General features: G+C 41.7%; 1 pseudogene; it reads left to right on the forward strand.

Moving 5' to 3' along the window:
* Positions 1–107,648: 107,648 nt before the first annotated feature.
* LOC124775295 lies at positions 107,649–227,606 on the forward strand (annotated as a pseudogene).
* The last annotated feature ends 60,752 nt before the right edge of the window (positions 227,607–288,358 follow it).

Raw genomic sequence — 288,358 nt, forward strand, 5'->3', positions numbered from 1 at the left:
CGGAGCTGATGTTTATCATTGATAAAAATGTCTAAGACATGACAACATATGGAAACTGGAAGGATTTGCGGCATTGTAGAGCGTTTCCAGTGGCTATCCAAAGGTGATGACCTATACATTTAATCCGTTCTCCCACAGCGATGAGTAGTGGATGTCTCGGTGTTCCATTTCGAAGAGCATTCTTTCCTCATTTTACAGTCAAGTACGACTACTGTTCTGATGTTGACCATCGCTGGAATGTGCTTTTTACAACACGTATAAAATTGAGTTACTGTTATCTTACTGTGCAAAAAAAAAATGAAAAAGAAACATGGGGAGAATGTCACAAAGTATGAAAATGGGATGAGGCTGCAGCATTGAGGAACGCTTCCAAACAACTGCCTGTATGTGATAGCCTCTATATTTAATCCCATGCTCCACAGTGACGAGTAGCAGATACCCAATGTTCTGCCAAGGCTCTCTCTATCTCAACCAAGCGGTGTCAGTCAATCATTATGCGGTAATTAACAGCATACTAGCGGACAGATGACATGGGGAAAGGCACCGTTGACATGGGACAATGTATTGTAATGCACAGCAGTTGACAGTACGATCAATTTTAGCAATTTTACCAGTTGTTGCGTAATTTCGACGCCGGACAGTGACAAAGCAGAATGATTCCCAACTTCTGCATCATCACTAAATCACCCATCCACTACTTTGCAAGTACCATATACTACATTGCGAATGCAGATAGATGACTGTGCAGTAGGACCAGTCAGCCATATACACCAAAGCATACCAGACAGGTCCTATGCCAATGCAAGTAGTTTATCTACATATTTCCAGCACATCAGTCATAGTGCAGAATTTACGATTACGACTGGGCGCCTTCCCCTGTGAGGCTGAGTGTCGCAGAGTATTCTCGCATTCATAGGATAAAGTTGGAGATTGACAGATCCCTCACGCATTGTCCTTGACCAATCCTCCCTGTCAGTTTATTCTGAACCTGACCAAAGTACGATGATCATACACTTCCACATTCCACGTCTTGTGAAGAAACAGGGAGAGCTGAGTTCGTAACTGCTGTTCAGATTGTTCCGCAACAGTCTTACCCACAGTACCCATCGATAGGCCCAAGATCCATCCTGATGCAAGTATGTTGGGGAGGCTAGCACCTCTTATCGGTGTATAGTAGATATAAGATTGTTTTGGTGATATAGCAGACAGTTAAGAAGAAACGTGTGGTTCAAACATGATGGAGCTCCAGGTAGATGGAGTTTGAAAAATTTCACATAAATCAACTGTGATATCCATTCTGAAGTACTATTCCATTGTCCGGAGTCAGTACCAGGAAGGTACCGGCATGAGAGAAATGACTGAAGAAGATAAAGACACTCCTATGGCTCCATGGTTCTGCACCAAAAAATGCTGTATCGTTAAAGCCAAATGGTTTCCGAATTATTAGTCGCATGCAGTGCAATGCTCTTAATACTCTAATACATCTATTTGTCCAGCATCAGACACACAACCACCCTGCAAGTTTCCTACCCCAATCACTACGCTGACAAACTTAAAAATGATAAAATTACTTCCTTCTACACTATTCTCAGTGCATATCTGCCTCCTGAGCTGCTTATAAACCAACTAGAATGGAGTCACGAAACTGCTGTTCTGTCTCTTAGGAAATTAATGGATTTTACATGTCTTCTTAAGTCGTAAACGTACATACCCTCACTCACACTTCCATTGTCAGTTGAGCCTATTATTAGCAGTAGTACCGGTTTCGACGGATGCAGCTATGTCTCACTAGAAAATAGACGAGGAAAAACCGACGTGAATATTTTCGATACCTGATACATTGAGGTACTACCCACGCCCTGCTGCATGAAAATGCACACGAAGAAGCAGCAACTTATCACAAAGTAGTAAGTACCACGATCACTAGCCAAAGGAGATGTAACAGTCATATTGCTGTTTGTAGTAGCATCGCCACGGTTCTGGTAACATTCCTTTTGCACAAAGAAGTCATGATCTGATGTTAGGTATTTTTGCTCATTTGTAAGATACTAAAGCACTTTTCTCCTAACTACACGTCTCTAGAGTACATCTCCCCCCACCCACCCCCACCCCTCCACCCTCCCCCACGCTATTAAAGATGATATATGTGGCATCGATCCACTTTCCTACAGAAAACTCTAGGGAATGGCTGCGTTGATTCTTCTCCTTAATACTTACGGAAAACATGGCTTGTGAGGATCAACCGTGACTTGGTAATATCTATATATGACTACATATGTGAGAACATGATTATGGATTGGGATGCGAATGTTTCGCTTGCTCTAATATAGCGCCTCTGTGTCATACTTACGTCACTCCTGTTGAAGTATGTGTTACGAAAATCCATGTAGTTTTTAGGGGGAGGATGAGGGTTAAAACTGAATGCAGATAGAGCATAAATTTTTAAGCTTTTCTCGGTCTTCAGTGTCCAGATACCCCTAACCCACCTCAGTTCCCAAATTTACCCATTTTGTGTCTTTTTTTCATAGTTTTCCGATATTTATCTGCATGTATACGGTCATATTGTTGGCATACCCATGCGTTGTTCGACTTTATACGAGGATATTTGCGTGTACGATACAATAGCCCGCTCAAGATTCGTAAGAATTCCCCTCTTTCCGATGATCTAAATGCATGCATTTTGGATAAGAAGATCATGAAAAGTATAGTAACAATCTCCTCGTACCTAGAGGACACTCAACGAATGGTGCAGATTGGAAACTTGTAGTCTGGAAACAAATCCGTGAACTGCTAGAACACATAAGAGATATTGTCTGCAGACTCATGTAGCGATACAGTTGATGGAAAGTCAAAGTGTGGCACAGTTCTACTTGTTCATCTGACTTCCACTCTACAATGTAGGAGTCTGTAACGGGGAGTTGATACGTGTACAGAGTTGCTTTCTACTGCTGCTCTGACATTTTTTCACCATAAGTGTATGCTCTTATTGCTTAGAACATGAGCTTTGTTACTTTTATTTACACCTTCCAATACCCTTAAACATCCTCACAATCATGTCAAGACATCTGCAAATTGTAGATTTCGGGTACTTTTTATCCTAGTAATAAGTTATTCGTTAGTTGACTGTGTGTCGACTGCACTTTGCATCCTAGAACGTGGGAGTTTCCCTCCTCCATACCTGCAGAGTGTGCACTCCCGGAAACGTATTTTATAGGTGAACAGTTAGCAAGTTATACATTTGACTCTCTGCCACTGACAGCTCTACGCACATACATATAGAGACTATGCATGCATAGTTCCAAACTCGAACTTTCGTTTTCAACGACTTCTACGTTATTTTCAACAGCACTACAGCCCTGCAAATAGCAGAAAACTCTTCGAAAAACGATTCTGTAGGGGATTTAAGCATATTGAAATTCATCCTGTTATATTACCAACATTTCATAACAATACTGCATAGATTCTCCACTAATAGCAACAAATCATGGCATCTTGCTACTCCTGTCACTCCTCCTTTTATACTCTTAAAGATCCTTGATGACGGCACATGATCGTCTTATTTCCGGTATTTTGTGTGCTAGATGGCCGTTGTCAGGAGGGAGACAGTCCTTCGTGAGTAATATTCTTACGTACGAGATAGACCAGCAAACTAATCGGACGGTATAGTGTAGCACTGTACTCCCCAAGACCAAATATTCTACAGATGCAATACAATTGCTCTATTTTTAGTTTGTCTATGTCTGTAGCTCGTTATGGAACCTCGAAATGATAGTGTTACTCGCAACATATGTGTAGATTGCATGAAACAGGCTGCAACGATCAAATTTCTTACAAAACTAGAATGCAGGAATTTGCTGCTATTGCGATTGACTGTCTTGTTTATGATACAAACCTTACAGACATGTCGGTAGAGAGGAGCTATGGGGCAAAAATGTCAAATACACTCCTGGAAATGGAAAAAAGAACACATTGACACCGGTGTGTCAGACCCACCATACTTGCTCCGGACACTGCGAGAGGGCTGTACAAGCAATGATCACACGCACGGCACAGCGGACACACCAGGAACCGCGGTGTTGGCCGTCGAATGGCGCTAGCTGCACAGCATTTGTGCACCGCCGCCGTCAGTGTCAGCCAGTTTGCCGTGGCATACGGAGCTCCATCGCAGTCTTTAACACTGGTAGCATGCCGCGACAGCGCGGACGTGAACCGTATGTGCAGTTGACGGACTTTGAGCGAGGGCGTATAGTGGGCATGCGGGAGGCCGGGTGGACGTACCGCCGAATTGCTCAACACGTGGGGCGTGAGGTCTCCACAGTACATCGATGTTGTCGCCAGTGGTCGGCGGAAGGTGCACGTGCCCGTCGACCTGGGACCGGACTGCAGCGACGCACGGATGCACGCCAAGACCGTAGGATCCTACGCAGTGCCGAAGGGGACCGCACCGCCACTTCCCAGCAAATTAGGGACACTGTTGCTCCTGGGGTATCGGCGAGGACCATTCGCAACCGTCTCCATGAAGCTGGGCTACGGTCCCGCACACCGTTAGGCCGTCTTCCGCTCACGCCCCAACATCGTGCAGCCCGCCTCCAGTGGTGTCGCGACAGGCGTGAATGGAGGGACGAATGGAGACGTGTCGTCTTCAGCGATGAGAGTCGCTTCTGCCTTGGTGCCAATGATGGTCGTATGCGTGTTTGGCGCCGTGCAGGTGAGCGCCACAATCAGGACTGCATACGACCGAGGCACACAGGGCCAACACCCGGCATCATGGTGTGGGGAGCGATCTCCTACACTGGCCGTACACCACTGGTGATCGTCGAGGGGACACTGAATAGTGCACGGTACATCCAAACCATCATCGAACCCATCGCTCTACCATTCCTAGACCGGCAAGGGAACTTGCTGTTCCAACAGGACAATGCACGTCCGCATGTATCCCGTGCCACCCAACGTGCTCTAAAAGGTGTAAGTCAACTACCCTGGCCAGCAAGATCTCCGGATCTGTCCCCCATTGAGCATGTTTGGGACTGGATGAAGCGTCGTCTCACGCGGTCTGCACGTCCAGCACGAACGCTGGTCCAACTGAGGCGCCAGGTGGAAATGGCATGGCAAGCCGTTCCACAGGACTACATCCAGCATCTCTACGATCGTCTCCATGGGAGAATAGCAGCCTGCATTGCTGCGAAAGGTGGATATACACTGTACTAGTGCCGACATTGTGCATGCACTGTTACCTGTGTCTATGTGCCTGTGGTTCTGTCAGTGTGATCATGTGATGTATCTGACCCCAGGAATGTGTCAATAAAGTTTCCCCTTCCTGGGACAATGAATTCACGGTGTTCTTATTTCAATTTCCAGGAGTGTATAAGCATGCAGACGGTATTTGGTTTCGATGAACTGGAAGAACGAGACACGGTAAAATCTTATAGGACGTTCTGTTACAAGACAGGCCCTCATGATGTGATTTGCAAACGCCAGTGTGTGATATAATAACACACTGATAAAATGGGACCTGCCACGGTGTACAAAATAACATTTCCTCTTTACTTATAGCTTGTTGTTCTTGAACATAAGATGATTGTGTTTTTTCCGACATGTGAGCAAATGGTATGAAAGACAGTATTCTGTAATGTTACTTCCCATGTCTGAAATGTTTGTAATACACACATGCATGACAGTTTATCTGCAGACACTGAACTGACCGTGAGAGTACCTCTCTGGTAATGTAATTTATCATCAGGCTGAAAGACATTGCTTAACATATTTATTTTTTCTTCAGAGTTTGAACTCTCGTTCTGATGACGGTTTCAAATAACGAGGATATTCTGTTGAGATCGGCAGTTTTCGCAGCATAACAGTGGAAGTTTTCTCCGATTTTATGCAGGATCAACATTTATTGCCCTCTGCGGTCTGGTCATCTGTAATCGGCGGCGTTGCTGTAGTTTCGTTCACTTAATTGGATGTCGCAGGAAAACGAGATGTGGACTGTATTCCTGTAGACGAGCTCATAAAACTAAAAGAAAATGGACTGCGCCTATTTTCGTGGAAAGAGGAAGGATCGAAATTGTGTTTTCCTTTTTAATAGATGCTCCCTTATAGGAGGTGCGTTGACGTTAAATACAATTGTTAGAGTGAAGTGTTTTCACATTCAGAACAGTGGGCGCTTGCAGGGGGTGGTGTGGGGGACAGTCCTGTGTGTGTGTGTGTGTGTGTGTGTGTGTGTGTGTGTGTGTGTGTGTGTTCGCAGGGGCAACTGAGCAAGGTGACGGCATGTGGGATGGTGCGAAGTTGACACATTATAGACAAACAAAAAAGTTGTACTTGGGGATGCCCTCGTTTATCTCGTATTGTTTGGTTGGCTTTACTTCCTTTTGTGGTGGCGCACGACTATTGCCTCAAAGTGGGATGAGTGTTGCTCGTCTGCTGAAGGAAAGGCGGTAGGCTGCAGTTGACTGAAGAGTCTGCTTTCAGATACAGTGGGGTGGAGGCTGTGGCCGGCAGAGGCAGTGGAGGCAGCTGCCTTTTCTCCAAGCAGGGGATGTTTGAAAAAGCGATCTGGAGAGTTCTCCAGAATATCGTTGATGTTTCAGAGGGGTCCAGTCTTTCGGAGTAATACATTTAAACGATTGCATGAAGTGTCACGTTCTTGTCCTTTGTTTGTCTGTGTCTGATTTCCACTGACTATAGACAGTACATCAGTACCACCAGTGAGATCTCTTTGTGGACCAGCAGTGGCTAGATATCAGGCCTCTATCCCTACTTATGTTGGGGAGAATGAGGGATGAGGGGTGGTAAGGGAGGGAGGGTAAGACTACCTCTATGACTGTTAGGTCGCGACCATCCATCGAGGAGGACACAGCTACAACTGCCACCCCTCTGCAATCTTCTGGTGTCGGTTTTTGAGGTAGTTGTGTTATTATGACGATTTTACCCAACCCCAGTACATGTGTTGCATTATGACCCATTGATTACGAGTGCTGTTTTTTTTCACTACAATTTCGGTGTAATTGCAACAGTGAAGCATTTTCCAACAGTTGTGGTAGCATGTACTGGCCTCGATTACCTCGGCAGCAGGATGATTGTCGAATAGGTGCTTGTAGCAAACTCTGACGTCAAAGAGCGACAGATACAGTCCTTAGCTGTATGCTTACAGGTAATACACCTATTAAACTCCTCCATGTCCATCACCAGCATCTTGTCAGTTGAACATATTTCCCACAAAAAAAAGATAGTAACTTCCACTCCATCCATTTTTCCTGCCAGCTTGTAGATGAATGGTAAAGTTTGAGTAGGTCTGCCATTAGTTTAGAGTGGTATTGTGAAGTTTTTTCCCTAGGAGGATGACACCAGTTGTATGACATTGTCAATTTTTGAGCTGTATTGCGAGTTTATGTGTCGTCCTATGCATATAGTTGTGCAATTAGGCATGATCTTTATGATTAATTATGTAATTAGGACCAACCTTTACTTCAGTTTCCCAACCAAAATAAATAAAGGCCAATAACCTAACCTTCCTCTCATGCATCTTGTCAGTTTCCATGTGTTGGGAGATGCACCTGGGTTTCCATCTAGTAGGACTAGGTTTTGAGTCCCAGAAAGGGCACCGTCATTTTGAATTTCCCGCAAATTTCTGTATGGATGGGTGGCGTGTGGTGGGGCATCAGCATAGCCCTGGGACAATGAAATTAAAACCATTTTTAAAATTCCTACCAAAATTCGAGATCCCCAAAAAATTCGAAATTTCTGACAATATAGGGGTTGGTTGAGGGAAGAGGGCGGGCTAGGGATGGGGGGATGGGCAGGGGCCCCACATGCAGGTGAGGAAAACACATGAAATCATCCAGGGATGGAGATTGGGTAAATAATTTATCAATTTTATTAATTTGCATATCAATTTGATAACAAAATAGCGCTCGTGCTCCCATTACCACACTACTAGTGTTGGCTGATCAATTACATTATCATATCAAGACTTCCAGATTGTTTCGTCTGATGCTAAAGCTGAAACAGATTAGAAATGGGTTAGGATAAGGTAGTTACAAATATTCTAGTAAAATTGAGTTTTCATTTTAACATACATTTATATTGTACAAAAATATACAAACATGAACAAAACACTGCATCTCCTAATTACAGCATGCGTCTACCACATGACAGGAGAACAGAGGATGGAGACAAGCTTGCTCACTAGTAAAAGCTAGTCTCATTTGTTTCCAAGGCTATGTTTAACTTTTACAACATTGCGTTCTCTCTCGGGAATGGTTGACGGTGCATTTAATTTTCGAAGGTGTGGCATCGTACAGCCCCCTTGAATGGCATTATCACAGTTCATTGCTCAATCTGGCGACGCCTTTCAACATGTAGTGGGATGGTTTGTGTTAACTGTCTGTAACACATATACTCCTTTCCAACTACACATACTTACACTAACAATTCAGAAATCTATTTCACAAGAAATTTTACACAGTTTCGTTGTACATACATATAAGGCCAAAGATAACAAATGGCAGTTTTTTTTTTACTTAATGGATATTGTGTTTCGTCCACATTAGAGTTGACTTGTCTTTTTCGTTTTAGTATAGGGTTCTCAACACATAGTAACTTCATGGTTAGATTTTTCACTGATTCTGTACTACAGTATATCATGCGCCCACACATAGGAATCGTTGTCAGCATAGAGACCAAGCATGAGGAGTGATGACACAGAATGAAATGTGGTAGCAGCCCAGGCAGTATGACTTAACCAAAGGTTTGTCTATCTGGACACACTTGGCGTTGTAGGATGACCAGGAGGTCATTCAGGTAGGTGTCGGATGCTCAACAGGTTCAGCAGACGTGTAACAATCGCACAATAGAATCAGTAATGCCGCAGCACAACGCACGATGGTTGTGCTGAAAGAAGAACATTAAACATAAAAAGTACTGAATTTTTGTTCTCGATATCAAGTTTAGGCACATACAGTTAAAATGCTTTTTGCATTTATTATTTTCGAGGTACATTAAGCTTCCTACGAAGGGACAGGAACTTTTTTAAAGTTTATTTGCTTTATTTTGTTTATTACTTTTCGTCGCGGTGAAACGATGCAAGTTCTGCGACTGCCGTACAACACAACGTAGTCTTCATTATGTCAATTCACTACAAATGTTAATAACTCACGTTATGTATTAGCGTCCATGTTATTCGTTCCCTTTGCGTTCATTGACACCTTACGTTATTTGAACTTCTCCAAACAACATTATATGCAAAGCAGTCAGTTGGAAAACTAAGTGTATTGCCAGACTGGTACACGCGGTGAAGAAGCAGTGGGTTTGAGTGTAGCTGCGGAATGCATAACGTGTTCTCGAGTCATAAATGCAAGATGATGCCGCTACGAAGAGTCCATTGGCGTCCAGCATTCCACCACAGACCACAAGTAGTCAACTGCTTACCGGATATGTTTTAGTTAAGCAAACGTTTGTTCTTCCTTCGAGTGTTGGCGAAACAGTTCATTCACAGAAATACTATGTGATCAAATGTATCTGGACACCCCCCAAAACATACGCTTTTCATGTTAGGTGCAGTGTGCTGCCACCTACTGCCAGGTACTCCATACAGCGACCTCACTAGTCATTAGACATCGTGAGAGAGCAGAATGGTGCACTCCGCGGAACTCACGTACTTCGAACGGGTTAGGTGATTGGGTGCCACTTGTGTCATAGGTCTGTACGCGAGAGTTCCACACTCCGAAACAACCCTAGGTCCACCGTTTTCGATGTGGTAGTGAACATCTATCCAGATCATCACACAGGAATTCCAAACTGCATCAGGATCCACTGGAAGTATATGACAGTTAGGCGGGAGGTGAGAGAGCTTGGATTTCATGGTCGAGCAGCTGCTTAAAAGCCACACATCACGCCGGTAAATGTCAAACGACGCCTCGCTTGGTGTAAGGAGCTTAAACGTTGGACGATTGAACAGTGGAAAAATGTTGTGTGGAGTGACGAATTGCGGTACACAATGTGGCGATCCGATGACAGGGTGTGGGTATGGCGAATGACTGGTTAACGTCATCTGCCAGCGTGTGTAGTGCCAACAGTAAAATTCGGAGGCGGTGGTGTTATGGTGTGGTCGTGTTTTTCATGGAGGGGGCTTGAATCCGTTGTTGTTTTGCGTGGCACTATCACAGCACAGGCCTACATTGATGTTTTGAGCACCTTCGTGCCTCCCACTGTTGAATAGTAATTCGGGGATGGCGATTGCATCTTCCAACACGATCGAGCACCTGTTCATAATGCACGGCCTGTTGCAGGGTGGTTAAACGACAGTAACATCCCTGTAATGGACTGGCCTGCACAGAGTCCTGACCTCTATCCTATAGAACACCTTTGGGATGTTTTGGAACGCCAACTTCGTACCAGGCCTCACCGACCGACATCGATAGCTCTCCGTGAAGAATGGGCTGCCATTCCCCACGAAACCTTACAACCTGCGAGAGTGGAAGCTGCTATCAAGGCTAATGGTAAGCTAACACCATACTGAATTCCAGCATACCGATGGAGGGCGCCACGCACTTTAAAGTCATTTTCAGCCAGGTGTCCGGATACTTTTGATCACGTAGTATAGCAACTTACACCAAAAACTCAACTTTGTATAGGTTCAAATGTTTACTTTCACGAACAGGTCACAGTAGGCACACATTCGCAAAATGGTTCCCATAGCTCTCGTTTTACTTCCCATATAGTACTTTCAATTCGCAGGATGTCATAGTTTTTTACATGGCGCAATAACAGGTCAGATTTTTGTCCCCTCGGATCTCGGCAAGAACAGATTTACTTATTCTGCACGTTTTACTTGGCAACATAATAGTTTTCCGTTACATATGTGAGTCTATCCTTGTCCTTTACAAATGCTTTTAATTGGTATGTAATTACATCAGGTAAAGGCGTGTAAACAGCACTTGGGCCGATCTGGTTTTCTGAATACTCATTACGATATCGTCGCTACACCACTTCAGATTTAGACGTGAGGCATACCCTATATCACGTAGGATACATCTGCACACAGAAGACCAAGAAAAACCTGAAACGTGAACCAAGTGAAAGCAAAAAAGGCTCAATCCTGGTGCATCACTAGACAGTGCACACACGGCTATAACTTCACCAAAACGTTCGTCCACAGGACACTACTAATTTCTTACTCTGCATAAAGATGTCGGGATACTTCATTAAGTAGGCTTTGAAGTTTCTTACATGAATTGCCGTAAGAGCAAAATATATACATTTAAAACACTGCTTCAGTGCAAAATGTTTACATAAAGAAAATCTCTTCGGCAATCGCTGTAGAAGTTCGTGTAATATGTAGGGGCGTATAGCCGTTTAGTCGGCATCAAGCTGCATGGAAAAACTTAACTAGTATGTCAGTTAAATTCAAAATACTTTTCAGCATAAAGTCGTAACAGCCACTACAGACAGTATTAGTTCATGCTTTTTACTCTTTCATAGAGTATAGTAGTCAGCTATTATTCAGATCAATTGTTTTTTCAGGATATCCACATTGGTTTTACATTAGGCTCATGGAAACAAATCATTTTCACAAACAGATCTTGCTTCTAGCTACTGATAGTTTCTTGATAACGTAAACAAACAGTCAAAATAAGATTGCTATTTCAAAACGTAGGGGCATGTCCTTCCATACTAAACAAAATAATGGAATTACAGAATCGATGTTTGGCCGTCATTTACTCTTTAATCTTTCATACTGTTAATACTTCAATCTATTGTACTGAATACACCAACATTAATGACTTTTCACAGAATTTAGTTACACGTACAAAAACTTGAATCTGTCATAACATTTCATAACCTACTGGTAGTAAGCAGATATATTTTATCATGTTTCTCCGCTTTAAAACTTGGTCACAAACTGTAAATATCTCTTCAGATTCTGGTGGACATATAAATCTTTAACTGTCTCTGATCTTAGAAAACCCAAAAGCCTGGGTTACATGTGCTACATATTTTATGTGGACTGGTATACAGAAACTGATATTTATTACTGCATTCATGCAAAGCAGAAGATTTTGGATGTGATTTTAACAAAACTATTTCTCCAAGAGTGTATGTAGGAACTCGGCCTTACTTTTTATCGCATTTTTTTCGAATTCTGGCGTGTTATGTCAGTGTGCTTAGTGTGTCTCTCACTTTTTCGTGTAGAGTGATGTCTTCTTTCTGTAGGCATGACAAGGGATTCATCCAGTCACTTGTTTCCTTGTTGTTGCTCAGTAATTCAGCAGGTGTGCAGGGTGTGTTGTAAATTAGAAATTTTTTTTCTGTTTGCTTGAATGGTTCTATGAGCTTGACCCAGCGTTGTGTATTTTAATATTTTTTTACAATCGGTTAAATTCCCTAAAAATACATTGAGTGGAATACAGTGAAAGTGGGATATCAAAACATGTTTAATATAATTGTCTTTCAGAAAATCTTTCCACTTCCAATTTTTGTAACAGATGTAATATTGCACGACATCGATGGTGTAACATTCACTACATTCATGCAATAGAATACAGCAAAAAACAGCGTGCATATATTTGACGACGCTGCAGTGGGAAACTAGGATCAAATATGGAAATATAGCTGTTTTGGTCATGTCATCATGCGGGCATTGACATCTTTAGTTTGAGTCATAATCTAGCATGCCAAATCCGTTGTTAAGGAATAATGAAAATTTTATTATCGCTTTGAAACTAGACAATATGAATTTAAAACTCATGTACCAAGTAGAAACTGGCATGACATTCAATCAATAATTTCAATAAATATCGGTTTCTGCTTGTTTATGAAACAAGAAAATTGAACGACCTATGCTAAAGATGAAACTTCCAGACTTTTCTTTTAACTCAACATGTACATTAGAGAAATAGGCAAGTACATCAGCATACATTACACTACGGACAATTTCGCATGCATATCAGGCTCTCAGCCCAAGAGGTGGAGGCTGCATAGACAGAACGTTTGTCCCTACAGGGATGCAAAAATTGAATCCGTATATGAAAGTCTTAAAAGTTACTCTATGGAAATTCAAACAGTCAACGAAACCCAGGTTGTTAAATGATAGCATCGAACTTCTGAACGAAAGTCAGTAATATATTACTCCAAACATTCAAATGTTCAATGAAGTTCTCAGAAACCATTCTAGTCAGATTCTTTGCTCCATAAAAAACTTGCTGCCAAGGAAGTTCAAGATAATTCTAGCAGTACAGCCCTTGTGAGCCACGTGTATGAGCAACTGTGAAGCATGGTGAAGTTGAAAAACTGCTAGAAGGATAGGCCTTATTAGTGATCAAGCAGTGGAGGGTACAGCAATCAGTCCTCATGATGTTTATTGTATATCTGGATCTCGGTTATTATGTGGCCATCTTCAGTGTTTAGTATTAAATTTATTGCGATGTAAAGGTTAATGATCCAGAAACAGTTTTTGTTGTATGAGAAAATCCACATAAGATGCATACTGTCTCAGTGTCTGGTTTGCACGTAACAGCATGTTGGCTGAACATAGCCACCAAGGCATGGAAGACCTTCGACAATAAATACGATTGCTTATGACAGGACATGTGGAACGAAGTCAAGCTTTTAAACCAGTTAGTAAATCTATAGAATGACTCTTGAAGACGAAAGAGGAAGAAGAACATGTCATTGTTAATTTAAATAATCGTCAGAGAGACTCTAAGATAGATAAAATATATAAAGTCAGCAAGGCTAAACAATCCATTCTGGACACACGATCTGTACGTTTAGCTGAGCGCACGATACAGGTTAATGGTAGGGTGGTAGAGAATTTGAAAGAACAGCTGGTTTAATGATCTGAATATTACTAAGTGTAAGAACTTCAAAACCTGATAATTATTTACCAAAGACCTATAAATGTATTGTGAAATATATGCTTTGTAAGCAATCTCCTTTGTAGACTGACTGCATTTGCTCAGTATTCTACCAATAAACTGAAGTCTTCCACCTGCTTTACTCATGACTTTGCAAAAGTGATCATTCAATTTCACATCACTACAAAGTGTTACACCTAGATATTGGTATGAGTTGGCCAATTCCAACTGTAAGTAATTGATATTATAGTGATAGGATACTACGATTTTTGTTTAGTGAAGTGAACCGTTTTACATTTTTGAACAAATTGCCAATCTTCGCATCACTTTGAAATCTTATCAACATCTCAATGAACACCTACGCAGCTTCTTTCTGACAGTACTTCGTTATAAATAACTGCATCATCTATAAAAAAAATCCTGAGGTTACTATTAACATTATCCGCAAGGTCTTTAATATACAGCCGGCCTGTGTGGCCGAGCGGTTCTGGGCGCTTCAGTCTGGAACCGCACGACCGCTACGGTCGCAGGTTCGAATCCTGCCTCGGGCATGGATGTGTGTGATGTCCTTAGGTTAGTTAGGTTTAAGTAGTTCTAAGTTCTAGCGGACTGATGACCTCAGATGTTAAGTCCCATAGAGCTCAGAGCCATTTGAACATTTTTTTTTATTTAATATACAAATGAACAGTAAGGGTCCCAACACACTTCTCTGGGACACACCTAAAGTTACGTCAACAACTGACGATGACTCTCCATCCAAGATAACAAGCTACGTCCTCCCTACCAAAAAATGCTTAAGCTAGCCACAAATTTCGCTTGATACCACATATGATCTTACTTTCGGCAATAAGCGTAAATGTGGTACCAAGTCAAATAAATGCTTTTCGGAAATTAAGAAATGCTACATCTGCCTGACTCCCTTGATCCAAAGCTTTCAATGTGTCATGTGAGGAAAGCGTCAGATGGGTTTCACATGATCGTTGTTTTCGGAATCCATGCATGGAGGAGGTCATTCTGTTCGAAAAAGTCATTATGTTTGAGCTCAGAATACGTTCTAAGATTCAACAACAAATCGGTGTCATGGACAATGGACGGTAGTTTTGTGGATCACTTCTACTACTCTTCTTGTAAATGGGTGTGGTCTATGCTTTTTTTTTCAACTACTGGGCACAGGGATATGCGACTGATTGTAGTTAGAAGAGTGAGCCGCAAATTCAGTATAGAATTTGATAGGGATTACATCGAGAGCTGGAGCTTTGTTCACTTTTAATGATTTCAGCTGTTTCTCAGCATCACTGATGCTACCACTTATTTCACTCATTATTTTCAGTCGTATGGCGATTAAATAGGGTCGTTTCTCCTTGGTTTTCCTATGTAACGGAACATTTGAAAACGGAGTTAAGCGATTCGGCTGTTGCTTTCCTACTCTAAGTTTCAGTTACTGTCCCATTCGCAAGTAAGTGGACTCTAAATTAGGTGCCACTACCAGCTTTTAAAAATGACTACAATTTCTTTAGGTTTCGCGACAGATCATTTGACAATATTGCACTATGCTATTCATTGAAGACTTCACGCATCACCCTCTTGACAACCAAACACTTTTCATTCAGTATGTGTTCATAGCCCTCTATTTTCTTTACACCTCTTACGCATTGGTTTTTTTTAGAAGTTTCTTTAGAGTGACTGTATACCACTGAGCGTGCCTCCTATTATGAACTGTTCTACTATACGTATCTACTCAGTACATGGTCAACTATTCTTTTAAAATTGAGTCACAGCTCCTCTACATGCTCCTGACCCATGCTGAAACTTTCAAGTTCCTCATTGGGATATGACACTACCGATTTTTTATCTAGTTTATTGAACATATAAATCTTCCTACTTGTTTTATCTGTTCTTTGTACTACACTACTGTTGCCGCTTCGTGGTCACTGATACCAGTTTCGATGTGGGCATCATTAAAGAGGTCAGATGTATTTGTTGCCATTAGATCCAACATTTTTCCATCATGAGTGGGATTTCTAACTATCTATTCTAGGTAGTTTTCAGAGAAGGCATTTAGTAATGTTCCACAGGATGTCTTATCACGTCCACCACTAACAAAACTGTAATTTTCCTAGTTAATTGTTGGATGATTCAAGTCTCCACCGATGATTACAGTATGATTGGGGAACTTACATAAGCCGGCCGCTGTGGCCGAGCGTTTCTAGGCCCTTTAGTTCGAAACCGCGCTGCTGCTACGGTCGCAGGTTCGAATCCTGCCTCGGGCATTGATGTGTGTGATGTCTTTAGGTTAGTTAGGTTTAAGTAGTTCTAAGTCTAGGGGACTGATGACCTTAGTCCCATTGATTTGAACTTACATACAAGCAAATTGAGGTTTTCTCTGAACCTTTTGGTTACATCAGGAGATGGGTCTGGTGGGCGATAGAAGTGATTTAATTATCATTTGATGTCTACCCCTGGTACGGAGTCTTGCCCAAACAATCTTGCATGCAGCTTCAATTTATATCTTGGTGGATTTGAGTTCCTTGTCGACTGTGACAAATACACCATCTCAATTTCCCATTAACTTATCCTTTCGATATACACTCAAATTTTCTCCAACAATCTCACTGCTATCAGTTTCAGGTTTCAATCAGCTTTCTGCGACTAGTATTATGTGAGCTTCACTGCTTTTCAGGAGCGCATAATACTCTGGCACTTTGTTACGACTGCTTTGGCAGTTAATTACTAGGATTTTAATGCTCTCATGTGTGTGTGTGGGGGGGGGGGGGGGGGGGAGGGGGAGCGGACTAGATGAAAAGTCGCTTAATATAAAACCCTTTGTGCCCCCACTTGCTACCTGGATAGCAACCTCTGATGAGTAAGCGGGGGCGCGATTCCTTCCGTCCCTTTACGATGAACCTGCACCTACCTGTGAACATTGTCTCAGCAGATATTCAGTAGGGAAGCCGAGCGAAACCTACTGCACTTCGACGTGAACCAGGCTGCAATTAAAGTCACTAATCTACGTTTCGGGAGAAAGTTTTCACACGAAATGAAAGGTTGGAAATTTTGTCCTTAATTAATATATTCTGAAACTTGGGTGAACAAGTATAACTGCCAAGCCCGTGCTAGTCTTAACACAGTCACTCACTATCCCTTTCACTCACGTTAGCAAGTTTATGGTGTTGCATTTCCCCAAAACGTAATAGCTACAAAAATATGGATTGTTTTTGATTGAGAGTGCTCGACAAATATTAAGTCTGTCGTTACCTAATGTAGTCACAGTTTTTAGCCACCGACCTGCTCAATACGCCACGCGAAATTTATGTCTTTTCTCGTCACAAAATTCACTTAAAAATTCCGAAATTTCTACATACCCATCGGAATAATTATGCCGTCACTATAGAACACTTTTGATGTATGAAACACTGCTAGATAACTTATCATTTCCATCGGAACTACTACCACACACGTCCGAACTGTTTCATGGCTAGGCTCCGACTCCTCTCTAAAATACTCCAAGTCTTCTCTACCAGTAGAGAAAGGCGCGCGAAGAATATTGCTTTGCCATTGGTCAGTTTACTCAACAGCCAACAGCAAAACAATATTTTCCCGCGTCAGTCCGCGCTTTTCATCAATAACCAATCGCAAAATAATAAACCTAACGACTGCACTTTTTACTGACGTAATTATCTAATATGCTGAAGTTTTGTTTACGCATAAAGTTATTTACTATTGTTATTTATACCTGAATTAAATTTCCCTTTACCATAAACTTACTTTACAAATCTATTCTACAAAAATTCCCTTTGCCCACATCCATACGTCTTCGAAATGTTCCTACACTAAATCCCACTATATAACTCGTTAAACAATTATCTTCATATTAACCTTAAACCACACTCACGCATCATTCATACTGCTAAAACACATTTATAAAATTTTACGTACACAAAAAGACGTAATAACACTTTATGAAAATACAGGAACAGTTTATGAAAAACATTCTATTACTTTAGTGCACTCTAGTGGGCACAATTGAAACTAAATCACAGTCCTCTATCCAATACTGTCCTCTATCGGCTGATACATAAACTACGAGCCCGTCCAATCTCGCGTCACCATCTGTCACTATCCAGCTCTGAGACACATCTCCCACTTAACCGCCTCCAAGGCAGGATCGGTGTACGGCGCTACGCCTCAAGTAGCGCATACTTGACCTACTTAGGAGGACCCTCCAGTTCTCAACCCTATGGCACAAGGCCAGGAAGTGGCAGCCTAGCTTGTGACAGAACTTTCACAGTCCCACTACATCAGTTTCAGTTTCAGTGAGAGAGAGAGAGCACCTCAAACTTATTGGTTAGAGGGATCGGTTCAACGACCTGAGTCTTCCATGGTCCCTGTCCACCTTGTACAGGACGCTTGGCTCTACCATTGAAACGCCACTCACAATCAAGTGGAAGAGAAATGACAAATCACGTACTTCCTGGAGAGAAGACAGGATCCACAGGAGAGGATAGTCCTAGAGGTACTTTAGTACCAGTACTACAGGTACATGACTTTCAGGAGCTCTTCCAGCACACCGATTCGCAGCAGCTGTCAATCGTTTGTCGGTAGCCAGGGGATTTCCAGCTGCTGTCGAAGGTCAACCAAATCATGCCGTGTTCGAGAACAGCATTTAGAGTTTGGCTGCCAGGTGGCTGGTGCAATTACAGGAGAGTGCAAAAATAGCTTAAAATTAAGGCTGCTCTCTATCTTTCAGTCTGTTGAGCTAAAAGGGTACTGATTCCCTAAAAGAACTGAAGCAAATACGATACACAAAACGAGGTTTCTGTAAAGGCAACAAAAAAACCTGAGTGATAATTGCTAGTTCCCTAAAACTTTTTGAGTTTAATTATAGTTGTTAACAAACTCGAAAGTAGAGTTAATTTACGATAAATATACTCTCCTCCTTAAGGGAAAACTAGATGTAACGCTACGTGTTAGTTACAGTATCTGCTACAGTAACTGAATCACGAACGCTAATTTAATACCACGGACTACTTTAGGCACAGACAGTAACTGTGAACCCCAAACGCTGATTCGCTACGAAATAAGTTATCCATAACACTCGTACTGGTAACTGGTGTAAATTTTCAAAAACATAATTTTGAAGGCTATGAAAATTCTCAAAAATAACCTGTTTTTCGCGTAATTACACAATGAAATTAGAGAACGCTTGTTTCCAACCAGGGTACACCTAATGTTCTCAAAAATTTTAAAGGAGTACAAATAAGTTTAAGCCTACAGTTGAGAAGAACACTACGAAATCATCATGGTACATGAAAATGTTCGAAATTTCTCAATATATCACAATACAAATGACTATTGATACAACTGATGAAAGATTGTGCAGAAGCGACACAAACAGTAAAACATGCGAATCTAGAATTCTGAAATTGGTACACGAATCTGCCACATAGGGTGTCACTCAAAATAATACTCCAAAGTCGGCTTTAACATACAAATAGACGTTCTAATTGCACTGATTTTTTACTTACCTGCTTTCGTGACGACTTCTATATTGGCTTGCCAAAGATGAACACTGCAGTATCAGTTTATTTCAGACAAAATCGAGAAAATGGGCAACATCAACAAAGCACCTCTGCTTCCCGAAGCATTAATACCTGCTGCACAAGCCATATGCTTCGGCAACATGTAACAAAATCGATCTGATCAGGAATCTTATCCAGCACCTTCAGATAAATGGCAGTGGCCCTACAGTGGCATCTACGGTTACGCATAATGCTTTAGCATTCCTTTTTCAGAAAGTAAGATAGGAACTCCATAGAACTGAGATTACGACGCAAGCAGTGTACGAATAACATCAACCATTAAAACGTATGTTTCCACATTGGCCTTGGACTTGAACGGTTGGAAAACACAGTACGGTTCACAGAAAAATTGGCAGTCAAAATAGCAGTGGAGTAAAGGAGATTTATTGAATGCATACTTCTTAAGATTCTGAAGGGTTAATTCAGAGACATGCAAAGAATTATTATCAACACAAAGGAAGAACTTAATCTGGTAAGAAGTGCAACAAATAATAACTCATACATTCAAGAAGCTACTGAAGAGAATGAGATTATCATTGAAAAAGTAGTGTGGAAGACGCTCCACATCTTTGTAACAGATCAGGAAAACATTAAACTTTTGAAAGTTCTGAATACAGGTGTTCATCTACCATTAACTTCCCATTTATGGGAGATTTTTTAATATCGTCTGCCATGGAGCACATCCAAGCAAATATGGACTATTAAAACATAAGCTTAATTAGAAACACCATGATTCATTATACTAGTATTTCAAACTGATAGGAGAGAAAATGTTAGAAACGATTCTGACGTATTGGACAATTGCAAATTAACTAGCACTAGAGCCTACTGGAATTTAGAATTGCAATCATGTGATAACTTACAGGTGGAATGGAATCAAAATGTCTACAGTCTACCATTCAATATGTATGCAAGGCCCTTACGATGAAGATGTTAAGGAAGAAGGATGTCTCCTCACCCCACGAAAATTTATGACGCTGGCTCTAGTGATCATCACAGACTGTCCAAAACAGAACAAGACATTTAAATCTGGTCCAGTAACTGTAAGAACAGAATTCCAGAATTCGAATCTTCAGAAAACTTCCCAGCAGACTCCACAGTATATGCTCTCGTTCTGCTCGATCATGCGATTAACTATTCGCTGCTCATACAAATTTTGCAATAAATTGTATAAAAGAACAAGTGTTGTATCACATACCATCATTTCACGATGCCACCACAAAATATGAACACTGTTGTAGACACACAAGGCTTCTATGACGAATGAGGACAGTCTTTATTCAAAGGTATCTCCTTCACTACTGTCAGGAATGATGGATATGTAACAACGACATTCTCAATTAATACAGCATCACCAAAACCTCTCAGCCACATGCAGTGTACAAAAACACGAAAGGTGGCATTATGGTTAAGACGCCTTTCCTATAGAATTCTCTGGAATGATCCTGGCATATCATACAAAGATATGGTGATGTTATTTCAAACCATACAGAAACTATCATCTATCTCAAAGACAAAAATAAGATCACATGGATGCATGGTATCTACACATATAAACCTGTTTGGGACCCACATTCGTATAGACGTCCAGCCCGCCACCAGCTCAAGAAGTGTGGATACGAACATAATACTGTTGTGTCTGCTTCAGAAAAGGTAAAATTACTTTTAAGTTTGATGATCAATAAATGAATTTGAAACAACTCATTGTATTATTAACGAGTTCACTCTGATTCTAACTTATTTTCAGCTCCCCTTGACTGATACAGGTAAGGTTATGAGGATCTATATGGTAAAAAGTTAACCAGTATACAACTTTTTCCAGGTACAACACCTTTTCTTCAAATACAGGTAACATAATTTTGCTCAGTTCCTCGACACATCTTTTAAAATGGGTAGAACGATGCATGTCCTATTCTCAGAGACCCATATGTGCTAAATGGCGCGCAGACTCTCTGGTAACTGTCTATGACCCTTGTTATTGTCATCTTTAAACCACATCTTCATAATAACATACATGTTCAATACAAACAGCTAACGTGTGTCTCATACTCTTCATATACTACACGACTTTGACTCCAAATGGGGTCATTTCTGAGGATGGGACTGAGACCCTCCCATACTCTTGGTATTAACCCCACTGACAGAGAGAGGGTGAAAGTATTTACTTACAAATAGCATGTGTGTGCATGTGAATATGACCCATTTATGTTAGTGTAAATGGTTATTTTTGTATGTGTAAGGGGGAGATAGAGAGAAAGAGAGAGAGAGAGAGAGTTTATTGCAGACCATGTATGCATGTAAATTGTGTCTATGTGGTAAAGAAATACGTACTGTCTACGTCTGCAAGAGTGTGTAGAAAAGAAAATATGTGCACAATGTACTACACGATTTTCAATCCAAATACACTGTATCAGAACAGCATTTACAGTTTGGTAAACGTATTTTAAAGTCTTCAGTGATGTGGAGGCCACCAGCAGTGGTGGTGGCTGGATTATTATGTAGCGGTGCACTGTAACAACCACATGCAGGCGACCAAACAACATGGCACAGAGGAGGCCTGGGATGGCAGCAGTCCATTACCTATCGCACAGCTTCAGGCATCCGCTGGTATTGCCTACTAGGAGGTTGTAATGAAACGTGGCAGAGATGGTGGTGCAGCTTCTACCTTTCTGTGCCTGTCTGCCGCAACTTGTAATCTAATTAACACTGGGACAGCCTTCGTGAGGGGCAGCTGTGAGCTGCTGCCACCGACATGACTAACACAGCGACGTATGAATCAACTATATCTGCCCCGTCAGCATTAAATGATGACAAGAAAGTTTCTGATAATGTATTAGCCAATTAGGAGCACTTAGGGAAGAAAGACCTAGTATACACCACAAATTATTAAGGCCTCCACAAATTTACAATGTAATGAAATACACTGGTATCCAAAATTATAGCAACAAAACGAAATGTTGCAAGGTTGCGTTTATTTTGCCACAAAACAGTATAAACAGGTGATAGTAAAATAGAAACAATGTTAAAAAATACAGAACGCAAACAACTGCAATACGCAAAACGGTAGACAAAAATGTTCTTAATTTCTTCCAACTTACCAGATTTGTACATACATGGCTAATGTGCTCAGTATGGGGTATGACCTATTCTGGAAGCAATACAGGAATGACAACGATGGGGCATGCTGTGAATGATGTCATCGGTCTCATGTTGAGGCAGTAACGCTCATCCTTCCTTCAGAGCTGCTGGCAGTCTTGGAGAGTGGTTGGTGGGCGCTGACATGATGCAAGCTGTCTTCCTAGTACATCCCAAAATGCTCTGTGGGATTCAAATCAGGAGAGCGAACAGGCCATGCCATGTATGCAATACCTTCCATTTCCAAGAAAACATTAACTACACGTGCTCTGTGAGGTCGAGCATTATCGTCCATCAATACGACGTCTGGGCACACAGCACCTCGCAACAACTGCAAATGAGATCCCAAGATATCGTCACGACACCTGAGATCAGTTCATGAAGAGGGGTTCGAGTGTAAACATAATCTCTGCCCACAGTATTAGGGATCCTCATCGATCTCGGTCTCTTTCCACAATGTTTGGACTCCGAAATCGTGTTCCACGTTCTCTCCAGATACGAATCCATCGAGAGTAACTCTCCACACTAAATTGTGACTCATCTGTGAAAACACTATTGGCCCACTGTTCGAAAGTCCTGGTGGCATATTGATGACTCCACTCTAGACGTTGCCTTCTGTGAAGACGTATCAGACGTAGATATACAGCATGTCTCCGACAATAAAGGCCCCTCTCCCGAAGCCTTCTGCAAACTGTTTGTCTTGATACAACACGTCCAGTGGATGCTGCGAGTTCACATGTGAGTTGCTGTGTAGCACGAAGGCAGTAACGTCGTGTCCTAACAGCCAAATAGCGGTCCTCTCTTCTGAAGTCACAAGTGGTCGGCCTTGCCCTGGTCTTAGGATAGAGTTTTAGTCTCAATAAATGATCGCCACATCTGAAAAACAACAGAACGATTCACAGTAAGCCATTGGGCCAAATCAGTTTAATACTCCCCTGCGTCCTTTCTTTCTATGGCCCTCCACTAAATTGAATCTGGTAGGCATCTTCTCTGTGCCATACCGCACCGTCGGAGACTGCGTACACAGCGATTGCGGGTGTGGGGCTACCGAGAAAACACTACCTAGTTTCATAGATGCCCTGACGTCATCGTTGGCTTGGTTGTACGTTGACCAGAATGCCATCTTCCGGGCAAAACAGGATCGTACGGACATTTGGTTGACAGTTTGTATGATTATATCGTGAATTAGACACAGGTCGGGAAAATAGCGGTTTGTTGCTTTAATTTTGGACACATTGTAGCTTACTGACATGTTTTCCCAATTAGATCCGATGTTGGAAAGCACACTCAAACACTCTCGATTAATATGACTTCGTTTGTTGCTAACTGGAACCCCAGCCTAACTTTAATTTTGACCTAATACATAAATGGTAATCGAATTGCGTCACACACTTTAACAATGGTAAACACACACAATCATCGCTACAATTCAATATGTGGCCAGCACAATTGACATGAATGAGAAATTATATGGCACTGTAAATCGTTATAAAGCACTTGCCAGTAAATATCATTCATCACGAATTTGTAATGTTTTACTGAGGGTCAACCCACAATGGTGAGGACTCACTCCAAACTTCACAGAAGCTCTCCTGCATACCCTGCGAACTAGCACTCCTGGAAGAAAGGATATTGCGGAAACATGGCTTAGCCACAGCCTGGGAGATGTTTCCAGAATGAAATTATCACTCTGTAGCGGAGTGTGCGCTGATATGAAACTTCCTAGCAGGTTGAACTGTGTGCCGGACCAAGACCCGAACTCGGAACCTTCGCCTTTCGCGGGAAAGTGCTCTACCATTTGACTTCTGCGATATTTGGAAGGTAGGAGACGAGGTACTGGCGGAATTAAACCTGTGAGGACGGGTCATGAGTCACGCTTTGGTAGCTCAGATGGTAGAGCATTTGCCCATGAAAGGCAAAGGTCCTGAGTTCGGGTCTCGGTTCGGCACACAGTTTTAATCTGCAAGGAACTTTCATATCGGTACACACTCCGCAGCAAGGTGAAAATTTCATTCAGGGACACAAGTGATATGTGTGTATATCGGTGCACACTCCGTTGCAGAGTGAAAAATTTCATTCAAGGACACAAGTGATATTTGTGTATTTTGGGTCGCACTCCACTGCAGAGTGAAAATTTCATTCAAGGACACAAGTGATATGTGTGTATAGGACACGTGATTCAGTTCACAAAATAATTATGTTAAAGGTAGTTCTACTGTATACAAATGTATAAAAGGCTGATGAAAAAATTGAGTGACCTGGACCATTAACTAAGGGGAGCATTGCACTGGTGAAAAGAAAACTATCATGTTCAGTGCAAAGAGCAAAACTGTCTGATGGCAAGTAAGACCAGAGGGTAAGCAATTGCAGTGATACCAGCTAAAATCCTTGGCAATCTTATACCACAATTCACACAAGAAGCCATTACTGCCACATAGTCCTACCATCTTAGCTGCCATCTTGTTTGAGAGTCACATCACATTTTCACCATCTTGGTTTAATCTGGCAAAAAATGAGTCTGTCCAAGAACGCAGTCAGTCCCCTTACTGGAAGCAGCAAACGTTGTTGTATAACAAACAAAATCACATAATCCTGTGCTAGCAGATAATGAATATCAGCCTACACGATGTTATGAAACATAGAGACTAAGTTTCCAATTGGCTTCAAATGTGGTGGCTACTTGACTGGTCTATGTCATTTAATACATCATTGTATGTTTCTCTCTTCATGGAAAACTATGCCATTTCCTGGATGCAGCAGTGGTTTCAGCGCCGTTGTGTTCAAACCAGATATGCAATAGGGTCAACAGTCACTTCTCTGACGCTTCTTTATGTGGCTATCATCGAACTTCAGAAAAGGACCAGTCCAAAATCCCTGAGTACGGATTCTAACGGCAGTTACCAGCACAACATAAAAATGGCTACAGTTTACCCGCCTGTCAGAAGTCCCCATTTCACACAAGGAAAAGGCAGAAGGAAGAATAATTAGAGTTTAATTCTCGTCGAGAACAAATTCATTAGACCTGGAGAACAAGTTCAAATTAGAAAAGGATGGATAGGGAAATTGGTTGTGTCCTTTTCGAAGGAATCATCCTGTCATTGGCCTTAATGCATTGGGGAAATCATGGAAAACCTAAATCTGGATGGCCAGATAAGAATTTAAAGTGTCGCCCTTCCAAAGGAGAGTCCATTGAGCTAACCACTGCACGTCTCGTCCGGTATCACACAAGGAGCCTCCCTCTCCAGAGGACACAACTTTGTCACGAGAGCTATTGTACTATATTCTAAAGAACACAACCATATTATACTCCAACTGTGAACACCTACACGTTCATAAATACATTTGTATCAAGCAAGGGAGATGGAAGAAATTATGACATTTCAGAGTCAAAAAGGCGTTGTCCAAGTATGTGGGTTGCAGCACGCAGCCATAGAAGCACAAATCCTACATTGCAGTTGATGTATGATGTAGTCCTGTTAAATGTTAGCTGCATCAGTTCACTGACAGCAACCGCTATATCTGCTTCCTGTTTAATTTCTGCCCCTCTAATGGGACGCGTGTGAGCAAGGTGATGATAATTAGCAGAAAACAACTGTGGAATATCAGTGTATGAGATCTCACCACACTCCATCCTTTGATTTTAATGTAGGTGTATCTCCTTGACTAGCAGATTAAAGAAAATTTTTTACTATTTGGTATAAGAGAACTAATTTTTGACTAGGTAACGTAATGCTGGCATTTGGCTCCAGCCATGAGTGTAAGACGTGGCTGGCGAGATCCTGTGAAGGAAGAATGAATCCATTATGGAGATTCATTCCCCTTCCTCCTTAATATTCTGCGAATAGGTGGACAAGCATTTCTGTCTGCAGCCATACCAAGGGAAGACGCTCTTTGACAACAGAAGCTTAGTTACACGCTCTGTGAGGTGGTCTGAGATTACTTGCAAACTAAGAGCCTTCTATAGGTTGCTAGCTTACTGATAACATTGAGGCATATCACAAAGTCCAGATATTTCCCTCTCTCTTGTCTTATAATGAATGCTTCTTGGATTGTGCAGCCTGGAGGTGTCTAGAGAGGCAGAGCTGAGAGCACATCTCCATTTGGTGGATGCTCAAGTACAGTAATGGACTAAGCAGTGAAAGGAGGAACATCCTGTGGGTTGTTTCACAATAGGTAATTGTCTGAGGACCAGCATTATCTGTCTAACTGGCGCCAGAACAATGGTCACACAAATATTTCCCCTCTCTCTTGCTCCTCTCTCCCTCTCTCTCTAATCATCATATGTGAAAATTTCCACTCGTTAGGAAGGGATGGGAGAAAGCAGTCCTCTCTCTATCCCATTGTCCAATATTTCATGTAGAGGGGGGATGAGCTGCAGACATTCTCTCTTCTGACTGGCAGATAAATTGATGCTATAATGTGATTGGTTGAAAACTAGCTTACGCAAGGCCTAAGTGGAGTTGAGAAGCGAAAGTACAAGGGGCATTCAGGTATTAGACTGTTAAGTTGAAAGTTTACTCTAGTTTGGCTCTGAGAGAAGCAGATGTAAGATTCTGATATGAGCAGCCTTTGACTACTGCTGTAGCTCTTGGAGAAAATCAACTCCTGAAGGGTAACAGCGATGACTTCAGAGGAAATTCCTCGGCTTCAGTTCACCAATGGGATTGTGGATTAATTAATCATATCCAGAAGCTTATTTTCGGAATACTGCTCATGCAAAAGGCGATTGGGTGATTTCGGTTACCATTGTATCCACGATTAATCTTCAGTTAGCTATAACATGTCGAGCTATGCAATTGACTTTGGTTCTCTTGGAATTTATGACCTTGTGCCTCCGCTTTTTAGAGAAGATGCACTTCATTTCTGTCACCCATTCTCCCTATGATCCATGCGCATAAGAGTGTTATATGTTGTTTAAGTGATCTCATCAGAAGATCAACAAGCATTTTATTTCGTTTTATTCGTATGTTAATGCCACATAATCTGTTTAGCAATTTTAAAAACAACAATCCTATAATTAGATACCAGCAGAAGCGCTGTGAGATATTAGAACCTCTGCATAGCTGCAAGCAGACTCCATCATGCCTAAAATCACATGACTAGCAAACGTTCTCCAACTAGCTGAACATAACCCATTTCCAGTCAGTGATTGGCTCAGTTAGACCAGAAAACTGTGCTCACCATTATGGAGACGCCACCTACTTGCACAGTGCCTTGATAACAACTTGGATCCAAGGCTTCAGGGCGCCTGTGCATTACTCGAACCCTGCTATCATCTCTTACCAACTGAAATCGGAAATCATCTGACCACTCCATATTTAACCAGTCGTCTAGGGTCCAGCCGATGTCGTCACGAGTCCAGGTATTGTCTGCTGCCACAGCCCATTTACGCCAAATTCCGCGGCGCTGTCCTAACGGATATGTTCGTCGTAAGTCCCACATTGATTTCTGTGATTTTTCCACGCAGTGCTGTTAGCACTGAAAACCCTATGCAAAGGCCACTGCTCTCGGTAGTTAAGTGAAGGCCGTCGGCCACTGCCTTCGCTGTGGCGAGAGATAATGCCTGAAATTTGGAGTTCTCAGCACACTCTTGACACTGTATATCTCGGAATACTGAACTCCCTAACGATTTCCGAAGTGGAGTGTCCCACGTAACTATCTCCAACTACCACTTCGCATTCAAAGTCGTGCGGCCATAATCACGTGGGAAATCTTTTCACACGTATTATCTGAGTATAAATGACAGCTCACCCGATGCACTACCTTTTTATACTATGTGTACGATATACTACCGCCATTTGTGTATGTGCATATCACTATCCCATGACTTTTGTCACCTCAGTGCATGCATTTTGCCTAATCACCAATTCAGAACGGACACTTTTCTCTGATAAAGTTTACTTTCCTACCTTCCGTGATGGAGTGAGGGAAAAAAGTAACTCTCAAAGATTCAAAACTAGCTCGCATGTTGTCTGCGGATTATTACGGTGGCTATGGCAGAGATTATTTCGCAAGATTCTACTCAACATCTTCTTTTTTCACTTTGTAGTAATATTTTGGTGCCATAAAATATGCCACACTCTATATTTCTATATAAATGAACGATTTGGTCATACCTTTCTCTCCTACATTATATTGATGTACAATCACAGAATCACCGTTTTCTCGCTCACAGCGATGTACCCTTGGTGAAGCGGTGACCTGTGCTGACTTGTAATCAAAGGTGTTCGCGCGAAGACCGCAACCAGCTAGACCGTGCGGCCCATCTCGACAGGCTGTATTTACTGTGCGAACGTTTACTTTGTAACACGTCACATTACACATAAATGACACGTGTGCTGCGCCCCCTGTGGTGGTAAGAGGCAGGGCCGGCCTTTGCTGGCGCAGAGTCACGTGCAAAACTTCGGCGCAGGGCCTCCCACATCACCCCTCCGCGCTCCTCCTCCAACATAGGGTGTACACCACAAGAATTTTGACTTTCGTCGTTGACATATTACCTATATACCAAAAGACTGTTAATACAGCAAAACTACTGTTGTGATAGGAAAACAATTAATTGGGAAAGGAATATTAAGAGGTACAGTAATATCTAAAATGTTAATACACTACTGGCCATTAAAATTGCTACACCGCTGTTGAGTGGTACTTAAGATAGGTAAATAAATTAGTGAAATCAATGTGAAGTGACGTAGAAATTAGAAAATAAATGAAAAACATAGTTTACTTTAGAAAAGTACACACTGGCAAACAGCGGGCAAAGCAGCAGTGGCAACGGCCGGCGCTTGCAAGTCAGCATGTTCAAGAGAAGCCATCGCCCTCCCCACATAAGCAGAAGCTGTCGATTCAGCCGTCAGGGCATCGCCCGACCAGCTCACATGTTTCTCAATTGTCACATGTGATCAATGGCCCTTGCCTACATTCCAAGAGCCAATGACCGACATTAAGAGGATTCTTCGAGAAGCTTTTCAACGTGACAGAAGAGGCAATGACTGTGAAGTCGTTCACCTCCAGTGAACTGAAGTGAATAAATACGCAAGACGTATGTAACTGGGTTTTCTCTTTTGATGTTAGTCAATTGTCAGGATGAGAATTACTGCAAAGGGCATTTGATTCTAAAGCATTATTTCAGGGTGAAAATTCTAATTTAACTGGGTTTTCTCTTTTGATGTTAGTCAATTGTCAGGATGAGCATTACTGCAAAGGGCATTTGATTCTAAAGCATTATGTCAGGGTGAAAAACACTAAATAAATTACTTTTTCTCTCTTAACAACATGTACGCAGGGTGGGTTCTTCGTTGGCTCGGGTATGAGGTAGAATGAAACAGCATTATTACATAAGATAACTTTTATTGAAAGTTTTGTACAACGGATTCCTTACTGGATTGTTCTGGCTGGGAGAGCGGCAGCTGTGTCGTTTGCGAAGCCTTCTGCTGCGGCAGCGGCGGCGTCTGATTACGCGTGGCAGTGTGTATTCCGGGTCGCCGTCTCGCCCAGTTGACTGGAGATGCGCATTGTGATGTGGCCTGTTTAATTATTGAGAACGAAGTCGTGAAACGGATGGCGATACCTTGGATGTGGCGTCCCATTGTTTCTCTTCTCTAAGCGGCCGCGTATGTTGTGCATCGGCCAGCGGAGCGGCATGGCGGGGGAAGGCCAGTGTTCCGGACTCGAACAACGGACTCCAGCTTGCCTGTCTTCGGCTGTCAGATCTTCATCAACAGCTCACAGGTGACTGCTGATGTGAGGCCGTCTCCTTCCCATCCTCATGAGTCACCCGGGTACGTAAAAATCAGTCTTCAAATACCTTCTAACTTCTGTCTTCTGGCGGCAAGGCTGCTGCTTGCTATTCTATTACAGTGGCGGACTTGGTGATTCTGTGTACGATGTAGTCTCTTCCTGCATGACGGTCTTCAGCACGGAAACTACTACTGAAAACTACTGTCGAACCCACAGCGTCTCACGTATTTATTCACTTCAGTTCACTGGAGGTGAACGACTTCACAGTCATTGCCTCTTCTGTCACGTTGAAAAGCTTCTCGAAGAATCCTCTTAATGTCGGTCATTGGCTCTTGGAATGTAGGCAAGGGCCATTGATCACATGTGACAATTGAGAAACATGTGAGCTGGTCGGGCGATGCCCTGACGGCTGAATCGACAGCTTCTGCTTATGTGGGGAGGGCGATGGCTTCTCTTGAACATGCTGACTTGCAAGCGCCGGCCGTTGTCACTGCTGCTTTGCTTGCTGTTTGCGAGTGTGTACTTTTCTAAACTAAAGTAAGTTTTTCATTTATTTTCTAATTTCTACTTCACATTGATTTCACTAATTTATTTACCTATCTTAAGTACCACTCAGTACCACGAAGATGATGTGCTACAGACGCGAACTTTAACCGACAGGAAGAAGATGCTGTGATACGCAAATGATTAGCTTTTCAGAGCATTCACACAAGGTTGGCGCCGGTGGCGACACCTACAACGTGCTGACATGAGGAAAGTTTCCAACCGATTTCTCATACACAAACAGCAGTTGACTGGTGCTGCCCAGTGAAACGTTGTTGTGATGCCTCGTATAAGGAGGAGAAATGCGTACCATCACGTTTCCGAGTTTGACAAAGATCGGATTGTAGCCTTTCGCGATTGCGGTTTATCGTATCACGACACTGCTGTTCGAGTTGGTCGAGATCCAATGACTGTTAGTAGAATATGGAATCGGTGGGTTCAGGAGGGTAATACGGTACATCGTTCTGGATCCCAACGGCCTCATATCACTAGCAGTCGAGATGTCAGGCATCTTATCCGCATGGCTGTAACGGATCATGCAGCCACGTCTTGATCCCTGAGTCAACAGATGGGGACGTTTGCAAGACAATAACCATCTGCAGGAAGAGTTCGACGACGTTTGCAGCAGCATGGACTATCAGCTCGGAGACCATGGCTGCGGTTACCCTTGACGCTGCATCACAGACAGGAGCGCCTGTGATTGTGTACTCAGCGACGAACCTGGGTGCACGAATGGCAAAACGTTGCTTTTTTCGGATGAATCCAGGTTCTGTTTACAGCAACGTGATGGTCGCATCTGTGTATGGCGACATCGCGGTGAGCGCACATTGGAAGCGTGTATTCGTCATCGCCATACTGGCGTATCACCCGGCGTGATGGTATGGGGTGCCATTGGTTACACGTCTCGGTCACCTCTTGTTCGCACTGACGGCATTTTGAACAGTGGACGTTACATTTCAGATGTGTTACGACCTGTGGCTCTACCCTTCGTTCGATCCCTGCGAAACCCTACATTTCAGCAGGATAATGCTCGACCTCATGTTGCAGGTCCTGTACAGGCCTTCCTGGATACAGAAAATGTTCGATTGCTGCCCTGGCCAGCACATTCTCCAGATCTCTCACCAACTGAAAACGTCTGGTCAATGGTGGCAGAGCAACTGCCTCGTCACAATATGCCAGTCACTACTCTTGATGAACTGTTATCATCTGCATTTCTTCTTGGTGTAGCAATTTTAATGGACAGTAGTGTAATAAAAACTAACTTAGCTATGGGAATCCTTCCAATTTTAAGAAATTCAAAATCAAATAAAGCTCATAAGTGTTGTTCAGGATGTATGCTTAAATGTTTTCATCATTTGATTGTGCTCCATATTTACAAGAAATCAAATTAGGTGTAGGTTATGAACACTAAGCGTTTTCTGCTTTACACACATTACACAAAACATCTTTTCCGTGCTTTCTGACGAGCAAATTCGTCAGTAACATCTTCGAAATTCAATTTTGAAACCACGTCGTATTCCACTGACTGCATGGCAAATGAAACAGGCGTTCTTGCGAGATGCTGCTTCTGAAATAATTTTTGATAAGCTTTGAACGTGAATAGCATTTTGTCGAAAGTAGATCAATTAGGACTCTATATTCACAACTGCAGAGGCCACAGTTACGATAATGGCGCAAATATGAAAGGCTATCCAAGTCGTGTTCAAGACAGAAATCTAAAGTGCAATCCAAGAGCATTTTATGTCTCACGTGCCAGACACAGTCTTAATCTTGTGTTATCAGGTACTGCAAAATCTACAGCAATGCTGGGTTTCCAGTGTCATTCGTATTTCAGTATTAACATAGGAGTTTTCACATGCTTGGGCACCATTTCCCTGAACACTCTAATTTCTGTCAAAAGGTCTGATGCAACAATGTATTTCGAATATTCACCATTTATATTTACGCTTATCTCTTTCTCAAGGTTTTTACATAGCATTTTCAGCATATTCCTTAAATTTTCTGGAGAAAACAAAAAGTCAAATATTTCTGAATACTTAGCCAGTTGGGCAAACTTTCTTTCAAACTTTTTAACACTGTGTCAACGACAGGTAGAAGAAATTGATTTTGTATATCTTCTCTGAAGATTGAGCTCTGCAAACAGTGTCGTCACCTTCATAATCAAACTGCTTCGTCTTCTTGGCAGTTCTATTTTCTTCAAATTTTCCAAATTTCCCAACATTTATATTGCCTACAGAAATTTGCTTACCGTGCCAATGACTGTCGCCTGCACTGAAGAGAGCTTTTCACGTTCAAGGCTTATCAAAAATTATTTCAGAAGCAGCATCTCGCAAGGACGCCTGTCTTCTGTTGCCATGCTGTCAGTGGAACACGATGTGGTTTCAAAATTGAATTTCGAAGATGTTATTGACGAATTTGCTCGTCAGAAAGCACGGAAAAGATGTTTTGTGTAATGTGTGTAAAGCAGAAAACGCTTAGTGTTCATAATCTTCACCTAATTTAATTTCTTGTAAATATGGAGCACAATCAGATGATGAAAAAATTTAAGCATACATCCTGAACAACACTTATAAGCTTGATTTGATTTTGAATTTCATAAAATTGGAAATATTCCCACAGCTAAGTTAGTTTTTATTATTAACATTTTAGTAATTACTGTACCTCTTCATATTCCTTCTGCAATTAATTATTTTCCTATCACAACAGTAGTTCTGCTGTATTAACAGTCTTCTGGTATATTGGTAGTATGTCAAGATGAAACTAAAATTCTTGTGGTGTACAACCTATGCTGGAGGAGGAGCGGGGAGGGGTGATATGGGAGGCTCTGAGCAGAAGTTTTGTACGTGGCCCCGTGCCAACAAAGGCCGGCCCTGCCTCTTGCCATCACAGGGAGCGCAGCACACGCGTCATTTATGTGTAATGTGACGTGTTACAAAGTAAACGTTCGCATAGTCAATACAGCCTGTCGAGCCGAGCCGCACGCTCTACTTGTAAACTTTCAGCTATCTCTTTCGCTGTTATCTGCTCATTAGCAAAACCTTATTCACGGAAATTCTCAATAAACTTCATTAGACTTTCGAGGGATTTAGTTGCTACGTCCAATTTTTCTGCTTGAAGTGCCTTACTTGCTCCCTTAATGGCAAAGAGGAGGTCAAACCATATGACAACGCCTGCAATAAACTCGAAGATTTCTAATTTGTTCACACCAAGCAAGTGCGCTTTGCTCTTTGTTTTCAATTCAACAGTGCTGTTACTCACCTCAAGAAAGGCATTTCTGACCTCTCTTGTCTGGTACCTTACAGCTTTGACACTCTCCACCCTGCTTTCGCGTCGAGTATCTGAAAGCTTTTTCACTGTTAAAGCTGGTACCCTATTCAATAAGATTTTCCGTCCCTGAATGGATGCGCTGAAAACAATGTATATTCTTTGAATGACAGCGTTGCTGTAGATTTTTCAGTACCTGATAACACAAGATTAAGACTGTGTCTGGCACGTGAGACATAAAATGGTCTTGGATTGCACTTTAGATTTCTGTCTTGAACACCACTTCGATAACCTTTCATATTTGCGCCATTATCGTGACTGTGGCCTCTGCAGTCGTGAATATCGAGTCCTAGTTGATCTACCTTCGACAAAATGGTTTCAGTCAAACTTTCCCTTGTTGCTGAAGTGACGTTGAGAAAGTCGAGGAAATGTTCTTCTAGTCACTGCGTCTTCTGATAAATTTACAAACCTAACAATCAATGTCATTTGTTCATTTTTGCTTATATCAGGAGCGCAATCAAGCACGACAAAAAATATTTACTTTCTTTTACAAAATTATCAATGCTGTTCCCTACTTTGTTGGCAAGCAAATTTATGAGTTCATTTTGAATGTGATTTCCAAGATGAAGTACATGAATTTCTTGAGTTTTTATCCGCCTTAAATGTTCCTGCAAAACAGGGTCAAATTCTGCTATCATTTCGATCAAACCAAGAACGTTACTGTTATTTTCTTGATAGAGCTTATCACTGGTTCTGCTTAAGGCAATATTCTGTTAAGCTAGATATGTGATGAAGAGTATAATTCTTTTTAGAACTTGACGCCAATGTTCCTTTTCCTTTTTCTAGTACTTCAAGGTCACTTTGATCAATACCAATTTTTTGTTTCAAACGTTTCTCACATTCTATCCATTTTTTGTACAGTTTGTGTGGTAAAATGATTGTTCATGTTCTTGAAGTTGATTTCCTAAATGAACCTATTCACAGAGTCCATCACTTGACAGCTTGTTTGAAGGAGATCCAAACAATTTTCGACAAAAAGAAAAAAAAAACTTCGTTGGTTGATTTCGAGTACACAAGCCATTTACGATCCATTTTTTTTCTCTCTTTGGTATAGTTCTTACGCAAAAATGAGCTGAAAATTTCTTCTGTTCTCATTTAACGGATATTCAAAATTCATAATTTTGGTAGGGCTTTTCTGTACAATTTCATTTATCATGGGGGATGGTAACGGATTAGGTCAAGTGCCTGGGTCCGAATTCATGGTTTCTTCACAACTGCTACTTCTAGGCCTACCTGAATGTGGGATAGTATGCTGTTTGTATTCCAATGCTTCATGTTAACTTGCATCTAAAGAACCACATGATGAGAGGCTACAGTTAATGCCACATCCTTTAAGCACGCTTTAGTCTCAAGTAATTTTTCGAAAGCGCCTTTTTGTGAGTTCAAAAACTGTTCATTTTGTAGCTTTTTCTTAATCTTTGGAGCAGCTGATAGTATTTTCTAAATCTGTCCCTTGCACGAGATATTTCCTTATTGGCACTTTGGACTTACAGGACAGGCAAAAACACTGTATCACCACACAGAGTGCACGGAGAACACATGAAGCGGCATGAAGTGGAAAAGTACCGCACGTTTCAATGACGACAATGAATAAATCATTCTGTGGGAAACACCTGCTGACAGAAGAATGTAATGCTTGATTGTTAGCCACAACAATGAGTGGAATGGGCGCTGAGAGGCGCTGAGAAGCAATGAATCGTGTCACTCTTAATTTACGCATGAGTAACAGTCATGTGTTGACAACAGATATTACTATAGCGCATCAGTATCGTAGCCCGTGCTTGCCTCGACTCCAATGCAGGCATAATTTTCTTAGACGTAATCCAGTGCCCATAGTCATGTCATAATGGCTACATAACTGGATTACATTACATTAAAAGTATTTTTAGAAACACTTTACTTTATTTTTCCAATTTATCTGTAATAATAAAATTACGGATGATAGTTTTCAAATTACCTTCTAAAGTTTTGCATGGGACCGCCAGAAGCGCGGGACCCCTGGAAGCGTGAGGCCCTGTGCGGTTGCACCTTTTGTACGTGCCTAAGGTCGGCCCTGGCAGGAAGAGGCCGTTTTGCAGCCGTTTCTTTCGTGTACACATCTGCAAACAATGGCATATGAAATTGACCCTGTAGTACTAATTTCAGTATTCCTGACGTTAAGACCTCATGCAAATTTTCTGATACATTCTAATAGATGAAAAATACTTTGTAAATATGTGAGACATTTACTATCATGGCCCAAGCTGGAGCTACTTTGGGCACTACACAACCACTTTTGGTACAGATGATATATCTGTGTACTGGCATTCTCAGTTAGGTTAAGTATTCCACATTACAAACTCATTTTACCAAGGATGAATAGCATTTTTCTCGCTTTATTAGGATGAAGTAGAATACGATAACCTACCAGACGGTGTTCCAAAAGTGGGGGAAAGAAATATACTGAAAATCTACCGGCAGACTCACTGCTGCTTTTCTCACCAATGATGTCTTCAGTAGTGGTCAATAATGTGTCCAGAGGCAAAACTGAGGTTTCGTTCAGGGAGAAGAGGGTCAGGTTCCCAGTTATTTACTGTTGCCCCTCTTCCCCTTCCCCTACCTCCCCTCTAAAACATAAATTGATGCTACCCCTACTTTTAATATGCCTTAAATGTTGAGGATAATAATAATTATAGCAACAAAATGCTTTAAAATAAGGAAGGAACTGTACAGGAGCTTGAGGACATTATTAAGGATAGTCCGACTCGAAAGGCATGATTTACAGAACATGTGATCAGGATGGATATCGATAGAATGATTAAAAAGGATGGAGAACCACAGATAGGGCAAGAGGAAAGACAGGAACTGTGCTTGCGTAAGCTATCGCCAGCACACCAGGCGGCAAAGAGGTTGCGAGAAGACCGATAATAGACATCGGGGAGCAAGTGAGCCTATCAGAGAGAGAGGCCAAATAGAGACTAGCAAGCAACGCACTCCCAGCACCCTCTCGGCCGCTAGTATTTAGATCGCCGCGGGCCGGAGGGGCCAGTCAGTCAGTCATCCAGGCAGTCAGTGAGTCGAGTCATCAATCGCAGCCCAGTGGGACCCGCAGCTGCAGTTACCTCAGCCCCTAGCTCAAACTCAGGCAGCATATAGCGACCAGAGCAGTGTACATAGAAGGACTATTACATAGAGCTTGTATCACAACACCTGGACTATCTTGAGTTAAGTAACTTCTTGTTCTCATGAACAAAGAACCCTGTTAATATATGCATGCAGATTTTGTTATAGAGGAGGATACCGGTCACCAAACATCCTCTCTTTGCTTCCCAGGGTACAAGCATATAGTGACAACGAGACGACACAAAAGGAACCAGGTCTGTCGGAACTGCGAATCAAGATCAAAGCAAAAGTGAAGAACCGTGTGCACACCGACCAAAACAACATCATAATAATTTTCTTAGTTCTTTGCTTTAACTGAACGATGATGACATTGCATTTCAGAGAAATACATCATTTTAAAAACGTTCCTCCCACGATCTGAGAAGTACTTGTATGATACAGTTGATTTAAGTAATACCAACAAACTCTCGCAAATTTTGGCATAATTAGTACCATACAAAATCGAAACGTGTATTCAGCATTCACTTAACACTATGACTGTGAAACGTCCCCTTGGAAAAACTATTGAATTACTGTGCTGGTAAATCCCTTACGTTATTTGATTTTCAAACAGCTGAGCAGAACTGAACGTACTCAGACATTTCGCTCTTTAGCTATTCTAATCAACACTAAACTGACACACAATATTTTTTAGCGCAACGCAATCTGACTTTTAATAATCCCTACAAAAGAATGGCCCTGACTAACATTAACCTATGCCTTTCACAAATCACTTACCTCACAAATATCTTCGTTACTCGAACTACTGCAATGCAGCGAGCACCACTACTGCCAGCTAAATAAAAGATTCAAACTACTGAAGGCACTAACTGCTGATAGGCATAGTTAGCAAATGAAAGATTTTGATAGAGAACAAACAATGTATTTACCTTAATGGTGTTCAAAAATCATAATATATATATATATATATATAGCAGTTCATGATATCCATTCTTACAAATGTACTGTTTCTGATGGACACACGCCCAGATCATCCGCTCTCAAAAAATCTGCCATCTCACTTCCCCAAATCCACCACTGCTATCGGCTCACCTCCAACTGCGCAACACTACGCGCTGTTAACAGCCAACTGCCGAACGCTTCAATGGCGAGTAATACAACAATGCCAACCAGCCGCAGACTGCACACAACACAGCCAGTGATTTTCATATAGAGCGCTACGTGGCGTTACCAATATAAAAACCTAAACAGCCAACTTACAACCGTGAACATAATTCTGCAACCTATGGCTATGGAAGGATGTACATGTGGTGAGTATTGCTTCTATCAATAGTTCCCTGTTTTTTATTTATTTTTTTGGTGGAGAGTCCCTCCCTTTTCGTCTTCCCTCATTCAGCTTCGCGTGGTTTGACAGTTTCATATGTGGACTGACAAATATAGTCGAAACTGTTGTTTGGAAAAAGTGTTCACGCGAATATATAAACACAATATGATCACATAGCATTAGAGCCAGCACATTTTGTAAAATATTTAATTTCCTATGTCCTAAATTGATGTACCCCGGTTCAAAATCAATGAAAAACGGCTTAATTCTATAAAAAGGTAACCCTAAATACGAAATTTATGAAATCATATGAGTAGTAGAATATGGTCTTTGTAATTAGTACAATGATTTCTAGAAACACGTTTCATAATTCTCTAGTCTCTGTTCCTAAAAGGTACGGAAGCTGTCCAACAACGGCACATCTGAGAAGAAGTGCTACTTTCAGGAACAAGGAACATAAAAAACTGAACGTTTGTGTGTTTTGTGCTGTACCACACTGTCATTGCGTTTGAATTGACTGTGATCTTGTGGTGATGTAGTCCAGCATGTTATGGATAATTAGTTGAGTGCTTAACCATCACTTTGTTGAGGTATAATTTGCAATCATAAAGAATTTTAAAATAAGTGCTTCTATTACTGAAAGAAACAGGAAGATATGGACGAATAATCTAGTTAGATTTCAAGAATGCCATAAAAAAAGAAGAATTGTTCCACTAGAGCAGGGGTTCCCAACAAAATTTTCTCGAGGATCCCCTCATCGAGCATAATTGGTACTTTGTTATATCACAGTATCAAGAGTCTTTTTATACGTTTTCTATTTTGGTACATTGACATATTCATTATTGAAAAAATATTCAGCATAAACTTTTCAGTTTAGCCATCATTGTTATTGTTAAATTTTTTATTATTGCTCAAAATGTTTGTCTTGAAATCTGGGTGTTTAGTATAACAAACTCCTTAAAAAATATAAATTGAGTATGAACTGAAAATGACAGGAAAAAATTAAAACTGAGTCTATTGGTCTTTCAAGTGTACTACACTTGAGACTGCATTGAGTAGACTTGTGTGAAAAATAAGAAAACACTAATTTCATACAAGGTATTATTTAATTGAACAAATACAGCTACAACAGAGTACTCTATCAGTATACAGTTAGTTTTAATTTTCAGTTCTTAATGACATGAGTTCAATCTGACCTTTGAGTCCATTATTTCTGAAATATTAGGTTCCAGACTTGAAACTTTCACTCTGAAATCCGACCGCATGTCGAGCCGATTCCTATATTTGTTTTTCATGAAACACGTGGAAGAAAATGCTTGCCCACACCGACATGTGGTTGCAAATGGAAGGATCTTTTTCATTGCCTTACCTCCAAGTTTCTTATAGTCCTACTCTGCTCATGTAGGAAGCGGCCAAAACAAAAAATCTGTTATCGTACGAAATATATTTTTTATTCCCATAGCACCTTGCGGACCCCTCTGGCATAGCTGTTGGGAACCATTGCACTAGAGGAACAATCACTTGAAAACTGGAACAGGAGACCGGTCGGAACACAAATCGTTAGACTTTATGTACTCCTTGGAGCACCACTGAAAGAAAGGAAAGAATGTGTAAAGGAAATTGCAAAGGATATACCACTTTTTCGGCAAAAGAAATTAAATTTCCTGATCTTATCGATTCAATAGGTAATAAAAACCTACGATGAATGTGCAAAACGGGGCAAATATGATTAGCTGAATGAAATTTTTGACATTACAAAAAAAAGCTGAATGCTGTGCAGTGAGGACAGAAACTTATATAATGTTCAGACTGAAAGCAAAAGAAATTTTGGTTACACAACTGGAAAGACTGCGAGTTCCAAGACCATCCATCCATCCAAAAGAAGAAATTATACTTGCAGCAAACTTCAACAACTGCAGCAAGAAAAACAACAACAACAAAAATTATTACTAGTTCTTCAAATACAAGTACATCAACATCACAGTCTCACAGTGAATATCAGGAGTTCGATAGTTCAGGTGAACAATCCAGAAGTGTTGGGCTGGTGCGTAAGTTGTTAGCGTTTCTCCGTAAATTTAGTAAACACAACAAAAAAATGGTTCAAATGGCTCTGAGCACTATGGGACTTAACATCTTAGGTCATCAGTCCCCTAGAACTTACAACTACTTAAACCTAACTAACCTAAATACATCACACACATCCATGCCCGAAGCAGGATTTGAACCTGCGACCGTTGCGGTCGCGCGGTTCCAGACTGAAGCGCCTAGAAGCGCTCGGTCACTCCGGCCGGCAGTAAACACAACAGATGCACGTAACTGAGACTTTAGTCATCAATAATGTTACAACAGTTTGCCAACGCTGGTGTGACTTTTCGATTCCACGACTGTAGAAATCAATCACGTGGTTCTGAAGCGAAGAACTTGTCGAGCCATGTCGGGAGCGCATTTTTATGTGGAAATGAAGTTCCTTGAAGGCTGTTCGATAAAGAGCGGAAAAGGTGAAAATCTGAGGGCGTTAGATAAGGTGAATAAGGTGGGTACGGAATGGCTTCCAAACCCTTATCACATGTAAATATATTATACACACATCCAAAACGTTTTGCATCACCTTAGTACCCAGAACTCCTGAATGTAGATGTTGACTGTGGATATTGTATCATAGGCACAGTCCCTTTGACTGTTGAGAGATGTCACTAAACCCACCCAAATGTGTAAACAACCAAGCTTGAGCAGCGCCTGTTAGATGGAGGGGATCCGTCAGCCGATCAATCCCAGTGATTTCACCAGGAAGGAGGTAAACGGTTCGTGTTGTCTGTAGTTCAACCATGCCGAGACGGTCAATACCGCCGTTCGATAGCGTCCTCATTGTTACTTTGTGCGAGGAAGGACTCTCAACAAGGGAAGTGTCCAGGCATCTCGGAGTGAACCAAAGTGATGTTCTTCAATCATGGAGGAGATACAGATAGACAGGAACTGTCAATGACATGCCTCGCTCAGGCTGCCCAAGGGCTACTACTGCATTGGATGACCGCTACCTACGTATTATGGCTCGGAGGAACGCTGAGAGCAACGCCACCATGTTGCATAATGCTTTTCATGCAGCCACCGTCGAGTTACGACTCAAACTGTGCAGAATAGGCTGCATGGGCGCAACTTTACTCCCGACGTCCCTGGCGAGGTCCATCTTTGCAACTAAGACACCATGCAGTACGGTTCAGATGGGCCAACAACGTGCCGCATGGACCGCTCAGGATTTGCATCACATTCTCTTCACCGCTGAGTGTCGCATATGCCTCCAACCAGACAATCGTCGGAGACGTGTTTGGAGACAACCCAGTCAGGCTGAACGCCTTAGACACACTGTCCAGCGAATGCAGCAAAGTGGAGATTCACTGATGTTTTGGGGTGGCATTATGTGGGGCCCATGTACGTCGCTGGTGGTCATGGAGGGCGCCATAACGGCTGTACGATACGTGAATGCCATCCTCGGACCGATAGTGCAACCATATCGGCAGCATATTGGCGAGATATTCGTCTTCATGGGCGACAATTCACGCCCCCATCGTGCACATCTTGTGAATGACTTCCTTCAGAATAACGACATCGCTCGACTAGAGTGGCCAGCATGTTCTCCAGACATGAAACCTATCGGACATGCCTGAGATAGATTGAAAAGTGCTGTTTATGGACGTCGTGACGCACCAACAACTCTGAGGGATCTACGCCGAATCACCGTTGAGGAGTGGGGCAGTGTGAACCAACAGTGTCTTGAAGAACTTGTGGATAGTATGCCACGACGAATACAGGCATGAATCAATGCAAGAGGACGTGCTACTGGGTATTAGAGGTACCGGTGTGTACAGCAATCTGGACCACCATCTCTGAAGGTCTCGCTGTATGGTGATACAACATGCACTGTGTGGTTTTCATGAGCAATAAAAGGGGCGGAAATGACGATTATGTTGATCTCTATTCCAATTTTCTGTACAGGTTCCGGAACTCTCGGAACCGAGGTGATGCAAAACGTTTTTTCATGCGTATATTATATTATAGTGTTTATTGTCGAACTAGCAGAATGAGGGCGGGCGTCACTTCACGCATTCTTCCTGGAGATTGTTCTCAGATTGTGTCTGCAACACGTCTCAGTTGTTGACAGTAAACGTCAACAGTGATGGTTACACCTCAGAGAAGCAATTCGTAGTACACCACACCGTCGCTGTCCCACCATATGCATAACATTATCTTTTGTGGATGCGCGCAGGTCTTTGTGTGGGGAGTTGCTGCCCTCTTTGCGCTCAGCCATTTCTTCTTTTCATTTTGTTAGCATAAAGATAAAATTTTTTGTCACCAGTAACGATACAGGACAGGTATGGTCAGTGTTGTGTGAGGACCAAACTTATGACTATCAGACAGAGACGATTTTCATTAATTAATGTCATATGGAATAATGTTTTGGGGTAACTCATATTTAGGAAAGAAAGTATTCATTGCGCAAAAACGAGCAGTAAAAATAATATGTGGTGCTCACCCACGATCATCTTGTAGAGATCTGTTTAAGGAGTTGGACATTCTGACTGCTGCCTCACACTATATTTATTCCCTCGTGAAGTTTGTTGTAAATAATCCACTACAGTTCAAAAGGAACAATGATGTACATAATTACAATACCAGCAGCATAAATGACATTCATTACTCCACATTAAGGAGCCACCATAAATTACATCACACGAATTTAATAAATTTTGGAGCCCCGCTCTCCCCTCCTTGTCACAAGTAACCACACAATCTTCCCTTCATAAAATCAAAAATGAATCAAACGTTTTAGAAAATTCACAAAACATAACAAATGAAATGAACGACTTAAAATGTAATCACATTATGTCTAACGACTTTGAACCCATTTCTGTACATTGTTTATGGCTGGCATAGCATCCACTTCGTTCTCGATTGGGATAATTTTAGGAACATTCTGTTTGTCCACACCATCGTCATCCAACCTTCTACCATCGTCATCGTTTATCAGACAAAGAACTTCCCAGGCACGTCTAGCAGCAGTTCTTTGAGGATGAATCTTAGTGATGGGCAAAACCTCTTGTTGGCTCCTATGTGATTGCATGTTTTGGTTATTGGCTTTGTATGATGAAAAACACAGACCACAGACGCCACAACATCGTTTCATTAAGTATGCCTCGACAATGGGGCAGTATCCATCGCACGGAATTTGCTTCAAATATGATGACTCTAGGAGATCCTAAGAGATCTGTAGTAAAGCCGACCAAATTTACCTTCGGAGTTATCATTTCCTGTGGGTACATACCCGTCTGAAGTCTCTTTAATCGGAGCAGAACAGGAGGCCTCTCTCGCAGTAATCGTCACAGGCTACATCGTCGCACACCGCAACACGCGACAACCTCGCATTTTGTGATTCACGTAAGTGATTTGCATACCAGGTAGCATTATTTTTAATGTAGTAGCCTGTACGATTCCAGTCTGGTATCTGTTGACACAGCGTACTCAGCAACCACAGGAAAATCGTCAGTGACCATTTGGCTCCAAATATTAGCCGGCACCATGCCTGCACTCCCAAACTCCCGTTTCTCAAGCTTCAAGTCAGTAGTTCGATTACTGGAATCAATAAGTGAACCGAAACTGTCATGATTTAACAGAATACCAGTAAGTTCGCGACAAAGAGGCGCCTTTCGTAGCTTCGCTCTGTTAAATGTACTTCTTGGAGCATTCATGGCAATTTAAATGGCTTCCAAGACAAAATCTTTAAAAATGTTGTACAACTGAAACTACAACTTGTTCGTACTGTGGATTTTAGTCGGGACCACCACTGCAAGTGGAAATGAGGATGGATTTTATAAAACCTTCTCGAGTTCTCATTAGCTTTTCGAAAGCTAGTAATTCAAAAAGTCTCTGCCTTAGAGGAAGGATGTTTTCCACTACCAATCGCTACGAATGTAAGCCCAGAGTGTGTTATGGGGTCAGGTTTCCCTTCACTATATTTCTTTATTACAATACCTGCATAAACAGAGTGAATTATTTGATGTTTTCCAACGACCACGAAATCATGATCCGGTAATTTGACACAGTGGTCAAGGTGCATTATTATTGATACTTGAGCATTTTCTGTTGTAATACCCAATGACACTCGTGCTTTGTCATTCAAAACTAAAAAGAATACTTGACCAGGGCCCAAAATTGAAACTAAAGATTCCAGGTTTCTTATAGCAACTGGACAGAATTTGCCATCTTTATACTTTACAGGCAGCGTAGTGTCTGATTTCCACTATGGGACAGGGACAGTTACCACATTTTTTCCCGTCTGTATTGACTTGTCTGAGATGGAATTCGAATATAACCCTGATCTATTGATAGTATATCCTTGTTTACATAGTTCAGCTTGTAAGTCATTCAATGTTTTGCGGCATCTTCTAATTTCATTGTGACGTCGATATCAGCTGCACCACCAAAAACTGCAGTCTCCTTTATGACTTCAGGCAAACCGAACCGGACTGATTTTCTTCTGCTCTAGGCTGACCAATAGTATTTCGAATTTTAGGAGCTGCTGGTAGGTCGAAATTACTTTCACAAATTTTTAGAATTTTTTGTTTTTTGGAATGACGACTTTTTTTGGTCGTCCGGTTGCGCTGATCTTTCTCTTCAGTAAGTTTCTTTTCTGTGGAGTGTGTTTTCCTGATGCTGTTATTCGTTTTGTTACTTCATTTGCCGCCATGCCAGCATTGTGAGCTAACAGCCAGCTATTGGGCTCAGATTCCAGTACTACAATGTTATTCTTAGAAGTGTTCCGTCTAGGCGCTGATTTAGATACTGTTTGAGGTAACTGGCTTCCACTAGATTGTAGATAAATATCTTTAGTATCTTCTAGTATGTCCTGTTTTGTTTCTTCCTTCAATTAAAAGTAAGCATGTAAAATGTTGAATATGGGGATTTCACACAATATGTACACTAAATCAACCTGAAGAATCCAGGCTACACGACAGTGATGAGTGTATTGTAATCAACACTGTACCTTCCGAGATTATCTCCAAAAGCCAGACGGAAAGAGGCGGTTGCCGATTTTACTTTATAATAAGCAGTGAATAACAGCTGAACCGTAACTGACTGAGTTGTTCTCATTTTCAATTTGCCACAGAACACTAAACATATTTTTAGTGGTGGAGAACGAAATGTTAAAATAACATAAAACTCAAACTTACTTTTACGCCCATGGGCTCTAGTTTTTTTGGTGACCTTGACGACGAAGAAATTTTCGAAAAAAAAATACTGTGTCGCTTTCTTTTTCGCCAGTTTTGTTTGCAATTCCTTGACTTTCGAATCCACTTCACCTTCAGCATTTTCGCTACTTCTCAACTTTGCCATAAAATGTTAACTTCGCCTTGTGTACTTTGTTTACGTTTATTATTTGTTTATTTTCATTATCAGCATAATCTGCACTATACACTGATCAGCCAAAACATTATGATACTGCACATAGCGACGTTGGACGCCACCTGGTGATGCTCCGAGCACGTTATGCATAACAAAAGTATGTAAGCGGAGATGACACGGACAGCGATCACCCTAGCGAAGATAGGGGCTGGCAGATGGGAAAATCCATTGAGATAAGCAACTCTACAAATGGCAGATTACTGTTACGCAGAGCCTGTGAAAGAGTATCTCGATAACCGCGAAGCTTGTCGAATGTCCACGTGCTAGAGTCTTGAGCATCTATGGAAAGAGGTAGATGAATAGTGAAATATCATTAACACTAAAGGGCTCCCCCTCCCGGATGATGAATTTCACTGTGACATCTATCCTTCCTACCAACTGTAGCCTAGCCTTGTTCCCTCCCTCCCCAGGGTCCCCCCTTTTCCTCTCCCCTCCATCTCCCGGAGCGGATTTTCCACCTTCCTCCCCTCCTGAGTCTCTGCACCCCCTCCTCAACTGTTTCCCTCCTACGTCCTTCCCTCCGCAGACACCTTCGGCGCGTCCCTCGCCCGTTTCCCCTCTCATCCCTCTCTATCACCGCCCCTTCCCCCATTTCTTCCCCTCTCCCTCGTCTCCATTCCCCTGGCAGATCCTCTCAGTTTGTTCATTGTCGTCGGTGTGCTAGGTGAGTGTCGTGTTTGGTGTTTTTCTCCCGTGACATCAAGAGCTGTGTTTTTAATCATGTGCTGGTCTTGTACATAGTGTTGCTGTCAGTGACTATTATGTGCTACGCCACCCATCGTTACTTTTATGCTCCGGCCGTACTTCGCCTTGTGTTTCTTTTAATCGTCATAGTGTGTGGTTTTTTGTGTACAGTTTTTAGATTTTTATCACCATTTTTACAGTCACCCCCCTTTTTTTACGCTATCTTCCATTATGTTTCCCCTTTCATATGCCTGTTTCGCCGTATTACCTACTTTAGTTTGTTTCAAATGTCTCCATGTTCTGTAATTACTGTTGGCTGAAGAGCAGTGCCTATACTTCTGCCAGCCCACCCCAAATGGGGCATTGAAATACAATAAAGAAAAAAGCACTAAAGTGTTGGGGGTCCATGGCTCTACACATAGCGTGAGATTTGTAGGCTTGTCTGGTCTGCAAAGTAGGATAGATGATGATATGAGGCATCTCTGCTGCAAGGGCAAATTGTTGGTGCCCGCACATGTGTTTTGGAGCACACAGTTCATCACGCATTGTTGAAATGATGCTCCGAAGCAGACCAGTCCTACGTGTTCGCATGTTGATCCAACGACATCGTCAGTTACGATTGCAGTGGGCACGGGACCGTCGAGATTCGATCGTCGAACAATAGAAACGTGTCGGCTCTCTGGGTGAATCATATTTTTGCTACACTAGGTTGCTGGTCGTCTCCACAAATGTCGTCATCGAGGTGGACGACCGCTCAAAACGTGCAGCACACCACGGACGCATTCTCGTGGGGGCAGTATTATGCTAGGGGAAACAGTCTCCTGCACTTGCATGGGACCTGTGGTAGTAACCGAAGACATGCTGACAGCTGCGAACCACATGCATTCCTTCATGCTTGATGTTTTCCCCGAAGGCGATGTCGTCTTTCAGCAGTACAATTGTCCATGTATCAGAGCCAGAACCATGCTACAATGGCTTGAGGAGCATTATAGTGAACTCACGTAGATGTCCCGGCGACGAAATTCGCCTGACGTAAATCCTTTGGAAACCATCTGGGTATGCAGATCAGTGGCCCATTATTTGTGCACATTACATGACGGCCGCGGTGGCCGAGCGGTTCTAGGCGCTTCAGTCTGGAATCGCTCGACTGCTACGGTCGCAGGTTCGAATCCTGCCTCGGGCATGGATGTGTGTGATGTCCTTGGGTTAGTTAAGTTTATGTAGTTCGTAGTTCTAGGGGACTGATCACCTCAGATGTTTAGTCCCGTAGTGCTCAGAGCCATTTGAACCATTTTTGAAACCTACCAATATACTGTCGGATCCCTGATATGCAGAATGAGTGATGTATTTTGTTCCAAAGACTTACAAACAAGCTATTAAGCAGGTGGTCATGTTTTGGCTCATTAGCTTATACGTTATATAGTTTATGGTAAAGAATACCTAAATCATTTTTTACTCATTTTACAGTTTTTAGACAAACTGAAAATGACAAAATAGTAGAACCAAGAAAAACACATTCATCACTAAGCAAAAGCCGGGGAAACCATTTTCTTTCCATGCTCTGTGCAATGGCACCATCCCCATGCACAGCCCAAATGTTTGTGACTGCCTCCGCTGCTGTCACTGCTCTGTTGATCTCAGATAGAAGAATATGTCGGAAATGTTAGGATATTTCCACTTGGCACTCCATTTTCTAGTATCAATATCTCCATGTACTATCTTCAAATGACAAAATGTAAACTCAAACGGCAAGAGTGAAATACAAATAAAAAATGAGAATTGATAGATAAAACCATAGCAACAGTATTATCAACCTGCAAAACAAACAAAAAATTACGAATTCATGCACAAACCTAATACAAGGATGGAATGGTTGTGACGAGTTCAGCGTTATCAGTCAGAAAAGTCGCAACCATTTTCAGACAGTTATCTGAGGGTGGAATTGACACTTAGGAAAACTTTGTAATCTGGTATTTACAGATCTACCATTAAAGAAGCCATTAAACTCAAATAAGATATACAGAAGACCTTATGCTTAGAAAGCTGGTCGCTGCATTTTGATGGTTAGCGACCGATAACCAAGAATATCAGGTGATGAAGCATGAATGGAGAGAAGCTGAAAGCACTACGTTTACCAAATGGGATAGCTATACTGTTGTCAAGGCATAACAGCAGTTCTCGATGAATGCAGTTTATTGACGAGTATAAAGATGGTTGTAGCTTGCACTCCGCATCTGAACACTGAAAGCAATAATGGTATGGTAATTGAGTTACAAACATTGTTTGTTGAAAAGGAACTGGAGGAACCACAATTTATTGGCTGTCAGCAACATGTTCTTGGCCATGTGCTTTCCGTGATAACCGATATCGAGTATCCTTTAATCTTGAAACTTGCTAAAACTATGAACAGCTAAAGATGAATTTTCAGAATGGTCAAGAAGAGATTAAAGAAAGATGGCTTGATGATGTAAAATTTCTATTCCACGTAACTAATGTTTTCCGCTGTTTTCAAGAACGTTTCCTAAAGTAAAGTTTCAAAAAATGCCTGAGTTAACTAACGCAAGATGAAACTCCCGAGCAATTTATTCTTATACCAGAGAGAAGAGACTCGCTACTCCAAATTCGTAGCTTAATCTCTCACAGATGGGCACACCACTGGTTTACCGGCCACATATACAATGCATCTGATTATCAGAATCTAAGGAGCAGCTTGTGGGTTCGTGAAAAAGTTTCAAGCTGTGTGAAAAAATTTGAAATCAAGAACCATTGAGACTATCAATTGGCAGAAAAAATCAGTGTGCAGAACGGGCAATAAGAGATTAATATCTTTTGTAAGTATGGTAATTGAGTTACAAACATTGTTTGTTGAAAAGAAACTGGAAGAACCACAATTTGGTAAACGTAGTGCTTTCAGCTTCTCTTTTGTATGTATTGGAGGGCAGCGTGGAGGGTAAAAATCGTAGAGGGAGACCGAGAGATGAATACACTAAACAGATTCAGAAGGATGTAGGTTGCAGTAGGTACTGGGAGATGAAGAAGCTTGCACAGGATAGAGTAGCATGGAGAGCTGCATCAAACCAGTCTCAGGACTGAAGACCACAACAACAACAACATCTTTTGTAAAACAAAGGAGGAGCTTCAGCTTCGATTTATTTTATGTAGCCAGGTATAAGAGTGACCTATGATGTTTCTTTATGATATTTGTACTTATAAGTTAGTAGTTTTGTATTTATTTCTAATTTGTATGTCATAAGAAAACACTGTATGAAGTTCTGTGAAAACTGATTCTTTCTGGAAAGGGGTTACCTTTTACCCGAAAGTAGAATAAACGAATACCATTTTCATTATGCTTGAACAAAAGATCATCGACTTACGACAAAGGACAGTTTAACCCAAATGACCATTTCACAAGGTGTTGTCAAATGTTCATGTGAATGTATCGCATAAAGTATAAGAAAAAGGATTTGTTGTTGAATTCATGTGATTGTGTCCTTTAATGCATAAAAAGTATAAGGATTTGTTGTTGGCCGCACGTATGGTGAACCTGTGAATCGGTTCCTGCTCCTAGCTGGAATGTTTTCTGTATAGTCATCTTGCGTTAAACATCTCTTGTAGTTTTATATAATTCTTGGTTTTTACGCCACTTTCTTCTCCGAAAGCTGAGACATTTGGAAACTGGTATAATTACGCAAAAATAAAAACGCATTTGGTAGCCGTCGTGGCCGAGCGGTTCTAGGTGCTTCAGTCCGGAACCGCGTGACTGCTACGGTCGCAGGTTTGAATCCTGCCTCGGGCATGGATGTATGTGATGTTCTTAGGTTAGTTAGGTTTATGTAGTTCTAAGTTCTAGGGGACTGCTGACCTCAGATGTTAAGTCCCATAGTGCTCAGAGCCATTTGAACCATTTGAAAACGCTTTTAGTGAAATGTTTCTTTTTTGGGGGGGAGGAGGGGAGGCGCAAGAGTGACCATGACCTTCATATTTCACACCTTGTGTCCACTAGTCAGTTCTGAGTCCATGGAGTATACAGTATTCACCCTCCACAGAGTCAACTGAAATTCCAGCTTTGAACGATGAGCATAGAAACAGATTGATATGTAGCACAGCCTCAGTGTTTTGACAAAAATGCTATGAATGAAACCTTGGCATCACCAAAGAACACTTTGTGCATATTAATCATGCTGGTGAGTGTTGTCTTGGCATCCTCAGTGAGAAAGTCATTTAGGATAGTGCTGAACGACCAAACTTGTATCCATCCAAAAAATGATAAAACTTTCAGTTGAGAGCTGGAATACCAGTAGTGGGGAAAATCTGTTTCTGATGCAGTTTTTAAATCAACCTGATATCAGTTTAATTCTGCAAATAAATTAATTTCTCAATAAATTACACCACCACCATCTAATGACGTCATGGGATTTCCCAGCTGGCATGTGGGTTGCCTTAGGGAATCGAAGGCCCTCCTCTCCCCCTCCCTTCCCCCTCACCATCAGTGACGTAATCCAAAATGGGGCCAAGAAAAAAATGGTGGGAAATGGATAGTTTGGTGGGGAATTTTGAACAACTGGAAATACCAGGATCTTAAACAGTATGCTTCCTGTCATCCCTCGTCCAGACCGAAACGTTCTGAGATATGTTTTCGAATTATCCTTTAAAGGCTGACACAAGGAACAATAACAAAATACTTGTGTACTGACAGCGACATCCCAAACGTGTACGAGTCTGCAGACATAGGTTTCCCTCAGAATACATCCTTAGAGAAGCGTTCCCATTGGTTCCATCCAAATTAGTGGGTGGGTGATTCGAGAACTCGAACTAGAGTTCCTGAATGGAAGACGATGTTCTTTTCGAGGAACGCTATTGAGAACTGACATTCGAAGCTGACTGCCTCCAACATATGGTACATTTCACATGAGGCCCACGAAGATAAAATACGAGAAAGCAGCGCTCATAGGGGGGCATATCGGTATTATTTTTCCATCGCTGTATTTGCGAGTGGAATTGGAAAGGGAATGACTAGTAATGGTACACGATACTCTCCACCACACAGAGTAAAATGGCTTGAGAAGTAAGCTTATAGATGTAAACTTAGACTACCAATTAAGATGGCTCACGAAACTCACAGAAGAATGTTGTCTCTTATTCACTAAGAAAACAGAAGGAACTTCAGCTGCTGATTTTTTTTGTGTTAGCCCCTAGTTTTCTCATTGCAGTTACTTCGCAAGACATTTGTGGGAGGTTGTAATATGTTTGCCTGCAATACTTAGAAGAAATGGTATAGAGCTCACCTCTCAACTTACCCTTTCGTCGCAGTATCGGTTACCTTTTGTATTCTCACGAATCTTCCAGTCTTAGATATACAGCTATTGAATCCGCCCGATTTCGACGAGTAAGAGTTGTCCCTCGCCAAGTTACAGACCATTGCTAACTCTCTCGAAGTATCATGACCCTCCGACAGCACTGTTCCATTAGTTAGAAACCTGACAGTTACAGAGTTATCAAAATGAGAAAGATGGCACATTAATGTTCAGGAGGAATTTCACAACCATTCAGAGTACACGTGGACTGCACACAGAGATTAAGAAGCATATCACCTACAGTTAATTGATATCGAATGACGGTCTGTAAAATCAGTCTGTACATGTCCTAATCTCCTTTATCGTGTTCCTATGATTACCACGCCAGAAATGCGATAGTGTAATGGTGATGAAGTCTTCGTTGACAGCCCAGTCTCTTTCTCTCTCTTTTTCCCCTCGTTAATTTTGTAACATCGAATGGAGTAAAACTACAAACTATAAAAACTTCGCTAACGTTACCTGGTAGATTTTACTGCAACTCTCTCTTCCAATATATCGGGGAAACAAATACCATCTGCATGTCGGCATCGGCCATATGTGGAGATCCCATTAAATCGGTACACTGGAGCAGGCAAACAACGATCGAAGTCACATTTATGGTCCTGTGTAAAGTTTTGTCGACCGTACGGGAGGAAGAAAATATCGGCTATCAATCACAAGGAGAGGGTTCTTGTGTTGTTTTTCCATAAGCAGTTTGATAAAACGTTTTTTTGTTGTAACTCGTCGAAACTGTATATGACTGCAGCTGCATACACCTATACATTTTTTTCTTTTTTTTTACCATGACGTCAAGGTCAGTGTCAGATGCTAAACTGAGGTTAACATATTCTGATCCCGTGCCTCGCACGGGAAGGTGGGCTGATTTTACAACACACAGGATGGTTGAAATAAAAGACAGAGTCGGTGTTTCTTATTGACAAAAATGTGGAAGATATCGCAACATATGGAAATGGGAAGACTTTGCGGCATTGTGGAGCATTTCCAAAGAGCTGTCCAGAGGTGATGACCTGTTAATTTAATCTTATCTTCTAGAGCGACGATGCAGCAGATGTCTCGGTGTTCTGTTTTGAAGAGACCTAGAGTACTGATTTCTCATATTTCAGTCATGCACACAATTACTGTTTTGATGCTAGTCATGCCCATAAGGTATTGCTCCCACCAAGACTCTTTCCGTCTCCAACACGTGGTACCAGTCAATCATTATGTGGTAATCAACAGCATACCAGCGGACAGATGGGATGGAGAAGACACCGTTGATATGGGAAAATGTACTGTAATAAGCACCACAGTAGATAGTGCAATCAATTTTAGAAATTTTACCAGCTTTTCCGTATTTCATCACCAACCAGTGACATGGCTGCATCTTCCCAGTTTCTATATCATCGCTAAACCACAAGTTTGGGAGTATCAGATACTACATTGCAAATGTAGATAGATGACTCTGTAGTACATTGTTAATTCTCGGACGTACGCACGAAAGAATACCAAATAGCGTCCTATAACGATGCAATTAGGTTATCTACAGATTTCTAGCACTTCGATCATAGTGCAGAATTTACGATTACGATTAGCCATCTTTCCCTGTGTGAATGGGAGTCACATAGTATTCTCACATACTTAGGATAAAGCTGAATATTGTAAGATTTCTCTGCATTGTCTTTGACCAACCCTCCCTACAGCACAGTCGTTGATTTAATTTGCAATGACCAAAAGTAGGAGGGTACTAGGCACACCACATTCCATGTTTCGTGAAGGAACAGAGCGAGCTGAGTCCATAAATGCTGTTCAGTAAAGACTGTTCCGCCATAATCTTACTCACAGCACCCGTGGAAGTGCACAAGATCTGAAACTTCCTGGCAGATTAAAACTGTGTGCCGGTCCGACATTCGAACTCGGGACCTTTGCCTTTCACGGGCAAGTCCCCTACCAACAGAGCTACCCAGGCACCCGCCCTCGCAATTTTATTTCCGCCAGTACCCGTCTCCTACCTTTCGAATTTCACAGAAGTTGTCCTGCGAAACTTGCAGGACTAGCACTACTGGAAGGAAAGATCACTCCGCTGCAGAGTGAAAATCGCATTCTGGAAACATCCCCCCAGGCTGTGGCTAAGACATGTCTCTGCAATATCCTTTCTTCCAGTAGTGCTAGCTCTGTAAGTTTCGGAGGAGAACTTCTGTGAAGTTTGGAAGATAGGAGACGAGGTAATGGCGGAAGTAAAATTGTGAGGACGGGTCGTGAGCCGTGCTTGGGTAGCTCAGTTGGTAGAGCACTTGCCAGCAAAAGGCAAAGGTCCCGAGTTCGAGTCTCGGTTCGGCACACAGTTTTAAATCAGCACACACTCCACTGCAGAGTGAAAATCTAATTCTGCACAAGATCTCTCCAGATGCATGTATGTCGAGGAGGTTAGCACCCCTTATCGATCTGTAGTAGGTATGGGAGTGTTGTGGTGATGTAACAGACGGTTAAGAAGAAACATGTTGTTTACACATGTAGAGCACCAGACGGTCAGAGTTTGAAGTATTTTACGTAAAGCAACTGTGCTAACAATTCTGAAGTGTTGTTCACGTGACTGTTGTGCATACTAAGAGGATATCGGAGAGAGATAAATGATCGTCGAACATAAACACATTCTAAAGGCTACACGGTTCTGCACACAAACATGCTGTACTGCTAGAACTGTGCTGTTTCCAACCTATTAGTCCTGTGGAATGCAACACTGTTAATATTCCAATGTAATAAATATATATCCAGCTCGTGGCATACAGTCTATGGTGACAAAGAGTAAGGTGATAAAACAACTATCATCCACACCAAAGGAAACATCAGTTCTTTGTGACACAAACACTACAAACGTTTCCAAGGGTATATGACGCCTGCTGTTTACGAAGTTCAAGCCCAATTACAGTTCGGAAATTATGATATGTTCACAACAGTCCTATGAAAAGAAACAATCACATCTTACGAGGAAATGAACACCACAATCAGCAGCCAAAGGAGATTTCCATCTTGTCGCAGTTTACCACCACCCCTAGCAACCTTCCTCTTGCACGCTGAAGTCATGGTCCCATGCTATGTTGTGTTGTTAATGTGCGGAATAATATAGCCGTTTCGCGTTGACACCACATCTCTAGAATGTTTCCTCTTTTCACTATTAAGGTGTATATATGTAACGTCAGTCCTCCAGAACACGCAACTTTATTAATTTCTCTCAATACTCATTTCATAGTGTTTTTTCTTTAACTTTATGTATTTTCAGTCAGTTTCCGTAATTTTACTAGGTTTCTGCGATTTTACATATTGCATCGTATTTTCCTCTATTTTTACATACTTCACATCAATTTTTCGTGATTTTACAATGTTTTCATAAACATTTACCGATCTAGTAATTTTTGATATTTTTTCGACAGTTTTCTATAAGAAAATGGTCATATTGATGACATACAAATGTGTTGTTTGATTTTCTATGAGAATATTCTCGCGTCTTATACATCAACGTACTAAAAATCCTGACTTCCCCTTTTCTCGATGATCCATATGCATGCTTAAAGGTTCAAATGGCTCTGCGCACCATGCGACTTAACATCTGTGGTCATCAGTCCCCTAGAACTTAGAACTACTTAAACCTAACTAACCTAAGGACATCACACACATCCATGCCCGAGGCAGGATTCGAACCTGCGACCGTAGCGGTCACGCGGTTCCAGACTGTAGCGCCTAGAACCGCACGGCCACACCGGCCGGCCCATATGCATGCGTTTTGGATAGGACCATCATGAAAAGTATAGTAACAGTTGCTTTGTACCTATACGGCTGGTGCAGATGATGGATATGTTGGACACTCAAAGTTGGGAAAAAATTCCGTGTACTGCTCCAACCCATCAGGAAGCCTCTCTGCAGACTCATGTAGTATTGCGCTTTATGGAAACTTAAACTCTGGAAACAGTTCTATATGTTCATTTGACTTCCTCTCCATGGGGTAGTGGTGTGCAACAGGGATTTGACGTATGTACAGTGTTGATTCTGTTCCTGCTCAGATTTTTTTTCCATGTGTATGCTCTTATTATTGCTTACCAGATGTGCTTAGTTATTTCTGTTTTTTACCTTACAACTCTAATACATACCCACAACCTTGTCAGACCATCTACAAACTATAGCTTTGGGGTATTTATTTTTATGGCCACTGTAATAAATTATTGGTTAGTTGACAGTGTGTCGACTGCAGGCAACATTTTGGGTCATAAGAGATTCCCTCCTCTACCTACAGAGTGTGTCTCCTTGGCAGCATTTTTTATAGACGACCAGTTAGCAAGTTAAGCATCCGAACAGCAACCATCCATCGACGGCCAACAGCTCTACGCGCTTACGCATAGAGACTCTGCACACATATTACCAATTGCGAAGTCCCGATTTCGACCATTTGTACGCTGTTTTCGACAGTTTTGCAGCTCTGCAAATAGCAAAATACTCTTCGCAAAATGGTTCTGCAGTCGGTGTAAGCACATTTAAATTCATTCTGCTAAAGAGCATAACATCTTCGATATAATTTAAAATACCAGTATTTTTAACAAGATTGTCTAGATTTTCCATAATAACAACAACACAAGGCTTCTCAATGCGCCTATCGCTTCACCTTTTATACTCTAGAGATCCACAATGACGGCACATAATCACCTAAATCACGCTATTTTATGTGCTAGATGTCCATTGGATGCTGGGAGACAGTCCTTCGTGGGTATCATTCTTATGGACGAGATAGAACAGCACAGTGGGATGGTATACCATAGCACTGTAGTCGAATGCATCCAGTCACTCTCGACCAGATATTCTACAGGCGTACTGCATTTGTTCTACTGACAGCAGTTATGGACTCAGTTCGCTCTGTTCCTTCACGTGATGTGTAATGTGGTGGGTATAGTACCCTCCTAATTCTGGATTGTGTTGTTTGGGGGAAGAGATGAAACTGCAAGGTCATCAGTCTCATCGGATTAGGGAAGGATGGGGAAGGAAGTCGGCCGTGCCCTTTCAAAGAAACCATCCTGGCATTTGCCTGGAGCAATTTAGGGAAATCACGGAAAACCTGAATCAGGATGGCCGGACGCAGGATTGAACCGTCGTCCTCCCGTATGCGAGTCCAGTGTGCTAACCACTGCGCCACCTCGCTCGGTAAATTCTGGTCTGATGCAAATTAAATCGACGACTGTGTTGTAGGAAGAGTGCGAGAATATTCTGTGACTCCCATCCACAGAAGGAAGGGAGGCCAATCGTAATTGTAAACTCCACACTATGATCGAAGAGGTAGAAATATGTGGATAACTGTGGTGCTTATTACAGTACATCGCCCGATACTGATGATGTCATCTCCACCCCATCTGTCCACTGGAATGCTGTTGATTACCACATACTGAATGGACGTGTGTGATGTCCATAGGTTAGTTAGGTTTAAGTAGTTCTAAGTTCTAGGGGACTGATGACCTCAGCAGTTAAGTCCCATAGTGCTCAGAGCCATTTGAACCATTTGAACCACATACTGATTGAGTGGCACCACTTGTTGGAGATGGAGAGAGTCTTGGTGGGACCAAAGCCTTCTGGGCATAACTAGCTCCGAAACAGTAATCGTGTACATGACTGAAATATGAGGAATCAATGCTCTTGGTCTCTTGAAACAAAACCCCAAGATATCTGCTACCTCGTCACTGTGGAAGATGAAATTAAATGTAGAGATCATCACCTACGGACACCTATTTTAAAACGCTCCACAATGCCACAAACTCTTCCAGTTTCCATATGTTGCTATGACTTCCACATTTTTGTCAATAAGAAACACCACTTCCGTCTTTTATTTCAATCATCCTGAGCGCTGTAAAAGCAGCATAGTTTACAGCATGCAATGTCCAGCTTTCTATGAGAGCCATTGGATTGGAATGTGTTAACATCAGTTTAGCACCTGACACCGACCTCAAAGTCACGGTAGAAAAACAAAAATATGGCCGTGTACACACCTGTAGTCATACACTGATTCAATGTGTTACAGCAAAAAAATTTTAAAAAATAAAATAAAAATAACTAGCATCAAACTGCTTCAGGAACAAAAACACAAGAGACCTCTCGATGCAATTGAGAGTTGTTATCATCTTCCTCCAGTAAAGGCGACAAAATTTTACATAGGTCCGTGGAAATGACTTCGATCACTGATCGCCTGCTCCAGTGGGCCGATACATGCAGATTTAAAGGGATCACCACCTATGGTCGACGTCGACATACAGATGGTATTTGTTTCGCCAATATATTGGAAGAGAGAGATGTGGTAAAATCTTCTTGAGTCGTCTACCACGTAACGTTAGTGAAGATTTTATTGTTTGTAGCAACTCTCTAGCTGTCAGCATTCTAACTAATGGAACAGTGCTGTCGGAGTGTGATTGTATTTTGAGAGAGTTAGGAAGGGTCTGTAACTTGGCGGGGGACACCTCTTTCTTGTCGAAATCAGGTGGATTCAATTGGTGTATATCGAAGACTGGAAGAGTCGTGAGAAAACAACGGGCAAGTGGTATTGTGATGAAAGAGTAAGTTGAGAGGTGAGCTCTATACCATTTCTTCTGAGTATTGCAGACAAACATATTACAAACTCCCACATATGTCTTTCGAACTAAATGCAATGAGAAAACTAGGGGCTAATATAAAAACAATCAGAAGCAGAAGTTACTTTTCTTTTCTTGGTGAATAAGAGACAACATTCTTCTGTGAGTTTTGTGTGCCTTCTTAATTGGTAGTCTAAGTTTACATCTATAAGCATACTTCGCAAGCCATTGTACTATGTGTGGTCGAGAGTATCGTGTACCATTACTAGTCACTCAGCTTCCAATTCCACTCGCAAATGCAGCGAGAGAAAAAGAATACCGATATGCCTCCCTATGAGCACTGCTTCCTCGTATTTTATCTTCGTGGGCCTCATGTGAAATGTACCGTATGTTGGCGGCAGTCAGCTTCAAATGTCATTTCTCAATAGCGTTCCTCGAAAAGAACATCGACTTTCATTCAGGGATTCCAGTTCGAGTTCTCAAATCACCCACCCACTAATTTGGATGGGGCCAATGGAAACGCTTGGTTCAAATCGCTCTGAGCACTATGGGACTCAACTTCTGAGGTCATTTGTCCCCTAGAACTTAGAACTAGTTAAACCTAACTAACCTAAGGACATCACACACATCCATGCCCGAGGCAGGATTCGAACCTGCGACCGTAGCGGTCTCGCGGTTCCAGACTGCAGAGCCTAGAACCGCACGGCCGCTTCGGCCGGCTGGGAACGCTTCTATAAGGATGTATTCTGAGGGAAACCTATGTCTGCAGACTCGTACATGTTTGGTATGTCGCTGTCAGTACACAAGTACACTCCTGGAAATGGAAAAAAGAACACATTGACACCGGTGTGTCAGACCCACCATACTTGCTCCGGACACTGCGAGAGGGCTGTACAAGCAATGATCACACGCACGGCACAGCGGACACACCAGGAACCGCGGTGTTGGCCGTCGAATGGCGCTAGCTGCGCAGCATTTGTGCACCGCCGCCGTCAGTGTCAGCCAGTTTGCCGTGGCATACGGAGCTCCATCGCAGTCTTTAACACTGGTAGCATGCCGCGACAGCGTGGACGTGAACCGTATGTGCAGTTGACGGACTTTGAGCGAGGGCGTATAGTGGGCATGCGGGAGGCCGGGTGGACGTACCGCCGAATTGCTCAACACGTGGGGCGTGAGGTCTCCACAGTACATCGATGTTGTCGCCAGTGGTCGGCGGAAGGTGCACGTGCCCGTCGACCTGGGACCGGACCGCAGCTACGCACGGATGCACGCCAAGACCATAGGATCCTACGTAGTGCCATAGGGGACCGCACCGCCACTTCCCAGCAAATTAGGGACACTGTTGCTCCTGGGGTATCGGCGAGGACCATTCGCAACCGTCTCCATGAAGCTGGGCTACGGTCCCGCACACCGTTAGGCCGTCTTCCGCTCACGCCCCAACATCGTGCAGCCCGCCTCCAGTGGTGTCGCGACAGGCGTGAATGGAGGGACGAATGGAGACGTGTCGTCTTCAGCGATGAGAGTCGCTTCTGCCTTGGTGCCAATGATGGTCGTATGCGTGTTTGGCGCCGTGCGGGTGAGCGCCACAATCAGGACTGCATACGACCGAGGCACACAGGGCCAACACCCGGCATCATGGTGTGGGGAGCGATCTCCTACACTGGCCGTTCACCACTGGTGATCGTCGAGGGGACACTGAATAGTGCACGGTACATCCAAACCGTCATCGAACCCATCGTTCTACCATTCCTAGACCGGCAAGGGAACTTGCTGTTCCAACAGGACAATGCACGTCCGCATGTATCCCGTGCCACCCAACGTGCTCTAGAAGGTGTAAGTCAACTACCCTGGCCAGCAAGATCTCCGGATCTGTCCCCCATTGAGCATGTTTGGGACTGGATGAAGCGTCGTCTCACGCGGTCTGCACGTCCAGCACGAACGCTGGTCCAACTGAGGCGCCAGGTGGAAATGGCATAGCAAGCCGTTCCACAGGACTACATCCAGCATCTCTACGATCGTCTCCATGGGAGAATAGCAGCCTGCATTGCTGCGAAAGGTGGATATACACTGTACTAGTGCCGACATTGTGCATGCTCTGTTGCCTGTGTCTATGTGCCTGTGGTTCTGTCAGTGTGATCATGTGATGTATCTGACCCCAGGAATGTGTCAATAAAGTTTCCCCTTCCTGGGACAATGAATTCACGGTGTTCTTATTTCAATTTCCAGGAGTGTATTTTGTTATTGTTCCTTGTGTCAGCCTTTAAAGAATAATTCGAAACACATCTCAGAACGTTTCGGTTTGCAGGACGGATGAGGGGAAGCGTACAGTTTAAGATCTTGGTTTTCATCCCAATGACATTTAAGGCGACGTGGACGTGAACGGCCTGTGTTTTTATGCTTCGCTTTCGTTGCACGTTACCCGTGACCTGCAATGCGGAGGAAACTGCGGTTACGTACCAAAACTGAATGACATTAACTGAAGCTGCACAAGGAAATTTATTAAACTGTCAGTTATAGTTTAAGAATTACATTTTGTCTAATAGATGGTTTTATAACACTCTTTTCATTTCTGGTACTATTTTCTGGTGCATCATCAGTCTAACACCATTCATACTGTGATAGGCTGCTGTCAACATTCATAGAAACACATTATGCCTCTCGCTTTGTAGTTTGTAGTTCACCTGAGGAAACAGAAAAATCTTTATTATACCACATAATTATTTTGCTCAGAAAGTACCAGTAAAATTATATGCAGAATGACAAACACAAAAATTTTCTGCAATGTGTTAGGCATAATACAATGAGACTGTACCATTCTACACTTGGGGAAAATTTGGTGAACATAGATCAAACCGTAGTGAAGATATATGTACCCAAAGTTCGAAAAATGTAGTTTCGAGACAACGAGAAAAGACAGTTCACAGTGCTTTTGACTCACCGAATGCCTCCTTCAGAACATCGCAGCAGCATATTCTTGCTGGCCAGCTGTTTCTTTATCCTCTACACTTTTCAGGAGTCCTTTCCTTACTCTGAACTCTTCAGTGGTGGCCTCCGCAGCCTTTCAGGTGCAACTACTTGCTGACGATCTACAGCAGTCGGAGGAACTATCATATTATTTCCTGGTTAGATGAGCAATTTGTCCGTTATTTTTGTCCTGCTAATTGCAGCATCATTGAAACAGATGACAGCATCCGTTACACCTGTTTGGAGTACCGTCATTCCAACAAACACTGTTTTCGGTACTTGTTGCCACACAGAACTGTTGAAAGTCTTATTGTGGTTCTGTTAGTGGCCATGTAGACATCTGCAAAGTCCCTGTATATTGACTTTACTGTTTGCATGACTATGGCAGTGCGACAGTGAACTGAAAGGAGACGTGGCTGGTGTACAGACTTTTGTTCAAAGAGCGTTTAAGAACAAATAAACAATTTGAAAGTTGATAATGCACACATTTTTGGAAACGAGAGAAATTTGCCTTTCAGATGGAGGTAAATTTTTTTTTCTATTTTTCAGTCATTTTCACGTCCAGGTCCTCTTAAGCGCCCAGTCCATCTGAGAAGGATAGGCGTTGTTTTGCGAGTTGGAATCATTAACAGCTGTCTGGTGTGCTGAGCACTGATTGGCAGCTGTGTGCAATACAGCCCTGACGCGTGGACATAGGGTAATGACCCATTCAGAGCTGTTCACAAGCAACCCAGTGGCAGAGGCGTCACAGGGGTGAAGGAGAGAGTGAAACATTCTACTGCCACCATAGACAGACAGGTCTCAGCAGGATTTGTTCAGGAGCAATGTACCTGAATTCTATGTGACTTACTTCCACCAGTATGATAACACAACCAAAAGACAGAACACCATTTGCGTTAAATGTCTTCTGCTATTTGGCGATTGTTGCCATCCACTTTTGGTATTGGAGGAACCTACTTCCTAGCCTGTGGGAAGTCACTGAATCATCTATAGTGGCTACCTGGAGAGTGTAATCTGAGTGCAGGAAAAAATTACTTGCCATGCAAAGGGCCTCTAATAATCAAATTAATTAATTAGCCTACCAATTTGATATCAATTACATGCCGCTGGGCGGATGGAAGCGAGAGTGAGAGTACCACAGAGATGATCCGAGAGTAGTTTTTTTGGTTGCGGTGAAATCTTTTAATAGAATTTGAGTCTCTCACTGAAAGTTATCTAAATAAATAAAAATATGACTGACGTACTCTGTGTTTCTGATTGTAAGCCTGAGCTGTGATAATAAATCAATTTTCTTAATGAAACTTGTACTGTTGCAATTTTAAAGCAAAGCTGACAGTAATAGTAATTAATTGTCGTAATAAAAAGGGGAATCTGTCATACTGCAAAAGTTAGCAATATGAGTGCAACAATTTTGAACAGTATAAACTGCCTGAATAATTAACTTGGACATGAAACTTAGAATAATTGGATTTGCAAAATTGATCACAAAAACTGTCTCTGAATAGCATGCGTTGGCCCTGATTGAATAAATAAAAAAATCTAAATACACTCCTGGAAATTGAAATAAGAACACCGTGAATTCATTGTCCCAGGAAGGGGAAACTTTATTGACACATTCCTGGGGTCAGATACATCACATGATCACACTGACAGAACCACAGGCACATAGACACAGGCAACAGAGCATGCACAATGTCGGCACTAGTACAGTGTATATCCACCTTTCGCAGCAATGCAGGCTGCTATTCTCCCATGGAGACGATCGTAGAGATGCTGGATGTAGTCCTGTGGAACGGCTTGCTATGCCATTTCCACCTGGCGCCTCAGTTGGACCAGCGTTCGTGCTGGACGTGCAGACCGCGTGAGACGACGCTTCATCCAGTCCCAAACATGCTCAATGGGGGACAGATCCGGAGATCTTGCTGGCCAGGGTAGTTGACTTACACCTTCTAGAGCACGTTGGGTGGCACGGGATACACGAGGACATGCATTGTCCTGTTGAAACAGCAAGTTCCCTTGCCGGTCTAGGAATGGTAGAACGATGGGTTCGATGACGGTTTGGATGTACCGTGCACTATTCAGTGTCCCCTCGACGATCACCAGTGGTGTACGGCCAGTGTAGGAGATCGCTCCCCACACCATGATGCCGGGTGTTGGCCCTGTGTGCCTCGGTCGTATGCAGTCCTGATTGTGGCGCTCACCTGCACGGCGCCAAACACGCACACGACCATCATTGGCACCAAGGCAGAAGCGACTCTCATCGCTGAAGACGACATGTCTCCATTCGTCCCTCTATTCACGCCTGTCGCGACACCACTGGAGGCGGGCTGCACGATGTTGGGGCGTGAGCGGAAGACGGCCTAACGGTGTGTGGGACCGTAGCCCAGCTTCATGGAGACGGTTGCGAATGGTCCTCGCAGATACCCCAGGAGCAACAGTGTCTCTAATTTGCTGGGAAGTGGCGGTGCGGCCCCCTACGGCACTGCGTAGGATCCTACGGTCTTGGCATGCATCCGTGCGTCGCTGCGGTCCGGTCCCAGGTCGACGGGCACGTGCACCTTCCGCCGACCACTGGCGACAACATCGATGTACTGTGGAGACCTCACGCCCCACGTGTTGAGCAATTCGGCGGTACGTCCACCCGGCCTCCCGCATGCCCACTATACGCCCTCGCTCAAAGTCCGTCAACTGCACATACGGTTCACGTCCACGCTGTCGCGGCATGCTACCAGTGTTAAAGACTGCGATGGAGCTCCGTATGCCACAGCAAACTGGCTGACACTGACGGCGGCGGTGCACAAATGCTGCGCAGCTAGCGCCATTCGACGGCCAACACCGCGGTTCCTGGTGTGTCCGCTGTGCCGTGCGTGTGATCATTGCTTGTACAGCCCTCTCACAGTGTCCGGAGCAAGTATGGTGGGTCTGACACACCGGTGTCAATGTGTTCTTTTTTCCATTTCCAGGAGTGTATTTCCTCCTTACCTCTAATCTGCGCAAATCTGGATAACACGTTGCAGTACTGCTCTGTTTCATACGCCGCTATGCTAAAGCTGCAAATTACTGAATCTACACAGACACTTGAAAAGTGCAATGAGTTCTCTGTTAATTGAAAATCGATCTGTTTATCGAACACACTTGGTTGATTAATCTATTAAAATAATTGTAAGAGAAAGGTTGGTAAGAAAATGAAATATGCACACAAATGACAGCAATAAGTTTTTTATATATGGTGAAAAAGTGCTCAAGGCAGATTTTAAACTTAATGAACTTCTTAGCATCCAAACAATACACTCTCCTATCTCTCAAATCTAGCAACTTTCAGTACAATAACCAAGTTAGTTCGATGAAGAGCAATAGTAAAAAAAAAGTAACATTATTATTGTATTTACCTGACTTTCCATTAGACTTTGTCCTTCACAAATCAGTTTCGTAATCATGTTGATTGAACAAAATGATAAATTGAGACCTTAAATTTTAATCATAGTATTTCCATTGCTTCCTCGCTCTAATACAACTTAACATTGTCTGTTTGTGCTTCCTCACTCTAACACTGCTTAACATTATCTGCTTTACTCTAACACAGCTTAACCTTGACTGCTCTACTGCGCCCTCGCACACATCAGCGATTTTAACTTAAATTGTCCGATACAGCTTTACAACATTACTGCATGCTCACAATCGATTCAGATACCAAAATTATACATGATATCTATCATTACCTCGCGGTCCGGCGGACCAAAATTTCACAGGCGAGGTGATGTCAGTGACATTGTTGAGACTGGGAAAGTTCACTTTACATAAAAAGTATTCTGACGGAAGAATACAGAAAGGAGAGTATAACAGTTTAAAGATACAATACGAGTACACGGGTAATAATAAAACTATTCATGACAGAAAATAAGTACAAATTATTGCTGGGCGTAAACAGTTGCATAACTAAAAATAAGTACATATCATTGCTGGATGTAAATATATTGTTACAAATATGGTATTTGCTAAATATTAGGGTATACTCACAGTAGTACAAACTGCATTACATGTGTAGGCTGTTAGTACAGAGAGATGATAGAGTACATATATGCACTTCACATAGTAGTGTCCTAAGGACAAAGAAAATGTTTATCACCACCCTAGGTTGCGGCACAAAAAGTGTCCTCAGAGCAGTAAAACTTGTAAATAACTGCCAACCACAAGTGTGTAGACAAACTATATGGCACATTGAGAGGAAATCTTACATCCCACAGACAATGACAGTATAAATATTGTCTGAAAAACAAAGTGAGACAATCTTGCAAACTCACCGGCACTGTCATCAGAAGTATTGGGTAGCACTGACCAATGAAGGGCATTCTTGTAGTCCCACGGGCATCAACATCATAAGTATTTGGTATTGGCAGTAATGAGGAGATAGCAAGCTCATAATGTGCTAAAAAATAGTCAGTCTACACTGTAGCAAGAAACTAACCATTCATTTCAAATGTGTCACCATGAGATACCCAAAGTATGTGTAATCTTAAGAGCAGTACAGGCTAATCACAAGCTAGGCTATAATCAAATAAAATATGAGAGCTTTTTCTGTTGGAATTTATGCCTTCTGGAACGACAATTAATGCTGCTGCATATTGCCAGACTTTGAAACGTCTTCGAAGGGCAATTCAAAACAAACGCAGGGGAATGCTGACAAGTGGAGTCCGCTTGCTTCATAACAACGTTCGGCCTCACAGAGTGCTCGTAACCAAAGTACTACTCAAACAATTCAAATGGGACGTATTGGACCATCAGCCACACAGCCTGGACCTTGCGCCCACCGACTTCCATGTCTTCCGTTGCCTGAAGTCACATCTTGGTGGAAAATCTTTCCACGACTATGAGGAGATCAAAGATGAAGTTGAAATGTGGTTCCGACAACAGGCGGCAACCTTATATGACTGTGGAATACAAAACCTTGTGCACCGACTTAACAAATGTTTGGATAACGGGGGTGATTATATCGAAAAATAACAAATAATCCAGTTAATAAGATGTAACTGACGTTTTCTAAATAAATGTTCTATTTAAGGGCTGCGAGCCATTGTATCTTTACTTTTCGAAATGCCCTCGTACTATGTACGGCACCATTTATTTTGATTTTATTGAGAGATAGCATCGGACAAAAATCATCGGAATTGCAGCGGTTGAATGCTGCGTCACTCATGATAGTAATGGGAGAACCAGGGTCCAAACTGCTTTTAATAAGTGTTTACCAACTTGAATGACAATAACAGGATGATAAAAATGTTTCAGAAGCTGTTCAGATTACCTTTTCGCGGGTTCGTTTAAGTATAAAGACTGGTTGTTATTGGAGTGCCCTTTATTCCTGAATTTATGATTAAAATTTCTATTTCTGTTTAAAATTTCTATATTAAAATTTCTATTGCCATTGTGACCTTGAAAATGCTGGGCATTGCCATAAGAGCTTTGCTAGTACGGCTGTTGCCTGTAATTACGGAAAGTTTTCTGTATATAAAATTATTACCAGAATCATTTTGCGAGAATGATTGCTGCTGTGACAGCTGTTGCGGCAAAGGCTGATTTACGCGTATGTGCTGTCCGGAATGAACACACTGTTGACTAGACTGTTGAAAATAGTGATTCTGCTGTTGGTAGTTAGTAGGAAGACTTTGGTTCTACTGAAAATGTCGTTGCTGATTACCATCAAAATTCTGGTTGCCTTTAAAATTTCTCTTACGTCTTGCATTCCCAAAATAGTTACTCTTATTGTGATTGAAAAACGTACCAGAATGACCACCGTTATGTTCGCAGTGAAAATTTCGGTCCTTGTTAGAAAAGTTATAATTAATGTTCTGCTGGAAAAACGACTGATCAGTTTCAAGTACGGGTGTAAAACGTCAGGAAACGCATGTATGTTAGATGTTTGTTGACTTGGTCTTAACGTACAATTCAGACTTCCTAGAAGCTTTTAAATACAGAGGTGGATCAAACCTGACGGGCTGATTGGCTCAAGTAAACGCTGGTTTTGTTGTACCATGTATTTAAAGTACTGTATTAACGTTTCAAAATTCGACTTGTTGAAATTCAGTAAATTTATCACTTTGTCTTTTACAGAACGCTTTGTAGTCTCTGACCAAAACGTAGCGAGGAAAGCCCTTTGCAATTCTTCAACTGGAAAAACATTGGCGTGCAATAGGTCGCATTCTCGTCGGCGGTTCCCCTTCCATAAAGCTACAAATAAATTCTAATTTACGCGAGACATGCCAGTTTGGCGGCAAAGAAAAAGTAAATTGCTGAATCCAGTCCAAGCAAAGCAGACAATTAGAACCATTACGAAATACTTTGAATGTTCTGACAGATAAAAAATGCTCGTAATCAAACCGATCTGTTCTAAAATCATCAAAGGAATGTTGTTGGTTGAAAAATGTGCGAGATTGGTCATGTGATTGTAAAAAGTCTCTTACTCTGACCGGTTTAGTAAGCTGAGGCTGCGGAAAATGTTCTATATTCTGATCGATACAGTGCTTTGCAAGTTGTATGAGCAATCCCGAGAAATGGTATCGTTCTTTTTGTCAGACAAGCAAGCATTAGGTTTATTAAGTTCCTGTTTGAATTGACGATTAATTTGCATCCGTCCCTGTCGAAAGTTTTCAAGTGATTGGAATTCTTCAGTGTCAGTGAAGTGTACCGGTTGCGTACCTTCAGAGTGATTGTCATGATTTAATTTTAATTGCGCTACTGTGTCGGCGATTTGATCATATTCAGCTTTCAGATTGTCGTATTGGCCGTGAATTTTGGTAGTATCATCTTTAAGGGACTGTAACTGTACATCATGGCTACGCGTTTTCTTTTGAGAGTAACAACAATTTCAGTGGGGACCGACTTTCTAATTTTAGCAATAAGTACTGCTTCGCCTTGCCGCTGAGTTTCAGAAATTGTATTAAGTTGTTCAGCAACGGCTGCTTCTCTGTCTGACACATGTTGATCAAGGTTGTCATGAGCTGTAGTTAGTTCGCTTAAACGAGATGTGACATTGGTAACCTCTGTTGTAATATCATTTATACGGTCTGTTAAAGTTTTGCGGCTGTCTTAATTCGCCAGAGAGTGCTTTAGTTGTCACGGAGCGCATCTAAAGAGTTTTTATGGTCTTCGAATTTGTGATTAAGCTCTTCCAAATAAGTAGCGAGTGCATCAAACCGTTCTGTAGGGGAATCATGATTTTTAGTACATTAATCATTAAGTTCTTGAAATTGCTTTGTAAGAGTGTCGGTACTGTTTTTAATTTCGTTATCAAAACGAGTGGATTGTTCCTCAAAACGTTTTATAAGTGTCTTGTTGTCTTCTTTAAGTTCGTCATTACTGTTTTTAAGTTGGTCAAAACGAGTGGATTGTTCATCAAAACTTTCATTATTCTGTTTTTGCATTCCACCTAAGAACTGAAACAAACGATCGAACTGAGCTTGCTGCGAGAAATTCATATTGTCTATAGTCAAATGAAGCTGTTGCGTGACAGTTCTGTCTGAAAATTCCGTAAAGACTGGTTGTCGGATTTTGGCAAAGGTTGTGATATTACTATTAGCAGAAACTAAAATATCAGAATCACCACAAATATTATTACCTGAATGTGGAGTCATGGCAGTATCAAGAGTGTCTACTATGTTCGTGACTTGACTATCCAATTGAAAAGACACAGCACCTTGCATTATTATGTCAGAAATATGGTTACTATTAGTAGCAACAGAATGATCAGCAAAGGTATTGTTGCTGTCGGTTGCATTTTGCAAGTCAGTTTTTGCGAATTCATCGTAGTGCGTCATTTGCTGACAAACGTAGGCCTACTACGCGGCAGGATAATGTCAGTCAGAAATTGTATACGTCTCTGTCTTACTTGAATTATTAACGTACTTTAGCGCAACGCATATTTCGCTATATTTTGTCTTTCAGCTTTGAAGTTATTGCTCTCGACGTTGTCTTTTACATTTGAGACTTTTATATGTCTCTATTATCATCATCAACGTCGAGAGCAATAACTTCAAAGCTGAAAGGCAAAATATAGCAAAATATGCGTTGCGCTAAAGTAAATTAATAATTAAAGTAAGACAGAGACATATACAATTTCTGACTATTTCTCTAAATATTCCTACGTCGCCCGTATTGTACAGCGACATCGCCAAGTGCAAGTTATCTAAATATATAAGAATATGACTGAAGTACTCTGTGTTTCTGACTTTAAGCCTGAGCTGTGATAAATCAACTGTCGAAATGAAGCTTGTACTATAGCAATGTGAAAGCAAAGCTGCACTGTAATAATAATTAATTGTCATAATAAAAATGTGAGTCTTTCATTCTGTAAAAGTTAGCAGTCTCAGTGCAACAGTTTTGAACAGTATAAACTGCCTGAATAATTAACTTGGACATGAAACCTAAATGGTGCAAATGGCTCTGAGCACTATGGGACTTAACATCTAAGGTCATCAGTCCCCTAGAACTCAGCACTACTTAAACTTAACTAACCTAAGGACATCACACACATCCATGCCCGAGGCAGGATTCGAACCTGCGACTATTGCGGTCCCGCGGTTCCAGACTGAAGCGCCTAGAGCCGCTCGGCCACCCCGGCTGGCGAAACCTAGAGTAGTTGGCTTTGCAAATTGATCATAAAAACTGTCTCTGAATAAGATAAGTTGGCCCTTACTGAATAAATAAAAAAAATCAAAATATTTTTTTCTCACCTCTAATCTGCGCAAATCTGGATAACACGTTACAGTACTGCCCTGTCTCGCGCGCCGCTATGCAAAAGCTACAAATTACTGTATCTACACAGAGACACTCGAAAAGGGCAATGAGTTCTCTGTTAACTGCAAGTCGAACTGTTTTTCGAACACACTTGGTTGGTTAATCCATTGAAATAATTGTAAGAGAAAGGTTGGTAAGAAAATGAAACATACGCATAAATGACAGCACTAAGTTTCTTGTATAAGGTGAAAAAGTGGTCAAGGCAGATTTTAAATTTAATGAACTTCTTAGCAGCCAAACAATACACTCTTCTATCTGTCAAATCTAGCAGCTTTAAGTACAATAACCAAGTTAGCTTGATGACGCTGCAATAGTAAAAAAAAAGTAACATCATTATTGTATTTACCTGACATATTATTGAACAAAATGATAAATTGAGACATTAAATTTCAATCATAATATTGCCATTGCTTCCTCACTCTAACGCAACTTAACATTGTCTGCTCTTGTGTCCTCACTCCAACACTGCTTAACATTATCTGCTTTACTCTAATACAGCTTAACCTTAGTAGGGATACAAAGAAGGATCGAGTCAATTTTGTTAGTGCAGATTGCCAACATAAGAGGCAGGGATGCACTCAGGGGCAAACCTACTGTTCTCCTTTGATTGACAGGTACTTAACCTATTGTTCTGCTAAAAGGATCCTTCCCTTTGATTGACAGGCACTTAACCTATTGATCCCCCAACCCCTCCCACTCCTCTCCCCCCTCAGGAACCCTCCAACCCACACCTCCCCCTCACTGCTACAGGTACACTCTCAGGTCTGACTTATTGGAATAGCCCCTAACACTCTTATCAATTTGATTGACTACTTAATTAAATTGATCACTTAATTAACCTCGACCTCTCTGGTAAACCCCCCTCCCCTCCCAGATATTGGCGGCAAAAAGACTCAGATGATCGGTTATTTGGAGAGAAATCGATTGTTGTCTATGGAATATTGTTTAAATGTTATAGACAATGTATGGAATATTGTTTATTTCAACAATTTAGGGGATTCAAGGCAGTGTATGGAATGTATGGAAATTATGGCTCTTTGGTGGAAAGGATGGTTCTCACAACAGGAAATTTTCAAGATGGCTGCCATGACATCAGCTGATGACAGGAGTACAGGTAAGGTCCAGTGCCCCACTGCCACGCCCCCCTGGCGGGAAGTTTGAATTTTGGAAGAAATATATATCAATTGGGCTACCTCTACTAACCTAAGAAAATGGCGAGAAAGAAAGGGCACTTGGGCTACCTACACCAACCAAAGAAAACGACAGGAAAGAAAGGGTGGTTCGGCTACCTCCACTAACCTAAGTCACCCGACCGCCACCTCTTCCTAGGAACTGGTGGGAAATGGACTCGACCTGTGCTGGACATAAGTCTTTATTTTCAGTCTTTATTTTAACAATTAGAGGCAGTACCACCATCAAGTGTATTCGCCATCCCCTGGCGCGACATCCTCTTGGAAAATGGGTGGGAATTTCGAACTTTGGAGGGAATTTTGCTCTAAGAGCTTACTCTTGCAGCTGAGGGGAGTTAGTATTGTGTTGCCCCCACTAGAGGCTGTTATTGATGCCATTCAATTCGAATACAATTGGTTTAAATTTGTATAAATTTGTTTAAATTTATTAACTACCACAGCATTACTGTCGTGTTACCGCCACAAGAGGCTGAGATACCAGTTGTCAGAGTGGAACAAGCATGATGCTAGCCGGGAGGTGTTGTAATTGGTATATTAACATGCACTCATTCAGCTGAGGAGTGGAAGCGAGATTTAATGCTTGAATATTTGAAGAGGAAGAGTACGGTTCTGCTAATAAACGCTTTGCTTTAAAGATTTATTAAACTACAAATGGAAACACCAGTCTCTGTTGGAATTGTCTGTCATTTCTAAAACTTACGTATAAGCTCCCACCACACAAGAGACAACTGTTTCCAATCCACCAGACCAAAGAACTGAGGTAGTTGGAGAATTCACCACCAGAGGGCGTCGCAATAGGTCGCTTGATAGTGCAGTTCAGTCCATAGGAGCATAGCATCATGATGACGTCACGTGTTTTTCTCAGCTGCACGTCTGCCCAGCCTTCTCATGCCCCCGGCAGTCTGGAGGGGAAAACTGGCGGGAAATGGAATCACCCTGTTCTGGGCTTCTGGAGAGAGGGAGGAGTGTACTTTATTTATTTTTGGAACAATTTATTTAGCGACGGATTTCACGTAGTTTATTTATTACCCTGATGCAAAACATTCACCCTGACACGCTTGGGGGTCACAATATGCAGTTTACAGACCTGGAAAATACTCGTAAATAATGCATTACGCTGATGTGAAGAGACGCAAACAACTCGTAAATTACCGAAATATTCCAGTACACACCATACAGACGTGCAAACTACTCGTAAATCACCAGCATAATACATGCAAACACCCTCACAACACTTAAACACCCGAAAATAATTCAGTGCACAAACACTCAGTGCATGTAAAAAAACGCAACTTATCAGCTGTTCGAACCCTGATTCTACTGGATAGAAAGCCTAAGTGCTCCCCCCTAAGACGTGGAAAATGTCCAGATGCGGGAGAGGAAGGTTGGGTTAGTATACTTTATTTATTTTGCTCGGTAAACTGAAGTAAATTTCGATCCTAATTACGTAATTAATCACAAAGCTCGGACCTAATTTCACAACTGTATGCATAGCGCTTCACAAGGACGACAATCGCAAAAACTGACGATACCATACAACTGGTGTTATCCTGCTGGGAAAAAAATATCGCAATACCTCTCGAAACCAGCGACATTAACACTCAAACTCTATCCTACACCAACAAGCTAGGGGGGAAAAAGGCTCAGGTGTAAGGTACAATCTTTATCCTTGTTGGTGGGAAATAACGTTGAACTGACTGGATGCTGGTGTTGGACAGAGAGGAGTTTAAAAAAGTGTATTACCTGCAAGCATATAGCATGCTTCTCTGTTTGACGTCAGAGTTCACTACACACACCTACTAAAATCAGCCTACAACCCAGGTAATCGAATCCAATACACGCTATCACAGCTGATGGAAAACACAAATGCATCACAGTTATAATAACACTTCGAAACTATAGTGAAAAGAAAAAACAGCACTCTTGTTGAACTGCTCATAATGCATCACATGTACTGGGGTGTACTGGGGAAAATCGTTGGCCTAAAAAGAACGCAGTTGAATGTGCGTTCTTCTTCATTTACAATCACAAACTACCAAAAATCAACTTACATGTTGCAGCTACTCAACCGAGAGCGGCGCGGCGCCCAGCCGGAAGACTCGCGGCTTGTGCCGGCCGCCGCCCGCATCGATACGATCGCGCTTCAAAAAATGGCTCTGAGCACTATGGGACTTAACAGCTGTGGTCATCAGTCCCATAGAACTTAGAACTACTTAAACCTAACTAACTTAAGGACATCACACATCCATGCCCGAGGCAGGATTCGAACCTGCGACCGTTGCAGTCGCGCGGTTCCGGACTGCGCGCCTAGAACCGCGAGACCACCGCGGCCGGCGATCGCGCTTCGCCAGCACAAAAGGAAGTCTAGTTAACTGGGAGATAAAATGGTGGATTTCCCCAAATGCATCTTGGTCATCTAAAGTATAGTGGCGCAGCCGTCCCTAATAGCTAGGAGGCGCCGATGTCACAGACTAAACAAGTCCCCAGCGCCTCTCGTACTGGAGTGGAAAACACTTTTGTTTTACATCACGGATGACGCTCCAGCAGGGACCGAACGAGAGCCACAGTATCGTAGAACTCACCTGCCATTCTGCGAGGGGTTAGTTAACATCAACACTACTCATATAATAAAGCAACTATTGAAAGAAACATTCACGACCAACATAAATGTCCTCTTTCCACGAAAATAGACAAAGTCCACCTTCATTTAGTTTTATGAGCAAAATTGGTACAGTTTGTTTACGTTCGACTGAGAAACTTATCATGTCTGCCAAGGCATTTCCGAGGAAACTCGAAAAAGAAAATAGAGGAAACTTAAATATCCACTCCCGAATACCGATGTCAGTGATGTAACAGATTCCAAATCACCCCTATAATTTACAAAGTCGAATAAGATGTTTATCATATCTAGATAATCATCAAACGTGTCTCCCACCCTCTAGATGCACACACCACAATCGATCGTCTCTCAACTAAATAAAGACGTGAAATGTGAAGAAGCAGTCAATGGAACAATCTGCATGGGAGGGAATAATGTCCCAGTACAACCAAATGTCAATATTGAATCTTCTCAAAGCTGTCCCACACATACTAAGTATTAGTTCGCTAGTCGACCGTCTAGAGGACGACACGGTTATGTCAGCTACATTCCTACATCCCAACAGGCGTCTCCATTTGGTCAGCTCCTACCATTATCTGGAAACATTAATCATTCCCACCACATGTCACCGGGCACTGCACGCCAAGCACGCATAGACAGAATCGTCCTAGGAGAAAAACTCGTCTCATATACATTTCATCATTGTTCTTACAGTTAAATATTACGATCGTGGTCTCAATTGGACGACATTCGACAATGAGCGAAGTATCGGAAATACACCCTGCTGACGGCTGTGGCTCTGGAAATAGAATTATCTGTACCATTCTTATGACTTGACATACTCTTCCCTTCGCTATCACAGTATTCCACGTCAAATCCATACCTTCCTTACGACTGGACATAATCAGCTCCTTTGCACATGTTAGAACACAAAGACATACTTTATAAGCAGGTGCTCATGGATAACCTATCACGCATCCCCTACTACTAAGTATAATACTTCTTCAATAACTGATTGCTGACGATACGAAATAATACTAACCTAAAATGAACGATTGGTGGGCCTGTCTCATAAGTTTTTCTTGCGAATGGTACCACTGTGTCTTAGAAAGAGACGTGTAATCGTCTTACAAGCCATCAGATGTTAAAAAACACAACCATATTACCATAACAAGCGGTCTTGGTTCCACAGGTACATACAAGTATCTATGTTAAAAGCTATACTGGCTTTGTAAATCGAGGTACGACATCACCTCTGAATGAGGTGGCTTTTTGTCCAGACATAGACGGTGATCGCTGGAGTATATAGTATCAGATCAACAGTGCAGTTACACGCCGCCGACAGTGCAGCCTTGTAACAAAATTACACAATTAAGAAAGTGATTTGGCTAAGGAACGTGGTATGAAACCGGTTTTGCAACTCCCTCACGCCGCCGCCGCTAGGTATTTCTCCAGTATTTGTAACACATTCTGTCTCGATGCCATGTCAGAGATTCGATGATATATAGACTGGGCTATTGGCGATGGTTGATTGAGAAGGCTCACAAACAGTAGATGGTGTGCTGATTGAGGTCGTAAGAAATGTACACTAGCTTTTCAGATCTCTAGTGCTGCGCTATCCTCTAGAAATGCTGTCTGGGATTTGGAATCAAGTCTGTCCCATCAGCACACACCTGCGTTGGATCTTATCGAGAAGTCCTTCAGTGATTACAGCCACTAGTAAATCATATTTCTGGCACTCACATATCTCGAAACGAGTCACCTTTCTCGACACTGTCTGCTTCAGTAAAATTCCAGCCTCGTTTGAGGTAGTCCCTATGCATCTTGCAACTGCTGCCATTTCTGCAGCTTTACGCATGTGATCGTTCAAATTTAAGTCGGAACTGATTAGGAGTCGGAGAAAACTATATCTACCACCTTCTGCAACCCATGTAGAAACAGGCTAATCTTCGTTACTGCAACAGGACTGTGTTTTGACCATTCGATGGAAACGGGAACTGGGAGAGGGTCGAGGATTTTTGCTGCTGCAGCGGGAGGACTGGGTCCTGGGAGCCTTCCGCGACACATGCATATACGCAGGCATACAGAAAACAGAGCAAACGCTCTCCAAATGTGGAGGTGACTGAATAAAATCGAGGACAGTGCTATACGAGATGTGGCTAGAAAAAAACCGGACTAGTACCGGTGAAACAATAAAACGAATGCAATAAGGCTGAAAGTCGCGTGGCCTGTCACGTGACTCTCGCTCCGCCTACTGCTCGAGTTTCATCTGCCTCCTGCACTCAGTCTGCCCGTGGCGTCTGTTTTAAGTAGTTGACGTTTTGTCTGTGCGTCGGAAAATGTTGAGCGTACAGAAAGAACAGCGTGTTAACATCAAATTTTGTTTCAAACTAGGAAAATCTGCAAGTGAAACGTTTGTAATGTTACAACAAGTGTACGACGATGATTGTTTATCGCGAACACAAGTGTTTGAGTGGTTTAAACGATTTAAAGATGGCCGCGAAGACACCAGTGATGACACTCGCACTGGCAGACCATTGTCAGCAAAAACTGATGGAAACATTGAAAAAATCGGTAAACTTGTTCGACAAGATCGCCGTTTAACAATCAGAGCAGTGTCTGAGTTAACAGGAGTCGACAAGGAAAGTGTTAGGCAGATTCTTCATGAAAGTTTCATCATGAACAAAGTGTGTTCAAAAATGGTTCCAAAGTGTCTCACAATTGAACAGAAGGAACGCCGAAGAATGATTTGTTCTGACATCCTGGAAAACATTGAAAGTGATCCCACCTTCTTACAAAATGTTATTACTTGCGATGAATCGTGGTTTTTTACTTACGATCCCGAAACTAAACGCCAATCGATGCATTGGAAAACTCCTGGTTCTCCACGACAAAAAAAGCACGAATGTCAAAATCGAAATTCAAGGCAATGATGATTTTTTTGACATCAAAGGGATTGTGCACATTGATTGGGTACCAGAGGGACAAACAGTGAATCAGCATTACTACATTAGCGTCCTGGCTACCCTACGTGAGCGAGTACGGAGAAAACGGAACGATTTGTGGAGAAAAAAGTCATGGATCCTTCACCAAGACAATGCCCCAGCTCACAGTGCGTTGTCAGTGAAGACGTTTTTGGCAAAACACAACATTCTCATCTAAGATCACCCGCCCTACTCACCTGATTTGGCCCCCTGTGACTTTTTTCTTTTCCCTAAAGTCAAGTCAGCTTTGAAAGGAACTAGATTTGAGACTTGAAGCAGTAAAAGAAAAAGCGACGGAAGTAATGTATGGACTTACCGAAAATGATCTGCAGCATTGCTATGAACAGTGGAAAATTCGTATGGAGCGGTGTAGAGACCGAGGAGGAGAGTACATTGAAGGAGATAACATGAAATTGTAAATAATTGTAAATAAATGTTTTTTCCAGCAGCAGTCCGGTTTTTTTCTAGCCGCACCTCGTATTACGCCTCCCGACCAGTGCATTTGGGCTACGTGTTGGCAGCTGTACTACACTTAAAAGCAATTTTAGAACACAGAACGAGAGGTTATGTAATGATCGCATGGATAGGACTGACATAAAATCGAAAGAATTCCGAAAAATGACGGGGGAATAGGTATAAACTGACCGAATACACACCGAAATGTGGGGAAATTCGTATCTTCTGGTTGGCGCAGAACAATTTGTACATGGGAACAAGCATGCGACAGCAAGAGGAATCCGAGAAAATGTTGACATGAAAGTGAAGGGAATTAGGGAAGCAGTCAATTTTTTTCCGTCGAGGCAGCTTTATACTGTATGTCTATTGAGATACCAATGATACACTCGAATTGACTATTGTATTTTACGCTTTTCAGGAAGTCACAGAACCATTCACCTCTAAACTTACATGCATCTGCGTTAAAGGGTAACAGGCAGTGGACGGGCTGATCGATTGAAATGGAGCTCTAACGAGGTATGATTTAGTGGTAGACTGATGAGGTATTCTAGAGAGGGAGAAGTTGCTGCAGGTCAATTTTTCCACTCTTCTGTCAGTATGCATCAGTGATGTGACATAGCCTGCATTCGACTCGCATGCAGCCAAGTGTTCTGTGTGTAATTTAAAACACTGTCTACTTGCGATCGTTAACGGTAAACCTGTTGGTCATCAGAGGACTTCCATCTCGTGTGTGATTAAATGTTACAAATTCCTCTAAATAAACTATGATTTATGCGATGTACTCCATCCCCCTGTGGCATCTTGGGTGTAAAATCTAGACTTCAGCTTCATAACTAAGTTAGTGATAGGTGTTAGTGAGGCACTGCAATCCCCGTGTATACATTTTTCTGACAAATGTGATTTTTACAGAGTTAGTGGTGGAATGACTTGTGATTTTCACATGTTGGATGCTGCTTCTATGCGTTTATCTGTTTCCTTGTAAGAGGTATTTTCCGTTACCAATGATCATTTTATATAGGACTGATGCAGGCATAGTATAATTTCTGAACCGTGATCGGATGTGAACAGTGGACGCTATACATCTCTGGAAAGCTATATTGTGCTCGTATCATACGGAGCCAATGTTTTAAGGAAGTGGGTTTTTCGTTTTAAGGTTCAACAACATAGTTCATCTTAGAGCAACCGGGAAAAAAGATGTATTCATGCATTTGAAATATATTTCTTACATTGGAAGATTAACAGCGCTACATTCCATACGGCTGATAGGTCGGAAAATCAAGCGATCTAACAATATAGCCTGTTTTAAGTGCTGAATGTTATAGCCTTAGGAGTATGTGTGTTTATGTTCTCTCTTACCAATACACTTCCAGTTACTGATCCCAGACTCTGGAATAATACTTGAAAATTGATAGCTTGGTTGATTTACATAAAAATGCTTCGAACTCCATCCGTCTCGAGCTCCATCGCACATAAAAATCACCCGTACTTGTTCTTCTTAACCGTCTGCTATTACATCACAACACTTTCAAATCTGTTATTATACATCATTAAGAAGTGCTAACCCAATCGACATGGGCGCATCTCGAGAAATCTTGTGCACTTGCATGGGCAAGGACTCAGCAAGCTCCATTCATTCACGAGACATGGAATATAGTGGTCTTCTTCAGGTCGGTTGCAGATTAAATCGGAAACGGTTCCGCAGGGCGGGTTGGTCAATGACAGTGTGAATGGGGGGGAGGGGTCTTTCCGTCTCTAATTTTACCCTAAGACTGCGAGAATGCTCTGTGACTCCCATCAGCATAGAGACAGATCATAAATTAAGCACTATGTTCGAGGTGTTAGAAATATGTAGAGCACTGTCTGATATACTTTGATGCTGTATGTCTTCCAGAATTAACAATGAATGGATGTACTGCACAATCATCTATCTACATTCACAATGATACTCGCAAAGTGGAGAAGGCGTGGTTTAGCTATGATACAAAAATTAGGAACCATGCTGTCACATTTTGGTCGGTGTTGAAATTACTGTAAAACTGCTAATATTGTTCACAATATCAACTGTGATGCTTATTATTTCAGTACATTGGCGGTGTCTTTTCCATACCATCTGTCCACTGGCACACTGTTGGTTATCACATAATGATTGACCGACAACGCTTGTTTGAGTTGGAGAAAGAGTTTTGTAGAGGGGCAACACTTTCTGGGGATGGCTAGCAGCGAAACAGTGATCACATACATACCCAAAATATGGGGAATGAGTTGAAATGGAACGCAGAGGTATTAGCTATTCCGTCACTGTGACAGATGAGTTTAAATGTGGAGTCGTGAATCACCGGTGGACTGTAGTTTGAAAACTCTCCAGAACGCCGCAAAACTCTTCCAATTTCCTTACATTGTAACTGACTTTTATTTGAAATCATCCAGTGTGTGTGGTGTGCTATGGAAGAAGCAGTAGCAACATGATTTACACCGTGTGATGCCTACTTTACAGTGAGAGGCCATTGATCAGAAAGTATTAATGTCAGCTTAGAACCTGACACAGACCTCGAAGTTGTGGCGGAAAAACAAAATGTTTAACAGTGTACAAAGCGTGTTAGAGCACAAAAAAACAATGTTTCAAACAGCGAGACAGGGTCACAGAGTGTGTCTCTTGCGATTTACAGTATAGTCCGCGGGATACGCTCATCCTCCTACAGTACAAGGGATGAAACTTTAAACTGGTCTGTGCAGTTGATCAATTCCTGTATATTTAATAGGATCGTCTCATGGCTCGATATCTGTATGCATGCTGTATATGTTTTCGATGTATGAGAAGAGAGAGAAGTGGTATAAATCTTATTGAATTCTCTGTCGCATGAAGTTAGTGGAGCTTTTATAGTTCAAATTTTCTCTGTTGGATGGTACAGTGTAACGAAGATAGCATGTTTGGATGGGGAAGGGGGTAGATGTGAATGGACGTGATCTGTAGTACTTGTATGTAGTTTTGGGACGAACCACAGTGCAGCAGCAAAAATCCTCGGCCTTCTCCCAGTTCCCATTTCCACTGAATGCCCTCTGGTGGCGGTACGGTGAACCCTGGACCTCATGGTGAAAACGCTGGATGGAGCTACTGCTTCAAATTGTTTAAATAAAAACTGCATGCAAAAAATAAAGACTTACATCCATCCTATCCAGCAGAGGCTGAGTTCTTTTCCTGCCAGTTCCTAGGAAGAGGTGGCTGTCGGACGACGTAGGTTAGTGGATGTAGCCCAAGTTGCCCTTTTTCCCGCCATTTTCTTAGGTTAGTTGAGGTAATTGTGCTGGAATTTGCTCTTCCCGCCATTTTCTGTAGGAGGGGAGGGGATGGGTGTAGGTTAGTGGAGAAAGCCCAACTGACCTATCTTCCCACCAACATTTGAACTTCCGCCATTTTCTGTGGGAGGGGTGGGAGGGGGGAAGGAGAGGGGTTTACCATAGGGGGAGAGGTTAATTAACTGATCAATTTCATTAATTAGGCAATCAAATTGATAAGAGTGAGAGGGGCTGTTCCGATAACTTAGACCTGAAAGTCTATCTATATCAGCAGGGGGGGGGGGCGCGTTAGAGGTTTCCTGTGAGGTGGAATAGAAGGGGGGAAACAACAAGTTAAGGACCTGTCAATCAAAAGCAAGGATCCTTTTAGCAGAACAACAGGTTAATTACTTGTCAATCAAAGGAGAACAATATGTTAAGTACCTGTCAATCAAAGGAGGACAATAGTTAAAGTACCTGTCAATCAGAGAAGAACAACAGGTTTGCCCCTGATGTAGGCAACCCCCACTAACAAACTGGGCTGGCGTCCTTGTTGTGGTATGTTGAATGCCTGCTTCACACATTTGCATCTGACTGAGTCTTCTGGCTGTGAACAAACTCTGTTAAAGGATAAACACAGATGGTGCTCTGACAGCTAAGCCAGTACGCTGTCTGTTGGTGGACGATGTTGAAACCATTACCAGTACATCACTATTCCTCAGGTGACATATGCTGTCATCGGATCAAAATTGACTTCATTTATGCAGTTGTTCTATTTTTTTCCGTCACTGTATTTGTCTTCATTCAGACCTATTCACCAGTTTTAACACCAGGCCAAAATTTCATCAATGATTTTTCTGCTTACCAATTTTCTTCAAAAACTGATTTATTATTGATACCTGTGAAACATACGGTTAATAACTTTCAGTACCTAAAATAGGTGTCCAATATAAAATAAATGTGCATAATACAATACAAAAGATCAAAGCAATTGAACCGCATTTTTTGTAAATAATGGTGAGTAGAGACGAATGTTTTTCGGTAATTTTAACTTGTGAAATTCCATCTTTCTTGTGAACGTGCGACAATGGCTGGCAGTAAAATTAATGGAAATGGAACACCAGAGCCGTATTTTCAAAGGATTTATTATTCAGACGACTTGTTTCAACGCTTCTTTTGCGTCATTTTTGAGTCATCCCATTAACCAAATAACTTATTGTCTCATGCATCATAGGACCCACACAATAACAAGGTGCCGTGGACTGCTATTGATCAGGAGTGTCTATACCAAATGTGTGGTCATCACTGTGACCAGATGGACATAATTTGTGTTCTATTTCCATTACTTATTTTCTGGTATGGTTCATCATCAGAGTTTTGACATTCACTGCTGGTAAAAGGACTGATCTAAATTTTTTCCACAAATTACGGTGTTCAGCAATACACATCCTTTCCTCCTTACATATTTCTTTTAGTTCCATCAGCAAACCTTTCATTGGGTTGCCTTCTCTGTATTTTCTCACCTCTGAGAATTCAATAAAAAACTTTGGTCCATGCACAACTAGCCTTGCTGTATATTAGGAAAGTAGACTGCTTCATTTGTTACTCGGTGTTTTTTGAATATTGAGACAAATAAGAAGATCACAAGTATGATTACTGTGCACTATTACTTTGTGTGCTATCACTTGCCGAAAATACACTACTGGCCAGTAAAACTGCTACGCCACGAAGATGACGTGCTACAGACCCGAAATTTAACCGACAGGAAGAAGATGCTGTGATATGCAAATGCTTAGCTTTTCAGAGCATTCACACAAGGTTGGCGCCGGTGGCGACACCTACACAACGTGCTGACATGAGAAACGTTTCCAACCGATTTCTCATACACAAACAGCAACTGACCGGCGTTTCATGGTGAAACGTTGTTGTGATGCCTCGTGTAAGGAGGCGAAATGCGTACCATCACGTTTCCGACTTTGATAAAGGTCGGATTGTATCCTATCGCGATTGCGGTTTATCGTATCGCGACATTGCTGCTCGCGTTGGTCGAGATCCAATGACTGTTAGCAGAACATGGAATCGGTGGGTTCAAGAGGGTAATATGGAACTCGTGCTGCATCCCAACAGCCTCGTATCACTAGCAGTCGAGATGGTTGTAAAGGATCGTGCAGCCACGTCTCGATACCTCAGTCAACAGATGGGGACGTTTGCAAGACAACAACCATCTGCACGAACAGTTCGGCGACGTTTGCAGCAGCATGGGCTATCAGCTCGGATACCATGGCTGCGGTTACCCTTGACACTGCATCACAGACAAGAGCGCCCGCGATGGTGTACTCAACGACGAACCTGGCAAAACGTCGTTTTTTCGGATGAATCCAGGTTCTGTTTACAGCATCATGATGGTCGCATCCGTGTTTGGCGACATCGTGGTGAATGCACATTGGAAGCGTGTATTCGTCATCGCCATACTGGCATATCACCCGGCGTGATGGTATGGGGTGCCATTGGTTACACGTCACGGTCACCTCTTGTTCGCATTGACGGCACTTTGAATAGCGGACGTTACATTTCAGATGTGTTACGACCCTTGGCTCTACCCTTCATTCGATCCCTGAGCAACCTTACATTTCAGCAGGATAATGCACGACCGCATGTTGCAGGTCCTGTACGGACCTTTCTGGATACAGAAAATGTTCGACTGCTGCCCTGGCCAGCTCATTCTCCAGATCTCTCACCAACTGAAAACGTCTGGTCAATGGTGGCCGAGCAACTGGCTTGTCACAATACGCCAGTCTCTACTCTTGATGAACTTGTGGTATCGTGTTGAAGCTGCATGGGCAGCTGTACCTGTACACGCCATCCAAGCTCTGTTCGACTCAATGCCCAGGCGTATTAAGGCCGTTACTACGGCCAGTGGTGGTTGTTCTGGGTACTGATTTCTCAGGATCTATGCACCCAAGATGCGTGAAAATGTAATCACATGTCAGTTCTAGTATAATATATTTGTCCAATGAATTCCCGTTTATCATCTGTATTTCTTCTTGGTGTAGCAATTTTAATGGCCAGTAGTGTATTGAGTGTATTTCGACACGTTTCTGGAGTTCTAGTAACAACGCCCCCCCCCCCCCTCCGTCCCCACACACACACAACTGTTTGCTTAAAAATTCAAACCGTCATGCGTAAAACTGATTCAGACGCCTGGTTGCTTTACAAATAAGTTAATGTGTTAAGTATTTCACGTTAAGCATGCAAAACCTTTATGGTTGAAGACGCAAGCCCTAATCCCGTCGGTTTGATTTGTTTTGAACCACTCGTCCAACTTTAGAAAAGAATTCAAATTATAAAGTTTACTGGAAGGCGCTAAGTACTCTCACTCTCAAACTCTGGCTGTGTGTAGTCTGCGTAATTTGCGCTCCTTTTAAGTAAAAGCTTAACGTTCATGACGTCTCAATTTTTACATCTACATCATAATCTGCAAGCCACCTAATGGTATGAGGCGGAGGGTACTTCTGGTATCACTAACTGGCCCTCCCTTGCCCGTTCCACTTGTGAAAAGCGCTTGGGAAGAATGATTGTCGGTAAGCCTCGTATTAGCACTAATTTTTTTCACTGTTGTCATTTCGCGAATTGTGTGTGGACATACGCGTCATAAAATCCTGCATCGGCAACACTTTCGCAATTATAGACGGCTGTAGAAGCAGCTTGGTCAATATTTACGCTGACGACGTCCAACGACTTGAAAAGTAGATTTTTTCATTTGTTTCTCAGAAGTTTTTCAATAACGAGGCGAATATGCCACTTCAAGCTGCTGCCCTACGCCGGGCAAAAATAGGTCCGACACGATATTAGGAAATATCCCATGACTTTTGTCACCTAAGCGTTATTTTGCAAGTATATTCACTATATTCAGTGCTATATATGGATTCTGTCTGGGAAATGTGCTGCGAATACAGTTAGAAGTAAAGATGTAATTATTCGTCATTTTGTGATGTGTGTCAGTGAGAAAAAGTTTCGCAAAGGTTCAGATTACATGTACAGTTTGTTGGATGTCGCTACGTGCGCTCATTCTGAAATATTGGTTCAATATAGTTGGGGTAATTTACCGCACAACGATTTACACTGGCTCAGTGTACACAGAGTTGCTAACTATTACTCTTTTATCACACTTTTAAACCTTTAACACAATATTATACACTCCTGGAAATGGAAAAAAGAACACATTGACACCGGTGTGTCAGACCCACCATACTTGCTCCGGACACTGCGAGAGGGCTGTACAAGCAATGATCACACGCACGGCACAGCGGACACACCAGGAACCGCGGTGTTGGCCGTCGAATGGCGCTAGCTGCGCAGCATTTGTGCACCGCCGCCGTCAGTGTCAGCCAGTTTGCCGTGGCATACGGAGCTCCATCGCAGTCTTTAACACTGGTAGCATGCCGCGACAGCGTGGACGTGAACCGTATGTGCAGTTGACGGACTTTGAGCGAGGGCGTATAGTGGGCATGCGGGAGGCCGGGTGGACGTACCGCCGAATTGCTCAACACGTGGGGCGTGAGGTCTCCACAGTACATCGATGTTGTCGCCAGTGGTCGGCGGAAGGTGCACGTGCCCGTCGACCTGGGACCGGACCGCAGCTACGCACGGATGCACGCCAAGACCATAGGATCCTACGTAGTGCCATAGGGGACCGCACCGCCACTTCCCAGCAAATTAGGGACACTGTTGCTCCTGGGGTATCGGCGAGGACCATTCGCAACCGTCTCCATGAAGCTGGGCTACGGTCCCGCACACCGTTAGGCCGTCTTCCGCTCACGCCCCAACATCGTGCAGCCCGCCTCCAGTGGTGTCGCGACAGGCGTGAATGGAGGGACGAATGGAGACGTGTCGTCTTCAGCGATGAGAGTCGCTTCTGCCTTGGTGCCAATGATGGTCGTATGCGTGTTTGGCGCCGTGCGGGTGAGCGCCACAATCAGGACTGCATACGACCGAGGCACACAGGGCCAACACCCGGCATCATGGTGTGGGGAGCGATCTCCTACACTGGCCGTTCACCACTGGTGATCGTCGAGGGGACACTGAATAGTGCACGGTACATCCAAACCGTCATCGAACCCATCGTTCTACCATTCCTAGACCGGCAAGGGAACTTGCTGTTCCAACAGGACAATGCACGTCCGCATGTATCCCGTGCCACCCAACGTGCTCTAGAAGGTGTAAGTCAACTACCCTGGCCAGCAAGATCTCCGGATCTGTCCCCCATTGAGCATGTTTGGGACTGGATGAAGCGTCGTCTCACGCGGTCTGCACGTCCAGCACGAACGCTGGTCCAACTGAGGCGCCAGGTGGAAATGGCATGGCAAGCCGTTCCATAGGACTACATCCAGCATCTCTACGATCGTCTCCATGGGAGAATAGCAGCCTGCATTGCTGCGAAAGGTGGATATACACTGTACTAGTGCCGACATTGTGCATGCTCTGTTGGCTGTGTCTATGTGCCTGTGGTTCTGTCAGTGTGATCATGTGATGTATCTGACCCCAGGAATGTGTCAATAAAGTTTCCCCTTCCTGGGACAATGAATTCACGGTGTTCTTATTTCAATTTCCAGGAGTGTACTTCTTAGTGAGTAGATTATGACAGCATTTTAAAAATTTAAATTCTGTTGATATTTACATGACATACTGAATATCAAATTTTCATTGCCCCCGCAAATAATTTCATAGGCAACCTGCAAGAGCAACTGTACCTCATGAACCTTGAACTGGGTTAGCCATCTCGTAACATAGATTAACCCTCCTAGTACCGCTGGGGTCAATATGAGTGTGTTGAGACACTGAAGTGTCAGAATATCGATGCTGTCGATGAGCTCCTGAATGGCTGTTTCAGCTCAGCGATGGTTTTGGGGTTATTGCCGTATACCTTGTCTTTAAAGAGCCGAAACAGCCATTCAGGAAGTCATCGACAGCATCGATATTCTGACACTTCAATGTCTCAACACTCTCATATTGACCCCAGCAGTACTAGCAGGGTTAAGGGTGTCAAGTTTCTACATCTACATTTATACTCCGCAAGCCACCCAACGGTGTGTGGCGGAGGGCATTTCACGTGCCACTGTCATTGCCTCCCTTTCCTGTTCCAGTCGCGCATGGTTCGCTGTAAGAATGACTGCCGGAAAGCCTCCGTGCGCGTTCGAATCTCTCTAATTTGACATTCGTGATCTCATCGGGAGGTATAAGTAGGGGGAAGCAATATATTCGACATCTCATCCACAAACGCACCCTCTCGAAACCTGGACAGCAAGCTACACCGCGATGCAGAGCGCCTCTCTTGCAGAGTCTGCCACTAGAGTTTGCTAAACATCTCCGTAACGCTATCACGCTTACCAAATAACCCTGTGACGAAACGCGCCGCTCTTCTTTGGATCTTCTCTATCTCCTCTGTCAACCCGACCTGGTACGGATCCCACACTGATGAGCAATACTCAAGTATAGGTCGAACGAGTGTTTTGTAAGCCACCTCCTTTGTTGATGGACTACATTTTCTGAGGACTCTCCCAATGAATCTCAACCTGGTACCCGCCTTACCAACAATCAATTTTATATGATCATTCCACTTCAAATCGTTCCGTACGCATACTCCCAGATATTTTACAGAAGTAACTAATACCAGCGTTTGTTCCGCTATCATATAATCATACAATAAAGGATCCTTCTTTCTATGTATTCGCAATACATTACATTTGTCTATGCTAAGGGTCAGTTGCCACTCCCTGCACCAAGTGCCTATCCGCTGCAGATCTTCCTGCACTTCGCTGCAGTTTTCTAATGCTGCAGCTTCTCTGTATACTACAGCATTATCCGCGAAAAGCCGCATGGAACGTCCGACACTAACTACTAGGTCAGTTTAGGTGAGACAACCTGTTTACAGTGGGGAAAGGGAACAAGGGAAGTACAGTTGCGTGTAAAGTCCCGTCGACATTGGAGACACAGCCAACCTCGAATTGCAAATGACTTACCACTGCAACAGCGCTCTTAGCAATAGTGGATGAGTCAAATTGACATATGTTAAAGCAAAGTATCACTGGAAAGCGAATCGCTTGGTTCGTGTTATGAGTGCGATGTACGTGATACGTCACGGCACCTTTCCCTTTGATGTCGTGATCAGAATTATCGCGACAGTTTTTCTGACCAGAAAATCTGGATATAAGTTTTCTGAAGCTTTTTGTTTGTCACGTAAAACAATTTATTTTCTAGTCGTCAGCACTACATAGTAAGTGTTTTATCGTGTCTTCTTTGTCGTAGATATGTTAAATCCGAAACCAAAACGTGTTCACTCTATGGTCAGATGCTTCGCTCCCTGAGCTATTCCGCGTTTCTGATTTGATTTCTCAGTTAACTGCTTGGTAGACAACGTTAAATAATCTACGTGTAGTGCCTGTTGATGATAAATTGTATATTTTGGGGAGAAGTATTATAAACATAACCAAACAAACACCTTAGTGTTTTCTGTCTTTGTAAACACACGCATCCGTGGAGCACCGGTTGCGAGGGGTGGGAGCGTATCGAAATTCATTTCACTATAGCGTCCGGAGAAGCATTCATTTGCAATATTTCTTTAGCTTAGGAATTACCATCTCCATCGAAAAGGTATATGCGGAAACCAATATCCAAAAGATTTTTTCAGTCGCTGTTTAAATTGTAGTAGCTCACTTGTTACTTCGTAGCGCTAGCGCCACCTGTACGCCTTAGTAGCTAGAAGGGTAGCAGGAAATATTCAGTAAGGTTCGGCTGTTTGCCGGTATTCTAGGTTCTGGCGTACTGTTTACGTTATCGGCGTAAGTAGAGCAGTGTGATAACTGTAGCGAGCGCTTATAAACCTGGAGCTAGTAAATACGATAATACATGCACTATTGTGAAGTGCCCCATCGTGTACTTTAACGTAAGTTAGATTGAAAAAAATAGCCAAGTATTCTTGGAAGTGGTACCTACCTACCTTTAGTTGGGAGTGTCCGCTTCATTAGGCTCGAGCAAATCGCGTTTAAATATATGACAACTAATTTTTTTCTAGCGAATAATGCAGTCTTTAATTACCACAGGCGATGCTGCTTACGAAGTGAGAAGTGTTACACATTCGGGGTCTGGGAAAGGGCAACGTTTAGCGCGGCAGCTGCTAGCTATTCTAAAACGAAGTGCTGCACTTTTTTCATCGTAGCAGTAGTGACCGGTAGTTGTTACCAGAAATAATTTAAACCATAACGGGGCGACATGGTGAGGCAGCACCGCGTGAGTCAAATCATAGCAATCGTACAACTACGATTCGTAGCGAGAGGGATTCTTTGGGAAGCAAGGCGGATGGAACACTTGTATGTGACTGAAGAATACACAGTGCTAAAATAATGACGTATGAAGCTTAGACTCTAAAACGTTTCTTGCGGCGTCCATAAATATAACACACTTATTGTCATTCTCTTGTTACATGCTGTATTATACTCTGGGATAGCTCTTCCCGTTCACAAATGGTACTTTTGGTTCAGAAAAAACAAGTTAGAATAACGTGTGTTGCAAGTTCGTGAACATCTTTTCTATCCCTGTTTGATCCAGGAATTCTGACGTTGGACACTATATATATTTTAATCACTTTTTTTAACATGAGCTTATTTCCAAAAATCAGCAGCTTTCACTCGGTTAGAAATTCAATCGTCGTTTGAATCGCGCCTCCGTGTCTTTCGTGCAAACTTGTGCAGTAGTCTGCTTCACATCCATTTTCAACAAGCTGCAAGAACTAAGAAAATTTAGCAGTATTCAACGCACTTTAGAGTCCCAACTGAATTTCATCCTAGCTCATTCGTGTTCTGTAGGGGAGATCCTTGAAAAAAATTACGCAAATTCCCGTTATATGGTTATGCTGCAATATACGCAGCAGCCCATCTAAGATTTGTGTACATATTAACTTTTAAGTCCGTGTATTGACACGTTCCAAGACCATGAAGATTGGCTCATTTATTTGGCGGTATGGAACTGACGATATAAATAAAAATCAGGTCTAAGAATCCACTGTTACCTGTACCTGTGGTCCATTTATTAAAATACTCGTGTAGTGCTCCTACGATCGTGTCGGATAAGAGGTTAAACGGAAAAGCTGTCTGCATCCGATTCACGTAACCCATCCGCCGACCACATGTCGTTTAAAATGTAAGGCTGTGAATGTTTATTTTTGTCCATGAGCTCTTGTTGATACATAGAATGCACATTAGATGTAGGGCACACTAGTCTCCAATAATGCGCGGGGGACTGTTATTCGCAAACTTTTGCTTTGGACGACCGGATTCACACTAGATTTACTGTCGAGAAAATGCTGTCCTTTGTTTCGCGTGACATTTTACAGTACAGTTTTTAACAACAGCAGTTTATTATTCTATCTTGGTTTGCTAAGCTTTCTTCGCTATAACTTTAAGGCTACTGTGCTTTTGTATTGTACGTAAAATTACATCCTAAAATTTAAATACTGCACAGATCCTAAATTTTGTCGAAACACAGTGCAGTCAAAGTATTGGGACGACTGCCCCACCCTCCTCAGTTTTTCAAAGTTGTTTATCCATCCATAGACAATTAATATTCGATGGGTGTTGCAAGACAGTGCGAGGTATTGATCCAAGATGCGTAAAACTGTCTGAGATTGTCTATGTAACACAGCATCTTTTAGTTTTTTTAATAATGGAACGTAAAGTACGTTAACGACTCTGAAGTAGTTGTCGGGTTACGATGCAGGTGACTCCTATATTTAGCATTGTTTGGTTTACTTCACAGACTAATGTAGGCATTAGGCTACGTTCCAGATAATCCTCTCAGGATGGCCCCTCGTGTCTTAATCTGAATGCGTAAATCGTGACTACATGTTGCCAACCACAATTTAAATGTTGGTTGTTGCGCTGCGATTAATGGAAAAGACGTATAACTAGAAGGGTGCAATAGCTAATAAATTGAAGAGACTGTGACATCTGATTACAGTGTAATATTTTTAGGCGGCATCGAAACTGTAAGACGTCGCACTTCAAATTTTGATTGGGAAGGCCGACGTTTCACGCTCAGTGAAAATGAAGGCAAATGTACAAAAGTCATCTTTTATTGCTTAGCATTGATGTGTCAAAATAAGTGCCAGAAGGAACTGACTAGTGAACGCAGTTCGTGCCGTGCTTAATGAATTGTTTATATGTCTTCTAAATTATTAGATTTGTCCAAAAATTTGATACCACTCATCATAAAGCTACGGTATGGCGAAACATTTGACATGAATTTGCATGGTACATGTCTAACCTTTTTTACGTAATTGTGATAACGTCCAAATTGAGGTGGGCTAATTAATTTTCTACATCTACATAGATATTCCACAAGCCACCATAGGGTGCATGTCAGTGTGTAGCTTGTACCACTATTAGTCATTTCCTTTCCTATTCCACTCACAAATAGTGATTGGAAAAACGACTTTCTATCTGCCTCTGTATGAGCCCTAAGTTCTTACACCTTTATGATGCTTACGTACAATGTATGTTGGTGGCAGAAGAGTTCAGCAGTCAGCTTCAAATGTCCATGCTCTAAATTTTCAATAGCATTCCTATTTCAGTTCCCGAAGCATCTCCATAACACACATGTTTGAAACTAACAGTAACAAATCTAGAACATCTCTGAATTGCTTTGATGTATTCTTTCAATCTGACCTGGTACGGATTCCATACACGTTAGCATTTCTCAAGAGTAAGGCACACCAACATTGTACATCTGTATGTGGTCTCCTTCACAGGTGAACCATGCTTTCCCCTACCTCACTTCCCTCCACAATATAAATTTCCACTCATATCTCCTCCCACTTGGTATTCCCCCTAAACTCGAACAGCATTGCAGAGGCTATCCAACTGTAATGTATTAGCACCTTAAAACTGAACAAAATGGAGGATGCTCCTGAAACCTTAGGCATAGGTAATTTAATCAAATGGAATGATATGGTTCCAGGATCATTCTGAAATCCAATTTAAAGGGGAATACCAAGTGGGTTTCAGCTGAATGGGAATTTGGATTGAAGAGAGGTGTGCTAGGGTAATCCATGCAGTCGTGCAGTCACTGTGCTCGGGTGCTGTGATTAGTGCATCTGCCTAGTGAGCACAAGACCCGGTCTCGAATCCCAGCACTTAGTACAAATTTTCAGTCATTGCTTCAGTCTGCATATATACATCCATTTGATTTCTTCTGTAGAACACCCAGTTCTTGTCTGACCTCTCATCAAGAATTTGTTCTTCTAATAGGTCTTAATCACAAGAATAATAAAGTGCTGTCAACACTGTTCTATTCTCAGGTTATTTGCTAGTACCTGGAACTGGTTTGCAAGTGTTTTGAATTTCAAGCAAATGTTAAATTTCTTATAGCTTTCAGGTTTTTCAGTGCTATAATCTGCATTTATGAGGTCCTAGCTTTGTTTTCACTCATGCCATACTATAACAACATTAATTTTTTAGCAGTACTCATTTCATTGTAATAAGATTGATCCCAGTCTGCATCAGGTCTAACACAGTGATGACAGGAGTGATGTCAATCTGCTTTGTCAGCACTGCAAATTTACCTTAGTTTTCCCACAAAATACCCCTCACACTTGCTTGCAATCATAGTGATAAATGGCATGTTGATTATAATTTTGTGGGTATGTCTTAGACAATTATTAATTTCTACACATAGGTGAATGCCATTTGCCTTCTATTCAAGTAGTATTATGCTAGCAAAATATTTAATGTTGACAAAATTCTCAAATACAGTAGTACAGATTTAGTTAGCAGAAAATATCAAAGATAGCTACTGGCAGAATAACTGAAATGAGCTAATAGGTGCTTTAAACTGTTGGACAGAATTGAAATTCTCCTGAAATGTTTATTAGGATAAGTGTTAGGTGAGATTGAATTCTTGTTACAAAGTTATTTCTGGAGGGGCAAAGTAGTCCCACTTTATGGTAGTTGGAAGTGATGGATGTTTTGACAGAACTGTTTTCAGCTTGCTACTGCTAAAGATTGTTTCCAAAGATACAACAGCTAAGCACACAAATTTCTTTCAGAAACACATATCTTGCTATTAAGACTTAATTTTATACTCTTTACTTCTGTTGTCAGTTATTTGCCTGACCAAGCAGCAAAAATTCTTAGTCTCATTTCCTACTCAAATTCTGTCAGCTTCTCCTTATGAACAAGCCTACATCTTGTTACCTTTGTTGATGTTCACCTCATCACCTCTCTCCAAGACACTATGTTAAATTACTCTCCTGGCAGAATTAAAATGCTGTCAAGAAACCTAAAAAATTTAGTTCTCCCTGAATTGTAGTTCATTATGCAAATTACTCCTTGGGTTCCTTTCCTGCTTGATCAATGTGCAGATGGAATTATATGGGGATAGACTAAAATCTTCTCACTACCTTCTTACAAGCACTGCTTCCTTTTAATATCCTTAAAGGGGCTGCAGTTAATTTCTATAAAAGTTGTAAATAGCCTTTTGCTCAATGTATTTTCATCTAACTGCAGAGTTTTGAAGTGTATATTCCAGTCATCATTGTCAAAAGCATATCTCTAAATCCGCAAATGGTATAAACACAAGTTTCCCTTTCTTTTAAGACAAATTGTCAGGTCAGTATTGTCTAATGTATTCCAACACTTCCCTGGACCCAAACTTATCTTACCTGAGGAGCCTTGCACCAGTTTTTCTCTTCTCTAAATAACCAGTTGGTATTTTGCAATCATGAATTATTAAATTGGTTTGGTAATCCATACCTTTCAGCCTTCTACAGGATTGAAATTGCTCCATTCTTCTGTGTCTGAGGCTTCTACCTCACATCTCTTGCATACAAAGTGGGACAGTTTAGTCACTGCTGGTTCTTCCAAGGATCTGATTAATTCTGAAGTTTTGACTTAGGTCTTTCAGTTGTCTGTCAGATTCATCTCATCTAACACAATCCAGCTCATAATTTTACTGTTATTTCTCATAATATTGTCTTCAGATTTATTTCCTTTACACAGCCCTTCTAAATGTTAATTTCCTTCTTTGGTATTGCTGGATTGCTATTGGAGCTCGTGATGTTCATATATCTGCTTCTTTTCTCCAAAAGTTTCCTGAACACTGCGTCTACCTTTGCTATAATAATTTGTGCTTAACTGCTTTACATTTATGCTCTAGCAATTTCTGCTATGCTGTTTTGCACCTCCAACTGTTTGCTGCCTTTTGCCTGCTTAATTTTTATGTTTTCTCCTTTTATCAATTTAAACCTGATGTCTTATCAAAGAATTTCAACTGGGCCTTTGTTTCTGCCTATTTGATCCTCCACCTCCTCTGAAACTATCCATTTGTCTTCTATTGTATCCCTTTTCTCTGTTACAGTTATTGCCGGATGCTCCCTTTGAAATTATATCCAATGGTACCTTAAATTTTCCAAATCCAATCTCCTCAGTTTCCTACATTTCTGCAATTTAATCATCTTTAATCAGTGTTCTATAATAAATTTTGGCCAAACTACATACCTCCTGCTGGCAACATTTTGAACCTCTTCTGTTATTCTGAATATGTGTGTGTGTGTGTGTGTGTGTGTGTGTGTGTGTGTGTGTGTGTGTTTGCTTGCCCCCTCGCAGTTTCCAAACTAATTTTTGTCTCCCTTAATGAAATGAACGAGTCTCTGAAGATAAAGTGAATTATTTTTAAGAATCTGTATGTAACCATTGTTGGCTGGAATGAAAGTTTGCACAGTTGTTCATAAAGAAATAAACTGGCCTCAGCAAAATTTGAGCTACAGTTATAAAACAAAACTGATTATACAAGGATTTTTTGGAGCTGCAGGAGTTGAGATCTAAAATAGCTGTAGCCAAATTTGACTGCTTAAAATAGAAACTTGTAACATAAGAAAGATAAGGGCAAATGAAAAATGTTGTGCTCTTCACACAGTTAAAAAATGTAATGGCAGTCATTAATTTTTTCATGCTAAGTGAGGTGAAAATACAGAACAATAAATTGCAGCAATTTCTGTCATATCAACTGTTTTCAACAAAGAACAGTGTGCCTGTTAGAAGACCTATATAGAGTTAATGTTATCTATTCTGCTGAACTAGTGCAATTCTTGTATTTTAGAAGTTAATAGCATTTTTACAAAAAATAAAATATTTAAAATATACATTCCCTATCACCAGGCCCCCCAGGGGGTCCAAAACTCTTTTGTGGATACGTGCGTAGTGAGCACGTGGCCCTGAGCTAATGTGGCCCTCCTTCCTTTCTGGGCTGCATACCTTCCTTTTCCGCATCCTTCCCTCTCCCCCATCTTCGCCCCTCCTCCCCTCACTGCTGGCTCTTTCCTTCCCTTTCTCCCCCTCTGGGAGTATGGTTCGTGCCTACATCCGGAGACGGATGCTCGTAAATGTACCGCATTCTTCGCCTTCTCTGCTTGTATGTCTTCATCCTTCCTTTGTCCTTCTCTTTTCCTTACCTCTTCTCTTTACCCTTTTCTCCACTGCAGCGTTTGAGACCTCTCCTCTCCTCTTTCCTTTCCCTTTCTTTGTTTTTCCCTTTCTCTTTCTTCCTCCCTGTGCGTGTCTGAAGGCCGACCCACGCATTTTTGTGCGTAGCTGGTGACGGGGTAACGTGTAATTCCCTGCCCCGGGTAGACAGGTAGGACACGTATGTACCCCCTGGTAACGGCCAGGCCCAGGGAGGGGTGATTACCCGAGCTGATACCTTCCGAAAGTGCCGATTGGTCTCTCCATCCGTTTGTCGGGAGGTGTGATCTGAGGTGTGAACAATCACCTAAGGCGGGAGTGCCCTCAGAGAGGGCCCCCACAAGGGAGGAGCGCGCCATCGGAGACGCCGGTAATCATGGGGATTCTTCCGCAATGGTTTCCTCACCTTCCACTATGTCTGCTCATAAGCATAAGTTCACTGAGTCTCAGCCACAGACAGTTCTTCCATGGTTGCCACAGTTCCTTGTTGTTTCTCGGTCTGACGAAGGTCATGACTTCTCCACGGTCAACCTTTTCATTATTCAGAAAGGTGTCGATGCAATCGCAGGTCCTGTAAAGTCTTGTTCTAGATTACAGAATGGCACCCTGTTGTTATAAACAGTCAGTGCCCTCCAGGCACAAAAATTGCTGCGTACTTCACTGCTCCACACCTTCCCTGTCCGGGTTGAAGCGCACCGCACTTTAAATTCCTCGCGTGGAGTCGTTTATACACGCTCCCTCGATGGATTGTCTGGCGAAGAAATTCAGTACTACATGTCTGACCAGGGTGTAACGGCTGTTCATAGAGTTATGAAAAGGACTGACACGAACATCATTCCAACCCGCACTGTCTTTTTGACATTTGACAAAGTTCAACTCCCATCGAAAATCAAAGCAGGCTATGAGATAATTTCCATTCGCCCTTATGTCCAAAACCCTACGCGTTGCTATCGGTGTCAGCAGTTCAATCACACCAGCCAGTCCTGTTCCAATCCAGCCAAATGTGTTACATGTGGCAAGAATGCCCATGAGGGTGCTTGTCCACCTCCATCCCCTCGCTGCATCAACTGTATGGGTGACCACGCTGCTTCCTCTCGAGATTGCCCCGTTTTTAAGGACGAAAAGCTCATCCAGGAAATCAGAGTGAAGGAAAAGGTGTCGACCTTTGTTGCTCGAAAATTATTCGCCAGTCGACAGCCTACCGTGCCTCAGACAGGAAAATACAGCACTGCCCTTGCTTCTCCTCAGCCAACAAAGGAGGCGGCCACGCAGACTTGCGACCTCACCTTTAGTGCCATGGTCGTCAGATCGGCCAGCGCAAAGATCGCCTGTTCAACCTCACCACTTTCACCTGCCCACTCTCTGGCTCACCCTTCGTTGGTTTCTGCTAAATCTCGAGGCCAAAAGTCAGACACCACGACTTCGAAAAAAGAGCATACTCTTGAAGATTTTTTTACGTACCAACTTCATAACCATTGGTTCCTCCTTCATCTAAACATCATACTTCCAAGAAGGCTACAAAGATACCCAGTTCATCTCCTTCTCCGCCAAGGCGTGTCCCATCTACAGCACCACCTGGCAGAAATCGCCCTCGGCCGTCTTCTGTGTCGCCGAGGCGCACTGCTGGCGGCCGATCAACCGGCCGATCGCTGGTGACAGGAGCTGCTCCTGAACAACCTATGGATCAGAATCTTCTGCCTTCGGCTGAATGCCATTCCATGCTGTCGGTCGCAAGCTCTGAGCAGCCGTTGAGTTGACAGCGACCTTGGTCAAATTCCTCCATTTTCTGTTCACCCTATGTCCATTATCCACTAGAATATCTGCAGCATTCGAGCCAATCGGGATGAATTGTCGATCCTCTTACGATCCTACTCGCTGGTCATCTTCTGTCTTCAGGAAACAAAGCTGTGTCCCCATGACCGCTTTGTTCTCCCTCATTTTCAGTCCGCCCGATATGATCTACCCTCTGTTGAAGGCACTCCATCCCATGGAGGACTCATGATTCTTCTCCATAATACTCTCCATTATCACCCAATCCACTGAAACACTTCCTTCCAAGCTGTCGCCGTCCGTCTTTCCCATTCTGGATACACGTTCTCTCTTTGTACTGTATACATTCCCTCGTCCACACCTATGGCACGAGCTGATCTCCTTCATCTTCTTGGTCAGCTTCCACCCCCCCCCCCCCCCCCCCCCCTATTTGCTGGTTGTGGACTTCAATGCCCACCACCCGCTTTGGGGATCTCCACCTCCTTGTCCACATGGCTCACTATTGCTAGACGTCTTCCACCAAGCGGATTTAGTTTGCCTCAACACTGGGGTCCCTACATTTTTGTCTGCCTCCACGACAAATTTATCTCATTTGGACCTTGCGGTCGGTACTGTTCCGCTAGCTCGGCACTTCGAATGGTTCGCCCTTGATGATACACACTCGAGTGACCACTTTCCATGGGTCCTTAGACTGCAGCCTCAACTGCCATATATGCGCCCGCGATGCTGGAAGTTTGCCCAAGCCATTGGACACTTTTTTCGTCTCAAGCGACATTCGATGACCGTCACTTTCCCAGCATCGACGATGAGGTCACACATATTACAGACGTTATTCTTACAGCTGCGGAACGTTCAATACCACGCACCTCCGAACTGCCTCGGCGCCCCCCAGTTCTTTGGTGGAACGAGGCATGCCGTGACGCAATACGTGAGCAGCGATGTGCTCTCCGCGTTTTCCGCCACCATCCTACTTTGGCCAACTGTATCCGCTATAAGCAGTTGCGTGCGCGATGCTGTCGTGTCATCCGCAATAGCAAGAAGGCAAGCTGGAAATTCTTTATTAGCTCATTTAACACCTTCACTCCCTCCTCGGAAGTTTGGAGTCGGCTTCGACGGTTCTCAGGCGCGCCTAGTTTCTCCCCGGTCTCTGGGCTCACTGTCGCGCATGATACATTAGTGGACCCCGTCGCAATTTCTAACTCATTGGGTCAGCACTTTGCTGAGATTTCGAGCTCTTCAAATTACCCGCCAGCGTTTCTCCCGAAGAAACGTGCAGCGGAAGTGCGAGATCTTGCTTTCTCCTCTCAAAATCGTGAAAGCTACAACAGTGTTTTCTCCATGCGGGAACTCCAACATGCACACTCTTCTTCTCGCTCCTCCGCCCCAGGACCGGATGGTATCCACGTCCAAATGTTGCTGCATTTATCAACCCGTAGTCTGCGTTACCTCCTTCGCCTTTATAATAGAATTTGGACCGACAGTACTTTTCCCAGACGATGGCGGGAAGCTATCGTCGTTCCTGTTCCGAAACCTGGAAAGGACAAACATCTCCCCTCTAGCTATCGCCCCATTTCTCTCACGAGTAGTGTCTGTAAGGCTTTGGAGCGTATGGGGAATTACCGTTTAGCTTGGTGGCTGGAATCCCGCAGTCTTTTAACACCTGCCCAATGCGGATTCCGAAAGCATCGTTCTGCAGTTGACCATCTTGTTGCTCTCTCCACTTATATCATGAACAATTTTCTCCGGAAACGCCAAACAGTAGCAATATTTTTTGATATGGAGAGAGCATAAAATACCTGTTGGAGGACAGACATCCTCCGCACACTGTCCTCTTGGGGCTTTCGAGGTCGGCTGCCCCTTTTCTTCGCGAATTTATGGCAGAGCACACATTTAGGGTGCGGGTGAACACTACTCTCTCCCGTACTTTCTCCCAAGAAAACGGGGTACCCCAGGGCTCCGTGCTGCGTGTTGTACTGTTTGCCACTGCCATAAATCCAATTATGGATTGTCTCCTTCCTGATTTCTCGGGCTCCCTCTTTGTGGACGATTTTGCGATCTACTACAGCTCTCAACGGACCAACCTTCTTGAAAGACGTCTTCAAGGATGTCTCGATCGCCTCCACTCTTGGAGCATCGAAACCGGCTTCCGTTTTTCTCCCAGTAAGACCGTTTGTGTTAATTTTTGGCGACGTAAGGAGTTCCTTCTGCCCTCCTTACATCTAGGTCCTGTCAACCTTCTGTTTTCAGACGTTGCTAAATTCTTGGGTCTTATATTTGACAGAAAACTGTGTTGGTCCTCCCACGTTTCCTATGTTTCATCTCGCTGTCTGCGATTCCTCAACACCTTCCGTGTCCTGAATGGTACCTCCTGGGGAGCGGACCAAGTGGTCCTTCTCCGCCTCTATCGCGCCTTAGTGCGCTCGAAATTGGACTATGGAAGCATAGTCTACTCCTCTGCTCGGCCGTCTATTCTTTGGCGTCTCGACCCTATCCACCACCGTGGATTACGTTTAGTGTCTGGAGCTTTTTACACTAGCCCTGTGGAAAGCCTTTATGCTGAGACTGCTGAACCTCCGCTGTCCAATCGGCGAGCAGTCCTTCTGAGATGTTATGCTAGCCATCTGTCTTCCATGCCTGCTAATCCAGCCCATGACATTTTTTTCGACACCTCCTTTGATGTAGGGTATGCAGGCCGCCCCTCCTCCCTACTACCACCGGGAGTCCGCTTCCGTCAACTGCTCCATTCTCTTTCCTTCCGCTTTCCTAAAACCTTCTTGACAACTTGGGGTACAGCACCGCCTTGGCTCCGTCCCTGGATCAGCCTGCTCCGTGACCTTTGTCGATTTCCCAAGGATGGTACCCCTCCACTTGTTTATCATCGGACATTTGCTGCTGTATGTGCACAAATGACGGAAGCCACATTTGTTTACACCAACGGCTCGAAAACATCGTTAGGTGTAGGGAGTGCCTATATTGTTGGCGACACCCCAAATCACTTTCGGCTTCCCGACCAGTGTTTGGTTTATACTGCGGAGCTTTACGCTGTTCTCCAGGCTGTCCACTACATCCGCCGCCATTAGCGGATACAGTACATTATCTGCTCAGATTCTCTCAGCTCTCTCCTCAGTCTCCAAGCTCTTTACCCTGTGCACCCTCTGGTCCACCGGATTCAGGACTGTCTGCGCTTGCTCCACCTGGGGGGCGTCTCGGTGGCGTTCCTCTGGCTCCTGGGACACGGTGGTATCTGTGGAAATGAGGCGGCCGATATTGCAGCCAAGGCTGCAGTCTTTCTTCTTCGGCCAACTATTCAATCGATTCCCTTCGCCGATCTACGGAGCGTTTTATGTTGTCGTGTTGTTCATTTATGGCACGCACATTGGTCGACACTTCCCCATAATAAATTGTGGGACGTGAAAGCTCTTCCTTGTGCTTGGACCTGTTCCTCCCAAACGCATCGTCGGGAGGAGGTAATTTTAACTAGACTCCGTATAGGGCACTGTCATTTTAGCCATCGAAAACTTTTAAGCGGCGATCCTCCCCCACTCTGTCCCCACTGCTCTCAGCTGTGGACGGTAAGACACCTTTTAATTGAGTGCCCCTATTTTAATCCGTTACGCTCCTGTCTACAGCTATCGCCTGATATATCGTAGATTTTAGCAGATGACACGCGCTCAGCCGATCGCGTTCTCGAGTTTATTAGTGCCAGTGAAATGACATCAGTCATTTGAAGCTTTTTTTGGGGACAACCACCCCTTTCTGTAGTGGATTTTTAAGCCTTCCTTCTGCTTTTCATTTCTGCAATTTTATGACTCGTTCCCATTGCCGCTGGTTTCCATTTTCGGTTTTTTACTGTTTCCTAAGTCACAGACTGGGCGCTAATGACCATAGCAGTTTTGCGCCCTAAAACCAAAACAAACAAAAAATATCCCTGCACTCTGCCCCCCATTCAGGGGTGGATCCGCATCTTTACCTCAAATTCCTTTTTCCTCAACTGTGAGCTGACTCTTCGGAGGCTACCCTCATGTCTAATGAAATTCATGCAATCAAAGAGATTCCCACCATGTGGCCTTCTTCCCTCTGCCTCTCACAGTGAGAATCTACCACCCTCTGCCATCTTTGTATTTGCCATGCTAGGTTGACCTATAGTTTTTTACTCCACAATGAGCTGCCCCTCTTGGTATTTGTGGGGCTGCCCTCATTGTGGTCCATTCTTTGCTGGACTGCCTCTGTCTGCCTTTTGACCCTTCACACTAAATATGCCCTCCCACCTTCCCTGTCTTGGGTGTTAGCAGACAACCCTCGCATGGTTAAGTCTGTCCTCGGTTTTCTTTGTGAAACTGGTTTGTCCTCCCAGGTTTAAGCCCTCGATTTTTCCTCTGGAATTAAAGTCCCTCAGTCAGGTAAGCACTGGTTATGGAGGCCTTGACCATACCACCATACCAGCCAGGTTCTCCCAGCCTTTTCCCTTCATTTTACCTAGTCTGTTGTGCAGTTTTGTTTCCCCTTTCCTTGTTTTCTTCTCCTGTTGCTGTCCCCCACAGAATAGTGATAATGGTATGGTGCCAGTGTAGGGACAGGTCAGTGGCAGTGTGTTTCTGGAGTATTGCTGCTATCCCCATTTGCAACCCCCCCCCCTCCCCCCTCCCTCTCACCTCCTCATGTTCTTTCCTCTTTCTGCAGCCCTGAAATCCCTTTTTCCTCTTTGTTTGCCTGTTATTCCTTCCCCTTGAATGGACTGTACTGTTTGTATTGTTCCTCCATTGATTTCTGCCATCTTAGATCATGGAACTGGCAACCTTGCTGTTTGGTACCAACCAACCATCTAACCCACCCACCCATGGTGATCTCAGGTGATGCAGCTCTAAAGCTCAACCTCTGTATGTGGCACTCAATCAAGATTTGATGACTGCAGCTCTTCGTCACTGCCGAGGTCCTTTGGTCCCCTGACTGGGTCTATGCCTACACAACAGATTCTCGCTGGCAGATTCCTGAAACGACCCTCCTGTGTAGGAAGACAATCCCAAGAATTTGTTTGCTTTAGTCAACAACCTCCTCAACATCCATGGCAACACAGATGGTTTCACATTTAATTTGTCTCATCAGTTACCTACATACAAAACTGATCTCATCAGTTATTGGGTCCTGTGTCTGCCTACTCATTGTCTACTGCTGAAGCTACGCTGGTTGCACACCTATCAGCAGAGGTCATCTATCACATCGTTGAAGAAGAAAGCCTCGATTCTCCAACTCCGTCTTACCTCTGGCATCATCAAAGAGCTCTTGTAGATGCTGAGTATATGCCTGATATTGTATAATGGACTCTGTGGTTGGTTAAACTATCACATGAATTGGAGTCATATCGCACACTTCTGACCCTTGGAGACAAAGCTTCATCTCGTGGATCAAGCCTATAGCATTCTTACACACCCACATCTTCTTGCCTGTCCTAGTGTCCATTCAGAGGATGAAGCTGACAAGTGTGACACCCTCTCTCATCCAAACCACCATACAACTCACATGAGTGGCAGAGGTGAGAGCATCTGGAGCACCGGCTACTGTGGCCGAGCAGTTCTAGGTGCTTCAGTCTGGAACTGCACTGCTGCTATGGTCACTGGTTCGAATCCTGCCTTGGACATGCATGTGTGTGATGTCCTTAGGTTAGTTAGGTTTAATTAGTTCTAAGTCTAGGGGACTGATGACCTCAGATGTTAAGTCCCATAGTGCTTAGAGCAATTTGAACCATTTGAGCATCTGCAGCACAGCAGGAAGATATGCAGACTCCACACACTACCTACACATCGTATCAATGATCAGCCTCGAGCCACTGCTGAAGTGAAGTGCACCTGAACACTCTGCTGACTCCACATGGAACCCAACAGATGGTACACATGTGATATGGAGCACACCCATCCTTGCATATCCTCTGTTGGTTCTGCACTGTTTGGGGAGGCAGCAGGGAACTGCCACACTCCCTGCATGTACCCAGACTCTGACCATGAGCCAGTTTAAGTGGTGCAGTCCATGGCAAACACACACACACACACACACACACACACACACACACAAAGCAAGGGACTTGGTGAACACTGGCACCACACCCTATGGCAACTCTTGTATGCCACAGTGATTTGTCATCAGAGGAGCTATCATCTCGGCACCCATGTTGTGCACAGAGGACTAACAAACTACAGGGATCACTGGCAAACCTTCTGCCAGCTGACCTCATAGAGAAATCTGACCTCCCAACTTAAGAGAGCTCTTCGCTATATTTGAAAAAGTAGGCTCACGTATTTCTCACATTCATACTACCCTGCCCAGGCTGCACACCATACCACAAACCTTCATTCACAATGAACTCTCCACCTGCTAATATGCCATGTTTCATGACTCAATTCACACACCTCTCCAGCCTCCATACTTGATCATTCACAAAGTCCTTAGTTGAGGACAGAACACTGTTCACATACTGTTAAATAGCAAATGCCAACTCTCTCTGTGAACAGGATGAAGTAGGCCTGGATATTAGCCAATGACCCCTCCCTAACATCATTGATTCCAAAATACACGCAGGCAGAAGCAATATGCTATCAGTTCAAAGCACTGCATAAATACACTATCGGAAAAAAATTAGTACACCTGGGAAGATATCAGATTTTGATCTGATGACAGCATATACTACCTGTGGGGAAAGTAGATGTACTGATAATGATTTCAACATTGTCTGCCAACAGACAGCGTAGTGGCATAGCTACCAGAGCACAATCTGTTTCTACCCTTTAATAGAGAAGTCTCTAGTTTGAAGACTTGTTGTGGTGCAAACATGTAAAACAAGTAGGAAACTGCACCATGGAGATGCACTTGTGCTTTCTACAGCAAAGAGTTTACGAGGGGTTCAAACTGTGGCCTTCTGTGTGGCAGGATGGTCCTTTTGGAGAATTACTACCCAAGTTAAGCAACAAAGCTTGTCAGTGGTCAGATGAACAGTCACACACTCATGCTGGAAACAGCATATCCAGACACTCCGGGATGATGATGGCATTGAAACAGGATGACCCACGTAAAGCTGAAATACTAAACACCTTTTTCCAAAGCTGTTTCACAGAGGAAGACCGCACTGCAGTTCCTTCTCTAAATCCTCGCACAAATCAAAAAATGGCTGACATCGAAATAAGTGTCCAAGGAATAGAAAAGCAACTGGAATCACTCAACAGAGGAAAGTCCACTGGACCTGATGGGATACCAATTCGATTCTATACAGAGTACGTGAAAGAACTTGCCCCCCTTCTAACAGCCGTGTACCGCAAGTCTCTAGAGGAATGGAAGGTTCCAAATGATTGGAAAAGAGCACAGGTAGTCCCAGTCTTTAAGAAGGGTCGTCGAGCAGATGTGCAAAACTATAGACCTATACCTCTGATGTCGATCTGTTGTAGAACTTTAGAACGTGTTTTTTGCTAGAGTATCGTGTAGTTTTTGGAAACCCAGAATCTACTATGTAGGAATCAACATGGATTCCGGAAACAGCGATCGTGTGAGACCCAACTCGCTTTATTTGTTCATGAAACCCAGAAAATATTAGATACAGGCTCCCAGGTAGATGATATTTTTCTTGACTTCCGGAAGGCGTTCGATACAGTTTCGCACTGTCGCCTGATAAACAAAGTAAGAGCCTATGGAATATCAGACCAGCTGTGTGGCTGGATTGAAGAGTTTTTATCAAACAGAACTCAGCATGTTGTTATCAATGGAGAGACGTCTACAGACGTTAAAGTAACCTCTGGCGTGCCACAGGGGAGTGTTATGGGACCATTGCTTTTCACAATATATATAATTGACCTAGTAGATAGTGTCGGAAGTTCCATGCGGCTTTTCGCGGATGATGCTGTAGTATACAGAGAAGTTGCAGCATTAGAAAATTGTAGCGAAATGCAGGAAGATCTGCAGCGGATAGCCACTTGGTGCAGGGAGTGGCAACTGTCCCTTAACATTGACAAATGTAATGTATTGCGAATACATAGAAAGAAGGATCCTTTATTGTATGATTATATGATAGCAGAACAAACACTGGTAGCAGTTACTTCTGTAAAATATCTGGGAGTATGCGTACGGAAAGATTTGAAGTGGAATGATCATATAAAATTAATTGTTGGTAAGGCGGGTACCAGATTGAGATTCATTGGGAGAGTCCTTAGAAAATGTAGTCCATCAACAAAGGAGGTGGCTTACAAAACACTCGTTCGACCTATACTTGAGTATTGCTCATCAGTGTGGGATCCGTACCAGATCGGGTTGACGGAGGAGATAGAGAAGATCCAAAGAAGAGCGGCGCGTTTGTCACAGGGTTATTTGGTAACCGTGATAGCGTTACGGAGATGTTTAATAAACTCAAGTGGCAGACTCTGCGAGAGAGGCACTCTGCATTGCGGTGTAGTTTGCTCGCCAGGTTTCGAGAGGATGCGTTTCTGGATGAGGTATCGAATATATTGCTTCCCCCTACTTATACCTCCCGAGGAGATCACGAATGTAAAATTAGAGAGATTAGAGCGTGCACAGAGGCTTTCAGACAGTCGTTCTTCCCGCGAACCATACGCGTCTGGAACAGGAAAGGGAGGTAATGACAGTGGCACATAAAGTGCCCTCTGCCACACACCATTGTGTGGCTTGCGGAGTATAAATGTAGATGTAGATAGACAAGGTTCTGGATATCTACACAGCAGATGCCTGCTAGAAGTGTCATAATGGCAGCAGTGGAAGATTGTACAGCTACCACAGCACAAAAAGAGGGCTTGTGAGCCCAGGTGTGTAAACACACTGTTGCAAACTGGTTATTAGCTGTGGGGCTACAGGCATGCACACTTCTAGGTTGTCTACCACTCACACAACAGCATCGATATACATGGTTTGAAAGGTGCTGCCAGAGGATCACTTGGAAGATGGAATGACGTGCCATGGTCTTAAACAATGAAATAAAATTCTGCCTGCACAAAAGTGGTCATTTTTGTGCACAATATAGGCCTGGTGAGCATTCTCATAGTGAATTCATCCATGAAACACTTGACTTGCCCAGTCAAAACTCTGGTGTTTCTGGAGGGGACACTAACCAGCACCTGATATGTGCAGAATGTTGTTAGACCCATTCTTAAGCCATTTTTGCAGCAGGTAGGTGATTTCATAGGTCAAGCAGGTGTGGCATAACGTACTCCAGAACAGTGTTCACCATCTATCTGATAAACTGGATGCCACAGTCGGTGCATGCACGGCTGCCTGTGGAGGCTACACCACATACTAATATGGGTGCTACAGCCTGGATCAATACCTGGTACCTCAGCATTGCTTGTGCTATTGATCTGTGAATGTAATCATTTCATGTACTCCATATGAACTGTTGCAACAATAAATCTCGAGTGAATTGGAAGCCTCTAAATGGGCACACGGCATACTATTTTTTCCAGTGTAATTTCATACCTGCACATTATGTACAGTATTTTAGCTTTGTTCTATTACATTCCTTTTGCTTTTCAAATTTTTAAAGAGCAAGGTGGATGATATCAAACAAAAGGAACTGCAAGAAAATATGTTAATTTTCTTAATTATTTTCATCTGTAAAGTAATAAACAGGAAAGGAGTGATAAATCTACTGATTTTCTTATTTGATAGAGAACTTTCAAATAAAGAATAAAGAGATATTCACTTATCCTTTTTCCTTTCACTGATATTGCTCTTAGAGCACGTCTCAATATCTGGTTTTAAAAATATTGAAAACTGCAATTAAAGATTTTCCTGGCTCTGTGAAATTTTGTTTAATTCATATTTCTCTAAAATCTTTACATAGTGATGCATGTACAAATAAAATTTGATCAGCATTAGTTGGTAAATAGGGAAGAAATAAAAATGTGTGTATTTGAAGTTGCTAAATTTCCTTTGCCTTTCAACCAAAATCTGTTAACTAAAAAATATTTTGGTTCCTTGCCTAGATTCATAAAAGGAACAAATATGCCAAGTTACATCAAAATCTGAGACAATGGGTGTCAAATCTCATTTTTTGGTTAATCTAACATGGGATGATGACCCTTTATGCATTTTTAGTGCTTGTCAAGTATGCTATAAAAATTCAGCAACAGCTGCTCTGTATGATCCTACCTCTACATTTTTAGAGTAGGCACGAAAGATAGTCTTTCATTTATTACTCATTCCTGAATATCTCTCAACACTTAACTTACAGGTCAGTATGTCACCAACTGAACTGGTAATTTTAATGGTCAAATTGTAAGCATAAGAAACGTGAACTTGAATAGGATGTGGTAGATTTATCTGTCTAGTTAAATTTTTATTTAAAATGACTAAGGAAGTGAGACTAGTTCATTAATCTGTTTTATGATCATAAAGTGTTAAATTTTAATAACTACTGCAAGTTTTTGTCAATTTTCTGCAGAAGCAAGCTGGGCATATTATGGAAGAGCTGAAACAACATGGCAGACAGCCACATCCTAGATCAACGGCAAATCCACTTTCCGCACTAACTTTCTGGTATGTACACAATTTTGAAATTGTAACTTAGACAGGAAAGTGAATGAACATGAGTTATTCTCACATTAAAAGCTGAATGGAATTTTTTTTTTCTAGGTGGACTTTAGATTTTTTCAAGATAGGACTTAAGAGGGAGATAGAAGAAGAAGATTTGTATGAACCACTCCAGGAACACAAATCAGATTATCTTGGTGATAAATTTGAAAGGTAAAGTAGAATTGTCAACTATTCTGCTTATTGTAGGGTTTTACATGTTATTCCTGAATACTTAGTAAGATGCAAAAAGAATTCACAAAAGATTAATTTTGGCAAAGATAAGTCAGATTTACAAGAACTGCTTTTTCACTCTTACATCTGAGACAACTCACCAAAGTTTTGTTTTGATGCAATCAAAATAATTTAGGCATTGTTAATATTTTTGATTATAAAAAATTTCATTATTTGAGGTTCTGGGAGGAAATGGTTAAATTTGAGATACTAAGTTCATATGAGGGAACTATCTTAATATTTGAAACTTTGTACATGTAAAGGAGCAGAATGTAAACACAACATATCATTTTCATAATTGTAATGGATATTCAGAAACAATAATAGATTACTTATTTTACTGTGGAAGTTAAAATTCCTGCTGAGAATGAGTAATCTCTTACTGTTAAATATATTTTTGTTTATTAAATCATTATTACACGACTGTGGGGTATTTCCACCTGCACAATTCAGAAAAATGGTGTGGGTAGGAAGGATCCAGATGGTGCAGGCTGTGGAATAGTTATTGAAGTAAGGCACATTGTGTTGGGCAGCATGTTCAGCAACTGGTTGGTCTAGTTTTCTTTCCCAGTTTGTCAGTGGACATTCATCCAGACAGCCAGCATGAGTTGTCATGCCCATGTAGAAAGCAGGGTGGTGGTTACAGTTTAGTTTGTAGATGGTGACTTTCACAGGTAGTCCTACCTTTCATATGGGATGAGAGAGGCCTGTGATTGGACTGGAATAGGTGGTCATGAGAGGATGTATGGGACAGTTCTTGCATCAAAGTTTATTCAGGGATATGAACTATGAGGCAAGGAGTTTGGGGGCAGGGTGGAGTAGTGATGGACAAGGATACAGCATAGGTTTGCCTGTCTGTAAGAAATTTGGCTCCATTATAATGATTAAGGTGGTGGAACATTCTTACAAAATGGCCATGCAGTTCTTAAATTATTCTATTGACAAACTGGCAGATTAAAACTGTGTGCCAGACCGAGACTTGAACTCAGAACCTTTGCCTTTCATGACCAAGTGCTCTACCAAGCACAAGAGGAGATGACCTCATTCTAGAATTAATGTTTCCATTTCAGCCCATTATTCACAATAATAATTAACTCCAGTACATTATACTTCTTGTTGCTTTGTATTTTCGACCTCTAAACTTACACAAGCAAACTTATTTGTCTCAACATTTTGTACTTTGTCGTTCTCAATTCATAACCAGTTCATATTTCACGAGCCACTGGGCTGCAATGTTAGCAGAATATATGCTCCTCTAACAATATTCTACAGTTGGGTCATTAAGTATTGCCATGCGCCATCTGCACAGCATATATTCTTCGTTCTCTTAGATACAGTCATCATTTTTAAACAGATTAAACAGCAATAACTCCATTAGCAAACACTGTGGCACTCCATATTGTTTCCTGTAATATGAGTGTATCCATTCTCCTGGTTGCATTTGAATGACAGTTTTCCAACTTTTGTATCAGTATTTCATGGGCAATAGCATCAAATACCTTGAAGAAAACCAAAAACATTGAAGATAATTTGTTTTGCTAATAATTGTATATTTTTTCCATACTGGCAATACCTGATTCCATAGATTCACCTTTTCTGAAAGTGTTCTGTTTTTATCCAGATAATCAATGAATCTATTATACAAAAGCTTGCCCAGGATGTTTGAGAAACAAAAATTCTGTTCGTGAATCTGATCTACAGTTGTTGAAATCATCCTTATTTCCTTTCTTGTACACCAGCACAACCCTGCCTGTCTTCATTTTTCTGTAAAACTCCATCTCTAAAAGACATGATTCTTCAATTTTTTTTTTCCTAAGTATGTTTCTTGGACTAATTCTTTCCATTTTAAGTTCTCTACCACATTTAAATAATCCAAATGAAGCTGACAACCAAACCTTCAGATGTCACTCAGATTGGTACCAAATGTATGTCAATAGATTATCAATCAAAATACCGATTTAGTTCATTCTATGTGCTGTCATCCAGTAGAACATGCATAAAAAGTAATTAAAAGTAACACAAGAACTACAGGTACATAAAAATTGTATCTTTCAATGATTGTTTTGTATATATCATGTGGGTGAGATGGTAGTGCAGGAGGTCATTGTACCAAAGGTCCTGTGTTCAAACCCCACTGGTAACTCTTTTGTGTGTGAAACTGTTACATGGGAAACATTTTGCTGACATGTGACAGGACTTTTCAGTGTTTGTGGCAAAGTTCTTTTGGCTGTCTGCTTTTGCTCTGTTAGTTGAAAGTAGCAAACCTACATAGTACATTTGTATAGATAGGTGTGGTGGTCTGTTGGACATCTGTGACAGAACAGACATAACTCATGATGCAGTTAGTTCATTTGCAGTTTCACAGAATAAATATAAAAAATTGGAACAGTAGAATAAAGAAACAACTGAATCATGTGCAGAAGTATAAATAGATCCATACAACACTTTTACACAAAATACATTTAAAAAATTATCATTGGACCTTGAACCCAGGGTCCTTGGTAAGACAGTTTAATGCTCTACAAACTTCTCCACAGAAGCTATATCCACTAGCTTCTAAGTTATGGTTTTTCAAGTGCTCTGTAGCTCTGGTGTTAATTTAAAATTAACATTTATGCCCATTTTACTGGCCACCAGCACATAGTATGAACTAAAGAGTTCTGGTTGATAATATATTGACATAAAACATTTGGTACCTATCTGAGGGTCTGACATCTGGAGGTTTCAGTGTGAGAAATTAGATAAAGCAAGATATCAAGTTCTTTCTCGCAATTGCAGACAAGATCATATGTCTATAAACACAATTTTAATTGGTACTGAATGTAATACGTTATCTTTCCTTATATATAAATTAGTATTAAGAATTGTTAGTGGAAGGACAGATGTTAATGCTTCTAGTAGTCACCATCGTGGGTGTCAAAATGACACTGGACATGTCATAACATAGCAATTTAAGAAAAATCGTACACAGGCATTTGTGTTTCCTGGTCTAATTTAAGGATGGAATAGTATAGTAATCTGTTGTGGCCCTATGGTAGGAATCACTCATTGGCCTGAAGTGTTTTAGAGAAACCACAGAAAACATAATTCAGGATGGCCGGATGGAGATTGGTGCCTAAATCATCCTGAATAAAAGGCCAGTCTGTTTAAAACAGCTCATTTTCATTTGGTTTTTCCTGAGTGTATAATATAAATAACAAAAAGGTTATTCAATAATTTAAAAACCTGGTGCTACACTGTTTATTTCTTGATTTTGACTTGCTGCATACACTACATGCACTATACAAGGATTATTTCCTAATTTAAAATTACACTATCAGCTGACATAAGCTTTGCAATGGTGGGTTTCCACTTTGTGTACTGCAATTTGTTTCCCTGAAAATTGAGTCGGCATTCCTCTAGACCTTTGTAGTAAGGCTTCACAGAAATGGAATTAACAATTGTTTAACAGTTACCTTTTGCCTTTCTAAATAAGTTTTAGTAATCTTTATAATCTCTTCGGGACATTTATTAAATAAATAAAAGTTAATTAAATAACTATTGTTAAATTTGATTACACGATGTTACATTTACCATTGATTATAATTAGGAAGGATATCTCCACTTCAATTGAGTGGTTACATTGATGTTGGAATTCCATCACTAGTGGTATGTTAGCCTAGTAAAGTTTTTATTCCCTAGATTGTGGCGGAAGGAAGTAAAAAAGGCACACACCAGGAATAGTACACCCAAGCTGCTAAATGTTATTGTTAAATGCTTTGGCCTTAAAATATTGTTCTATGGTGTTATTCAGATGTCTGCTGAACTTATTGTGAGGTAAGTTTTACATTTAAATGTATGTCTGAATGAAGTTTTACCATGTCAAAATGATTAAGGTGGTGGAACATTATTACAAAATGGCCATGCAGTTCTTGAATTATTCTACTGTCAGATTGATTATGGGCTTGACTACTAGAAATACTTCCCACATAATTTTCAGTGTAAGTATTATTTTCAGAAAGAGTATGAATAATTATTTAAAAAAAATAATAAATTCACCTTCTCATATTCAGTACAGTAAGTTCCATATGAACACTAACAATGCAGTCATTGAGCACTCAAATAGTAGCAAAGAATAGTGATAGTGAAATACATGAGTAATCACAAAGCTATCATAACCAGTAAGAAAAAATTAGACATGGCAGATGTTGGTGAAGGGTAGTCATCTGTATGTTGTGGCAGTGGGAATATTATACAGATATTTGATGGTACAAGGCTTGTTGCAGAGACCTTCAGATTTGGTAAAATGTAGGCACAATTAATAAACTTTTAATAAACTTAAAATGGAATGCTCAGTGTAACCTAAACATCACTATTCATCTCAATGAATTTCAGTGCTTGCTGCATGTCAGATAGGTATGAAAAACATACCATAGAGTATTTACTTGGTGTTATAATTATTTGAAAACATCCGGTCACCTTTTCATTCTAATTATACAAGAATATAAGAAAAAGACAGTGCTTTCATTAATTAGGTTTTTAAGACTATTATAGTTAGTCACAAAAAATGTTTGTGACACTCTGTTTTGCTTGGGAAAAATAATAATGTTGCCAGAAATGTTGCTAGTCTGAATTTAATACCAGTATTCCTAAAAGAGGAAAATAATGAACTTTATAATATACCTAGTTTTCTTAATAATTAAAATACCTAAGTCTGTCTTATGTAAAATATAGGTCTGTATTTGAATACTAGTAAAGACTTTGAATTTTTATTTGGGTACAGTAATACTTTACTGTAATGCTAAGTTGTATTTAAATGAAGGATTAAAAGGATTAAAGGATTAGAAATTATCTTCACACTGATTCCTTAGGGTGGCACAGCCTCTATTCCTTGGGAGACTTCTGCGTTACTTCATGCATGATGGCGAAGTGGAGCTGCATGCGGCATATATGTATGCTGCTGGAATGGTTGCTTGCTCTGTGGTGTCATCACTTATACTCTATCCCCTATCCCATGCAATGTTCCACATGGGAATGAAGATACGGGTAGCTTGCTGTTCACTGCTTTACAGAAAGGTGAGTGTATTTAATGCAGTTCCACAGCCTTGTAACTGATAACATTAGTAACTAATCTTTTCCTCTGAAGCAATAATAGTTTGCAGTATAATATGCACTCTTTTCATTAACTAGGTATCAACTAATTTAAAGAGTGTTAAAATACAACTGGCCAAAACGTTGTAAAAATCATATTGTTATATGCTAAATATTTCTAGTTATTTATAAGAGCAAAAAGTAACTACCATAGAGGTGACCATTTTTTACCAAGTATAATCTTGAGTGTGTGTGGAATCTGTGACACTCAATCTGTCCTATGATAAACTATCAATGTGTTAATGTAATGGTTGATTTCCTCTTGGAACTCTTCTTGCATGCTATAAAATATCTAATGCTACATGAAAGATTCCTTTCTCTTTTTCATGGAATTCGTAGAGTTACCTTAGCGAACAATGGTATGTAATAGAATGTACACTTGAGCCTTATGTTTGACATCACTGCTCAATTTTTTTTCTATTTGTAGGCAATGAAAATGAGTCAAGCTGCTCTAGGTGGAGCAGTAGCTGGACAAGTTGTAAATCTATTGGCAAATGATATGAACAGATTTGATCCTTCTGTTCTTTTTGTACATTACCTTTGGATAGGCCCATTGGAGATGGTTGTTGTTGCCTATTTCATGTGGACGAGAGTAGGGGTTGCTGCATTAGCAGGTGTTTCCTGTCTGCTAGTATTTATTCCTTTTCAAGGTGAGTTACCAATTTTTGTCACTCAAGAGTAGCTGTTACTCCCACACTAAAAATGTGTGCTGGAATTGTGCAGTACATGAAAACTAAAGCAATGTGGATTAACTGTGCAGGTCAACTAAAATTAACTATCAAAAGGTTTGATTCTTGCCAAAAATTTAGTGCACACAGATGGCACCAAAGACTTTAGTTTACATACCAAGGGGGCATACTGAAAAGTTATGCCTACAAATTTTTAAGTGAAAACCCAGAGCTTTTTTAAATAAAATAAATACTATTCATGTTCTGCATCTTTATTCTTTGTGTCTACACATTTACATCTCAACAGTCACCTTGACAATGGACATGTCTCCCAATGAGAGACCAGCTTGTTGATACTTAAACTGTAGATTTTTTTAGTTCACAGCCACCACCTCACCTCTGTATGCACTGCTTCATCACTATCAACATGAGGTCCTGAAGGTGTTTTCAGGTTTTGGAAACTGATGAAAATCGCATGGGGACAAGTTGGGATTGTATGGAGGATAATGAATGGCAATAAACACAATGTGTCAGCATTGCAGATAATGCAGTGTTTGTGTGTGGTCTGTCTTGTTAATGCTGAAGGAGAGGGTGCTTCATGTGTGGATGAACTTGATTACTGCAAGCTGTTTCTCATGCACTGACATAGCTATGTTAAGACATCACTGTGTTACATGCTAAATTTCAGATCCCTCTAGTGGCAGAGTACTGCAAATATGTAGACTTCATGCAAAAGATGTAAGATTTAATGTTTTGTTTAAAATGCTTTGAGTTTCCACATAAATTCAGAGGCATGCTCTCGTATGAGTGGTCAGTGTGAAAGTCTTTCTCTGTATACAGGTCCAATGAAAAGCAGATACTATAAATGGATCATTTTAAATGATAAGGAAAGACCACTCAATAAATAGCAGGTAATATATGCATGCATGCATATTTGCATGTGTTCGTATCTACGTGCTGTAGCTCAATAAAATTTATTCAGCTAGCTAGCAAGTTTTGTTTCCCTTATGTGTTCCTATTGATGACTCTAATAAGCTTCTGCTATTTGGAGAGTGGTCTCCTTTACTCCTAAATGATATCAAATGTTGTAAATGGAGAGTAACTGTATGCTAAATTTCAGCACCTCTGACAATTGTCTGAAGAAGCATTATTTCTCTTTAAGTGTATAACCCTAAGAACCTTGCTATTTGTCAATAGCAACATGTTGTGATGCCAAGATTGCAAATAAAATGTGAACAATGTTTTCCTAGGCACATTAAATGGTCAGGAAACATGTCGTTAACTTAAGAGTAATGAACACATGCTGATTAACCCTTTCACGCCCCTGGAGTTCATCTTAGAGACATGGAAATATTGTACATTTTTAAAAGAAATTGGTACCATTACAAAAACTGTGTATACATTAAATACTTCAGTTACATGCATCAGGGTATACTTTGTTGGGCTTAAAGATTGCAAATGAAAATGTCAGCCAACTGATGTTCTAATAAAGCCTTTTTTTGTATGGCATAAAAGGCTAAAACTACAGCACTATCTGCTACATTACATCATAGCACATTGCAATTTCTGTTCACTCAAAAGTATAGAATTAAATAATCATTTACTTGCCATGAAATTCCATTAACTTGTATCTTGTCTATCTACCAGGTTATGCTGCTAATGAGCTCAAAGGCATTCTGGAAATAGAGTATGTGGTATCAACTTACACTCCACTATAAACAATAGCATTCTTGAGGTCTCACATGACCAGCAGTTGTAGAATATGTACTGATACCTACCTGTAATTTGACAGAAGGGTGGAGCAGGGACTGGAGGAAGCAAGGCTGGTCCTCACATGAACCACTGTGGGGTGAGGAGTCACGTGGGATGGGAAACAAACCATTCCTGCCCCTTGCAGTGCTGGCACCATAAACTGTGCTTCATGCTTCCACACCAAATTTAAAAAAATCTGAAATGTTGTGTGTAAACAAAACTGATTTGTCATATGTATTAACATCTTTATTAAAGACCCTGACTACAGCAATTAAGTACACTTGTCACCAGGGAAGGAATGGGTACTAGATACAGTGAAGTGCAACAAATTAACACATCAGACAACCATGCCATCTACCAGAGGGTATGTCCCATTGTACCAGTTATTAGTTTCTTCCCATTCCATTCACATATGGAGTGTGGGAAGAGTGATTGTTTGAATGCCTCTAAGCATGCTGTAGATTGATAAAATATTATCACAATACCTAAGGAGCCATACATAGGTGATTGTAGTATATGCCAAGAGTCGCAATTTAACTGCAGACTACTACCTGCTTTACCCACAACTGAACCTATGTCATCATTCCATTTCATATTGCTACAAAGGTTTTCACACAGATTCCAACAGTAACTCATTGATGTTTTAGTCATAGGATACTAAGTTTTTTCATTTTGTGAAGAGCACAATTTTAAATTTTTGAACATGTAAAGCAAGTTGCCAATCCTTGCACCACTTTTAAATCTTATGAAGATGTGACTCAATATTTATGCAGCTTCATTAGAGAGTACTTCATTGTAGATAACTGCATCACCTGCAAAAAGTCAGAGGTTTCTATTAATATTGTCTGCAAGGTCATTAATATAAAAGATGAACAGAGGCCCTCCAACACTTCTCTGGGAACACCTTCAGTTACTTCTAAATCTGACAACTCTCTCTCTCTCTCTCTCTCTCTCTCTCTCTCTCTCTCTCTCTGATAGCGTGCTTGTGCTCCCTACTAAAGTCCTCAATCCAGACACAAATTTCCTTGATACTCCATATGATCATACTTTTGACAATAAGCCTAGGCATGGAACTGAGTCAAATGCTTTACAGAAATCAAGAAATACTGTAGCTATGTGACTGCCTTGATTGAAAGCTTTCAGAAAGTCATGTGAGAGAAGTGCAAGCTGGGTTTCACATGACCGAAGTTTTTGGAATCCATCCTGGTTGGCACTGAGGATATCATTTGTCCAAGATACCTCATTATGTTAGAGCTCATACGTTCTAAGATTCTCCAACAAATCAATGTCAAGGATATTGGACTTATCATAGATGATGTGACCTTTGCTTTCTTCCAAGAACTGGTCACTCTGACAGTACTGTCGGCTAGCTAATCTTGACCACAGCCAAAAATTGCTGAACCCATCAGACTTCCATCAACTTCTACCAGTTAATTTGTTAACCAAATGCCACCCGTAGTAACTGAAGACTATTTCTGAGGGCCAAAACTGGTTATGATTGTATCGTAAAACAATTGTCAAAAACCTTAAAATGAGTCAACTACCATCTCTGCAAGTGGAATGTTGCTTTTTTCAAAATTCAGGGATAGGAAGTATTAGTACAAAAATAGAAAATTTTCAATAATTTTATAAGAAATTGTGGGACTGTATATGCCATGTGGAACTTGTATTTAGAATATGACACACTGTGGTTTTGCTGTCGCGGAATTTTAAACAGTTTTTACAGAGGCAAAGACAAAAGTACCATCAGTTCCGTTTGTTACAAAATCTAATGTTCCCCATAAAGTCCAGTGCCATTTATTCTGCAGAGGCTTCATTTTAATTTCACTCACATCTGTATACCTGCCATTTTTACATGGTTGTGCCAATCACAAGTAGGAATTACAGTGTGATCATCAGTAAAACCGTTCCCAAAGACTTAATTTACCTATTAACAACATGGGTGCACATCTGGCAGATTACTTTGATCAAGAGACTGATCTTATTGACGAACTTTATAATTTCTTGACAATTAGATAGCTCATAGAAAACTTTGACTGTGAGCTTCTTTATCTTACAAGGGAACCTCCCATCGCACCCTCCTCAGATTTGGTTATAAGTTGGCATAGTGGATAGGCCTTGAAAAACTGAACACAAATCAATCGAGAAAACAGGAAGAAGTTGTGTGGAACTATGAAAAAAATAAGCAAAATATACAAACCGAGTAGTCCATGTGCAAGATAGGCAACATTTAGGAGAGTGGAAACTTAGGAGTGCCATGGTCCCGTGGTTAGCGTGAGCAGCTGCGGAAGGAGAGGTCCTTGGTTCAAGTCTTCCTTAGAGTGAAAAGTTTAATTTTTTTTTTATTTTCAGGCAATTATCGAAGTTCAGGCACTCACACACAATCAACTTCGCTCTCCAAAATTCCAGGACATGTTCAGATTTGCTTGGACATATGCAGGATTTGACGGTCTACACACGGAAAAATTTGAAAACGTTAAAAACATATGTTTTGACAGAGCACAAGGAAAACTGTGCGACTGTGAAACTGTTCATTCATTTGTTGCAGTTTGTGACACTCTTGTTTTCGTAACTTTTTTGGGAGTGGTTATTCACATCCACAAGAAAACCTAAATCTGGCAGGTAGAAGAATCTTTTTACCCATTCGCCAAGTGTATAAGTTAGGTGGGTCGACAACATATTCCTGTCATGTGACGCACATGCCGTCACCAGTGTCGTATAGAATATATCAGACGTGTTTCCCTGTGGAGGAATCAGTTGACCTATGACCTTGCGATCAAATGTTTTTGGTTCCCATTGGAGAGGCACCTCCTTTCGTCTGCTAATCGCACGGTTTTGCAGTGTGGTTGCAAAACATAGACACTAAACTTATTACAGTGAACAGAGATGTCAATGAACGAACGGACAGATCATAACTTTGCGAAAAATAAATTTTTCACCTGAGGGAAGACTTGAACCAAGGACCTCTTGTTTCTCAGCTGCTCATGCTAACCACGGGACCATGGCGCTCCCGGGCTTACACTCTCCTTGATGTTGCCTATCTTGTGCATGGACTACTCAGTTTGTATATTTTACTTATTTTTTCATAGTTCCACACAACTACTTCCTGTTTTCTAGATTGATCTGTGTTCAGTTTTTCAAGGCCTATGCACTGTGCCAACTTATAAGTAAATCTGAGGGGGGTGTGATGGGGAGGTTCCCTTGTTAGAAAGGATTGTTAAGTTTGAATTTGCTGCGTAGTAGTAGATTTTATACTAACAAAATACATGTGGAGAGCATTAGTAATTTATCTGGTTATATGAACGGATTGAACAACCCGCCCTCCTCCCCCTTGCTTCAAACTACTTATTCTCATTAACTGTTAGGGGTCCCTTCATATTAACTTTATACGCATGTGCAATTTTGGCAGTTTAACTTCTCATCTGCCTTTCATATGTCACTATTTAACAATTACATGAAAAGTGAAGACTGTTTTCTTAGTTTGTTAATTTTCATAAATGCATGCATTAGGCATATGCTTCCTAAATTAATGTTGAAACATTTTTCTATTGCAGGCCTTTTGGGGAAAAGGATGTCATACCTCCGAATGAAAACAGCTTTGAGATCTGACAAAAGGGTTAGGTTAATGAATGAAATTATTTCAGGAATTCAAGTTATAAAGTTGTATACATGGGAGAACTATTTTGCAAAGTTAATTGAAGCATGTAGAAGGTGTGTATATGGAATGCTTTGAATATCCGTGTTTACATATATATATAAATGCACTGCTGTAAGGCTTTCCAAATGAGAGAGAAAAAGTATTTTAATCACTTTCAGGTTGGAAACAGCCTCTATTAGATCAACTGCTTATGTCCGCTGCACAATGTCATCTTTTGGAATATTTGTTACAAGGTTTTCTATCTTCATCAGCATTGTGACCTATGTTCTACTTGGTGAAGCAATAACAGCAGAAAAGGTAGCAGTATCTTTACATTTTTAGAAGATAAAATGGAAGTGTCTCAATTCATTGACAATTTCTTTCATTCAGCAAATGTTCATTTTTCAGGTTTTTGTAGTAATAGCATACTATAATCTTCTGGCTGATACTATGGGTGACTGCTTTCCAAAGGCAATTATTTTTGGAGCTGAATTTTTGGTATCAACAAAAAGAGTACAAGTACGTATATATACATATATTTTTTTTGTTGGAACATGTATTTTCTCTTAATAGTAAATAATTGCTGACAAATGCCTTTTCCAGAGATTCTTAATGAATGATGAAATAAAAAAGTTACCAGACTACATGGAAGAACACAATGTAGATTCCATCACTCAGTATTCAGATGATGATGATGCAGGAATTGATCTAATGGAGGCATCAGCAAAATGGTCTATAAATAATACAGAAAACACATTAAATAATGTTAACTTGACTGTGACACCCAAGCAACTTGTTGCAGTAATTGGACCAGTGGGATCAGGAAAGGTTAGTGGAAAACTGTGATAATTACTCAACACTAACAATTTCAGATAATTTCACCATTAAGCAAGCAATATTTTATGGTATCATTCTTAATGTAAATTAGAGATTGGGATCTGGCCCTTAAGTTATGGGTGAGTCGCCTGCTGGCCAGTCAGGATGAACAGTGCAGTTTCCTGGCCAGGACATGGACTGTGGAGGTGGGAGTGGATAGAGTTGTGCGGCGGACCATCAGTAAAATATCCCTGGTTGAAAAGTAATTTCCTTATCAATTATAGGGGTGAAATCACAGCTGGAGGGAAGTTTGTTGTTCTGTGGGGTAGGAGCTACAGGCAAGCAGTTTGCCAGTGGCAAGCAGTTTGCCAGTGGCAAGCAGTTTGCCAGTGGCAAGCAGTTTGCCAGTGGCAAGCAGTTTGCCAGTGGCAAGCAGTTTGCCAGTGGCAAGCAGTTTGCCAGTGGCAAGCAGTTTGCCAGTGGCAAGCAGTTTGCCAGTGGCAAGCAGTTTGCCAGTGGCAAGCAGTTTGCCAGTGGCAAGCAGTTTGCCAGTGGCAAGCAGTTTGCCAGTGGCAAGCAGTTTGCCAGTGGCAAGCAGTTTGCCAGTGGCAAGCAGTTTGCCAGTGGCAAGCAGTTTGCCAGTGGCAAGCAGTTTGCCAGTGGCAAGCAGTTTGCCAGTGGCAAGCAGTTTGCCAGTGGCAAGCAGTTTGCCAGTGGCAAGCAGTTTGCCAGTGGCAAGCAGTTTGCCAGTGGCAAGCAGTTTGCCAGTGGCAAGCAGTTTGCCAGTGGCAAGCAGTTTGCCAGTGGCAAGCAGTTTGCCAGTGGCAAGCAGTTTGCCAGTGGCAAGCAGTTTGCCAGTGGCAAGCACCCCCCCCCCCCCCCTCCTCCTCATCCTACTGCTCACTCACGCCTTGGCTACAGCATATAGCTCATTAGATTATGCTTAAACCATGGTGCTCAACATGACCAAAGGTGACATGTTCCTGCTCCAGGTGATGGTCAGTGTCAGCAACAGTGAAGGACTACACAGGCCAGAGAACTGTTGTGTGATGCTTCTCATGGTGACCCATATCCTATTGGTCTGCTTTAATTTGATCACGTTATTGTGAAACTTCAAATGTGTTGAAACATTATCTCTGGTACTAGTGGACAATGCCACAGCGGCTGTTTTGGTTTTACATTTTACCCATGAAGGTGGTTTCTCCTCCTCCCTGTGACATACGGTACATACGCCTTGTCATCCACTTCAGGGACTGGAGGGGTGTCCTGTTGCCTGCTCTGAAACAAGGTGCCCCATAGCTGCCTTTGCTTGATAGTCCAGCCTGGCTCCAGCCATTCCAACCTTTTTTAAATTCTTCTTATTCGTTTACATCTGTTATTGGTTGACAGTCATCACTGTTCTTTCCTGAAATTTTATACTGGCTGTATAGTTAGTTTTCTTGTGGTGGTGGAGGGTGTGGAAACATTGCTCAGATGCAGAGGGTGTGTCTCCAGTTGCATAACGTGTCCTGGGGGCCTCCAGTGGCATTCTGGGCAGGGTAACTCACCCACATTCACCCTTTTGTGCCCCCTTCTATTCTTTCTATCCCTTAGCTTTCCTGATTCTTGCAAGCGATTGAGTTAATTAGGATTTGCCCTTTGAGGTCCCTCTCTAATATCTACTCCTAGCTTGAGACACACAGGATTAGGGGGCTGATCACCTCACAGCTTTGTCCCTTTTAACTCATTCATCCAGCTGTCCATCTTGATTATTACTTATTTTACTTATTGTACATGTAAATAAGTAAAATAAACAATAACTAAGAAAATAGGACTCAAAAAATCATAACACCAGAAGTTAAAAAAAGTACACCAAGCTTTCCACCTCTGCTAAAATATTGCTGCATGGTATGGCATCCATAACAGATGGGATTGGGGGACATTGAAAAGGTTCAAAGGGCAGTACATTTTCAATTATCATGATGTAGGGTAGTGTGTGTCGTGGATATAATACACAAGCTTGGATGGAAGTCATTAAACCAAAGCCATTTCTCATAGCAGTGAGGTCTTTTCATAAAATTTGTCACGATCTTACTCCTCCAAATGTGAAAATACTTTTACTCACATCTACATAGGGAGAAATGATTGTAATAAAAATGAATTGGACCTTGCACTGAAAGCTTTAGGTGTTAATTCGTCCAACATGCTATTAGTGTCGAATGTTTGGGAAATAGTCAGAAAGTGATTGTGTGAACTGTCTGCCAGGCAGTTAGATGTGGATTGCAGAGTGGTTTATCTAGATGTAGGTTACAGGCCACATCACTAAAAGGACTGCAGCTTTATTTACAGTTTCACTGATCAGGTGTCAGGTTTGACATAAACTAAAGTAATTTGATACAGTTAACCAATAGTGGGTGGTTAAAAAACAAATTTAAATTGTTTGCCTGTAACAAACTATAAGAGACAGAAACACATTGTGCATGTCACTCCATAGAGGAAGGTTCAAAGTTTTAACACAGCTGTGCTGTTGTTTGCTTGACACATGGCAACTACTACACGAGAGATTATTTTGCATGTTGCAATTCACACAAAGTTATGACTGGTGTACAAAATTCTTCGAAGCTGATTTCATGTGATGCATGTGCATGTGATGAAAATATTGAACATATTGGAGATACGTTCACACAGAGCCCTCGGAAGTTGACAAGATGGGCAGGCCAGGAACTTAAACTTCTTCAAGCAATGGTGAGGTGTGCTCCGAAATGACACTTACATATGAAGCCTTACAAATTGCAGTTACTGCAGCAATTGCATTCTTGTAGCTGTAACAGAAGGTTCAAATTTTGCATTTCAGTTTTCCATGATATGGCAGATGATACTTTATCCAAATGACTCACCTTTTCAGATGAATTGGTTTCATCTATCTCATAAAGTAAACTGCCATAGTGTAACAATTTGGGAGTTACAAAATCCTGGAGTTGTGACTGAGCATAAGATACACACTAAAACAGTTTTTTATGCTGTTTCCGTTCACAAAATTTATGGGTCTTTATTTTTCTCGGTGTAAAGCCCAACATGAATGTTGTACCTGGACATGCTACAAAATTTGTTTCCTCAACTTCACAAAGAAACCAAAGATTTCATTTTATGCATGATGCCATCCTTCCTCACTTCCACCTCAAGGTGCACCATTATCTTAATGACACTGTCTCGTGACATTGGATTGGGAGTGATGAACAAAAAGATCTTGTTTAATGCTTTCGACCTCCTAGGTCACCAGCCCTCACACATTGCAATATTTTTCTGTTGGAGTATATAAGACAGTCTTTGCCTCACCTATGGCAGCTACTCTTAAATAGCTGAGAAATCAATTTGCTGAAGCTTTTGATTCAGTAAACAGGGGCCTGTTGATTTGTGTGTCGAGTGAAGTGGATTACAATGTACGGTGCCCATGTGGAATGTACGCTTTAGTATCTTCGTCAGTAAGAAACTTTAAACCTTCCTCTTTCTGGTGATGTGTGATGTGTGTATGTCTTTCATAGTTTGTCTGCACAACATATAAATCCTTCAGGTTCCTCTTAAACTGTCTCTATATTATCTGAAATGGTTTAGAAAAATGTTGCATCTCCCTAATGGTATGGTTTAGTGCATGTTACTGTCAATATCTGTTCTCCATCTCATTCAAAATGGTAAAGTCTCGCACTTAATTTAATCAGTTGTTAGTATCATTAGGTTCTCTTAGTACTAACAAATTGTTCTCCACATTTAGATAGTGTCGGAAGTTCCATGCGGCTTTTCGCGGATGATGCTGTAGTATACAGAGAAGTTGCAGCATTAGAAAATTGTAGCGAAATGCAGGAAGATCTGCAGCGGATAGCCACTTGGTGCAGGGAGTGGCAACCGACCCTTAACATAGACAAATGTAATGTATTGCGAATACATAGAAAGAAGGATCCTTTATTGTATGATTATATGATAGCGGAGCAAACACTGGTAGCAGTTACTTCTGTAAAATATCTGGGAGTATGCGTGCGGAACGATTTGAAGTGGAATGATCATATAAAATTAATTGTTGGTAAGGCGGGTACCAGGTTGAGATTCATTGGGAGAGTGCTTAGAAAATGTAGTCCATCAACAAAGGAGGTGGCTTACAAAACACTCGTTCGACCTATACTTGAGTATTGCTCATCAGTGTGGGATCCATACCAGATCGGTTTGACTGAAGAGATAGAGACGATCCAAAGAAGAGCGGCGCATTTCGTCACAGGGTTATTTGGTAAGCGTGATAGCGTTACGGAGATGTTTAATAAACTCAAGTGGCAGACTCTGCAAGAGAGGCGCTCTGCATTGCGTTGTAGCTTGCTCGCCAGGTTTCGAGAGGGTGCGTTTCTGGATGAGGTATCGAATATATTGCTTCCCCCTACTTATACCTCCCGAGGAGATCACGAATGTAAAATTAGAGAGATTAGAGCGCACACAGAAGCTTTCAGACAGTCATTCTTCCTGCGAACCATACGCGACTGGAACAAGAAAGGGAGGTAATGAGTGGCACATAAAGTGCCCTCTGCCACACACTGTTGGGTGGCTTGCTGAGTATAAATGTAGATGTAGATTTCATGTTGTAATTAATACAACACACATACTGTTGGTAACAATTCTATCCAAAGTAATTCTGTGCATAGCATATGTTAATGAAAAACTGTGAATTATTAAGTTGTTGTTAATGTTATTCTCCATTGTGCAAAAAAAGTTTGCAAATGAAATTTTAATCTTTTATGGAAATGTAAAACTGGAATACCATTTTAGATCTGACAAGACAGAAAATCAACTTTAGCTGTTTTTGCTCTATTGTAGTAAATGTGCCTCTAAAGAAAGCCTGAATCACACTTACAAAATCACTACACCAATTTTTGGTATTATAACATCTGAGTCAGCTCTGCACAATCAGCTGACAGCTGCTTGAAGTTCAGTAGGGCACATTTCAACCTAACAAAGGGGTTTAGATCATTTAGCATCAACTTCAAAAAGATGCTAGTAATGTTGCAATTCTAGTGATTGTTTGATTTGTAGGTATAAATTTAGAACCAAATTATGTAAGCTTTACTTTGATTCCTTGGTGATACTATTCAAACAAGATGCTTTATAGTGGAAAAACTGATTTTTAAAATAATTTGTTACAGTCATCGTTACTCCAGGCAATTTTGAATGAACTACCCTTATGCTCTGGCTCACTGTGTGTGAAAGGGAAACTATCTTATGCCTCACAGCAACCGTGGCTGTTTGCAGCATCATTGCGTCAAAACATATTGTTTGGTGAACCATTTGACAGAAGAAGATACCGCAAGGTAGTGAAGGCATGTGCTTTAGAACAAGACTTTGCTATGTTCCCATATGGTGACCGCACACTGGTTGGTGAACGTGGTGTCACGCTAAGTGGTGGGCAGAAGGCACGCATCAACCTTGCTCGGTAAGTGCAGAAATCCAATACTAATGTTGATTAACTCTTGTTATATTTTGAATGTGACACCATGCAGCTGGTCTTCATATTTGTTTTTTTCGAATTTCTTAACTGATACGTCAATAATATTTTGTACTTGAAGATGCTTTTGCAATATGTTAACCTTTACTGTACCATAGCCTTGGCTGATGACTTAATCTTTAAAAAAATTAACTAAGGCCAGGTTGCTCCAGTACTCAATGAAAATATTTCAGGTTCGTCAGCATCTTTGTGCAAACAAATACCAAATGAGAAACACTAAAAACGGAGTATTTTTGACACTAACCATCTACCTCCATTGTCCGTTCAGGTCAGTGTCAACGAGAGACCTGAGCATGTGGACTACATGATCAAAATGTTTGGACATTTAGTGATGAATTAAACTATTGCAACACATAATCAACGATATACTTTCTTCAGTTTCTCTGAGTAAAATCACAAGTTGCAAAAGTAAAAAAGTGTAAACATTAGATACAGAAAAGTAAATCTATACAAAATCTGAAAACACACAATGATCTGTTGTTCACAAACCTGTGTGTTTCAGTATAACTGGACATGAAGCACAGTCCAGTAGGTGCAATGAAAATTGCAAAGACTGTAATATGTTTGTTTTGATGTAAAATGTGTATGGACAAATTATGCAGCCTGGTTTGAACATTATATTTTTTCTACTGTAGATCTGATGGTTTTCATAAATTTAATAATTTTTATCTTGCAATATGATGAATAGCATGAAAATATAAATACTTGTCTAAAATTACCTATTTCTTTTCCAGTGCTGTTTACAGAAAGGCAGACATTTATTTGCTAGATGATCCACTGTCAGCAGTTGATGCTCATGTCAGTAAGCACTTATTTGATGGCTGCATCTCTGGTCTATTGAGAAATAAAGCTTGTGTGTTGGTAACTCATCAGCTACAGTTCTTAAAACAAGCAGATCAGATTTTAATATTACGAAATGTAAGTATGGGTTTTCAAAAAACAGTTCATTACTATACTGTACAAGCAATTTGAATGAATACAAAATAATTCCTAAAAAACTATTTCAGTAAAATGTTGTGATAAACAAATCTAAAAATTTTGTCACTGTATCCTACACAGTTCTTTTGAAACAGTGCCATGCCTTGTAAAACGAAGTAGCTGTGCTTTTCAATAATGAGTCTGCAAACACGTTCAGACCAGAAAACAAATGGTACGACTGGACCACCAGACCCACTCCACAACACTATTGTCAGAAAACAGTATGTTTACTCAGGGCCTTGACTTGCCCTTAGCCACTAATGGCTACAGTAGACTAAAATTCAGGATGGAATAACAATATTAAAAGAATAGACTTCTGCTGACCACACGGAGGAAGTGGTGCATGGCAGACTGGAACATTAAATAACTGCTTAAACAGTAAAATGGGGTATCCAACAAAACCAGGCTGCCACGCATATTGCCATGGAGTTTCACACTGTGAGGTACCCATTTACCTTCACTGATTACTTGCTTGTGTTGACAAAAGCTGAAAAGTGGTTGCATGTCAGATGTCATGACCTAAACCATTCCTTTCACAGAATGTACAAGATGTGATAAAAAATACAGTGAATGTTTTTTCAGTGGTAACTGTTGACACCAAAACTATTTGTTGTAATTTTTCAGATAGCCTGATATGTTGAGACAGGCAGCGTCAAGTTGAAACACGGTCTGGATTCTCGGCCATCATCCAGACATGCAAGAGTGAGATTGCGTTTACTGTATATTTTGTGTATCATGGATTTTGAATAATGTGTGAAGTTTAATTTATGTTTAAAGTTTCAAAAAAAGTGCTAAAGAAACACATGAAATGTTGAAATTGGTGTATGGTAAAAAAGCTGTAACTCTAAAGACTGTTTACAAGTTGTATGAGTGAGTTAAGTGGAAATGAGTCAGTAGAAAATAAGCAATATTTGGGATGCCCAGCCTGAGAAAACCAAAGAAAACCTGCAAAAATTGCTAGTTACTGGAGAGCTCAGCAAACTTAATCTTTTGTACAGATGCATGCAACCAATTACGAACTATCAGTTGAAACTGAGACAAGTGCAAAATTTGTTCCCAGAATTTTGAACGAGGAAAGGAAAGAAAATTGAGTTTGCACACAGTTGGGCCATCTTCATATAGACTTGGACTTAATGTCCAAAAATGCAACTTGAGATGAGATGGGTCTATGGGTATAGCCCTTAGGTGAAAATTCAGAGTTCCCAATAGAAAACCAGTCAAATTTAAAACCCTAAAAAGGCATGTTAGTCAATGAAAATCAGTTGTGCTCATTGTTTCTTGAGATACTAAGGGCCTAGTAAGATCAGTTCATTCAAAGGAGAAGAAAGGTAACTTTTGCAAAGGCATACTGCACCATTCATGTAATTATGCACAAAAAGATCTGAAAAATAGGACAATGGCTTCCCTCATCATGAAAATGTGTTGTTGTGTGTCACTTTTTATTCACAAACTTTTGGTTGGATAGGGTTAGCTGGTCCACATTTGCCTTCCTCACCAAATTTAGCACTGTGGCTTCTGGTTCTTCACAAAAATTAAAACTGTGTTAAAAGGAGAAAGTTTAGACGCCATTTCTGACACTGAGGTGGTCACAGCAGAGCAGCCCCTTCCGAAAGAAGCCTTCCAGAAATGCTTTGTGATGGGTTCAATGTCCAGATAAGTACATTACTAGCCGAGGACAGTACTTTCAAGGAGATTACATCAAATTTCATGTAAGCTGCTGGAAGATGCCTTTGCCATTGGAAACCCATCAACCATAAGGTGGTCATTAATAATGTTTATGTAGTCCACAGCTATTATGGTGTCTTTGATTACTACTGCAGGCCCCATGCAAGCCCAGGTGAATGCCCCCATAACGTAATACTGCTCCTACTGGCTTGATCCATGGCGCACTGCATGTTTTGAGCAGCTGTAAGCCTGGATGATAGCATATCTGGACGTGACCATCAACCCAGTTTAAAAATAAACAGGATTCGTCTAACAAAGTGACATTGATTCCATTAATCAGTGCTCCAATCTTGATGATCCCATGCTCACTGTAATCGAAACTGATGTTGTTAAGGCATGGGAACATATACGGGTCCTCAGCTGTGCAACAAAATGTTCAACACTGTGTGCTGAACAGTGTGCTCTGCATCAACACACTAGTGCTCTGCACCAGCACAGTACATCAGGTATGCCACAGATCACAGCCTATACTGTTATAAAGTGTGGGCACGCCTCTGATCACTATGTTCTGTGATAAGATATGGATATCAAACTTCCTGTTGCCTACTCATGGTTTCAGCCTTCTTTAACCGCATTCCATAGACACTGCAAACAGACGATCAGTTTCACTGTTTGAGATTGTGACAATAATAATAATATAATAATAATAATAATAAAGATTTTATTGTCTTTAGGCCATTACAGCAATTGACAACGTCAAATGAAGTTACAATTTATAATACAGTGTGATAAGGTATTGACTACTTAAATATTTTAGCTTATATTACAATCAATGTACAGTGGGTCATCTGTTAGATTACTGCATTTTACAGTTGAAGAATTCATTGATATCATAGAATGGGTGGGCAATAAACCATTCATGCAGTCTTTCTTTGAATGTATGTTCAGGAAGATCCTGTATGGCATGTGGCAGCTTATTAAATAGCTTGTGCCCTGTGACTTCATAGCTGTTTATTGATTTTGATAGTCTGTGGTAAGGCGTGTATATGTGTTTGATGCTTCTTGTGTTGTAACAATGCACATTTTCTCTACGTTTCACATCTTGTAGGTTCTTCTTCGTAAAGATTAAGACATTGTATATATAGAGGTTTATTACAGTCATAATTTTTTGTTTAGTAAATAAGGGTTTGCAGTGAGCCTTATGTGAAGAATTTGTAATTATCCTAATGGCTTTCTTCTGCAATAATAGGATGTCATGTATATGACTACAGTTACCCCACAAGATAATGCCATAGGATATTATACTCTGGAAAAATGCAAAATAAGATGATCTGATGTATGTTTCAGGTACACAATTTCTGAGTTGTCTCAATAAATAAATTACTCTAGATAGTTTACTACTAATATAGTTTACATGTTGGCCCCAGGATAACTTTTCGTCTAAATAAACTCCCAGGAATTTAACAGAACTAGGGTCATCAGATAGTGGCTTGTCTCTTAGAGTGAAGATTATCTGCTGAGTTTTATTTTCATTTAGCAGGAAACTATTTGCTCTGAACCAATATGCTGCATGAGTGAGTGTATTTTCAGCACAGGTTTTAAGATCATTAAGACTGTTACTGCTATGGAGAAAAGTCGTATCATCTGCATACAATACAGTGGTGGATCTAATAAACGAGGGGAGGTCATTGATCATTATCAGAAACAGGAAGGGCCCCAGTACAGATCCCTGAGGCACACCTACTCTAACATTTTCTATGTTTGACATTTCCTTACCAACACAAACTACCTGTTTACGGTTGTTGAGATAAGCTTTTAATAGTCTGAGACTGTTTTCTTTGATGCCGTAGAATTCTAGTTTCTCTAGTAGTGGCATGTGCTCAACACAGTCGAAGGTTTTGCTTAGGTCACAGAATGAGACCTGAGCAAAGCCTTTGTTCTCAAAAACTTTGAGGATGTAACTGACTACCGTGTTGATTGCATCAATGGTCGACAGATTCTTCCTAAACCCGTATTGTGTAGCATTAATTATTCCTAGATTCTCAAAGTGAGATGATAATTGTTGGTACATGATGCATTCTATTACCTTGGAGAATGTGGGTACTATTGAAATAGGCCTGTAGCTAGATGGAGAGTCTTTATCTCCCTTTTTGTATACTGGGACGATCCTAGACAGTTTTAACTCGTCAGGAAAATATCCCTCAAGTAAGCACTTGTTTATACAATGGGTTAAGGGGTAGAGAATGCAGTCACACACTTTTTTTAGCAGGTTGGATGATATGCCATATATATCTAAGCTATCAGATGATTTCAGTTGTTTTATGACCCCTTGTACATATCTAGGCGATACTTCGGAGAAGGTTACCATGCTTGTGTTTAGTGACTGTCTACCCCAATTTTGGGAGAGTAACTCCGATGGACTAATGTCTGGTTTGATAATTGTGTCTCCTATTTCTTTCACTGAATTAATAAAAAACTCATTGAGTGTTTGTGGTGGGATATTAATTTTGTCTTTTTTAGTATCTCTGGCAGCACTGTTAATTACTTTCCACGCAGTTTTGCATTTATTGGTGGAATTATGTATGCTGTTGGCATTGTAGGTTTTTTTGGCTTGCAGGATGGCTTTTTTGTATTCATTCCTGCGTTCCACATAGGCTGATTTGGCACAGTCGGACTTCATACTATTGTATATATTGTACAGTAACAAAACTTGTTTCTTTAGATCTGTCAGCTGTTTAGTGTACCATATATTTTGTCTGTTCTGAGATCTGGATTTGTGGCTGCTGTCCATTATTTTTATTTTCTTTATGGGAATACTATGGTTAAATAGGGTCAAGAATGCATTAAAAATCTATCAAATATTATTTTGGCTGGCAGATCATTACTTGATGTGTAATGTCCATCAACACTACAATGGCCAAACCAGTCTCTGTCAGCAAGGGAATTACGAAATGTTTTAATTTTATCCTCAGTTATGGGTCTGGTAATCACAACTGTTGGGACAGGTCTGTTTGCATTGCACCTATTGAGGGGAATTTTACTTGCATAATTTAGAGATACGGAGTCATGGTCAGAGAATGGGAACACTACAACTTCGCATGTGTTTTCAGTGGTCTTGAAGTTTACAAAGATGTTATCTAAACATGCTTTGTTTCTTGTGGGCCTGTTATTAACATGATGTAAATTGTATTGTCTTAGCAAGTTTTCCAGATCTGCAACACTACCCTTACATTTAGTAACATCAAAATCAGCATTCAAATCGCCTCCTATTGCAATATCATAATGTAGCCATTTAATATTACTTAATTCACTCAATAGCATGTCCATTTTTTCTAAAAATATGTTAATGCTTCCCTTTGGTGATCTGTACATGGATACTACTATTAGCTTATGCCTATTAATGATTATACCCGTAACTTCAAAGTGCTGTTCATCACACAAGGAATTTAGGTCTAGTTTGGTTATTGTACAATTGAGTGACTGGTTGGAATAAATTGCCACACCACCTCTAATGTGCTTTTTCCTACAGTAGCTATTTACTATACTAAAATTGTCAAATTTGGCAACTGCAAGTTCATTCTCATTAGCCCAGTGTTCACTCAGACAAAAAATATCAAACTGGTTATCAAGTCCAAACTCATTTATGAAAAGTTCTTTATCTTTCAGTCCTTGAACGTTAAGGTAACATATTTTAAGATCCATGCTCTTATTGCTAACACACTGAACACTATGGTGATTGGTTTTCAAACGTTTTTCAGGGCTTATCTTTTGGATTTCTGCCTCTTGTTGCCTTTTACTAAAAAATTGTTCACTTGGAGTGGTAGCACATCTACTGTTGTATACCTACTCTTCCCTCCTTGTGATGATATTGTAGATGAAGCTGCTACTAGAGGAGTTGATGTAACTGCTGTTATGGTGTCTGGAGGCACTGTTGTGGCACCTGGTGACTGAGGAGATAAGGTGGTTGCTTCTTCTTCTTCTCCTGCTGTTGAATCTTGCTGGTGAAGTGTGATAGGTACTGCTGCTGCTGTAGGCATTGTTCTGGCAACTGGTGACAGTGGAGATTTGGATGTTGCTTCATCTTCTGCTGCTGTTGAATCCTGTTGATGAAGTGTGGTAGGTATTGCTGCTGCAGCATTTGTTATGTGTGTAGGTACAATTGCTGCTTCCACCTCTACTTCTACTGCTGCAATAGAAGTAAACATTTCTTCAGGCTCTGCTTGCGTCAAGCAAGGAACTGGAAGAGCAGCAATTACTTCTTGGTTGTCAGATGCTTTCAGTATCATGCTGATGTTTTGGCACAGAATCTTCTTGCCTCTGTTATTAAGGTGCATGCCATGTCTCGTGTAACAGTCTCTTTGCAAGGAGTCCATACTTATAAAATATGCATTTTGGTAGGCCCTGCAAATCTTTGAGTATTGCCTGTTTGCTTTTATGATTTCCACGTTCACACATGACCATTCCGAAAGGTCATGCCTATGTGGAATTCCGACTACAAAAACTGATTTCTCTCCTGTTGAATTTAGTATTGCTTTAAGGTTTCGTGTTGCACTGTGGAGGTCGTTTTTATATACATTATTGGCTCCTGCTATGACGACAATATGACGATCATTTTCAGTTTCTATGTTTCTAACGAGTTCTTGGATGGGTGCACCTGGTTTGACAATACTAGTTGCTTGTATACAATGACTGTAACGTAGTATTTTTGCGATCTCACGTCCATGGCTATCAGAGAATATTTTCACTTTGAGTTTGTCTTCACGTTTATTGCGGAAGTTTATGCTCATGTGCTTGTCACTATATAGATTCGGCGTGTTGTTGTCGTCACAGTTTTCCGTGGATTCCACATTTATATCTGAATCTAGTGCATGAAAACGGTTTTTTGTTACCACAGTAATTCTACAGTCACTGAATTTCACACGACCAACCCTTTTTGGCCCCAAGCACTGTGCTACAATCTGGCTTTTGTCAAAGTCACTCAAGACAGAGGATTTCTGCATTTGCACCACTTTTAGTTGCTAGACGATCCCCTATTCATCTCCGCTCAGCTCGTATTCTCTTAAGTCGTATGCCCTCAGCGACACTAGGCAAGACAACATACAACATTGCAGTGGGCAGTGGTCATATTTTGTATCTTAGTGGCTCAGAAGTTAACTCTCAGATTACAGACCTGATGGTCTACAGTACTACCTCCTGTTGGTTCCAGGATTTTTGTCACCTTGAACAGTGAGAAAGCGTAAAGTCAGGTTGCACCATCTTTAAGCCTGTTACATTACTCATATCCACATTACCACCTGCATAAAAAAACTTGGCATTGAGAGATAGAAAAATTATTCAATCTGGTTTGTGTGTGCAATTATGTAGGGCTTTGTGATTGGAAAAATTAAGACACACACTGAGTTTGGGTGTATAAATAGTTCATAACATAATCCACCCATATTGCTGAAGCTTTGGATGTTGTTGTTGTTGTTGTTGTTGTTGTTGTTGCAGTCTTCAGTCCTGAGACTGGTTTGATGCAGCTCTCCATGCTACTCTATCCTGTGCAAGCTCCTTCATCTCCCAGTACCTACTGCAACCTACATCCTTCTGAATCTGCTTAGTGTACCCTCCACGCTACCCTCCAATGCTAAATTTGTGATCCCTTCATGCCTCAAAACATATCCTACCAACCGATCCCTTCTTCTGGTCAAGTTGTGCCACAAACTTCTCTTCTCCCCAATCCTATTCAATACCTCCTCATTAGTTACGTGATCTACCCACCTTATCTTCAGCATTCTTCTGTAGCATCACATTTTGAAAGCTTCTATTCTCTTCTTGTCCCAACTATTTATCATCCATGTTTCACTTCCATACATGGCTACACTCCATACAAATACTTTCAGAAACGACTTCCTGACACTTAAATCTATACTCGATGTTAACAAATTTCTCTTCTTCAGAAACGATTTCCTTGCCATTGCCAGTCTACATTTTATATCCTCTCTACTTCGACCATCGTCAGTTATTTTACTCCCTAAATAGCAAAACTCCTTTACTACTTTAAGTGTCTCATTTCCTAATCTAATCCCCTCAGCATCACCCAATTTAATTTGACTACATTCCATTATCCTAGTTTTGCTTTTGTTGATGTTCATCTTACATCCTCCTTTCAAGACACTGTCCATTCCGTTCAACTGCTCTTCCAAGTCCTTTGCTGTCTCTGACAGAATTATAATGTCATCGGAGAACCATAGTTTTTATTTCTTCTCCATGGATTTTAATACCTACTCCGAACTTTTCTTTTGTTTCCTTTATTGCTTGCTCAATATACAGATTGAATAACATAGGGGATAGGCTACAACCCTGTCTCACTCCCTTCCCAACAACTGCTTCCCTTTCATGTCCCTAGACTCTTATAACTGCCATCTGGTTTCTGTACAAATTGTAAATAGCCTTTCGCTCCTTGTGTTTTACCCCTGCCACCTTCAGAATTTGAAAGAGAGTATTCCAGTTAATGTTGTCAAAAGCTTTCTCTAAGTCTACAAATGCTAGAAACGTAGGTTTGCCTTTCCTTAATCTTTCTTCTAAGATAAGTCGTAAGGTTAGTATTGCCTCACGTGTTCCAACATTTCTACAGAATCCATACTGATCTTCCCCGAGGTCTGCTTCTACGAGTTTTTCCATTCGCCTGTAAAGAATTTGCGTTAGTATTTTGCAGCTGTGACTTATTAAACTGATAGTTTGGTAATTTTCACATCTGTCAACACCTGCTTTCTTTGGGATTGGAATTATTATATTCTTCTTGAAGTCTGTGGGTATTTCGCCTGTCTCATACATCTTGCTCACCAGATGGTAGAGTTTTGTCATGACTGGCTCTCCCAAGGCCATCAGTAGTTCTAATGGAATTTTGTCTACTCCCGGGGTCTTGTTTCAACTCAGGTCTTTCAGTGCTCTGTGAAACTCTGCACACAGTATCTTATCTCCCATTTCATCTTCATCTACATCCTCTTCCATTTCCATAATATTGTCCTCAAGTACATCGCCCTTGTATAAACCCTCTATATACTCCTTCCACCTTTCTGCCTTCCCTTCTTTGCTTAGAACTTCGTTGCCATCTGAGTTCTTGATATTCATACAAGTGGTTCTCTTCTCTCCAAAGGTCTCTTTAATTTTCCTGTAGGCAGTATCTATCTTACCCCTAGTGAGACAAGCCTCTACATCCTTACATTTGTCCTCTAGCCATCCCTGCTTAGCCATTTTGCACTTCCTGTCGATCTCATTTTTGAGACGTTTGTATTCCTTTTTGCCTGCTTCATTTACTGCATTTTTATATTTTCTCCTTTCATCAATTAAATTCAATATTTCTTCTGTTACCCAAGGATTTCTATTAGCCCTCGTCTTTTTATCTACTAGATTCTCTGCTGCCTTCACTACTTCATCCCTCAGAGCTACCCATTCTTCTTCTACTGTATTTCTTTCCCCCATTCCTGTCAATTGTTCCCTTATGCTCTTCTCCCTGAAACTCTCTACAACCTCTGGTTTAGTCAGTTTATCCAGGTTCCATCTCCTTAAATTCCCACTTTTTTGCAGTTTCTTCAGTTTCAATCTGCAGTTCATAACCAATAGATTGTGGTCAGAATCCACATCTGCCCCTGGAAATGTCTTACAATTTAAAACCTGGTTCCTAAATCTCTGTCTTACCATTATATAATCTATCTGATACCTTTTAGTATCTCCAGGATTCTTCCAGGTATACAACCTTCTTTTATGATTCTTGAACCAAGTGTTATGCTCTGTGCAAAATTCTACAAGGTGGCTTCCTCTTTCATTTCTTTCCCCCAATCCATATTCACCTACTGTGTTCCCTTCTCTCCTTTTTCCCACTGACGAATTCGTCACCCATGACTATTAAATTTTCATCTCCCTTCACTACCTGAATAATTTCTTTTATCTCATCATACATTTCATCAATTTCATCATCATCTGCAGAGCTAGTTGGCATATAAACTTGTACTACTGTAGTAGGCATGGGCTTTGTGTCTATCTTGGCCACAATAATGCACTCACTATGCTGTTTGTAGTAGCTAACCTGCACTCCTATTTCTTTATTCATTATTAAACCTACTCCTGCATTACCCCTATTTGATTTTGTATTTATAACCCTGTATTCACCTGACCAAAAGTCTTGTTCCTCCTGCCACCGAACTTCACTAATTCCCACCATATCTAACTTTAACCTATCCATTTCCCTTTTTAAATTTTCTAATCTACCTGCCCAATTAAGGGATCTGACATTCCACGCTCCGATCCGTAGAATCCCAGTTTTCTTTCTCCTGATAACGACGTCCTCTTGAGTAGTCCCCGCCCGGAGATCCGAATGGGGGACTATTTTACCTCCGGACTATTTTACCTCCGGAATATTTTACCCAAGAGGACGCCATCATCATTTAATCATACAGTAAAGCTGCATGCCCTCGGGAAAAATTACGGTTGTAGTTTCCCCTTGCTTTCAGCCGTTCGCAGTACCAGTACAGCAAGGCCGTTTTGGTTAATGTTACAAGGCCAGATCAGTCAATCATCCAGATTGTTGCCCTGCAACTACTGAAAAGGCTGCTGCCCCTATTCAGGAACCACATGTTTGTCTGGCCTCTCAACAGATACCCCTCCGTTGTGGTTGCACCTACGGTACGGCCATCTGTATCGCTGAGGCACGCAAGCCTCCCCACCAACAGCAAGGTCCATGGTTCATGGGAAGGGCTTTGGATGTACAGAAGGCAAAATAAAGTATTGTAGGTTATTAATCATTGTTGATGGCTCTACATTGATGCTACAGAAGATGTAAGAGCTGTTGTCTTTGGGTTTGGATGGTGAAGCTGACTAAGAACCACAATAAAATTATTCACCACAAACTATTGGAATTGAATTCTCAATTTTTTTTCCTTCTGTATAAGATTGTTGTTTGAAAGGATTAAATCATTGCCCTACAAATCAAGGTAATTTTTGGAAGGTATTATAAACTGATCCCTGTTCGGAACCTGGGAATGTAGTTTTTTAATATGCTACAGTTAAATAACAAGTAAATAATTAAATAAACTGATATGTTTGGAAAAAAGTTCAGAAAATTGACTTAAACATGTACATGTCATAAATGAAGAAGAACTGGAGCAGTAGATAAATTTGTAGTTAAAATGCCATTTATTTGTAATAATTTTCGTCTCAGAAAAGTAAATGCTCTTATTCATGTGAACAATTTTTTTGAATAACAGCTTCCTTTGTTAATCATATAAAAGATTAAATCTGTCTTTTTATCATTCAAATAAATGTTGACCAACATCGGTTGTATCTATATGGAAAGGGAAAGCATGAAGTTGGAACAGCACCAGGAAACTGGTGTTAGGAATATAACATAAGACAAATTTCACATTGAGGTAAACTTAAATTTCATTCTTTGTTAACATTCCATTCTTGTTTCTTTGGCTTTAGTGTGGATCCTTTGCTTAGTTTTTAATATTTAATTCTTAATTTCTCTAATTCCTTCTAGCCATTTGTTTGTGAGATAAATTTAAATTATTAATTATAAAAGGATGCATTTATATAACTTGCTGCTGCTGCTGCTGCTGCTGCTAACTAATAAGTAATGCGTGTCTGTTAGGACATAATCTTGCAAATTAATTTTAGATAATTCATAGTGAAAAAAACTTCATAGTGCTAGCAGTAATTGTCATTTCAGGGTGAAATAGAAGCAAAAGGTTCATACAGAGACCTACAAAACACTGGCTTGGACTTTGCAAAGTTACTCGTAAAGGAAGAAGCTGCAGGTGATATGGGAAGAACACGAGGTCTGACTGAATTATTTGAAGATTCTGTTCAAGGTCGATCACATGAGGTAAAATAACTTAATCTCACTTGCCTGAAGAGGAATAAATTTAAGGAAGTAGATGAAAACAGCTGCAGTTACTAAGAGCAGAATACAAAAAAGTTAGTTTTTAAATGCATGTTTGAAGTAACTCAGACGCACTTCACAAGTGTGTTTTGGTGTGTGCTCTAGCTTGATGAAGGATTTATTCCAAAAGCTAGGAAGTTCATTAATTCTTTCTTTCATTCATGTTCTTGGCCCATCAAGAAGGTGAAACAAGTCAGGTACACATAAATATGAGACAAATATATCATGGAAGCATAATCTGTTTACTGTGTTAACAAATAACTGCCACTATAGTGCTTGATGCTAGTTAAATCTATGCCAGTAGGTGCTTAAATTATTTTTTTTATTTAGAAACGTTTGAATTTGTAGTTTGTTTACCGACAGTTGCATACGAGGTGTGGCTAGAAAAAAACCGGACTAGTACTGGTGAAACAATAAAACGAATGCAATAAGGCTGAAAGTCGTGTGGCCTGTCACGTGACTCTCGCTCCGCCTACTGCTCGAGTTTCATCTGCCTCCTGCACTCAGTCTGCCCGTGGCGTCTGTTTTAAGTAGTTGACGTTTTGTCTGTGCGTCGGAAAATGTTGAGTGTACAGAAAGAACAGCGTGTTAACATCAAATTTTGTTTCAAACTAGGAAAATCTGCAAGTGAAACGTTTCTAATGTTACAACAAGTGTACGGCGATGATTGTTTATCGCGAACACAAGTGTTTGAGTGGTTTAAACGATTTAAAGATGGCCGCAAAGACACCAGTGATGATGATTGTTTTTTTTTGACATCAAAGGGATTGTGCACATTGATTGGGTACCAGAGGGACAAACAGTGAATCAGCATTACTAAATTAGCGTCCTGGCTACCCTACGTGAGCGAGTACGGAGAAAACGGAACGATTTGTGGAGAAAAAAGTCATGGATCCTTCACCAAGACAATGCCCCAGCTCACAGTGCGTTGTCAGTGAAGACGTTTTTGGCAAAACACAACATTCCCATCTTAGATCATCCACCCTACTCACCTGATTTGGCCCCATGTGACTTTTTTCTTTTCCCTAAAGTCAAGTCAGCTTTGAAAGGAACTAGATTTGAGACTGTTGAAGCAGTAAAAGAAAAAGCGACGGAAGTAATGTATGGACTTACCGAAAATGATCTGCAGCATTGCTATGAACAGTGGAAAATTCGTATGGAGCGGTGTAGAGACCGAGGAGGAGAGTACATTGAAGGAGATAACATGAAATTGTAAATAATTGTAAATAAATGTTTTTTTCCAGCATCAGTCCGGTTTTTTCTAGCCGCACCTCGTATATTAAGAGTTAGTCTGTTGTGAATAAGTTAAGATACTGCAGTTACAAGAGTGCAGAGTTCTTGTTGTAAGCAAAAATGGTTAACTTTTTCCATTATATCATACACTTGGCTACTAAGCTGTAGGCATAATTTTTGTGGCTCATTGAAATGAAAATTCATGTAATGTAAAGTGTAAACTGCTTTAATTCCATTTTTAAGCATGTAATCTGTGATGCAATGCATGATAAACGTGGCTGTTGCCAAAGAATAGTTGATGAGAGTGGTATGCATAGAGTGTGGGTTGGAATTTCACCTGTGGTTGACTGTAGTGGGAAACCTGACAAGGCTCTTCCTTGGAACTGTAGACCATGCAAGAGACAACAGAATTGGTGAACAGGAAACAGACTAGTGCACTTCAGGCTGAACCAGAACATGCAGAGCTTACAGTAGTGTATAAATTTGACTTGTTACTTGAAGTACAAGAGGAAAAGCCTCATCCAGCTGTGGGATCAGTTCAAAGTAAGAGTAGGAAGAAGTCTTCCTGCTAGGTAGTAACCATTGGAGGGGTGTAGGCCAGATGGTACAGGACAAGTTAGGAACAGGGTACCAGGTCATCAATATTGTGAAGCAAAGTGGTAGGCTTTTCCAGGTGACAGACGACATAAGGAATTTGTGCAAACATTTAAGTACAGAGCATCAGGTTATTGTAGTAGGAGGAGTGGGGAGGAGTCTGGCTAAGGACATTAATTACAGCATTAGGGGTGACCTGGATGAAACAGGAGTAGCAACAACATGCACAAATGGGTGTTTTGTGGTGGTCCTGTAGTGCCATGACCAGCCCTGGGTTAACACTGCTGTAAGCAATGTTGACACACAGTTGACGAGGCTGCTGCTGACTTGAGTGAAATCCCATGAGTGTGCAGTGCCTGTTGCTACCACTGGGAGATGTGGATGTACTAAATACTACCTAAAGCAACATATGAGAGGGCAAGATGGATTGGCTGAGCTTTTTGCAGAAAATGCATGTGGGGCCACAATCTCACAAAGATCTCTCTGGCTGTTTGGGTCTGGGGAGTACCTCTTTTAGGTCAGGATCAGGACTCAGGCACCCTGTTTTGAAAGATGCTTAAGAATGCTCAGAAAAGTAGTTAGCTTATTTCACCAGAATATTAGAGAACTGAGTAATTACATGGAAGAGCTTCTTGTCTGTTTGGAAAATTTGGAGAGCATCTGATAAGATATGTACTTTGAGAACCACATAACCACAGGGTAGCATAAATCACATGAGATTTGACTCCAGCAGCTTACTCATTTAGAACTACTGTGGGATTAACAGTTATGTATATTAATACAGAGCCAAAATTCAAAAACATTGGGAAAGATTTTGTAGTGATCAGCACTCGGAAGTGCATGCTTGTGAATTACTACTGAAAAAAAGTTCTTTAAATTGTAAATTTATACAGATCCCCACTGGGAAATTTTGAACTGTTCGAGGAATTTGGATTCCTTACTATGCTTGCTATGCTTGCTATGCTTAACAAACAGTCTGGTGACTTCTATGTAGATTTTTAAAGTATTGTGATAGGAAAAATGATCTGGAAACTTACAATTTCTTAGTATGGAACTTTCTAGCACAGTTGGATAAAAACAGTAAGATCCTAATTGATGTTTTCTTTCATGAAGCTCAAAGCAAAGAAATAATTGATCATGATGCATTGTTTGTCAGGATAAATAACATAGTGCCTTGCAGTATGGGTGCTCTTCAGTGGAAGTCAGTTAGAATAATTGACTCCAGGACAAATGCTTTTAAGAACAGTTTACAAGAGATGACCTAGAATGAAATTTATAATAAACCAAATGCTAATACGAGGGATTTAAGTATCTTGCAAAAAGAAAATGGAAATGACTGTTGGCAAGAACAGGTAAGAGATCCTGCAGTAGCTGCCCGCTACAAAAACTGCTCAATTACTAAGAAAAGTTAAGAAATCAGGGAAATCGACATAATGTCAGAAATAATTATTCCAACAACAGACATACAGCTGTATGGAATGTACTGATACAAGAGGCAGGACAACCAGCCACAGAACAGAATAAATTGCTATAGCACTGATTGGATGGGCTATAAATGTTGAGGCACAGATGGCAAATACATTTCACAATTATTACTTAAATACAGTAGAAAGCACAGGGACAAGCAGTTAGAGAAAAACCACAGCAGTATTTTTAAAAAGTAATTCTCATACAATTAAAGTAAGTTTCATAATCTTCTCCTCCTGGAATAAAGAAAATTATATTTTCTCTCAAAATTTCATCTGGATTTTATGCTCCTTCCAAGAGTGTACTAATTACTTGTTTCCATATAATAAGCCATGTTATCTGAAATATGAAATGCAACACTAACTTAGGCCTTTTTCCAGAGACATAAGTGTCACTGTAAATCCCTCTATAAGGAAGGTGACAGGAGAAGTATCAGTAACTACTGACCTGTTTCACTGCTGACTTATTCCAAATTTTTTGAGGTGGTGACATAACAGAGAACAGAATCTCACCTGACCAGCAATAATATCCTTGGTATATAAGTTTGGATTGCAGAAGAGCTGCTCTACAGAGAATGCTATTGACATGTTCACTAACAAAATTTTAGAAGCATTAAATAATAAAATCAGCTGGTATTTTCTGTGACCTGTCAATGGCATTTTACTGTGTGAATCTCAATGTTCTTGCAGATAAGCAGAAGTCTTGTGGGAATTGTGGTATAGCCAAACAATGTACAATGTCATGTCTAACAAAAGAATATAGGAGGTTGTACTTACTCATTCAACAATGTAATACAGGGAAATTAATCTGACTGGAGCAAAATCACATGTTCGATTTCCCAAGGCTCAATCTTAGGTCCACCAATGTTCCTCATTTATGTAAATGATGTTCAATGTAATACAGAACAAGCAGAATTAATTCCTTTTACAGATGACACAAATATTGTAATCAATCCAAACAGAAACAGAAGGGTGAACAGTGTTCTTAGATGTATCATTTACTAGTATTCTACAAATGGTCTCCCCCCTCAGTTTTAAAAAGACACAATATATTCAGTTCTGCACATCCAAGGGTACTATGCCAATGATCAGTGTAACTTATTGTGAGGAAATAATGAATAGGGAGGAAACTTCAAAATTGTTAGGTGTCTGTATTGATGAGAGATAAATTGGAAAAAGCACATTGTGTAAGTGCTAAAACAACTTACTTCAGCCACATTTGCACTTAGAATAATTGAAAATCTTGGAGACACAAATCAGTAAGTTGACATTTTGCATACTTTCATTCAATACCATGATATGGAATAATATTGTTTGGTAACTCATATTGAAGAAAGTCTTCGTGGCTCAAAAATATGCTGCAAGAATATTATGTGGTGCTCGCCCTTGATCATCATGTAGATTTCTGTTTGAGTTGGCCACTCTGATTACAGCTTCACAGTATATTTATTCCCTTGTGAAATTTGTTGTAAATAATCCACTCCAGCTCAAAAGAAAGAATGATATACGTAATTAAAATTTCAGAAGGAAAAATGACATTCATTACTTCACATTTAGATTGTCTTTAGCACAAAAAGAGGTGTACAATGCTGCAATTAAAATTTTTGACTACACCTAATGAGATCAAATGTCTGACACACAGCAAAGTTAAATATGAAAACAAACTGAAAAAGTTTCTGGTTGACAACTCCTTCTCTTCAGAAGACTACCTATTACTGTTATCTTTAATAATAAAAAATTTCAGCATGTTTTCATAATTCAATGTAAAATGACTTGGTCCACATTATGCATATGATCTGTGGACCATGAAACTAATTACTCATATAAATGAGTCAATTAGTAGGAAAGCTGCTACTGTGAAAAAGTTGCTCCCACTTCAGTTTTATTGTGTAGCTGCTATTTTTTGTATTAGGAGTTTAATATTTACTTCATTACAAAGGTATTTTCCAATGAAAATATTTTTACATATGTACTACTAAGTCCTATTAATTTGTTATTTGTCATGCAGCTTTATAACAATAACTGAGGATACAACAGCACTGAGCAATTTACTTTTAATTCATTAGATTAAATTTGGATGGCATAAGCAGAAATAGTACTCACCAGTCCAGTGAGTTTGTTGATGGTGTGAGCAGATAGTTTCCATGGATTGCTTATCTTTATACAAATTGACTTGTTTAACATCTGAGATGATTGATAGGATGTATAGAACTGAATGAATAATCTGCTTCAGTTCTACCACATAGCTCATTTTGCCAAGTGAGGTCCACACAACATATGTTAACTTGAAGTGATCACATCATAATTAATACACAAGATACATTGAAATGTTTCCTGCAGTTAAGTGCAGTTGAATTTCATTTTACATTCAGTGAAAAGCTTCTGCAGTGATAACAATGGATACGTTTAGTCACATTTTATCAGACCATGATCACATGACAAATTCCTCAAAGTGTTCAGCAAGGAATTGCACTGCTGGGATTGTATAAAATCTAAAGTTGACATTTATCACTGTTATTGTCTTGTCAAATGGTTGAGCATACATTAAAGGATTTCTCAATTTTGGTTACAGCAAAGCATGAGGTCAATGGATATGGCAAATTACCCTTTACCTGAGTCTGAAATGAGAACATTGGGTCATTTATCAGCCACTGTATATAATGCCTACTTTTCTGCTGGTGGCAGCTGGCTTCTACGTGTTGTAGTTTTGGTAGGATTTATACTCACTCCCATTATAACAAGTGGAGCTGATTATTGGGTTGCATATTGGTGAGTTCCTCAAAATATTTGCAAACATCATTTGCATTGTGTGCATGACTAATCATATTTCCACAGAATAATGCAGTATTAATTTTTAACCCTTCTTCAAATATTAATAAATTCCTGATAGAACATTTTGTTACGATACTCTGTTACCTACAGTTGTGTGTTTGATGTCTCCCTACAGTACTGCAGGTATAAATTTACCATTCTTCGTGAGACAGTATTTTATGTGGGTGATGTGATGCTCCATCAATATCATAAACTGGGTTAATTAAAACATAATCTTCCAATAGAAACATTCACTGACTAATCAGAGGCAAATTCCTTCTTAAAAAAAGAGGAAGAGGTATGTAAATTAAAAACGCTGGAGAAGACAGTAAATCAGAAACATTTCTTGGATTTTGTATTGAGCAGATATTTAGCTAGAAAATTTACACCAATAAATTATGTACCAGACACTGTACGGCAGTACTCAGTTTATACGTTTCTAATCACCTACAAAGAATGTTAACTTTCCATTAGAATATACACACACCAATGTAACATGAAATGGACATGCAGTTGACTTTGTCAGGCTACAAATAATTCACAATATCTATAAACATTCTGGACCTGTGTATAACTTAATTAAAAATCTAATACTTGCTCAGTAAATCAGAGTATAATGATTAATGAAAACAGAGAATTCGACTTGGTGTAAGAATTTAGTGTAAAATATATCACCTAGTGTCCTGATGTCTAACAGTGTAGAATTATAAAACTTAAAATTGTATACCATTACTAAATATAACAGCTTACCTACATGGTGTGGCAAACAACCTATTTGTGCACAATCTGCTTTTAAAATTGCAAAACTATAGTGGTCATAAGTATTATGTAACAGGGTTCACTGAAATGATGAGATAAAGGACTTCTTCTATAATTTTAGCTTCAGTTAGACTAGGAAACCACTTAAGCACCATGTAATATCCTAATCATTATTGTCTACAAAATTTTTAACATAAAAGGTTTATTCACCATTAATGATTTTCCAACAGGACAAACAATGAGGAGCAGCAATACATTACTAATACTACTATTACTGGAAACAAAACTGGAGCAGTGTCTTGGTTAGATACATTCACATGCACTTACATTTATACTGGATTGACAATTGGGACATTGTTGTCAACACTTGGACGTTCATTTTTATTCTTTTGGTTTGCAATCCATGCTTCCATGTGCCTGCATAACAACATGTTCAAGAGTGTCTTAACTGCATCAATGCGTTTCTTCAATGCTAATCCTTCAGGTTGGTTTTACTTATTTTTGCATTATCATAGTCTGTAACAGTTCTAATGCAAAATATATTATTCACACAAAATATATTCTTCCAAGGTTAATAATTAATTTTCTTTACAGGCAGAATAGTGAACAGATTTTCAAAGGACATGGGAATTGTTGATGAGAAGTTGCCAGTTTCTATTATGGAATGCTTTCATGTGAGTGGATAGGTGGTACATTCAAAAAGTAAGTGAAATCTGTTGTTTCAAAACTTATTGTTCAGCTCCAATTTTCAGATCATCCTGGTACTTCTTGGAGTTGTCACCATGGTAGCAGTTGTAAATTATTGGTTGCTAGTTCCTACATGTTTACTTGCAGTTTTTGGTTGTATTATGCGCCAACTCTTCCTTTCAACTGCAGGCAGTTTAAAGAGACTGGAAGCAATTAGTGAGTACATGTCCAGTTTGTTATGCTACTGTGTAAAAACAGAAATACTAGATCTTCAAAATGTCTGACTTTTTGTAATTGCAATTATTAAAACTTTCTCTTGCAGCTCGGAGTCCAATATTCACACATTTAAATGCCTCTATCCAGGGACTCAGCACTATCAGAGCATTTGGTGCACAGACACTTCTTAGCAAAGAGTTTGATAAACATCAGGTAAGAAAGAAGTGTTATTAAATTGTTCACTCATAAAGCAAGAGTGATTTAATAAAATTAGTGTGTCAGAAACATTTAGAAGAGAATTTTTATGTTGTCAAAATTAATGAACCACTGACTGTTTATTAACTAAAAACGTCTATTTTAAAAATGTATAGTACTTAGTGAACCAGATCACTGTAGTCTAACCAAGTGGTGACTGACCAATGAGTGATGGAAAAATTGTCACTCCACTCTCTCTGTCTCCCACATACACAACAGCATGGGGCCCACATGTACAGAGTGATTATAATCAAACTTTCAAACCGCTGGTCAGAATGACATAAAATTATCAGAGAAGGTGGAAACACATGACAAAAGAAAAAAATACTGTGAAAATTGATCAATAGATGGTGCTGTATGTGTCAGAATACATAAATGGTAAACACCTGTCATGTGCACGACCCATTGAAGTTAGTATAAACACACCAGGTACACGGATTTTCCTCCTTTAACATCTGTAACGTTCGACATGTCTCAATGCAGGGTCGCACTCTGTTTGTAAAGCTATATGACAAGAATGATGACTGTGCACACGTCAGTCTGTAAAAGTTCCGGACACTGAAGAGTTTGAAAAAGTCATTGGTCCAATGACTGCTGTGGGTCTGGAGATGGAGTCTGTGTCAACTAGTGCTTAAAAATCAGGTCATCAGAACTATAATGGTAAAGGTCAGAATCCAACAAGTAAAGAGGCAAAATCTGTAATGAGCAATGTAGCTATTCCTGGACTTTAGTGTTAATTATCTTACAAGTTGATTAGTTTCACATACACTGAAGTTCATTACTGAAACTTTAGGATGCCAGTCTTCCTACTGAGTGCTGTCACTAAGTCCATAAATACATACAAGCTAACACATTGCTGAATTTAACTGCAGTAAAAAGTTAGTTACATCTTTTAAGTCACAGATTTCCAGTAAAACTAGTTGTCACTGGGATCAGCACATGAAAAATGCTTTCATTAAAAAATTTAAATGGAGTAAAGTTAGTTAAGGTTTCAAAATATCTGAGCACTTACTGCCTGTATACTAATTAGTAAAGTGCATGGAAATTGAAAAATAAGTAAAATAAAAATAATTCTGCAGAGCTGCAATAAGAGCAGATGGAAGAGTCAAAGTTGCTCACTTTAAACTTGAGCTCTGGAACTCGACTGTGAATACTCACGTAATTGACAAATACCTGGACTCAGTTTTGCCAAATCTAAAACACCCCAAGTGTACTTCAAACTTGGTCTTGGAACTTAGGTGACAGTATGTGGTGTGAAGGGGGCAATGATCTGCAACATGTGCTTTTAACTGCCCCCAGAATGACCTCTTCCACAGGATGGAAAATTCTTCCTGGAATACAAAGAGTGTACATCAGTTAATTTTTCTCTTCTGATACTATTTCCCCAAGAGGGTAATCATGCACCTGTTATTAAAAAAGCTTACTAATAACAGCTCCTTATTTTCCCCTCTAGAGATGGCCAGACTGATTGAGGAGATCGTTGCACAAGCAGGGCAGGCAAGGCTTGCTGGCTCTCTCGTTATCCCATTTATGCCTCAAACCTAGGTGGTGGTGGTATGCGATTGGTATTTATGACATTAGCTATCTACCTTTATTGCAAAACAGCTCCATATTTTGGCATGTCCAGCCAACTGCCATCAGGTGACTGTTCGTTGCCAGACCAGGGTTCTCTCAGGGCCCACATCAGTAAAAACTCTAGCAGTCAAGCTTAATGGGAAACTGCCGTACCACTTAGTTGCCAGTGCAATTTGCAAAGGCTGTATGAAGCTGGAAGATAGTGGCCATTGTAGCTTCAAGCTGTTCGAGAACAGTCATGAATGCCTTTGTGATTTAGCATAGGCCACAATCTCTGGCAAAAGTACATGTAGCTAAAAAAAGTTTGAGGTGAACTGGTCATAACAGTGGCATGAAACTACACTAATTAACTCACACTGCACTACTGGTGACAAAATGACTATTAAAATAAAATCATTGGCTTTAGACATTGATCACACTTGGCTACTTCTGTGCCTCCACACCATGAAACAGTTCACTGTGCCTGCATGTCATGAAACAATTTGGCTAAATAGCATGTCTATCAACTTAGAAACCAAACTGATGTTTAGTTACAGACAATAAATTGCAGAACTGTGTGTTCTGAAGGTAAAAAAGGAAATTGTGTGTTAACTTGTGTTTTACTACAGAGGAACAGAGCTTACAGAAAATTCAGATGGGGGCTTTATTATAAACCAGAAAATTGTCCCCCCCCCCCCCTCCACACACACACACACACACACACACACACACACACACACACACACACACACACACACACACACACACACACCTGTGGTTAAGGAAGGAGATAGAAATAGAATATTAATAAAAGTGCAGTCTCATTGGCTTTACAATTTTTACAATAGCTGGCTCTACATGTTGCATAAAGCTCATTGTTATACTGTCTCCTCCACCTCCTTCCCTTGCAATAAGGGCCTATTACTCTCTGGAGTACCTTACTCTCAAAGGCAATCAGCATATTATTATCCCTCACTAGTGGCAAAGTTTCTGAAGCATATGTGAGCATTAGAATTGTATTTTGGAGATAGTTGTTTTGTTACAGTAAAACATGTTCTATTGGCTGCCAATAGCCACTGTTTAATTTCACAATGATGTATCATTGTGAATTTGAAAAGTGGAATCTACTGTAATCTAAAATTAGAGTAATTGATTTTGGCATGTTTCTCACTTGTGTTCTACCATAAGGCTAATACTTCAACTATTCTGTGATAAATCACCCTGGCCAACAGGTTGGCTTCTATTATCACATGTTCCAATTTTATATTTAAAAGAACACATGTCACCACATCTCCTTAGCACACAACACTGTGTATATCCAGTGACTTAAATAATACTCCTTGAACACTAATTCTCTCACATTGCTGATATTTGCATTACTAGGACAGGCATATTTTCTTTATCTAACATATGGTGCAATAAACTTAAACCTCAACCTTTGCTTTTTGTGGGCATTGCTCTACCTGAGCTACCCAGAAAACACTCAACGACCTCACAGCTTTCCTTTTCCAATAATCATCTATTGCATTAAAAATTCCCAAAGCACTTTAGCCTATCTTGCTAGACTAAAGGTACTGGAAAAAGGTATTCGTAGAAAATGTTTCATGGCCTAGGGGTTAATTTCATCTTGACTGATAAGCCTGTTTCACTATCAAAAGTTTGATTAATGAGTAGCCTGACACCAAAACCCCCGTGCATTAATTTTTCAGCTGCTTCTGTTCTTAAAGACCAAAGTTTCCATTGCTTTTCAGTTTTAATTAAGATGATTAAAAACACCAAAATTACTGAACTGGTAATCAAGGAATAGTTTCTCTGTTTCCAGGACCTGAATACAACTGCGTTCTATATGTTCCTGTCAACTAGTAGAGCCTTTGCTTATTGGCTTGATGTGGGATGCTTGGCCTACATAGCAGTTGTCACCTTCAGCTTTCTGCTTTACGGTGAAGGTAAGCGCCACATTTCTATGATATCAATGAATTATGGTATAAACTAGGATTAGGATATAAGGACAATATTGTATTATATTATGGAACTAAACAGACTGCTATGTTTGATTATATCGTTTAGTATTATAGGGTTATTTCGTGTGATTGCCACCTTCAGATTATCTGTGAAAAGTACATAGTTTGGTACAATATCTGCTTCATTCTATTTATTTCTGTCATCCAATACTATGCCATCATGTAATCACCAAAAGATTTCCATACAGAATATATGTGCCACAAATGTAAGACTTAAAGCATGCATGTCAATAACTCATGAATATAATCATAGATCAAACCCTTACTTCAACAAATAGCATGAACTCATCTTAGTCACTTGTCAAAACTATATACAGCATACTATCAAACAAGAATAATATTAATTACAAAACAGAGCATCAATAAATCTCTAACACATCCTCAAGCTAACTTAATCATAATCTCTAATATCATAGAATATACTTCATAACATCCTGTCTTCACAGTGCCTAAAAACTATTATATTACTCCTAGCAGAGCAATGCATTGCAGATAATTCACATACGTCACTCAGAACAATAGCGCATATACTAAGAACAATAGCGCATTACAATGTAACTGATTTTTCAAACATCCTACAGTATTCACATTCCTTTTCTCTGCAATCATTCTCATCTAGTTAACTTTCCCTAAAAGTAGTACAGGTAAACATTTGACATTGTTTTGCAATAATAAATCTAATAGTTTCATATCATTATTTTCCATTCACTAGGACTTCAGATATTTGAATATATGAGTTTTAGTGTTGTAGGGCTGCTGAATCCAATGATTCACACTATACCACATGTAATAAACACTATTTTATTACTCGGAAGCACACATGTACAGTTAGATACATTCTTGATCTCTGTCCACATGTGTAAACTTTTGCACATGGCCACAGACTGCTGCAAAGAGCTTGGCAAAACAGATATTACACACGACTTTGTCGATAGTTGCCACATTAGGCACCCTCCCCCCCCCCCCCTCCTCCCCGAGCCAGTGTGTGGAGCACAAAACATAAATATTGGGGTATACATGTAAATGGAATAACCATGGAGGGAAAGGGTGTTTAAACTGAAACCATACCATACCAAACCATACCACACCTTACATCACATCACATTACATTAGTAATAGAAATACTTGAGCCAGTGAGGGGAGGAGGGGGAGGGAGGGGACGGGGGGGGGGGGGGGGGGGAGAGGAGGGGGGCGGATGTTCCTGCTTGACCAGGTGAATGCTCGTACAGCAGTTGAGTGATCTGGGGAGGGAACTGTGGTTTGTGAGGAGTCGGGGTAGTGGACCTGAATGCCTGTTGCAGTACGTAGTACTCTTACCATTGATGGGTCAGTAACAACAGGCAAGGGGACAGACTGGAGAAGGTGAATGTGGGTTAAGTTGTCATTGAGACAGCTGGCTCGTTCATAGAAGATACACACATTATCCTGCTGCATAACAAAAACACTTTAGATCCGTAAATAAAACCTGTGTTGACATTCACTACCCCTCCCGTGTACGGGTTGACAGAATCTCCACGAGTCATCGGCATCAACATCACCCGTACCAAGGCTGGCCCCTGATACGGCGCTGAATCCTAACAGGGGGGAGGTGGGGAGCTGGGGAGCTGCCTGTATGAGGGGAGAGTCATCACACGCATCACTCTGTATGGGAATGTCACACACACCTGTAGCACTGTCACACGACTGGGAGTGGGTAATGTCACAAGTACAGGAATGGGCGTCACTCATCTGTGGACTGTCGGTAGTTGCCTCATGTGAGGCCGGTGCAGCAGGGGGTCAGTGCTGAGTGGGTGGGGTATCGAGCAGTTCTCCCAGGGACCATGCCGGTTTGAGGCGGCAGACAGATACCGTTTCAGGTGTGCCATTAATGAGCACTTTGAACGTGTTGGTACACCGCGATATGTCTCTGTGCAGACCCAAGTATAGGGGTCAGAGTGCCTGTCGGACAGTGTCATCGTGTACCGCGACATGAGTGTACGACGCGAAGTCCATATGCATAAATAGGGGAGGGGCGAATGCGGTCGAGGTGGAAGCACGCGAATGTTAGCGATTAAGTCCTTAACATGCCCGACGAATGTCGAGTCACAGATTTGATCTGGAGGGAGTGAAGGCTCGACTAGCTCTACTGGGAGTGTGAGGGGTTCTCCATACAGTGCTTCTGCCAGGGATGTGCCAAGGTCCTCTTTGCATGCAGCCCGAATGCCTAACGTTACCCATGGTAAGGCGTCGGCCCACTCCCCTCCATGGCAAATCAGGGAAGCTTTACACGTTCGGTGCCAGCATTCGACAAGCCCATTGCTCTGGGGGTGGAATGCCGTAATCCTAAATCATTTCACCCCACACAGTTCACAAAGCTGTTGGAAGAGGGCAGACTCGAACTGGCGGCCCTGGTCAATGGTGATAGAAACCAGGCAGCCGAAGTGTGAGATCCACATTAATAAAAGGGCTCGGGCCACTGTGTCTGCTGTGATAGTAGTGAGAGGAATTACTTCTACCCAGCGGGTAAACCAACCAATGGTGGACAGTATGTAATGGAAGGGGCCCACGGGGGTTAAGGGCCCAACAATATTGATGTGTATGTGCTGGAATCTTCTTTTTGCCACATCAAATGTACCCATGGGGGGGGGGGGGGGGCGGCTGTGCATGGCATCCTACTTTTGTGCACTGACAAGCCACACACACTCACGCCCAACTACGACATTGTTTTATCACCCCGAGCCAAACAAAACATTCACATATCAGATGTGTGGTGGTGCGAATGCGAGGGTGTGCCAAGTTGTGGATACTATTAAAAATGTCCCGGCGGAGAGGTGCCAGAATAACCGGATGTGTGTGTCCTGTTGAAATGCCACACCAGATGGGTGATGAAAACCCAGAAAGTGTCTGTAACGCTAGTTGGAGTCCCGTTTTAACATCGGACGGCAACACGGTGAGTTCAGTATCATCTGTCTACAAATTAGGAAGTTCACTGAGGTCCAGTTGTGAAGATAAAACCGATAAACGACATAGAAAATCGGAGACGACATTGCCTGCACCTCTGACGTAATGTATGTCATTCATAAACTGACATATGAGGTCCATATGACAAACGTTTTGGGAACGAGTCCTTGCCTGGGTGACAAAGCGTATACCAATGGCTCGTGGTCGGTAAATACCATGAGATGGCGACCTTCGATATCGTATTGGAACTATTTGATAGCGCCGTAAACAGCAAACAGTTCCTGGTCAAAGGTCGACCATTTATGCTGGGAAGCAGACAGTTTGTGGGAGAAAAATCTGAGTGGCTGTACAACAGAACCCACGGATTGCTGAAGTGCCGCCCCCACTGCTGTATCACTCGCATCTGTAATAAGCAAGATGGGAGCATCAGGAATGGGATGAGCGAACGTAACAGTTGTCTGTAAGGCTGACTTTAGGTTATCTAATGCGCAAGCATATCTGGAGGCCACGTGACTGCCTGAGACCCTGAAGTGTTTTTTTTCCTGCGAGAGCATCCATCAGTGGGGCTTGTACGTCGGCAGTGTGGGGGATGTGTTGTAGTAATTTACTGTTCCAAGGAAGTGGTGGAGGCCCTGAAAATCTTCAGGCAAAGGCACCATCCTCATGGCCTCAACTCGTTAGGATAGGTGGTGGATGCCATCAGCAGAAACCCAGTGGCCCAGAAAAGTGACACTAGTGCAGTGGAGTTGTGACTTGTCATTATTCACTATGACACCATTTGCTTTTAATAGGTGGAACACTGTATTTAAATGGAGTTCATGTTCCTCGAGGGAGGAAGAAAAAATTAACAAGTCGTCCAGGTAGGCAAATGCAAAGTCCAGTTTTCCGACAGTCGATGAACCGTTGCCATGTCTGTGCAGCATTTTGAATGCCGAATGGCATAAGCAAATACTCGAACAACCCGAACGAGGTGGTGGTAGCAGTTTTTTCAACTACTCCGGTGCCATTGGCAGTTGTTGACATGCCTTGTGACAGTCAATTACACTGAAAATTCATGCCCCATGCAGTTCCCCCCCCCCCCCCCAGGGGGTCCACAACTCTTCTGTGGATACGTGCGTGGCGAGCACGGGGCCCCGAGCCATTGTAGCCTTCTTTCTCTTCCGGGCTGCACTTCCTTTCCCTTCCCCTACTTTCCCCTCCATGCTCCTTTCCCCTCGCCCTCTCCTCTCCCTCTATTGGTGTCCTTGCTTATGTTGGCCCCAGCTATCCTCCTGGTTCTGTTGGTTTCACACTCCGGCTTTGTTGCGTAATCATCTCCTCCTTCTGGCATTCCTTGGTCCACCTCTGGGGTTTGACCTCCATTACAAAATTTCTCCTCCGTAGTGTGAGCCATTTGGGGAAGAGCACCTTACCTAGTGTCTCCAACATGCGCCCTCCTAGTACATTCCACCTTCTCTTTCACGTCGTTGTCTGATGCTAGGGTGCATAGCCAGCACGGTAGCCAGCCCGTGTGGTGGGGTCGCTATGTACCCTTTTGGTTGAGCCCCCTGAACACACAGGGATCACACTTCTGATACCTGAACTGTGACCACCTCATGCATGCCTTGGAGTGGTTGCTCGTCATCCTGGAGCATCCGAACTCCCGGCAATGGCCGCCGTGCCAGACGGCCCTTGCTGTGGCTGGGTGGCGCCCATGAGGAGAGCCCCGGATCGGAGTGGGTGGTATCAGGGCGGACGCTATGCGGATGAAACGCATACGGGTCCAAAACTCTGGCCATTCTTCTGCGGCCGTCTCTCTGCGTGGAACTGATTCCTCAAGTGCTGCTTCTCTTGCCCCTTCGGCCTTCACTTCCATGGCTACCTCCTGGGAAGAGGGTCAGGCCCGTCGTCTAGGGGCAAAACCTTTCCCCCGTTATCTAGTTTGCACCAGGACTGATGGAGATACTTTCACCAGTGTCAAACCTTTATTCTTTGTGGAACACATTGAAGACAAGTTTGGCGAAGTGCAGTCCCTGAGCAAGATGCGGTCGGGTTCGTTGCTGATAAAAACTGCTTCAGCTGCCCAATCTGTGGCCCTTCGTGCCTGTAACCATCTTGGTACAATTCCTGTGCCCATTATCCCCCACCAGTCTCTAAATGCGGTACAAGGTGTGATTTTTCACAGGGACCTCATCCTTCAAACTGATCAGGGACTTCGGGACAATCTTGGACGGCGGGGTGTTCACTTTGTTCGGCGTGTTCAGAAGGGTCCTAAAGATAATCGTATTGATACTGGTGCCTTTATCCTGGCCTTTGAAGGGGATACCTTTCCTGAGAAAGTTAAGATTATGGTCTATCGCAGTGATGTGAAGCCGTACATCCCACCTCCTATGAGGTGTTTGAAGTGCTTGCGTTTTGGCCACGTCTTCTCGCTGTTCCCAGGCCCCTCTCTGTGGTGACTGTGGACGTCCACTCCATGAGGGAAGTCCCTGTGTTCCCCCTCTTGTATGTGTAAATTGTCATGGTAGTCATTCTCCACGTTCACCAGATTGCCCAGTATATAAGAAAGAAAAAAAGATACAGGAGTATAAGTCACTCGATCGTTTAACCTACACAGAGGCCCGTAAGAAATATGCACGACTGCACCCTGCGTCCATGACATCTAGTTATGCCTTGGTTACATCTTCACCCCTTCCTACCCCTTCCTTACCCCCATCCCGGACCCCTCTCCTCCCTCTCTCCCCTGCGGCTCCCACACCTTCTCCTATGGGCGCTGCCCCCCCTCCCCAGCCGGAGTAGTGTCCCACTCCTTCGGGGTCTGTCGGTCAAGGGCGCCTCCCCCGGGACGCCCCTTCCCAGCACCTTCCAGGTCAAAGGTCTGCTGCCGCGTGACGACCGCGAGAGCCGCGGTCTGTCGGCTCCCAGCTCGCCCGGTCTCTTTCTGTCCCTGATTTTGCTGCAGCTGGCTCCTTTATGCCACACAGCCCTCCTCGATCTCAGCCTGAAAAGAAGAAACATAAGACCCAGGACAAAGATCCTCTGGTGTCACCGGAGGTCCCTTCCCTGACTTCACAACCGGATTCTGACCTGTCGTTCATGAATGTCGCCCCCTCCTTGTCGGTGACGGGTGGGGACCTGGCGGTATGACTGGATTTAGCATGTTCAGCCCTCATTTAAACCATCATTCTGTGGTTCTCCAATGGAATTGTAATGGATACTATCGTCACCTTCCAGAATTGAAATCCCTTCTCTCGTCCTACTCTGCAGCTTGTGTGGTTCTCCAGGAATCTCATTTTACTGATGCTCACTCACCGACCCTCCGTGGGTTCCGTGTTTTCTGTTGAAATCGGGTCGGACCCTTGCGGGCTTCTGGTGGCATTTGTACGTTGGTCCGTACAGACATTGCTAGCACGTGGATTCCTCTCCAAACTACATTGGAAGCAGTTGCTGTTAGGGTCCACTTCGACTCTGCAGTCACAGTTTGCAATCTTTATCTCACTCCTGACAGGACTCTTACACCTGCTGCCTTAACTGCCCTTCTTCAGCAACTTCCTCCTCCCTTCCTCCTCCTTGGGGATTTTAATGCTCATCATCCCTTGTGGGGCAGTGCCTTTCCATCTAGACGAGGTCTTCTTACCTTCATTACACTGGTCGCCACACGACGACCTTTATGATAGTGACCATTTCCCGTTGATTATCACGCTCCCTTCCCGCTCCCCGATGGACAGGTTACCTCGTTAGTCTTTCCACCGTGCCGATTGGCCTCTATACACTGCACAGGTCGAGTTTTCTCCCACTGTCGGGTTGTATTGATGACGTCCTACGTGACGTGTCTGACGCGATTGTTCACGCTTCTAGCCTTGCTGTCCCACGCTCATCTGGACCATTTTGTCGTCAGCAAGTCCCGTGGTGGAGTACGGCCATTGCCACTACCATCTGTGATTGCTGTCAAGCTTTGCAACACTTTAAGAGGCACCCATCCGTAGCCAGCCTTACTACCTTTAAACGCCTCTGTGCTAAAGCCCGTTATTTAATCAAACAGGGTAAGTGGATATGTTGGGAACGATTCGTTTCTTCCCTTGGTTCTACTGTCCCTCTGTCATGGGTATGGGCTAAACTTCGTTCTCTCCAAGGTTGCCATCGGCAGTCCACCCTCCCAGGCCTTCACCTCCCAGATGGCATTTGTACGGACCCATTAGTTCTTACAGAACATCTTGCGACCCATTTTGCAGTGGCGTCAGCGTCAGCCTCCTATCCAGCTGCTTTCCTTCATCAAAAACAGCTGGCTGAAGCTTCCACCTCATGTTTTTCACCCCTTGTGAGTCACAATCTTACAATGAACCTTTTACTGAATGGGAATTTCTTTCTGCTCTATCTTCTTCTCATGATACAGCCCCTGGCCCAGATTCCATTCATAACCAACTGCTTCAACATCTCAGTGCTCCACAACGGCAACATCTTCTTCGGGTGTCTAACCGTTTCTGGCTCCAGGGTGACTTCCCTTCTCAGTGGAGGGATAGCATCATGGTTCCTGTCCTTAAGCCTGGTAAGAACCCCCTATCTGTTGACAGCTATCGGCCAATTAGTTTGACCAATGTTGTTTGTAAGTTACTTGAACGGATTGTAGCCCATCGGCTCAATTGGGTCCTCGGATCTCGGGATCCATTGTCGCCTTACCAGTGTGGCTTTCGAGATGGATGGTCTCCAATCGATCATTTACTTCGCTTGGAATCTGCAGTTCGGCAGGCTTTTTCCCAGCACCGCCATTTGGCTGCGGTGTTTTTTGACCTTCGCAAGGCCTATGACACTGCCTGGCACCATCACATCTTACTCACTCTTCATCAGTGGGGTCTTCGGGGCCCACTCCCAATTTTTATCCGCCAGTTCCTGATCCATCGGTCATTCAGAGTTCGAGTTGGAACTGTTTTTAGTTCTCCACGGACCCACAAGACGGGCATCCCACAGGGTTCTGTCTTGAGTGTTCTTCTTTTCCTCATTGCTATCGATGGACTTGTAGCCTCTGTCGGTCCTTGGGTCGCCCCTGCCCTGTATGTGGATGATTTCTGCATTTGGGTTAGTTCCTCCTCGATGGCATCTGCAGAGCGGCAGCTCCAGGTAGCTACACGGCGTGCCTCTGCATGGACCTTCTCACGCGGGTTTCAATTCTCTCCTTTAAAATCGCGAGTGGTCCAATTCTGTCGCCATACTACGATCCACCCTGATCCAGAGCTCTATGTTGCTGCACAACGATTGCCTGTGGTCCCACAGTTTCGTTTCCTGGGTCTTCTTTTCAACAACAAGCTCACTTGGCTGCCCCATATCAGACTCCTGAAGGTAGGATGTTTCCGAAAACTCGATGTCCTTCGCTTCCTTGCCCACTCCTCTTGGGGTGCGGACCGTTCCCTCCTCCTCCGTCTTTATCGTGCTCTCGTTCTGTCTCGCTTGGACTATGGTTGTCAAGTTTATGGTTCAGCTGCTCCTTCCACACTGCACGTGCTGGATCCAGTCCACCATCGTGGTATCCGTTTGGCTACCGGTGCCTTCCCTACTAGCCCTGTTGATAGTCTCCTGGTTGAAGCTGGGATTCCCCCCCTTTCTATTCGGCGGTCCCAGTTTCTGGTGTCTTATGCACTTGCTATCCATTCCTCTCCCACTCATCCTTCCTATTCTATCCTGTTCCCGGACCATGGATGTCGCCCACCCGACTCCCGCCCTCGGCGGGTTTACCGGTTGGGCTACGCCTTGCGTCTCTTTGCTGTGATTTTCAGCTTCCTTCTTTGTCCTGTCTTCCTCGCTGCCTCCCCTCCACCCCCCCCCTTTGTTAGTTACTCGGCCTCGAATTCGGATGGATCTCCGCCGAGGTCCGAAAGATTCCATCCCCCGCTGGGTGTTCCGTTCCTTTTTCCGCCAAATTTTATGGGAGTTTCGGGATGCTGTTGTTTTTTACACTGATGGCTCTAAATCTGCTGATTGTGTTGGGTATGCCTTCACGTCCTCTGTTGGAACGGAAAGTCATCTGCTGCCACCTACATGTGGGGTGTTTACTGCGGAATTGATGGCAATTTCCCAGGCCCTTACCTTTATTAAACAGTCCCAACACAACTGCGTTTTGTTATGTACGTACTCGATGAGTGGCCTTCTTGCTATTGACCGGTGTTTTTCGCGCCATCGCTTGGTCTCTGCCATCCATGACCATCTCGCTGATACTCACCGTGCTGCTTGTTCCATTGACTTCCTTTGGGTCCCTGGCCATGTGGGTATCCCGGGTAATGAGCTCGCTGATCGTTTGGCTGGGGGAGCAGTTACTTACCCCCCATTTTCTGTAGCCCCTCCTGCAGCGGATTTACGGCTTCACATCAAATCCCACTTTGCACAGTCATGGGCCAATTCTTGGGAGGCTACTCCCCTGTCTAATAAACTTCGTGCAATTAAGGTGACACCAGGCCCGTGGCATTCTTCCTTTCGCATCTCCCGAAAGGACTCGACCACACTGTGTCGTCTCCGCATTGGCCATACTCGGTTGACCCATGGTTTTCTTTTGCGTGATGAGCCACCCCCACTATGTGGTTGTGGAGCCTTCCAGTCAGTAGCCCACATTTTGGTTGACTGCCCCCTTCTTTTGGCTCTGCGTGCTAAGTACAACCTCCCCCACACTTTACCTTTGATGTTGGCTGACGATTCCCAGATGGTCTCTCTGGTTCTCGGTTTCCTCCGGGAAAGTGGTTTTTATTCTCAGTTTTAAGGTTTTTTAATCTCTCTGGTGTTGGGGCAGGGCGGTGAGTGTTTGGGTGTCTCCCACTGTAAGCAGTGTTCGGCGAGTTCTGATTCACCTCCTTGACCGAATTCCTCTTTTCTTCCACTTTTACTCTGTTTTTTACCCTTTTTTTTTAAGGCTTGGTTAGTCTTTCTATTCCCATATGTACTTTCTACATTATAGCAGTTGTACATTTTAAGTCACAGGTGGTCTTGCCTATGCTGCTTCAGCATAGTGTTGGGTTTGTTCTCTTGCCAACTTCGCTAATTTTGTTTTTTACCAATGACAACATGACTGCCTTTTTATGTTTTTTCACTTTTTCCGTTTTATTGTTCTGACTTTACTGAGTTGTCCCATTAGTGGAATGGCGCATATTTGAAACAAGGGACTGATGACCTTGCTGTTTGGTCCCTTAAACCCCAACCAACCCATGCAGTTGGGAAGCAAAGTCTTGAATATTTGGGATGGGATAATTATCTAGAATTGTTCTGGTGTTATGTGCCCGATAATCACTGCAGAGGCGGAAAGTGTCATCCTTCTTGGGCACCAAATGAATGGGTGATGACCAACTACTAGAAGAAGGGCGAATAGTCTTATTATCTAAAAGTTCCTGAATAATAGCTTTGGCGTGTGTAAGTTTTTCCGGATTTAAGCGCCTAGCCTTTTGCACGTACCAGTGGGTCTTCTGTGGTACTGATTCTGTGGACAGTACCATTGTTGATCGCGAACACCGATGGGGATAATGGGGCTGCACCCGGTGCAAAACAACTAACCTGTAATGCAGACGCTTGTGTGTCCCAGGCCGGTGGGTCAGCAGCTGTGGCAGTGATCCGCTGGTAGTTCTTGTCATAGAGCTCAGTGGGGTAATTGGTAGCATCACGGGCACAGCTTCTGTCCGACAGTATAAACGTCACGCGTCATCGTCGGCAGGTGCGAGGAAGCAGTGTGGAGGTTGGGGGCATGGCCGTGTGTGACAGTTTGGTGACCTGATTACGAGTGTCTGTGAGCTTGGCTTGCACAGTGGCAATGCATAAGCAGAGGGCTTCATTGCTGTCTCGAAGTTCATCGTTGTGTGATCTGAGAGAGCACTGCAACAGCGGTTTCAGCTAGCTCACATAATAGTGGCGCTCTCAGATGAGAGGGAAGAGATACCTGAACTTATGGTACGGTCTGTGGAGTTAATGTTTAGTGTACCTCATTGTAGATTAGGTGACAGTGTGTGAGCTAAGAGAAAATCTACCCCGAGCATGGGTTCATCCACCTCCGGGATAACAAAAGTCCACTGGAAGGGGGTGTTAATGTCCTGCAGTTTAAGGCTTAAATTAGTTATTCCAAGAGATTGAATCAGGGACTTATTGGCAGCTCAAAGTGGGGGGCAAGGCTGATGCTCGAATTTAATACCTATGCACAAAGGTATCACACTAACCTCGGCCCCCGTGTTGACTAAAAATGAAAGGGGGTAGGGCGGTGTCTGGTGCAAACTGTGGAGTTCCAGGATAAACATGAAATTTTCCATCTTGGGTGTCCGGCTCGATTTGTAATGCCACTGATTCAGGTGGAAAGTTCACACTGGCACTTTGGAAACCCGAAAACATAGTCACTGGGGTTTGAACACATTGTGTCCGCGGTTCTTGAGCACTCGTAACACGTGGAAAGTTCATACTGAATGTAAAACGTTCGTATTCAAAGTTTTGTGTGCAAAAGATGTTCTGTTGGTAAGGAACACTGCCACATGACTGCTGACTCATGTCCAATAATGGAAAGTTATTGTTTGTACCTGATGCCGGCACACATGGCTGTGGGAATGCAGAAGCACTGTCCTGTTACGTACTGCTAGTAGGTGTGTTCGGAAACTGCGTTGAACTATTACAAACACACAGTGGATAATTGGAAAACCCTACCAAAGCTTCCGTTGGGAAACTTAGCTGGCACGTGTGCGGTGTGGTGGATGGCATGCGATCCATTGTGTACTGCTCGATGGAACGAAAGTTTGTTGTAGCACCCGCAAACAAAATTCGGTGTCACCGGTATGGGTTTTAGTGTTGTAGGGCTGCCGAATCCAATGATGCAAACTATACCACATGTAATAAACACTATTTTATTACTTGGAAGCACACATGTACAGTTAGATACATTCTTGATCTCTGTCCATGTTTTTAAACTTTCGCACGCGGCCACAGACTGCCGCAAAGAGTTTGGCAAAACAAAGATATTACATTTGACTTGGTTGATAGTTGCCACAAATATTATCGAATGTAGCTGCTGGCTGTAACTACAATATAATGATAAATTACCTTCAGAGTCATTCCATGTCAAATCAATACACCCATTTTAATTCACCCTCTTAGATTTTGCTGAAAGTTGGTATACTTATAGTGGGCACTGAGACTAAGAAAAATACCAAATTTCAATTTTTTATCTCAAACCATTCCTGAAATATGGCTATGTAAACTTTTCAAAAACCAGCTAAAAATGTGTGAACGGACTTTTTTAAATTGTCCTAGGAGCTGCCCTAATTCAGCTACACAACTGGGAAAGGTGTAGTTTTGCAGCATTTTGCATGCTTTCGAGGGATATACGACAAAATATAGCTTCTAATTAATAACCTTATTCAAAATACTAATTAATATTTTGACTTAATTTTAATTTTTTACAAAAAGTACATAATGGAAAATTTTCAAAATATTTCCATAACTACTTCATACTATTGTAAATCACATGGCAAAACATAAATCTGGGGTGATGGGTTCATTGTTAAAAAAAATTATTCCGGGCTCTTGTTTTTCACTAATGGCCCTAGTTTGACCAAATTGACCTTTAACGAACAGGAATTTCTTTCAAATATACTGAAAGGTAAGTAAAAAAGTTAGAAATATCAAAACATCACCTTATTAAACCAAAACTAATCAGCATATTTTATAATTAAGTTGATTGCTTATTTTAATTTCATACAACTTCACTAACAGTATATTAACAGATATAACAAAAACAAGAAATTGAGCATTTAACTACAAACTGAAATAAAGTATGAATAAGTGCAAGTATTTACATAATAGTTCTGGTCCATGATGTTTGAAATGGCACTATTAAACAAATTAAATACGTAATGCTTGTTCTTGAGTAATAGGTATCTGTACATAGCTAAATTTAACACAATAGGTACTAATAATAATTTTGAAACAACTTTCTATAAAATATACATTAACACTAACCTGAGACAAAAATTAAGTTTTGAGTTGAAAGCAGTTTCCCAATAAATTGTCTTGGAACTTCACATATTACATTTTAATAAAGCTGATTGGGTTGGTTTACATCACTTTCATTAAGAATGTATGTTCTCCCTGTCGGAGTAAATGGATTCACTTTTGTGAGACCATCCACAACTGACACCCACAGGACATCTGCATGTGCAGGATAAGAGAATGACTTAGCTGGTCCACATGGATGAAGAAAAGTTATTTTCACTTCATAAAGTTCTTTGTTTTTTTTCTAAAATGTACCCAAGCCACAAGTTTCTGCCATATACAGTGGTGACATAGCCTGATACATCTTGTAACTTCAGTTTGTCTGGTGCTGTAGTTACTTCCCTCTCCCAACTCCGCATATCACCAGAGAAGTATTTGACTATTAATTTTGATGTAGTGTTGGGAATGAAAGTGTGAAATTGCTGTGTTCCTTTGTCAGTGCCTCTTCAAGTCGGCTTTTTAAGAATTTCTGAAGCAGTGTAGTCTTCTTGAGTGGAATATGCAAAATCCACATTTGTGATATTATCTACTGCCCACTCAAATAGATCTCGTGCAGTTTGGATCTGATTTTGGTATGGCCTTTGCAAACTTGCACAAGCTGCCAGTCTCTTTACTGAACCCCCTACTCCATCACAAGGCCCTTTCCCATGTGCTTTGGCTGAAAAGTGCCATTCAGCTTTTATGTTGAAGTCTTCCTCGTGAAGGCAAAGGTTTTGGAAGTTTTTCTTATTTTTATACTGAGCGGCAGAACTGTCAGAATAATAGTATATCTTTTTTGGAACCTTTTGAAATTTATTTGTTAGATATGAAATTAGCTTCTTTTGAAAGGTGTAAACCGCAGTTGTATTGTGCTCCAGGCAATCAGAAACAATGACAAAGCTCATATGCTCAATTTTGTCTTCCTGATTGTAATATATAACAAAAGGATGAATGGTAATCTGTTGTCTTGTCCAGTGGAAACTCTGAGCTTCATCCTGTAAAACTATATTATAATTTTCTGAAAAATCACATATGACAACAAATTCAGATTCCATAAGGTTTTCTCTTGTGGAGTTCAGGAATGTTTGTTGTTACTTGGCAATGAAATCATGCCAAATCAAAGTCAACATCTTACTGCAAAATAAATCTATGAATCCTTCAGAAGTTTTCTGAACAATTTCCAGATTACATCGGTCAACTGACATCCACTGTTGGAACTGAACTTGTTCAATTAAGTTTTCATGAAGAGGGTCTTTTAAAATTTTACATATCACAGTTTCTCCTAGGCAGTATTCAGTTTCCCATGTTGCAATCAACTGATGATGGGTGGCAAGGCATTTTTGCAATGCACTGCTTATAATTGTTTAAGCTGCTGTTTGCTACTGTAGTTAGTTTGGCATTTTCTCTCATTAATTTTATGTTTTGGTGAGTTGTGCACACGCAGACAGTGTGTGTGTGCCACTCTGGCCAGCTAATACACAATGTTTTGGTCTCAACTCAGCAAATTTAGAGAAACCTATTTTTATGTTAGGAAACTGGTCTTTAAAATGCTTGTAAGCTTCTTTAAGGTTACACAAAATAAGTCTTTTTGATATTTTTATTTTATTTCCACTTGTTTCTGTAATTGTCACACAATCTTTAATACCTGCCATTTCCCTGCTAACTTCATCATTTTCATAAAATGAATGTACAGTTTTGACAGTTTCTGTTGGTAAAAACTTCCCTGGTTTTGGGTTTGGACCTTCCATGAATCCTTTCCCTTCCAAAATTTTTTTGGACTGCGAAACAATGTAATTAGGAGCATTAAATTCCCTCATTATTTTCCTGACACTCCACTTTTCAGGTATACTTGTAAGAATCATTAGTTGTTTTGCTCTACTTACAGAATTTTTAAAGTTTCTTTTAAGATTTGCAAGAACAGATCAATCAGTATCTGATGAAGTTTCAGGAGCAACAAAAAGTTTACATGTTATTGATGAGATTTTCTTCACTTTTGATTTGGTGTAATGCCTAGATGTTAGTTTTCTCTTGTCAATTGGGGACTCACCTAGTTCTTGAAGTGTTGTGTTAAATGTTTTAACAGCTACTGAAGTTGGAGTCAAGTCAGGGTCTTGGTCTCGGATGATTATCTCTGATCCAGAAGATTCTTCAACACTTTCATCACTGATGGACTCTGGTGTATTTTTCAATTTGGTTATATCCTTCCTACATTTATGACAAATCTTGGCACCACTTGGTATTTGAGGAAATAATTTGGGCATCCATGTTGTGACATTTCTCAGTTTTTCTGTCTGTAATAAAATTGATTTGACTTCAATGGATTACATCACTGCACTCTCACAGCACTGCACTTTTTACTTGGTTCCATATTTATACAAAAACCACTTATAAACTGTCCTTAAATGTATAGATTTACTTGAGAATGAACTATTAAATATAATAGATACAGACTTGTCAACACAGAGGTAACAATTGATTTGCACTAAAACAGTGCACAATAATGCTGTAGGCACACAAAGCCTTAGAAGGTAACAATGCAGACTACTTCATTTCAACAATGGCTCCAGTCTCTGAATTATTGTACAGACATCAAGCCCTATGTATATGGTCCTCTACTGACGTACTACCTTAAAGGTCAGCTTGGTCAAACTAGGACCGTTAGTGAAAAACAAGAGTCCGAAATAATTTTTTTGAACAATGAACCAATCATATCCACATTTATATTTTTTCATGTGATTTGCAACAGTATGAAGCAGTTATGGAAATATTTTGAAAATTTTCAATTATGTACTTTTTGTAAAAAAAAATAAATCAAAATATTAATTACCATTTTGAAAAAGGTTATTAACTAGAAGCTATGTTTTTTGTCTAGCACTGGAAAGGGCATGAAAAATGCTGCAAAATGACACCTTTCCCAGCTCTCTAGCTTGATTAGGGCAGCTCCTAGGGCAACTTGAAAAAAAGTCCATTCACACATTTTTCACCAGTTTTTGAAAAGTTTACATGACCATATTTCAGGAATGGTTTGAGGTAAAAAATTGAAATTTGGTATTTTTCTTAGTTTCAGCACCCACTATAAGAATACCCACTATAAGAATACCAACTTTCAGCAAAATCTAAGAGGGCGAGGTAAATTTTTTATTTAAAGTGTGTTGATTTGACATGGAATGACCCTTCAGTCAAAATTCCCACCCCAAAAAAACAGTATTTCATATCTGTTCCCCTTCCTGCTATTTTGAGATAGCAAACATACAGCATTATATATTGTGTAAATACACTAGATCAAAAATGTTTCAAAACATTTAAAAATCTTCACACTTAACTTTTTATTCACACAAATTTCACTAACTTCATATTCAGTGAAATTTATGAATTACAGTGAATGTAATGTAATCTTCAAAGTTTCTCAACATAAGCAACATGATCATTCTCTATTTCAAAATCTTACCATTTTTAGCATTGTACTTCAAAATAATTTTCATTATCACAGTGAGATCATGGATTTTAACCTAAGTCATAAATATATATACTACAAATTTCTTTATACACAAATAGAATAAGATAGACTGATAGCAAAAGGAAATTTGTATGAAGATAAAACAGCAGTCAGACAAAACATCCAGTATGGAAGTCAAAATCTTTGAAATAAGTTTGCAAGAACATTGGACTCTGGACTTGCAACACCCATGTTTAAAGTGCTTGTGATACCATGGGGATACCTTTTGCTACAGTGTACCTATTTCACTTTCCTGGTTTCCCACTGTTTCAAATTTTGTCACTGATTCATTGGCAAACCCTAGTTGTATTAGTTCAGAGTTTACAACTTTTCTTCCACACGTCCTGTAACATCTAAACTTTTTTCTTTGTTTCTTCTAACTCTGTACCAGATGATGTTCGCAGCACTGGCATCTGTACTTTCCCACATTCCAACTCTTAAGTTTGTTAAAGCAATCCTAAAACCCAAATTTTCACATTAACCTGCTATAGTAGTAGTTTATTATTACAGCTGCTTGCAGTGTCCTTCTACTAAAAATGTTTGGTAGTATCCTCACACTACATATAATTTAACAATTGCTTAAGTTTTTAATATAACTCATTATTTATTGAAGTGTAAAGCTGCATTGAGATTAACACTACCTAGCTTTGTAACAGTTTCCAAATTTACGCCAGTTCACAGCTGCTGCAGTCATGTCTTCTTAATTTACTCTTGGTATTGGTAGCAAGATGTCTGCCTCTCCTCAACCAACAGTGTGGGCAACTCATAGGTTGGAACTATTGCAGTGGAGGACCAACTAATTTAACGATCATCAGGTCACTGACAGTATAAAGATGATATGAAATCCTTGCTGGTGTGGTGGTGATTCATTTGTGAAAACTTACGTTCACATTCACCAATATATATATATAGGAGCATATGTCACTGCACTGAGCAGAGGCAGGAAGGATGCTGAAATTCTATTCTTTATCAAATAATCCTGAAATCCTAAAAGTGTCCCTCTCTGGAATACCAAAATGACGACCTAAAATTTAACACTTGTTTCAACATACGTTCCAGGATTTTCAGCACAAATTGATGAGTCCAACACATATGCACATTCAGAGATAACAGTATCGTCTGCCTGCAGGAGACAATTCTCCAACTACTGTTTTAAACAATCATGAAAACTGCTGAGCTAAGGATGTCTGCTTTTTGTTCCCTTTTCCAATGCGTTCAATTCTTCTACTGCTTTGAGAGCTTCGCAGTAATGAGGACAGCTGTTAAGTTTCCTTCTTCGAACATTTCTGATCCTTTGTTGGACAGAATGCTGTGTGATGTCTTGGTGACTGTAGTTAGACTTCCCTCTGATGATTCTTGCAGGGTATCACATATTAATGAAATCAACTTCTGTGATGGACTTGAATAAACGCAGTTGACTTCCTGCTTTGATCATCTTTGGCAGCTATGAGGTGAACAACCAAAGCTTTGGAGTTTCCTAAACTACTGACACACATCAGAAGATTGATCCTACCCACCTGGTACCAAAGATGCTGCCTATTTTGTGAATTTCAATTTAAAGTATGTCTGCATGCTACTCTAACTTCAGCATTCTTCAGTAAATAGTGGTGCATTGAACATAGCTTGTTTAAGAAAGACCTGAAGTGAATTACATGTGATGCAAACTCTTTATTACATCACCAACTGACAGTCTATAACTAGTGCAACAGGAAACTAAAATCCGGGGGAAATGCAGTTCATTGATGTTGTTGTTGTCTTCAGTCCTGAGACTGGTTTGAGTCAGCTCTCCACGCTACTCTATCCTGTGCAAGGTTCTTAATCTCTTCTTACCTACTGCAACCTACATCCTTCTGAATCTGCTTAGTGTATTCATCTCTTGGTCTCCCTCTACGATTTTTACTCTCCATGCTGCCCTCCAGTACTAAATTGGTGATCCCTTGATGCCTCAGAACATGTCCTACCAACCAATCCCTTCTTCTAGTCAAGTTGTGCCACAAATTTCTCTTCTCCGAAATTCTATTCAATACCTCCTCATTAGTTATGTGATCTACCCATCTAATCTTCAGCATTCTTCTGTAGCACCACATTTTGAAAGCTTCTATTCTCTTCTTGTCTACACTATTTATCATCCACATTTCACTTCCATACATGGCTACACTCCTTACAAATACTTTAAGAAACGACTTCCTGACACTTACATCTATACTCGATGTTAACAAATTTCTCTTCTTCAGAAAAGATTTCCTTACCATTGCCAGCCTACATTTGATATCCTCTCTACTTCGACCATCATCAGTTATTTTGCTCCCCAAATAGCAAAACACCTTCACTACTTTGTGTCTCATTTCCTAATCTAATTCCCTCAGCATCACCCTATTTAATTAAACTACATTCTAGTATCCTCGTTATGCTTTTGTTGATGTTCATCTTATACCCTCCTTTCAAGACACTGCCCATTCCGTTCAACTGCTCTTCCAAGTCCTTTGCTGTGTGACAGAATTACAATGTCATCGGCAAACCTCAAAGTTTTTATTTCTCCTCCATGGATTTTAATACCTACTCCGAACTTTTCTTTTGTTTCCTTCACTGCTTGCTCAATATACAGATTGAATAACATAGGGGATAGGCTACAACCCCGTCTCACTCCCTTCCCAACCACTGCTTCCCTTTCATACCCCTCAACTCTTTTAACTGCCATCTGGTTTCTGTACAAATTGTAAATAACCTTTTGCTCCCTGTATTTTACCCCTACCACCTTTAGAATTTGAAAGAGAGTATTCCAGTCAACATTGTCAAAAGCTTTCTCTAAGTCTACAAATGCTAGAAACATAGGTTTGCCTTTCCTTAAACTTTCTTCTAAGATAAGTTCTATGGTCAGTATTATCTCACGTGTTCAAACATTTCTACGGAATCCAAACTGATCTTCCCCTAGGTCGGCTTCTACTAGTTTTTCCATTCGCCTGTAAAGAATTTGCGTTAGTATTTTGCAGCTGTGACTTATTAAACTGATAGTTTGGTAATTTTCACATCTGTCAACACCTACTTTCTTTGGGATTGGAATTATGTTCTTTTTGAAGTCTGAGGGTATTCTGCCTGTCTCATACATCTTGCTCACCAGATGGTAGAGTTTTGTCAGGACTGGCTCTCCCAAGGCCGTCAGTAGTTCTAATGGAATGTTGTCCACTCCCGGGGCCTTGTTTCGACTTATTTCTTTAAGTGCTCTGTCAAACTCTTCGTGCAGTATCATATCTCCCATTTCATCATCATCATCTATCTCCTCTTCCATTTCCATAATATTGTCCTCAAAACATTACCCTTGTATAGGCCCTGTATATACTCCTTTCACCTTTCTGCGTTTCCTTCTTTGCTTAGAACTGGGTTTCCATTGAGGTTACTGCTACTTATTTTCATCCCATCATGACTGCTGCTGCATCTGGTTTGAATGAAATAAGATTTTCTTTCAGGAAGTCATTAGAAAGTCCCATGGATTACAAATAATTTAGCAATGGGTTACAAATACTATCAGCAGTAATGTTATTTAAATCATCTATATGAATGAATATATTTGTGGGCGCTTATATTGGGGAGTTTGGTTCATAAATAAATTATTAAAATGAGTAACTGATGTGCTATCATCAATAATAAGATATTTTTGATCTTGTCAGAATCAGTATTTTCCTAGTGCAATGCCATTAATAATGTTAGGACACACATTTCCAGACTGTAAAAGGTGACCCATGTCAAGTCCATTAAGTTTTTGCAGTCAGTTTTTGTCTCAAAAGCACCGAAACATTTTTTGTGACTTTAAAAGCAGCCCAAAATACATTTGCTGTCACTTCCTGTTCATTATGAAATGTCCTAGTGCAAGCATTTTCCAGTGTCATCTATTCAGCACAAAGTAGTATTTTGGCAGCAGTTTGATAAATGGAACTTTCTGAGAGTTTAAATATTTTTTTTCTGCAAAGAAACCGTCTCTTTTTCTTGAATCACCTGTAGACACACACACACACACACACACACACACACACACACACTAGCACAAGGTTGTGGAATCCCCTTGCCTTGTTTCTTTCTTCCTAGGTCCAAATTTCCTACATTTTTGCAAATTTTCCAATGAAGTTTACTTTAAATGATTAAAAAGTCATTTTTGTAACAAAATGCACTTTCTTCATGCAGAGTCCAACATTTTTGATGATCATTTGACTTGCTATTGTACACACATTCATTCACTGTATTGTCACACTTGAGTTCAGGTTTAAATTTTTATTTTTTTCATCCAGCAACATCCAAATTACTTAATTTCCACTTCCAGAATAATTGACAAGTTCTAGCTTTTTACATGCAGTAGAACAAGCAAAATAGTTTGCTGCCGCACATATTATCTTAACCTTTAAGCTACCTTGCAAGGAAAGGCAGGACACACTGTACGGTCATGCATACAACCGACAAGAAGGTAGAAGTAAGTGAATAACCAACCATGAAATGGCCCCATGTGTTAGCTCACTCACAGAATAAGAAAATAAATTTACTGACAGTCTGCCAGTTGGTTCAATTGATGAGAATGGTTGTCTGATGCTTCAAAACTTTTAAAACAGCTAACTCTTCAGTGGGTGAATGTTTTGTAGCAACTTAGCAAAGATAATTCTTTCGCTATCCTATTAGAATTGCGATCTACTGACTAGATTTTTTATGATTTTATTTTTGTGATGTAGGACCAAAAAATTTGGTGGTACACACAATCCCCACAGCACCTTTTTGAGGTACTTAATTCCTGGTAAATGGATTTTCTCTCTTTCCTTTTGTGAGCTGTTGTGTGTTGCCATTACGCATAAAATAAATAATGAACATTTTCTGTTTTCATTTTATGTTTCCTTTTACTTTATTTAAAAAGTTTACTTACCACAAGGTAAGGAGAAAATATAAAAATGCAGTAAATGAAGCAGGCAAACAGGAATACAAATGTCTCAAAAATGAGATAGACAGGAAGTGCAAAATGGCTAAGCAGGGATTGCTAGAGGGCAAATGTAAGAATGTAGAGGTTTATCTCACTAGGGGTAGGATAGATACTGTCTACAGGAAAATTAAAGAGACCTTTGGAGAAAAGAGAAACACCTGTATGAATATCAAGAGCTCAGATGGAAACCCAGTTCTAAGCAAAGAAGGAAAAGCAGAAAGGTGAAAGGAGTATATAGAGGGCCTATACAGGGGTAATGTTTTGAGGACAATATTATGGAAATGGAAGAGGAGATAGATGAAGATGAAATGGGAGATATGATACTGCGCGAAGAGTTTGACAGAGCACTGAAAGACTGAAGTCGAAACAAGGCCCCAGGAGTAGACAACATTCCATTAGAACTACTGACAGCCTTGGGAGAGCCAGTCCTGACAAAACTCAACCATCTGGTGAGCAAGATGTATGAGACAGGCGAAATTCCCTCAGACTTCAAGAAGAATATAATAATTCCAATCCCAAAGAAAGCAGATGTTGACAGCTGTGAAAATTACCGAACTATCAGTTTAATAAGTCACAGCTGCAAATTAACAACGCAAATTCTTTACAGACGAATGGAAAAACTAGAAGCAGCCGACCTAGGGGAAGATCAGTTTGGATTCCGTAGAAATGTTTGGACACGTGAGGTAATACTGACCATAGAACTTATCTTAGAAGAAAGTTTAAGGAAAGGCAAACCTATGTTTCTAGAATTTGTAGACTTAGAGAAAGCTTATGACAATGTTGACTGGAATACTCTTTCAAATTCTCAAGGTGGCAAGGGTAAAATACAGGGAGCGAAAGGCTATTTACAATTTGTACAGAAACCAGATGGCAGTTATAAGAGTCGAGGGACATGAAAGGGAAGCAGTGGTTGGGAAGGGAGTGAGACAGGGTTGTAGCCTATCCCCTATGTTATTCAATCTGTATGTTGAGCAAGCAGTGAAGGAAACAAAAGAAAAATTCGGAGTAGGTATTAAAATCCATGGAGAAGAAATAAAAACTTTGAGGTTCGCCGATGACATTGTAATTCTGTCAGAGACATCAAAGGACTTGGAAGAGCAGTTGAACCGAATGGATAGTGTCTTGAAAGGAGGATATAAGATGAACATCAACAAAATCAAAGTGAGGATAATGGAATGTAGTTGAATTAAATCGGGTGATGCTCAGGGAATTAGATTAGGAAATGACAAAGTAGTATAGGGGTTTTGCTATTTGGGGAGCAAAATAACTCATGATGGTCGAAGTAGAGAGGATATCAAATGTAGACTTGGCAATGGTAAGGAAATCGTTTCAGAAGAAAAGAAATTTGTTAACATTGAGTATAGATTTGTCAGGAAGTCGTTTCTGAAAGTATTTGTATGGAGTGTAGCCATGTATGGAAGTGAAACGTGGACGATAAATAGTGTAGACAAGAAGAGAATAGAAGCTTTCAAAATGTGGTGCTACAGAAGAATGCTGAAGATTAGATGGGTACATCACATAACTAATGAGAAAGTATTGAATAGGATTGGGGAGAAGAGAAATTTGTGGCACAACATGACTAGAAGAAGGGATCAGTTGGTAGGACATGTTCTGAGGCATCAAGTGATCACGAATTTAGTATTGGAGGGCAGTGTAGAGGGTAAAAATGGTAGAGGGAGACCAAGAGATGAATACACCAAGCAGATTCAGAAGGATGTAGTTTGCAGTAGGTACTGGAGGATGAAGAAGCTTGCACAGGATAGAGTAGCATGGAGAGCTGCATCAAACCAGTCTCAGGACTGAAGACCACAACAACAACAACAACAACAACAACTTACCACAATGTGAAAAGAATCCTAGAAACTTTACCATGCAATACAGATATGAATTGATACAGATCACAATGTATATTGCAGAAGCAAAGCAATGTGTTCAGACATCAGTAGTGATCACATGATAAACAGAAACTGACTGTTGTAGCAGTTTTCATACACTTGGTGCAGTGTACTACCACAAGATATCATAGACAGAGGTGGTAAGACACATTCCCAAAAGCTTTGAGATACATGTAGGTTTGTGGTTTGTATGTTTCACAAGGGCAACAAATGAGAGATTGATTTTATGGTAAGTATACTTCCCAAGTTTCTTCCAGAAACTAGTTTGGTGGTAACCATAGTTAGCAATAACATCTAAAACACCATTGTTTGGTGGTATACATACTTTCCACAGTTCTGGAGGCTATATTTCACAACAAACAGAAACTACATCTGGTGCAGTGGACTGCTACTGAATTGCGGTAGTGGTAGCACAGGTTCCCCTTAAACACTGTGAAGAAATAAATTTGGTGGGAAGTATATGCCCCACAGCCCATAAGAGGTAAAACAAGGGTGTAGGCACAGTCTGTGGGTGCATCTGGAGGTCACTTTAAATGTTTTTCTTGAATAATTCGAACTACAGCACCTAGAGAAAATGTATCCCAGTACAAAATTTAACTACATTAAATTTCCTACGAAAAGGTGCTGTTAGTTTTGTCTGTAGCACTAAGTCTGTGCATAGTGCAGATTAGAGAATATGACAACCCCATGCATGGTTTTTGAAGGCAGAAGTAAAGGAAATGGTATAGAAACTAAATATTCTTAAGAAAATGCTTAAGCTTTATGTTGGCTTAGTTTTTCCACAGAAAATGAAATCGAGGGAGTAGAAAGGTTGGCTGAGCATAAAGACTGTTCTTGCAACCACCCTTCGCAATATTGTGGTGTCATACAATGCACACACAAAAGAAAAATGCTGCATGAACAACGTTCTATTTGTTGTGGTGTACTGAAGCATGTCTGTTTCCTGTCCTTAAACTGTTCTGCAATGAGATATATCAAAATTAATAAACTTGGTGTCTGTTAATTGTTGTTTGGTGTGTTCAGATAAGATAATCAGAAATGTTCAAAGTTAAAGGAACAAATGCAGAGTTCGTTAGGAACAAGAGTTACAAAACAAAAGCAAATCAGATGTGCATGGTGAAACCTGTTACTGGGAGTATTCCTCCATTTGGTGACAATGATAGGATGAAGACACGTTAATCTATCATTAGACAAGTGTCCACCGACTCCTGGCTTTCTTCTATGGTGAAAGTGCTTGTCAGTTTGTGGGGCTTTTTCTGTTAGCAGTCCAATAAAGAACATTTTAAGAAGCTGTGACATGGTCACAAATATATCAGTGAGTGATTTTTGTACCCAACTCTTCCTTTGCTTAATCTGACAGTATTCCGCATTAATTACTGAATGCCTCTCTAAATAAATTTTTCCTTTTTGTCTAGTATAGAATGTTATACATAATTAATTTTCTTAAGTTGAGAGTATTACTCATGTTTTCTTGTCCCTTCTCTGATTATACATATAACTAGACAACCTTGTTAATTGACTAGTACAGTGTTCTACCATTCTTTTCTAGGAACTGTCGCAGATTACAATGGGCCCTCTGATGGTTAAGTTCCTTTGACCTCTTTTGTCCAGGTGGCATTCTGGCAGTCGTGCCAACAGGGGGCACTGATTACTTATTAAAGGCTGTTTTCATTCATTTAGCTTCCTTCCCTATTTGTTCTATCATTTTTATATTATTTTGTGAAATCCATAAGCTCTTAGGTATGTTACCATATTTTTGTCTAAAATTGACCCCAAGAGCATACCAGAATTATGGTCACTTATTTTCCCTTATTTACAATCTAACTTCACCCATGTTTAAATTTTGCATTTTATTACTGTGATGACTTGCGCACCCGGTTATCCCACTACACACTTTACTGATTGTATTCTTCTTTTCATTCCGTATCGTACAATAATGAGTGAAGAATGTGTACACCTTCACAAGCAACATCTGGCGAGCTTGTGACACAATTTGTGGCTACTGTGAAACAGTTCATGAACAGTAGCACTGTTAACAAGATGATATGTAAGTATGACGACGCTGTGCTGATTCTGTGTTTCTTTTGTTGATGCCACTATGGCTCCATTATATTAGGACAAGTTTTAAAAACAGGTACACTTCATCATATTTAAAGTGTATAATTTTCACAAATATGTCAGTAATACTTTTCGTTATGGTGTATTTTAACCTGTAGACAATCCACTAGTTGTATTTGCGTCTTTTCCAAGTTCTGCTGCAGATCTGAAGATAGTCATTGCTGACGTAAACTGGTAGTCTCAGGATCTGCAGAGTTTATTTATAGATGGAAATATGGAAGTTTCTTCCAGTACATTTTAATGTTTGTTGCACAAACATGTTGTATGTTAATCTTCTGCTATATTAACTAAGAACTGCATTGATGGAAAATGATAAATGACTATGCACCAAAAAGGTGTTCGGCAGTTGATAGACATGTACAAAAGACATAACTGCTAAACTTCAAGAAAATTCTCTCTCTCTCTCTCTCTCTCTCTCTCTCTCTCTCTCTCTCTCTCTCTCTCTCCCCCCCCCCTCCCCCCCCTCCCCCCCCTCTCCCCCCCTCCCCCCCCTCCCCCCCTCTCCCCCCCTCCCCCCCCTCCCCCCCCCTCCCCCCCTCTCCCCCCCTCCCCCCCCTCTCCCCCCCTCCCCCCCTCTCCCCCCCTCCCCCCCTCTCCCCCCCTCCCCCCCCTCTCCCCCTCTCCCCCCCTCTCCCCCCCTCCTCTCCCCCCTCCTCTCCCCCCTCCTCTCCCCCCTCCTCTCCCCCCTCCTCTCCCCCCTCCTCTCCCCCCTCCTCTCCCCCCTCCTCTCCCCCCTCCTCTCCCCCCTCCTCTCCCCCCTCCTCTCCCCCCTCCTCTCCCCCCTCCTCTCCCCCCTCCTCTCCCCCCTCCTCTCCCCCCTCCTCTCCCCCCTCCTCTCCCCCCTCCTCTCCCCCCTCCTCTACCCCCTCCTCTCCCCCCTCCTCTCCCCCCTCCTCTACCCCCTCCTCTACCCCCTCCTCTACCCCCTCCTCTACCCCCTCCTCTCCCCCCTCCTCTCCCCCCTCCTCTCCCCCCTCCTCTCCCCCCTCCTCTACCCCCTCCTCTCCCCCCTCCTCTCCCCCCTCCTCTCCCCCCTCCTCTCCCCCCTCCTCTCCCCCTGTCTCTCCTTAATGCTACCAGTTGACACATCTACAAATGGTTACATTTAAATATTCATACATTCAAATGACCACAAGGGCTGGCTGCCTAATCACATTTTTAGGTTAACTTTCAAATTCTTTTGGGGATTTCTCTCAATTGAAGAAAACGCAAATTTTGCACAAAATTAAAACAATATGATCAAACATTCTGATCAACAAAACTGTCAATAATTTGTTAATTTCAGATATGTTTGGTGGAAGTATAAGTCTGAGTGGAACATTCCAGTGGGGCCTGAGACAATCTGCAGAACTGGTCAATCAGATGACATCTGTAGAGAGGATGTTAGAATTCACAAATGTTGAACAGGACCTATCTGAGGATGAAGATGAAACTTCCATATCTTCAGAAACTAAGAGAGGTAAGAGTGTATTGTGTGTTGTAATTTTACAGCGGCTTATGCAGAAGTGTCTCCATGACATTCATTTTACTCTGATAGCCATATGAGTGGCACCCAAAAAAATAATTATTTTTAAAAGCTATATATTTTCAAATTGTTTACAAAGCAACCTTATCCCATTCAAAATACTCTTCGTTACAACCAATACATTGTTCCGCTGGTGCTTCCACTGTTATAACAAGTCATCTTTAGAAATGGCTGACAGCTCCCCCCCCCCCCCCTCCTTTTTCTTGACTTCTTCAATGTTGTCAAATTGGTGCCCTTTCATGCCCCCTTTCCAAGTGTGGAAATAGTCACATGGAGCCAGATCAGGTCAGTAAGGTATGCGGGGCAGTGGAATCGTGCCATTTTTAGCCAAAAACTGTAAAAGGCGGCTGTGTGTTGAGATGCATTGTCATGGTGGCAGAACTAGTCTGTCAATCACAAATAGAGTTGTCTGATGAACACTGTGTGCAATCTTCTTAACTTCAAAATAAAAGGTTTGACTGATAGTCTGATTGGGGGAAACAAATTCTGAATGACCTATTCCATTGATATCAAAAAGCAGATCAGCATTGTTTCCATGTTTGGTTTGACTTGACGACATTTTGTTTGGAGGGGATGACGATGTCTTCCGTTGGCTTGTGTGTTGCTTTGTTTCTGGGTTGTAACCATGACTCATTGCCAGTAATGACCTTTCATAGAAAATCTGAATTTCAAGCTGTTGTTTCAAAGCATGAAATGTTTAAACTAGACATTCCTTTCGTCAGTCAGAATTCAAGGAACACACTTGGCAGCAACCTTTTTCATTCCTAAATCTTCTGTTAAAATTCATTGAACCAAGCTCCAAGATAAACCTGTAATCTCTGGCAGTTGAGAAATTCTCTGTTGACAGCCTGTGAGCACAAGCTCCTGAATTTTTTCAATATTTTCATCGATTTGGGCTGTTGATGGATATCCAGAACATGGTTTATCATAAATAGACATGTTTCCATTTTTAAATTGAGCAAACCACTCATACACTCTAGTTTTCCCCACAGTATCATCTTTGTAAGCTGTTTTCAATATTGAAGTTTCAGCAGCATTTTTACCATGTAGAAAACAAACTTTCAATGCAGCACATTGTTCACTTAAACCTGTAATCATAAAAATGAAACAAGAACAAAACAGCAGTAGCAAAAATGATCACTGCAGATGAACAGAACAAGCCAGGTCAACAACAGATATCACTGAACTGGCAATGAGTTTTGTTATACATATGCAGTGGCAGAATTGTATACTACACAAGCTCCACCCACAGCAATGTTATTCTGGTTTTCTTTGGTACTCCCTCATATTTTTCTGGTGTGCTTGTGTGGTGATATTTAACACAAAAATAAAAAGTGCAATGTGTAAGGAGGATACTAGGGAGCACTATTTTCCTCTTTAGGAAGCTGAGTGCTGACAATTTCAAGCTGTATGTTGTTTCTGTAATCTACACAAAAATCAATAGTAAATAACTTGTCTGGGAATGAACTACTTTGGATATACCAAGGCACAGATTAGTATGTGAAACTAACAGAAAATACACACTCAACAATTTGCCTCACTCTGCTTGATCTTCTCCCTGTAACATTTTTTAAAATGTAGTACAGCAGGCCATCAGATACATTACTTTATAATTTTAATCTTTGATATCTCACACAGAATCATTGGCTTCTAAAATTTCATTGCATTATATTATACTTGTCTAGTACATTATGTACTTCAGTCTCCATATGTGGTGACATTAGCTGTTAAGAATGTCATAATTTTGCCTGTGCTATAGAAGTCACGTACATTACATTATTTTATAAATGGTGACAGCAACTTAAGAATATGAGAATTTTCCTGCAGTGTATTTAGACACCACTATGAACTGTTAATGATAGTAGCAGAGGAAAGAATAGTAGTGGGAGATTATGGGTTTGGTAGTAGGAGCTGAGAGGAGAAAGACTGAGTCTCAGCAAGTAATAGTGACTACACTGTTCAAAAATCACAAAAGGTGGTGATACACCAGAAAAAGGCTTGGAGGTAAGGGACCATTCCAGCTGGACTACGTATTGGTCATACTGACTCTGAAATCGGGTGTTGGACTGTGAAGTGTACAGTTTAGTACAACCACCCCACCCCCCTCCCTGCAGGTCTGGGAGTTAGAATAGGCCCAAGGTATTCCTGCCTGTTGTAAGATGCGACTGCAATGAGTCTCTCACTTTCTGGCCCTAAGAGTTAATGTCCCGTTCTATGGTTTGACCTGCCACTTTCCAAATTCCACAGAAGTTCTCCTTAGATTCAATCTCCTGAGTCTCTTGTCATCATGGCTTTGCATTTCCACCAGCAATTAAACTATTTGGGTGAGGACACTTTCGGGGTATTTCATCTTCTTCCGTTGTCTCCTGTCCTCTTTCGCCCCCCTGACAATATTTGGTTTCTCTGCACCCAATATCCATCATGGTAGCCAGTCCATTGTGGTGGGGCCATCCTGTATCCATTTGGTGGTAGCCCCCTGGCAACACAGGGATCGCACTGCTCATGCCTGAGCTGTAAACTCCATACACATGCCCAGGAGTAGATGCCTGTCTTCATGAGGCATCTGGACTCCTGGCAACAACCATCATGCCAGGTGGTCTTTGCTGTGGCTGGGTGGCACCCGTGGGGAGACCCCGATTGGAGTGGGTGGCATCAGGGCGGGTGACCTGCAATGAAGCAGCCTGTCATTTCTTGCTGGTGACGGAATGGCACCAGCAGTCTCTAAGAAGGGAAAGATACAATACAATGTTGACAGATAGGACCCTAAATCGTTTCCCTCCCTAGCAACACCTTGGGAGGAACATAGGGCTTCAGAGTAACGGGATCCTTATTCACAATGTTATTTAGTTTGCAGCAGAACTGATGGGTACTCCTTTCTGGAAACGAAGTCTCTTTTTTTTTTTTTTTTTAGCATCTGGAGGATAAGTGTGGTTAAGTGACGGCACTGTCCAAAATGCGCAATGGTCGGTTTTGATTCAGATAGCATCCCCAACCCAGTTCTGGGCATTTCTCGCCTGTGACAAGCTGGCTGACACTCCTGATTGTCACTCCCCACAAAAGCCTCAATATGGTCAGGGGAATTATTTTTCATTGTGACCTCCTGTTACAGTCGGATGATGAACTAACTGCCAATTTAGTACAGTGGGGTGTTCATTTCTTCTGACGCGTTTACAGGGGACCCAAAGACAATAGGGTTGCCACTGGTGCCTTCATCTTGGCCCTTGAGGGTGATTCATTACCTGAAAATGTTAAGGTGATGGTTTACCAAAGTGACACCAAACCCTATGTCCCTCCCCCCTATGCAGTGCTTTAAGTGCTGGAAATCTGGGCACATGTCCTCCCAGCGCCATTCCAGCACCACATGTAGAGACTGCGGACGTTTGCTGCGTCCGAATTCTCCATAGGTGCCTCTGTGAACTGTGGACAGCATCACTCCCCCTGCTCACTGGACTGCCCAGTACTCCAAAAAGAGTGCAAAATTCTGGACTAAAAGACCCTGAACAGGCTATCTTTCCACAAGGTTCATATGTTGATGCCATGATGGTGTCGCCATCGATGATGGCCTGCCTATGGTCTCTAATGGCCACAGCGATTTCCGGTGACCATCAAGGCACTGACATCCACCGGGGGCAACCGGAGGAATGAGGGATTGCTGATTCAGCTGTGGTAACAATGCTCTTAGTGACGACATGGATCACTTCATTGATGGTGGCACGCAACGGATACTCAGCGTTGGTAGCAGATATGTGAGTGTTCCAGTCAGCCTTGGGAAACACCCACCTGGGCAAATGTTGAGATGAGGGACACTGTGGTAGGGACAGGAAGAGTGGAAAGTGGTCACTACCACACAATTCATCATGTGCTCTCCAGTGGATAGATGGGAGAAGGCCAAGACTGCAAATCGAGAGATCAATTGCCGAATACGTGCCATGTGCCATACTGAAATGTGTGTGGACACCTGTATTTAGGAGGCAAATGAGGTGAGTTAGTAGGTCAACATCTTTGCCACAGCCATTAACCTTGGTTCCACCCCACAAAGGTTTATGGACATTAAAATCACCCAGAAGCAGAAAAGGTGGGGGAGTTGCAAAATGAGTGCAGCCAAAACATGGAGTGGTGTGTCACCATCTGGAGGAAGATAGATGTTACAGACGATTTCATGTGTTTTCACCCTGACAGCCACAGCCTCCAAAGGTGTTTGAAGCGGCACAGGTGTGCTACAGAGGTAAGGACAGAAATACATACTCCACCTGACAGTGTCACAGGCAGGATGATTTTTGTAGTACCCCCGGCAGCCATGAAGGGTGGGGGTCCGCACTGTGGGAAACCAGGTCTCTTGAAGGACAATGCAAAAGGCGGGTCTACTGCTTAAGAGTTGCCGTAACTCAGCCAGGTGGGAGAAAAAAGCATCACAGTTCCACTGGAGAAAGACTTACTTTCATCTGGGCTGGCGTGGAGTGACCAAGGAGGCAAATTAGGCTTCAGTATCATCTGTTGCCACTGGCTGAGTGTTGGCATCCAGTACCATTGAATCTGCATTGTCATGGAGATCTAGATCTTTAGGGGATGCCAGAATCTCCACCTTATCCTTGGACACAGAGCCGTGGGGGAGTGCTGATGTAGGGGCCACTGGGGGCTCCCATTTCTTCATGGACTTCTTCCTTGATGTTTTGCCCTTTCGCCACTCCTTAGGGGCTTGCTGGGAGGGCTCCTCTGAAGTAGCTTCAGGGACAGAGGAAGACCCTGAAGCCCTCCAACCAGCACCCAGTGCCTCTTTCAACCACTGGCTGGTGTCCGCTCGACCACTCACAGGAAGGGGTGGGGGAGGGGGTGGAGTGGGGGGGATGGCCGACGAAGGTAGAGCCCAAAGGGACTACTTCTGCATAAGAGGAGCCGGAGCCGGAGGAGGAGGAGGCCATTGCTTCTCTGGCTGGGGAGGGGTGGGGGGAGGGAACTGATGTCCCCAGCATTTGGGGGGGGGGGGGGGGGGGAGGGGAATGCTGCCAAAGTATAAATCTCTGGGAGCAACAGGAGATTTACCCCAGTCAACTGGATGATCATTAGATGTCTACAGCTATTGTCCGATCAGCCTCAGCAACGTTCTGTGCAAGCTGCTTGAATGTATGGTGAGCCAGCAGTTGTTGGCTTCTTGAGTCTCCAAACCTTCTGGCTCTGTCCCAGGGCAGTTCTCACAAAGGACGCCCCGCCATCGACAACATGGTGTATCTGGAGTCTGCCATTTGATCAGCTTATTCCCAGCGACAACACCTTATTGCCGTCTTTATCGATCTCATGAAGGCCTACGATACCACTTAGCGACACCACATCTTCGCTACTCTGCATGAATGGAGTCTCCGGGCCCACTCCTGATTTTTATACGGACTTTGTCACACTCCAGTCTCGGAGTTCGTGTCGGTGCTTCCCATAGTGCACCCCCATACACAAGAGAATGCGGTCCCACAGGGCTCTGTCCTGAGTGTCCCACTCTTTTAAATTGCTGTCAATGGTCTCACATTAGCAGTAAGATCACCAGTCTCTCCCCTCCTATATGCTGACGATTTTTGTATTTCATTCTGATCCTCTTCTAGTGTTGTGGCTGAACGTGACTGCAGGGAGCTATACGGAAGACACAGTTGTCGGCCCTCACTCATGGCTCTGTTTTTGGCTGCCAAAACTTGTGTGATGCACTTCTGTCGTCATACCATCCACCCCAATCCAAAACTTTAGACAAACTATTAGATGTAGTGGAGAATTACTGCATTCTGGGACTGGTCGTCAATGCCTGCTCAAGTTGGCTTCCCCATCTTTGTTAGTTTGTCAAGTGCTGGCGGCACTTGAATCTTATTCGATGCCTGAGCAACACCAATTGGGGTGCTGATTGTCGTACACTGCTGTAGCTATACCAAACCCTGTTATAGTTCTGTGTTGATTGTGGAGTGTGGTGTATGGTTCAGCAGCCCCCTCTGCACTGGGTCTACTAGACCCTATCCGCCAGTGTGGAGTTTGCCTTGTGACGGGAGCCTTCTGATCTAGCCCCATGAACAGCATTTTTGTGGAAGCTGGCATTCCTCCATTGCAGCTCTAGTGGCAACTATTGCTCACAAATTATACCATTCACATACATAGTTCGCCTCGCCATCAAAATGACCATCTTCTTTTCCCCAACACAGCAGTCCATCTCCCACAACTACGGCCCAGAACTGGGAATCCCTTGACCATCCGTGTCGGGTCACTTAAAGAGCTAGACGCTTCCTCTCTTACCACCTTTCCTGCAGGCCCACTACTAAACACCTCCATGGTCCATACCTTGGCCACAGCTTCAGGTGGACCTAGTGCAAGGCCCTAAATGCTCAGTTCCACCTGGGGCCCTCCGTTGGCATTTTCTCTCTCTTCTCGGCAAGTTTGATGGCTCAGAAATAACCTACACTGATGGATCGCTGGACGACGGTCTTGTTGGCTATGCTTATGCTCATGTTGGCCATACTAAACAATGCTCCTTGCTGGATGGCTTCAGCGTTTTCACTGCAGAGTTGGTTGCCATCTATCGCACTCTTGATCATATCTGCTCCTGCTCTGGTGAGTCCGTCATTTGTAGTGACTCCTTAAGCAGCCTACAAGCTTCGAGAAGTACTTCCCTACCCTTCCTTTGGTACTGTTAATCCAGGAGTCTTTTTGCCCTCTACACCAGTGGACACTCGGTGACCTTCATTTGGACCCCAGGACATTGTGGCGTTCGCTGTGTTATTCAGGGGTTTGGTATTTAACTAATTTGTAAATGGAAATGATCTTATTTTATTACATTGAGTAATTACTAAATAATTTTTCTCCCAGCTAAAGATTGGATCAAGTTGCTAAAGAACTCCAAGTTAACGTTGTGTTAAAGTGTTGTCTGTAAGTTGTGTAAGTGTCACTAAATCACAGTTCATACAACGGATTCTATACAACTATGGATTATGATCGAAACAGTTATCTTCAGCAAAATGATCATTAAAACCACCAAATATCAGCCGCGCACAACACTGATGTATGTTACCTGAAACAATATTCTTCGCAACTCATGCGTAATTAATTTCGGCTCCATACATCAGCTAGAAAAGTTTGTTATAACGATCGTGCTATAAGCACTGTTTTTAAAGAACCAATCTGATTCGAATCATTTTCATTAAAATGAGTTTGGAACCACCGGTGCACATCTATTTTTACACATTTGTATTACGTTCGGCATTTATGTCTGCAGAGTTGCGTAATTTTAATTTGCCGCTGAGAATTGTTAAGATGGCGGCAGACAATTGATAGAGACTTTCTATTGTTAGACCAAATAAGTAAGTATTTGAAATGATTATTAAATTCTATAAACTATACTTTCACATTGTGCACTATTTAGACCTCATCAAGCAAACATTTGATTTGTTTCTAAGGAAAACACAGACAAAAAAACGCGATACAAATCGCTATAATCATTGGCTGCGCTCGTTGCAGCGGAAAGAAATACTTAACACAGATAATGCTTACTGAGAGAGGAATTAAAGTTACAAATAATTATTCACTTATTTATATAATAATAACGAACTCTATTTTCAAGAAACAATTAACAAATAACTACAATTTCTTAACAGACCTCAGTTTGATATGCGTCCGCAACTTACAAAAGCCAACCAACAAAAGGTAAAAACAAAGGAAGACAAATGCAGATCATAAAAGGAATTTACAATTATCATTGTCTTTGTATGATACACATCGATATGTCCAATTATATCATAGAATATTATATAAATAATTAATATTTATAAGTTTTCACTGTTTTTTCATACGTCGAATAGATAATGTTTATAACTGTTAGAGGCATCCACTGTAGCCAAAAAATTATGTTGTGGATGTTACAACATGTTGGGATACCGGGCAATGAAATTGCTGACCGCCTGACCAAACAGGCTACCTGAACCCCCCCCCCCCCCCCCCCTTTGCAGGTCAAGGGGTTAGAATAGGCCCAAGGTATTCCTGCCTGTCGTACGAGGTGACTAAAAGGAGTTTCACATGTTTCAGCCTTTATGTGATGGTCCCCTGTAGGGTTTGACCTCCACTCTTCAAAATTTTCCTGAAGAGCGAGCCAATTGGGGAAGGGGCCCTACATGGTGCATCATGTCTATTGTGTGTTGAGATCTTCAGCCCAGTTTCTCGTCGTCACATTGCAGTCCTGCCTATTCTCCATCTCTTGGGTGAGGACACGTTCCTGGGTGCGTTTTCCACCATGTGCTAAGCAGTGTCTATTTCTGCGTCGACTATGACCATGGACTACTTTGCACCTGACATCCAGCACAGTAGCCACTCCATTGTGGTCGGGCCGCCATGTACCCTGTTGGTTGTAGCCCCCCTGACGACACAGGGATCACTCTGCTGATGCCTGTGCCGTTAACTCCCCATGTATGCCAAGGGGTAGATACCCATCCCCTGGGGCATCGGGACTCCCAGCAATGGCCATCCTGCCAGGTGGCTTTCCTGCAGCTACGTGGTGCCCGTGGGGAGGGCCCCTGGTGAGAGTGGGTGGCATCAGGGTGGATGACACGCAATGAAGTGAAGTCCATCTCTTGCTGATTGTGAAACACCAGCAGTCTCTAAGCCATCATGAGCTCAATCCAACCCACAGAAGCATGACCCTAAATCCACCATGGGAGGAACATCAGGCTAAGGATGGCAGCGGACAACATTTGCCGTGGTACCTTGTATGTTCGAGAGCTGATGGGAATCTTTCATGACGATGAGGCCTCAGTTTTTTGTTGAGCATTTAGAGGACAAGTTTGGGAAGGTGGAGGGCTTGTCCAAAATGAGATCTGGGTCAATCTTGATCAAAACACCATTCTCTGCCATCAAAACACCATCCTCTGCCCAGTCACAGGAGTTACTAGCTTGTGACAAGCTGGGGATGTTTCTGTAACCATCACGCCCCATAAGAGCTTAAATATGGTTCAGGGTATCATATTTCACAGATACCTTCTTTTGCAGACCAACGATGAGCTGCCCTCCAGTTTAGAGTGGCGAGGTGTAAATTTTGTCTGGCGTGTCCACCAGGGTCCGAAGGATAATCAGGTTGCCACCGGTGCCTTCATCTGGGCCATCTAGGGTGACATGTTGCCTGAGAAGGTCAAGGTGATGGTCTACCGGTGTGATGTAAAGCCCTATATCACTCCCACGATGCGATGCTTTAAGTGCTGGAACTTCAGCCATATGTCTTCCTACTGAACTTGAAGCGTCACATGCTGAAATGGCGGGTGCCCATCAAATCCCAATACTCCATGTGATCCACCTCCCATCTGTGTCAACTGCGGAGAGCACAATTTGCCTTGCTCGCCTGACTGCAGGATTCTCCAGAAAGAAAGGAAAATCATGGAGTAAAAGACCCTGGATCGACTGACCTACACTGAGGCTAAGAGAAAATTTGAACACGTGCATCCTGTGTGTAAGACATTGTCTTACGCCGCCGCTACAAAAGTTCTGGCACCATCAGCTCTGCCAACCCACCTCTCAGTTGGAAGACTAAACCTGCCCCCTTGATGGTGGGGAGTTTTCCTCCCTGTTTCTCCTATACTACCTACTTTGGGAGCAACACCCCCCCCACCTACGGGGACATCCGTCCCCACTTCTAAGCTAGAGAAGAATAAGCCTTCTTCGGCTTCTCTTGCTAGGAAGGGGTCCCCTTGGATCACTCCCTTCCCAGGTTTCTTCTAGTGGGAAAGACGACACATGCCAGTGACTGAAGAGCCCAAAAGCAGCTGGACACAGGGCTTCACGCTCATCCTCAGTCCCGGAGACTGAGCTAGTGAAGTCCTCCCAGCAAGGGAAACCCAAGGAGCAGCAAGACAGATCCAAAAAGAACACCCCTAAGACCTAGGAAATTGCAGTGACACCCACAGCCACACCCACACCCACACCCACACCCACCACCACCACCACCACCACCACCACTACTACCTAAAAGCTCTGTGGCTGAGGATGGGGTGGAGATTTTGGCGTCCACTGAGGACCTAGCTCTTGCCAGACCCTCAGAGACCATGGATATAGACTGCTCACGCAATAAATCGGTTACAGCAGGTGACCCTGAGGTGTAAACTGCCTCATTGAATGTTCCATGCCTTCCCAGTCTCACAATGTCATCCTCCAGTGGAATTGCAGCGGCTTTTTCACTGCCTGGCAGAGCAATGGCAACTATTAAGCTTTACACCTGCTATCTGCATTGCCCTCCAGGCAACCTGGTTCCCAGCAATGTGGACCCCTGTTCTCTGTGGCTATAAGGGATATTGCAGGAACTGTAGCATAGTGAACATGTGCCCCTTTAAACCTCTTTTGAAGCTGTGGCTGTCAGAATGACGACACAGGAAATAACTGTTGGCAATGTATATCTTCCTCCAGACGGTGCAGTACCCCTGTATGTATTAGCTGCACTAATTGATCAACTCCCTAAACCTTTCCTGCCTTAGAGAGATTTTAACACCCGTAACCCGTTGTGGGGTGGTACCATGCTTACTGGCAGAGGCAGAGAAGTTGAAACTTCACTGTCGCAATTCAACCTCTGCCTCTTAAATACTGGGGCAGCCACACATTTCAGTGTGGCTCATGGTAGTTACTCAGCCATTGATTTATCAATTTGCATCCCAGGACTTCTCCCATTTATCCACTGGAGAGCACATGATGACCTGTGTGGTAGTGACCACTTCCCCATCTTCCTGTCACTGCCCAGCATCAGGCACACAGGCGCCAGCCCAGATGGGCTTTGAACAAGGCGGACTGGGGAACTTTCACCTCTGCTGTCACCGCTGAATCTCCCCCACACGGTAACATTGACGTGATGGTTCAGCAGGTGACTAGCACAATAGTTTCTGTGGCAGAAAATGCGATCCCTTGCTCTTTAGGGTGCCTGAGGTGTAAGGTAGTCCCTTGGTGGTAGCCAGAAGTCACTGAAGCAATTAAGGAGCGTCAGCGAGCTCTACAGCGGAATAAGCGGCACGCTTCCGTGGAGCACCTCATAGCTTTTTAACAGCTACGTGCCCGTGTTCACTACCATTGGGTGTCACACATCACCTTCCCAAGTCTGGGCAAATATCAAACATCTTTCCGGGTACCAGGCCCCAATAGTTGTCCCCAGTGTTACCATAAATGGTGAGTTACATACTGAAGCAAATGAGATTGCTGAGCACTTTGCTCGAGCCTCTGCATTGGAGAACTACCCCCCCCCCCCTCCCCCCCCCTCCCCCCCCCCTCCCAGTCTTTCGCACACTCAAACGGTGGCTGGAAGGGAACGTCCTCTCATTCACTACACGCTGCAGTGAATCCTATAACGCCCCATTCACAGAGTGGGAGCTCCTCAGTGCCCTTGCACATTGCCCTGACACAACTCCTGGACCCGCATCCAGCCAGATGATTAAACATCTCTCATCAGAATACAAGCGACATCTTCTACCGGCCCTGGTGTGATGGTGTCTTTCCATCTCAATGACAGGAGAGCACCATCATTCTGGTGCTCAATCCCAGTGGAAACCTGCTTGATGTGGATAGCTATCGGCCCATCAGCCTCACCAACGTTCTTTGTAAGCTGCTGGAAAGTATGGTATGTTGGTGGTTGATTGGGTCCTGGAGACAGGTGGCTTGCTGGCTCCATGTCGGTGCGGCTTCGGCCAGAGTCGCTCTACCATTGATAATCTTGTGTCCATATAGTCTGCCATCTGAACAGCCTTTTCCAGATGGCAACACCTGATTGCCATCTTTTTTGACTTACGCAAAGCATACGACACGACTTGGCGACGACATATCCTTGCCACATTGTATGAGTGGTGTCTCCCGGGACCACCCCAATTTTTATCCAAACTTCCTGTCACTCCGTACTTTCCATGTCCAAGTTCGTGACTCCCATCTTCCAGCCATATCCAGGAGAATGGAGGCCCGCAGGGCATTGTATTGAGTGTCTCTCTATTTTTAGTGGCCGTTAACTGTCTAGCAGCAGCTGTCGGGCCCTCTGTCTCACCTTCTCTGTATGCAGATGACTTCCACATTTCGTACTGCTGCTCCACTACTGTCCAGTACTGTTGTTGCTGAGCGGCACCTCCAGGGAGCCATCCACAAGGCACAGTCATGGGCTATAGCCCAAGGATTCCAGTTTCCATCTGCAAAGTCGTGTCGTGCACTTCGCTTGTCATTGTACCATTCATAAGGAACCCCCACATAAACTTAATGATGATCTACTCACTGCAGTGGAGACATATCCCGATTCCTAGGACTGTCCCTCATCTTCGTCAGCTCAAGCAGAAGTGCTGGCAGCATCTCAATGCTCTCTGTTGCCTGAGCAGCACCAATTGGGGTGCAGATCACTGTACGCTGCTGCAGCTCTAAAGAGCCCTTGTCCAATCCCGAATGGACTATGGGAGTGTGGTTTATGATTCGGCAGCACCGTCAGCATTGCATTTGCTCGATCCTGTGCACCACTCTGGGGTTAGATTAGTGACAGGAGCTTTTAGGACGAGATTGGTGACCAGTGTACTGCTAGAGGCTGGTGTCCCTCCACTGCAGAGCAGACGTGCGCAACTGTTCACCAGTTATGCAGCACACATTCGTAGTTCCCCAGAGCATCCGAATTATTGTCTCCTTTTCCTGCCCACAGCAGTCCATCTCCTGCATCGGTGGCCCAGATGTGGCTAACAATTGCAGTTCGCCTGCAGTCCCTTCTCTCTGAACTGGAGCCCTTCCCTTTACCACCTCTACTTGTGGTCTGTTCACGAATGCCTCCATGGTGTACGCCTTGGCCGCAGCTTCGTCTGGACCTTTGGCATGGCCCTAAGGACTCCGTTAACCCCACTGCTCACTGCTGTCACTTCCTCTAGATTCTTGATGTGTTCCGGGACTCTGAAGTGGTTTACACCGACGGCTCAATGGCGGATAGCCACGTAGGCTTCATATATGTTCATGGACATATTGAGCAGCACTCTTTGCCAGTTGGCTGCAGTGTTTTCACTGCAGAGCTGGCGGCCATATCTCGTGCCCTTGAGTACATCCGCTCATGCCCTGGCAAGTCATTTCTTCTGTTTACTGACTCATTGACCCGCCTACAAGCTATCGAACAGTGCTACCCTCGCCACTCTCTGGTATCATCCATTCAGGAGTCCGTCTATGCCCTGGAACAGTCCTGCCGTTCCATGGTGTTCGTGTGGACCCCAGTACATGTTGGAATCTCCGGCAATGAACTTAACAGGATGGCCAAACAGGCGACGCGGAAACCACTTCTGGAGAGGCATCTCCAAAGCTGACCTGTGATCTGTTTTACACCACAGGGTTTTCTGGTTTTGTGAGATGGAATAGCATAACAGCACGCACAACAAACTGAATGTCATGACAGAAAAAATTGGAGTAGATGTGAATGATTTGGATCTAGTACCTGTCTCTTCAGTTTTTGCAAGAATTCCAACCATATAAGGCAGAAGTGATAGATAACTTACCTTCAGAATTTCTAAAATCTTTGGGGAATGTTAAAGTTAGTTAAAATCAAACAATGGAAAGTCCAGGTTGAAATATTATCATGAAAAGATAGACTGCTAATACTATAAAGGTGACATATTGAGTTGCAAACAGGAACAGTGGAAAGATGTTGACCACTGAGCTTTCAGCCAAAGCCTTTTCCAGAAAGGGAAAAACACACATGCACACATGACCACTATTTCTAGCTGCTTCAGGTTGACTGGAGCTAGCAGCCATGAGTAAGGTATGTTTATTTGATTTTGTGAATTTGTTCCCCCCCTCTCCCCTTTGTCCCCCTCCCCCCTTTTTTGACCCCCCAGGGGTCCACAACTCTTTTGTGGATACGTACGTGGCGAGCACGGGGCCCTGAGCTATTGCAGCCTTCTTTCTCTCCTGGGCTGCATTTCCTTCCCCTTCCCCTCCTTTCCCCTCCATGCTCCTTTCCCCTCGCCCTCTCCTCTCCCTCTCTTGGTGTCCTTGCTTATGTTGGCCCCGCTATCCTCCTGGTTCTGTTGGTTTTAAAATTCGGCTTTGTTGCATAATCATGGCCTCCTTTTGGCATTCCTTGGTCCCCCTCTGGGGTTTGACCTCCATTACAAAATTTCTCCTCCGTAGTGTGAGCCATTTGGGGAAGAGCACCTTACCTGGTGTCTCCAACGTGCGCCCGCCTAGTACATTCCACCTTCTCTTTCACGTCGTTGTCTGATGCTAGGGTGCATAGCCAGCACGGCAACCAGCCCATGTGGTGGGGTCGCTATGTACCCTTTTGGTTGAGCCCCCTGAACACACAGGGAACACACTTCCGATACCTGAGCTGTGACCTCCTCATGCATGCCTTGGAGTGGTTGCTCGTCATCCTGGAGCATTGGAACTGCTGGCAATGGCCGCCGTGCCAGATGGCCCTTGCTGTGGCTGGGTGGCGCCCGTGAGGAGAGCCCCTGATCGGAATGGGTGGTATCAGGGCGGACGCTATGCAAATGAAACACATACAGGTCCAGAACTCTGGCCGTTCTTCTGCGGCCATCTCTCTGCGTGGAACTGATTCCTCAAGTGCTGCATCTCTTGCCCCTTCGGCCTTCCCTTCCATGGGTACCCCCTGGGAAAAGGGTCAGGCCCGTCGGCTAGGGGCAAAACCTTTCCCCCATTATCTAGTTTGCACCAGGACTGATGGAGATACTTTCACCAGTGTCAAACCTTTATTCTTTGTGGAACACATTGAAGACAAGTTTGGCGAAGTGGAGTCCCTGAGCAAGATGGGGTCGGGTTCGTTGCTGATAAAAACTGCTTCAGCTGCCCAATCTGTGGCCCTTCGTGCCTGTAACCATCTTGGTACAATTCCTGTGCCCATTACCCCCCACCAGTCTCTAAATGTGGTACAAGGTGTGATTTTTCACAGGGACCTCATCCTTCAAACTGATGAACTTCGGGACAATCTCGGACGGCGGGGTGTTCACTTTGTTCAGCGTATTCAGAAGGGTCCTAAAGACGATCGCATTGATACTGGTGCCTTTATCCTGGCCTTTGATGGGGGTACCCTCCCTGAGAAAGTTAAGATTATGGTTTATCGGTGTGATGTGAAGCTGTACATCCCACCTCCTATGAGGTTTGAAGTGCTTGCGTTTTGGCCACATGTCTTCCCGCTTTTCTCAGGCCCCTCTCTGTGGTGACTGTGGATGTCCACTCCATGATGGGAGTCCCTGTGTTCCCCCTCCTGCATGTGTAAATCGTCATGGTAGTCATTCTCCACGTTCACCAGATTGCCCAGTATAAAAGAAGGAAAAAAAGATACAGACGTACTCACGTTTAACGTACACAGAGGCCCGTAAGAAATATACACGTCTTAACCCTGTGTCCATAACACCTAGTTATGCCCTGGTTACATCTTCACCCCTTCCTCCCCCTTCCTTACCCCCATCCTGGACCCCTCTCCTCCCCCCCCCCCTCCCCTGTGGCTCCCACACCTTCTCCTCTGGGTGCTGCTCCCCCTCCCCAGCCGGAGAAGTGTCCCACTCCTTCGGCGTCTGCCGGTCAAGGGCGCCTGTCCCAGGATGCCCCTTCCCGGTGCCTTCCAGGCCAAAGGTCTGCTGCTGTGCGATGACCGCGAGAGCTGCAGTCTGTTGGCCCCCAGGTCGCCTGGTCTCTTTCTGTTCCTGATCTTGCTGCAGCTGGCTCCTTTATGCCACACAGCCCTCCTCGATCTCAGCCTGAAAAGAAGAAACATAAGACCCGGGACAAAGAGCCTCTGGTGTCACCGGAGGTCCCTTCCCCGACTTCACAACTGGATTCTGACCTGTTGTTCATGGATGTCGCCCCCTCCTTGTCGGTGACGGGTGGGGACCCGGTGGTATGACTGGCTTTAGTGTGTTCAGCCCCCCAGCCCCCATTTAAATCATCGTTCTGTGGTTCTCCAAGGGAATTGTAATGGATACTATTGTCACCTTCCGGAACTGAAATCCCTTCTTTCGTCCTACTCTGCAGCTTGTGTGGTTCTCCAGGAATCTCATTTTACTGATGCTCACTCACCGACCCTCCATGGGTTCAGTGTTTTCTGTCGAAATCGGGTCGGACCCCTGCGGGCTTCTGGTGGCGTTTGTATGTTGGTCCGTACAGACATTGCTAGCACATGGATTCCTCTCCAAACTACATTGGAAGCGGTTGCTGTTAGGGTCCACTTCGACTCTGCAGTCACAGTTTGCAATCTTTATCTCCCTCCTGACAGGACTTACACCTGCTGCCTTAACTGCCCTTCTTCAGCAACTTCCTCCTCCCTTCCTCCTCCTTGGGGATTTTAATGCTCATCATCCCTTGTGGGGCAGTGCCTTTCCATCTAGACGAGGTCTTCTTATAGAGCAGTTCATTGCAGACCACGACTTGTGCCTTCTTAGTGATGACTCCCCTACTCATTTCAGTGCCGGTCATGGTACCTTTTCTGCCATTGATCTTTCTCTTTCTTCTCCCTCTCTCCTCCCTTCATTACACTGGTCGCCGCATGACGACCTTTGTGATAGTGACCATTTCCCATTGATTATCACGCTCCCTTCCCACTACCCGATGGACAGGTTACCTCGTTGGTCTTTCCAACGTGCCGATTGGCCTCTATACACTGCACAGGCCATTTTTTCTCCCTCTTTGTCGGGTAGTATTTATGACGTCCTGCGTGACGTGTCTGACGCGATTGTTTGTGCTGCTAGCCTTGCTGTCCCGCGCTCATCTGGACCATTTTGTCGTCAGCAAGTCCCGTGGTGGAGTACGGCCATTGCCACTACCATCTGTGATTGCTGTCAAGCTTTGCAACACTTTAAGAGGCACCCATCCGTAGCCAGCCTTACTACCTACAAACGCCTCCGCGCTAAAGCCCGTTATTTAATCAGACGGAGCAAGCAGATATGTTGGGAACGATTCGTTTCTTCCCTTGGTTCTACTGTCCCTCTCTCACGGGTATGGGCTACACTTCGCTCTCTCCAAAGTTGCCATCGGCAGTCCACCCTCCCAGGCCTTCACCTCCCAGATGGCATTTGTACGGACTCATTAGTTCTTACAGAACATCTTGCGACCCATTTTGCAGTGACGTCAGCGTCAGCCTCCTATCCAGCTGCTTTCCTTCATCAAAAACAGCTGGCTGAAGCTTCCACCTCATGTTTTTCACCCCTTGTGAGTCACAATCTTACAATGAACCTTTTACTGAATGGGAATTTCTTTCTGCTCTATCTTCTTCTCATGATACAGCCCCTGGCCCAGATTCCATTCATAACCAACTGCTTCAACATCTCAGTGCTCCACAACGGTAACATCATCTTCGGGTGTTTAACCGTATCTGGCTCCAGGGTGACTTCCCTTCTCAGTGGAGGGATAGCATCATGGTTCCTGTCCTTAAGCCTGGTAAGAACCCCCTATCTGTTGACAGCTATCGGCCAACTAGTTTGACCAATGTTGTTTGTAAGTTACTTGAACGGATTGTAGCCCATCGGCTCAATTGGGTCCTCGGATCTCGGGATCCATTGTCGCCTTACCAGTGTGGCTTTCGAGATGGATGGTCTCCAATCAATCATTTACTTCGCTTGGAATCTGCAGTTCGGCAGGCTTTTTCCCAGCACCGCCATTTGGCTGCGGTGTTTTTTGACCTTCGCAAGGCCTATGACACTGCCTGGCACCATCACATCTTACTCACTCTTCATCAGTGGGGTCTTCGGGGCCCACTCCCAATTTTTATCCGCCAGTTCCTGATCCATCGGTCATTCAGAGTTCGAGTTGGAACTGTTTTTAGTTCTCCACGGACCTACAAGACGGGCATCCCACAGGGTTCTGTCTTGAGTGTTCTTCTTTTCCTCATTGCTATCGATGGACTTGTAGCCTCTGTCGGTCCTTTGGTCGCCCCTGCCCTGTATGTGGATGATTTCTGCATTTGGGTTAGTTCCTCCTCGATGGCATCTGCAGAGCGGCAGCTCCAGGTAGCTATACGGCGTGCCTCTGCATGGACCCTCTCACGCAGGTTTCAATTCTCTCCTTTAAAATCGCGAGTGGTCCAATTCTGTCGCCGTACTACGATCCACCCTGATCCAGAGCTCTCTGTCGCTGCACAACGATTGCCTGTGGTCCCACAGTTTCGTTTCTTGGGTCTTCTTTTCGACAACAAGCTCACTTGGCTGCCCCATATCAGACTCCTGAAGGTAGGATGTTTCCGAAAACTCGATGTCCTTCGCTTCCTTGCCCACTCCTCTTGGGGTGCGGACCGTTCCCTCCTCCTCCGTCTTTATCGTGCTCTCGTTCTGTCTCGCTTGGACTATGGTTGTCAAGTTTATGGTTCAGCTGCTCCTTCCACACTGCACGTGCTGGATCCAGTCCACCATCGTGGTATCCGTTTGGCTACCGGTGCCTTCCCTACTAGCCCTGTTGATAGTCTCCTGGTTGAAGCTGGGATTCCCCCCCTTTCTATTCGGCGGTCCCAGTTTCTGGTGTCTTATGCACTTGCTATCCATTCCTCTCCCACTCATCCTTCCTATTCTATACTGCTCCCAGACCACAGACATCGCCCACCCAACTCCCGTCCTCGGGCGCGTTTACCAGTTGGGCTCCGCCTTGCATCTCTTTGCCGTGATTTTCAGCCTCCTCCTTCGTTCTGTCTTCCTCGCTCCCTCCCCTCCACCCCCCCTTGGTTAGTTACTCGGCCTCGAATTCGGATGGATCTCCGCCGAGGTCCGAAAGATTCCATCCCCCGGTGGTGTTCCGTTCCTTTTTCCGCCAAATTTTATGGGAGTTTCGGGATGCTGTTGTTTTTTACACTGATGGCTCTAAATCTGCTGATCGTGTTGGGTATGCCTTCACGTCCTCTGTTGGAACGGAAAGTCATCTGCTGCCACCTACATGTGGGGTGTTTACTGCGGAATTGATGGCAATTTCCCAGGCCCTTACCTTTATTAAACAGTCCCAACACAACTGCGTTTTGTTATGTACGTACTCGATGAGTGGCCTTCTTGCTATTGACCGGTGTTTTTCGCGCCATCGCTTGGTCTCTGCCATCCATGACCATCTCGCTGATACTCACCGTGCTGCTTGTTCCATTGACTTCCTTTGGGTCCCTGGCCATGTGGGTATCCCGGGTAATGAGCTCGCTGATCGTTTGGCTGGGGGAGCAGTTACTTACCCCCCATTTTCTGTAACCCTTCCTGTAGTGGATTTACGGCTCACATCCAATCCCACTTTGCACAGTCATGGGCCAATTCTTGGGAGGCTACTCCCCCGTCTAATAAACTTCGTGCGATTATGGTGTCACCAGGTCCGTGGTGTTCTTCCTTTCGCCTCTCCTGAAAGGACTCGACCACACTGTGTTGTTTCCGCATTGGCCATACCAGGCTGACCCATGGTTTTCTTTTGCGTGATGAGCCACCCCCACTTTGTGGTTGTGGAGTCTTCCAGTCAGTAGCCCACATTTTGGTTGACTGCCCCCTTCTTTTGGCTCTGCGTGCTAAGTACAGCCTCCCCCACACTTTACCTTTGATGTTGGCTGACGATTCCCGGATGGTCTTTCTGGTTCTCGGTTTCCTCCGGGAAAGTGGTTTTTATTCTCAGTTTTAAGGTTTTCAATCCCTCTCTGGTGTTGGGGCAGGGCGGTGAGTGTTTGGGTGTCTCCCACTGTAAGCCGTGTTGGGAGATTCCCGACTCACCTCCCTGACCGAGCTCCTCTTTTCTTCCCATTTTAGTCTGTTTTTACCCACTTTTTTTTTTAGGATTGGTTAGTCTCCTTTTCCCATACGTACTTCTACGTTCTTGCGGTTGCTCCTTTTAAGTCACAGGTGGTCTTGCCTATGCTGCTTCAGCGTAGCGTTGGGTTCGATCTCTTGCTGACTTCCCTCATTTTGTTTTTACCATTGACAACATGACTGCACTTTTACCTTTTTAGCCTTTTCCCTTTTATTGTTGTGACTTTCCTGAGATATCACATTAGCAGAATGGACCACATTTGAAACAAGGGACTGATGACCTTGCTGTTTAGTCCCTTAACCCTCAAACAACCAACCAACCAACCCCTTTTTTTTTGAGGAAAGCTTCGGCTGAAAGCTCAATGCAAAATAATCTTTTTGTTGAGCCTGTCTGCAACTCAGCATCTCATCTTTGTGAGACTGGAGACTTACCATCATACAACTTGAAAAATATCATTCACACACTCTCAAAGAACAGGTAAGTGTGAGAACTATCAAATGATCAACTTAACAGCTCATGCAGCCAAGTTACTAACAAGAATAATACAGAAAAAAAATGGAAAAGAAAACTGAGTATCTGTTTGGATGACCACTTTGTCTGTAGGAAAGGTAAGGGCATGAAAGTGGCACTGCTGACGTGCTTGATAATGGAAGAAAAATTACAGAAATATAAATGCTAAAATGATTTTTTCATAGAAAGTGTTTGACAGTGTGAAATGGTGCAAGATGTTACATTTTGAGGATGATAGGAGTAAGATATAGAGAAAGATGGGTAATATGCGAAAGTATATTAAGGAAGAGGAACAATAAGAATGGGAGACAAAGAACAGTGTTTCACCCCAATAGTTCAATCTACACATTGAAAAAGGCATGATAGGAATAAAAAGATTAGAGTGGGATAAAAATTCAGCTGAAAGGATATCAATATGATTTGCAGAGGATATTGCTGTCCTCAGTGAAACTGAAACATTACCAGGACTTGATGACTGGAATGAATAGCCTGAGTACAGAATATGGAGGGAGAGTAATTCAAAGAAATAAGAAAGTAATGAGAGCAGAAATAAGTTTAGTGACAAAATTAAAATATAAATTATCATGAAGTACACAGAGGAGAAATTCTATCTTAGAAGCAAAATGAGACAAGATGGATGAATCAGAATATAAAACCAGATTAATATAGGCAAAGAGAACATTTCTGGCCAAATGAAGTCTACTAAAATCAAACATAAACCTCAGTTTTCAGAAAAAAAATTGAAAATGTACCTTGGGAACATAGCAGTTAGTTCAGTGAATCATGGAATGTCAGAAAATCTCAAAAGAATCTGTTAGAGATATGGTATTAAGAGGGAAAACTGAGACTGGAATACATGCAACAAATAACTGAGGGTGTAATTGTGCAAATGAGTCTGTATTTTATTGTATTGTATTTGTATTGTATTTATTTATTTATTTATTTATCCATCCTGTGGATCACATATTGTACAAAGTACACATGATATAGGACAAATCATTTTTCTTAACGAATATGTAGTTTGGAGAAAAAAAATAGGCAATGGACTGCCATTTAAAAAATGTACACAAAATTGTTCATTGATGAATATAGTAACTTCACATACAGAGAATACAAACAATTTACGTGGGGAACTAAGAAACATGTAGGCAATGTAGTGCTACTTTAAATTTACACAAATAATCACTGAGATTACAGGATAGTGAAAATGTCAACTGGAAACACAACAGAAGGACAATGTCATTTAAAAACTACATTAAACATGAAATTAACATTGAGACTTCACGGACAATTAAGTTTTAATACTAATAGAATGTGTACTTGTACAATCAAAGAGAGTTAAAAAATTTTGGGAAATGAAACTGAAACATAGTTGTGTATAGTAGAAATTAGGTTATTATTTTGCCTACAGAATGTTTTACTCTAATCACAGTATTTTACAAAGGAACTTTATAATTTTTCATTTCCAGGAATTCTTGTACTGAATAGAAACAGTGCTTTGTCAGAAATGCCCTTAGTTTATTTTTAAATATTGGATCTGGAGCAGTTTTTATTTGTTCTGGAATTTTATTGTGTAATACGACACCCAGATGAGTTATATATTTTTGGTATGATGATGTCCTTGAAAAAATTTGATGGATATTAGATTGCCCTCTGGTATAATGAGCGTGTATATCATTGTTTTGGATTAATTTGCCTGTTCTTGAGAGGTATTCCCTGGTGAATAGGATTGTTTCTTGAATGAATAGGGATGGGATGCTTAGAACATTAAGTTTTATAAATTGACATTTACAGGACTCCAGCTTTTTGAGGCCACAATTATCCTCAGTGCTCTTTTTTGTAGTTTAAATATATTTGTGCTGTGAGTTGAATTTCCCAAAAAGAGGATTCCATAGCGGAGCAATGAGTGGAACTGCGCATGGTATGCTTGCATTAGTGTGGATTTACTTGTAGTAGATTTTAGTATTCTTAGTCCATAGCACAATGATGAGAGTTTCTTTGATAAGTTGTTTATACGTGTGTCCCATTTTAAATTTTGTTGGACCCATAGACCCAAAAATTTTGTTGCATTTACATTTTCAATTTTATCATTATTTAACTTTACTTGGATAGTTTTTTGATTGGATGTGGGAATTAGAGGGAAGTTGATACATACAGTTTTCCCACTATTAACAATTAGGCCATTTTTGTTAAACTGCTCAGAAAGTTTTTTCATAGAGTTATCAGATATTGTCTGAAGGGATTCACAGGGCTAGATCCAGTCAACACTATGCTTGTATCATCAGCAAACATGATAGTTTTTTGTGGGCTCATACGTTCAACAAGATCATCTATGTAAATGAGGAAAAGTAATGGCCCTAGAACAGAACCGTGGGAACACCATATCTTATTGTTCTTTCCTCCGAGAGGAGAACTCTATTTTATTCTGTACATTAATATCGTATTGAAGTGATACCTTCTGTCTGCGGTTTTGTAGGTAAGAGCATAGCCAGTTGTGAGCCACACCTCTTATTCCTCTTCTTTCCAATTTAGCAAGCAGTATTTTATGATCTAGTACATCAAAGGCTTTAGAGAGATCTAAGAAGATACCTGCAGCTATATTATGTTGGTCAATTGACTTCAGTATGTGGTCCAACAGTTCAAAAATTGCTGTCTGGGTGGATAAAGATTTACTAAAACCATGTTGTTGAATGCTGATTGGTGCGTGGTTTTTTATGAAATTTATAAGCCTGTCATAAAGTTTTTCCAGGATTTTTGAAAAGATGCTTAATATGGATAATTGTCTATAATTGGATACTAAATCAGGAGAACCTTTCTTTAGTAATGGCGAGACTTTAGCTATTTTGAGAGCATCTGGAAAAATTCCAGTTTTTAATGATTGATTGTAGATGGTTGATAATGGCTTTACTATATGGGGAGCACACACCTTTAATATGAGGTCAGGTACTTCATCATAGCCACTAGAGATTTTATTGGATAACAATTTTATTATGTTCCTAATTTCATCAGGGTTTGTTTCATAAACAAACATTGTAGCATTAGTGCTGTTTGACGTATTGGTGGAATTGAAGAAAGATACCTTGCAGTTTGCCTGAATGAGATCTTCTGCTAGTGAGGTGAAATATTCATTGAACTTGTTTACAACTGTGTATGGATCTGTGACCTTAGAGTCATTAAGTGTTAGAGAAATGTTTTCCTTTTTAGGTGTTGAACTAAAAGTTTCTTTTTTAATAACTTTCCACATAGCTTTCATTTTGTTTGAAGAGTTTCTTATGAAATTGTCATTCCTTAAAAGTTTTACCTGTCTAATCACTCTAAGATAAGTTTTTCGTAGGCTTTACAATAGTCAGAAAATTCTTCAGTGACTATGTATTTTTTGGAGCAATATTGGAGAAATCTGTTTCTCTCACTAGAAATTTTGATTCCTTTTGTTACCCATGACTTTCTATTTTGATTGCTTGAAGTTTTTGTTTCAAAAGGAAGGTGTTATGGAAGCTTAAGAACATATTATCAACAGTTGTTTGCATGTAAACATTGTCCCAATTTTCCTTAGCTAATAGGAAGTTAAAAATCCTAATATTGCCATCTGAAAAGTTTCTTCTTTGAAATACTTTTTTGGGGCTGATTTTACTATTTTCCATGTCAACGCTCAGTAGTTGAGCATCATGGTCACTGTATCCCATGCTCAGTACTTCGCCAGTGAATTTGTAACCAGTATTAGTTATGAAGATTTGCTCAATTATCGAATCAGTATGCTCTGTTGATCTTGTTGGAGAGTGTATTGTGGGGATCATATTAAAGGATTTGGTCATGTTTAACAAATAAAGTTTAGCATTACTGTTTTTTGATAAATCAATGTTAAAATCACCACAAAGTATTATTCTCATATTTAATGAGCGGACACTATTCAGCAGAACTTCTAATTTGGTCATAAAATTTGGAATATTACTACTTGGTGCTCTGTATACATTATAGTCTGAGATGATGATGCCACAAGAGACTAATACATAGTCTGATGACTGATCACTTGGTGGGGAATCAAAGATCTTTCATAACATAATAATGAATGGTCAACAGTAATGAACAGCATTTAGTAAAGTTAGTCTGAGTTTCACTTTGAAGAAATTGTATGTATTTTATAAAACTGAAGCCACTTCAGTGTTCAGCCTGTGCTGTGAATACTCTTTCCTTGGATTGCTAGGTCACTGATGGCCCATCGTGTATTTAGATCATTTCTGAATGGAGCTATCAAAGCAATGGTTTTCACAAAAGCTAAATATAGTAATATTAATACAACTGCATTAAAAAGTGACAGAAAATTGTATCTTACATTTCTTACATCTATAATGTTATAGTTACTGGTTCCTATCAGTCTTTAAGTTCATTGAATGAATATACATTTGTGTGTCAGAAATTTAAATTCCACTTCCAATGTTGGAAGCTTTTAGATCAAATCAATTGATCAGAACAAATATAAAGAATATATTGTTAATATTTGCCCTGCACAAGCAAGACCTGTTGTGATTTTGTATTACCTATGTCATACTATTCTCAGTACTAACATTCTGTTTAAATGAACATCAACTGCATACCCTCTTAACTAAATTTCACTGTTAAGAAAGGAGCAAATTGTTCCATAGTACACTATTTTTAATATTTGGTTATATTATGGAACTACAGATTTCTCCACAAAGAAAATAAATATGCTTCATCCACAGTAATTTTCATCAATGTACACACTCAGAACTGGTACATAAACTTACTATGGTGTGAGGAGAACTGCCTGCTTTCAATATCAATAACAGACATTTGGTGACTGTTGCTTTGAGGCACAGATCACTGAAGTGTAATTCTCTTATACCAGTAGTAGCAAAATGTTATCTGCATCACAGAATAAGATTGTGGTGTGTCAGCTACATATGGGAGTTCATATATTAATATATCTGAAGAAGACAAAGAAACAAAGGACTAGGTCCTGAGCCACATCTTGTATTACAGTTTGACAGGTGGATTGAAAGTTTACAATCTTAACATCTGATTTGTATGTCAGTTTAGTGCTCTGTTTTGGCACACTACTAAAGAAAAGAAATTTTTTAATCTGCAGTTTGTTTACTGTCATAAACTGTCACATAATTGCCATAAAATTACCCTAATCAGTGTTTACTAGCAACTTCTCACATACATTATTTCAGTAGATTTTAATCACTGTTCAGTGATTACAAATACATGTCTTGTAAGGTGAAACAATTTGGTAAAAACCTGAATTTGTGAATATACTTATTGCGTATGATTTAGATCACTTACTAATTTCTTGTACATATGTTAATCACAAATCTAATGACTTGCTAAACTTTTCAGTTATAGAAACATTTAACTGGCCATCTGAAGGAAAAATAGAATTCAAGGATGTCTCCTTGTCATATGACAAAATGAATCCACCAGTCCTCAAAAATCTCTGTTTCACAGTGCAGCCTAAAGAAAAAGTAAGCACATTTTTTGCCAAATTAAGTGTAAATTTCATGCTAAAATTTTATATTTGTTTTAATGCAGTCTTATAAAAATTTCCGAACTTATTATACTTAGAGTTCAAATTGACATTCCAGGCCAGATTTCTTACTGGTTATCTGAAATGAACGTCCATTAACACTGACTGCAACTGAATCACATAATAGTGCCTAAGCAGGGAGGGGGGGGGGGGGTGGTAATGCAGCAGATGTTTTGCTGGGTGGTCACTGAGCTGTTAAAGATTGAGCAAGCAACTTAGTAAAATGTCAGTGCCTCCACATAAAAAGGTTACCCTAGAAAGAGAAAGAACATAGTGTGACAATTATGTGGGTGTGCATAGTTACAGAAACTACTATATAAGTTAAAACAGAGGGGTAGAGTAGGGTGGGCAGTGAGTACCATCTACAGTCATTGCCAATAGTTCTGTGATTTTGGACGGCCTTGAATTCATTTAACAGTTATGTTTTATCACCATGGTGGTTTTGTTGCAGTCACAATGCACAACTGCACTCAATCTACATGGGGAAAGTGAACTTGGGCTTTTAGTGAGCTTTCACTTGTTAGCTATGGTAGTAGCATGGAGGGCACTAATTGGAATGTTGAACACACAGTTCCATCCCTTGTAGACTGGTCATGTGTCCATACTTCTTAAGATTTCCACTTCTTTATGTCCTTGCAGATTGTGTTCATTGCATCTGTGATAAACAGCCCATCTGTAACAGAATTAATAGCATTTTACAGTTTTCTTACTATAGTAAATTATCAAAGCAGTTTATAATAATGGTCAATGACCTTTCCAGTTAAATGAATTGATCCACCAAAAGTATAATCTTCCATAATCTGTTTTATTACTGAATGTCAGTTTTAAACTTACTGTCTTCGTCACTCTCTTTCGCTGAACATCTAATACTACTTTGATAGCAAATATTTACAAAAGGGGCTGATATTTTCATTGAAAAGTTCTCTCTATGAACTGCACTTGAATAAAAGTCCATTCAGCCAATAACCCACACACCTAACCATGCCCAATAAAGCAGGGTAGTTGCCCACATGGTTTTCAGACGGTTTTGTTTTAACAGGCATTCAAACCTTTGGTTCTATCTTTAATATACAAAACTGTGCCATCTGCACTATTCACCATTTTAAGCAGATACCAGTTTCCTGTGGCAATGTTCACCAGTGCATCAGTGTTTTCTACAGCATTCTTAAACTTCGCAATATGAGAGGAGTGATAGCAGTTGCCAGCCATGGGCTTGGGACTCCTGGTTCACCATACGTGTAGCAAGCAATGTCTCCATCTGTGACCTCACTACACATGGCACTACACACTATTAACCATTATTTGCCAGAAAAGAAAATTTGTGCTGTAATTTAAATGCTGTCTCCAATGTGCCTTGTGTACTGCTTTCCATGGTTCTGTGGATTATGAAGACATGATATTTTTGCATCCACAATCTTTCAAATACCAAGAGAATCTAAACTGTGCTGAAATATTTTGAATCCAGATTTCTAACTTCCATCAGGATCATCGTCAGGATTTCCTTCCAGCGAGCCGGGTAGGAACTTTATGAACGATATGCCTCCATTGGTTTCTGTCCTGGTATAGCTTTTCCTTCTTCACTACGTCCCATGTTACTTCTCTCCTCTTGACCTCCCTTAACCTGGTCTGTCCATCTCTTTCTAGGCCTCCCAACTGGTCTTCTTCCTGGTACCTCCATCTCCAAATACTGGTGTGGAGTTTGAGTCAAGTGCATTCACTTCACATGGACGAACCACTTGAGTCTCAAAGCACTCATTCTCCCCTTTGTAGTCAATTCACTTGCAGGTATCTCCTTACATAATCATTCCTGACTCAATCTCCTAGTTTTTTGTAGAGCTGACCTAAGGAACTTCATTTTACATGCCTGTATTTGACTCTATTCTCTCTTATGACACAGGCCTCTAGACTATACATCATGATTGACTGGAGATACATTTCATACATGGGCTGTTTGGCTCTTTGAGGGGCTTCCTTGTCCCAGATTAGATTTCATACTTAGTGAAAGAAGTTAGATTCTTTTGTTATTCTGTTTAAGACTTATAGTTTAGAACTTCCATCGTGTGATATGATGCTACCCAGATAATTGAAGCTTTTCACACATTCAACCTTCTCCACTCCAGTAAGATATGACAAGGTGTGGGTGTCCTGCTCATCTTCATTGCCACTGTCTTGTTCCTACTCACAGTTAACTTGAATTTTTTAAATTTTGTGTTCCAGTAATCTAGTCTCCTCTGAACCTACATTTCCATCTCTCCCCAAATGGTGATGTCATCAGCAAAAACAAAAGCCTTGAGATCTTCATTTTCTCCTTCCTTGGTCTCTTTCATGATTGTGTCCATAAGTGTAATGAAAAGTAAAGGGGAGAGCAAACTGGCTTGCTGAACACCTCTTTGTCTTAAACCATTTTGATCTTCCACCTCCTACTTGTACAATGCTCTCTCAACCATTGTACAGCATCTGGGCTTCCTTAATTAATGTATCAGGAACACTGTTTTCTCAAACATTCCCATATTTTTATCCCTTGGTACATTGTCAAATGCTTTTCTAAATCCATGAATACGACTATCAAGTCCTTTCTTTTTTCCCAGTATTTCTCCATTAACTGACGGAGGAAGAAAATGAGATCCATTATTCCCCTATTACTTCTGAACCCATGCTGTTGTTCCTCTAATTGGTGTTCTATAATTTTTCTGCAATCTTTTTTTCCTATGGCCTTCTCCCTTATCTAAAGGCAGTGTGATTCCTTGGTAGTTGGTGCACTTCTTTCTACTACCTTTCTTGAATGATGGTATTATAATTCCTTTTCTCCATTCATACGGCACTTTCTCTTTCCATATCACCCCCAGCACCTGGTGTAACCGTTGTATTTCATGGATTCCTGCAGCTTTAATCATATCCGCTGTCAGCTCACCTACTCCAGCTGCTTCCCACTTTTCATCTGTTTCAGGGAATTCCCAATTTCTAACCAAGAGATTGAATCCTGCTCTTCCTCTAGTTCAAAGACTTCGGTGTCACTTTCTTGTGCACCTTCCGCATTCAGTAAGATTTCAAAGTAATTCATATCTCCTCTGATATCTTCCATGTTCCTGATAATATCCCCATCATCTGTTTCAATTGTTTTTATGTCTTATCTATCAGATCTTTTACTTTTCAGTAACCCATATAGCAGATTTTGGTTCCCTTTGCTATCCGGCTCTAGTTTCTGGGTGAATATTTCCCAACTCTCCTCCTTTTTTTTTCTTTCACAATTCTCTTTGCTTGGAGTTTCTTTTGTTGGTATTCCTTCTCAAATGTTGTCACCTTGTGTTCATGTTCATCTTTTGGTACCAGCCCTTGGTTCCGATTTTTTCAAACTCCATGTTTTTCTTTGCCATATTATTTTTTTTATTGCGTGTTTTACTCTATCATTCCACCAACTGGTTTCTTTGTCTTCAACTTAACCCTTTGTTTTTCTGCATATCTGCACAGCACTATTAACTATTGATGTTCTAAATATGTTCCACTCTTCCACTACACTACCCCTTTCAGTTTTTGGCAATTTTTGAGCTACTAGATATTTGAAACTTTTCTTATTTTCTTCTTTCGACTTCCACTGCTGAATTTTTGGCATTCTTTGTACAGCATTCAAACTTTTCATCTAATAATTTACATCAGCTACTAGTAACCTGCGGTCGCTATCAAAGTGTTCACTTGGTATGACTTTAGTGTCCCTTACTTTTCCTCCAATTAATTTGTCTGTTAATATATAGTCTATAACGGTCTTAATTTGCCATCTCAACCATATCTAGTAATCTTATGGCTATCTTGTTTCTCAAAGAATGTATTCTTCACTAAAAGATGATTGCTTATGCACAGACTTCGAATTTCTTCACCCTCAACATTTCGTCTTCCGTATCGAAAAGGGGGCCCCGATCACCACCTCATATCCATTTCTATCCATGCCAATCTGAGCATTCAGATCCCCAATTATCATAATGCTATTGTCTCTTACTTGGTCTTAAAGTTCTTCAAGGAATTTCGTTTTTTTCTTCCTCACTGCACACTTGCTAAGGTGAGTACACTTGGAGTATAGTAGAACTATTCTTTCCCAAGTTCACTCTTTCTCTTACTATCCTTTCACTTACAAAGCTCACATCTGTAACTGGATCAATGTCTTTGTAAAACACAAACCCCACTCCATTTTTGCTTCTTCATTGTGATCCTGCCAGTATCTGTACCCCCCTCTCAACAATTTAGTTATTTTTCCCTCCAACTTGGTCTCACTCAATCCAAGAATATGACTTTCTCCTCTCCATCATGCCTACAATCTCTTCAGGCTTTCCTGTCAAGGTTATTAAATTTAATTTTTCCACTCTCAACTTGTTTGTCTTTTTGTTGGGTTCTAGTTTTCTGTTCTTGTTTACTGTATCTTCTTGGGTTATAGTTTTCTGTTCTTGTTTACTGTATCTTCTTGGGTTCTTTGGTTTTTCTTCAGGCTGTGAAGAGCTGTCATTCGTTCCAGGGTATCTAAGATGTCTACAGCTCATGAAATGCCCCACCATTACTTCTACATTATCTAGGCACCGTTACAAATACCATAAAGAACACTGTCTGGCTACTTTCTTTTTCCCACTTGATGGGCAGCAGTGGTCTTGACAGCCATTTGTGCATGCGTGAGTGCTGAAAGTAACTGCTGACAGAACAAAATAATTATTTAAAGTTTTAATATTTTTAATACATAAGGAATTCCCATTGTCATAGGTTGGTATAGTCGGCCGGACAGGAGCTGGTAAATCATCAATCATTACAGCTCTCTTCCGTCTAGCACACACAACTGGGTCAGTTATTATTGATGGAATTGATACTAAACATATTGGGCTACAAGAATTTCGCCGAAAACTTTCAATAATTCCTCAAGAACCGGTTATTTTTTCTGGAACAATGCGCTCAAATCTGGATCCTTTTGATGAACATTCAGATGAGGAATTATGGCAAGCTTTGGAGGAGGTAAGTCTCTTTTCTGTACTATTGCTTTTCATAATAAATAAAACACATAAATGCATGGTGTTGGCTTTGATTTACCTTCATGTGCCTGTTGTAGTTGGAGTAGTTGTAGTCAAAGAAGTAGAGGACCAAAACTGCTTTAAAATTCAGGATTCCTGCGCCTTATTTTTATGATTAACTTCAGTTACTGACATAATTATACTACATTCTGTGTACAGAATAAGAGTAAAGTGGTTTCTTTTGTCTCTGATTACATGCATCCATTGTTCATATAACTATACTTTGGAAGTCTACACATTTCTAAGGCAGCTGGTGAACCACTGAATACTTACTTCCATGTCAGAGCATGTACACTATGTGATCAAAAGTATCTGAGCACCCCCATTTTCAGTCAGGTGTCCAGATACTTTTGATCACATAGTGTATTTCCTCTCACAAAGTTGTTGTGATTGCTGTCCCATGTTGAACATAAATGTCGTTCCTTGATGCAGTTCACCACATACAAAATAAAAGCACCACCTCCACAAGCTGTACCTTTACACTTCACATCTTATTTTATAACTTACAGTTGAGAGTATCAGTTGCAGGAAGACAATAGTGTTATGTATCAGCAAAATATTTTTGAGAATTGTCAACTTTTCTGACAAACTTTATGCACTCAAAGTTCTGTAGTAAATAGGCATTTTGTAGATTTTTAGTTAACACACTACTGCTAGTAAGTAATGAGCCACTGCTTTAAGACTTCATGTAGCTGTCAATCACTAAACCACAGTCCAGTGTATGACTAGCTACAACTTAGATTACACAAAAGGCGAAGATTCTTAAAACTACATATGATGGAAGTGTTCACCAATAATAAGTAAACTGTAGAAGTTCATTTATAAAACTGAAATGTAACTAGTTTGGTAAAAATTTAAGTGCATAATGAAAAAAGCTTATTCAATGTTTCCATGTGCTGTTCGTCAGTATGGCACATCAGAACAAATGAACTGATTTAGGAAATAGAATAATGCTTACTATTGTCAAATCTTTCTAATTACACGCGCCTGAGGAACAAATGTAATTTCTTTCTTAAGTTACCTGAAACAAAGTGAAAGTAGAAATTTCTGCATGGATTATGGATAGTAAAGTTTTCTTCAAATAGCAGAGAAAACAATGGTAACAAACCTGTAAATTTCAGTAATCTATGGCAACTTCATGGCTCTGGAACAGAATGAAATTGTACAGCACTTCTTCGCAAGTAAACGCCATTCATAAATAGCAAGTGACATTTCTGAACCAGGGACTTAAATGATACATGACTAATTCTCTTGATTCACTGTACTGTGGGGTTAAAATTTCAAAAGGTGCTTAGAGTGGAGTGTGTACTCTTCAGTTTAACATTATATTGCTGTTAACACCAAGCAACTTGGTCACTCTGGTACCTCTGGCACTGACTCCTATGCACACACAAATACTGAGGAAGATCAAACAATGGAAAACCCAGGATGGAATAATGACAATATTACATAAAGGATAGATCGCTACTCACCATATAGAGATATTGCCTCTGCTATATGGTGAGTAGCAATCTGTCCTTTACGTAATATTGTCATTAAGTACAGCCTAAATATTTTTTTACTTATAAAATGTATTTTATTTTTATTTGGTAATCCACTGTATGTGTTACTTGTTGTGGCTGATGTACCCAGAAATTGGTGCCCCCCCCCTCCAAAAAGACACCAAAAAGCACAAAATTCTGGATGAACTAACAATCCCTACAACAGTACAGGAATTCGGACTGCACCAGGAAACCAAACACAGTGCAAATAGAGTTTGAATCCCATGCAATTCAAAACAGCCTAGGACAAATATTTTCATAAGTTCAGCATTTTCCATACTGGTGACATTCTGCCAGTTGTCTGCAGAGTGTTACTGTGATGCGAAGTACGGGAAATTGTATTTAGCATAGGCACCTGTTGGGTGCAGAATGTAAGGACAATAGGTTATTGTAAGTTGGGGCTGAAATAATTTCAGGAGTGGAGAATGTATTGTAAGGATCACTCCCATAAGCGGAGTTCAGAAAAGCTGGTGGTGGGGAGGATCACAGTTTCATCTGAAGAACTATTAGCAAGTTCACACAGTTTTCAGAGCCAAACATCTTTGATTCACATACTGCCTACAGAAATTGAAAACACATTTCAACCTTTCCAGCTCACATTTTGAAAGTTTCCACAATGAGAAAAATTGACTTTTTCAAGCCCTTCGTAATGAATTCACATTATGTTATCTGGTTACAAGTTGTTAGTGGGCAAGCAAATGAAGAGTTTAGTAAACTGGAAGACTGTGACAAGTTATGTTTCCTAAAGAATGCCCAAAAACATTGCATTGCAGCTTCAAACATGCGATGGAAAAGGTGTGCTTATCAAGCGCACCACCAAAACGTTTTATGATTCTAGACTCTTATTATTTATTCAGAGAATAGAAGCTGTGTTGATATTTTAAAGGTTGCAAAAGTGATGCTGTTATGTCTGTGTAGTGGTTCCACCTGCTTTCTTTATTTTGTTTGTTGTCCTCGGTGTCGACGTACTGCGTTGCTACACTGGCTGAAGAATCCGATTTGTAATTCGGACACTGACGACGGTAAATAATGTAGCCGACAGATCAACAGTTATGTTTCAGTGTCTTACTTTTGCTGTTTGTAGCCCCCCCCCAATAATACACAATTAACCTCAATAGTTTGCAGGCAACCTCCACATGCTGCAACCCCCCCCCCCCCCCTGCGGGTCCGGGGATTAGAATAGGCCCGAGGTATTCCTGCCTGTCATAAGAGGCGACTAAAAGGAGTCCCTCCCCTTCAAGGGGGTAGTTAGCGCCTGCGTCCAGAGACGGACGGTTCCACGACCTCTATTTGCGGTCATTTTGGTTTTTCTCTTCTTCTCATTTCTTCCTTACTTTGGTTGGTTCCTTACTTTGGTTGGTTCCTTACTTTGGTTGGTTCCTTACTTTGGTTGGTTCCTTACTTTGGTTGGTTCCTTACTTTGGTTGGTTCCTTACTTTGGTTGGTTCCTTACTTTGGTTGGTTCCTTACTTTGGTTGGTTCCTTACTTTGGTTGGTTCCTTACTTTGGTTGGTTCCTTACTTTGGTTGGTTCCTTACTTTGGTTGGTTCCTTACTTTGGTTGGTTCCTTACTTTGGTTGGTTCCTTACTTTGGTTGGTTCCTTACTTTGGTTGGTTCCTTACTTTGGTTGGTTCCTTACTTTGGTTGGTTCCTTACTTTGGTTGGTTCCTTACTTTGGTTGGTTCCTTACTTTGGTTGGTTCCTTACTTTGGTTGGTTCCTTACTTTGGTTGGTTCCTTACTTTGGTTGGTTCCTTACTTTGGTTGGTTCCTTACTTTGGTTGGTTCCTTACTTTGGTTGGTTCCTTACTTTGGTTGGTTCCTTACTTTGGTTGGTTCCTTACTTTGGTTGGTTCCTTACTTTGGTTGGTTCCTTACTTTGGTTGGTTCCTTACTTTGGTTGGTTCCTTACTTTGGTTGGTTCCTTACTTTGGTTGGTTCCTTACTTTGGTTGGTTCCTTACTTTGGTTGGTTCCTTACTTTGGTTGGTTCCTTACTTTGGTTGGTTCCTTACTTTGGTTGGTTCCTTACTTTGGTTGGTTCCTTACTTTGGTTGGTTCCTTACTTTGGTTGGTTCCTTACTTTGGTTGGTTCCTTACTTTGGTTGGTTCCTTACTTTGGTTGGTTCCTTACTTTGGTTGGTTCCTTACTTTGGTTGGTTCCTTACTTTGGTTGGTTCCTTACTTTGGTTGGTTCCTTACTTTGGTTGGTTCCTTACTTTGGTTGGTTCCTTACTTTGGTTGGTTCCTTACTTTGGTTGGTTCCTTACTTTGGTTGGTTCCTTACTTTGGTTGGTTCCTTACTTTGGTTGGTTCCTTACTTTGGTTGGTTCCTTACTTTGGTTGGTTCCTTACTTTGGTTGGTTCCTTACTTTGGTTGGTTCCTTACTTTGGTTGGTTCCTTACTTTGGTTGGTTCCTTACTTTGGTTGGTTCCTTACTTTGGTTGGTTCCTTACTTTGGTTGGTTCCTTACTTTGGTTGGTTCCTTACTTTGGTTGGTTCCTTACTTTGGTTGGTTCCTTACTTTGGTTGGTTCCTTACTTTGGTTGGTTCCTTACTTTGGTTGGTTCCTTACTTTGGTTGGTTCCTTACTTTGGTTGGTTCCTTACTTTGGTTGGTTCCTTACTTTGGTTGGTTCCTTACTTTGGTTGGTTCCTTACTTTGGTTGGTTCCTTACTTTGGTTGGTTCCTTACTTTGGTTGGTTCCTTACTTTGGTTGGTTCCTTACTTTGGTTGGTTCCTTACTTTGGTTGGTTCCTTACTTTGGTTGGTTCCTTACTTTGGTTGGTTCCTTACTTTGGTTGGTTCCTTACTTTGGTTGGTTCCTTACTTTGGTTGGTTCCTTACTTTGGTTGGTTCCTTACTTTGGTTGGTTCCTTACTTTGGTTGGTTCCTTACTTTGGTTGGTTCCTTACTTTGGTTGGTTCCTTACTTTGGTTGGTTCCTTACTTTGGTTGGTTCCTTACTTTGGTTGGTTCCTTACTTTGGTTGGTTCCTTACTTTGGTTGGTTCCTTACTTTGGTTGGTTCCTTACTTTGGTTGGTTCCTTACTTTGGTTGGTTCCTTACTTTGGTTGGTTCCTTACTTTGGTTGGTTCCTTACTTTGGTTGGTTCCTTACTTTGGTTGGTTCCTTACTTTGGTTGGTTCCTTACTTTGGTTGGTTCCTTACTTTGGTTGGTTCCTTACTTTGGTTGGTTCCTTACTTTGGTTGGTTCCTTACTTTGGTTGGTTCCTTACTTTGGTTGGTTCCTTACTTTGGTCTTCTCCATCTCACTGTCTTCCTTACTCTTACCCTTGCCTTCTTCTCATTGCCTTTTCTGTTCTCCGCCTCGGCGTTTGAGACAGTCTCTCTCTCTCTCTCTCTCTCTCTCTCTCTCTCTCTCTCTCTCTCTCTCTCTCTCTCTCTCTCTCTCTCTCTCTCTCTCCCCGGGGTAACGCGTAATTCCCCGCCCTGGGTAGACAAGTAAGGCACGCACGTACCCCCTGGTAAAGGCCAGGCCCAGGGACGGGTGATTGCCTGAGCTGATATCTTCTGACCATGCCGATTGGTCCCTCCGTCTGTTTCTCGGGAGGTGTGACCTGAGGTGTAAACATTCACCTGAGGCGAGAGTGCCCTCTGAGAGGGTCCCCACAAGGAAGGAGCGCGCCATCGGAGACGCTGGTAATCATGGGGGATTCCTTCGCAATGGATTTCTCTTCTTATCTCTCGACTTCTGCCCACAAACGGAAACTTGACCAGCCACCAGTGACAAAAGTACCACCACCTGCCCCACAGTTCCTCGTCGTTTCTCGATCTGAGGATGGCAAGAATTTTTCCTCTGTCAATCCTTTCGTTATCCAGAAGGGCGTAGATGCCATAGCCGGATCTGTCAAGTCGTGTACCAGGTTGTGTAATGGTACCTTGTTACTAGAAACTGAGAGCGCCTTTCAGGCACAAAAACTGCTTCGGGCCACACTCCTGTACACGTTCCCTGTCCAGGTGGAGGCTCACCGCACTTTGAATTCGTCTCGTGGTGTGGTATATACTCGATCACTCGACGGATTGACTGACGAGGAGATTCAGTCTTTCCTCGCTGAGCATGGCGTGACAGCTGTCCATAGGGTCATGAAAAAGGTCAACAATGACCTTGTACCGACCCGGACACTTTTCTCGACCTTCGATAGTGTTCAGCTGCCGTCGCGTATCAGGGCGGGCTACGAGGTTATTTCTGTTCGCCCCTATGTCCCGACACCTACGCGCTGCTACCAGTGTCAGCGTTTTAATCACACTCGCCAGTCTTGTTCCAATGCGGCAAAATGTCACTTGTGGCAGAGCTGCCCATGAGGGTGACTGTCCACCTCAGTCTCCTCGTTGTGTGAACTGTCAGGGTGACCATGCAGCGTCCTCCCGCGACTGTCCCATCTACAAGGAAGAACGCTGTATCCAAGAAATTCGGGTCAAAGAGAAAGTGTCCACCTCGGCTGCTCGCAAACTATTTGCTAGTAGGAAGCCCACGCTGCTCCCAGTGGGAAAATACAGCACTGTCCTCGCCTCTCCTCGGACTAACAGGGAGGTGGCGACGCAGACATGCGATCTGACCTTCAGCACCACGGTCGTCCATTTGGCCAGTGCTAAGATCGCGCGGTCAACGTCTCCTCTTCCTCCCGTCACCCCTCCAACACAAGCACCTTCATCAGCTTCTGCCGAGACGAAGACCCAGAAGTCAGATGCACGGGCCTTCAAGAAGGAATCGTCCCATGCAGACTTCCTACGTACCTCGCACTCCCAGCCGTCAACCAGTACTTCCACTAAAAGACCTTCCAAGAAGGCTCATAGGAAGCACAGTTCTCCTTCTCCACCATGGCGCATTTCTTCTCCTGCGCCACCCAGCGGTTGCCGCCCCAGGCCGTCATCCGTTTCGCCTGGCTGCACCGCTGGTAGCCGAACACCTGGCCATCCACCGGCGGAGGAAGCTCCTCCTCCCAGCCATCTTAACGAGATGGCCGATGAACCTATAGAATCAATGGGCGATGACTGTCCGCCTACTGATAGGGGCGGCGGTACTTGCTCGAAGCCAGGCCCTCAGTGGCCTTCGAGGTGACACCTTCTTTCATCTTCCTTTTCTTCTCGCAATGGCACTTATTCACTGGAATATTCGCAGCATTCGCTCCAACCGAGAGGACTTGAAGTTGCTGCTCCGCTTGCACCGTCTGCTCGTCGTAGCCCTCCAGGAAACAAAGCTACGCCCATGCGATCACATTGCCTTGGCACACTACACCTCTGTGTGTTTTGACCTACCCCCTATGATAGGTATCCCGGCTCATGGAGGGGTTATGTTGCTGGTCCGGGATGATATTTACTACGATCCCATCACATTGCACGTCGGCCTGCAGTCAGTTGCCGTCCGAATTACTCTCCCCACTTTTACATTTTCCATTTGTACCGTTTACACTCCATCGTCGTCTGCCGTTACCAGGGCAGACATGATGCAAATTATTGCTCAGCTACCTGCACCATTTTTGTTAACTGGAGACTTCAATGCCCACCATCCCCTTTGGGGCTCTCCAGCATCCTTCCCGAGGGGCTCCCTGTTGGCAGACCTTTTCAACCAGCTCAATCTTGTCTGCCTCAATACTGGTGCCCCTACTTTTCTTTCAGACACATCTCACATCTATTCCCATTTAGACCTCTCTATATGTACTACCCAACTTGCACGCCGGTTTGAGTGGTATGCCCTTTCTGATACATATTCGAGCGACCACTTCCTGTGTGTCATCCATCTCCTGCATCATACCCCTCTCCGTGCTCAGCTGGTTGGAACATCTCCAAAGCAGACTGGGGGCTCTTCTCTTCCAGGGCGACCTTTCAGGATCAAACCTTCACAAGCTGCGATAGTCAGGTCACACACCTCACGGAAGTCATTCTCACTGCTGCCGAACATTCCATCCCTCAAACTACTACTTCTCCACGTCTCGTACCAGTCCCCTGGTGGACCGCAGCATGTAGAGACACTTTACGTGCTCATCGACGTGCTTTACGCACCTTTAAATGCCACCCTACAGTGGCGAATTGTATCAATTATAAACGATTACGTGCGCAGTGCCGTCGTATTATTAAAGAAAGCAAGAAAGCCAGCTGGGCTGCTTTCACAAGCACCTTCAACAGTTTTACTCCTGTTGTCTGGGGTAGCCTGCGCCAGCTATCTGGCACTAAGGTCCACTCACCAGTTTCTGGCTTGACGGTCACGAATGACGTCCTTGTGGCCCCTGAGGATGTCTCCAATGCCTTCGGCCGCTTTTTCGCAGAGGTTTCGAGCTCCACTCATTACCACCCTGCCTTCCTCCCCCGCAAACAGACAGGAGGCTAGGCCACCTATCTTCCGCTCCTCGAATCGTGAAAGTTATAATGCCCCTTTCACCATGCGGGAACTCGAAAATGCACTTGCCGGTCACGGTCCTCCACTCCAGGGCCTGATTCTATTCATATTCAGATGCTGAAGAACCTTTCTCCTGTGGGTAAAGGTTTCCTTCTTCGTACTTATAATCGCATCTGGATTGAGAGACATGTTCCTGCATGCTGGCGCGAGTCTATTGTTGTACAGATTCCTAAGCCGGGGAAGGACAAGCACTTGCCTTCCAGTTATCGACCCATCTCGCTTACCAGCTGTGTCTGTAAGGTGATGGAGCGAATGGTTAACTCTTGTTTGGTTTGGCTGCTCGAATCTCAACGCCTACTTACCAATGTACAATGTGGATTTCGTAGGCGCCGCTCTGCTGTTGACCATCTGGTTACCTTGTCGACCTTCATTATGAATAACTTCTTGCGGAAGCGCCCGACTGCGGCTGTGTTCTTTGATTTGGAGAAGGCTTACGACACCTGTTGGAGGGCGGGCATTCTCCGCACCATGCATACATGGGGCCTTCGCGGTCGTCTCCCTCTTTTTATTCATTCCTTTTTAATGGATCAACAGTTCAGGGTGTGTGTGGGTTCTGTCCTGTCGGACACCTTTTGCCAGGAGAATGGGGTGCCACAGGGCTCATTTTTGAGCGTCGCTCTCTTCGCCATAGCAATCAATCCAATAATGGATTGCCTCCCAGCTGATGTATCAGGCTCCCTTTTCGTGGACGATTTTACCATTATTGCAGCGCGCAGCGTACATGTTTCCTGGAGCGCTGTCTTCAGCATTCTCTTGACCATCTTTACTCCTGGAGTGTCGCCAATGGCTTCCGTTTTTCTGCCGAGAAGACGGTCTGTATTAACTTCTGGCTCTACAAAGAGTTTCTCCCACCATCCTTGCGGCTTGGTCCCGTTGCTCTCCCATTCGTGGAGACAACAAAATTTTTAGGTCTTACATTTGACAGGAAACTTAGCTGGTCTCCACATGTCTTATTTGGCTGCCCGTTGTACCCGTTCTCTAAATGTCCTCCATGTTCTCAGTGGTTTGTTGTGGGGAGCGGATCGAACCATCCTACTTCGCCTATATCGGTCGATCGTCTGCTCCAAGCTGGATTATGGGAGCTTCGTATACTCCTCTGCACGGCCGTCCATCTTACGCCGCCTCAACTCCATACATAATCGGGGTTTACGTCCTGCGATTGGAGCGTTTTATACTAGTCCCGTCAAGAGTCTTCATGCTGAAGCCGGTGAATTGCCACTGCCCTACTGGCACGATATACTGCTTTGTCGGTATGCCTGTCGGCTACTGTCAATGCCCGACCACCCGTCTTATCGTTCCTTTTTTGACGACTCTCTCGATCGTCAATATGGGTTGTATGTCTCTGCCCTGCTACCCCCTGGAGTTCGCTTTCGTCGCCTCCTTCAACACCTTGATTTTTCACGCCCTGCAACCTTTCAAGTGGGGAGAGCCACACGCCACTTTGGCTCCAGACTCAGGTTCGCGTTCACCTTGACCTCAGCTCGCTCCCAAAGGAGGTTACCCCCCGGTTCGGTATACCACTCCCGTTTTGTCGAACTTCGTTCGAAGTTCATTAATATGACCTTCATTTATACAGATGGCTCTAAGACCAATGACGGGGTCAGTTGTTCTTCTATTGTCAGGGCACAAAGTTTCAAATACCAGGCACAAAGTTTCAAATACCAGCTCCATGGCCATTGTTCGGTCTTCACAGCTCAGCTCTTTGCCCTCTACCAGGCTGTTCTTTATATCTGCCACCACCAACGTTCTGCTTATGTCATCTGCTCCGATTCCCTGAGCGCCATCCAGAGCCTCAGTGATCCGTATCCGGTTCACCCTTTCATGCACCGGATCCAACGCTCTCTTCAGCAGCTGGTGGACGACGGTTCTCCGGTTAGCTTTATGTGGGTACCTGGCCATGTCTGTATCCCTGGGAAATGAAGCTGCAGATGCCGCAGCCAAGGCTGCGGTCCTCCAGCCTCAAACAGCTTCTTGTTGTGTCCCTTCATCAGATTGTAGCAGGGTCATTTGTCGGCGCATTTTATCGCTGTGGCATGTCGATTGGGCTGCACTTATGGACAACAAGCTTCAGGCCTTGAAACCTCTTCCCACGGCTTGGACGTCCTCCTCACGGCCCTCTCGGCGGAAGGAGGTAGTTTTGGCCCGGTTACGAACTGGACACTGCCGGTTCAGCCATCGCCATCTGCTGATGGCTGCGCCGGCGCCGTTCTGCCCATGTGGGCAATTGCTGACAGTCTGCCACATTTTAACGTCCTGTCCGGATTTTACTACACTGCGTCTTGATCTTGGCCTGCCATGTACTCTCGATGCCATTTTAGCGGATGACCCAGCAGCAGCTGCTCTCGTTCTTCGTTTTATCAACTTGACCAACCTGTCTAAGGACATTTGATTATGCTGTTTTTTAATTCTGTGCCTGTCAATCTTTTTATCGTGTTTTCCCTTTCAGTTACCGTTTTAATCTTGTGCCTCATGGTGCATTCCTAACGTAGTCTGGACGCTAATGACCGTTGAAGTTGTGTGCCACCAAAAAAAAAAGCAAAAAAAAAAATGCTGCAACAATAGTTAACTATTGAACATCTACGAGCAGTGGTAAATAATAATTTGTCAGTGAAACAGCAAGTCTGATGTCTCTAATCCATGTTAACAGATGTATATGAACAAAAAAAAGCCAACCATGTCCCATATACCAAGTAATTTTTCATGGTGGCATTTAAAGACTAATAATCAATAAATAGCTACACAATTAGTGTCTCTTGTTAACTATCAGCAATAGGCGTATTTATGCAAATGTACTTTCAGAAAGGATGAGTAGCACAAAAAATTATATGAACAATCTACATACCAAAGAGATGCATAACAGCATTGTAATGAGGTAAGTTAAAATACTTGTCCATTGTGAAATCACATTTTATAATTGTATCTAATCAAAACACCTGGATTTTACAATTTCTCAGAGCAATCACAACACAATTATTTGCTCCACAGACCAAAGCTGCTACTGTCATTCTAATTTTGTTTTCAGGTGGATCTGAAAGATACAGTAATAGAATCTGAAAATGGTCTCAGTTGGCAGATGACAGAAGGTGGATCAAATTTTAGTGCTGGGCAGAAGCAACTAGTTTGCTTAGCAAGAGCAATAATCAGGAAAAACAAGATACTGATACTTGATGAAGCTACAGCTAATGTTGACCCCAGGTGAAAGACATAACTAAGTGATTTTCAGTGTTATCACAGTTGCTCTTGTTAAAGATTCAATGTCAGCTGCTCTTACTTGATTCCTGCAAAATATTCTTTCAGTTGTTTTGTTTAAAATGAAAAGTACTATAGCAGAAATTTTATGGAAGAGGAACAATGGGCTTTTGATGGCACTTTTTTTAATTTGTTGAAGCTGGCAATTCACTACAGTACGTTCTCGAAATGTGCCACATTTACAGGAAACATTTTTCACTTACTGTAAAATACCAATGTGATATCAATGGATTTACTTTTAAATATTATTCAGTTTTAATGGCCAAAACAACCCTGGACAACTAGTAAGATTTTCACATATATCTATGGTTGTATATTTCTATGGTTGAATTTTAACGCTGCTATCCAGCCATGTTAGCCTACTCTGTTCGTTACAATGATGTTTAAGGGGAGCTGGAGGTGGTCAAATCCAAAAAATTAAGACTTTTTTTGCTACCGAAAAATAATTGGAACATTCCTCTTTAATGTAAACTTTGAATTATTGTTCTACTCGCCGTAGAAGTGGAGTTATTACCATTTTTCCCCCACGCCTGCAGAGGAAATGGGTGGCCACTGAATGCATCTAACACCCTCTCGTGACTTCCTGGCGAACTGCTTGGGATTTTCTTGGCCTGTTACGCATACAGTGCCTTATGTTAAGTATGCAGCGAGTGCGCAAGGGTTGGCTACATTGTTTTCTGTGACAAATGAAGCGCTAAGAGTGCGGAACATCGTCTCTTTGCTGTTTACCGTTTTGAATTAGTTCAGTGTTGCGCCTGTTGGTAGTATTATACTTTTTGTGTAAAGCGTTGTTCTGGTTATGATTCTACGTTTTAGTAACCGTGTATATAAGAGGAAGAATGCAGAGAAAAGAAAATTAACACTAATACCAAGTTGTGATATTACAGTTACTGAAACAGTGCGTTCTTCTGCTAAGCAACACATGGCCAGCCATAGCCCTGTGACATCATTTAGCAAGAAGCTGACTGGTGGAAATGACAGATTTCGTGAATATGTTAGTGACAGTGATGATATTAACAAAGTACTGAATATTGGATTATTATCTTCTGTGCTGAAAGAAAGTGTTCTGTGCAAAATGTGTTAGTGTAGGAGTGGGACTAGAGATAACGAAGCACTTTGGTTTAGCTTGTGAGATGAAGATAATCTGTGCATGTTGCAAGTATCAAGTGACTTTCTACAATTCACATGCCTGTCTCTTTGGTGAAAATGGACGATCTAGAGTGTTTGATGTGAATGTTCGACTTGTGTTTGGTCTTCGATCCATTGGAAAAGGGTCTGCTGCTGGTAAACTGTTTTGTGGTATTATGAACTTGCCATCGCCTCAAAGTAAATTTGGGTACTACTGTGAACTGGTAGGATCCTCTGTTGAAGATGTGGCTTTGAAAACCATGAAGGAAGCAATGGAGGAATCTGTAGAAATGAACGGTGGTTCTAGGGATTTGGTAGTGGCATTAGATGGTTCCTGGCAAAAGAGGGGTCATAAATCCCTGAATGGGGTTGTAACTGCTACTTGTGGTGATAGTGCAAAAGTGATAGATGTTGCAATATTATCAAAACATTGTAGGTGCAAAAATAAAATCAAAGGAGAGCACAGTGGAACCTGTGAGGCAAATTTTAGTGGATCAGGTGGAGCAATGGAAGTGGATGGAGTGAAACAAATTTTTGAACATTCAGTTCCCAGATACAACGTTAGGTACAAATACTACCTTGGGGATGGTGACTCCAAAGGTTTCAAGACTATAGAGGAACTGAAGCCATATGGAAATGAATTTGTAGTTGAAAAGTTAGAATGCATTGGTCATGTGCAAAAGCGTATGGGTGCACGGCTTCGAAGGCTCAAACTAACTTTGGGTTCAAGTAAGCTCAGTGATGGAAAGACAATAGGAGGGAGAGGCAGGCTTACTGATGAGGTGATTGAACGTCTACAGAGATACTATGGGTATGCTATAAGGAAAAATACTAGTAATATTAGTGATGTGCGAAAAGCAATGTGGGCATTGTTCCTTCATACTGCCTCTTCCAATGAATACCCTAAACACAGCCTGTGCCCAAAAGATTCCTGGTGCAAATATAATGCAAAAAAGGACTATGATCACAAACATGGTTTGCCAGCAGCTGTCATAAATGCAATAAAACCAATTTTTCATGACTTAGCACAGCCAGAATTGTTACACAAATGTCTACACGGTTCAAATGGCTCTGAGCACTATGGGACTCAACTTATGAGGTCATTAGTCACCTAGAAGTTAGAATTAGATAAACCTAACTAACCTAAGGACATCACACACATCCATGCCTGAGGCAGGATTCGAACCTGCGACCATAGCGGTCTCGCAGTTCCAGACTGCATCGCCCAGAACCATGTCTACACGGAAAGACGCAGAATCCTAATGAGAGCGTAAACAATTTGATTTGGAAAGTGATTCCTAAAAGGGTGTTTGTAAGCATAAAAACACTCCACTTTGGCATTTATGATGCAATAGCAACCTACAACCAAGGGAACAGTGTGAAGTTCTGAAGGCATTAGGATTTACAGCTGGGGTGAACACTGTACGAGCACTAAGAAATATTGACAGAGAAAGGATAAGAGGAACAGAAAGAAGAGAAAGGCATATGAAGTATGATGGAACAACAGGCCAGAAAAGAAGACAGAAGAGGAGGCTTTTGGAGGATGAAGAAGAAGACCCTGATAATCCATCCTATAGTGCAGGAATGTATTGAGAAACTTTGACAGCCATTTCCCGTAAATTAGAATTTTTCGAATATAAGGAACATTTTCTCAAAATCCACTCAAGTTAGAGAGATGAAATTTTTATACAGCACTCCTAGTGGTCAAACTTACATTGTAACACAGCAATATGTTCAGTAGTTTCATTTCAGTTTAATTATAAAGCGATTATTTGTAAAAAAAATTGGGTCATTAATAAAAAAATAATTGGAAGGAAACTAGAAAAGATACTCAAAAATCCCTCTGTCATAACTGCAATACTAAACCAGTTTATATGTAAAAAAATTTCAAATTTTTCTATATGGTACTTTATTCATAAATGTTCCTCAAACTTAGTGATTTTAACATGGGCAGCATAGGCACCTCCACCTCCCCTTAATAACATTCCCAATTACAAAGACCAAAGGTACAGTTAGCATGATGTCAAATGCTGCTTTTCCCCATTTTGAATGTTGAAAAACTGGTGAACAGTCAATGTGCATCAAGACATGAAAAGCACATAGTGAATGATCTGGCCTGCACTGAGGATGTTGGTGTTTCTCAACCAAATTGCTGAAGTGTGGGAGTTGGTGTTACCATGCAACAGGATGATTCTGTCATACAACATTCAGACAGCAAACAGCAAAGTCAATGCTGAAAGCATCCCACATCTCCCCGGGCAAAGAAATACAAAGCTGTTGGCAAGCTACAGTAAGGTAGTGTTGACCACCTCCTGAGACTGCAGAGGTCTTCTGCTCATTGAGATCATGAAGTGTGGAACCACAATTAATATGCAGCACCTATGAGAAGACACTTTGCAGAAAGTGTGATGCATGATAAAGTTAAAATGCACAGTAATGCTGTCAGACTGAATTGCCATGCTGCATGATGACTTCCCCCATAGACACAACTGGATGAAGGCTGTGCTTCAGCGATTTGGCTAGGAAACACTGTAATGTGCTCCTTGCAACCTGGGTCTTTCACTGTGTGATTTTCACATCTTTGACAACCTGAAGAAATTCATGTATGTCAGTTTGTAAGGCGTGAAAGTGGGTGCTGTTGTGAACTGTCAGCAGCCGTCTGCACTCTACAAAATAGGAATTGTCTCCTCTCCTAGTGTGTGAAATGTCTTAATGCATGTTTCAATTATTTTTCAATGGAACACATTGAAACAGCCCTCTAATAATTAAATGCCGTAAGACAATAATTCCGGTGAGACAGTTTTTATGTAGTATTAGATTTGATAAAGCAACAAATATATTCCTTTCCAGAACCGATGAGTTCATACAACATACCATCAGAGAGAAATTTGTGGACTGCACAGTGTTGACAATTGCCCACCGTTTGCACACTGTCATGGACAGTGACAAAGTGCTTGTAATGGATTCTGGAAGTGTTGTTGTAAGTATTACAACTATTTCCAATATGATAGTCATCATTGCGTAACTGCACAAACAAAACAATGCATTAAATAATCTCACATTATTTGAGTGAGGGTTTAACTTGATTTGACCTCAGCTTGCCATGTTCATGTGCAATGAGATCATCGTGTGGTAGCTTCACTTTCTAGTTGAATCAAAGTACTGAAGTTGCATCTTGAATTTAAAACATCTGCTTTTCTGAAAAAATACTCAAATTGTTTTTGTTAAATTTTTAAGGAATTTGACCACCCGTACATACTACTGCAAAACAAGAAGGGGATCTTCTTCAGGATGGTGCAACAGACAGGAAAAACAATGGCAGACCAATTGTATACAGTAGCAGAGGAGGTATGAATGAATCTGTTTTACAATATACAATATTCTCAGCAGTTAGTGTCACACATAAAAAGCAAGTCATTACATTTGCCTTTGGTTAGTGAAATTTGTATCATAAGTTACTTACCTTTAATTTTAAACAATAATACTGATGGAAGACATTTAGTACAAGCAGGTTATCCAAATAACGTTCCCCTTCCCCTGCCCCCACCAACCAACCAGCAAGGGAGGGGGGTGGGGAGGCTGGTTGCCACTCTTCAGTGGGATCGTGTTTGGCTTTCACAAGGCCCCAGCCTTTGCAGCATCTTTTCCCTTCCACTCTGTATGTGTATCCTCTTGCTACTCTTTCTCCCCTCCCTTGGCAAACATGTCTGGAATGTTTTTGGGAATATAATCTGCATTTTAAGTAGCTGACATCAGAACATTCTCTCAAATGGTTTTTGTTCCTTTTTTCTTCTTCTTCTTCTTCTTCTTCTTCTTCTTCTTTCCTTCACTAGTATTTGAGGTTCCTCTTTTTCTTCCTTCCTGTGCACAACTAAATGCTGTCCCATGTGTCTGACCACAGGTCACACCTCACAATCACCTAAGCTGGGTGCGCCAGTTGGAAGGAGTGTGGTACCTTTTGGTTTCACACACTGAAAACGGCCAGCCCTCTGTTATGGTAAATCCGTTTATTAATCAAAACGGAGGTGTTGCAATAGCCGGCCCTGTGAAATCCTGCTCTCTTACACACTGGTACTTCGCTTTTGAAGACTGCTTCTGATTCTCAAGCACAACTGCCTGCAGCTTTGCTTTTCCGTGGCTATCCTGTTTCTGTAGAGGCCCATTGATAACTGAATACTTCCTATGGTGTTATTCACACTAGGTTGCTTGATGGTCTGACGGAGGCAGGAATCCAAACATAGATCTCTGATCAGGGTGTCATTGCAGTCCACTGGGTGATGAAAAAGGCAAATGCATATTCAGTGCCCACATGAACTTTCTTGGAAATTTGTGGTAAGCTTCTATGGGACCAAACTGCTGAGGTTATCAGTCCCTAGGCTTACACACTACTTAATCTAACTTATGCTGAAGACAAAACACGGGTGCACACGCAAAGTGACAAGGCGCTCAGATTACAGGGCTACCCCACTGGTGTTACCAGCATCGTCATCACAACCACACTCAAATGTCCTGTCAACACCTGGCCAAATGTGTAACCCGTGGTAGGGATGCTCATGAGGGCAATTGTCTGCCGCCTACTCCCCACTGTATCAATTGCAATGGTGACCATGGCACCTCCACCCAAGATTGTCCTGTGTATTGGCTAGTCGAAAATCATGTGTTCTACCATCTGGCAAATAAAGTACTGTTCTTGCTACATCTCACTCGATAAAGGAGGGCAGGCAGAAATGCGACTTCAAATTCAGCACAACGGTTGTAAAATCACTAGCCACCAAATTTTTGCCTCACAGGCTGAAGTCACCCACTACACAACTGGCAGGCCTAGTAAAGGACAGAAGGAATACTCCCATGAAGACTTTTTACATCCCTCCAGCCAACAAACAAACAAGTCTGAGTCTTTCTCTGCTCTGCCAACCGGAAAGGCTCCAAGAAATCAAACTAAGGCAAGCGGTCTTCTCCTTTGCTGACTCAGATAGTTTTCAGCTGTGTCACCACGATACCCCTACCTGGCTAACCTCAGTGTCACCAGTGTGCGCTGCCAATCATTTCGCTGCCCTGGACTTCACTTTCAAAGCTGACACTCGGCAACCACAGTGGTAACACCCCTTCATTTTCCCCCCTCCTCTTTCATTATCATGACTCTCCTCCAATGAAGCATTCAGACTTAGACCCAACAAATAGGATTTAACACTGCTCTTGGAATCAGCGTCTGCTTGTTCTCTGCCTCCAGGAAACAAAATTGTTTCCTCACGACCACGCTGAGTTCTCACTTTTCTTTCCGCTCCACTTTCACCTTCTCCTGAGGACAGCATTCCAACTCATGGAGGACTCATGCTGCTCATCCAGGATGATGTTCATAGTCAACCCATCTGCCTGACTATCCAGCTTAAAGCTGTCGCAGTCCACATTTTCCTTCCTTCCATGCTTGACCTTCTCCTTTTGTACTGTTCACATCCCTCGATCATTTGGTGTCACCAGGGCAGACTACTTCCAGCTTATTGGGCAACTCCTTCAAACGTTTCTGCTACTCAGTGACTTTAGTGTGCACCATACCCTTTGGGGTTCACCCAGAACCTGACAGAGAAATGCCCCTCTTGGCTGACCATCTCAATCAAGTTAACCTCATCTCCCTTAACATAAAAGCACCCACGTTCCTTTTTGTTGCCCATCTTCAGTGGTCCATTATCTCTGAGATGTGCTTGAGTGACCATTTCCTGTTCGCTATCTGTTTGCTGACTCCTACCCCACCTATGTGAATACCCAAATGGCAGCTTTCTAGGGCCGACTGGAGGCTTTACTCCTCCCTGGCGAACAGCAACAAATAACATTTCCTCAGTTGTTATGATGAGGTATAATATCCTACAGATAATATCCTTACTGCTGCAGTGTGTTCCATTCCTTGGACTTCTTTACCATCCCATGTTTCGGTCCATTGGTGGACTGAGACATGCTGAGATGCATTTCACACACAGATATATATGCTCTCTGCCTTTTTAAATGTCATCCTATGATGGCAAGTTGTATTTGTTGTAAACAGTTGCATGCACAGTGTCGTTGCATTCTTTGGAATAGTAAAAAAGTTAGTTGGATTCCTGGGGGAGGAGTGGCGTGTGTGCTTTGTGCTGATGAAGAGAATCTAAAAGAATAAAAGATACGACCTGTTCTCTCAAATTTGTGTGTTCAGGGCAGTAATTACAGATCTCGGTAGACTTCCAGAACCATTTGATCATGTGGTAAAATAAATGAAAATATTGACAAAAAACAGGATTGCAACAAGAGTAAGAGCAAGATAAAGAGGGTGGGGGAGGAGAGTGAGTTGAGATGAGTTTTACATTTCTCATCACTTATGAGAATTCAGAAATTGATAAGTATGAAGTGAAGTGACAGAGAGGGCAATAACCAGGTAAGGTTAGGAAAGATTAAGAAAGATTGCACAGTAGTGTATTTCAGAAGGGCATAGGTCATACTCATAATTCTGAGTCAGTCAACGCAACATAGGTCTTCCTTGAGAGCTTTCAAACCATGAACTGCCAATTTTTGGGAGGAGTCCTACTACTTGCATGGGTGTAAGAAGAAACTGTTGTTCCATAAATACCTTATACTTGAAAAAAATGAGCTAAGCTGGATTTTGCAGGGCTGGACAAACTAACAGAACAAATATGATTTTGGCTTACAGGAAACACACATACACTATTATTCTTTCATAATGTGGGTCCCTTTATTTGTATGTATGAGTGCCATACTGAAAATTAGGAAAAGCTACAAGAAATTATTAATCAATGCTGTATGTAATTTTGTATAAAAAAATTAGTTAATATAGTATGTAGTCAGTTCAGAATCTTAAAATAGTTCTGACATAATCTACCATGGAACTAAATTTCAAGTGATTCAAGGTACTTCATAGGAAAGTGACACGGACTGACTTTCTATTGGTGTGGGTCACTTTTCTCAAATATAATGATTAGCTCATAGGGTTCTGCAGGTTGCAAGTTGTTGTACTGACTTCAGTTAATTATATTTTTCAAATCAGGAGTGCCCTTATGAAAACAAATTGCATCAGTGTGAACATAGCAATGAAAATTGTGATCTGAACAATATATTAAAGTGTAGTTCTCTAAGTATGATCTTGATATTTTCATGTTAAGTATCACATGCTATTAGATTTTTGAATTGAAAATAATACAAATATCAGCAAAAAATTGGTTATTTATGGAAATATAAAAAACATAGCAGATGGGAACAATCCACCTTTCTGTACGACAAATGGTTTTGTAGAAACACTATTTTGAGAAGTTCAAAAGCTGTGTAACACTAGCGCAATGTTTACTGCCTTACTTAAGTAGGAACTTTGCCTCAACAACTATTTGACATTAAAAATCTTCTAAATGACAAAATTAAATATTTTTAAAATTAAAGAACATTTCATAAAAAGGTTGGCACACAGACACTTAACTGCTCACCACAAAACAAGCTGAATTAAAGCTTTAAGGTAATTAAAAACTAGATACTTCACTTTAATGTGCAACTCAAGCCATCAAAGATTGCTTGGTTCAGCTAATAAACTACTGATCACTTTTGCTATCAACTGTATGATGTGTGTTAACTGTTGCAGTGCTACCACAGATCCCTGAGGATAATTTGAAGATTATGGAGGCAGAACAGCATTTCTTGGTGGCATACGCAGCACTACCACTGGACCAGCATTACCAGAGTTCACTGTCTGATCCTTCGGTACAATAAATAAGAGGAACTTGACACTAGACATCCAAACTAAAATGTAATCTCGCAGAACAGGGTGTATAGATAGTCAGTGCCAAATAAATAAGCTCATTTGTGTCAACTTCTCACAATCAAACTAACTTTTTAGAAAATTATGAGCATCTTGCTTTCACTATTTTAAGAACATTTTATAGGATACAAGCTACTGTGGTTCAGGAATATTTGGTATTTTAATTGTGTGTTGGAAGTGCTTTCCATGAGCAACCTTAAGTTACTGAAGATTTAAACATACTCAGGAGAAGAGTGTAAAAGTAAGAAATCATTATTTACAAAATAAGCTTCTAATTTCTCTTGTACACACAAAAGATCCCATTAAATTAATGGGAATCAACAAATACACTTTCTAATATTTATACAAAGGCATATGTTAAAATGTCTTCATCATTTTAAAATGGATGTAAATTATTAGTCAGTTATGTTTGTGTGTAACTTGGATCTGATAGATGTTCACTTGAATTTTAAGTTATGGGCTCCTACCCTTACTGATTTTGTTAATAAAAGTTTACTTAATGTTTGTGACATTATAGACTGACAAACACTTAGCTTAAGGTTTAATATTTGATATATTATCCAGCAGCTAATATTCGTATGAAGTTTTGTAATACGAATGGCTTATAAGAAATACAAATTGCTTTGTGACACAAACCATCTGTTCTATGGAGCAATTTATTAAAGTAGCACATTCTATGACTTAAGAGTATGTGAACTCTATTGGCAGAAATGAAAGGCTGATGGAAGGAACTAGATGAAAGTGCAGAGTAAGAGCCCTACATAACCAACAGAAATAAGGATTCTTTCCTTCCAGTACACTACAGCTTTTACTGCTTCCAGATAGACAGGGCATGTAAATATCATAACCATTTTGAATGTTGCTGTAGCATACTAAACCCATAAGAGTTTAACAATGGTTTCTGTTAACTTCAGTAATTCATATAATTAAATCTATTTTTATTTCGTTACATGTTCAATAGATCACTTGAACAATTGTTATTGAAATGCAGACCACATCAGTTTACAAGATATACATATAGGTGATGGGTGTTAACATTAATGAACATATTTTTTGTCAATACACCTACAATTAAAGCTAGGACTTTATTACAGGCGACCACTTAAATAAATTCAGCTGTGGAATAGGAATTGTTCCAGGAGAAATGATTTTAGGTTAGGTTTAAAACTTGCTGTGCTACCTGTCAGGTATTTTCTATTACTAGTCAAATGGTCAAAAAATTTTATTACTGCATGTTGACCTCTTTTTTTCTAAACCACTGACACCTTTAATAATAGATAATGAAGGTTTTTTTTTCCCCCCCCCCCCCCCCCCTATACTGTTAAGAAAGACGTCGTTATTCTCAAATTTAGAAAAAGGCTGTTAGGCCGAAAGTTAAACATTTATGGGAGTCTTTTTTTTCCGTGTTTGTCTGTGACTCAGTGTCTCCTTTATATGATGGTTAACAATAGTGCCATTATTCCAAACTATGATACTATGATGGATTAGCTATGACAAATTTCATTAGTGTGTGTGTGTGTGTGTGTGTGTGTGTGTGTGTGTGTGTGTGTGTGTGGTCACAGTGCAGGAAAACGCCTAGCTCCTTGAAAGGGTGCCTACATGCGTCATACGGATTCTAATGGTTTCGGCGACGGGAGAAGTGGTGCAATACTGGACTGAGCACTATCCTTTTCTCTTATTACAATTGACTCACTTGAAATGTTCAGCCGATCCTAGTCTCTGGATCGGCTGCTTTGATCTGCACAATATCTATATATATATATATATATATATATATATATATATATATATATATATATCTCTCTCTCTGTGTGTGTGTGTGCTCTTGAAATAACTAAGTACTCACACAATACTTTCAGTTCAGTTCTGGTATATTCCTTTTTCCAAAATTCTGTCATAAGTATATAAATTCTTGCAAGGCAATTGCGTCTCAACCGTCAGATACAATTGAGTATATTTACAATGTCGTGAGTTTAATAACCACCAGAAATTCAGACAGTTCTTGCTTCTAGCATGTCTAACAGCCGAATTAAGTCTCTAATCAAATCATATTTAGTTTGTTCATAACAATTACAATCATTACACCATCAAATAACGCGTGCTTGCTTCTTGTACGTCATCTACAGCTTCTATGGCGTGAGTGACACACTTGTCTGCGTTGATTGACTGCCACAACTGCAGTAGTCTCCTGATAGACATTCATCCTGCACACACAAAAACCGGTGGCGCAGTAAACACATCTCCACTCTCCCACTCTCTTACTTAAAATACAGTGTGTCTCTAGAATTTACCCTGTGGTTCTTGAGGCACTAAAAGATCTACATAACAGTGAAGACAGACAGCACCTGCCTCTACTTTGTTGCAGGTTGTGTGTTTAAAACTCTTGATTATAAAATTTAAAGTTGTACAATATATTCTCTTCAGTCCAGAGATCAGGGTAATCATTCTTGGACAAGCCTCATACACTACTAGTAGTATCTACATCCATTTGAACCTGATTACTCCAAGCAAGCTGTAACATTACAGCATGGTTGTGTAGTCATTATTCTATTTTCAATGAATCTTACTCACTTTTTGGGCATCAGCAAAGAAAATAACACATACCTTCTTTGTACTAATATTGTCACAATCATTTGGCAATTAGACTTGGTTTTTCCTTCTGGTATTGTGCCAGATTCATGGTAATAAGTAAAAAGGTACTGATGAGAGGAACACCGAGATTCATTAGTAATCTGCTGGCACTTCACTACCGGAAGTTGTGAAATTTTAGCCCTAAAAAAACTATCTGTTCCTGGAGACAAGAAGACCATAGCCACCATTGGTTTCACTTCCTTTGAAAGATTCAATCATCCAGACCTCATGTTTAGCTGTGGCATATAACACTGACTCATCAAAAAGTAAGACTTCCAGCCAACAATGCTGAATGCTGAATAAACTACTCAGATGTTACACCCTACTGACATCGGAGCAGGAGACCATAAAGATTGTTTACATAAATTAGTAAGTAGTATCTAATTCAAATAAATAGCGGCGAGGATGTCGTGTTTCCAAGCAGAGAAGGAATTCGCATATTTCATCAAAATATAAGAGGTATTAGAGATAAAGTTAGTGAACTGCTTATAGGTGTTGACTGAAATTATTGGTACATCAGAGCACCACTTAAATAATTTGACAATTCAGAGGCTTCCTTTACCAAGATTCAGATCAGCTGGCTGTTTTTTCAAGGAGTTCCTTGCTGGGTGGGGGAGTGGCTATGTAGGTAAAAAACACTATACCATTTGAGTCAATAGATGTATCACGGCACTGCACTGAACAGATATTTGAATGTTGTGCAGGGGCAGTTGAGTTCAGTGAAACTAATCTTCTAATTTTTGTTCTTTATAAGTCTCTTAAATGACTTAAGAGCATTTCTGCTCAAGTTACAGAGGGTTCTTGATTCACTTTGTAGGAGGTACCAGAAATTAGTTACATGTGGTGACTTCAATACAAGGTGCAAGAGAGAGGATGTTGGTAGATCTCCTAAATTCATATGATCTGATGCAGATTGTGTTTTTTTCCAACTAGGGTGTAGGGAACAGTAACATAGCCATAGACAATATTTTTATTCATTCTTCATTATTAGATGGGCATTCTGTTAGTAAAAGGGTGAATGGCCTTTCAGACCATGATGGACAAATTTTAACACTAAAAGGCTTTTGTACTCAAACAGTTATTGCATATAATTACAAACTATGTAGGAAAGTTAATCCAACAGCAAGAGTTTTTTTTAAACCTTGTCAAGGAACAAGAGTGGCAGGACATTTATAGTGCTGATAACATAGATGACAAATATAATGTATTCCTTAGCACATTTCTCATGCGCTTTGAGAGTTGCTTTCCATTAGAATGTTCTAAACAGGTACTAACAGTAATAGGCAGCCCTGGAGGCTGACTAGTGGGATAAGGATAACATGTAGAACCAAGCAGAAATTATATCTAAATGTTAGAAGTAGAAACAAACTACAGTAGCCAATTACAAACGGTATTGTAAGGTGGTTAAAAATGTTACTATGAGGGCAAAGAGTATGTGGTATGCAAGCTAGAATAGCTAATTCACAGGATAAAATGGTCAGTTGTGAAGGAAGTGTGTGGTCAAAATGACAAGGTTGACAATATAAAGTCAGTTCACAGTAAAAGTATTTCTGTTACTGATAAATTGGATACATGTACAGTACTTAACAGTCAATTTTTGAGCATTGTCAGTGAATTAAATAAAAATTTAGTTTCTACAGGGAATCTCATAACTCTCTTGGCAAATGCATTTCTGAGATTGATTTCTGAAATACTCCTGTGATACAGACAGTTGGGAGATTGAGTCAATAATTGAATCACTGAAGACTAAAGATTCCATGGTTATGATGGAGTGCCTAGCAGAATATTAAAGTACTGTGCTGCACATGTTAGCTTTTTATTTAGCCATATTTGTAATATTTCCTCTAGGAATGGTCAGTTTCCTGAACGATTAAAGTACTCAATAGTAAAGCCACTTTAAAAAAAGAGAGAGAGGGATAATGTAGGCAATTTTAGACCTATTTCTATGCCATCAATATTTGCTAAAGTTATTGCGAAGGCTCTGTATGTAAGGATATTTGCTGATTTTATATCACACGATTTCCTATCAAATGTACAGTTCAACTTTAGAAACTGAAAATTCTATATTCTCTTTCCTCTGTGAGGTACAGGATGGGTTACATAAAAGGTTTCAAACGCTAGGCATATTTTTTGATTTAACTAAGCCGTTTGATTGTGTTGATCACAAAATATTGCTCCAGAACTAGGACCATTACGGAATACTCACAGCCGGTTCCTCTTATTTTAGCAGCAGATAGCAAAAGGTAATGTTGAGAATGGCTGTGATGTGGGGTCTGAGTGGGGTACATGTAATGTCCCCACAGAAAATACCCTCTACCATGCACCAATTAATCATTGTCAATCAAACCATCCACATTCATTCACTTTGGAAAAGTATCTGATTTGATTTTCTCGTAATATATGCGGCAACAGCTCGTCGACGCCAAAGTATTTTCTAGTAGGTTTATTCTTTGAAATAAGAGATGCATATATGCATTCTCCATGGTTGTTAGTGTTAACGAGGAGAGCTTCTGGAGTATCTGTTGAGGGATTGACGTGTTTCTGAGAGATACATATTCTGCTTTTCTTCTCGCTAAAGCGAGCCAATTAACATTTGTGCCGCGAGCGGTTTGCTTGAAGAGAAAGAGACGGTAAACGGAAGTTAATTAAGATGTGGAATCACCGGAGATCTGGACATGTAATGGAGATGGATTGAATACACAATTTCCTTCATAAATAAGGTTTGTGACTTTTTTGTTCTGGAGTGAATGAACAAATGAGTTTTTTCTGAATCATTTGATGATCGCGTTGGCCCTGTAATTAGTGGGGAAGTTTCAGGTGTGTCAAAGAGAGCCTGCAATCACTGAGTCTGTGTTAAATCATCCAAAAAGGCTTCGTACACATCTGGAATTCGCAATCTTTCGTAAAAGGAACAAATTGTCCACACGATTGATTCTCCTGACTGAATACAGAGTTTAACAGTAATAATAAATGTTAAAATGGCCAATCCGTGACAGGACACGTTTTTGGACGTTTCTAAAATAATTTTGTTCTCCGTTTCATGTCAACTAAGATGAGCTAACCTAACTGACGCTTGGAAAATATAGGAAAGACTCGCAGGTGATATAATTGGTTCTACAAATAAAGCCGAAAGACAGCACGCTGGGTGCAGAGAAAAGGCCAGATCTATATATTTATTATTAAAGCTTGATAGTATAGTTGAAGTATACGCTTTTCTGTTTAGTGTTATTTGATATTTGAACATTGATTAATTGTGTTCATGTTAGATGTGTTTTGATTGACCTGTCCCAGTTGCATTTATCTGTATATGTACATTAAGAAAGTAGATACAGAAGTACTCTTGTGTGAATGGAGTTATATATAGTGACAGTAGAAGGGAGTTATATATAGTGACAGTAGAACATTTATATGGTTTTAGCTAGGGCAATGTTTAGGATGAGTCAAGCAGAGCAAAGCAGCACACAACAGCCTTCAGCTGTTAGCACTGATGATAATGATGCAGTAAGAAGTGTTGTAGGACCGATGGCTACAGATAGCGCAATAGAACGCCCTGTAGACACGGCTGGAGGTGTAACAGCAAGTACGCAGCAGGGATTAGATCCATTGGTAATTATCATGAGACAGATGCAGATGATAACCGAGAGCATGAATACTTTGAAAACCGACATTAACGCGAAATTAGCCTCAGTTACTGAAGGGCAGGAAAATCTGAAAACCGATATTAAAGCACAATTAGTGACTGTCACTCAAACTCAAGAAGAAATGAAATTAGTCCAGACTGAGATTAAGCAGCAGTTACAAGACAGTTTTTCCGAATTAGAGCAGCGGATAGAGGTGAAGACCAAAGAACTCAAAGATCAGGCCGAAGAGACGGAACGAAAATTAACTGCACAAATAGAATTGGTGAAAGCACAATGTGAGGAATCTACTCACCATGTAAGTGTTGAAATGAAGGAGTATGTGGCTATTAAGATAGATACTGTACGGGAACAAGTGGAAATGGTTCCGCAATTAGTACAAAAGCAAGACGCCATATCATGTGCAATTGCGCAACTTCCTGAATTGGCATGTACACAGGCTAACCTAAAGGAAAGCGTTGAACATCTGAGCGTCAAGACGTTATAGACCACCAAATTAACGTACTAACGGGTAAATTATCCAAAATCACATTAGAAAACAAAAGGCTAATGTGTGAAAACGTTGAGCAAAATGTAAAGGCAGCATTCCAGAGTTTATCTGGCAAACAGGAAGAGAATTTGTTTGCGAAAGGACTTGAGGAGGTGTGACAGCAGTTAGGTGCTGATTTGGAGCATTGGAAACAAACGATAGAAGAGTCGATGCGCACTTCACAACAAAGCTCAGAACAAATGAATACAGGGCAGCAGCAGAAGTTGGCAGCGACTATAGAGCCAGTTACTGCCCATTCGCACACAATACCGACTTGTGCAAGTAATTCAAACATTATATTGCCACAAGCTGGTTGTTCGCGTGAATTCTTATCTAACGGAGATTACGAAAGCCTTTGCCATGCCGAAGAAAAAATGATAAAGCATCGGCAATTCCAGATTTTTAACCCTGACAAAAGGGGGTCCATCCAATTGTTTTTATTCGAAGTGCTACACATAAATTGGTTGGAGTGGCAGAAGATCAGTTTTGTTACAGGATATATACAAGGTTCGGGGGCGATCTGGGCCTCGGACATGACTTCTGTTTGCTCGACATATGACGATTTTGAGAAGGCGTTTTTAGCAAAGTTCTGGTCAGAAGGGGTACAGGAACGCCTAAGGCAGGAGGTACTCTACCCAGAGCCTTTCTCCTTTTCGAAAGGAAGCCTTAGAAGGTATTTCGAAAAATATATAAATAAAACGAGATACTGGGACAGACCTATGCCCTTGCCAGACATAATAAACATACTTAAGGCAAGACTACCAACTAGCATCCAGAATCAATTGATTTACAGGAACGACAAAGACTTGGAGTCATTCCTCATGACGTTAGACCATATAGATATTATCGAAGAGAACAACCAGAAAGCCCATAATAACAGATTCCAATATAGGGAGATAGAACGTCCGCTAAACGGTAGGCAAGGTGGAAGTATGTGTTATACCAATGGTGATCAATCGACACTTAGAAGGAACGAACAGAGATCGTTAAATAATGGAGAAACCCCTCAAAATCTCAATAGTAATCCCGGTAATGGTCTTGCGAGGGGCTATTCAAGGAACAACAGGAACGGGAAAAGATACAATCCTGTGTGGGGGAACGAAAGAAATTTCAGACCCCGAGCCTGGAATAATAACAATAATAGAAAGTGGAATCAACCGGGAGGAATGAATTCAAATAGCCAACATCAGTAGGGACGGACATCTACGAATCAACTGGTAATTACCGAAGTGACGGATGATGTCAACCAGCAGACAAATCAAAATCCAACAAACTTGTAAGGACCCACTCGTGCCCCGGAGGAGCAGTCAACAATTGGTTGAGGGGCAACAGGATATGTGTACCCATGCTAATGTATAACGATGGACGATTACTGGCAGATGAACTAACCGAGGACTTAGAACCACAAGATGAGGATAAGGCGAAGTGCAAGTCATTATGGAGACCGTACCTATAGTGGTGGTTTTAGCCACAGCTGCAACCACAAATGTTATTTCGGAGGCACTATTCAACAGGATCAGAAATATAAGACGAGTACCAGTATTTCCAGTTCAAGATTGCAGAATAACAGGCGCCATTGGGGCTCGATAGACTAATGTAAAGGTGCAGTCACTACTTGGTGTGGAATTCGGAAATGTAGCAATATTAAGCACATTCCTTGATGTGAAAAATTTGGTGGTAGATTGCATTATCGGAGTCAACAGCCTACGTCAATACGGATGCAGAATAGATTTTAAAACAGGAAAAATTTGGTTGAATGTTAATAAACAAGAAATTGAGTTGGAGTTGCTGAGGAAAAAAAAAGCCTTATGAGAAAATATAATTGTGGGATCAGTGTGCAAGTAATCAGGACGGCCCAAAATTCTAAAGAGCACGTAATTAATGAGTTCCAAGTCAAAGAAGATTTCGGTCAATTAGTGTTTGGAAAGTTAAATGAATCCGACTGCATTATGGAAGATCAGAAGAAGCAGCTCAATGAATTATTATTAACGTATGAAAACATTTTTGATGAAAGGCTCGGAGTTATTAAGGGATGCATATGCCATCTCTACGTTAAGCCGCACGAAACGTATTGCAGAACTTTCTATCCTGTTCCCTGGAGGTTAAAGGCTCAAGTTCAAAAGGAAATATTGAGTAGATACACAACAACATGCCCCACTCCTCCACTGGATATACACCTCATGAATTGATGTTCGAGGCAAAAGAAGAAAACTTCTGGACTGAACATATGCCCAAAACTCGGGAAACTGAGATGCCTTGGGAAGAAAAAATAAGACAAGCCATCATAAATATGACGCAAAAGGCTGATCAGAGAAAACAACAATATGACAAATTAATCAAGAGGGTACAGGCGTACCACGTCGGAAAGAAGGTACTAGTCAAAAGACATACCAAATCATCCTTAATAAAGAAGAGTATAAAGAAATGGGAGTTAATATATACTGGCCCATATATCATTCTATAAATTCCGAACCCTGGGGCTTATCTGTTAGCATACCCAGGATCTAACAGAATTAAAGGGTTATTTTCCCATAACGACTTGAAAAAATTTAATGAAGATTAGAAGATAGGGAGGAATGGTGTTGCGAGTGACAGAGATGAATGCTCGTAAAAACATAACAATAAACTGTGTGTTTTTAGTGTTAGAAAATTTTAAACTGAAATTATTAATCAGTGACACAGATTGTAGAAATAGTGACTAACTATTACTATCGAGTGCTGTAAAGAAGATAGTGGAGATAGGCTTCCCCTGTGTGCCCCAGGGGTCTGTGCTGGAGCCACTCCTGTTCCTTATTTATATAAATGATACACCCTCTGGTATTACGAGTAACTCTAAAATATTTGTTCGCTGATGACACTAGCTTGGTATGAGGCGTGTGTTTTTTTTTTAAGTATGTACCGTTTTGAAATTGCAGAAAAACGTTCTAAGATATCTCAATAATTTTATTTTTACATGAAAGCCTTTACCTTAATCTACTTTTCTATGTAATTTCCATTAATATTGAGGCACTTGATATATCATTGTCTGCCACCTGACTTGTTAACCACTGCATCACCACTGTTTTGACTTCGTCATCGTCTTGAAGACACTGACTGCCCAGGTGCTTCTTCAAGTGCAGGAGCAGATGGTAGTCACTGGGCCCAAGATCTTTGGTCTGATTCGCAACATGCAGACGGGCATTGTCTTGCAGCAAAACGATGCCCTTGCTCAACTTGCAACGTCTTTTGTTGTGAACTGAACGGTGCAGATTGTGCAATGTCTTACAGTAAACATCTGTTTTCTCTCACCTTATTGTCCACTTCCTGCATCAAACTTTCATTAATGACCGAAGGACGCCCACTCTGTTGTTAATCATGCATATTTCTGCGGCCATCTTTAAATGCTCTCACCCACTTTCTTACCATTCCATCACTCATAACGTTTTATCTGTAAACTGCACAGATCTCATGATGAATATCGATTGCCTTCAGGCCTTTAGGCCTTTAGCACTAAGAAATCTTATAACAGCCTGTACTTCACAATCGGCAGGACTCACGATTATCAGAGGTATCTTAAACACTCACGTACACAAGGAAGAATCGGACTGTAATGGCATCAGTGCGTAGACACAGATGCAGGTACCCAGTGTGCATGCGCAGAACGCTGACCGCAGCACTGTGACCACAGTGTGGCAAAACGGTACTTACTTAAAAAGAAAAAAACATGCCTGGTAGTAAAGGATGTGTGTAACATAGGCTCGGTTTCAAATAGTGCAGTTCTGACCTAACTTAATGACTTGTAAAAAATAAACTATGCTAAATCACAGTAAGACTCGGGTTTTACAGTTTCTAGCACACAATTAATCGAAACCTGACGTTTTAATTTCACAGATAGGCATATGATTAGTGAAACTGAACAGTTCAAATTTCTAGGTGTTCAGATAGATAGTAAACTGTTGTGGAAAGATGATGTTCAGGGTCTTGTTCAAAGCCTTAATGCTGCTATTTTTACTATTCGAACGGTATCTGAAGTGAGTGATGGTTCGACACGAAAATTAGTCTACTTTGCTTATTTTCATTCACTTATGTCATGTGGTATTATATTTTGGGGTAACTCTTCCCATTCTAAAAAATATTTTTGGCTTAGAGATGGGCGGTTCGGGCAATAAGTGGTGTAAGTTAACGAACCTCTTGTCAACCGCTGCTAACAAGTCTGGATATTTTGACAATCACCTCTCAATAAATATATTCCTTACTGTCATTTCCTGTTAATAATATTAGCTTATTACTAAGAATAAGCAGCTTTCACTCAGTTAATACTTCGCAGAAATCAAACCTGCATTCGGATCTGACTTCCCTAACTCTTGCGCAGAAAGGTGTGCAGTATACTGCCGCATCCATTTTCAATAAGCTACCACCCGTATTCAAAAATGTTAGCAGTAATCCACGCGCTTTCAAATCTAAACTGAAGAGTTTTCTCAAGGGTGACTCCTTCTATTCTGTCGAAGTTACTTGAAAAATTAAGCTGGTTGTTGTTGTATTGTCGATTGTATTTACTTAAACTTATAGACTGACTTTTTTGGGCTCATAAACATTTTATTTTTATCTGTTATTACTTTTATGTTGTAATTTCATGTACTGACACATTCTGTGACCTTGGATATTTGCTCCTCAGTTTGGTCCTATAGCACTTGACATGTAAATAAAATAAAAAATAACCTGAATACTGTATCGGTATACGCCATGTATCTCAAGGGGGGCATATTGAACACCTATGAAAAGGTATGAAAAAGCTTTTTCAGTTTCCTGTTAATTAAAAAACAAAATTCATTGTGTATGTTTATTAGTTTCAAAAATGTGGATGTGCCAAATCGGACGATTCTTTTTGATACGCCCTGTATTTCTCACAGGCCACGATGTCTTGTCTAGGACAAGATGGACATCAATCATCTACTGGTACTACAAAAAAATGAAAAAAAAGTCAGAAAAGCAAAGGTAAGCGCTCAACCAAGTAATCCAGAAAAATAGTTCATAATTTCATGCTGTTACAACAGAATGTTACGTCTCTGTGCAATAAATTAATAGAATTGCAAATAATGCTTTCAAATGAATTAAATGACGCTTCTGAGGCATGTCTTAATGAGCACTGGTTAAGAGAGGATATATTAAAAACAGTGAACATTACAAACTACAAATTGGCAGCCTGCATTGTAGAAAGCAACTTCAGTGTGGTGGAACTGCATCTTTGTCAGAAAAGGAATAGCATACAAAAATACAGAACAACTAAAGACACTAAATAGGGAAAAGGATTTTGAAATATCATCCATAGAATTACCATCACACAAAACAACGGTGGTATGCCTTTACAGATGTCCTGATAGAGACATAAAAAACTTTCAACACAAGCAAAAACATTTATTCTAACTGCACAAAATACACACATTCCTGATATGTGGTGATTTCAATATGGACTTTAGCAAACCCCACAAAATAAAATTTCTTATAACTTGAAAATAACAATACATGAGAAGCTTGCTCTACAAAATCTGCAATAGACGAAATAATAATTAACTCTAATCAGCAACATTACAAAGCAGAACTAATAGACTGGACATTGAGACTACTATGGACAAACCATAAGCTTCAATGCCAAGGCCAACAAACTGATAAGAACATATGAGACCAGATTTGAGACCACATCTTACAATTATCAGAATATTGAAATATTTAGAAATCTTGAAAAAAATAAAATAAAAATCATGGGAACAAATTTATGGTGCTGGAAATATATGACAAATTTACTACCTCTCTGGGTACAATGAAATATCATTTTGATGTAGCATTTCCACCTAGAATTAGGTCAAAACTCTCACAAACAAATGGATCATGCCAGGTATCAGAAAATCATGTGCAGAGAAACAATTCCTCTAAGGATTTACAAAAACATCACAGAACACCAGACTTTGATAAGTATTTTAGAGACACTAAAATAATTCTCAAGAAAGTAATAAAAAGTGCCAAAATGATGAAAATGACAGATACATGAGACATGCATCCAATAAAATGAAAGCTGTTTGGAATATTGTAAAGAAAGAAAGAAGACAAAAAAAGGTAGGAACAAAACAAAAGTTCAATGAAAATCCGCATACTATCTGCAAACCAAAGGAGGTAGCTAATACATTTAACAGTTATTTTGTAAATGTAGGAAAAAAACGTATTGAGCACAAGGTCACCCATAAACATCCCTCAAAAACTGAACAGGTAGAAAATACATTTCTCACACCAACTAATACTTGAGAAGTACAGCAAGAAATCTAACTTCTAAAATCAAAACATTCATCAGGAATAGATAACATACCACATTTTGTTGTATAAAAAAAAGTGGAGACAAATTGTGAACCACTGACGTATCATAAACCTGTCCTCCTCAACTGCCAGCTTTCCAACATGTTTAAAAACCACTACACAAAAAAGGAAGCCAGGAAGAGGTGTCAAACTATAGACCAGTTTCTCTGTCTGTGTTTTCTGAAATTCTAGAGAAACTCTTTTATAAGACTGTCAAATTTCGTAAATAAATGTAACATACTGTTGCAGAAGAAGCTGAGTAGCACCTTGGTGTCGTAAGTTGAAACTCACCTGGACTATACAATTTTAATTTCTGTATTTGTTTTGAGTACATTCTTGAAGTATCCACAACTGTCAAGAATCATTGTACTGGAATGTTCTGTAGAGTGGTCCATTGATACTGACTGGGCCAAATATCTCGCGAAATAAGTATCAAACGAAAAAACTACAAAGAACGAAACTCTTCTAGCTTGAAGGGGGAAACCAGATGGTGCTATGGTTGGCCCGCTAGATGGCGCTGCGATAGGTCAAACGGATATCAACTGCGTTTTTTAAATAGGAACCCCCATTTTTTATTACATAATCGTGTAGTACATAAAGAAATATGAATGTTTTAGTTGCACCACTTTTTTCACTTTGTGATAGATGGCGCTGTAATAGTCACAAACATATGGCTCACAATTTTAGATGAACTGCTGGTAACAGGTAGGTTTTTTAAATTAAAATGCAGAACGTATGTACGCTTGAACATTTTATTGCTCGCCGGTGTGGCCGTGCGGTTCTAGGCGCTTCAGTCTGGAACCCCATGACAGCTACGGTCGCAGGTTCGAATCCTGCCTCGGGTATGGATGTGTGTGATGTCCTTAGGTTAGTTAGGTTTAAGTAGTTCTATGTTCTATGGGACTGATGACCACACATGTTAAGTCCCATAGTGCTCAGTGCCATTAGAACCATTAGAACATTTTATTTCGGTTGTTCCAATGTGATACATGTACCTTTTTGAACTTATCATTTCTGAGAACGCCCGCTGTTACAGCGTGATTATCTGTAAATACCACACTAATGCAATAAATGCTCAAAATTATGTCCGTCAATCTCAATGCATTTGGCAATACGTGTAACGACATTCCTCTCAACAATGAGTAGTTCGCCTTCCGTAATGTTCGCACATACATTAAAAATGCGCTGACGCATGTTGTCAGGCGTTGTCGGTGGACCACGATAGCAAATATCCTTCAACTTTCCCCATAGAAAGGAATCCGGGGTGGTCCGATCCAGCAATGTGCGGGCCATGGTATGATGCTTTGACGACCAATTCACCTGTCATGAAATATGCCATTCAATACCGCACACAAGGTATGTGCCAGACATCCATCCTGTTGGACGTACATTGCCATTCTGTTGGGCGGTGAAACATCTTGTAGTGACATCGGTAGGACTTTACATAGTAAATTAGCATACATTGCACCATTTAGATTGCCGTCGATAAAATGGGGGGCCAATTATCCTTCCTCCCATAATGCCGCACCATACATTAACCAGCCAAGGTCGCTGATGTTCACCTGTCGCAGCCATCGTGGATTTTCCGTTGCCCAATGGTGCATATTATGCCGGTTTACATTACCGCTGTTGGTGAATGACGCTTCGTCGCTAAATAGAATGCATGTGAAAAATCTGTAATCGTCCAGTAATTTCTCTTGTGCCCAGTGGCAGTACTGTACACGGTGAATGACGCTTCGTCGCTAAATAGAATGCATGTAAAAAATGTCATCGTCCAGTAATTTCTCTTGTGCCCAGTGGCAGTACTGTACACGACCTTCAAAGTCGTCTCCATGTAATTCCTGGTGCATAGAAATATGGTACGGGTGCAATCGATGTTGATGTAGCATTCTCAACACCGACATTTTTGAGATTCCCGATACTAGCGCAATTTGTCTGCTACTGATGTGTGGATTAGCCGCGACAGCAGCTAAAACACCTACTTGACCATCATCATTTGTTGCAGGTTGTGGTTGACGTTTCACATGTGGCTGAACACTTCCTGCTTCCTTAAATAACGTAACTGTATGGCGAACGGTCTGGACACTTGGATGATGTCATTCAGGATACTGAGCAGCATACATAGCACACGCCCGTTGGGCATTTTGATCACAATAGCCATACATCAACACGATATCGACCTTTTCCGCAATTGGTAAATGGTCCATTTTAACATGGGTAATGTATCACAAAGCAAATGCCGTCCACACTGGCCAAATGTTATGTGATACCACATACTTATATGTTTGTGACTATTACAGCACCATCTATCACAATGCGAAAAAAATGGCTCAACTAAAACATACGTATTTCTTTACTCGCAACACGAATATGTAATAAAAATGGGGGTTCCTATTTAAAAAATGCAGTTGATATCTGTTTGACCTATGGCAGCACCATCTAGTGGGCCAACCATAGCACCATCTGGTTTCCTCCTTCAAGCTCGACAAGTTTCGTTCTTTGTAGTTTTTTCGTTTGCGCTTATTTCGTGAGATATTTGGCCCGATCACTATCAATGGACCACCCTGTATATACTGTATGTGTTCTGTCCAGAGGTAGTTCGCTCCGCGCTCTTGTATGTGCGAGTGCTGAATAACCCTTCGTTAAGTGAAGATATTGTTCGTCATTCATCTAATTACACCTTCTTCTCTATGACATTATTCTGGTGGGGATGCTGGGTAATGGAACTTGTGATAGCGCACATTATCAACAACACAGTGGCTCCCATCAGGCCAAGACAGAGCCGCCATTGTCGTGGTAAGAAACCAGAGTTCAAGCCATTTTCAACAGATCGCAACCTACCGGAGACAGAAGAAGAGGACATTACAATGACAGCAACTGTTTGTCATGACATCAGACATCCTTCTGGGTTCTCTGGTAATGATGGCCAAGATCCAAACAAGTGGCTGAAAGTATATGAGCATATAGCCAAATTTAACAAACGGGATGACACTGTGTGTTTGGCTAACGTATTTTTCTACTTGGAGGGCACTGCCAAGAAATGGTATGAGAACAAAGAGGAGACGTTCAGAAGCTGGGAAGTATTCCAGGCGGAACTGCACAAGTATTTCGGCGACGTATGACAGAATGCAAGGCTGAAGATAAAGTGCTGGGCACAGAGTCCAGGAGAAACTACTGCATCCTACATTCATAACGTCTTGGAGTTGTGTAAAATAGTGGATCCTAGAATGGCGGAGGAAGATAAGGTTGCACATCTCATGAAGGGTGTTGCCGAGGACATGCATCAAGCCCTACTCCTAAAGGAGGTTTCAACAACAGAAGACTTCATAAAATGGTGACAGTAAATTGAGACGATGCATCAAAAAAGAATTACGCGCAAGAAGTTTGAACAGCTTCCAAACATCGTATCGATGTCTGTGATGGAGGAAGCAACTGATTTCACACATTGAACCCAATCTCTCGGCCTTCATTTCCCTTTAAAATGGTGAAAAAGTCAAGACTCACGCAGAGTTACGTTCCTACAATGCCACATGAGGAACCTGTTTGGACACCAAGGAATACCGATGCCTGGAGGACCCAGAATAACCAACCAGTATGTTTCCACTGTGGACGACCGGGATATGTGTTGCACTATTGTCAAGAAAGGTGATGGATATTTGATGACGCCTGTCCCAGAAGACAGCAGACCGAGCTCAGCTGACGCCAACTCCGGGGCGATGAAGATGAACAAGATGATGTGGGTGCAGGACAACACAGGTCACCATCGCCACAAGCCAGCCGCTTGAGAGGACGCTCCAGCATGCCGATCAAGGTCTCCACTGCCGTTTAGAAGCTCTATCTAATCACCTAGCTACTGCAATCTGGAAAACTTACGGGTGCGACCTTCCTTGGAGGTGAGGCCGCCAAAGAAAAATCCTCCGCCGTCGATCACTACAAAAATTATAGGAAACTACATTGATATCCTCATGGATGGCCAACCAGCCCAAGCTCTTGTGGAGTGTGAAGCATCATATTCAGTCATTTCGGAAAAGTACCGTCGCCAGTTGCAGAAAACCATATTTGTCGACAACAAAACATCTCTGCTGAAGGTGGCAAACGGTAAATACACTCCTGGAAATTGAAATAAGAACACCGTGAATTCATTGTCCCAGGAAGGGGAAACTTTATTGACACATTCCTGGGGTCAGATACATCACATGATCACACTGACAGAACCACAGGCACATAGACACAGGCAACAGAGCATGCACAATGTCGGCACTAGTACAGTGTATATCCACCTTTCGCAGCAATGCAGGCTGCTATTCTCCCATGGAGACGATCGTAGAGATGCTGGATGTAGTCCTGTGGAACGGCTTGCCATGCTATTTCCACCTGGCGCCTCAGTTGGACCAGCGTTCGTGCTGGACGTGCAGACCGCGTGAGACGACGCTTCATCCAGTCCCAAACATGCTCAATGGGGGACAGATCTGGAGATCTTGCTGGCCAGGGTAGTTGACTTACACCTTCTAGAGCACGTTGGGTGGCACGGGATACATGTGGACGTGCATTGTCCTGTCGGAACAGCAAGTTCCCTTGCCGGTCTAGGAATGGTAGAACGATGGGTTCGATGACGGTTTGGATGTACCGTGCACTATTCAGTGTCCCCTCGACGATCACCAGTGGTGTACGGCCAGTGTAGGAGATCGCTCCCCACACCATGATGCCGGGTGTTGGCCCTGTGTGCCTCGGTCGTATGCAGTCCTGATTGTGGTGCTCACCTGCACGGCGCCAAACACGCATACGACCATCATTGGCACCAAGGCAGAAGCGACTCTCATCGCTGAAGACGACACGTCTCCATTCGTCCCTCCATTCACGCCTGTCGCGACACCACTGGAGGCGGGCTGCACGATGTTGGGGCGTGAGCGGAAGACGGCCTAACGGTGTGCGGGACCGTAGCCCAGCTTTATGGAGACGGTTGCGAATGGTCCTCGGCGATACCCCAGGAGCAACAGTGTCCCTAATTTCCTGGGAAGTGGCGGTGCGGTCCCCTACGGCACTGCGTAGGATCCTACGGTCTTGACGTGCATCCGTGCGTCGCTGCGGTCCGGTCCCAGGTCGACGGGCACGTGCACCTTCCGCCGACCACTGGCGACAACATCGATGTACTGTGGAGACCTCACGCCCCACGTGTTGAGCAATTCGGCGGTACGTCCACCCGGCCTCCCGCATGCCCACTATACGCCCTCGCTCAAAGTCCGTCAACTGCACATACAGCTCACGTCCATGCTGTCGCGGCATGCTACCAGTGTTAAAGACTGCGATGGAGCTCCGTATGCCACGGCAAACTGGCTGACACTGACGGCGGCGGTGCACAAATGCTGCGCAGCTAGCGCCATTCGACGGCCAACACCGCGGTTCCTGGTGTGTCCGCTGTGCCGTGCGTGTGATAATTGCTTGTACAGCCCTCTCGCAGTGTCCGGAGCAAGTATGGTGGGTCTGACACACCGGTGTCAACGTGTTCTTTTTTCCATTTCCAGGAGTGTATGTAAAACCTACAAGAAGATGTCATTCATGTGGATATAAGTGGCCATATACAGCCCTTAGAATTCGTCGTCTTAAAAGACTGGAGTCATGAGTTCATTCTCGGATGGGACTTTTTGAAAGCTTCTCAGGCAATTATAGACTGCGGTTGGTCGAAGATTGTTAGATGAGATGAGATACTGTGGACAGGAAGATGCGCATTTGAGTGTGCGGAGATTATGTGTGCTGGATGAAGTGATCATTCCTGCAGTCAGCGCTAGAAAGGTAACTGTCACGTGCCATGCCATGCATCAACCCATGGATCTTGTAGTGGAATGTATGAGAAACATACCACTGAAGAATACCTTGGTCATCCCAGCCTCTGTTGTCTCATTTAAGAAAGGATTGGGTGAATTGTGGTTTTTAACTGTCACAGAGAGCTGCAGATTCTTCCAAGACACATTTGTGTAGCAAACACTGAGACGTTAAATGAAGAACAGCTGAGCGTCATAGAAACCTCCCATGCTGAGTCTGTTGGCGAAATTAGCACTACCACTACGAGACAAGATCTTCTAGCTCGACTGTCACCAGATCTCACTAAGGAACAACAGAAGAAGCTACTTGCCATTCTTCAAGAGTTCTCTGAATGCTTCAATCCACAAGTGAAGATCAAATCAGACAAATCGACGGGGAAATACCGGATTAGCAGAGGAGACCATCAACCAATAAGCCAGAGAGCATATCATGTTTCAGCAACGGAACATCGAATAATTCGTGACGAGGTAGAAAAAATGAAGAAGAATGATATCATTCAGCCTTTGCAGAGCCCATGGTTGTTACTAGTGGTCCTCATTAAGAAGAAGGATGGCAGTAGGCGCTTTTGGTGACTACAGGAAGCTTAATAAGATAACTAAAAAAACGTTTACCCTCTTCCACAAATTGATGATACACTAGATTGTCTGAAGGGGGCTAAGTTTTTAGCAACCATGGACATGTACTTGCAATACCGGCAAATCAAAGAAGTTGAGGCTATGAGAAAACTGCATTCATCACCCCTTAGGGCCTGTATGAGTTTAAGGTAATGCCGTTTGGTTTGTGTAATGCACCAGTAACTTTTGAATGGGTGATGGATAATCTTCTACGTCACGTGAAGTGGACAATGTGTCTTTGTTATTTAGATGACATTACAGTGTTCTCAGAGATATTTGATGAACATATAAAAAGACTGAGAGCCATTCTTAAGTGTCTCCAACAAGGCGGACTGAAATTTAATCCTAGAAAGTCTCTCTTTGGAGCAAAAGAAATCAAAATACTTGGACACCTTGTGTCAAACAAAGGTGTGTGGCCAGACCCAGAAAAGGTGAGATCTATAACAGAATTTCCTATTCCTAAAAGTATTAGAGATGTGAGAAGCTTCCTTGGATTATGTTCTTATTACCGTCATTTTGTCAAAGACTTTTGTATCAAAGCTGGGCCACTCCAAAAGTTGTTAAAAGCCGATGCTAAATTTATCTGGGCTGGTGCTCAACAAGATTCTTTCGATGTGCTGCAAAAAGCTCTGACGACTGACCCTGAACTCAGTCTGTATGATGAGAGAAAACCTACAGAACTACACACAGATGCCAGTGGGTATGGGATTGGCGCTGTTCTGGTGCAAATTTCGGATGGAAAAGAGAAGGTTATAGCCTATACTTCTAGGACACTTACAAAAGCCGAGAGAAACTTCTCAACTACAGAAAGAAAATATCTTGCTGTGATCTGGGCCATGAGCAAATTTCGACAGTATCTCTAAGGTCGGCCATTCACAGTCGTTACAGACCGTCATTCACTTTGCCGGCTGACAGGTCTTAAGGATCCAACAGGCTGACTCGCCAGGTGGGCACTATATCTTCAAGAGTATGACATGACCATAGTGTACAAAAATAAAAGAAAACACCAAGATGCTGACTGTCTCTCAAGAAACCCTGTGCAAGACAATCAAGACTTTGATGAAGATGGTGACTGTCTCGCTGCACTCCAGGATCTATCCGCTGAGCAGGAGGACGCCAAGATATCTCAAATTACGCTGGCCTTAAATCGATCAGAGGATGTGAAAGGACAATTTAAGGTAGTTAATGGATTACTTTGCAAAAAAAACTTTGATCCATTTGCAAAGAGGTGGCTACCAGTGATTCCTAAACACATGCACTTAGATGTTCTACAGAAATTCCATGACACACCTGAGGCCAGACATTTAGGATTTATTAAGACATACAATAGGATCCACAAGAGATTTTTCTGGCCAGATTTATTTAGGAGTGTCTGTAACTGTGTGTCGCACTGTCAAGAGTGCCAGAGGATAAAAGGCACGTCCTCGGAAACCACCAGGCTGACTCTCCAGCGTGTTGGGACTGACCTCCTAGGATGATTTCCTATGTCTGCTGGTGGCAATAGATGGATTATTGTTTGCACTAATTTTCTAACATGCTATGCCATTACAAAAGCCGTGAAAACAGCCGAAGCATCTGAGATAGCCAAATTCATTGTGAAAGACATTGTATTAAAGCATCGTGCCCCAAGGTTGTTAATTATGGATTGAGGGAAAGTTTTTCAGTTGAATCTTGTGACAGAAATAAACCATCACTGCGACATTACTCATCACATGATGACTTCCTACCATCCACAAACTAACGGGCTTACTGAATGCCTTAAGAAGACCTTGGCCGCCATGCTATCAATGTTCGTCAGTATTGAGCAGAGCAACTGGGATGAGGTGTTACCTATCATGACGTTTGCCGACAACACCGCCACACAAGACACCACAGGATTTACGCCATTTTTCCTGGTGAATGGGCGTTAGATGACCACGACGATGGACACTTGTGTGTCCGTTACATCCCAATGACATGGACGACGACTACATTGGCCAGGTGTTAACCACCAGAGCTGAGGAAGCCAGGCAATTAGCTAGACTCCGCATGCCGCAGGCTCAAGAAAATGATTGCTGATGGTACGATGTGAGCCGCCGCCCTGTTGTCTATCAGCCTGGTGACCTCGTCTGGATCTTCACTCCTGTTCAGAAGGCTGGTCTCTCTGAGAAGCTCCTCAGGCACTACTTTGGACCTTTTAAGGTGGTAAGACAGTTGTCTGACGTTACTTATGAGGTTGAAGATTTCGACCCTGACACAAGACGACGAGAGACCAGCTTGCAGCAAAAGAAGTTCTAAGATCATCACCACCACCAGGGCGAGCATCAGTCATCGGGAGTTGGAGTATGCAGGATGGCGGGAGTTGGAGTATGCAGGATGGATGACTCGTTCCCGGACTAGGACGTAACACCAAGATGCTGTTCCCTTAAGGAGGGAGAATGTCACAGAAGAAGCTGAGTAGCACCATGGTGTAGTGATTGTGATACTAAACTGTTGCATGGACGGTCGTGCGTTCAAAACTCACCTGGACTGTACAGTTTTGTTTTAATTTCTGTATTCAATTTGAGTAGATTCTAGAAGTATCCCCAGCTGTCAAGAATCACTGCACTGGAATGTTCTGTAGCTGTATATATACTGTATATGTCCTGGCAGGAGGCAGTTCGCTCCGTGCTCTTGCATGTGCAAGTGCTGAATAAACCTTCATTAAGTGAAGTTAGCGTTTGTCGTTCATCTAATTACACCTTCTACTCCATGACAATCTCACCATGGTTTTAGGAGAAATCACTCTACTAAAACAGCTATCGTTTCTTTTCTGTATGAAACTCTACAGGCTCTAGATAGGCGGGAACATACATCAAGTATATTCCTAGATTTGTCAAAAGTGTTTGATACCATCAGTCATCATAAATTATTAGGTATTTGTATTTATTGGTCCTGTTGTCTACAAAGCAGCTATTCATAAGACATTGGATAAGTCAAGTTATAAATATACATCTGAAAGTCATATGAATCTAAGATTACAATAACACACTGTATACATAAGTATTTATATAACACACTTCATAGATTCAAATATTCTTCAATGGAGTAAAAGCTGTGATGCTGTAAATATGGCTTTAGAGACTTTCCGAAGGTACTGACCTCAGTAATAGCTTTTATGTTTTCAGGAAGTTTGTTATAAAGCTTAACTCCCATGTGAAAAGCACCTTTTGGCACAGAGCTGTGCTGATTTGAGCTGTATGTAACAGGGTGTATACAGGGACAAGGGAAAAAAAAAATCCTGGAATTTTCACGGATTTCCCGGTTGAAAATACACTTTCTCCTGGGTGAACATACACTTTTCCCGTGTTAAGTGATAGTATAGTTTTCCTCGGCACTGTAAAACTTATCAGTCCTTTGAATGTTTATGGTTTTATATGCCGACGTAGAATTTTCCGGCAGTTTAGGAAACGAAACTAAGGGGGAACAAAACACGTTTTGGAAAGATCTTCGATGTGCAGCAACATTTACGCTGCATATTTTCGTGTTATGAAGGTATAAATTCGAATTCCACCATACACCGCATGTCACTTTCCAAAGCATTGAAATCAAGATTGCGACGTGCTTTTGTAAGCCAGTCATAGCTCATGTCACGTGATCTCACCAGCCGAAGACAGCATAGGACACGTGATGTAGTCAGCCAATAGCAAGATCACTCTTAAGTAGTGCAAAAACACATATAGGAAAAGTTAATGGTTTAAATTAATATACATAGTGTTGCTACAAGAAAAACATAGCTTTCACATATCATCGTCGTCTCGAAGATTAATAAGCTGCAAGAGACGCTAAGCTTCCACATATAATGTTGATCTTTTTTGCGCGTGTTACACTTTCAGATATATCACACAAATGTGCCAGCAAAAATTTTAATAACGGCGTAAATTTCTGATCTTTTGGGCTCGAAATTCTTCTAGATGGTCGTCCTCAAAGAGTTGATTTTTAATTGAGGGTCAAACGCTATGTGATTTCAGAAATTCATCGTACATTCTCGCACATTGTTCATCTTGCGTAAAAGTAAATTTACTTTGAAAGTAACGCTTTTCAAACAACCATTCGCAATATTTTCCCATGACCTGTTAGAAACTGATTCGTTTCAGCAGTTGCCAGGGAGCGCCAGGTAACAGGTTCCACTGCTCATGCGCAGCTACGATGACGTAGGAAGCTGGTATGTTCGTACATGTAAAACATTACAAGATCTTGCACTATGTAACAAAAGAAACAAGACATCAGAGGATACTTCAAGAGTATCGGAATTTCGTGAACCATACTAAATTGCATAATTCTGCTTAAAGTGCACATTCGTATGTCCAGATTCGGATGTAAATTTTCTTGAGTACCAGTACTGTCTGTCACGTCATGCTCATCGGAGGTAATTTGTTGTTAGGAAGCATTGCATAGTCTTCCTAGAGCCTTTGACACACTTTGCTGTTGGCAGACGCTTGTATGAGCACTATGTTTTGCTGTTGTATATGGTGCATTTCCTTGACGACTTAAGTATTATTTTCGTTTTTTTTTCCCTTCTCGTTCATGTTTTGTTGCTGCAGTATTATTTCGCAGAAGCGGGATAGAGTAATATCCTTTGCTGGAGTATTGATTTTTACCAGTCAAAATCACAAAAATTTAACTGAAAACTAAAACAATAATAGACTCCCGGAATTCTAAAAAATTTCCGGGTTTTTCCCGGATCTCCTGGTTGTCCCGGGTCGTAGACACCCTGTGTAAGTTACTGTTTTATTTGGTAAAGTGATTATGTACAACACAGTTTTTTTGCAGTCTGCGGTCCTTACCTATTACATTCATTTTGAAGAATAAAAGGGTTTCCATAATGTATACACATGGTAATGGAGGAATACCAGATTTCTTAAACAGATGTTTACAAGGGTCTCTAGGCTTTTACAAAAACAAGATTCTAATGGCCCTTTTTTGTAGTTTAAAAGTGCTATAAGCTATCTTAGAGTTAGTTTCCCCAGAAGGTGACCTGATATCTAAGACGAAAATGAAAGTAGGCATGATATGCATTCATTGCTGTTTTCTCACTACAGCAGATTTTAATGAGCAAAGAAGGTAACATCTTTTGCTCAGTTCTGCATTAAAATATTCAATATGCTTATTCCATCTGATGTTGTTCTGCAGCCAAAGTCCTAAGAATTTGGTTTCAGTACTGTTACCAACTGGTTTGTCATTGATAGAGACCCATCGGTTGTGGAATTTTAGTGCAAATTTTTTTTTTTTAACTGTGTATTACAAGCTGATTATTCTGTGCCCAGCTACTAAGTTGTCAAATATGATTGTTTTATGTGCATCAACATTTAAGTTGAGATCGTTTATGTATAGAAGGAACATTAATGTTTTATGTACAGAAGTAACATTACTGGTCCTTGGGGTACACCACATTTAGTTTGTTTGTAATCAGATAAGTTATTAAAAAACTAAAAACCCACCTCGATTGCGAAAAAAGCACCTAGTGTTAAGTGTTAGCCCAGGTTTCGGCGTAGATAACTACACCTTCTTCAGAACAACAATAAAACCCATAAGTGCCTAAGAAGACCTCTGTCAATGATTAAAAGAACACCACAGCTATACATTTATAAACGAAAAAGAAAAGGAAAACACACAGTACATATGTACAAAGTCAAAACCACTACTTAACTTAATGGTGTACGCTCCACCTCACACTGGCCTATGTTCGATAGGCCATGACCCGCCATAAACTGCAGCTACAAACGGTCGCTCACTTACGAGCCTGACCCGCTATCTGTGCACATGCACAAGACAAGGGAAGTTACTTGAATGCATGTGCACATACAAATACGAGAAAGTTTATACATGGGTCGGGGCTAAATAGCCCATATATTCCCAACCATGGAACAACGTATATCAAAAAATGAAATGGATAGAACAAGAGATGAGCTAAACAGGAGATGAAACCTAAATATAACTGCACAAAGTTGCTTATGCTAGTAAAGAAACTTCTATATGAAGCTACCTGTGACAACAGGAGGAACTCTTAAAAACTATACCTAAAGCCATTAGTTAGCCTGAGGGGGGGGGGGGGGGGGGGGGCTGAGGGTATGTAATCTAAAGACGTCGTGGTAATAAAGATATAGGGAAAAAACGTGAGGTGTTCAACGGGCTAAAATCACGTTCATCATAAAAGGAAAATGAAGATAAAAAGAAAGAAGATGAACAGCTTGACCAACAGTGCTCGCCAATCAGCGCACGCATGTGATAATCCCCAGATCATTTTTTCAAAAATGCCAATCCACAAAAGTTAGATTTTTTTCTGTTGATTAGTACCATGTAGTACTACATTCTCTGTGAAGGAGAGCTTCCACTTTTAAGTTGGACAGGTTTTATTTTAAAAATATTTTTTTTAACTTTCTTACTGAAATTGTTTCTTACTTATTTCTTTGTTACAATGTTTATCTCTATTGTCTTTGCTGCAGTTATTTCTTATCACTTTCTTTGTTGCAGATATTTCTTACACTGTGTTGTAGTTTCTTGTCAGTTTCTTTGTTGTGGTTGTTTATTGCAGGTTTCTGTGTTGTAGTTGTTCAGTGCTAATTTGTTTATTGAAGAGGCTCTAAGAAATCTGAGACCATCCAGTGAGTTCAGTGTTTTCATGAAGAATTTGCCAGTTGACACTGTTGCAGTGTGTTTTGTGAAAAGGACTGTTTGAAATATGTTCCGACTGGGGCCACAGGAGAGTGAAGTGTGCTGACTATTTGCATACCCATAAAAGAGTGATATATAAGATAAAAAAAAAAAAAAACAGACTTGGTTCAGGTTGGGAATAAGTGTTCTCATTTGAAGACTCTGTTTCAAAGTGAAGATGTTTCCAGTGACGACCTTTTGTGTTCTAAATGTTTTGACAGAATAACAACAATGATAGTATCTGAAGAATGTGTAGCCTCCCATGGTGCAGATGATGCAGATTTTGCATCTATAGAGGATGAATTAAATACCCTGAATCAGTCAATTACAGAGGTACGTGTTTGTCCTGTTAAGAAACCTTGGTCAGTGAAGTCGAGTCATAATCTCTATACATCAAGAAAGCATAGAGAAATTACTAAAGCTATGGAGAATACACTACAGCAAAACTGACCACACTCTTCAAAGTAGAAATTCCATCTTCAGAACAACTTGAACCAAAGCACTCTTGCTCCTCCTGCCAGGAGTTTTTCACAAATATCAATTCAGCCGTTGAATATTGTGCATCCTACAGTGAAAAGGTGCATGTTTTAACTATTATTTCAGAGACATTTTCAACGAAAACAGTTTTGAACCACATTTCATCAGTATAAAAGTACATGGTAGACAAACCAAGAAATGTGAGGTCTGTAAAAGGAGTCTTTGGAAGACCAGATTTCTATCACGGTCATCCTGTAAAAGCAGCTCAAGTTCAAACAGTGCAGTCATTTCACCTGGAAAATAAATGGGGCTGTTCTTGCCAGACTGCCAAGTTGTGAAAGTGAAAAGGTGCATGACTCGCAGTATTAAAGAAACTTTTGAAATTTATAAGAGCAACTATACAACTTCACATATTGGAAGATCAAAATTTTATGCACTACGACCTAAGTGGGTAGTTCCACACCCACGTAGAGATGTCTGTGTATGTGTGTACTGTGCGAATTTTGAACTTCGTGTGGTAACTGAAGAACTTACTGGAGCACGTGTCATATGACACCTTGGTTGGGCGTGTGAAGTCGTTAGTAGTATGATACGTAAAGCAAGAGACTCGTTTGTTTCAAGAAAGTGGTGACTGCCCTGGAAAGGGAAGACTGTCTTTACAGACACTTGGTCTGGAAGACAGACCAGATAACTGCAAAATTACATATGCGACATGGGAGGAAAAGATAAACTATTTAAGAAAACTGTTGCCTTTGACAGTTTCATTGATAAACTTGGTAAATGGTCAGTGAAAGCAGTAAAACAGCAGCATCTGAAGAAGTTGCAACAAAAACACATTTTGGAAGTGAAAGGGTGTGTACAGGCTGAAGAACTATGTTTAGTGCTTCACTGTGATATTGCTGAGAACTGATCTGTAATCATCCCACAAGAAGTACAAGGGTATCTTTGGAGTAATGACTAGGTTTCAATTTTCACAGGAAAAACATACTTCAAAACAAGACCACAAGTGTTGCAGTTATAAGTGATGACACAAGGCATGACTCAGTACATGCTTTGCTAGCAATGCGCAAAATTCTTCAACTGCAAACAGGGCCAAAGAAGATCATCATTATTTCTGATGGTGCTCTTAGTCATTTTAAAAATCGTTAGCAGCTGTTTGAATTGAGTAAGTCGCTTGTGCCAACTGATCGGTTATACAATGCTACTGGTCACGAGAAGGGGCCTTGTGATGGTGTAGGAGGCCTGCTGAAGCACCATGCTACTAAACATAACCTTTCCAGACCAAAATACAGCTGTGATTCAGAATGTGAGGATCTTACGAGAGATGTGAAATCTTACACATCCACAGCCCTCATTCTTTTGTCCAAATAGGAAATTGAAGAATTCTGTGAGCAGAAAAAAGAAGAATGGTCCAAACAAACTACTCCTGTGATAGGAATTCAGAAGACACATTTTTGGACTCAGTGATAGGTGAACTCGTATTGCACGCAATTTTTAAAGAGCATGAAAGAAGAAATTTCTTTCGTTTGGCCAACACCTCAGAAACAGCAGGACAATATTCAGATTCACAACCTGAGAAGGGTGATGTTTGTGGTGTGTGTGTGTGTGTGTGTGTGTGTGTGTGTGTGTGTGTGTGTGTGTGTGTGTGTGTGATTTTGAGTGGTGGATTGCAGAGATTGTAGACACCAGTTATGAGTTAAACAAAATTGTAGTGAACTTTATGCTACAACATTTACCAGCTGCTGGGTATGTTTCCAACTCAATGACAGCAACAACTCCATGAGTGTTCAATTCCTGTTCCCAATGTTTTGAAGACTGTAGGTGCTCCAGTTCCTACTGGTTCAACAGGAAGGCACCACTCTCTATCAAAGGAAGATAATGAAGAAGTGGAACACATTTTTTGTTCATTAACTGGCTAATTTCGGTGCAAAACTAAGTGCACAGAAGTTGTATAAATTGAAACCTTTAAGTCTTTGGACCTTTCAAATACATTTTGGAACCATTTAAAATGCTTGAAAAATGAGTCTCTTACTAATATTTCAAAACCAAAATTATGTTAAATAAGGCTAGACTTTGATTTTTATGAGCCTGTTGTGTGATAATGTGCTAATAAAACAGGTTTTATGTATGGAAAAAATTTAAATTATATATAAAACCTGTTCGACCTAAAAGTGGAATCTCTCTTTTTCAGGGAATGTAGAACTATATGGTACTAATCATCAACAACAACAACAAAAAATCAAAATTTTATGGATTGGCGTTTTTGAAAAAAAAATCCATAAACTATCAAAAAAGTTCAGAATGCTATACTAAAATAACTTTGACAGGTAAGTCCAAATGGAGGATTTCTTTGTAATCTTAAAACAATTATCTTTCAAATAAAAGAAAACAACAAAATATCTAGAACTGTTCCAGAGATACAGCATTTTAAATTTTTTCAAAAATTCGCCTCTTCAGAATCATATGCACAGCGTTGTCTTTGGAGGGCTATATCTCGAAGCAGAAATTTTTTTGGAGAAAACAAAAAAATTACATGTTCTTCACTTAGTCCTTCAGTTTAACAAATGCTAAATTCAATAACATCCGAGACTACGAACATAAGATTTTTCCCTAGCCTGCCTGAATTGATATGGACTATGCCATGTACATGACAAGCCACAATATGGGGCTGCGGATGCTTAAGAACAAAAATCTCATTGATGGAAATTTGTCGAGACCTGCTCAGCAAATATGAAGCTGAATGTGACACTTTTCTGAACATAATCATCACCAGAGACGAGAAGTGGTGTCACCAATAAAAGCCAGAATACAAAAGACAGCCCATGGAATGGGCATGTGCAAATTCTCCGTCAAAGAAAAAATTGAAGACAGCCATCTGCAAGCAAAGTAATGTGCACAGTCTTGTGGGATAGCCAAGATATGGTTCTTTTGGAGGTCCTGGAGTCTGAAGAAACTGTCAGTTCAGCACGCTACAAGATGAGACTAAGCTGAAAGCCCAAATTTCTAGGGTCCAGCCAAGAAAGAAACCAACTTTCACCTGTAACATAACAACGCCAGGCCCCACACCAGTTTTGCGACCATGCAACTCACTGCAAAATTTGGCCGGACTGTCTTCCCTCTTTCACTGCACAGTCTCGATTTAGCACCTTCATAATTCCATCACTTTGGCCTCTGAATGATGGACAACATGGTGAACATTTTCAAGACTTGGATGCTGCTGTCAAAGCTGTAATGAACTGGTTAGCCTCAGCTGGAACTGATTTTTACAAGCACAGCATGCAGGCTTTGGTTCATCGTTGACAAAACTGCACAGCAAATCGTGTTAACTATGTGGAAAAGTGGCAGTCTGTAGCTGAAATACTGTTCTATTTTTCTGTGCTGTTGTGATTTGTGTATCTCCTGTACTTTCCATGAATAAAAATTGGAAGCATATACTTTCAGAATGACCCTTTTATGAGGGTAAAAGAACAATTAGAAAAAATTAGAACATCCAGAGTGCAGGTGAACTCGACTGCACACTGCTCGCAGTAAGAAATTGCAGGGTAACTTATTTCTGGTTTGATGGGGACCAATTTAAAAAGAAAACTGCATTGTACACATTCTGACAAAGACAGTTCAGTTCCCTAAGCTCACTGCCATTAAGAAAAAACAAAAAGTTTCAGGAATCCATTGTGTCGTTGAAATGAAGTGTAGTGTGGCTATTGCTTCCCTGGTCCAAGTCTCTTGAGTTGACGCCACTTCGGTGACTTGTGCATTGATGGGGATGAGATGATGATGATGATGAGATGACGATGATGATGATGATAACAACACAACACTCAGTCCCTGAGTGGAGAAAATCTCCGACTCAGCCAGGAATCGAACCGGGCTCCTTTGCACGGCATTCACGTCGTGCTGACTACTCAGCTTTCGGGGTGGACATTGTGGCCTTGAAGTAATTACAAAGACAGTTTCATAAACCATTTCAAGGACACTGTCGATCTTACACTTGGTTTTCGAGACAGTTTGCCATTTCAGGTGAAAGCACTCCTATGCACATGCAAATGTAACTGACTGACTAACAAGGTAATTCCCATTTTAATGACAAATCTTTGTATGTTAAAACTGTTCAGGACATTTACAATGCTTTCCTCAGGTAGAGTTTCCCAAGTCTGCAAAATGAGGCTGCAAAAGCACTACAATATTTTGATCGATATATTTGTGTGAAACTAAATAATTCATGATTACATGGCAACCTGAATGAAATTATATCTTCAGCACAACAAAAGTAATTAAATAATACTGAAAATTTATTTTGTTTGTGACATGTGTTGTTCAGAAACATGAAATATAAAACCAGGTAGTATGCAGTGTGACTGCATTGCCATTTAAATACAGTGTGTGTGTGCAGTTTTCCCTCTCCTTGTGCCTGACAGTGTAGTGTGACAATAGGGGAAATATGCTAGCCAGGCTGAGTACTTTAGTAATCAGGCCCAGGCATGGCCCATGAGCTGAAAACTTAGTTGCCCCTGTCTTAAAAGGTCATCTGAGACAATTTACGGAAATATTTACCACCAGAATTGCTGTTTCCAGCAATAGTGAGTTCTTAAATTGCAATTGGTGGCTCTGGTCAGTGTTATACATTGTTTTGCTGGTTGAGTTTTTAAATAATCATGCTAAAATACTGCTGTGAGCTCTAATCAATGCAGTGCAGTGTAGATAGAGGTTATTGTCACTGGCTGGCAAACTGCTGGTCACCACTCAAACCTGACCAGCAGTAATTATTTGTTATTTAGTATTTCAGGAAGGTTCTTGAAATTTCTAATGTTCATAACATTTGTATATTTCGGAATATTCAATGTCAGTATAAATATCAGCATTCTGGGATATTTGATGTTTCTAGAAATAGCTGCACTGTCCATCCAGAAAGTGGATGTCAGTAATAAACAAGCTTTCAGTTCTGAGTGTTGTACTTCAATGATGTCCCTTCCTTTGGATTTGGACTTGAATGTGGGTTCGACATAACAGTGTTTGAAGAAAACATCAGGTACTCAAAACATCTACTTCACCATGGCTTCAATCAGGCAATGCAAAAGCCATCGCCTACTTGTATGGTTCAAATGGCTCTGAGCACTATGGGACTTAACTTCTGAGGTCATCACTCCCCTAGAACGTAGAACTACTTAAACCTAACTAACCTAAGAACATCACACACATCTATGCCCGAGGCAGGATTCGAACCTGTGACCGTAGCGGTCGCGCGTTTCCAGACTGTAGCACCTAGAACCACTCGGCCACACCGGCCGACGCCTACTTGTACAAGAGCCAGAATACAAGCAGTACATCATTTCTAAGATCTGTATATTCAAGAGACCAGTGGATTCCAAGTCAGATGCACATCAGCCATACATCAGTATTCTCCAGAGATGCTGGTCGGGACTTCGCTAAATGGCTGAAAGGATTCAACCGAGCACCAAATACAACACATGTTGTTACGTAAATGTGGACTTTTACCTCAATGGTGCAGCTCACTAGTGGTTCGAGAAGAACAAAGTGAAACTCAGTAGCTGTGACAATTTTCAGGCTGAACTCAAGAAAATGTTTAGCGAGAAGCAGCAGCAAGTCTACTTAACGGAAGAAGAACTGAAGAACAGCGCCCAGCGTCACGGGGAAAAGACATGGTCCTACATACGGAATGTTTGGTCCCTATGAAACATCGTGAACCCAATTATGACAGCTCATAAGTCACACGTGATCAAAGGTACCATAGGAGAGCTGCACCAAGTTGTTCTGGTAAAGGATGTCACAATGGCTGATGAACAGAGAAAATGCAGCAGTAAAAAGTCAGATGAAAGAGGAGTGACCAAATGCCAGATGTAGTCCAATTGGAAGTTGTGGAAGGCCACCATGGTCTAGCCTCTCTCATTCACCAGATAGAAGAGTTACAGCAGGATATGACAACCAGAAATGTCACACTGAGTTCACAAGAGACAGCAGCCACAAATGTTGCTTCCATATGTCAAGTGGTAATAAAGACTGTTGAAGAAAAGTATTAAACTTTGACACTCTCCACCATCAGCTCAATGTGCCAGGAAGAACAGACTCCACCATTCTGGGCTTAGGTTACCACTGTCAAACCCAGTATCTGACCAATGCAGGTGCACTAATTCCTCCACCAGGTAAAATTCCCTACAAAAGAACAGACATTTGGAGGATGAATGCCACCATGCCAATCTGTTTTCACTCTGGATGCCCTCGACATATTGTGCACTACAGCAGAGAAAGTAAAAGGGTTTTCAAAGACTATTATGCAACAAGATGTCAACCATTACTAAACCTTTATACACACCAGTCAATACAAGGTGATTATAGTTGACCTGTGCACCAAAGCTTGTCATTGTATCCTGGACAGGGTCATTTCCCAATATGCCTTAGCTGTTCCACATTGCCGTGTACAGGAGTACAAGCCAGCTGCCTAGCCATCAAATTCAGGAAAACGAAGAAAGCTGTCAATTTAAGGAGGTGTGGCTGCCATTGATGCAAATCCTCCATGGGTGATAGTTATCAAGATGTCGTAATCATTGTTGGCCGTCCTGTTTGGTCACTAGTTGACTCAAAGGCTTCTTTTTCTGTGTAGTCCAATGTTTATTGTTGCCAAATAAGGAGGACTATTTTCTGTGATATGAAAGTGAGTTTGCTAAAGGTCACAAATGGGGAAATATATGCAGCTGACATGAACATGTATTGCAAGAATAACAATCTATCACAGAACACAGACCTTAAAATTTGTAGTTTTAACAGAATGTAAGAATGGTATTCTCAGATGAGATGCCTTGCAGGAAACACAAACAATTATAGACTGTGGAATACCAGAGCTCCACATGGAAGAAGCTATTCAGACAGTTACAGATAACATGCTGTGGGAGTTGACGCTGCTAGAAATTGTTGTCCAGCCATGGTCGAGACTAGTTCTAGTCATCAGTCAAGATACACAGTGAAACTGTGAAGCTTTTATCAATTGAGAGAAGTTATTCAGGTTCACAAAAGAAATCTACATGCCAATGAGGATAATAAGTGTTGCGGGTGGTCAAGGAGAACTTGGTATCACTGTCATGAGCAGCTGCAACTTGACCCCAAAGGTACATGCATAGGGATAACCAAACCGATCAAGGAATGGCAGTTTACTACCCCTGATGAAGAATCATGCTCCACCACCACAACAAACAATGCAATGGAGAAGCTACTACCAAATTGCTAATAGGATCTGGCCAGACTGAGAAATATTGTCAGCGAGTAATTCTGTGAAATGACAGACCAAGTAGCCCACCATAAAACACAGTATAAACACTGGGGATCATCCACCTATTAGCCAGTGCTCATGTAGTGTCGCCAATTGAATGAGAGGTAACCCGAGAGGAAGTGGAGAAGATGCTGCAAGGTGACAGCACTGAACCCTCAAAGAGTCTCTGGCCCTTTCTGGTAGCCCTTTGGAGGAGGAGGAGGAACACACATGATATTCCTCAATTGCCTACCAATGATTGAATGAAAAAAATTCTGAAGAAAGGTGTCTACCATTGCCTCAGATTGATGACATTCTGGACTGGTTGAAAGTGGAAAAAATATTTCTCAACTATGGACATAGAGACAGGCTACAGTCAAATCGAGGTTGATGAGGCTGACAGAGAAAATACTGCCTCCATGTCTCCTCATGATCTCTGAGTCAGAATTATTTTGGACTGTGTAATGCTCCAACCATCTTTGAACGTATGATGCCAACCTGCTTTGAGACCTGTCTGGATGACAGTGCTGATTTTTAAAAGATGTTTGAAAAACATCTATGATTGACAACCATGTTGAAATGCGTTCAGACTGCACATCTCCACCAGAATAAAAAAAAAAATCCTCTCTGTTGTCCAAGAAATAAAAATCTTGGGGGACTAGTGAATAGTAATTGAGTTTGTCCCAATCCAGAGACAATAAGAACAGTCAGGGATTTTCCAACTCCTTAGCTCATTTGTGATGCGAGAAGTATTCTTGGAGTGTGCATGTGCGCTTACTAGTGGCAATTCATAAAGGACTTCTGTAGCAAAGAATATCCCTTGCAAAAGCTACTCCAGGGAGATGACAAATTTTCCTGGAACAAGGTGCAATAATGACCTCTCTTTGTCCTTACCAAGGTGCAAACATCATTTCCAGCTCTAGCATTGTATTAAGACAATACTGTGATAGAAATTCACACTGTGTAACATAACTGTTTGATATGTAACATTAGTGCCAGGAAAGTGAATAAGAACAATGCATGCAGTGTGTCTATTTGATAATACTTGTGATTGTACACAATAACTTACATAATTATGCACATTTGTTCTGATAGTGTTTTCAATAGAATAAAAAAAGATTTGCTCCCATATAATAAGCCTGATCTTACCTAAAATACATAAAGCATCACTAACTCAAGATATTTTTCCAGAGAGACTGAAATCTGCCATTGTTAAACCCCTCTTTAAGAAAGATGATAAGAGAGACGCCAATCTCTTTCACTGGCATTTTCCAAAAATTTGGAGATGGTGATGTGTTCTAGAACAGCATTTCACCTTAGCAACAATATTATCATCAGCAAACTGCAGTTTGGGTATCAGAAGGGTTGCTCTGCTGAGAATGTCATTTACATGTTCATGCACCCAATTTTAGAGGCATTAAATAATAAAATAGCACTGGTTGCTGTTTTCTGCAACCTATCTAAGGCATTTGACACTGTTAATCACAATATTCTCCTATTATAAAGAAAATAATCCATTTCTGGCAATATACTCTAATTGGATAGGTAAAAAACCTATTCACCAAGTGGCAACTTGCTGACAGGCAAAAAGACTGTCAGCAAATTAGATGAAATTATCCACAAAGTGGTGTAAACAGGAGCATTCCTATGGAATGCCACAACCCACCAAATCAGAATCTGCCACACAAATAGCCATTGCAGGCAAGCCTGGGAAACTTGTAAGGCTTGTTGGACAGTTTGGTAGCCCTAAATCATCCTGTACAGTCCAGCAGGAGAAACTCAGACTTAATGTCATACACCAGAATATTGGTAGTCTTAAAAACAAGTACAATGATCTGAATATTATTACATGCCTTAATAAACCTGATATTTTAGTCAAGACCTAATTAGCATTGGTCAACAACTCTCCCTCAAATTTTGTTCTGCCTTTAGTAGGGAAAACAAGTCTGGGTGTGGAATAGCAATCTTCACTGTTGAAGCAAGTAATTTCAGTGTTATTGACATAAGTGCATTCTGCATGGAAGGAATCATAGAATTTGCTGCAATAAATCTAAAATGGGGTAGAGAAAATACAGCAATTATGGGTGAGTATAGGCAACCTGTGGCATGTATGGATACATTTTTCAAAAATCTGTCTGACTTGCTGATATACAGGGTGAAACGAAATTCGCACTCTCGGGCTTCGCAGTGTGACTCCTCACATGCCAGCAATAAAAAAATGTTTCTCACAAAATTTCATACAGTGATTACATCTGGCAGAAAAAGGATGTTGAAGAGTGACAATCTGGCAACACTGTAACCATGTGTATGGTAACTACCTCTGTCAGCACATATTAGTCATGCTGTACAGTAGGTGCAGCGGTCACAGTTTTGGGTTAGCATGCAGGAGGTTGAAGGTTTGATCCTGGGTTGGGGTGCATTTTTTATTTGCTAATTTCATTCTAACATTTCATACTGTGATATAAACTGTTTCTTAGGTAACATGTATCCTAAATTTACAACATTTTTAACGCTGAACATAACAAATACGTGGTTAGACAAATAAGAAATGGACTGGTGAAACAAATGAGCTATCATAGGACAGAACAATTGCAAAAACAATATCAGTTTCAAGATGCTAAAGTTGATAGCACAGTGCAATAATGCAACATCTACTTGTCATTTATACTACATGTAATATGAGCACTCAGATGTTGCACATTAGCAACCAATGACAATAATAAAGTCCATACTAATGACGGTATCACCTTATAACAGAATATGTTGTCCTCAAAACAACATATGCTCAAAGCAACCTCCCTCCATGTCCAAACATTGCGCACCCCACCAGATCATACGGCTCCAACCTCTTTGCAGCAAAGCTGTGTCCACAGTAACAACAGCAGCCTGAACACGCGCTACCAATTCTTCCCCATTCGTCGGTGGAGTAGAGTACACATGCTCCTTCAGGTGTCGCCGCAGGAAGAAATCCAGGCGATGTAGGTCAGCGGAATGTAGTGGGCATACAACTCAACCTCCACATCCAAGCCATTTCCTTAGAAATGTTCTGTCCAAATACCATCGCACATTAATTTCAGAGTGTGGAGGTGCCCCATCATGTTGGAACCATGTCTTCTGCTGAACAAGTAGTGGGACATCTTCCAGTGCATTAGGCAGATAGTCTGAGAGGAATGCATGATACCTTCATGCAGTCAACTGCTCAGGCAACATGAAGGGGTCTAAACACCTGTCACCCAATATTCTGGCCCAGACGTTGATACCAAAGTGAACTTGATATCCACAGTCACAGGTGACGTGCGGATTAACCTCACACCAACGGTGGGCATTGTTCATATTGAAGACATCCTCACAAGTGAATGCTGCTTCATATGATCATGTTACAGTGTTCACAAAGTCATTGTTGGTTTTCCGTTGTTGTGGGAACCATTCACAGAACTGCATCCACTGATGGCGATCTGCAGGATGCAGGTGTTGCAAGAAAGCATGATGATAGGGTTGCAGCTCATGCTTGTTCATGCAGCATGTTAATGACCATGAGACGTGAGATAAGCATCTGCCTTGCTACACTATGTGTACTTCACTGAGGTTCTTGGTGTATGACCTCCAGAATAGCTTCCTCAGTAGCTGGAGAATGGTGAGTCCATGGATGACTTCTGTCATGTGATGGTGGAAGGAGAGAGCCTGACTCCCGAAGGCGCAGCTCCAGGTGATGAAGCACATTTTTATCTGGATGGCATCGACGAGGATATCTAGCAGCATATTCATGAGTGGCAATACTAGCCCAGTTATCAGATGCACCTAAGACCAGGAGGATATCCACATATTCATTGTTTGTGTATGCCATATGTTTGCCACACTGGTTTAGAGGTTTACAATGACAAAATTCTCTACATGTACGCATGTACATTGGAGTCTGTCACGGCCGCATTACTCCATTTGCAACTAGTCCCTGTCTGGTGGACAGTGCATATAATATAAACATGCTGTCAGTCCTGCACACTATTCCACCTAATGCACATTACCCTCCTGACAGATATTGTTGTGCATGATTCATCCTGACACCGCTAATTGTGAAATGTTTGGTTTCGAATTACACTGTTTCTTTAATGGTAATAGACACGATGTTTCCACAATCCCATTGATAGAATAATAATAATAATAATAATAATAATAATGCATTGAGATACATCTACATCTGCATGGATACTCTGCAAATCACATTTAAGTGCCTGGCAGAGAGTTTATCAAACCACATTCACAATTCTCTATTATTCCAATCTTGTATAGCGAGCAGAAAGAATGAACACCCATATCTTTCTGTACAAGCTCTGATTTCCCGTACTTTATCTATGTAGGTCAGTGTCAACAAAATATTTTCGCATTTGGAGGAGAAAGTTGGTGATTGGAATTTTGTGAGAAGATTCTGTCGCAATGAAAAACGCCTTTCTTTTAATGAAGTCTAGCCCAAATCCTGTCATTTCTGTGACATTCTCTCCCATATTTCGTGATAATACAAAATGTGCTGCCCTTCTTTGAACTTTTTCGATGTACTCCATCAGTCCTATCTGGTAAGGATCCCACACCGCACAGCAGTATTCTAAAAGAGGACAGACAAGCGTAGTGTAGACAGTCCCCTTAGTAGATCTGTTACATTTTCTAAGTGTCCTGCCAATGAAACGCAGCTTTTGGTTACCCTTCCCCACAACATTTTCTGTGTGTTCCTTCCAATTTAAGTTGTTCATAATTTTAATATCTAGGTATTTAGTTGAATTTACAGCAGATTAGACTGATTTATCGTGTAACTGAAGCTTAATGAATTCCTTTTAGCACTCATGTGGATGACCTCACACTTTTCGTTATTTAGGGTCAACTACCAATTTTCAAACCATTCAGATATCTTTTCTAAATTGTTTTGCAATTTGTTTTTATCTTCTGATGACTTCATTAGTTAATAAATGACAGTGTCATCTGCAAACAACCTAAGATGGCTGCTCAGATTGTCTCCCAAATCGTTTATATAGATAAGGAACAGCAAAGGGCCTATAACACTACCTTGGCGAACGCCAGAAATCTCTTCTGTTCTACTTGATGACTTTCCATCAATTACTGTGAACTGTGACCTCTCCAACAGGAAATTACAAATCCAGTCACATAACTGAGATGATATTCCAAAGCACGCAATTTCACTACAAGCCGCTTGTGTGGTACAGTGTCAAAAGCCTTCCCGAAATCCAGAAACACAGAATTGATATGAAATCCCTTGTCAATAACATTCAACACTTCATGTGGTAAAGAGCTAGTTGCGTTTCACAGAAATGATGTTTTCTAAACCCAAGTTGACTGCGTGTCAATAGACAGTTTTCTTTGAGGTTATTCGTAATGTTTGAACACAATATACGTTATAAAATCCTGCTGCATATCGACATTAACAATATGGGCCTGTAATTTAGTAGATTACTCCTACTTCCTTTCTTGAATATTGGTGTGACCTGTGCAACTTTACAGTCTTTGGGTACAGATCTTTTGTCGAACGAACATTTGTGTATGACTGTTAAGTATGGAGCTAATGCATCAGCATCTAATTGGTACACAGTCAGGACTAGAAGACTTGCTTTTATTACGTAAGTTGCTTCACTACTCCAAGGATATTTACTTCTACGTTACTCATGTTGGCAGCTGTTCTCAGTTTGAATTCTGGAATACTTACTTCATCTTGTTTTGTGAAGGATTTTCAGAAGGCTGTGTTTAGTAACTCTGCTTTGGCAACAATGTCTTTGTTAGTATCTCACTGCTATCGCACACAGAAGGCATTGATTGTTTCTTGCCACTAACATACTTGACATACGACCAGAATCTCTTTGAATTTTCTTCTAGGTTTCAAGACAGTTTCATTGTGGAAGCTGTTATAAGCATCTCGCATTGAAGTCTGTGGTAAATTTCAAGCTTCTGTAAAAGATCCCCAATCTTGGAGGTTTTGCATGCTCTTTAAATTTGGCATGTTTGTTTCGTTGTTTCTGCAACAGTGTTCTAACTCGTTTTGTGTACCAAGGAGGATCAGCTCCATCGTTTGTTAATTTATATGGTATAAATCTCTCAATTTCTGCCGATAATGTTTCTTAGAATTCAAGCTACATCTGGTCTACAATTATATTATTAATTTGGAATGAGTGGAGATTGTCTCCCAGGAAGGCATCAAGTGCATTTTTATCTGCTTTTTTGAATAGGTATATTTTTCACTTATTTATGGACGATTTGGGGATTACAATATTCAATCTCGCTACGACAACCCTGTGTTCACTAATCCCTGTACCGGTTTTGATGCTCATTATTAACTCAGGATTATTTGTTGCTAAGAGGTCAAGTGTGTTTTCACAACTGTTTACTATTCGCATGGGCTCATGAACTAACTGCTCGAAATAATTTTCAGAGAATGAGTTTAGTACAATTTCGGATGATATTTTATGCGTACTTCCAGAATTAAACATGTATTTTCGCCAACATATCGAGGGTAAATTAAGGTCACCACCAACTAATATCGTATGAGTAGGGTACGTGTTTGAAATCAAACTCAAGTTTTCTTTGAACCTTTCAGAAACTGTATCATCTGAATTGGGAGGTTGGTAAAAGGATCCAATTACTATTTTATTCCAGTTGCCAACAATGACCTCTGCCCATACTAACTCACAGGAAGTATCTACTTCAATTTCGCGACAAGTTAAACTACTTCTAACAGCAACAAACATGCCACCGCCAACCATGTTTATCCTATCCTTTCGTAACACCATTAGGTTCTTCGCAAAAATTTCAGCTGAGCTTATACCTTGCTTTAGCCAGCTTTCAGTGCCTATAACGATTTGAGCATCAGTGCTTTCTATTAGCGCTTGTAGCTATGGTACTTTCCCAACACAGCTACAATAATTTACAACTGTTATAGCAATGGTTCCTGTAGCTATGTTCTTCCTGCACCCTTTGTGACTGAAGCCCTTCTTGTGTTTTCCCGAGACCCTCTAACCTAAAAAAACTGCCCAGTCCATGCCACACAGCCCCTGCTACCCATGTAGCCACCTGACCTATTCAGCAGAACCCGATACCCAACCACCCTCTGGCACAAGTCAAGGAATCTGCAGCCTACAAGGTCGCACAACCGTCTGAGCGTCTGATTCAGACCCTCCACTCAGCTCTGTACCAGAGGTCCACAATCGGTCCTGTCAACTATGCTGCATATGGTCAGCTCTGCTCTCATCTTGCAAGCAAGACTGGCAGCCTTTACCACTTCTGTTAGCCACTCGAAACCAGAGAGAATCTCTTCTGATCCAAAGTGTCACACATCATTGGTACCGACGTGAGCAACCACCTGCAGTTGTCTGCACTCTGTGCTCTTCATGGCATCTGGGAGAACCCTTTCCACATCTGGAATAACTCCACCCGGTATGCACGTGGAGTGCACATTGGTTTTCTTTCCTTTCTTGTCAGCCAAGTCCCTAAGGGGCCCCATAACGTGCCTAACATTGGAGCTTCCAACTACCAATAATCCTACCCTCTGTGATTGCCCGGATCTTGCAGGCTGTGTGGTTTTCTCTGAAACAGGACAGGCGACAGCATCTGGCTCAGCAACAGTGTCAGCCACATACATCACCTGGAACCTGTTTGACAGACAAACCAGGGAGAACTTACGTGCGGGCGCCTGGGAAGTCTTTCACCGCCTGCTTCGCCCTGGGGTGACCTCCCACCCACCACAGGTGAGGGGTCAACCTCAGTGCGAGCAGTAACTGGGTTGGCCACAGATGAGGACCGATTGGAGGACTCGGTTACTATTATCGGAGGGCTCAGACGTGCTGGAAGTCCGTTGGATCCCCACGACCAGCTGACTGCAGCCTCAAGCTGTGTAACCAAAGCCATCACAGCCTGAAGCTGAGAGCGAAGTGTCACCAACTCGGCTTGCATCCGCACACAACAATCGCAGTCCCTGTCCATAATAAAGACTGTGGAAAACTAACCTATTCAGATAAACAGACTATCAGCATGTGTTGCGCAACTCTACTGTAGACCCTGACGAAAACTCAGGAACTGTGTCTAATAATAAGCAGGTATTCAAAAAGCACTCATGTGAAACTAAATAATTCACCCCTGTTTAGGAACTTGTAATATGTCACAAAATTGGTTTACTTTCCAACGCAAGTGAAAACGCAAGAACTGTGGCTATTGGATATTAAATTTAAATGCAGAAACTCATGAAACTAAACTATTAAAGCACATAGATGATATAATAAAATTCACTCCTGGTTAGGAACTCACAACTGTTACAAAAGCGGTTACTTTCCCATTACTGTGTCTGTCTCAGTCGGCTACTACTGCCTGACTAATACCAACAAGCGGTCACTAATGTTCAAAACAACCAAAGAAACAACTATCGACTCGCACTATGAAAATCTACTGTAGACCCTGGTGAAAACGCAGGAACTGTGTCTAATAATATGCAGATATTCAAAAGCCTAACTACCGAAGCACTCAGGTGAAACTAAATAATTTGCCCCTGATTAGGAACTTGTAATATGTCATAAAATCAGTTTACTTTTCGACACAAACAAAAACGCAAGAAGTGTGGCTACTAGATATTAAATTTACATGCAGAAACTCAAGAAACTAAACTATTAAAGCACACAGATGATATAATAAAATTCGCTCCTGTTTAGGAACTTGTAAATGTCACAAAAGCGGTTACTTCCCTGTTGCTGCATCTGTCTCGGTCAGTTACTACTGCCTTACTGCTGTATAGTTGGTACTAAACAGCATGCGGTTACCAGACTCAATGTTGAAAGGCATAATTAGTGGGACCATGGTGATAACACATACAAATAGTAACTGCATGTTGCTAGTCTTACTGGTAACGTAAGGCCCTAACGAAATGTAATGGACGTGAATGAGGCAAGAATAATAGTTGGTACTAATCTATGTGGAATTGGAAGAGGGTACAAACAAAACTGGTTTCGCATCTAGTAGATGAAGTAGTGCGAATAAATTCATGCCCATGACATGGAAAGGGCTCCTTTCAAATCTGACCAATCTCCCAATTCTACAATTATAGTATGCAAGTGCAAATGTTTTCTAGAGAACCCACTGCAATCACTGTTGATGATTAAGATGACACGCAAATACCACCTGGACTACATTTACCAAATAAAAAAACATAGGTGTCAACCCAGGATCAAAACATTGACCTCCTGCATGCTAACCCAAAACTCTATCCACTGCACCAACTGTACAGCAAGACTAATACATGCTGACAGAGGTAGTTACCTTTCATGTGGTTACTGTGTTGCCAGGCTGCCACTCTTTAATGTCCTTTTTCTGCCGGACATACTCGCCAGACAAAGTTTTGTGAGATACTTTTTTTTTATCGCTGGCATATGAGGAGTCACACTGCGAAGCCAGAGTGTGCACATTTCGCTTCACCCTGTATACAGACAGTATATTTTCTGGGTTAAATGGCCATGTAAATACTACAATAACAGGGGATATAAATATAAACTTATTAACCAATTATGCCAACACCAAAAAGCTACACCACCTGCTCAATGAATTCAATCTGACCCCACTTATTCATGAGCCAATTAGAGAGATTCTCAACAGCAAAACATGTCTGGATAATATAATAACAAACATGACCCATATTTCCTACATTACATCTGTTCTAAAACTAGTCATCTCTGATCACCATGCAGTACAGCTTCAATTGGAGGTAAATGAGATGTCCTTTGCTACTAAAAAGAAACTATATATGTAAGCAAAAGAAATATGTATAATGGTAACGTCAATAAACTGAACTGCATGTTAGCGCACATACCATGGTTTGAGAATAAGAGCTTTTCCTATGATAGCTTTGCTGCTGAATTCTACTACTGTTTTGATGCCACATGCCCAGTTGTAGCAATAAAAGTTTAAAAAATTTAAAAAAAGAAAAGTATCTGGATAAATAATGATATCATTGAAGCAAGGGAAAAATTAAAATTATTCCTTAGTGCAGTGTTGAATAATAGACAAAATCTCAAGCTAAAGGAGGCCTTCAAAGCTTATCAAGAATACTATAAAGATTTATTAGTACAGACCAGAGCAACTACATTGCAAGCAAGCTTCAAGCTTCACCCAGTGTTACTACGGGTGTCTGAGGAGTGATAAACAGTTTTAGAATAGGCAGAGACAAATCCCGTATGGACCTTATTACTGACCACAATGGGATGGTAATAAGAGATCAACTTGAAATTGCTGATATATTTAATGAATATTTTTCTCCAGTAGGGTAAGCTATTAATGACAAACATAATAACCTGCAGTATAATTTTAAAGGCAGTCCATCTGAACATAACATACATCTAGCCCCCACAAATTGGAAAAAAAGGTTTAACATCATTACCTCTCTAGAATCTCCCAGTTCTGCAGGGCATGACAGAGTCAGTATTAATGTATTAAGTGTGCAGACAAAATGTCTCTGTACCTCTGTCTGTAGCAGTTAATAATAGAATAAAATTAGGCACCTCCCCAGACAGACTAAAAATAGCTCAGGTAACACCAATCTTTAAAAAAGAAGACAAACTCAAAATTCAGAACTACAGACCAATCTCAATACTTCCTGTCTCTTCCAAAATAGTTGAAAAAGGCATATATAGCAGAATTATAAACTTTCTCAACACGCAAAATCTAATGTTTGAAAATCAAAATGGTTTCTTAAAATATAAATCAACTAGCACAGCAGCTGCTCAGTTAACTGACGAGGTAAAAAGTGGCATCAAGAACAAGCAACACATTGCAGGTGTGTACCTCGACCTTGAGAAACCTTTCAAGTGTGTGGACCCCACAATCCTATCAGAAAAGCTCTGAAACATTGGCATCAGAGGTACTGCTCATGACCTAATAAAATCTTACATGAGTAACCAAAAACAGTTTGTACTGCTTAAAACTGAAAGTGGTGTTCACAAATCCAAAATCACTACTATAAAATATGGAGTGCCCCAGGCCTCAGTACTGGGTTCTCTTCTGTTTTTGATTTATGTAAATGACGTAAGATATTTCACTCAACGTTCCAAAGTAGTTCTGTATGCAGATGATACATCCATGGTGTGTAAAAAGGAATCATTTAACAAACTAGCGACCCACTGTAACAACGCGACAAATGAAATTGTTCAATACTTTAATTGAAAGCCACTTAAAAGTAAGCAGTAGTGAAATATGTTTCGTGGAGTTTAACAACAGTAGTGAAATTATGAAATTAAACTATACATAGGCAATGAATTAGTAAAAAAAAAATGAGTTTAGTGTAAAATTCCTCAGTTTAACAATTCAAAGCCATTTAAAATAGGACACACATGCTGACACTCAAGCCTGTAAGTTGTCTAAGAAAATACTTGCAATTAACATGATTACCAAGTTTTGCAAAGACACTATTGTCCTAAAGACTGCAAACCATGCTCTATTTTCCTCTCACCTGAATTACAGAATAGAAATTTGGGGAGCAACAACCAAAGTAAATATAAATAAGCTATTGCTACTTCAAAAAGGACTATAAGAATCATATGTGGAGCAAAATGTAAGGAATCATGTCATGACTTGTTTCCAAAAACTGTTGTACTAATCATAGTAAACATGTATATTGTAAAAGTCATTTTACTTGTTGGAAATGGAAATGAAGTCCCATGCTTCTTGACAGAGCGTAGGGGAATGATGTGGTAGAGACCCGCACCACCGTACTAGGCAAGGTCCTAATGGAGGTGGTTTGCTGTTGCCTTCCTCTGACCGTAATGGGGATGAATAATGATGATGACACAACACCGCCCAGTCATCTCGGGGAAGGTGAAAATCCCTAATCCCACCGGGAATCGAACTCAGGACCGCATGCTCGGGAAGTGAGAACGCTACCGCATGATCACGTGCGGCTGACTTTTGCTTGTTAAAAGACCCAACATTTGTTCCAATTTGTGTCAATACAATACCAGAAATAAAGAAAAATTTTACATCAGCAGTCACAGAACAGCACTCTACGAAAAGGGTCCACAATGTGCCAGTTTAAAGTCAGCCAGTGCACTGCCCAGTAAAGTTATGACCCTACCCACAATGAAGCTTAAATTTCAGCTAAAGAAATTCATGTTCCAATCCATTTTACACTTTAGAAGAATACTATACTTACACACAGAATAAAAAAAAATGTAAACAGTGTTAAGCGAACTTTTTTACTTGTAATTTAATCATTTTGTTAATCAATGACATATTCAGAAGAATGTATTATTGTGCTATGTATCAAGAATTGTAACCTGTTTTTACACAAATACAATGAGTCATACAATGATGAATAAAGTATTATTTTTATTATTATTAAATTATTATTAACAACACACATAAAGAAAGGTTTTTTTGTATGCAAGCTTTCAGAGCAACTGGGTGGAAGGGGAAGGAACAGGGGTCAAGGAAAAGGACTAGAGAGGTTTAGGAAAAGGTTTAGAGTTTCGAAAAGACACCCAAAACCCTGTGTCAGAAGAGATTTACCAGACAGAATAAGAAGGAAAAACTGATTTTTGGGGACTGCAGTGGACAAGATTTGAAAATCTGAGAGCTTAATAGTGGAAGACAGGATAATATGCAAGACAGAGATTACTGCTAAAACACTCTGGCCAAGTTAATAAGAGTGAAAAGCTAAGTGCATTTTATGTAACACAAGTGGCAGGGGGCCGGCGAGAAATAGAGAGATCACAAAATGAAAGATGTAGAAAACAAAATGGATCGAAGGAAGGGGTAGTTACTGTGAAGAAATGCTGAAACAGAAGAAATTAACATAAATTAAGGCCAGGTGGGTGGTGAGAGCCAAGGATATGTTGCAGCACAAGTTCTCATCTGCGGAGTTCTGAGAAACAAGAAACTGGTGCCTGGGAGAAGAATCCAGATGGTGCATGTGGTGAAACAGGCATCGAGGTCATAACTGTCATGTTACAGAGCATCCTCTGCAACAGGATATTGTGTGATGCTCGTATAAACCCTCTACCTATGCATATGAAATGTATCAAGCTCCAAAAACCTGACAATTCCTCTACAGCCATCTCTTTGGTTGGTAATGGATTGTTGAATGCTGCCTCTTTGAGGCCTTCTCTTCCCTTTCCTGGCACTACCCTGGTAGGAGGGCCAGGCTTACTGGCTTTGGGAGAAACACTTTCCCTGCAACTGGGTCTGCACTATAATTGATGGGGACATGTTCACTGCCACAAAGCTATTATTTTATGTAAAAAACATCTAAGACAAGTTTAGTGAAGTGGACTCTCTCAGTAAGATGTGGTCGGTGAAATGACCGATCACAGAATGGACAAAGGCTAGGAGACTTGGACGGGTGAACCCAGGATAAGCACATCATGTTTTCTTAAGAAATCACAAATTTATTTCAAAATATGCAAACAATCAGAATGATAATTAAAACCACAATCTTCTTTTACATTTGATACATAATAATGAACAGCAAGTGTCTCTTACATAAGCTGTCTTTAAGACAAGAAAAATATCAATTTAAATGACAAGCTTCACTTACACACACAAATTTAAAACGGAGAAACAATGTTTGAAGTAACTACTGGTTATCACAATAAATAGGCTGAAGCCACAAATGACCCTCGCAGAGGTCACTCTTAAAACTCGGCAGACAACATGTTAAAAGTAAACCAAAATTTTAAATGGCGTAAGGTCTTTAAATAAAACCCACACAAGTATGACAATGGAACTAAGAATAGGTTACTAATTTAAATTACACAACAACCAAGAACAAGAACCAATCCTCCACGAAAGAGAGCAAATTTACAACTTTAAGTCTGGTAATCTTCCAGTAAGTTACAAGAAGTGTGCAACAGAGTTAGGCCACGCTATCAAGAACAGTGAATTACAGATGGAATTTAAACATTCAAAAACTTTAGTACACAAATGTTCGTAAACTCTAGTACACAAAATAGATTCTTAGTTTTGTTGTGTTCGATCACAAGACAGGGCAAGCTCGAAAAGGCATTTACTTACAACCATCCATCAAATAGTACATCCAGAAAACTTAACATGTTTAGCAGGTTCAGCTGGAATCAAAACTCCAGCAAGAGTTAACAGCCACTGGAGGCGCCATCTGGGTACATACACGAGTATGTACACGGGGGGCAAGCACCACGTCAATTACAATGTCATGGCTCAGAAACCAAAGCTGTCAACAGATAGCATACAAATTGTGACACTTACGTCAAGAGCTCTGCCAATAAGGTCTTCCGGTCTTTGAAGACTTAATAAAGCCTTTAAAGTAATGTAACATTCGCTAAGTAATTACTTAACATTAAGTTGCATGAATTAGGCTTAAATCTTTTAATAATAAGTGGAGATTTCAATTATTGTACTAAAACTGCTAATGCAAGAGGATAAGACACTTGTGATAACCAATAGCAGATTTACCAACAGATATCAAATGCTCTTTTGAAACCACAGAGTAATAGATATAAACTTACCTGCCTGGCACAGACTTCAGACTCACACCCATACCAACAGATGGCAGACACTTGGATCGATACCAAATGTTGTATGTTGACAGAGTATCAACCAAAAACAAATTTAGTTCATGCTATGTGCTGTCGTCCAGCAGAATATGTATACTTAGTAATTAAAAGGAACACCAGAACTATGGAGCACAGCAAAAACCACAGTTATCAGTGATTGTTTTGTAAATCTCATGTGGAGGATTTGGTAAAGTATGTGGTTGTTGTACCGAAGGTCTCAGTTTCAAACACCACTGATGGCAATTTATTTTAACTGTTTATGTGTGAAACTGTTATATGGGAGAACATTTTCCTGACATATAAAAGCACGTTTTGGAGTTTATAGCGATGTTCTTTTGGCAGTCTGCTTTTGCTTCATTAGTTGAATGTTTTGTACTTGTTATTGATCTCATTATTTTTTTACTACTACTACTGCTACTACTACTGCTGCTGCTGCTGCTATTATTATTATTATTATTTGTATTACTATTATTGCAAGACAGCCACGCCACGGAAGTAGCAGAAAGGCACGCGTTTAGTTTACGCAGGCAAGAGATAGGTCTGTAACAGGATACGTAATGAATGCTATAAAGAAAAGTACGTAGCTTCTGGAATACTTAACTTTAATCCATCCTTGGTACATCGCTATTGACGATATAAGTGAGACTCCATAGATACATGCAATGTTACTAATGGCGCCTTGCTAGGTCGTAGCCATTGACTTATCTGAAGGCTATTCTAACTACTGGCTCGGCTAATGAGCAATGCTTCGTCCATGTAGTCGCTAGCAAAGTCGTCCGTACAACTGGGCAAGTGCTATTCCATATCTCGAGACCTGCCTTGTGGTGGCGCTCGGTCTGCGATCACACAGTGGCGACACGCGGGTCCGACATGTACTAATGGACCGCGGCCGATTTAAAATTACCACCTAGCAAGTGTGGTGTCTGGCGGTGGCACCACATTCCTCCCCCGCAAATCGGCGAACGGTCGTGTTATGAGGCTTCTGCCCGCCGTGGGGAGGACCCCATGTTGACGTTTGCGATGAGGTGGGGAGCCTAACAACAGGCGAGGCTGTGCCACCCGCACCCGGCCATTCGGTCCGAGGGGAGTTAGGAAACGCCTGAAAACCTAGTCCAGGGTGCACGTCAACATGCGGTGTATGCGCCCGTAAAGAGACAGGAGGGGCCGAAGGGTCGACCTCCATTGCGTCGGGGTACCCGACGCGCGAAGATGCCATGTGGTCCGGAGCGGGTAAGAGTTCCATGGCGGAGGACGGCTGGTCACGGGAAGCGATCGGCGGCGCGTGACCCAGGGAGGCGCTTGGCGGCTGCAGCGAAGCGTCCACTGCGGGCGGCGCCAGCTGGAGGACAGGCGGCGGCGGCGGAGGTGGCGGTGGCACGTCGCCATGGGGCAAAATGGAAGGCATCGTCGGTAACACCTGGGGATGAGGCAAGCCAGTAGATGGGTCCCCAGGGCGCTGACCGGACGGCACCATCGCTGAAAGCAGACGGGGAGCGGCAGAACCCGTGCGACGACAGAGGCGCAGCTGAGTGAGATGCCGATGCACCTCACCAGAGGCCCCCAAAACCAAATACATCGCGCGGCCGAGGCAGCGAAGAATGCGCCCTGCGAGCCAATGCCGTGAACCGCGATAGTTGCGATAGAATACAACGTCGCCTGGAGCAAAAGCAGAAGTCTGCCGCTGCACAGGAACCTGATGCGGCGGGTGCAACAAAGACATCAAGGTTCGATGAGGACGACCGTGGAGCAACTCAGCTGGCGAGCGACCATCTCGGGGCTGAGAGCGATACAATGACAAAAAGAGCAACAACGCGTCCTCCCGAGAATGCGACTCTTTCAACTTCAACATCTGTGACTTGAAAGTCCGGACCAATCGTTCAGCGGCACCGTTTGACTGAGGAGAAAACAGCGCGGATGTCAGATGTTGAATACCATTGGCCTGGCAGAATGACTGAAATTCCGCGGATATGAATTGTGGGCCATTGTCGGAAACAATAGTCTGCGGAAGACCTTCAATGCAAAAGATAGCAGACAACGCTTGGATGGTGGCAGATGACGTCGTGGAAGACATCCGGACAACAAAAGGAAAATTACTGAAGGCATCTACCACAACCAACCATCTAGCATTCCAGAATGGACCAGCAAAATCGATGTGCAAGCGTTGCCAAGGGGAGGCGCAGACGAGAGCAATTTGGACGCAAAGGCAATAGGGCGATCATGCGACCCATCTCTGTGCGCAAGCACAGCACCGATCCCGAAATCCGATGCATCTACCATCAACAAAAGGGGTTTCTGGGGATCGAATGGCGTAAGGCAAGTATTTGAAAGCAACGCCGATTTCAACTGGCGAAAAGCGCGTTCGCATTCCGTCGTCCAGATGAACGGAACACCTGTACGGGGTAAGCGATGAAGCGGAGCTGAAAGGGAAGAGGCATTGCGCACATTCACTCACACCTTGTGATTCCAAATCGTTAAATGTTCTTGCGACCTCATCACGCAACGCGTGAGGAACATTGCGCGCTCTGAAAAATTTTGGTTGCGCATTGACTTTCAGTTCCAAATGTGCTTCATAGTTCTTAGCGCAACCAAGGCCCGGTGCAAAAATGTCTGCAAATTCTTCACATAGATGAGAAACACTGTCTGAAGGCACAGTCTGATTCACTGATAGGACCTGATTTACAATAGACAAGTTAAACAATTGAAATAAATCTAAACCAAATAAGTTCACTGCAGAAGAAGAATGAAGAACGTAAAATGACACAAGTTTTGTTTGTCCCTGATATGTTGCAAGAAGAGTGCACTGTCCTAACACAGGGATATTCTGACCTGAATAACTATTTAACTGAACATTTGCGGCACGCAACGGAGGTTTGCCCAGTTGTTTGTACGTGTCGTGATTGAGCAATGAAACTGCAGCTCCGGTATCGAGCTGGAATGGTATGACCTTGCCATTAAAGTCCAAATCTACAAAAAGTTTATTGCCCTGCTGACGACAAGAGCGACTGTCTCGTGCAACTTGAACTGATACAGGTACAGCATCACTTGCTAATTGACGTGATTTCCGGCGACGTCAACGCACAGTATTTGTGGGACGAACACAGTCACTGTTAGAGAAAGTGGCACTGGACGGAGTGGAATTAACTACATGAATGTCCACGGGCGAAGGTCCACGAGCCTGAGTGTCTTTGGTTCGATTCCGGCGCGAAGCAAAGGGCCTGGAATTATTAAGAGTGTCTGATCTGAGCTTTTTCTGGCAAACACTTTGAACATGTCCTTTCTTATTACAGTAAAAACAAATAGCTTGGCGTGACGGGCAATTTTCATGCGAATGTCTAGTAGCACACCGCGGGCATGATTTCACTGCATTTGTATGCTGGCGCGGCACACCTGGTTTAGAGCACGGCGGCAGCTGCGTGGACGTGCGCGAGGGCAGTTTACCGGTCCGTGCAGCGCGCCCGGCGGGCCGGTTAATGTTACACACCGCTGGCGAAGTTGCAAATGATTCCTGAGCAAAGTCAAGCGTGTCTTGTCTATCCAATATGTCTATCACTTGTTGAGGGGAGGGATTGATGAGTTTCAAAATCTGTTCCCGTATGCGAACATCAGAAACGTTCTGTGCTATTGCATCACGTACCATAGAATCTGAATAAGGGAGTCCACAGTCACACTCAAAAGCACAGTCCCTTGTAAGGCCTTGCAATGTTGCAACCCACTCCCAATTAGTTTGACCAGCCGTACGTTTTGTACGAAAGAAAGTATACCTTTTTGCAACTACATTAACTGTTTCCTTGAAATAGGCATCTAAAGCAGACAAAATTTCTTCGTAGGACAGAGTTGCTACGTCGCGTCGGGGAAACAATTTCACTATCACACGGTACGTTTGCACCCCTACACACGCCAATAAATGAGGCTGCCGTTCGTTACCTTGAATTCTGTAGGCGGCGAGATGAAATCCAAACTGGCGTGACCACTCCGTCCATGTTTCCTTAGCTGGTTCATAGGGACGAAATGGGGGTGCAACTGCATGTTGTGGCTGCGGTAGCGGTGCAGCGGCGGCGGCCGCATCGTTTTGCAGTGCACGTTGACCCTGGACGAGCTGTCCAAGGGCATCCAATAACGCCTGCGTCTGCTGATTCTGCAAGCGATAAAATTCGGACAGTACATCTGGAGAGTGTGGCAAAGCCATGACACAAGTAAATCAAGTAAGGGTAAAGAAGAAAATCATTTTAATTGTCGTCGCCAACTGTTGTGGCGTAGCAAGACAGCCACGCCACGGAAGTAGCCGAAAGGCACACGTTTAGTTTACGCAGGCAAGAGATAGGTCTGTAACAGAATACGTAATGAATGCTATAAAGAAAAGTACGTAGCTTCTGAAATACTTAACTTGAATCCATCTTTGGTACATCGCTATTGACGATATAAGTGAGACTCCATAGATACATGCAATGTTACTAATGGCGCCTTGCTAGGTCGTAGCCATTGACTTAGCTGAAGGCTATTCTAACTATTGGCTCGGCTAATGAGCAATGCTTCGTCCACGTAGTCGCTAGCAAAGTTGTCCGTACAACTGGGCGAGTGCTATTCTGTATCTCGAGACCTGCCTTGTGGTGGCGCTCGGTCTGCGATCACACAGTGGCGACACGCGGGTCCGACATGTACTAATGGACCGCGGCCGATTTAAAATTACCACCTAGCAAGTGTGGTGTCTGGCGGTGACACCACAGCTTCCATACATGTGATGCAATTGTTTCTTTATTTTGCTCTTCTGACTGTCTATGATGTGAAACTACAAATGTACTCTGTAGGTTTATTACTTTCAAAGAAATGAAGTGAAAGTGAAAGCCAACTGCCAAGACAAAATTTCTGTAAACTTCAAACAGCCCTTTTACATGTCATAAACATGTTGTCACATATAACACAGTAAAAAAGATGCCATTGGGGTTTGAACCAAGGATCCTTTGCATAATAGTCCAATGCTGTTTACTACTTTCAAAGAAATGAAGTGAAAGTGAAAGCCAACTGCCAAGACAAAATTTCTGTAAACGTCAAACAGCCCTTTTACATGTCATAAACATGTTGTCGCATATAACACAGTAATAAAGATGCCATTGGGGTTTGAACCAAAGATCCTTTGCATAATAATCCAATGCTGTATCAGCTTCCCCATGGAAGATACACATTTAACTTAACTCAACAGTTATACTTTTCAAGTCCTCCGTAAATCTAGAGTTACTTATAATTAACGTTTATGCCCATTCCGTTGGATGACAGCACACAGTATGAATTAAATCAGAGTTTTGGTTAATACTCTATCAATATACAACATTTGGTACTGATCTGAGTGTCTCACATCTGAAGGTTTGAGTGACAGAATAATAAAATTTGTTTACCCAGTGAACTCGTTCTCTCCATCTCTCACTATTTTCACAATTCCTTGGTGGGTATGCACTTGTGTATCTACAAGCCCGTGGCCAAAATTCGAGAACGTCTCACTTGGTCAGCATTGTATAAGGATATTCGCCATTTGGTTAATGAGTGTGAGCTTTGTGAGATGGGTAAACCAGGTTCTAATTTACATAAGGGACTGTAGCTGCTACAGTCCAAAAGGAAGAAAGCTCCCATGGATAAATTATTTATTTATGTGGGTCCTCTTCCCCCTACACTGTCTGGAAATCAATATGTTCTAGTTGTTGTTGACGTTTTCTCTCATTGTGTTTGGTTGATTCCTACTAGAGGAGTGACTGCCTCACTTAGTATATGACATTTATCTGGTAATTTTCTCAGTTTAGACCCACTAAGGTCCTTGTGAATAGTAATGCTCAAGCATTCCCTTCTAGTGAGGTTAAACATCTCTGTTTTTACAATGCCGTACAACATATTACCACTATCCTGTATTATCCTCAGCCTTCCTTTTCTGAACGTTTTAATAGCAACTTAAAGACTGCTCTAATCAGTTACCACGTCTGAGCTCAAACCAATTGGGATACATTATTACCATGTATTATCTTTGACTTTAACTCAGTGCAGCATGAGGCCTCCAAGGAAGTCCCAGTGGCATTGATGTTCGCTTACCCGTTTCAATTCGTCACTTGCCAGTTATGAAAAATAAGTGACCTTCTACCTGAGCGTATCACTGCTGCGGTTATTAAACAGAATTGGTATAGGCCCAGGAATAACACCAAATTACCCTATCAATGTCAGGAGAAACGCTACAGTCATGGTAGGCAATCTTTTCGGGGTTTGGTAGGCAATAATGTTTTTGTTCGCAACTTGAATGTAGGTGGCAGTCAGTGTAGGGAAATCACTGGTAAGCTGCACTATGTGATCAAAACTATCCAGGCACCCGCAAAAACATACTTTTTCATATTAGGTGCATTGTGCTGCCACCTACTGCCAGGCACTCCATATCAGTGACCTCAGTAGTCATTAGACAGCGTGAGAGAGCAGAATGGGGTGCTCCGCAGAACTCTCGGACTCCAAAGTGGTCAGATGATTGGGTGTCACTTGTGTCATATGACTGTATGCGAGATTTCCACACTCCCAAACATCACTACATCCACTGCTTCAAATGTGATAGTGAAATGGAAATGTGAATAGACATGTACAGCACAAAAATGTACAGGCTGACCTTGTCTGTTGACTGACAGAGACCGCCGACAGTTGAAGAGGGTCGTAATGTGTAATTGGCAGATATCTATCCAGACCATCACACAGGAATTCCAAACTGCATCAGGATCCACTGCAAGTACTATGACAGTTAGGTGGGAAGTGCGAAAACTCGGATTTCATGGTTGGGCGGCTGCTCATAAGCCACTCATCCTGCCAAATGATGCCTCGCTTGGTGTAAGGAGCATAAACATTGGACAATTGAACTGTGGAAAACATTGTGCAGAGTGAGAAATCACGTACACAATGTGGCAATCCGATGGCAGGGTATGGGTATGGTGAACGCCCAGTGAACGTCATCTGCCAGCGTGTGTAGTGCCAACAGTAAAATTCAGAGGCAGTGGTGTTATGGTGTGGTCATGTTTTCATGCACCCCTTGTTGTTTTGCATGGCACTATTATAGTACAGGCCTACACTGATGTTTTAAGCACCTTCTTGCTTCCCACTGTTTTGAAGTGTAATTTGGGGATGGTGACTGCACCTTTCAACACAGTCGAGCATGTGTCCATAATGCACAGCCTGTGCTGGAGTGGTTAAACTACAACAACATTCTTGTAATGGACTAGCCTTCACAGAGTCCTGACCTGAAGCCTAAAGAACACCTTTGGGATATTTTGGAACGCCAACTTGGTGCCAGGCCTCACTGACTGACATCGATACCTCTCCTCAGTGCAGCACTCTGTGAAGAATGGGCTGCCATTCCCCAAGAAACCTTCCAGCATCTGATTAAACGTATGCCTGCGAGAGTGGAAGCTGTCATCAAGGCAGCCCACCATACTGAATTCCAGCACTCCCAATAGAGGGTGCCACAAACTTTGTAAGTCATTTACAGCCAGGTGTCCGCATACTTTTGATCACATAGTGTAGCTCCAAGATTTATTGGTTCTTGTTCAATTGAGAGGATTCCGAGTTCAGTCAACTTACTTGTGCATAATCTCTGTGCAAAATCTTTTTAGGTCCATGAAGCCAAGTTGAACAGGACAGTTAGTTCTTCATCCCTGTGTTTTAAGTCAGTGGAAGAGTGGCAGGTGTGTCCCAGACATTCCTTTGGTGTAAGTGGGGAAGGTTGAGCTGTGGCGACGTTGTGCTGTCCTTGGATCCTAAGACTGACTGGCATTCCAGTAGGAGGTGTGAGTGCCACACTGATTCGCTCAGTTTGTTGCTTTTTGCGATGCACGATAGCCTCCCTTGTGGCTAATTTTTGCGTTTTGGAGAGAGAGTGCATCAGCAGTTTGCATTATAGACTGTTCTTGCTGTGTGAAGTTTGGATACTGGCGGCTGAAAATGCTTGAAAGATGACATGTGGAGTACTAAAGACGTTATGATGCATGTTGTTTATATTCCCTCAGGAACCTCACCTGTGAATTTGGCAGATGACATTTTCTTGCAATTACTGTAACCTATTTGAAGCTGCGAATGTAACTTTGTGGATTTGCTCAGTGATTTATATTTACGTGTGTATAAGAAGTGTTGTATGGGCAGCTGGTCTGTGAGAATCTTTAAGTTAGTATTGGATTACAGGAATGTTTCCTTAGCCCTTGGCTGAAATGGTAAATTTGTCTTGAAACTGGTGTGCTTCAATTCTGCCGACAGTACTTAATGAACACTGGTGTTTCCATTTGTTGTTCCTTAGATGTAAGTTATTCCTTATTATTGTAAGATTTGAGCAATGTTGAAAGAACTTTTGATGCTTTAAACTAATCTTCATTTAAATTTGGTTTATATGGGATTAAATCTTGAGGGTCTGTAACCTCAATCTTATCTGTAAACCTTAAACTTAAAATCCGTGCCAATTAGAACATATTGGTTTCCAGACAGTGTAGGGGGAAGAGGACCCACATAAATAAATAATTTATCCATGGGAGCTTTCTCCCTTTTGGATTGTAGCAGCTACAGTCCCTTATGTAAATTAGAACCTGGTTTACCCATCTCACAAAGCTCACACTCATTAACCAAATGGCAAATATCCTTATACAATGCTGACCAAGTGAGATGTTCTCGAATTCTGGCCACGGGCTTGTAGATACACAAGTGCATACCCACCAAGGAATTGTGAAAATAGTGAGAGATGGAGAGAACGAGTTCATGGGGTAAACAAATTTTAGGCTCAGCTGTCCTACTGACTTTATAGCACAATATACCCTTTCATAAGACATAACCAGTAATCAGTTGGCCAGCCAATAATCGCTTCCTAGTTGATCCAAAATGGTGATCTTGATCCTGTTTAAGCCTGAGGTCAGTGAAGAGCTGGGGTACTACAGACATGCAGACAGTACGACTAGTCATCGACCATTAATTCCTGATCCCCTCTTCAAAAATGCGACTAAGGGCATCAGGCACCTGATTGTCACTGCCTCTAATATGACGAACTTAAAACCAGAATGTGGATATGCAAACAACCCACCTGGCTATCCTAACCATTTTCCTAGGGCATGCCAAGACCCACCTGAATGCCAGAATTGTCGGTTTTCAACATTAACTCTGTGTGCTCGTGATAAAATTTGAATTTATCGAGAGCAAACAAGACAGCCAAGACCAAACACTCGTAAACAGAATACTTCAGGTGAGGACCAGCCAACCTCCTGGAGGCAAAAGCTACAGGGCCACCTCCCACCAGAATGTTCCTGGAGGAGAACAATGGCAATGCCAGCATTGGACGCAACAGTTTAAATAACAAATTTCTTCTGGAAATCTATAATGGCAATTACAGGAGGATTAATGGGAGCAGTCATTATGGCTTCAAAAGCAGATTGCTGACTCTGGCTCCATGCAAAAGCTTCCCCTTAATTACGAAAGGGAGCAGCAGGATCAGCAAAGTGAATAAATTTTTCAAAATAATTGGCCATGCCAATAATCCTGGCAAGATCCTTTTTATTCTTAGGACATAGAAATTTTCTCAAGCCAGAAGTGCGCTCTTCATCTATCTGAATATTGCCCTGGAGACATTATGACCTAAGAACAAAATCTGCTCCCTAGCAAGGATGAAGTTGGAACGTTTCATAGTCAAACTGGCTGAGGAAAGCCTCATTAACACTTGCACAAGATGAAAAAGGTGGTCCTCAAAGGAGCAACTATAAATGATGACATAACCTAAATAACTGTAAACACACACGAACTTAAGCTTGCCCAAGATATGGTCCAGAAGTCATGAAAGGACAGCAGCACCAGTGGCCAAGCCAAAGGGAACACAATTAAATTCATACAGGTTCCAGTCTGTACAAAAGGCAATCACCTTTTTAGATTCCTCACTCAATGGTATTGGTAGTACGCTTGATTCAAGTCGAGCACCCAAAAAACACAGACACCAGCAAACCAAGCAAAACGATTGTGGAGATCAGGCAAGGGCACTTACTCCAAAATTACTTCCTCATTGAGAGTTCTGTAGTCTACAACAGGTCTGTAGTCACCAGCCTGTCATTTGGACAATAAATACAGGCAAAGCTTACAGAGAAGTGGATGGTCTAACAATGTCGTGTGCAACATATCACCGATTTTCCACCCCAATATCTTCATTTTGGGAGACGATATACAGTAAGCAGCATGATGTACTGGAATGGTGTCGCTGAGACAAATCCTGTATTGGATTTTTACAGGTCGTCCCCAAATGCTCTGTAAGCACATCAGGAAATTTATCTACAACAGCACTTAATTGGGTAGCTCGCTTATGAGCAAATTGACTTACCTGACCACGGACAGAATTTAAAATAAAGGATATTGCTGGTAAAACCATAAACTAAACCAGTTCATTGAATAAAGTCACATCTAACAGTGAAGTGACGGAAAGATTCCTTACCAAAAATAAACAAACCGGCCAAGAAAAAAATCTCAAATTGACAAACTCCCCTGCGTTTCTCCAACCAGAGGCAACTCTTGACCATTTGCCACATGACATCTCTGGGAGGAAGCTTTTGTGGGGGTGAATTTACACAAACTGCAGAACTCAAGATACCCTCGTAACCAAGCAATGAGATGGAACTGCCCAAATCCAACAGTCCACAAACTGGTTCACGATTAAGATGCACACAGAGATAAGGGAGACAGGAAATATGAACACCGTAAATAGAAGCACAATGAGCAGAAGGTTACCTAGAGAAACTATGGCCCACATCCGATTGCATTAAATGTTAGGCCTGGGCCCCCGCCTAATGGGACACTCATGTACCATGTGGTTTCAGGCACCACAACAAAAGTAACTCCTTTCAGTTGGTAACCCACAATATGAATGACGACTATCACTTCTAGAAATCACAGAGACATTCTGAGAACCATTGTTCTGCTCCTGCTGCTCATCAGCAAACCTGAAGCCCTCATTAGCGGTAAGTACCTGATTTAACTCCACTAAGGTTGCCAGTTTATTAGCGGATAGGAAACTCAACCTATCCTCTGGCCTCATACTCTCCAAAATATTAAAGATGCTATCCTGTTCACTAATATTCATATCTAAGGCAGCAACAGCCATGCGAACATGCTCAATGTATTGAATCACCATCTCATTAGAACATTGAACTTGCCTATAATAAAGGCGGCCAAGTTATTTGTGAATATGTGTCGGTAACTAGCTCTCTGTTATTCGAGCCCTAAGTTGACCAAGGAGCCCTGATTTACAAGGACACTAGGCAATAATTCACTCAATAAAATTCTAGACAAAGGATACATCAAGGAAAGAATAACAGAATGCAAAGCTTGTAATGCATCAGCATGGCACTCAAAACGCACAAGTAACCACAGCATCTTGCAAACCTGGCTGATCTCATCATCATCAACTCAGAAATACCATTACGTAAACACACAATAGGATCCGGCACCTTAGCAAAGGACTCAGAAACCAAACAATCCAAACCCTGAGCTTGGCCACACCTCACCCCCTGAATTTGACTCACAATGGGTATACCTTACTCCATATTAACACTTTTGTTGTCTAAAAGGGAAGAACTGGTGCTACTGTGCAGACCTTTTATCCTGTAACTTAAGTGATCAACACTTCCCTTTTGTGGATTGAATAGCTCAAGGCAATTCAAGTCCAAAAGGCGATTACAATGAAATAAATGTGCCCGAACTCAAAGAATTTTCTTATGAGTGGGTTTATTGCCACAAAAAAATTGAACATTGACAGACAACTCATCAATGGCTACAGAAGCGGCAGCAATAGCTGGACCTACCTCACCATCAGTATTAAGGGTAACGTGGAGAGGGCTGTGGAACACCATACGCAGGTTGGCTGCCATCTCCAGACTGGTGCCTTCTGCAGTCATGTTTCTAACTCTCGACTCATACTGGAGATATTCCCCCCGAGGCAGGATAAACTTAAACAGCCACCGTGGTACAGCAACCAAGTTAGAAAACTGCTGCGGAAGCAAAGGGAACTTCACAGCAAAGCCTTGCAGACAAACAAAAATTACACAAAGCGAAATGCAGTGTGAGGAGGGCTATGCGAGAGGCATTCAATGAATTCTAAAGTAAAGTTCTATGTACTGACTTGGCAGAAAATCCTACGAAATTTTGGTCTTATGTCAAAGCAGTAGGTGGATCAAAACAAAATGTCCAGACACACTGTGACCAAAATGGTACTGAAACAGAGGATGACCTACTAAGGACCGAAATACTAAATGTTTTTTTCCAAAGCTGTTTCACAGAGGAAGACTGCACTGTAGTTCCTTCTCTAGATTGTTGCACAGATGACAAAATGGTAGATATCGAAA

The sequence above is a fragment of the Schistocerca piceifrons genome, chromosome 2, assembly GCF_021461385.2.
Source record: "Schistocerca piceifrons isolate TAMUIC-IGC-003096 chromosome 2, iqSchPice1.1, whole genome shotgun sequence".
NCBI lineage: Eukaryota > Metazoa > Arthropoda > Insecta > Orthoptera > Acrididae > Schistocerca > Schistocerca piceifrons.